The following is a 288358-nucleotide window of genomic DNA, read 5'->3' on the forward strand; positions in this document are numbered from 1 at the left end:
ATAACACAAAACGTCAATATCCGGGGCAAGGATTCGGTTGAACTGGTTCCCGACTTGACCCGGGTGTCGTGGATATGCTCAAACGTTTTCGTGAGATGGAGAGACGGGTCCCATCTTAAATTTGACTATTTCTTTTGGACCCATTCTGACAGGAAGTGTGTCTACGCAAAGACATATTTACTCGTAACTTTACTGGTTCAAGCAGCGGTCGACTTCACATGAAAACAGGTGATTTTTTTACAAAGCTGGAAAAGGGATTTTCAGCAAAAATGGTTCTAGGTAAAGAGTCCTTGGCAAAACACATTTTTTAAATAACCCCCCCCCCCCCCCTGATTTAGTTATTGATTGACAAGACAGACATTAAATATTTGAAATTTGAACATGAAATAATTTGGTGAATCGATTACAGCAGGGACCATAGACATAGTAATGACAGATTAAAATTCTAAATTTATTTTTGATATTTGGAACAATAGCTATATACATGATTTGCTGACGGATTAAAAATGTCTAAAATGGCCTGCTACTCGAAAAAAACTAGAACAGCTACAGCCGATTGCCCCTCTCGCCCATTCAGTCAGCTGTCTTCGTTTCCAGGGCAACTATAATGATTAATTCAACTGGTAAAGAAACTTACTCTAGCTCAGTTTCGGGGGAAATGCCCGGACGCAGCGTACTCTTTGATTCCCAGATATCGGACAGTAGACGTTTCGAGATGAAGTCCCGGTGAGCGTCATTACGATTGTGGCCGGAAGTCAGGACTAAGTATTATTTCATGCTCGTCAGCCGCGCTGTTAGTATGTAAATTCGGATCCACTTAACGATCCGAAAATTATCGGCACTTTCACGGATAACTGCTGTACACGGTTTAAGCTTCGGATTTTAATCGCTACATTGTGTTGACGAGTTAATGTATATGTAGCGGGTTATATACATCAGTTGGGGAATATCGTAATGCGTTCCGGCCCTCGTTAGCTTCACGCGTGAGCCACGAGCAATGACAGAGTCCGAAAATCTCACTAGATCCGAATATAAATGTCCTCGCGGCTTGATCCCGGAGGATCCGAAGCTATCCGAAATCCGAAAAGTTACATATTAGTGATATCCTAAAATCAGTAACGTATGAAGCCGGTCCACCTGGTGCCGTTGTACGGAACTCGCTATGCACAAAAGAACCCATATTAGTTTCATACGCTCGTCCGCGGTAGTTTAAGGTCGACTGAGATCGTTTGTCTTGAAACCGTGTGGCGAGGGAGGGCCTGGAGCAAACAACGGCACGTTTGTGCCTTCAACGTCATGCAATGCAGCAGTCAGCAATGAAGCAGGGAGAAGCAGCGGATTCGTCGCCCGTCACGTTATATTAGATTTGACACCACAAGACACATGCGACGCTCGATCATACTGTGTTTCTCAACAGTAACTGAGGCCGTGACTGACGAAATTAAAGACCCCCTAACACAAAACACAAATAACCAGTAGCCTCCCCAGTAATGATTTTGTTTGACACTATTTTCAGTTAGTATGATAAAAAAAGGCCTGTAATACTCTCAGATTGTGGTATCATTTTTTTTCACAAGTCATTTTATGTGGTGGAGGTCTGCGAGCACTTTCATGACATTTGGTTTGCTGCCCAACAACACCCCACAGTTAATCATGGATAGTTTTACTAGTATCAATTTGATCACTTTCAATCTGACTTTTGAGTATTGTTAAAGGACGTAGAAATTATTTGACATATTTTTGAAATTGTACAATAAAAATTAACACCGAATGTTTCCATTTACATCCAAAGTTGATATTTTTTATGCTTTTTTTACACTTGCCACTTCTAGAGTGGTGGCTTGGTTAATTGTTTGTTTTATATATCAGTACAAATTTAGTCCTCTGCTATGTAGAAGTAGTAAAACTACAATGGCGGTCATCTTGGCGGCCATTTTGAATTCTGGGTAATATGAAACAATTCCATATAACATGCTGTCACTCTAGAAGTAAACAGGAAACAAAAACAACAGTTACAAAAATAATGTAAACTTTCAATATATAAATCACCACCAGGCATTTCCATGAAAAGTCGGAGAATCGCTAAAATCTCCTGCCTCAAAGAATAAGCTGTAAAACATTATATTACCACGACATGATCATACAAAATAACTTATAAATAATAATAATAATAAATAAATAATAATAATAATCAACTTTGTATGTAAATGGAAACATTTGGTGCTAAGGTATATTTTACAATTTCAAACACAAAAATATGTCAAATAATTTCTACATTGATAAAACTATCCATGATTAACTGTGAGGTGTTGTTGGGCAGCAAACCAAATGTCCTGAAAGTGTTAACAGACCTCCACCACGTAGTATGACCTGTGAAAAAAACAACAACCCACAATCTGAGAGTATTACAGGCCTTTTCATGAGCCCAAGACCTCATACCAACTGAAAGTAGTGTGAATTGGGGAGGCTACGATATCCTATTTCTATGCCTTTATACTCTTCCTGGACTACACTTACTCTTGTGAATGAGTTGACAGCGAGAATTATTAGAAAGACGGTTGGCACTATTTAACTCCAAAAATGTTTAATTCATTGCATTTTTGTTAACGACCAAATTGCAAGAAATTCGGATGAAGAAAGATTTGCACTAACATTGTTGTTAACTTGAGGTTATTTCGTCGCAATGAAATCATGTACTTGGGCTTGGGATTTTACGTTCGCACCAACATTGAGAGAAACAGCAAACGATCGCCTTGAGTAGCGTTGTCTAATGGAAGTTCATCCTCGATATCTCCAGGGTATACCTTCCGATAAATCTCCACTGTACCCTGGATGCATCTACGGCTAAGCCCGATAAATGTATTACCTCTCTTTCCTGGCTTTTTACATACACTGGAAAGTTGAGCGAACCAATCACAGCTCACTTTGGCTTTTTACATACTCTGGGAAGTTGAGCGAACCAATCACAGCTCACTTAAATTATCTAGCCGATTAAACTTGGCAATACGAACCATGCATAGGGTCTGTGAAAGAGGCAGAGGGAGTACTTGCATGTTTTTTATTTTAATTTTCGGACCTATCAATGTGTCTGTATGATTTACCCAAAATCTGAGTCGCTATGTGAACAAATCTTTGTTGACACCGGCAAAGTTGTTCACTTGAAACGACGGCTAACTGATTGGCTACTTTGAGAATGTGGAGCCAGCAAAAATGCTTGTTAAGTTTTGGAACCACTGATAATTTTGATCAGAATTTCATGTGGATTCATAAAAAAACATGGTTCCATATTGTCTGATTATTAGTGTAACTGAAAATAGGTAGCCATGGAATCGAGCTGCAACATCAATGTGAGAAAAACATTTGTATGAACCTATCACAACATAGGCATGTGGAACATCCAAATGTGCCCTGTGATGGGTCTTTTACAACTGCTATCATGTATAATGAGTCTAAGTAATATATACTCAGTAACACACAAGATGTTAGCAAGTTTAGCAACACACAAGACGTTGGTACCCGTGAAGATCCTGGGTAGAATAGGTCTTCAGCAAACCAAGCTTGCCATACATAAAAGGCGACTATGCTTGTCGCAAGAGGCGAGTAACGGGTTCCGGTGGTCAGGCAGGTTCGCTGACTTGGTTGACACGTCATCGGTTCCCAGTTGTGCAGATTGATGCACATGCTGTTGATCATCTAGAGTATTTCTGAATGCGGTGGAAAACAAAACTCACTCAGTCACCCCAAGATGTTGATGACGTCATAATACAACCCACGTGGTGCCGTTTGCGTTGGCTGTCTTTCACTGTTCCAGTTTGTGCCTGGAGTGACTGGAGACGTGAAATGGTACTGCGGTGACCTGAAAATGTCTGGCAACCTGTTGTCAGTTCATCCCGTCGCTCAGCATTCCAATGGCTTCATGTCTGGCATTTTCTGGCATTCCCTTGTGACACCCCATTGTTACACAACCTTGTGATGTGGAATATTTTTATTTTTTTATCTAACAGTAGGCAGTTCTGACGAGTGTAATTGTTTTTAGAATGATTTTGAAGAATGAATTACAGTGGGACCCATGTTCCATTAAATCACGTGCAGTGTAGCCCACGGGATGCACGTGCTCTATACCAGTCCTTTCCAGACATTACTGTTTACAAGTGCCAAGATTTCATGTATTGTTTAACTTTTGTTACTGAGTATATATCTATATGCATAAGAATTGCTATGATTAAACCAAAGGTTTGTTACAAAGGGTATTTATCACCCAGAATTGTGTTCCACAGGACGCTTGTGTGAGATCGGACGATACCTTCCAGGAGATATCGTTTCGACACTAGATTTTGTACAATGCTACGATATAGGTGCACTGCAAATCTAATGGCAGTACTGTGTTCAGAGATGTAAATTTTCATTGAAAAATAATGAATGATTTCGGATGATAAGTAGAATCACACCCTCATGTCTGCTGATATCAATTATATCAACACTTACTGATAATGGTAAAAATATCCTCAGATTCGATCTGTGTCAAGGGGTCATGCAGTTTTAGCAGAAAGAGGTGGTCACAAGGAACAAACAACACCACCACCCCTTGGACATCAGTTATGACTATCATTCTTGTGACCGAGATTGCAATGTATTGCTTTGCCTAATGTCAATGCTTTACAGTTTATTTTCGTTCATTTACATATAACTGAATATGACCAAATGTTTCAATGCTATTTTACTTTTGCGTTTCTTCCTTTCAAGAGCATACCTTCAACATCTAAATGATTTGCCCTTGCGAATACCTAAGAGATCCTGTACGTTTCACTGAAACCAGTCTCCTAGTTTTTTTGTGTTTTTTTTAGTCAAGTTAATCCAGCTATTTAGTGGTTGTGTGTAAATAGTCGAGTCTGCACCAGACAATCCAGTGATCAATAGCACGAGCATCGATCTGCTCAACTGGGAACCAATGGCGAACCTGACCACCCGATCCCGTTAGTCGCCTCTTACGACAAGCATACTTGGCTTTGAAAGCATGGGTTGCTGAAGACTTATTCTACCCCGGACCTTCACGTGAGTAACTTAATGCTATAAATCCTTTTGAAAGTTTAGCTATTACAAGTGGGGTATGCAAATCCAGTATATGTAGTTATGTGTTCATTACGATATAATGTGTCATTCCTGTATTAATCATTCAGTTTATACTGATTAGATTATTAAATGACAAACGACAAATCCAGACACGAGTGTCATTGTATCAATTCTGACTGAACTGATATGCCTTATTTGACACTCGTGCGGGACCATACAACTTAAATGTAATTTGTAAGATGTGTAATAGTAATAAAAATGAAGATGAGGCCCACTTCTTATTTGAATGTGATAAATATGCCACGGCACGAAAAACATTTACCTCTATTGAATAATTAAACAAATTCTTGTAAAACCAAAGTTAAGAACTTCGAATGACAAGCTACTTTTATTGAATTGTGTTAAATTTATCAAATCAGCACTTAAATGTTTATCTTATTATTACGACATATGTCAAATTTCACAGACTGTCGGTTAATTCAGATGTACGATTATGCCAAGTCCACTGTAGTGAAATCTACCAACACAGACAGGTACGATGCTGATGTACGGTTGACTGCATCTCCTGGGACAACTCTGTCACGCCTTATCAGTGGAAAGTTGAAACCACCACATCCCATTATTATTCCCACTATATGACATGTATATTATCTCTAAATTTACCGAGTGTTACCAGGACGACTAGTATAAACAGGGGTTTTGGACCACGTCTGGTATAAGCCGCTATTTGAAAAACGAAGGCTTTGTAGCCCTCATACCCTTTCACCGACCACTTTCCGTTCGCAGCCCAAATTTACTGGCCAGAAAGATAAATATTAAAAGGGTCCGTTTGTAGTGACAATCCCATTTGGGAGAAGCGCATCTACCATCTTTCTTATATTCTCCCATGGGGGACTGTGGCTACCAGCGGACCCTTTTAATATTTTTGAAGTTTTCTGGCAAGTAAATCTGGGGTGCGAGTGAGTAAGTGGTCGTGAAAGTGATAGGAATCAAACCTGGGTCTTCAGCGTTACTAACGCTTAGACCACAACTGTACCCTACTGATCCTGATGTCGTAGCAAGACATGATGAACAGTGATACATGCTCTACGCTCTGATGTGCTATCCCAGGCTTTTTCAGATTAGTCATTTCATTTAGATAAAATATCCTTACTGACGTTGAGTAGCATTGGATACGAATATTGTTTTATTCCACATTTAGCAATAACATCCATGGGCCACCGATGTGGTGAATTCGAACCATGTTCTTCGTTCGGATGAGAGCGAGTGAGTTTAGTTTTACGCCGCACTCAGCAATATTCCAGCTATATGGCAGCGGTCTGTAAATAATCGAGTATGGACCAGACAATCCAGTTGACAACATGAACATCGATCTGCGCAATTGGGAACCCATGGCGTGTCAACCAAGTCAGCGAGCCTGACCACCCGATCCCGTTTGGTCGCCTCTTACAAGCATACTCGCCTTTTAAGGCAAGCCTGGGTTGCTGAAGGCACCGGGACCTTGACGGTTTAGATTAGCATGGACATGTCGTGAAGAGACCATTGGTGACTGCAAGGTACATTCCAATTCATTGACAAACGAAAGAAATAGAAACCATGGACCACTTTATTACGTAAAAATCTGTAACCGACACCAATGTGAAAGATCAGTACACAAACCATTCTATACTGACGACATCCGTCCTTACAATGTGCTTGCCTACGTTGCCCAGTGTGTACTCGTAGACTTTGTACTGTCCTCCTGTCGTAATAATAGCTGCCCATGAGCGACAGTTAGAATACAGACTGAATCTTGAATCCTTGCCCAATTCGAGACCCGGATGGTTTGTGACCTCCGCAGCGATATCACCGGAATCTCGCAAAACCACTGTATCGACACTCATGTAGTGAAGGAGGCCACGGCTGAGACGGATGCCTAGTCTCAGTTCTTTGCTGGCTTTGAGGCTGACAGCAAGATCCAATTTGGAACCGGAAATAACTGTTCCTTTAGAATCAATAGAGAGAACTTTTTTCCATGGCCGACTGTCAAGGAACCACCGACTTGGGAGGTCCTCTTTTGTGTAGGATGTGACCGTTGATGTTTCCTGTTTATGTCTACACGAGGTTACCTCCCCTCGAGATGAAACGGACTGCCATACTTGTTCAGAATGTTCAGAGAATGGTGATTGGTCAGACGGGGACCAATACTCCATGAGGGTTGCCGTCACCTGACCTTCATAGACAATGATATCTCGAGCTGCACCTAATAACTTGCCCACTCTTATAAGGGCGTTGTGTCCAGCAGTGATTCCTTTGATTAGTTGCGTCGAGTCTTTGGTCAAGGATACTTCGTGCCAACATGTGTCCAGGCACCATTGAGGTGTCTCGTCAATGTTTGCAGTCATTGTCTTTTTGTTTGGATGCCATCTGATTACGTTTCGAACACCGTTTGATAATTCTTTCGTAGTATACCAACCTGCTTCCTGATCTTTGAAATGTGATACGCTTTGACTTTGAGTAGCAAACAGTTCTCCATCAAAGTGCGTTATGTCCCTTTGATGAAGGCCGTTTCCATCGAGAAGCCCTGCAAGAACCGCTTCCGAATCAGAACCAACGTGCACCAGACACGAATCATTCTTATAAGACCAATCAAGGATAGAACGTCGAGTCTTCTTCTCGTATACTCCGTTGTCGCCGACGACAAGGATGGCCCAGTCGGAGTTCGTTAGGAAAATGTTGTACTCGCGCTTTGGTTTTAACGAGAATGTATCCCAGTCTCGCTTGGTCAGTCTGAGAACCGACTGACCCCATATATCAGATCCGTCCCACCCGACGTTGTGAAGATAGAACAGCATCTTGTCTTGTCCCAAGGTGACTGAGACGCTCATTGTCGGGGAACACGATTCCCAGAAGAGGTGATGCACGACTGAGTAGAACTGTGGATTGTGAGATTTCAATGCTTGGCCCACTTGTATCCAATTGCTTGATTTGGCTGCAAGTAAATACATTAAAATGAGATATTAGGTTATAGATTCAATATCCATCAAACTTTACCTTTCCATGTTAAATGTATTATGGATTCGTTCAAATGGATATGTCTTCACATTTTGCCATTCAGGTATCGTAAATAGTGATTGCCAGTTGCCATGGAAACCTGTCTTAAAATCAGTGTTTCAGAAGTAGGTTGTGAAGAAGTTTCGTTGCTAGCCTTTGGATTGTTTCGTGATTTCCTGGTATACTTTATGCAGACACACTGTCAAATATCACAGAAACAAAACTTTTTTAAAGCTTTGTTCCGTCCCTTAAAATATAACCAAACCCTAATAACTACACAAAACTAAATTCCAAAATAATACGATTGAGTAGTTTTACGCCGCACTCAGCAATATGCCAACAATTTGGCGGCGGTCTAACTAATCGAGACTGGACCAGACAATCCAGTGATCAACAACATGAGCATCGATCTGCGGAACTGGGAAACGATGACATGTGTTAACTAAGTAAGCCTGAGTACCCGATCCCGTTAGTTGCCTCTGACAAGCATATTCGCCTCACGGAGTAGGTGTCTGTGCAGATGATAGTTGTGCCAGGTCACTTTCGTTCTGCGATAATCCTCTTTTTTACTATGCAGGAGGCTGTCACCTTACGGGCGGAGGTATTTCACTTCTTACTCTAAAGATGACCGGCAAATTCCGGAACTGCCAGCCAGCGTGAGATGTATCAGAATATCAGTTGCTTGAAGCCATGTGGGGTGAACACGATGGTGATTCTGGCCGACTGTGCCACTATTTATATTGACCTCCCATGCCCAAGCTACACCTCCCTATGGTGTATCCCCAGCTCTGACCATACCAAGTCACGCTTACCTGAATGTATAACCCTGTTCCCATTGTATTACCCGATAGAGGTTGTAATCTAACGTACTCAACGTCTAAAACCCCACCTAAACAATACCATATTACATCTAATATATGTACCATAAGCTAATTAACACAAAAAAATCATCTGTGATCTTGACACAAGTTTCCTCAAAGGAACAGCCTGACACCGTTTTCGAGCCAATCAGTCTCCCAATATCGCGCAGTAGTAATTACAGATCAGGGCAATGTCTGGCCGTTATCCCACCTGAGCAGGTAAGTGTTGGTCCCGTCCACTGATGGTCATGTGAGCATTCGGACAGGCCAAATCCAGAACCTACGTATCCCTTGTGGCAATCGTACATAGCGGTAGCGCCGACTGAGGTGGTGTTGAAGGCAACTGTCATCCTGTCTAGTTCGGGAGGGGGTCCACATCCAGCAATACTCCTCTTAGCCTTGGCTAGAATAAGTAGAAAGTGAACGTATAGCATGCAAACATTGAGATATGAGTAATTAAACTGCAGGCAAATGGGGTTTTACACTGCATTTAGCAATAGTAAATGAGAGTTCGTATGGTCTTTAATTCTATCTAAATGGACGTTTAATTCAGTTAAACCTAAGGCGTGTTCAGAACCGCAAGCGCTCGCATGGGTCCTGAACGGATGCGAGCGCTTGCTTACATCAAACCATTTATCACAAACTCGTGTTAAAAGCCGAATAGCTTTTCGTCTTCTTGTTGGAGGGTACAAAAAAACATGTATACGACAAAATGTTATGGATGTCAACTTCTTTATGCTTTACACAACATTTCTTGGCTTTTAATTGCCCATTCGCAAGGTGGATGCTGACTAATAGTGATCTTTGTTCGCTTGGCGAGGCAGCGGTGAGGATAGTTCGCGGGCACTCGTCCGGACACAGGCGTTCAGGATCGAGCGCTCCGTTTTGGTATTTGTTAAACAATCTCAAAGGAAATCTTGAGCATGCGCTACGGTAGCCGAGAGCCGCGATGCGGTCCTATACAGTCAAGACATGACCCTGCATCGCGGCCGAGAACACCACCTTCATAAATCCTATTCAGATTCTAGCGGCCGATTACCCCTCGTATTTTCTTGAGATTTTTTAAATATACTTCCCGTGGGTTTTTGACTGAAAAGTCGATACCAATCTACTCCCAGATAATTTCCCTACACATACACGTAACTGTCATGTTTTTATGATCATACGTTTATATATTAATGGGCATGTTACCCGTAAACTTCGTGTTTCAACGATAGCGAGCTGACATGTTGACATGCTATGCGCATGCGCCAAATTTCTATAGTCTGTATCGGAAGATGTTCTGCATTAGTGGTACGCAAAACTCACTCTCGTCTCATGTTTCGCGCGCTCGTACTTCAGTTACAATCACTCTTATGTATAACGTATTTATCTGTTTTTGTGCCATGATTTATAGCTTTTCTTTGCAGTGAGGATTCCATTCACATCCAAACGAAAAAGACGTATAGTTGGGATCAAGCACATTTATTTTTGTACAATATAGTGCTCAGGACACTTAAGGAAGCACGATCTTGTCGTTTTCACTATGATTTTTCACTTCGACACATGTCCAAGAATTTCAAACATTCTCAAAATTTACATTCTTGTATTGTTAACAAAATCCAAGCAGGCCTAAGTGTAAGATAAGAATGTTATTACTAGTATTAGTTTTTACACTTATAAATAATATTTTGCCGGATAATATGAATGTTTGAACTTAATCTGTGAGTGAATTTGATCGTGTTTGTGCAGACGTATTGCTTGTTGCAAGGTAATTTGACTTCAGACGTCATTACATTTTTCTTTTAATCATAAAAAATGAGGGTGTTCTATTATGCATTTTGTTTAGTACCGGAATAATTTTCTATCCATTTTATAAGGTTGTGCACCCGTAAAGATCCGGGATATATTTAAATTTTCAGCATCACATGTCTGTCGCAAGAGGCGACTAACGGAATCGGATGGTCAGGCTCGCTGACTTTGTCCACACGTATCATCGTATTCCATTTGCGATGTTCACGCTGTTGATCTCTGGATTGTGTGGTCGAAGCTCGATTATTTACAGACCGGCGCCAAATGGTTGGAATATTGCTGAGTGCAGCTTAAAACTAAACTCACTCACTCAATTATACTTGGCTGTTCCTCAATGATTTTACATGTGTAGGTTTAAATAAAATATGAATGATATTTTCAGGTTCAGCTTTGCAGAAAGAATACAGAGAAACTACAATTTTAAATTTGAACGACTTTATCTGTTGTCAGCATCCTAATTTCTGTGAATAACACGGTGTTGTAGTCATCTTAGCTTTGTCTTCTTCGTTACTATTACTTACTGACGTTGTCAAATTATCTTTCGATATTTATGTATCAGTATCATTTTGCCATTTTGATTAACTAATTTTTGTCTATTTTCCCCTTTAAACATCATCCTCTAAGCAACAGCATAAATTAACCTGCATCCTCCCCCTGTAGTATGAAGTTCTGAGGTTACATGTATAAGGATTTAATGTTTTACCCAATATACAATCAAATGATACAGATTCAGTTTCCACATCATAAGATTTTTTATGGATTTGATAATATGTTTTCCAAGAAAAAATACTTGAAAGGAGATATTAGTACAACAAATTGGTACAATGTTTCACTGTAGGAAAGTTATTAGTATTTCTTATTAACAGACATATTCATTAGAAATTATCCTGGTTATGAAATTTATATTACATTCATGTTATATGACGTATATATTATTATGGACAAAGGCGTTTAATGACTCTAGGTGTGCGTTCGTTACTAACTTTTAACGATATAATCAATTTTTGGGGTTTTTTTTGTTTATGTTTGTTTTGGGGGGTTTTGTTTATAATGTATACGGCGTATTCACTTTCAATTGCCAAAGAAACTTTACTTCTGCAAAAACTGTACCAAAAATTAAAAAGAAAACAAAACAAAACAAAAACAAAAACAAAACGACCCAACAACACAAAACCGCGTAATTTACGTGTAGACATTGAAACACATGGTAAATTATTCCGTTGTTTATCTGTCAGGACAGATGGTGAGTGATTGATAACTACACTGGCAATATTTCAGCCATATGGTGACTAAAACAATTCATTTATTAAAGCCGTGGAAGCGATTTGAAGTTGTCAAACAACAATCAAGCTTCAGGTAATCTCAGATTTGTTCTTTTGTATGTCAGAAGTGAGGGCCGGTGGGATATGTCATCTTCTAATGGTGGGTGAGTTTAGTTTTACGTCGCACTTAGCAATATTCCAGCTATATGGCGACGGTCTGTAAATAATCGAGTCTGGACCAGACAATCCAGTGATCAACAACATGAGCATCGATCTGCGCAATTGGGAACCGATGACATGTGTCAACCAAGTCAGTGAGCCTGACCACCCGATCCCGTTAGTCACCTCTTATGACAAGCGTAGTCGCCTTTTATGGCAAGCATGGGTTGCTGAAGGCCTATTCTACCCCGGGACCTTCACGGGTCTCATCTTCTAATGAGTGAGTTAATATTTAACGTCACATCGGCAATATTGCAGCCATATCGTGACGAGAACATACGTGATATAAAAACGAAATATATATGCATAGTATGAAGAACCTGTCGACCAAAGGACAGTAAAACCACTAGTCTATCACAGTTAGTATTTAAAACTAGCGCGTCTTCTAAGCGTCTTCTACTGACTCATAAAAACAGATAAAGTTATATTATAGAAAGGACAGGAAAATAACTAGATTATCACTGATAGAGAATTAAATTAAAATAAAGAAAAGAAATTAAGAAAAGGACTGGGGATACGCGCCAACTAAAGGTAGATCACCGGGTATCTCGGTGACTTACAGTAATTTGTCTACCTGCATGGACCTTATCTGGATTTACATGATCTCTTGTACCGATGGCGATAGTAGTCAAATCTAGCCATATTTGGAAATCACAAAAATGACTCGTTTAAAAAATCTGGTAAGTTTGCATTTACTTAAGTTCGTGAGGTAGGAACTGTCTCAGGACAATACTTTTACACTACTTCAACATCCTTTGAGGACAGAGCCGCAAACAATCTCAGTTGCTAATTTAAACTACCAATTACAAAAGAAAAAATATATTTAACAACAACCCTCTCTGCAAAGAAAAGCTATAAATCATGGCACAAAAACAGATAAATTCGTTATACATAAGAGTGATTGTAACTGAAGTACGAGCGCGCGAAACATGAGACGAGAGTGAGTTTTGCGTACCACTAATGCAGAACATCTTCCGATACAGACTATAGAAATTTGGCGCATGCGCATAGCATGTCAACATGTCAGCTCGCTATCGTTGAAACACGAAGTTTACGGGTAACATGCCCATTAATATATAAACGTATGATCATAAAAACATGACAGTTACGTGTATGTGTAGGGAAATTATCTGGGAGTAGATCGGTATCGACCTTTCAGTCAAAAACCCACGGGAAGTATATTTTAAAAATCTCAAGAAAATACGAGGGGTAATCGGCCGCTAGAATCTGAATAGGATTTATGAAGGTGGTGTTCTCGGCCGCGATGCAGGGTCATGTCTTGACTGTATAGGACCGCATCGCGGCTCTCGGCTAGCGCTACGGAAAACATGTAGAATACAGTCCCGGCTAAAGAAAATCTGTCATACTTCACATTTGATGGAATAGCGATCCCTTTGTTACTTTTACATATGCTGTCGTCGTGAATAGTAGTGTGTAAGTACTGAACACAGATAACTATGTAGTTAAGTTATAATCGGAAATAGATTCAATGTACACTTGGCTAAATATCACAATACTTACATTTACAAGTGAACTCAAAATCCGACCAGGTACCGTCTTCCTGACACTGAGTAATGCCTTCCCCGTTTCCAGTGAAGTCATCAAGGCATGAGTAAATGACAACAGTCATGACGGATCCGTCACCATCCTGGACGTACTTCGAATTGGCCACTTTCGGTACCTTGCCGCACCCACTCGCTGCAAGTCGTAACAGATTATATAAACTTCCGGTTTTGCATTTATGTTACTAAATGCCGTTTAAATGTTCAAGCTGCTTGGTGGATGTTAGTTAAAGACTCTTGACCAAGCCATCTTGTGATTGATAGGAGCAAGGACAAGCTTGGCAGGACTACTATTACGAACGCTGGATGCTTGTTAAAGAGAACTTTGTATCCTTATTGCAGCTCTGCAATAATTTACCAAGTGATTGTGGGGATATCGTATAGGCATATTACCCGAGACGGCTCAAGGATGGAGCAATAGGCACCCAGGATGCCTTGGTGTTGCTTACCGAAGGGATTTTCGTCCTCATCGTCTATATGTGCCTTGGGTTTGTCATCCTTTGGTGGCGGAGTGTAGTCACGCTCTGAACAAAACAACTACTGATTATTCCAGAGTCAAACCTAGAACTGATTATACAGCTTGCTATTAAAGTCTGATACAATTAATCAATTGAATGATGAGAGTATGTAAATTATTGTATTACAATCAAAATCATGACATGATCAAATAATTTTTTGTGATACATCGACACCCAATTGGTTTAACCGGAACTGTGTAAAAAAAAAAAAACCCGCTGGGGGTACAGCGTTAATTTGGAACCCTGTCCCGACACTCATTTTAAATTATGTCGTACCGAGCCACAGCGAGTTTTATGCTGTCTTGAACAATTTTCCAGCGTTATCACGGAAGGGAATAAAATAGAAAAAATAAACAAGTGGGGGATCGAACTCGGGTCTTCGGAGTGACGAGCGAACACTTCAGCCACTGGGCTACCCCACAGACCCATACATACCACAAAGTCCACATCCCTGCGGGCAGTCAGCATCATAAGCAGGCGTACCACAGAACTTGCCTTCAACCACCTTTTTACATTTGGAGCCATCGAACTGGGCGCAGTTCACTGCATGTGGCAACAAAATATTTTGAATCTATAAAAGGTGAGCAGTACTCAAACTACTAGTGATTAATGTTTCATGCCGCTTTAGCCATTGTAAGCAAGTGAATAAGTAATATTCCTAAGTAATATTCAAACCTGAGTCTTGAGCATGCCGAGCGGACGCTATATTCATTCCATTATCGTGATTGTAGCAGTTTCCGGTTAATACAAGTAGCCGATTTTAATTAACTGTTGTGAACATAAACGCCTTAACACACAGGTTACTCCACCTCACCAACTTGGCTATTCTACCGACGCAAATGGACGATGACATACCAGTGTTCGGTACACAGGAGCAGGTTCGTTTGTAGAGCACCGCTGGCTCAGAACATGTTTTCGAGCACGGCGGCAAGGCTGAAAACAGGACGGCGAGTACTCTGGTCATTCATTGACAAGAAGTTTTAGCTCTGAGTGAAGTGGTGTTACTAATCATGTGAGTAAGTATAGTTCTACGACGCGCTCAGCAATATTCCAGCTATATGGCGACGGTCTGTAAATAATCCAGTCTGGACCAGACAATCCAGTGACTAACATGATCTGCGCAATTGGGAAGAGTCTGACCACCCGATCCCGTTTGTCGCCTTTTATGGCAAGCATGGGTTACTGAAGGCCTACTCTATCCCGGGACCTTCACGGGTGTTCATGTGTGTGTGTGGAGGGGGGGGGGGGGGGGGGGGGGGAACAACGTGAAAGGAAGAGAAAACGAAGACACCCCAATACACTAAGCATGGAATATATACAGGTCAGTACGCATCGGCGAGCAGGATACTAGGCGGGTGCAGCATAACTATTTCATGCCACACTGAGCAATCTAAAATGCGAAATATCAGATTATAGAACAGCCATCCTGGGGCATCCTGTTCCCAATGCCGCTAAGGCAAATATTAAAATCCAGTTAACTGCTCTATTGCAGCTACCCTGTCCACAAAGCTTATAAGCAGTGACTGATGTTTCGAGTACGTTATCAAGTGTCACCTTGACATGAACAGGTAGCTGGAGACAGGACTTGTGGGGACGTGCATTTCCGTCGACATTTTGCTGAAAGAAATAAAATCAGCTGTTTGTAAAGCCCGCTTAGACGAAAACCAACGGGAGACGTAAATGTCATGGGTAATTAGTAACGCTAAGTTTCCTTAACCCATTCCTGACGATGACAGACACGTACGAGTGAGCATGTTTTACAGCACTTTTAGTGACAGTCCTGCATTATGGCGGATGACTCGAGATAAGTCCTTCACACACTGTACCCATCCGGGTCACTGACGTGGCGAACACATGCGTTACAGTCTTTTAGAAAGGCATAACGTGCTCGAGGTTGTTTACTTCCAAAGGGAAATATCAGAACTATGTAAACCCTTCTATTATACGTTATAATTCGTTAGCTTTTACGTCGGTCTGCAATTCGATTATGACAGCATCTGTACATGCACATGTTGATGTACGTTGATCTTGACGTCAATTCTAGATGTAGGAGATGTGCTAAAAACCATGAAGAGGTACTATTTGTAACAAAGTCAAGATGTGATTAGCAATGCTTACAACAGCTCTTCCCGTAGAATGCCCCGGAGCAGACGCACTTGCAAGTGGACACATCCAGAGTCCCGTTGTTGTTGCACACTTGGCTACAATCTACAAGGAAAATGATTCAGTTGTATCATTGTTCTGACATGCAATGTTGAAGTAGTTTTGGTAAACTTCATTGGCAGAATACAACTGAAAGTTAAAACAATGTCATTATTTTGCCTGAATGCCCATATGTTCACAACCCAATGCTACGTACCGCCATACACAAACATACAGAATCAGGCCCATTCACATACAGTGCTAACTGAACTAAACAGGTGTATCTGGAATGTTACTCGATTCTTAAAATATCCAGCTGCAGGATATATAGAAAGACGTCGCCTAATACGAATTCCAGGCGTCAGGATGACCTCCAAACTTGACACTTGTCTTCAAGGTCTGAACTGGTTCCTACAGATCGACAAGGCAAACGCTCTTACCACTAAGTCGCTGTAGCACGTGTATAATTTATTAGATGGGGCTTGAGTAGGATAACCTACAGATACAAGACGATGGTCGTTTGCTGACCTTGACAGGTCTGGTCGAATACAATGATTAGAGAGCGAGTTTAGTTTCACGTCGCCCTCAGCAATATTCCAGCTATATGGAGGCGGTGTAAATAATCGAGTCGGGACCAGACAATCCAGTGATCAACAACATGAGCATCGATCTGCACAATTGGGAACCGATGTATGCGTCAACCAAGTCGGTGAGTCTGACCACCCGATCCTGTTTGTCACCTCTTACGACAAGCATAGTCGCCTTTTGTGGCAAGCATGGGTTGCTGAAGACATGTTCTATCCGGGATCTTCACGGGTCACAATGATTGATTGCCCAGACTTACCGCATTTGGCGCCGCTCCAGCCCAAGTGACACTCACAGGCACAGTTGTCCTGGTTGATGCGTCCTTCAACACACGGTGTCTTGCACGGGGCTTTGCTGCAAGTTTTTCCGCGGTACTTATTGACACAAGTACACTTGCACAGGTCGACATCCAGTATCCCACCATTCTCACACCTGAGATTACAGTCTGTGGAGATAATGTTAAACTTTATGCTGAGATTACCGTTAGAAAACGTGTGCTTTCAGACGAAGCTGCATTAATTTGTGGGGTGTCCTGTGTGTCACGCATGTACATAACGGGATATATCTAAAATGAATTTGTCCAACTGACGTGTGTAAACCTGCTACTGTGCGAGTATGGTTTTACACCAATTTCAGCAATATTTCAGCAACATCATGGCGGGAGACACCACAAATTGGCTTCACAACTTGCACCCACTGATGAATAGAACCCAGACCTTCGGCGTGATCAGCGAATCTGTAAACTACAACTCCTGTCAAAACTTTGCCTCAGTGAGTGAGTTTAGTTTTACGCCGCACTCAGCAATATTTCAGCTATATGGCGGCGGTCTGTAACTAATCCAGTCTGGACCAGACAATCCAGTGACCAACAACATGAACATCGATCTGCGCAACTGGGAACCGATACCATGTGTCAACCAAGTCCGCGAGTCTGACCACCCGATCCCGTTAGTCGCGTCTTCTGACAAGCATAGTCGCCTTTTATGGCAAGCATGGGTTGCTGAAGGCCTATACTACCCCGGGACCTTCACGGGTTTGCCTCACAGCGACCATCCTTAAGGCATGTAGTACAAACACGAACGCTAACTTTGACCTTCCTATCGTCAAGAACCCGCTCCAAAGCAAGGCCTCACCTTTAATAAAATACATGCTTACTGATAAAAGCGTTAGTTTATGATAACGTAACCAAACCCTCTTTATAATATTGTCAATAAGTTACACAGAGCAAAGTATTCAGATTTTCCAGAGCTAGTGCCAGTGTAGTATTAACAAAAACTATCTGGAATCAGTGCTGCTTTTGCTCATTGTCTTTTCTCACCGCATTTTGAGCCACTCCACCCTTCGGAACATTCGCAGGCACAGCTCTTCGGGTTGTGTTTTCCATTGACACACGGGCTTTTGCAGGGTGGTAGGCCACAGGCGGCGCCTCGGTAGCCATTGACGCACTTGCAGGAACAAGTGTTGGGATCCAGTATGCCACCATTCCGGCAATACAGGTTACAGTCTGAAAATAAAGCCAGACAAATTGTGTATCGGGTGGAATTCGGCCTTCGCTATTACCTCCTCAGTTGATCACTCGATAGTACGTTTAATACAATGTTCTATGCACAATGCCTGTTGCTCCTGCAAAACTCGAAGAACGAATGGTTTAAATGATGGCCTCACATTCATAGCTTAGACGTTAAGGTGCAATGTAAGAAATACTGGACAAAAATAGTTAGGATATTTGTAAATTTTGAAATTATTCTGTATTTATTCATTGACTTGCTGATAAATCAGTCATTAAGATACCAAAAATTATACTGTATTTATTCATTGACTTTCTGATAAATCAGTCATTAAAATACCAAATATCCCTAACTTATTTTGTCCAGTAAACTATGGATATAAAACGTTGAAGTAAAAATTACTGCTACATGTAAATCGTTATTGGTACAATGATTAAAATATACAGGAAAAGCTTGTGACCCTCCCACTCTTGTCCACAATAGAAGCAAAGGCTCGTTAAAACCACGTATTTCATAGTTTACTGCATTCTAACGATATACTTACCACATTTGGGGCCGGACCAATATTTTCTGCACACACATTCACAGGTGCGCTTGTTGACCCTGCCGCGTACACACTCGGTCTTGCATGGTGGGTCGCTGCAAGATTCCCCACGGTAGCCATTGGCGCAAATGCAGCGACAGTACCGCTTCAGCAGGGTGCCGCCATTGTTACACTTCAATCCACATTCTAAACACAAAATATTTAGAGCGATTTAAGATGTCATTCTAAAAATATTCGAGTTGTGTGGTGTTGCTCTCTCAGCTCGGCAATGCTTGACCAGTTACTACATACAGTACGAAGTTGTTGACAGTTTGAAAACTATCGGTTATGTCAGGACGCGCGTTTCCCGTTTGAGGTCCTCCGACTGAGTTGAGATTTACGCCGCATTCTGCAATATTCTAGCTGTATGGCAACGATCTGTCGATCAGACAATCCAGTGACGAACAGCATGAACATCGATCTGCGCAACTGGGAACCGATGATGTCTCAACCAGGCCTAAGAGCCTGACCACCCGATCCCGTTAGTTGCCTCTCAAGACAAGCATGAGCATCTTTTGTGGCAAGCATGGGTTGCTGAAGGCCTATTTCCCCCTGATCTTCACGGGTCAGGTCCTCAGAGGGAAATATCTAGAAGAGTTATCTACTTAATGTACTATGTATACGCGATCAGGGCCAAACGGATGGTACGTGTAGGGGCTGAAGAGGATTGGGAAGGGAAGTGATTCTTCCAAACAAGTGAGTGAGTGAGTGAGTTTAGTTTTACGCCGCACTCAGCAATATTCCAGATATATGGCGGCGGTCTGTAAATAATCGAGTCTGGACCAGACAATCCAGTGATCAGCAACATGAGCATCGATCTGCGCAATTGGGAACCGATGACATGTGCCAGCCAAGTCAGCGAGTCTGCCCACCCGATCCCGTTAGTTGCCTCTTACGACAAGCATTGTCGCCTTTTGTGGCAAGCTCTTCCAAACAAGAAAAGTTTACTTGTGTATTATGTATGAATAGGTCCAGAGAGCGAGATTAGTTTTACGCTGCTTTTAGCAATTTCACGACCAGGGAGTCTAAAAGTGAGGTTCACATTGACCCTGGTTCAATTCCCATGGGTACTTCTGTTTGACGAGGCAACGCTTAGACCACTATTGCTACCCTGCCTCCTCTCGCTGGATATATGTAATTGTGTTGACAGCCGTTTGTAGCGTCAGTCTTCTTGTTTCAAACGGCAGGTGTTAGTCATTTTAAATTTTGCGGCAACGAGTGAATGCTTGCTTTTCCTACAGTATGAAGATGACGTTCTGTGTCCACATATCTGCTAGCCCGGCGAGTTCAATGATTGTGCATTAACTGTTAATGTCGTCAACATGAGCTTGCTGTACCCTGCTCCAACCAAGCTGTACGCGAAGGTTGTATAACCTAAACGTTATTAACCACTTACCACAAGACAGACCGCTCCAGCCTTCCGAACATTCACACTTGCAGTTCTTCTGATTGACCTTGCCATTCACGCATTTGGTGGTACACGGGTCAAGGCCACATAACGCGCCACGATAGCCGTTCACGCATGCGCACTCGCACTTTGCCGGATTCAGGACGCCTCCGTTTCTGCATTGCCGCTTGCAATCTGAGGACCAGTATGACAAGTACAAACCTTTGTATGGTCAATATAGCAACAAACTCAGGACATATGTTATCCATGGTATAGGTAATGGCGATCGTTTGAACGGTGTTTAGCAACAAAAGTACTGTTGATCTAGAAGTATCCGTACAGCTACATAAATGTCATTACAGACCTACAGAGACATTTTATGGTTTAGTGGTTTTGAAGGAAACGCTGCAAGCCTTCAAACGTAGAGAAACATTCTCTAATAGTCTACATATTCTCTACAATAACGTCTTGAACATTATGAACAGGTAATGTATACTGTCACCTACCGCACTTTGGTCCCTTCCAACCGAAGTCACAATCGCAAGCGCAGTTCTCCTGGTTGACCTTGCCATTGACGCATTCTGTCTTGCAAGGAGGAAGACTACAATCGGCGCCGCGATAGCCGCCGGTGCACGCGCACTTGCATGTGCTTGGATCCAGTTTCCCCCCATTTGCACACTTGCGGTTGCAGTCTGAAACGGAAGCGCAAAACTTATTAAACAAGCTACTTCTGACAGACTGACGTCTCATTGGGCGTGAATTTGAAAAACGAAAGCGTCATTTAATGTTTGTCAAGCACTGGTATTAAGAGGTGTTCCACTATCAATTCGGATGAGCATCAAAACCCCAAACACTCACCGCACTTGGGACCAACATATCCTTTCTCACACACGCAGGCACAGTTGTCCTGGTTGACCTTGCCCTTAACGCATTCCGTCTTGCATGGAGGCTTGGCACAATCCGCACCTCTGTAGCCACCAGCACACGTGCATTCACATTTGGCCTTGTCCAAAGTACCTCCATTAGCACATTTAAGACTACAATCTGAAACATTACCATAGTAGGACCTTGGTTTCAGAATTTCATTCCAACCATTTGTTTAATGGACACAGTAAATTAAAAGAGGGCAGTAAAATGGTCGTTAGGCAAATATACCAACAATGCATGTAGAGTGTCGAGTGTGCTACCATTAGAACACGTCAGTTGGCAGTCCGTCAAACATTGTAATAAAAATAATTAATTTCCGGTTGTGACAGTGAGTGGAAAATGAAAAGTATCAAAATTCTCACCACACTTAGGACCGGTCCATCCCTCTGTACACTCGCATACACAGTTGTTCTGGTTGACCTTGCCATTCTTACACTCAGTCTTGCATGGAGGAAGAGTACAGTCTGGACCACGGTAGCCACCCGCACATGTACACTGACACTTAGCTTTATCAAGAGCGCCTCCATTTGCACACTGACGACTACAGTCTGGAATGCATAACATCACGCGAACATAATACATGACCTAGAGTGAGCCGGTGATTATCGTTTCAGGCCGCCTTTGGCAATATTCCAACAATATATCGGGGGACACCAGCGATAGGTTTCACATATTGTAGTAATGTGTGGCGTGACAAGAGAACGCTTTCGCCACCAAGATAAGCAATCGCCCTCAACAGAACCTTTACGGTATGGAACAAGGTGTTTTTTTTATATTCGATATGTTCCCCTGTGAGGAACAGGGGCATGCTGCCACCGTGGTCTTTAAAAACCCACACCTTTAGTTACACATAATCATCGGACATATGGAATTCATTCCCAGTAACCATCGGACAATAAGACGCAGTCTACGAATATCCTTGGAATCCTGTGTTGACTTTATATAAGACTGAAAAAAAAATTTCTTCCACTTGTGTCTTAACGCTGAACTGCGCAGCATGTCTTTAGTCAAAACAGAACGTGATCGATTTAATCTAGAACGACAGATATAAACAAAGCACACTGCACATCTCAGAGATAGTATAACTTATAAATGCCGCAACCAGACTTACATACATACATAGCTGTCTATAAACAATCGATACTGGACAAATTAATGCACTTTATACTTGATTAGATGAAATGGAATCAAACAAGTCAGGGGATCATCCAATCCAGTCACTTTAAAGCGTTTTGGAAACCAGGACTTAGACAAGCTCAAAATGGAAGAATCAGAAAACGATTAAATAAAAATGTCTTCTCTTACTGTCGGAGGAAGTCAGAGTCTTAACAAACAATCCCGTGATATTCGGAGCAATGATGCACGAATTTGGAGGTATTTGATGAATAAAGTCATGGAAACTGTCAGGTTTCTGTTGTTAAAGAAACATACAACTACAACTCACCGCATTTGGGGCCAGTCCAGCCTTTTGTACAAACGCATGCACAGTCTTTCTTGTCAACGTTACCGTTGACGCATGCCGTCGCGCAAGGTGCCTTGCTACAGTCAGCACCACGGTAGCCTCCAACACAAGAACACGAGCAGGTGCTTGAATCCAATTTACCGCCATTGGAGCACTTGAGCTTGCAATCTGAAACATTAAATGGGGCCAGAGTTATGCGATAAATAATTCACTGGACAGTGTATTTTGTACAGATTCACCGAGACGAGAAGACATGAGATTATTCCATCACTCACCACACTTAGGGCCAGTCCAGCCCTCAGAACATTCACAAACGCAGGTTTTCTGATTGACCTTGCCATTGACACAGGTCGTTTTACAAGGAGACAGACTGCAATCCGTTCCTCTGTAGCCACCAGTACAGGTGCATTGGCATTTGGCTTTGTCTAAGGTTCCTCCATTGTCACATTTCAAACTGCAATCTGCAACACAACATAACTTTTCTGGATAAACATCTTTTCCCTTATGTGTCTAATGGTAAAGTATAGCTTCTCATTCACGCGGGCATTTGTCATGCACCTGATGTTGGAGCCAGAATGTTTTGAAATAAGAAAAGTTGTTATCCATAAAAAAACGTTATGCATCCAGATATATGTAAGTTTGACTGCGTCAAAATTTGCTTCATGGTTCATGACGCATGTGAATGGTTTGCAGCATTTGGACCTTAAGTCACACTGGAACCCGGTACAACCAGACGGCGTGATTTTGAGCTAAACTACAACCATATTTACTAATATGAAACTAACTGGATCAACTCACCACACTTGGGACCACTCCAGCCTTTGGTACACACACAGGCACAGTTCTCTTGGTTGACCTTCCCGTTGACACACGCCGTCTTGCATGGGGATTTGCTGCAGTCTGTCCCACGGTAGCCACCAACACATGAGCATTCGCATTTGGCACTGTCCAGTTTTCCTCCGTTTGCACATTTCAATTTGCAGTCTGTAACGGATGGGGTAGTCAGTGGGAATGTATTGATGATCAGTTATTTGTTATTTGACCAGATGTCCATCAGAAACGTACAACAGAACTAGCATTTAACGACATCTTACACTACCGATTTCCTTCTTTTGTCTATGGAAGAAACCAGATAAATTCAAAGTCAGGCACAAAAGCAAATATACAGTTCATGGGTATCCATATTTCCTGGGGCTGATACATTCCTTCTAGACATGAAATTTAAATTCAAACTACGTACCACACTTGGGACCAGTCCAGCCTTCCGTACATTCACAGGCACATGTCTTCTGGTTGACGTTACCATTGACACATGCTGTCTTGCATGGATCTTGTGCACAGTCAGCTCCTCGGTACCCACCAACACAGGTGCATTTACAGGTTTCCTTGTTCAAGGTGCCGTTATTGGCGCATTTGAGATCACAGTCTGGAAGTAGGGTGAAAAAACCACAACATGTTAATGATGTCAGAACTCATCAATATACATATCATAAGTTGTTCACTGGTCGCGAGGGGACCACGGGTTCATGTACCCCCGAAGTATGTTTATGCTCCCCGACCCTGCAGGGCAAGGTGAACATAAACAAACCTCGAGTGTACATGAGCCCATGGACCCCCGAGGGGCCAGTGAACAACTTATTTATCTTACGGAACACATAAATTTTAATTTTGAACTGATTGAAGCACTTCTGTTGAATGCGAGGCGAATCAGCATTTCGCAGACGGCACAAGGTAAACAGATTTAGAGTTATCGCCCTTCCATTGATTTCCAATCGACAAATATCGGAAAGTTCTGTTCTTGATGCGTGATTCAATGTTATTCGAGGTAAAAAAGTACTACCATGAAGCGGACTTCGCAGCGTGGTACATTGAAAATAATAGAATAGCGATTAGTCAATCAGAAAGCGACATTCATGTGTGAGGTAAGATAAAAAATATTAACGAGTATGAGCATGGAGTGAGTGAGTGAGTGAACGCCTTTTTCCACACCGTCCATATTACAGCAAAACTGAATCCACTGGCGTTATTGGCGCATTTGAGATCACAATCTGCAAATGAAATAGGAAAAAAAACCTTTTCAATTCATTCAGAACAGCCCATATGTAATATCTAGTATGGATGGATTCATACAAGTAAGGGAGCAGCATCTTTGTCAGCATCTTTGTCAATGTTGCTCCTTACTGCATTTCAATCTACGTACAATTGTTGGTGTCGGTCAGTGTTTCAGTATTGTCATAGCCTGAAGCAACTGAGAATGCCATCCAGTCCTTATACCTGTTGTCACCTGGGTTCCAATACAGACATTTAAAATGAAACCTACCACATTTGGGTCCAACCCATCCTTTTGTACATTCGCAAGCACAATTTTTCTGGTTGACCTTTCCATTGATGCAGGGTGTCTTACATGGAGGCAGACTACAATCAGCTCCTCGGTAGCCACCAGCACATGCACATTCACATTTGGCGCTGTCCAGCGTTCCTCCATTTGCACACGACAGCTTGCAATCTTGAAAATCATAATCAAAAGCGTAAAAACGTAAACTTGTGGCGAGAGACACCGTAGTCTTACATGAGAGTGAGTGAGTTAGTTTTCACCGCACTCAGCAATATTACAACTATATGGCGGCGGTCTGTAAATAATCGAGTCTGGACCAGACAATCCAGTCATCAACAACATGGACATCTATCTGCGCAATTGGGAACTGATGGCATGTGTCAACCAAGTCAGCGAGTCTGCCCACCCGATCCCGTTAGTCGCCTCTTACGACAAGCAAAGGTTGCTGAAGGCCTATTCTACCCCGGGACCTTCACGGGTATTTCGGGGAGAGCAATTCGCATTTCTTTTATGTGATAACTTTAATCTATTGGCTACTAGAGATGCAACAATATGCATTTCTTAAAGTAGTCTTTAGCACATGACCATCAATACGTGTACAGAACGATATGATATGAACATGATCATAGCTTTTGTGTGTGTTACCAGTGTTAAGTAAGGGATCCAGGACTACATGGAAGATGGAATTTCCTGGTATGTATTTAATACCTACCACATTTGGGACCACTCCACCCGGTTGAACACTCGCAGGCGCAGTTCTTCTGACTGACCTTGCCATTGACGCATTCCGTGGTGCATGGAGGCTTGGTGCAGTTTGGACCGCGGTGACCACCAACGCACGTGCATTCACATTTGTCCGCATTCAAGGTGCCTTTATTTTCGCACTGCCTTCCGCAATCTAAACATTGCAAACAGAATGTACACAAGTAGTGTACAGAATGTTCTGTGTCGAGTGCCATGTTTAGAGAGGCAGTATGAGTGAGTGAGTGAGTTTAGTTTTACGCCGCACTCAGCAATATTCCAGCTATATGGCGGCGGTCTGTAAATAATCGAGTCTGGACCAGACAATCCAGTGATCAACATCATGAGCATCGATCTGCGCAATTGGGAACCGATGACATGTGTCAACCAAGTCAGCGAGCCTGACCACTCGATCCCGTTAGTCGCCTCTTACGACAAGCATAGTCGCCTTTTATGGCAAGCATGGGTTGCTGAAGGCCTATTCTACCCCGGGACCTTCACGGGTCGGATGGGTAGTATGAATGCTAGGAGAACAGTGGGCAAATCTCGTATCCTCCATGGGTCCCTGATAAAAACAATTTTGAAAACACGGATTGAACGAATGTCTTATTTATTTTACTGTCGCAAATGTAAATGAAAAAGCATTCTAATTTCCATCTACAATTTATAGTTAATGTAAAAGTACAAGAATAAGTGCAAGCTCATTGGTAGGTAGACAGGATAGTGATAGATTACTGCGGGGTCCAAAGTAACGTCTTTGGAACAGACTATAGCTTTGTGGAAATTAGTGTTCGATGATATTATATCACAAGGACACTTTGAAAAACGTAGCATACTAAACTATAGCTGACGAAAATATAAGAACTTTAATACCGAAACTAAAGGACGTAGCCATCATGGTGTCACACTATCACTAAAAATGATTAAGAGGGGGTGATCTCAAGAGCAAAATCGGGACGGGTGTCGCAGACTGTGGTTGGAGTTATAGATCAGTTGAGATACGATAATCCTTTAGAACTCTGTTAGTAAACGGCAGGTCATAATTTACCAATAACATCTTGTTCTGTCGAATTTCGTATGGTCATGCCACCTATATATTTTGAGACATTTGATGATGGCAGATTAATGGTTGTAATTGCTATACTCTATGACAAACTTTATGAAAGAAAGACGGGTAAGATGTTAACAGATTAGCCATATTCATTCATGAACAAGCATAAAATATCTTTGAGATGACCCCCTGGGCTTGATGGCAGCAAATGCATGTCATACCAAGCGAGCGGTCGGTGCGTCGGCAATTTGATCGCCCAGCCTAGTGTGATATCTATAGTCTGATTTAGTGTTTGCAGCAGCTATTCGTAATTTCGCATTCGAATTTGTTGTCGGATGTCACGAGGAAACATGCCTTTCTGGATATCCTTTTAAGCATCTCCATGAAAGCGAAGTCAGGCCAAATGCTATTTGTAATTATGTAAATTTAGGGATTCAGAGTAATAGCCTAAAATCGTTTTCTTCTGTTATTAATTGTATAAATCTGCACCACTGAGTTATCATAAACCCAGCACAAAGACAACTTGGTCAAGGCGTTTCCCGTGGTAAGAAATCTAAACAATCAGGCGCAAGAGCCGTTTATGTTCTACTTGATTGCGATTCAAACATACGCTTATGTATTGCCGAACAATCTTCCATTTCAAGAGTGATTTCATGAATACGGACAAGGTGATGGATGCTACACTAAAACCTACCACATTTGGGCCCACTCCAGCCTTTGCTGCACACGCAGGCACAGTTCTCCTGGTTGACCTTCCCGTTGACGCAGGTTGTGGCACATGGATTCTTGCTGCAGTCAGCACCACGGTAGCCACCGGCGCATGTACAAGTACACTTGTCCTCATCAAGCGTGCCGCCATTTTGACATTTTAGGCTGCAGTCTGAAAAGCCAGATTTGGGGCAGAACATAATGAAGTGAGCCAAGTTGGTTATTGGGGGAGAAAACATTCCATTTTGAAGAAAAGCAAGGATTTGTATTAAAACCGTTGGGTGTTACATATTTTGAATTCTGGAATATGTTTTCCGTCTGTTAGCCTATATGTTTAGACAAGACAAAAGTCTATCATGTGCTCATTCCTTGCGGCAATATTCAAGTTGAAAAAACACGCAAAAGTTCTTTATCAATCTGTTATAAATGTGAATTTGATTTACAACTTGTATGACCCAGCGATTGGTTGCCGTACTCACCACACTTGGGTCCAGTCCAGCCTGTGCTACACACGCAGGCACAGTTCTCCTGGTTGACCTTGCCATTAACACAGACGGTGGTACACGGAGGCTTGGTGCAGTCCGCACCTCTGTAGCCACCAGCACACGAGCATTCACATTTAGCCTTGTCAAGTGTACCTCCATTGCTACATTTAAGACTGCAATCTGAAACGTTACCAAATGCTTTTGAATTTACGGATTTCAGCGAATCATTTGTATGTGCACACAAAGTGCAAATCTATGAAGCAGAGCTACAAAGTTTGTAGAGCGGTATAAACAAAAAAAAAGATAACATAAAAACAGCGTATATTTTAGCGTAACCACGTTGCAGTTAGGCTAATGGATGCTAAGACGATTTCCCAGCATGGGACCCACTAAATCACCATCGTTCTACCAAAATCAACAAAAGGGTACACTGGTCGATACACCAGCCATAAACGTAACAAAACTCGAAGCATTATTTCTTAAAGCAGGGGAGGTATTTAATAATTCGGGTGTGTAATGCGGTAATACGTAAAACCTCAACATTTGAACATTTCAGATTAACGCTATATTTCCTCCTTTGGGAATGATTGGAAAACAATTCCAAACTCACCACATTTGGGGCCGTTCCAACCTTCTGCACACTCGCACACACAGTTCTTCTGGTTCACCTTGCCATTGACGCATACCGTCGTGCAGGGGGGTAGACTACAATCGTCACCACGGTAACCACCCACGCAAGAGCATTTGCACGTTTTCTCATCCAGGCTTCCTCCGTTGCTACATTTACGACTACAGTCTGAAAGGAAAGATGCAAACCATAGCAACTGGGTGAAAAATACACTAAATCAGTTTTCGTTTTTATTCCCCAAAAATGTTAAAGGGACGTTAATCAAATGTGATACTTAAACTTCACTGATTTGATGTTGTGGCATGGTTACATTCTATTTGTTCTTTGGATAATGAACAGAGGGGTTTACTTTGTAATACTCTGAACTGATGGGTGACACAGATAAAGCTTTCTGATATTTGAAAACAAGATTACCAGAAAATTATCAGTACAGTCTGCCCGAGTGGAGAAATAGCTGATCTTAAAATAATCTAAGTATAGAAGTGGAAGGAAGGCCATGGGGTGGTCAAAGTGACACATGTTCATCAAATGAATTGGGTAATCTATGGTCATGGAGTCACAACATCACAATGTGAGACAATAAATCGAACACTTGGTAAAGCTGCAGTGACCCGTATCGGGTAAATGTACACACGAAAGTGTAACAAATTTATGGAGCTTAACTAGTCTCAAATCAAACTACTCTTCACAACACTTACCACATTTTGGGCCACTCCATCCTTCTGTGCAAACGCAGGCACAATTCTCCTGGTTGACCTTCCCGTTAACACATTCTGTCTTACATGGAGGTTTGGTGCAGTCAGCACCCCTGTAGCCACCAGTGCACGTGCATTCACATTTGGCCTTGTCCAAAGTACCTCCATTAGCACATTTGAGATTGCAGTCTTCATCAAAGATAAAACAAACGGAAGTGTCTCAAATGTGACTCCAGAAATACGCTTAAATGGGTTTAACATTCATTTGGACTAATTACTGTGCACAATAGAACATGTTCAGTCTTCATTCCCAATTAGAATCTGAATGTTTAATCTATATGAAAGAAACCATTGATTAATTGTTTTAATCTTATGGCTTAATACTCCAGGATGAAGAATAGTGAAGTTAGTCTATAGGTGTGTTAGCAATAATCTACGATATGATCCAGAATAGTGTGCATTTTCATTACAAATCAGAAATATGCTGAACATGCCAAAAGCAATATCCAATCACATTCAAAGTGTGCAACATACTCACCACATTTAGCACCAGTCCAGCCCTCTGTACATTCACAGAGGCAGTTCTTCTGGTTGACCTTGCCATTGACACATTCTGTCTTGCATGGAGGAAGTGTACAGTCGTTTCCTCGGTAGCCCCCAGTGCAGGAGCAAGAGCATTTCTCTCTATCCAAGGTACCTCCATTCGCACATTTCAGACTGCAATCTATATGAAAGGTGGACATGAAAATCATCAGGTTCTTTGTAAGCAATTAATGAATTGTACGAAGAGAAAAAAATGAACGTAGGCAATTTTTTTCTTGCTTGCACACATTTGCAAAATAATTGTCGTTTCTCATATGTTTTGAATCGTAATCATATTGACCTCTTTCTTTATATACCATGTTCCATGGTTGAGCAAATGACGTTAACATGCAACATCAGGTCATTGTCATATACTTACCGCACTTTGTACCACTCCAGCCGTCGGAACATTCGCAAGCACAGTTCTCTTGGTTGACCTTACCATTAACACACTCCGTCTTGCATGGGGGTTTGCTACAATCGGCACCTCGGTAGCCCCCAACACACGTGCATTCACACTTGGCACTGTCCAAGCTTCCATTGTTCTTGCAAACGAGTTGACAATCTAACGTTGAAACAATTGATAGTTCTTAAAATCCGACTATTATAAAAGAACACAGTGTTCAGCTATCAGTGTAATAATTGAACAAAACTAGTTCCCAAATATTATTTCAATTTGAACATCTAAGTAGTTCATATGTACACCTACCCTTTCAGGCTTACATTTTCATTTTGGTCATAGAACACTGAAATTCAAACTACCTACCACACTTGGGACCAGTCCAGCCTTCCGTACATTCACAAGCACATGTCTTCTGGTTGACGTTACCATTGACACATGCTGTCTTGCAGGGATCTTGTGCACAGTCAGCTCCTCGGTACCCACCAACACAGGTGCATTTACAGGTTTCCTTGTTCAAGGTACCATTATTAGCGCATTTGAGATCACAATCTGCAAATAAAGTAAGAAATAACAGTTTAAGTTCACAGCCCAATAGGTTACACACATAATATCAAAGAAAATGGATTCCTAAAAGAAGGTGAACAACGCCTTTCTCTTCAACCTCATCCATATTACAGCAAAACTGAATCTATGAAAAAGTGGACAGTATTTGGTGGCATCCAATCTATGATTTTGTCTTTTTATAGCCTTAACCAGCTGAGTAACATCCAAAGAACACATTATCACATCTGGGTTCCAATACAGACTTAAATGAAACCTACCACATTTGGGTCCGACCCATCCTTTTGTACATTCGCAAGCACAATTTTTCTGGTTGACCTTTCCGTTGACGCAGGGTGTCTTACATGGAGGCAGACTACAATCAGCTCCTCGGTAGCCACCAGCACATGCACATTCACATTTGGCGCTGTCCAGCGTTCCTCCATTTGCACAGGACAGCTTGCAATCTTCAAAATTGACGGACATATAACATAAAAGAGTATCCTTGTGGGTATAGATACCTTAACGTCATATTAAAACCAGTCTCGATTTTGTGAGATCATTCGTCATTACATTTTAGGTACATGCTTGTTAATGTTTAATCGGAGTCATTACTATAGTAATAGAGTACTATACTATAAAGCTACTAACTGGTAGCTGGAGATGGAACAACATGAAACTCTTCAGTTGGTCATTAGTATATTCCTATTAATACTATCCCGATCAGTGACAAAAATACATATTTTCATAACGTACTATTGGATATAGCTATGGGTCCTAAATACCTACCACATTTGGGACCACTCCACCCAGTTGAACACTCGCAGGCGCAGTTCTTCTGACTGACCTTGCCATTGACACATTCCGTGGTGCATGGAGGCTTGGTGCAGTTTGGACCGCGGTGACCACCAACGCACGTGCATTCACATTTGTCCGCATTCAATGTGCCTTTATTTTCGCACTGCCTTCCGCAATCTAAACATTACAAACAGAATGTACACAAGTAGTGTCAGAATGTTCTGTGTCGAATGCCATCACCATTATAAGTCCTAATATTACAGTGTTTTAAGAGGCTGTCTGATAGCGTCCTTTCTGAATGAGTGTCGCAGACGGTGGTTGGGACGCGCTTGGGGTTAGAGATCAGTTGAGATAGGATCATCCTTTATAAGAATCGAGCTGGGTTTGTAAACGCTATCTCATTTACAAATTATCTTGTCTTGTCGAATTTCGTGTGGTCATGCCACCTATATATTTTGAGACATTTGATATCGGCAAATTTAGCTCTGTTTTAAATAGATATATTCTATCACATAAATATTATGGAAGAAAGATGGGTATCTTGTTAGTAAATTAGCCATATTCACACATGAAAAAGTATGATATCTTTATGATGCACTTGTAGTCATTCAATGATCAATCTGGCCGACCTATACACCTGGAGATAGCCTAAGCGTGAAAACATGCAACAGGGTTGATGAACTTGAAAAATTACATTAGAACCAACGCAAGACTACATGCGGTTTGACACCGTTTCGTCACGGAGGAATGTTATGCAGATTCGTTTTCCAATCTCCTAATGTCAAGAGGTAGTGATATAACAGTCATAAACATGAACCTGCCTACAGGCAACTATAACAGATACTTCACCCTGCCATACCTACAACAACGAGGTATCTACTCACTATCACAGGTGAAAGCAACACTCTGAAGTATTGACAACTCACTGGTAGACTATGGAAACTTCCACATCATTTGACCAGTTATGAATAAATGCGGTTTAACGAGGAAAGTATCAGGCTGTTGCTATACAAGGATAGCCTAACTATTATGCAGGCACATTCTACATTTTCAAATGTAAAGGTCAGTGATTGAAAACTACAGTATGCTCTGATTGGCACTAGGTAGTACAGTAGTTATTATGCAGGCCAACTCTAAGTTTTCAAAGGCTAAAGGTCAGTAACAGGAAACTTCATTATGCTCATACTGACACTTGGCAGTCGCACTTCCCCCGGCTTATCAACATAAGAGAAGGTTCTCATTCAGTTTTAAGACGACTGTTCCATCTCCAGACTGTAAATTTCCCAGAGTGTCCAATATATATTCCACTAGTTATTCAATTGGACTGACGTGTGTGTTTACATGCTCATGACCTACTCACCCTGTACTATTTTGGTCCTCTCGCTAAAGTATGACCGAAGCTGACGTTAGAGAAAAAAAAACCTATCATCGCCACTCCAGATTCACTTCGCTAGTAAATCTGTTTCTAAAATACTCTAATTGCCTTCTCATGCATGTACGCATTAAGGATAGCATCTTTCAACATCTATGTATAGAAAGATCTGAAACTAACCTATCTAACTTCATGATAAGGTATTACTAACTCCTACGTGCAAAAGAGATATCTAATTATGAAGTAGTTATTTATTACTAGTTTCATAGTAACGGACTGAGAAAACGCTAAACTCTCAGTCTATCCAAAACTTACTTAACCCTAACAATACTGTAACATTACTATGAGAAGTTGGCTACAAACTGACATAACATAAAGGTGGGTACGAGGAGTAAATACTGCAGTCGAAACACATCTTGCCGAACACACTAAATACTGGAATCAACAGCCACCATTTTTAATGCACATTTAGCTATACTGTTACACGGCACATTCATTTCATGCCAGGAGAGTCGGTCTGTCGTAACACTTGGCTCAGCGACCAAATCACCATCCAGTCCGATCTAATGTTTTCAGCAGTTATTCGTAATTTCGTATTCGCGTAATTATGTAAATTTAGGGATTCAGAGTAACAGCCTAAAATCAGTTTTCTTCTGTTTGTAATTGTAAAAATCTGCACCAGTTAGAGTTACGATAAAGCCAGCACCTAACCCACTTGGTCGAAGCGATTCCCGTAATAAATCTAAATAGGGCACACAAGAGCCGTCTACATTCTATTTTTTTGTGATTCAAACATATACTTATGTACGGTCGGAACAATGTTTTGTTTTAAGAATGATTTCATAAATACGGACAGGGCGATGCTTTCAAAAACACGTGTTCTTTACTCTTGTACAACCTACTACATTTTGAAACATCTGATAACAACTGAGAAAATCTGCAAATCTGAACCTACCACATTTGGGCCCACTCCAGCCTTTGCTGCACACGCAGGCACAGTTCTCCTGGTTGACCTTCCCGTTGACGCAGGTTGTGGCACATGGATTCTTGCTGCAGTCAGCACCACGGTAGCCACCGGCGCATGTACAAGTACACTTGTCCTCATCAAGCGTGCCGCCATTTTGACATTTTAGGCTGCAGTCTGAAAAACCAGATTTGGGGTAGAACATAATGAAGTGAGCCAAGTTGGTTGTTATTGGGGGAGAAAGCATTCCATTTTGAAGAAAAGCAAGGATTTGTATTAAAACCGTTAGGTGTTACATATTTTGAATTCTGGAATAAGTTGTGCTTTCACGTCTGTCAGCATATATGATTAGACAAGACAAAAGTCTATCATGTGCTCATTCTGTTTATGTTGGCTGCAATATTCAAGTTGAAAAATACGCAAAAGACCTTTATCAATCTGTTAAAAATGTGAATTTAATTTACAACTTGTATGACCCAGCGATTGGTTGCCGTACTCACCACACTTGGGTCCAGTCCAACCAGTGTTACACACGCAGGCACAGTTCTCCTGGCTGACCTTGCCGTTAACACAGACGGTGGTACATGGAGGCTTGGTGCAGTCCGCACCTCTGTAGCCACCAGCACACGTGCATTCACATTTAGCCTTGTCAAGTGTACCTCCATTGCTACATTTAAGACTGCAGTCTGAAACGTTACCAAATGTTTCGGAAATGACATTTCATTCAAACCATTTGCATATTCACACAAAGTGAAAATCTATAAAACAGAGCTACAAAGTTTCTACAGGAATATATACCAAAAACAGCGTATATTACATGTTGCGGTTAGGCTAATGGACCCTAAGACGATTTTCAAGCATGTGACGCACTAAATCTCCATATTTCTACCCAAATCGACAAAAGGGTATCCTGGCTGCCACAACAGCCATAAAAACATCAAACCCTGGATCAACGTTTTTAAAAGGAAGGGAGGTATTTTGTAATTCAGGTGTGCACAAAGCACCAATATGTGAAAACCTTACAACATTTAAACATTTCAGATTAAAGTTATCCCTTCCTCCTTTGGAATTCTTTTCCAATTCTTCCCAAACTCACCACACTTGGGGCCGTTCCAACCTTCTGCACACTCGCACACACAGTTCTTCTGGTTCACCTTGCCATTGACGCATACCGTCGTGCAGGGGGGCAGACTACAATCGTCACCACGGTAACCACCCACGCAAGAGCATTTGCACGTTTTCTCATCCAGGCTTCCTCCGTTGCTACATTTACGACTACAGTCTGAAACGAAAGATTCAAACCATAGCAACTGGGTGAAAATAGATATGATGATAACCTAAACGTGTTTTTACCCCCTCTCCCAGAAGGCCAGTCACAGTGTGGTCAAAGTCTAACGTGTTCCTCAAATGAATTAGGTAATCTATGGTTATGCAGTTACATCACAATGTGAGACATTAAATTGAAAACACCCTTGGTAAAACTGCAGTTACCCGTATCCGATCTGTTCAGGTTAACTGGTCTCAAATCAAACTACTCTTCACAACACTTACCACATTTTGGGCCACTCCATCCTTCTGTGCAAACGCAGGCACAATTCTCCTGGTTGACCTTCCCGTTAACACATTCTGTCTTACATGGAGGTTTGGTGCAGTCAGCACCCCTGTAGCCACCAGTGCACGTGCATTCACATTTGGCCTTGTCCAAAGTACCTCCATTAGCACATTTGAGATTGCAGTCTTCATCAAAGATAAAACAAACGGAAGTGTCTCAAATGTGACTCCAGAAATACGCTTAAATGGGTTTAACATTCATTTGGACTAATTACTGTGCACAATAGAACATGTTCAGTCTTCATTCCCAATTAGAATCTGAATGTTTAATCTATATGAAAGAAACCATTGATTAATTGTTTTAATCTTATGGCTTAATACTCCAGGATGAAGAATAGTGAAGTTAGTCTATAGGTGTGTTAGCAATAATCTACGATATGATCCAGAATAGTGTGCATTTTCATTACAAATCAGAAATATGCTGAACATGCCAAAAGCAATATCCAATCACATTCAAAGTGTGCAACATACTCACCACATTTAGCACCAGTCCAGCCCTCTGTACATTCACAGAGGCAGTTCTTCTGGTTGACCTTGCCATTGACACATTCTGTCTTGCATGGAGGAAGTGTACAGTCGTTTCCTCGGTAGCCCCCAGTGCAGGAGCAAGAGCATTTCTCTCTATCCAAGGTACCTCCATTCGCACATTTCAGACTGCAATCTATATGAAAGGTGGACATGAAAATTATCAGGTTCTTGATAATGAGCATTAAATGAATTATATTAAAATAGATGAACGTAGACAGGATTTTGTTGGGACACATGCTCGTTTCTCATGTTTAGAATCGAAAAATGTTGAGCTCTTTCGTTAAATATACCAGTTCCATGGTTGAGCAGAGGACGTTAACATGCAACATCAGATTCTTTAAGAAAGTCATTGCCATATACTCACCGCACTTTGTACCACTCCAGCCGTCGGAACATTCGCAAGCACAGTTCTCTTGGTTGACCTTACCATTAACACACTCCGTCTTGCATGGGGGTTTGCTACAATCGGCACCTCGGTAGCCCCCAACACACGTGCATTCACACTTGGCACTGTCCAAGCTTCCATTGTTCTTGCAAACGAGTTGACAATCTAACGTTGAAATAATTGATAGTTCTTAAAATGCAACTCTCATAGCTGAACAACATGGTCCAGGTCCCCAGTATGTAAAATAATTGCAATTTGAACACCTATGCAGTCCTTGTGTACACCTACTCATTTGGGCATACTTTTTCATTTTGGTCATAGAACACTGAAATTCAAACTACCTACCACACTTGGGACCAGTCCAACCTTCCGTGCATTCACAGGCACATGTCTTCTGGTTGACGTTACCATTGACACATGCTGTCTTGCATGGATCTTGTGCACAGTCATCTCCTCGGTACCCACCAACACAGGTGCATTTACAGGTTTCCTTGTTTAAGGTGCCGTTATTGGCGCATTTGAGATCACAATCTGCAGAAAAGGTAAGAGAAACCAACATTTTAACGAGTTCAATTGTGTACAGATACATAATATCAACGAGTATCATCACATATTCCTACAATTGAGTGGAGTACGCCTTCCATTTCAAGGAACTCCATATTACAACAAACCGAAGGCATAAAGTGGACAGAATGTTTGCTGGCATCATTTCTATGTTTTTGTCTTTTTATAGCTTTAACCAAGTGAGATCATCCAGTGAACACCTAATCACATCTGGGTTCCAATACAGGCTTAAATGTAACCTACCACATTTGGGTCCAACCCATCCTTTTGTGCATTCACAAGCACAATTTTTCTGGTTGACCTTTCCGTTGACGCAGGGTGTCTTACATGGAGGCAGACTACAATCAGCTCCTCGGTAGCCACCAGCACATGCACATTCACATTTGGCGCTGTCCAGTGTTCCTCCATTTGCACACGACAGCTTGCAGTCTTGAAAATCATGATAGTCAAAGGAATGCAGAACGTACGCTTGTGATTAGAGACATCGTAGTGTTAGATACATTGTCAATAGGGGTAGGCATTTCGGGGAGCGCAATTCGCATATCGTTTATGTACATATGTAAAAGACCACGAGAATCTTTGTAACTACTGGAATCTATTAGCTAGAATTGACGGACATTTAACAAAACCGTTTGCTTGTGGGCATAGATACATTAACGTCATATTTTAAAGGTCACATGCACAGTAAAAGACACCTTTGCAGATTCTGATACCTTTCGGTATGCACTTACCGAAACAAATCATCAAAAATGCCAAGACAACCTATAAAGTTAAAAAAAAACCGCGATGAAAAAAAGCCCGCGAAATCGGAGTTCAAACGATTCACTAAATTTCCCCCAGCGGGGAAAAAGTGGATTCAACCGCTGTGCTGCGCTGCGCCCATGACGCATGCGCAGTGAATAGGTTTGGTGAGCTTGAAACAGTATGCCTGCCCGGAGTATGAGGTCGTGAGCAGTAGTCTAATCTTGGTTGTGTATACAAAGTAAATAATCTACTCGTTAACATAAAAAAACTTGTTGATTGTGGTAAGTAGCCTCCATCATAGAGAAAGATCAATGTCTGGTTTATTGACACCTATATGGCTATCTGCCTGTCTGCTAACGACAATATGCAATACACAGTTTCAATCATTGACCACACGCAATTTGAGCTTAACACCTATCAGACTATACGCCATAAACAAAATAAATTGATTTATGACTCGTGCACCCGTCTTTGCCACATTATGTAATTAGACAGGTGTGTTACTTGTACACACGACATTGTTTGCAACCCACAGACATAAAACTAACTACATCAATTTTTCTCGGATCACTGGGTCTGACGGAAACTGGTGCAAACTCTTGTTAGTTTCAAGTCCTGCTTTGTACTTGGACGAATGACAGTTTCCAGCCACGCAGTAGTTCATCTCTACAGAGATGAATTTTGACTGGATCGAACACAAATTCAGAGAACATGTATCTACAAAAACCCAACATCTCTATATACATTCTTTATGGATAACAACTTCTTCTAGTGCAAATGATTATGTTTGACAACGATATATGAATCCATACTGAAACGACGCATCAAGTACAATAAAAGAAGTTGTTATTCATAAAGAATCTTACTTTGTGACTCGCCATACTTTCATAATGCCCATGAAACAGATCATCTTCTTGTACATACAATGAGCCCTCGGCGTATCAGCAAATGAACCGACCAATCGGAAGCCGTCGTTACACTTGAGTGCACCCCTACCTGCTATGACTGTTTCGTTTCGAGGGAGGTAAGTCCAAGTACAAAATATTGCACTTTTGAATCGCGACTGTACGCTTATAATTTTGTTTATTTTTTTTTACAAGCAGCAATGTATATTATATGTCATGAATAATTGATAATTGTATTTTAATTATATTGGACTTTTTGGTTGGCAGTGACCTTTAAACAAAAGTCTCCATTTCGTGAGGTCATTTGTCATTACATTTTATGTACAGACTTGTTAATCTTTCATTGGAGTCATTACTATGCTATTATAGTAATATAGTATTATACTATAAGCTACTAACTGGTAGCTGGAGATGCAGCTATATGTAACTCTTCAGTTGGTCATTATATTGCTATTAATATTATCCCGATCAGTGACAAAATACATTTTTTTATAACGCACTATGGGATATCGCATGGGTCTTAAATACCTACCACATTTGGGACCACTCCATCCGGTTGAACACTCGCAGGCGCAGTTCTTCTGACTGACCTTGCCATTGACACATTCCGTGGTGCATGGAGGCTTGGTGCAGTTTGGACCGCGGTGACCACCAACGCACGTGCATTCACATTTGTCCGCATTCAAGGTGCCTTTATTTTCGCACTGCCTTCCGCAATCTAAACATTACAAACAGAATGTTCTGTGTCTAGTGCCATCACCATTACAAGTATTAATATGAAAGTGTTTTAAGAGGCAGTCTGTAAGCGCAGTTCCTGAATGTACTTGTAAATATCACGAGTAGATGACAGAATTATTCCTACATACCTTCCAAACAATTGTTCATTTAAGTCCACCACAGAAAACACACCCCCTATTATCGAACGAATAAGATTTCACTGAGCATAAAGGCCGAATCGGGTAGGCGGTATGAAAGCAAAGGGAACAGAATGGGCAAATCTCGCATCCTCATTATCCTCAAACATTTGGAAAACACTGACTTCACGAATGTCTTATTCATTTTACTGTCGGAAATGAGAACAGATGGATTCTCATTGGTAGGGAGACAGGATATACGACAAACGTGACCATTGTGAAGAGAGATTAGTTCAGTCTGCGGGGTCCAAAGTAACTTCTTTTGAACAGACTATTGCTTTCTGCAAATCAGCGTTCGATGTTACATTACAAGCACACTTTAAATTCCCATTTTGAAAGATTTAGCGTCATTAAACTATAGCTGACGAAAAATGACAAATTTAACACTGAAACTTAAGGATGTAGCTATGAAGGCATCATACTATCACCGAAAAGAAATAGAGGTCGTCTGAAAAGCAACATCGGGAGAGGTGTCGAAGACGGTGGTTGGGGCGGGTTTCGGGATATAGATATCAGCTGAATATCCTTCAGAGCTGTGTTAGTAAACAGCATGTCATAATTTACAAATAATATCTAGTCCTGTCTAATGTCGTGAGGTCATGACACCTATATATTTTGAGACATTTGATGATGGGAAATTTATGGTGTTTTTTTTAAAATGGCCATATTCTATCACAAACCTTATGGAAGAAACTTGGGTAGGATGTTAACAGATTAGCCGTATTCAGTCATGAAAAAGCATATAATATCCTTTACATGAGCCCAAGTGCCTGAAGGAAGCTCATGCATTTTATGCCTGGCGATCGAGTTGGTCTGTCGTCATGCTTGGCTGAGCGACCAAATTGCCAACTTAGTCTTATCTAGTGTTTTCAGCAGCTGTTCGAATTTCGTATTCCAAAGTATTGTCCGATTTTACAAGCAAGCATGCTTTTTCTGAATATCTATTTAAACATCTCAAACGCCAAGTTAGGCCAAGATTATTACGACATGCTATTTGCTATTATGTAGCTTTGGGGATTCAGAATAACAGCCTTAAAACAGTTTCCCTCTATTTGTGTTTGCTGAAATCTGCACCAGATACCATCACCTAAGCACCAGTACTACTTGGTCAAAGCGTTTACGTGGTAATAACTCTAAATAAAGGCACAAGAGCCGTTTATGTTCTACTTGCTTGGGATTCAAGCATATACTTATGTACGGCCGGAACAATCTCTCATTTGAAGAGTGATTTCATGAATACGGACAAGGCGATGGATGCTACACTAAAACCTACCACATTTGGGCCCACTCCAGCCTTTGCTGCACACGCAGGCACAGTTCTCCTGGTTGACCTTCCCGTTGACGCAGGTTGTGGCACATGGATTCTTGCTGCAGTCAGCACCACGGTAGCCACCGGCGCATGTACAAGTACACTTGTCCTCATCAAGCGTGCCGCCATTTTGACATTTTAGGCTGCAGTCTGAAAAGCCAGATTTGGGGTAGAACATAATGAAGTGAGCCAAGTTGGTTGTTATTGGGGGAGAAAACATTCCATTTTGAAGAAAAGCAAGGATTTGTATTAAAACCGTTGGGTGTTACACATTTTGAATTCTGGAATACGTTTTCCGTCTGTTAGCCTATATGTTTAGACAAGACAAAAGTCTATCATGTGCTCATTCCGTTTATCTTGCAATTGGCTGCAACATTCAGCACTGAATCGAGTTGAAGACGAAAAATGAAACAAAAATATTTAGGAATCGGTTAAAAATGTGAATTTGATTTGAAACTTGTTGGACCCAGCGATTGGTTGCCGTACTCACCACACTTGGGACCAGACCAACCAGTGTTACACACGCAGGCACAGTTCTCCTGGTTGACCTTGCCGTTAACACAGACGGTGGTACATGGAGGCTTGGTGCAGTCCGCACCTCTGTAGCCACCAGCACACGAGCATTGACATTTGGCCTTGTCAAGTGTACCTCCATTGCTACATTTAAGACTGCAATCTGAAACGTTACCAAATGTGTTTGAATTGATATATTTCATCCCATCCTTTTGTATATGCACACAAAGTGAAAATCTATCAAGCAGAGCTACAAAGTTTGTAAAGGAACATATATATACACACACTGCGTATACCACATTGCGGCTATGCGAATGGATTGAAAGACTGATTTCCAAGCATGGGACCCACTAAATCGTTCAACCCCAAATGGACAAAAGGTTGCACTGGTCGAAACACCAGCCACAAACATATCAAATCCTGGATCATTGTTTTTTTAAAGAAAGGGAGGTATATAGTAATTTAGGTGTGTAAGGCAGCCTTATGTAAACACTTGACCTTTTACATTAAAGATAGATATTTCCTCCTTTGGGAACGATTGAAAATAATTCCAAACTCACCACACTTGGGGCCGTTCCAACCTTCTGCACACTCGCACACACAGTTCTTCTGGTTCACCTTGCCATTGACACACACCGTCGTGCAGGGGGGCAGACTACAATCGTCACCACGGTAACCACCCACACAAGAGCATTTGCACGTTTTCTCATCCAGACCTCCTCCGTTGCTACATTTACGACTACAGTCTGAAAGGAAAGATTCAAACCATAGCAACTGGGAGAATTAGATATGAAGACAAAATATCCATTTTCCGTTCTTACCCAGCAAAAAAAAAGGTTAAAGGGAAGTTGATCAAATGTGATATTCAAACTTCGTTAAGTTGATGTGACATTGTATTATCTTCTCTTTGTTTTTCTTGAACGCGGGGGTTTGTAATACTCTGAAATCACGGGTGAGACAGACGGAGCCTCCTGACGTTTGTAAAACACCATTACCGCAAAATTATCGAGAGAAATAACTGATCTGAAAATAATCTAGAGAAATGGAAGGAAGGTCAAAGCTCATATGTCAAAGTCTAACGTGTTCATCAAATGAATTGGGTAATCCATGGTCATGCAGTCACAACATCACAATGTGAGACATTAAATTCAAAACACCCTTGGTAAAATTGCACCGACCTATATCCGATAGCAAATCTGTTCAGCTTATCTAGTCTCAAATCAACCTGCTCTTCACAACACTCACCACACTTTGGGCCACTCCATCCTTCTGTGCAAACGCAGGCACAATTCTCCTGGTTGACCTTCCCGTTAACACATTCTGTCGTACATGGAGGTTTGGTGCAGTCAGCACCCCTGTAGCCACCAGTGCACGTGCATTCACATTTGGCCTTGTCCAAAGTACCTCCATTAGCACATTTGAGATTGCAGTCTTCATCAAAGATAAAACAAACGGAAGTGTCTCAAATGTGCCTCCAGAAATACGCTTAAATGGGTTTAACATTCATTTGGACTAATTACTGTGCACAATAGCATGTGTTCACTCTTCATTCCCAATTAGAATTTGAATGTTTAATCTATATGAAAGAAACCATTGATTAATTGTTTTAATCTTATGGCTTAATACTCCAGGATGAAGAATAGTGAAGTTAGTCTATAGGTGTGTTAGCAATAATCTACGATATGATCCAGAATAGTGTGCCCTTTCGTGACAATTTAGAAATATGCTGAACATGCCAAAAGCAATATCTAATCACATTCAAAGTGTGCAACATACTCACCACATTTAGCACCAGTCCAGCCCTCTGTACATTCACAGAGGCAGTTCTTCTGGTTGACCTTGCCATTGACACATTCTGTCTTGCATGGAGGAAGTGTACAGTCGTTTCCTCGGTAGCCCCCAGTGCAGGAGCAAGAGCATTTCTCCTTATCCAAGGTACCTCCATTCGCACATTTCAGACTGCAGTCTATATGAAAGCGTGACATGAAATCATCAGGTTCTTGATAATGAGCATTAAATGAATTATATTAAAATAGATGAACGTAGACAGGATTTTGCTTGTTGGAACACATTTACAAGACATTATGTTCGTTTCTCATGTTTAGAATGTTTAAATATACCAGCTCCATGGCTGAGCAGAGGACGTTAACATGCAACATCAGATTCTCAAAAAGTGTCATATACTCACCGCACTTTGTACCACTCCAGCCGTCGGAACATTCGCAAGCACAGTTCTCTTGGTTGACCTTACCATTAACACACTCCGTCTTGCATGGGGGTTTGCTACAATCGGCACCTCGGTAGCCCCCAACACACGTGCATTCACACTTGGCACTGTCCAAGCTTCCATTGTTCTTGCAGACGAGTTGACAATCTAACGTTGAATTAATTGATAGTTCTTAAAATGCAACTCTCATAGCTGAACAACATGGTCATCTAGAAATGTGATAACTAAAAAATGTCTAGGTCCCCAGTATGTAAAATAATTGCAATTTGAACACCTATGCAGTCCTTGTGTACACCTTCTCATTTGGGCATACTTTTTCATTTTGGTAATAGAACACTGAAATTCAAACTACGTACCACACTTGGGACCAGTCCAACCTTCCGTACATTCACAGGCACATGTCTTTTGGTTGACGTTCCCATTGACACATGCTGTCTTGCAGGGATCTTGTGCACAGTCAGCTCCTCGGTACCCACCAACACAGGTGCATTTACAGGTTTCCTTGTTTAAGGTGCCGTTATTGGCGCATTTGAGATCACAATCTGCAAATAAAGCAAGAAATAACTTTTTAACGATTTCAGAGCTCAATTGCTTGTACATATACAAGATCAACGAGTATGAACACATGGATTCCAACAAGTGAGTGGACTATGCCTTTCTTTTTATTGCCGTCCATATTGCAACAAAACAATCTATAAAAAGGTGGACTGAATATTTGCTGGCATCACTTCTGGGTCTTTTTACAGCCTGAACCTAGTGAGAATAGCATACAGTGGACACCTTACAACTAATAAAATCTGGGTTCCAATACAGACTTAAATGAAACCTACCACATTTGGGTCCAACCCATCCTTTTGTGCATTCACAAGCACAATTTTTCTGGTTGACCTTTCCGTTGACGCAGGGTGTCTTACATGGAGGCAGACTACAATCAGCTCCTCGGTAGCCACCAGCACATGCACATTCACATTTGGCGCTGTCCAGCGTTCCTCCATTTGCACACGACAGCTTGCAATCTTGAAAATCATGATAGTCAAAAGCATAAAAACGTACACTTGTGGCGAGAGACACCGTAGTGTTAGATACATTGTCAATAGGGGTAGGTATTTTGGGGAGTGCAATTCGCATTTCGTTTATATACACACATGTGAAGGACCACAAGAACCTTTGTCAGTACTGCAATCTATTAGCTGCTAGAGATGCATTTTTAAAGTATTCATTAGTATATCACCATCAGTATGTGCACAGAAGGATCATAGATATTTACCAGTGTTAACTAAATGAATCCAGGACTACAGAAGATTTTATTATGGAAGTCCCTTTTCCGGTTATCTGATTGGTCCAGAAGCGGTCACGTGACCGTGGACAGAAAAGCAGATTGACTCCAAACCAGGTCCAAACAAATGTCACACTGACTTGAGTTACTATAAATAGATTGAAAGACCCGGATGTGGACTTCAGTAAGATTCAACCAATGAGATAACTTTGCTTGACGGAATTCCCGTTACCCATTATTCGCAACGCTGAGATGACAAAGCGAACAAACTCGTTTGGCGGAACTTTCGGAAAAAGGACAAAAACATTTTGGAAAATGTTGATGCCAAAAACACTAATACGACTTCAACGGTGATACGTGTTTGAAAGGAATACCTGAGCCAAAAGGGCAAAACTATCGAATTTGAAAATCTCGCCCCTGAAGGTCTTGACACTGTTTTATCAGTTTCATCTGATAGGGAGCCTATATAGATGGGGAGAAAAAATCTCCTCGATCTGCCGCTGAACGTATGTCTCGGGTCGTTACGTAGCCAATATGGTAGCAGCGTAGTATATAAGATAGAGCCCGGTTTATTTTCAACAGCTGATTAAGTTCGCTGAGTGTTGTAACAACTGAGTTCCTACATGTAGAAGATAGGCTAACTTCAGTTTAAGTCAAATAATTGATATTAGAGTCCGCATTAGCACAATAGATTTGTAATAAAGTTTCTAGTCGGTATGTCATAGCTCACTGGCTTCTATTCTCGATTCCGCGATTTTTATCGGCACAATTTAGACTTCCTTCACAGATTCGTTTAATTTTGAGCAGAACATACCTTTAGTTGAAAGGCAAGTAATATTGACAGTTTTATGACTTAAAAATTGTTAGGGTGTAATTGAGGTGTGTGAAAAATATGACATTTCGCCGATCTGTTCTGATTCGCAATTGAAATGCTGCACGCCGTCGTTTGAGCGTTTCTCCAAAAACATTTCACATACACCTTTGATTCATATGAGGGGAATATACTATCAGGTGGAATCTGATTGCAAGTACTAGTGATAGTTTCATAATCTAAGAAAGAATGTTAGGTGTATTTGAGGTGTGTGAAAAATATTACATATCGTCTATCTGATCTGATTCGCCATTGATGCTTGAGGGTTATAGTTCCATAACTTCTTTCTTGTTGATCTTATTTGATAAAACTGGAAAGGTTAGAGAACGCTTTGTGATAGTTTTACACTTTATTTTTGAGGGCAGTGTGACAGTGACCGTGTCAGTTAACGTTTTGTTTATGTCCATTCCATTCCCCAGATGCAATGAGATATCTGAATTAATTATTAATTTAAACCAAAATGTCTCAAAAGTAGATTTTTTTAAAGGACAGCTGATGTTAGCACGTGTTCGCGATACTTGTGTGTGTTTTGACATGTTTGACATTCACAAAAGGTACTTTCTTTTATTCTTTCTCTTTATTTCTTTTTCATTCACATAAATCTTGCTCTTAATTCTTACCAAATTCATTCATTCATTGTAAAATTCCGACTAGTACAATAAACTGGCTGAAGTTTTGTTAAACAACTGAAGTTGCCCTGGGAACGAGCAAAGTCACTGTCTGCGTTGGAGCATGACGAGGCACACGTTAATTAGTACAAATGGTAAAGAAAGCAAGCGAGTAACCTATAACTGTTGTAGAGTATCCCTGCTCGAAGCAAGGACCTAAAAAGGAGAAAGATAAAAAAATCAATGTTCATGGCTTACAGACATGGAATACAGAGGCAAATCGAAAAAACAAGACCCGAGATTGATATAATACGAGGCGCAGATTTCAAGACATAAAGCAAGGCATTTAAGGTGATGGGGGGAAAAGAACTGAAGCGCACTGGATTCGGCAAGTAAATAATCATGCCCTATAGCTGAAGCAGGTTTGATTACACTGTATGACTACACTTGCAGCGAGGACAGTCCCGTATTTCTACAATACAAGGTGAAAAGATAAATAAAAAAATCATTACCTTTATGTAATCAAAATGTGTTTGATGCACAACACTTCAATGTATTTACAATTTTAATGAGTATCAACACTGACCATGCTAACGCTACTGTGTAGATTTATTACTACTCATGATTCATAAATCTGTTTATTAGACCTACTATTTGACATGCCATGCTTGGTCCTTGATTAGATAAACTGAATGTCCAACAAACGTAATTTATTAATCTTCGTAGCCAAGTTACACTTCCATGTTTTAGCGCAAAGTTCGTTCCAGGGAGACAACTCCTTAATATCCAAAAGTGTTCACTATTCGCGAAACGAAATAAATCACGTAACATGACATGCTTCACTTTGGGAGGGGGGGGGGGGGGGGAGGGGGAATCTGGCAGCACTGAGGGTGACAGACCTAGCGGTTACCACGGACGCTGCCGGAGGCATGTTTACATGTGCACGGATGAACAGACTAAGAACCATCAAGATACGGAGACCGTGCTAGAGGGAGGATGTAGGAGAAGAAAGGTATGCAAATTGTTTAAGACATTATTTTGAATGTAAGCCAGTATGATTACACTGAAAGGATACATACCAAAGTTACAACATATCACTCTGGCGAGGCAACCGCGACTAGAAATATCAAGGGACGTCACTCTCATTCAATTTCCTTCAGCTGTTTTAAGTCTTAGATAAAAGCTTGCTAAAAGGTTCAAATTAATAAAATGTTACATTTTGCATTTTTATTCAAACAATCTATTTATTCGTTTACAGATAATACAAGATGCCCAAGTCTGTTCTTATGTGAAGTACATAAGACTTCTGAATAAAAACTGCCCAAAGTTGTTCCAACAACCGAACTCGAAGATGGAAAATAACCAGCATTATAATCCCATTGCCCTTGGCCACAACCGTATCGGTTCAATGATGCCAAATCTAAGCATCAAGGCAGAGCTCTCCATGAAATATACTAATCACTCACTGAGAGCGACAACTGTTCACGTCTTGGACGCAGCTCAGGTCCCTTCCCGCCATATTATGACCGTGACTGGACATAAGTCTGAGTCTAGCCTAAAAACATACACTGGCTACACTAATGGGAAAGACAAGAAGAAAATGTCAGCAATCATAGTTGAGAAAACCTGTGATGCTGCCCGGGCCTGCTGATCATATCATTAACTTCCTCAATTATGCTGACTTTGACAGACTTTGGGAAACAATTGATGTTCATGAAACTGCAGACTCTGCACTTAGAGCAGCAGCCGAATACATAATCGAATGCCCGGACCTGTAATGCATGGCTGCAATGTTACTATTAACAACAATTTCTACCAACACCAGTAAAATGAGCTTTGCATTGTCACAGTGTTGTTGACATAAGGTTATTGGTTTGTAGTGGAAATAAAATTAACTAAATGAATGTTTTTTGGTTTTTAGAAGTTTTCTTTCTGCAATTACATAAAACAATTATATACTGGTGAATTCGGTCAATACCTGTTTTTATGAACCTCTTCCTCTGTCAGTATTGCTTTTCGCGGGATTATAAGAAACAGGTATTGACCTCATCACCAGTCTATAATTGTATAGCATTTAATACCTACCACATTTGGGACCACTCCATCCGGTTGAACACTCGCAGGCGCAGTTCTTCTGACTGACCTTGCCATTGACACATTCCGTGGTGCATGGAGGCTTGGTGCAGTTTGGACCGCGGTGACCACCAACGCACGTGCATTCACATTTGTCTGCATTCAACGTGCCTTTATTTTCGCACTGCCTCCCACAATCTAAACATTACAAACAGAATGTACATAAACAGTGCCAGAATGTTCTAATACTAAGTACTAATACTAAAGCGTTTTAAGAAAGCACTTGTAAATGCCTTTGGAATGTACATGTAAATGTCACGGGTCAGTGACAAAACTGTTACTATTCCTAATTACCCTGTCACTATTCTGCCGTTAATTTAAGTCCACTACAGAAAATACACCCAATTTTATCGAAGGAATACGAATTCACTGAGTTCACAAATGTCTGATTCATTTTACAGTCGAAAACGTAAATGAAAAAAACATTCTCATTTCCTCCTACAATTTATATTTAATGCGAAAGTGCAAGAATGAGTGCAATCTCATTGGCAAGGAGACAGGATAATCGAAAAACGTGACTAGTGAAGAGAGATTAGTGCAGACTGCAGGGTCCAAGATTATTGAACAGATTATTGCTTTGTGCAAATTAGTGTTGGATGATTTAACAATGACACTTTAAATGCCCATTTGAAAAACATAAATAGCTGACGAAAACATAGCTTAATGAAACTTAAGGATGTAGCTATCATGGCGTCAGACTATCACTACAACAAGTAGGAGTCATCTCAAGAGCGAAATCGGGATGGGTGTCGCAGGCGGTGGTTGGGGCGGGCTATACGATACGATAATCCTTTAGATCTGTTAGTAAATGACATGTTATAATTTACAAAAAATATCTTCTGTCTAGAATCGTGTGGTCATGTCAACTATATATTTTGAGACATTTGATGGGAGATGTTTTTATTGTATACTCTATAACAAACTTTATGAAAGAATGACGGGCAATATGTTAATACATGAGCCACATCCATACATGAAAATATCTTTGAGATGACTGTGCCTGAGGGCAGTACATGCATTTCATGCCAGGAGAGCCGTCGGTCTGTTGTCACACTTGGCTGAGTGACCAAATTGCCATCAATTATCTATTATTTTCAATTGCTATTCGTAATTTCGTATTCGCATGTATTGTCAGATTTTACGAGTAAACATGTTTATCTGGATGTTTTTGAGCATCACGATGAACGCTAGGTTAGGGCAAGATTACAATAATATATGCTATTTACAATTTTGTAAATTTAGGGATTCAGAGTACCAGCCTAAAACCAGTTTTCTTCTATTTGTGACTGTAGAAATATCCATCTGTTGGGGTTAATATAACCATGACTACTTGGTCAAAGCGATAATAAATCTAAACAATAAAAAGCTCTATGCTCTACTTCCGATTCAAACATATACTTATGTACGGCCGGAACAATCTCTCATTTGAAGAGTGATTTCATGAATACGGACAAGGCGATGGATGCTACACTAAAACCTACCACATTTGGGCCCACTCCAGCCTTTGCTGCACACGCAGGCACAGTTCTCCTGGTTGACCTTCCCGTTGACGCAGGTTGTGGCACATGGATTCTTGCTGCAGTCAGCACCACGGTAGCCACCGGCGCATGTACAGGTACACTTGTCCTCATCAAGCGTGCCGCCATTTTGACATTTTAGGCTGCAGTCTGAAAAGCCAGATTTGGGGTAGAACATAATGAAGTGAGCCAAGTTGGTTGTTATTGGGGGAGAAAACATTCCATTTTGAAGAAAAACAGGGATTGGTATAAAAACACCGCTGGGTGTTACACATTTTGAATTCTGGAAGAATTTATGCTTTCACGTCTGTGAAACTATGCTCCTATTAGAATATATCGTGTTTGGACAAAGCAAAATTCTACCACGTGCTCATGCGCACGAAAGCACATGTAGGAATCTGTTAAAAATGTGATTTTGATTGGAAGCTTGTTGGACCCAACGGTTGGTTGTCTTACTCACCACACTTGGGACCAGTCCAACCTGTGCTACACACGCAGGCACAGTTCTCCTGGCTGACCTTGCCGTTAACACAGACGGTGGTACATGGAGGCTTGGTGCAGTCCGCACCTCTGTAGCCACCAGCACACGAGCATTGACATTTGGCCTTGTCAAGTGTACCTCCATTGCTACATTCAAGACTGCAATCTGGAACGTTACCAAAACAATACTTTTGAATTGGCGGATTTCAGTGAACCATTTGTATGTGCACACAAAGTGTACATCTATCAAGAAGAGCTACAAAGATTGTAAAGGAATATATACCCCAAAACAGCGTATACCACATTGCGGTTATTCGAATGGATTGAAAGACTGATTTCCAAGCATGGGACAAACTAATTCTCCTTTCAACCCCAAATGGACAAAAGAGTACACTGGTCGAAATAAACATATCAAATCTTGGATCATTGGGGTTTTTTTGTAAACAAAGGGAGGTATTTGGTAATTTAGGTGTGTAAGGCAGCATTACGTAAACACTTGACCTTTTACATTAAAGATAGATATTTCCTGCCTTGGGAACGATTAAAAATAATTCCAAACTCACCACACTTGGGGCCGTTCCAACCTTCTGCACACTCGCACACACAGTTCTTCTGGTTCACCTTGCCATTGACACACACCGTCGTGCATGGGGGCAGACTACAATCGTCACCACGGTAACCACCCACACAAGAGCATTTGCACGTTTTCTCATCCAGGCTTCCTCCGTTGCTACATTTACGACTACAGTCTGAAAGGAAAGATTCAAACCATAGCAACTGGGTGAAAATAGATAAGGAGATATACAATCAACGAGTTTTCGTTCTTACCCCCCAAAAAGGTTAAAGGGAAGTTGATCAAATGTGATATCCAAACTTCATTGATTGGATGTTGTGGTATTGTGTTAATTTCTATTTGTTTTTCTTGAACGCGGGTGTTTGTAATACTCTGAAATGATGGGCGAGACAGATGAAACCTTCCGACGTTTGTAAAACAAGATTACAAAATTATCGGTAATGTCTGCTTGTGTGGAGAAATAACTGATCTGAAAATAATCGAGAGAGATGGAAGGAAGGTCATAGGGTGATCAAAGTGACATATGTTCATCAAATGAATTGGGTAATCTATGGTCATGCAGTCACAAAATCATAATGTGAGACATTAAATTCAAAACACCCTTGGTAAAATTGCACCGACCTATATCCGATAGCAAATCTGTTCAGCTTATCTAGTCTCAAATCAACCTGCTCTTCACAACTCACCACACTTTGGGCCACTCCATCCTTCTGTACAAACGCAGGCACAATTCTCCTGGTTGACCTTCCCGTTAACACATTCTGTCTTACATGGAGGTTTGGTGCAGTCAGCACCCCTGTAGCCACCAATGCACGTGCATTCACATTTGGCCTTGTCCAAAGTACCTCCATTAGCACATTTGAGATTGCAGTCTTCAAAAATAAAACAAACCGGAAGTGTCTCAAATGGGACTCCAGGGAAACGCTTAAATGGGTTTAACATTTATTTGGACTAATTACTGTGCACAATAGCACGTTATCAGTCTTCATTTCCATTTCGAAAGATGAATGTGGATCAATATGAAAGAAATCACTGATTGTTGTAATCTTATGGCTTAATACTCCAGGCTGGAGAATCGTGAAGTTATGTCATAGGCGTGTTGACAATAATCTACGATATGATCCAGAATAGTGTCCATTTTCATTACAAATCAGAAATATGCTGAACATGCCAAAAGCAATATCTAATCACATTCAAAGTGTGCAACATACTCACCACACTTAGCACCAGTCCAGCCCTCTGTACATTCACAGAGGCAGTTCTTCTGGTTGACCTTGCCATTGACACATTCTGTCTTGCATGGAGGAAGTGTACAGTCGTTTCCTCGGTAGCCCCCAGTGCAGGAGCAAGAGCATTTCTCCTTATCCAAGGTACCTCCATTCGCACATTTCAGACTGCAGTCTATATGAAAGGTGGACATGAAAATTATCAGGTTCTTGATAATGAGCATTAAATGAATTATATTAAAATAGATGAACGTAGACAGGATTTTGCTTGTTGGAACACATTTACAAGACATTATGTTCGTTTCTCATGTTTAGAATCGAAAAATGTTGAGCTATTTCGTTAAATATACCAGTTCCATGGTTGAGCAGAGGACGTTAACATGCAACATCAGATTCTCAAAAAGTGTCATATACTCACCGCACTTTGTACCACTCCAGCCGTCGGAACATTCGCAAGCACAGTTCTCTTGGTTGACCTTACCATTAACACACTCCGTCTTGCATGGGGGTTTGCTACAATCGGCACCTCGGTAGCCCCCAACACACGTGCATTCACACTTGGCACTGTCCAAGCTTCCATTGTTCTTGCAGACGAGTTGACAATCTAACGTTGAAACAATTAATAGTTCTTAAAATCCAACTCTCGTAGCTGAACAACATGGTCATCTAGAAATGTGAAAACTAAAAAAAGTCTAGGTCCCCAGTATGTAAAATAATTGCAATTTGAACACCTATGCAGTCCTTGTGTACACCTACTCATTTGGGCATACATTTTCATTTTGGTAATAGAACACTGAAATCCAAAACTACCTACCACACTTGGGACCAGTCCAACCTTCCGTACATTCACAGGCACATGTCTTTTGGTTGACGTTCCCATTGGCACATGCTGTCTTGCAGGGATCTTGTGCACAGTCAGCTCCTCGGTACCCACCAACACAGGTGCATTTACAGGTTTCCTTGTTTAAGGTACCGTTATTGGCACATTTAAGATCACAATCTGGAAATAAAATAATTAACATGTTAATGATTTCAGAGTTTAATTTGAAAAAGAGTGGAATGAATTGTTGGTGGCATTACTTTTATGTTTATGTCTTTTTATAGCCGCAACCAAGTGAGAACATCCAGTGAACACCTAATCACATCTGGGTTCCAATACAGACTTAAATGAAACCTACCACATTTGGGTCCGACCCATCCTTTTGTGCATTCACAAGCACAATTTTTCTGGTTGACCTTTCCGTTGACGCAGGGTGTCTTACATGGAGGCAGACTACAATCAGCTCCTCGGTAGCCACCAGCACATGCACATTCACATTTGCCGCTGTCCAGCGTTCCTCCATTTGCACACGACAGCTTGCAATCTTGAAAATTGACGGACATTTAGCAGACTCGTATCCGTGTGGGTATGAATATTTTAACGTCATTGTTTAAGAAAAACAGTCTCCATTTCATGAGGTCATATTGTATGTACACACTTGTAAATCTTTTATCGGAGTCATTACTATAATCTATTTGCTACTAACTGGTAGCTGGAGATATGCAACACTATGCCACTTCTGTTTATCATTCATTAGCTTATTACTAGTAATACTCTCTCGACCCTGGATAATACACATGTTATAACGCACTATTGGATATCGCTATGGGTCTTAAATACCTACCACATTTGGGACCACTCCATCCAACTGTACACTCGCAGGCGCAGTTCTTCTGACTGACCTTGCCATTGACGCATTCCGTGGTACATGGAGGCTTGGTGCAGCTTGGACCCCGGTGACCACCAGCGCATGTGCATTCACATTTGTCCGCATTCAAGGTGCCATTATTGCTGCACTTTCTGCCGCAATCTGAAGGTAAATATCGCATTTGTAAGGACGTAAAGTAATTGATCTGGATATGGAGACTACGGGAAAAATAGTCAGAACATTGTCACTATTAACATTTTAGTTATGTTTTTAAAGAAGACATATACCATAAAAATCTGGCATTGACCATATGGCTAATGTATCACTCTCCAAAAGAGACCACGGGGCCTTACAGGTGTGAGTGAGTTAATATTTAGTGTCAGCCATATTGTGACGAGAACATTCAACTATGAAAAAGAACATATATACATTATAAAAACCCGTCAACAGTAAAACAACTAGAATATCACAATTTCAATTAAAACTAGCATGGAACGTTAAAACTAATAGCACTATTTAGACAATACAATATAAAAATAGACTATAGATCGCCAACAACAGAAGGTAGATCACCACACTAGGAACCATGGGGACTTGCAGTACCTTTGCTACCTACATGGACCCTAGATGGATTTACACCATCCCTTCAGCTGCTGGCGATTGTACGAAAAGTTAGCCGAAATTAAAATCGCATGAATACTAAGATTAAAATCCTGGTAGACTTAAATTTACTGCGAATGCTTTTGGACTGCGTACCCTCTCAGGAGGACAATACTTTTACAATACTTTAACCCCCTTTGAGGGTACAGCCACCAACAATTCAAGTTACTAATCCAAACTACCAATCATTAAAATACATCTATTTACTCAACATAATATTCAAACTTCCACCAAAAAATCAACTTCTTTTAAAAAACCAATAATTAAATGTGAATTAACGCTGGTAAATAGATCCTTCATTGTTTTAACTGTAAAATACTTATCCCTTGTGATGGAGAATTCAACACAGTCAAGCAGAATATGCTTGACCGTAACACTCATCACATGGGATACAAAACGGAGGATCCTCACCTTTTAACAGGTGCACATGAGTATATCTAGTACGGTCAATACGACATCGTCTTAAAACAACCTCTTCAAATCTGGACTGACAGCCCAGGTAGGTGTAACCAATATACGGTTTTATTACATGTAATTTATTAATACCTACTTGGGTGTCCCACTTCTTCTGCATCAGATCACAGATGCAAGTTCTAATGCTAGCTTTATAATCAGAGTATGGAATAAGAAGTGGTGTCACAGATTTGTTGAGTGCTGCCTTGGCAGCAACAGCGGCCATTGCGTTACCGGAAATGCCTACGTGGCTAGTGGCAAGATTATTATACAATTAAATACTTTCAATTAAAAGTGGATGTTTAGAAGAGGTATTTTTAATAGCCTGAAGACAAGAGTGAGTTAGTGAGTTAATATTTAACGTCACATCGGCAATATTGCAGCCATATCGTGACGAGAACGATTGATTATAAAAATACAAATGAATTGCTAGCACGTACATAGCAAAACCCTGTCAACGAAGGACAGTAAAACTAACTAGAATATCACAGAATAGAATATAAAACTAGTGAATAGACCTAAAACAATGTATCTATAGAGGACAGTACAATATAAAAATGAGCTATAGGTTGCCAACAACTGAAGGTAGATCACCACCCTGAAGACAAGAAAGAGTCGGAATAGATTATATATTGTTTAGCTCCTGCTGTAAAAATAGAACTGTTATCTGGTAATCTAGAAGATATTGTTCTGGATCCAATGACAGTGACACAAGCCACAGTGCCACCGTCCTTGGACCCATCTGTAAATAAGGATTTATAACTGCTATATTTATGTTTCAGCTGATTATATTCTTGTTTTTACTGTAATTCATTCGTTTCTGATTTTTTAAATGTCGTTAATGTTAGGTCAACTTGTGGCCTAACCAACTGCCAAGAAGGAGAAGAAAGAAGACGGGAAGGAGCTATGTTTTCCAGCTCAACGCTGGCAGCGGAAATAAGTGGTTTTATTCTTAAACCAAGAAGCGGAATAAGAGAATATTTCTTATTGTATAAATCCTCATACAGAGGATTGAAAACAGTTATATGCAGGGTTTGACTCATTTGAATATAGTTTTGTTACATATTGTAAAGCTAATTTTATACGTCGCTGCTCAAGAGATACAGGCTGTCAACAGGTGAAGTTCTAAAGGCGCCAAGGCAAAGTCTTAGACCTTGATGGACTGAATCTAATAGTTTTAAGTTGCTTTTGCAGGCTCCACCATAGACGATGGATCCACAATCAAGTTCAGAACGCACGAGAGATCGATATAGATGGAGAAGGGTAGCTTGATCCCCCTCCCCACTTAGAATTGTGCTTTCAGGCATTTAGTTTTAAGTGATTTAATATGTGGTAAAAACGTTAAATGTAATCAAAGATTAGACGCAAGAACTTGGCTTCCTTCACAACTTTAATGGGCGTCCCATCTAGAGACAGTTCAGGTCTTTATGTGGTTTGTATTTACGACAAAAATGTATGCAGTTAGTTTTCGATTTAGAAAATTTAAAGCCGTTTTCAAGACATCATTTATTAATCTTGTTTAAACAACTGCAATTGTCGTTCAATGGTATGCATATTTTTACCACGACAAGAAATATTAAAATCATCCACAAATACCGATCCATCAATTGAATCGTTTAAAACTTTAGATAAACTGTTGATCTTGATGCTAAAAAGTGTGACTGACAAAATACTGCCTTGTGGAACACCCTGATCCTGATTGTAATGATCAGACAGGGTAGAACCCACACGGACTTGAAATTGTCATTTAAAAAGTTGGCAATAAATTGAGGCAATCGACCTCGCAAACCAAAGTCATGTAAATCTCTCAAAATGCCAAATTTTCCAGGTGGTGTCATATGCTTTTCAAGATCAAAAAAGATAGACACAGTGTGTTTATTAATTAGTGCGTTTTTAACAAATGATTCCAGTCGCACTAAGTGGTCGACATTTTTATCATGCGTTCCATGGTCTACTAGTTCATGAAATCGGACGATAATTGGATGGATCCGTATGATCACGTCCAGGTTTAGGTATTGGTACTACTATGGCGTCACGCCATGAAGGAGGAAAGTTACCCGATGTCCAAATATCATCAAAAATATTTAGGAGAGTTTCCAGACAGGATTCTGGTAAATGTTTCAGGAGTTGATAATGTATGTTATCAGTTATCGGCAAATTTCAGAACATATTTCAATATCAGTTTTTCTTAGATGATAAAGCCAAGTCCAAAGTTACAATTCCAAATGATATGTGTGCATTGATAAATATAAAAATACTCCATGCACAGGGCTTGGCATGACCAGCCGATTGGTCGAAGCGGGCATATTCGACCACCCGTCTAGGCGAAGTCAGGGCCAAAGTGGTGTATTGAGCAACAGGAACACGGTTGCAACCTCCTATTGCCCTCAACCACCAGGATCCCTTCCTCCACCGTCACGGGACGTAACCCACGGCAAACGGGTTGGTGGACCAAATATCCCCCCGGGTCCACTACGGGGGTGTCGGCGAGCTCTTTGCGTTACCCAGCACCCACCACGAGGTGAACACGTTAGACATATCTTTTGCAGAGAACGTTAAAATCCTTTAATTATTATTCACTTACTACACGCAGCTCCACTCCAGCCTTCATTACATTCACAGGCACAGTTCTCCTGGTTGACCTTCCCGTTGACACACTCGGTTTTACATGGGGGCTTAGTACAGTCGGCACCACGGTATCCTCCTGCACATGCACACTGACACTTGTCCTTGTCCAGAGTTCCCCCATTTGAACATGTGAGGCTGCAGTCTGGAATAGATTCAAACTGGTGCAAGGTACTGTTGCCAAACGTTACCGTAGGTGGGTGAGTGAGTTTAGTTTTACGCCGCACTGAGCAATATTCTCAGTTATATGGTGGAGGTCTGCGAATAATCGAGTCTGGACCAGACAATCCAGTGATCAACAACATGAGCATCGATGAGTAATGAGTAATGAAGTGTTGTCCAAAGCTCCCCAATTTGAACACGTGAGGCTGCAGTCTACCTAGGGCATAGGGAGGGTTAAGATCTCACCTAGTTAAGATATATATCTTAGTTATCTACACAGATAATGAAAACTGTTTCCACAGGTCAGTCAGGAATGAACAGACATTATCAAAAACCTCGAATTGAAAAAACAGAACAAAACATGAACACATATGAAATTTCGGATAAAGAGGCAACTTCTGTTTGTAAACGGTAAGATATCCACACATGACTATAGTTTTACTCTGCTTTTGGTACTATTCCAGTAATACAGTACTACCATATGCACAAGTTCCAAGTATGATATACCATACTATGCCATTTGCATCTTTAACACAATATGGACCTGTCACATCGCCGTGTCACCGATAGCTGTTGCACTGAGCAAGAACGTATCCACAAGGAGTGAGATTTGGTTTTACTAGCCCTTGACAATATTCCAGCAATATCACGACAGGAGACACCGGAAATGGGCCTCTGTATCCATTGTGGGAATGAACGCGTGGCGATTGCCTTGCAAGAGAAAACTATAACCACAAGATAGCTGTGAATGTTTCACAGTAGTACAAGTTTGTTAATATGACTGCAACATGTTATACTCACCACACTTGGGACCAGTCCAGCCTGTGCTACACACGCAGGCACAGTTCTCCTGGTTGACCTTGCCATTAACACAGACGGTGGTACACGGAGACTTGGTGCAGTCCGCACCTCTGTAGCCACCAGCACACGAGCATTGACATTTGGCCTTGTCAAGTGTACCTCCATTGCTACATTTAAGGCTGCAATCTGGAAATTTAAACAATTCATCACTTGTAAAAGTTTAGGAACTTTTTGCATGTGCTACGAAATCATGTTGAATATCAATTAGCGATACTTTCACAAACCTGTAATTATGAGACTTGTAACATGAAGAGTTTGGTTTTCATAACTGGACATGAAATTTTACATTCTGAACATGCTGATTGAGTCCTGAATTCATGTAAGAGTGGGTTGCAAGATAAGTCTCAGTTTATTAGTACTAAATGCATTTGCAGTTTATAAATGCTCGAATGCAAAAGTAAAAAAACAAAAAGAAAACAAGAAGACATATCAATCGTGAATGTATACATCTGGACTCTACATCGCAACAGTTAAATTAAGGCCACCATGGGGTTGTCACGGATGGGTTAACAACAAATGACCGATTTTAGTTTTACGCCGCACCCAGCCATATTCCAACAATATGGCGGCGGTCTGTCAATAATAGAGTCTGGACCAGGCAACCCAGTGATCAATATGCGCATTAATCTACGCAGCTAGGAACCGATGACACGTGTCCACCAAGCCAGCGAGCCTGACCACCGACTCCGATTCGTCGTCTTTTACAAATATAGTTTACTAAAGATGAAATCAAACCCGGGCCTTAAGTGAAACGAGAATTCAAAGAAATGTAAATACATCAAGCAAGGAAGACTGCTAACGGTGCAGAACACTGACCGCATTTCGAGCCACTCCAGCCTTCAGTACATTCACAGAGGCAGTTCTTCTGGTTGACCTTGCCATTGACACATTCTGTCTTGCATGGAGGAAGACTACAGTCGTTTCCTCGATAGCCACCTGAACAACTGCACTCACATTTCTCCTTGTCGAGTGCACCCCCATTTTCACATTTAAGACTGCAATCTGAAAAGAAATGTAACATGCGTTGGGGCTGGTTTCATGCGGCAGTCATACTCGTAAACTGTCGAATAGGTTAAAGAAAACTAAACGTTGGAGATATAAACAGCAATCGCATACGAATTCGGCTGAACTTAGTGATAAACATTATTTGCGAGGCCTGGTGTTCTGGGCCCTGATTGTACAACATTTCAGTATATTTGGAATGTCACAGTTACAGTCTGATGACACCAAATATAGAAAAAGTGCCAGTCGGGTCTTTTCTGCTTTGGTCAGATGAGTAAACAGGGAAGAAAATGTCAATGTATCTTCGAGAGTCCATTGTACTGCTAAAAATATTGCACGAGTAAAAGTTGCAAATAAAGTTTACTTTCATGCTGCCTTAAGGAACGGTTTTAACAGTAGGAATTGAGAACAGACCTTTGTAAGACGGGGAAAATGTTATCAAGCAAACTCACTGCCAGCAAAAATGTGGCAACGGTGGAACAAGACAAAATATGCGAGGCTGTAACAACTATTTACCGTAGAGACATGTGATGTTTTAAATGACATTTGCAATTGAACTGATTACCACAAGCAGATCCTGTCCAGCCTGTAGTACATTCACATGCACAGTTCTTTTGGTTGATCTTGCCATTGACACACTCAGTCTTGCATGGAGGTAGACTACAGTCAGCCCCTCGGAAGCCGCCGGTACAGACGCATGTACATTTGTCTTCGTCCAAGGTTCCCCCGTTAGAACATTTTAGATTGCAATCTATATAATTAAAAATTAGACTTCAGCAATTACTTAGGTCGACAGATGTAGCCAGGTGTATAAAACACCCAAATGTGTGAAAAGACTATACACGTGATGTGCATGCACTTCCAGTTTGTTCGCTAGGAGTTTAACGAAGCACTCAGCAATATTTCAACTATATAGATGCAGTCCGTAAATATTCGAGTCTGAACTAGACAAGCCAATCTTCGCAGTTGGGATACGATGTGTGTCAGCCAAGGCAGCTAGTCCGACCATCCGATTCCATTGCTTGCTTGGAGCATGAACTACTGAAGACATTACCAGCAACTGGACGACACAAGCACTTGTTTCCAGTCCAGAGTACAAATACACGTTTAATGTTCTCCCTTGGATCGTGTGAGATTATGGTTACAATGGAGATAACTGATCAGCTGAAAACTTTTCGACTTACCACATTTGGCTCCGGTCCAGCCTCGATCACACTGGCAAAGACAGGTATCCTGACTGACCTTCCCGTTGGCACATTCCGTCTTACATGGTGGTTTTGAACAGTCGACGCCCCGATACCCACCAGCACATGTACAAGTACACTTCTCCTTGTCTAGCGCTCCTCCATTGGCGCATTTTAGACTGCAATCTGATGCAAAGAATGTTCGCGTTTGGTACAAGAATTAGGTTATGTACGTACGTTTTGTTTGTTTGTTTGTTTGTGTTGAACTATAACATACTACATTATAGGTATCTGAGCGAGTTTAGTTTTCGCCACACTCGGCAAATATGGCGGCGGTCGGCAAACAGTCTCGACCAGACAATCCGATGTCATGTGTCAACCAAGTCAGCGAGCCTGACCACTCGATACCCTTCAGTCGTCTTACAGTCACCTTTTTCTGGCAAGCGTGGGTTGCTCAAGGTCTATTTTACCCCGGACCTTCACGAGACTACACGTTTTTAAATATATCCCCTTATAAGAATGAATAGGCGAGTATTGTTTTGCGCCGATTTTAGCAATATTTCAGTAATATCACGGGTAGAGGAGACACTAGAAATGGCGTGCTGCACCGCTGGCCGGCAATATGAATAATGAGTCACAATGTGATTAGAGAAGGATTTGTTCTAACTTACCACAACTCGGGCCGCTCCAACCTTCTGTACACACACACGCACAGTTCTCCTGGTTGATCTTCCCATTCACGCAGGCTGTTTGGCAAGGAGGTTTGCTGCAGTCGGCACCTCTGTATCCGCCAGCACATGCGCACTCACACTTTGCTTTGTCCAAGGTTCCACCATTCTTACAAGAAAGTTGGCAGTCTGAAAAAAAGATCTGCAGTCGTGAAAGTTTTTTATTCAAAGATATTAAGTCACAAGGTTTTGTAAACGTTGCATACCACCCTTGGGACCAAGAGCTAAAGCTCCGCCTCGAAAATTTTAAAAGCTACATTTGGTTCTCACATTTAGCTTTTTGTTCATGTGTACATGTTGTGTTTGGGCAGATATTTTCATTCTAGGCCCATATTTAAATTCAAACTACGTACCACACTTGGGACCAGTCCAGCCTTCCGTACATTCACAGGCACATGTCTTCTGGTTGACGTTCCCATTGACACATGCTGTCTTGCAGGGATCTTGTGCACAGTCAGCTCCTCGGTACCCACCAACACAGGTGCATTTACAGGTTTCCTTGTTCAAAGTGCCGTTATTGGCACATTTAAGATCACAATCTGTAACGTTAGCAAATTCAACGTGTTTGCATTCATCTCTGCTTGAATAGTTGCACCCCCAGTAAATACACACAAGTACTGGTTTATTTTCTTATTTATGACGGAATAGGGAAATGATGGTTCAATATGTGCGTGATTGACTCATTTCACACATTCAGATGATCACCATCCTTTGTCATGTCCTCATCTGTCAAGGATGACAATCTTTTGTGCCATTTTCTCTACATTTCTTATCCCGGGGAAATGCACATCTGAAAACCTTTTTCATTTAGTAAATTTACTCAATATGCATCGTCCAAGAAAACACTTCCCCAGACTGATGTTGCAACACTGTCACGCAACCAATCCATTATGCTTGGTCTGACATATTAGGTACACCTGTCGTTTTGAAATGGTGAAAACATTTGTCATACTTACCACATTTAGGACCAGCCCATCCTTTACTACATTCACAGGCGCAGTCTTTCTGGTTCACCTTCCCGTTGACACAGACCGTTTTACAAGGTGGCAGTGTACAATCTGCACCTCGGTAACCACCTGCACATGTACACGAACACTTCTCTTCGTCCAAGGCTCCTCCATTGGCGCAACTCAGCTTGCAGTCTTCGGAAAAACGACCCTTTTTTAACTTTCTTATTTACCGATTGCATGCGCCAATGTAATTTAGAAAGGCACATAAGATATTACACTAATTATATTCTCCATGTACGGATTCTAATATTTTCAGCGTCGAGTCACATGGGGCTCATGAAAGCAGCGGTGACCGGTATGCCGGGGGTTCGGTGTCAGAACGAGACTGGGTTCGCATCCCGGGGTTGGATTCTGTGCTCTTCTGTACAAAATTACATATGTCATTTAAAACGTGATTGCTGCACCGTTAAACGCGATGCTTAATACTAATAGTCACCCTCCCATTAGGTTCTGATGTAGTCTAGACTTTCCCTAAGTCCCATTAAGTCCTGCGTTTTGGGGCTGAATCAAATCAATGTTCAAAAACGTATTTCAATCAAAAACGTTTCCTCGTTACATACGCAACACGCGGGGCCGCTCCATGTGTCTTAACACTCGCACTCATACGTTTTACGCACAAGAGCATATGTATAACAGTCAGCCCTTCAACTGCACTGGAAGGTTAAAAATCAGGAGACAATATGGCTAAGGTTAAGCTGAAAATCTAAATTCGTGATACAATGACAAACTCACCACATTTGGGACCACGCCAGCCCTCTGTGCAATCGCAGGCGCAGTTCTCCTGGTTGACCTTCCCGTTAACACATTCCGTGGTGCATGGAGGCTTGCTACAGTTTGGTCCGCGGTGACCACCAACGCACGTGCATTCACATTTGTCCGCATTCAACGTGCCATTATTGCTGCACTTTCTGCCGCAATCTAAATATAGATGACAATTAACATTCAATACGTTTATGCAATAACCTTTGTGTAATGCCTATTGATGACCTAATCGTTAAGTACCCTCTGGCGTCGCACGTGAACGGAACTCACCGCAGTTTTGTCCAGCCCAGCCCTCCGAACACTTGCAAGCGCATGTCTCCTGGTCCACCTTTCCATTAACGCACTTTGTTGTGCATGGCTGTTTGCTACAATCATTGCCTCTATAGCCACCCACACATGTGCATGCACACTTGTCCTTGTCCAAGGTACCGCCATTCTCACATTTGAGGTTGCAATCTGGAGCAAGTCAGTGTTTATAACAATTTCACAATATAATACAACTGAGGGACGTGTGTGTAAGGGAGAGGGGCTTGGGTGGGGTGGGGTGGGTTGAAGGAGGGAAGTTATATTGGGAAGTTAGGAATTGGATAAGTAACGCTTAGTGTCGGTTTGTAGAAACCAGATACGCATGAGGGTATAACGCAGAGTCGAAACATCGAAACATCAAATCGTAACTATAGATTATCAAAGACAGTAAGTGTTTCAAGCAGATATGAAGCATGATTTGGGGGTGGGGACGGGACAATCACTACCAATATAATTTCAATAAGCAAATAACCAAAGATAAAAATGAGTCTTGCTGTATGGAACACTTTTCTATGCAGTCTGCACATGTCACGTGAATGTATCATTCTAGTTGATATTCAAGATGTAAAGTAATATTAACAAACTTCGAATTCGTGTTCCTTATTTCACCATCGTTGTTTATCGTGGAAATGACCATGTGTCAGAATGTCTTCATTTGGTCATTTACCGAGTAAACAGTTTACAGTTTTAACACATGACCTCACAGCATGGGGACTGCACACAGATCAATTAGGCTAATTAGTTTTGTTTAAAACAAAATTGCAGCCTCCAAAACTGAAATCCAAGATAAACTGTGCCATGTGAAATTCACGTTATGTAGTGGTACAGTTTCTGATGACAGCATCTGCGATTCGGAGTTTGGTACAAAAGCAAATTACGTCTCGTCGGGTTTCAGAGTTTAGAAATTGTATACAAAGTACATGTAAGCTTGTGTGTGCATGTATTTTCTCGTATTTCACAATGCTTTTTCAGCAAGGTTTCATGCTACAGCGTACCGTAGATACCCCATACAAATTCCCTGCCCACTAATTCTTTTTTGCAATACAAATGATGAGTGCCCGACAGGGTGAAAATGAGCGCAGTTTTGCTTGGTGCAATACAGGTTGGGTATCTTATCGATGACCTTTCGTCGTTCCAATAGCAGAAGGGAAGCGTCAAAACATTACTACATATACGTTAAAAACTCACCGCATTTCGGACCGTTCCAGCCTTCTGTACACTCACATAGACAGTTCTTCTGGTTCACTTTACCATTGACACATTCTGTCTTGCATGGTGGAAGACTACAATCGTTTCCACGGTAACCGCCGTTACAAGCACACTTGCAGTTCTCGGTGTTTAACGTGCCTCCATTTTGACATTCGAGACTGCAGTCTGCCAACATGGACAATATTGAATATGTACAAGAAAACAGTGAGTGAGTTTAGTTTTACATCGGACTCCGTAAAATTCCAGCAATATGGCGGCGGTTAGTAAGTAAGCGAGTCTGGGCCATCCAGAGATCAACAGCAGGAGCATCGATCTGCGTAATTGGGAACCGATGACATGTGTCAACCAGGTCAGCGAACCGGACCACCCGATCACGTAAGTCGCCTCTTAATACTTTTATGGCAAGCATGGATTTGCCTATTCTGCTCCTGACCTTCACGGGTCACAAGAACGTTGAGTTATCGTTGTGTCTCACCAACCAAGAACAGTCAATGACTTCCACAAAATATTCTTTTGTGTGACAATGAAAAACTCACCGCATTTCGGACCATACCATCCTTTGGTGCACACACAAGCACAGTCTTTCTGGCTGACCTTCCCATTGACGCACTCAGTCTTGCATGGGGGTTGCGAACAGTCGGCTCCACGATAACCACCTGTGCAGGTACAGGTACATTTGTCTTTGTCCAAGGTTCCATCGTTGGCACATTGAAGACTGCAGTCTAAATCGCAAGTATTGAAACCGTTCAGAAAACACAATAAAGATATATTTTGCCAAATACCTGCCAGTTGGAAATGATTTACGCCGCTGTTAGAAACATTGATTTCCAAATATATTACGGTTGGGGAACAAAACGCTGATTCACATAGTATTAATCACGAGGATATTCTTAACGAAGGCAGGCTTGGCGAGAGAGGGTCGTATTCAAGAATGCATGACACGGCGCATGCGTGCGTGTGTGGCTGCTTGGCCAGCCTAGACTTAAGCTGTTGTTATAGTGGTAGCTCATCGAGATATCATATCGCAGTTAAGTTTTCATACTCAGACACCGAGCTGACAAGTTCTAGTTGTGTCCAGCAATGCCGAGAATTTCGTTTTGGTATGACGCAACCGGGGATGAACCCGTGACCGTACTCCGGGCGGACGCTCTAATCACTACACCACGGAAGCGTAACACGTGAGGCAATTGATAATACACATTGTTTTATTGGCATATGTATAACACAACGTAAGTTAGAACTTCGAAGACTAGAATGATCAGCATAATTGACTTTTCACATACCGCACTTGGGTCCACTCCAACCTTTGCTGCATTGACACGCACAGTTCTCCTGGTTGACCTTTCCGTTGACACACTCGGTCTTACATGGTGGAAGGCTGCACACGGCACCCCGGTATCCTCCGGTACACGAGCACTGACACTTGTCTTCGTCCAATTTTCCTCCATTCTGGCATTTCAGATTACAATCTGAAAGGGGGAGATGAAACGGGTTAACAGATTAGACCAGTTAATGAGTTTAACAATTGTCAGTCAACATCAACAGACAAATGCAGACATAATATTATATACTATGTAAATGCGTAATGTAATGTAGAATACACGCACCACACATTGGGCCAGTCCAGCCTTCGTTACACACACAAGCACAGTTATCCTGGCTGACCTTCCCGTTGGTACATGGCGTTGTGCAAGGAGGCTTGCTGCAGTCTGCTCCCCGATATCCACCAGTACATGCACATTTGCAGGTTGCTTTGTCCAAGATTCCTTTATTCTGGCATTTCAGGCTACAGTCTAGAACATTTAGAATAGCTTATACTTAATATACATGTAAGTTACATTATGCCAGTAGAATGTAATATTTTCCGCTTCTTGCCAGCAATACTAAAGTTAAACTATCTAGACAATCCAAGCGACATTTATTAGTTGCATCTTAAATGCAAAGGATGCTTGAGTGAGTTTAGTTTTACGTCGCTTTTAGCAATAACCCAGCAATATCACTACTAGTAACACCAGATAGACTTCTGTTGGCGATGTTGGAGACTGATTACCCAGTTTTTTGGGCCACTGAAACCTGTTGGGACTCTGGTAACTATTAGCGTTGCCGCTCACATTGTCATATCCTTATTGTTACGAGAGTATTTTCTGTAAATTGTATTATTAATTAAGTGATAATTATTGTTGGGTCACGTTTAGTGTTTTGAATGATAATTATTATTGATCACATTTCGCATCATAAATTTTCAGCAGTTCTATTTTGGCAGCAGACTTTCCGGAAGTGCTTTAGAGTTACCTCCTCTTGAGTTTTGATTATTTGTACGCACTTCCGGGAGACTGCTAGAGGATTCCACGCTGATGCCGATGGTCGTACGTGCTCGAACTTTCACGAATTATTGGCTTCATAAAGACTGTCGTGTTGACATGGAAATACACGGACTACTGGACTATATCTGCCTCTCCGTCAATGATTGATCTACATAACCGCTGCCTGACAGCTCGCTGTGTTACATTCTGCATAACTGTTTCTCACTCTCACACCAAGACTTCGGTGAGCTGACATTATATTGTGACCCATTACTTTAGAACTGACTCAGTACTATTGTACATGAAAGTGCTAATGTGAATCTATATTTTGCTTTGTATCTTGCCCTTGTTTTCGCTGAATACAAATATTTTGAAAATATCAAACGTCTAACTGTTTTATATATTTGCCGGTTCTGAGGGGATTTCTCACACCTTTTGTCACGGCAACATTGTAACCGTAACATGTTATGCAGTACAAGGTGTGGCTAATGCCATCGAGGTGGTATTGGAATAAGAATCCTTTCAAAATACCTGCATTGATGAAGTATGAGGGATATATAGAGGAAACTAAACGACCTTTTAAAACGGGTTAATGATTTGGTATCAGACGAGCGAATGCGAGCTTGATACTAAATCTTTAAAGAGTTTAATGAAAATGGTATTTCACGGAAGCGAGTTTAGTATTCTGTTTATTACTCGTCAACATAAATTGACAGAAACTGCGGTGAAATTGCTTACAGTGTGAGGACTCAGCTTTCAAGTCAAGCAAGGTCTAGTAAAATCGCGACATCAACATTAGCATTGTGACGTCACAACTTTGAACCATTTTGAGGTAATACGTCAAGCGGTATTACACTAGTGTAATATTGAAGTGAAAATATTACACTGTAGCCTCTTCAACGGGCGAGTAATATGGCACTGTACTGACTTTAAAAAGGGCCACTGCAATATTCTCTAAACAGTTTACTCAGTATAGTCCGTATGATACAGGTACTACAGTTTGGCACTAAATACATGTGGACCCCGCTTTTCGTAAATAACTCTTCATCTAGTGAGTCTATCGATCTCAAACTTTGTTTCATGTAAAAATTAAACACGTTTCTAATTAAACGTTTAGAATCATCTGAATAAGCTTTCACGACGACAGCTAGATGAAGCTGAGACGCTTGCTGGTGAAACAGCCAGGGTAATCAACAAGCTTTCACACGTGGAATACTAGTATTAGTCTGCGTGACGTCACGAGAGGTGCCACAGCCAGGTGTGCTAGTTGGACATGTGAAATTGAAGTTTTGGTACCAACTTTTCTCTCAGCAGACGCCCCATCCACTGTACAACGCATGCAGTCTCCGTGTTTGCAGTTATGTCGGGACTGAAGTGAGCGAGCGAGTACAGTTTTACGCCGCACTCACCGATATTCCAGCCAGATGACGGTGGCTTAAGTCTGGACCAGACAATCTAGTGATTACCAGCACGAGCAATCGATCTGCGCAAATGGGAACAGATAACGTGTGAACCAAATCAACGAGCCCGACCACCCTGTCCCGCTAGTTGCCTCTCACAGTAGTCGCCTTTTCTGGCAAGCATGGGTTTGCTGAAGAATTACGTACCACATTTGGGTCCGTTCCAACCTTCGTAGCACTGACAGGCACAGTTCTCCTGGTTCACTTGACCATTGACACATACGGTGGTACATGGAGGCTTGCTACAGTCGGCACCGCGGTGACCACCCGCACATGTGCATTCACATTTCTTGCTGTCCAACGTTCCATTGTTTTTGCATGTCAGCTGGCAGTCTGTAATATTTAAATAGATGTCAGTGCCAGAGAATAAATCTCAGAAACAAGAGCCCATTATGTGCAAAACCGAAAAATATTATATTATCCCCCGACACCAGGTGAAAAGTAAACGTACTGATCTACCTGTAGCATCTGCCTTTCACAGATTTTAAATTAATGTATAAATGCTCGGAACCTCATCAGTGAGCGGGTTGTGCTTTACAGCGCAGTCAGCAATGTTCCAGCTATATGGCAGCGGTCTGTAAATAATCGAGTCGGGACCAGACAATCTAATGACAGCTTGAACATGGCTCTACGCAACTGGGATATGATGACATGTGTCAAACAAGTCAGCGATCCCGACCATCCGATCTAGTTAGTCCCTCTTGTATCAATGCTGTTGGAATACAAAAGTAACAACCTGATGACTGAAAAATGATTTTTGAAGGTAAAAATCATTAAACGTAATATCAGGTCGTAACCCCACAAACACATGCATGGAAGTGATGAAAGGTCGGACGAACCGGTCATATTAAAACAGCACTAGAATTGCTATATAAGCGTCAATTGCCATACCGCATTTAGGACCAGTCCAGCCTTTGTTGCAAACGCAGGCACAATTCTCCTGGTTGACCTTCCCGTTCACACATTCGGTCTTACAAGGATCTTGTTTACAATCTGCACCTCGGTATCCGCCGGCACATGCACATTTACAGGTTTCTTTGTTCAATGTGCCTCCATTGTCACACTGCAGATCACAATCTTGAATAGAAATGTCACAGCCGTCAATCATCCAGACACTGGTGTACTTGTGCATGTTTATGCGAGTGAGTAAGTGTAGCTCTACGTCGCACTCAGCAGTATTCCAGCTACACGGCGGCCTGTAATTCGAGTGTGGACCAGACAATCAAGTGATCAACAGCACGAGCTGCGTAAAGAGGAGTCGATGACGTGTCAACCAAGTCACCGCACCTTACCACCCCGATCCCGTTAGTCGCCACTTTCGACAAGCATAGTCGCCTTTTATTGCAAACATGGGTTGAAGGCCTATTTTACGCCGGACCTTCGAGGGTCTGCGTGTTTATATGACGTTTGCGGTAATGCGAATCAGATCAGAACAGTACGTATGATGGAATGAGTGAAGATAGTGACTAGTGTCTGGAAGTAATGATATGATCCATCTTCGGCCAATGATGAAGTTGTCACCAATCAACTATGCAGCTTTTAACAGAATCATGGGAAATGTGCTTCCAGAGAAACGGATAAATGATTCCATTGAAGGATGGCATGACTACAAATGCCACGGCTTCAGGTAAGCACCTCTGTATAAAATCTCTTCAGTACATCGACGTCCTGATTAACTCTTACAAAGTGCATAAGCTCACCACACTTGGGACCATTCCATCCTTTCGTGCACTCGCAGGCACAGTTCTCCTGGTTGACCTTCCCGTTGACGCACTCGGTTTTGCACGGAGGCTTGCTACAGTCTGAACCACGGTAGCCACCAGAACACGCGCATCGACAATTCACCTTGTCTAAGGTTCCTCCGTTGGCACAGTTAAGGTTGCAATCTTGAAACGAAGATTAAAGTGGTTGTTAAACTTTTACAAAAAGGAATGGTCAGTTTCTAAGTAAATCGTGCGTTTGTACCCGTGATCCAATTACAGGAGTGGCGCGGACATGATTAAAGTCAAACTCATTTTTGTGAGAAACGCCATTTTTATATTCCTACATTGATAGTGAATTTGGTTTACATTTTTAGCAATGTTCAAGGAATATCACATCGAGGGACTACAGAAATGCTCTTCACACATGCCCATGTGGAGAATCGAACCGGATCTTGAACGTGATGACCTAACGCTTTAACCACGTGGCTTTCCCACTGGTCCTATACTGATAAAAGAACGATACGTAAAAAATCTTTCCTCTATTCAAAATTACTACACTTGATATTTTCTAATAGCTTGACATTACGAGTGAGAACTAAACAATGGCTGCCTACCACATTTGGGACCACTCCACCCGGCTGTACACTCGCAGGCACACGTGGTTTGGTTGACCTTGCCATTGACACACTGCGTGGTACATGGAGGCTTGCTACAGTTTGGACCCCGGTGACCACCAACGCACGTGCATTCACACTTGTCGACATTTAAGGTGCCGTTATTGCTGCACTTTCTGCCGCAATCTATAACAAATTAGTCAAAGTCTATGTACAATTATGCTTTTGTGCATCGGTTCAGTTTTTGTGTCAGGAGACACAGTGATCATTTGCAAAGATGTTTGCAACTAGTGTACACATACGGAAAGTGACCCTTGTACAATTTACATTATGGTGAACGGGTTTTGTTTGTGCCGCCTTTTACCAACATTAAGTAATATCGCTGTGGGGGACACCAGAAATTGTCTTCACACGTTGTACCCTAGATCGCTCTAACCACTTGGCTACCTCACCGACCCATGTCCATTAAATATATTTGTAAAACGACATGGAGGATCAGACAACTTACCACACTTTGTACCCCTCCAGCCTTCTGTACACTCGCAGGCGCAGTCCTTCTGGTTGACGTTTCCGTTAATACAGGCAGTCTTGCATGGAGGAAGACTACAGTCGGTTCCTCGATACCCACCGGTACACGTGCACTTACATTTCTCCTTGTCTAAAGTACCCCCATTGGCGCATTTACGATTACAATCTGAATAAGAAATATTGCAACGATTTAAGTAAAAATAGAATTGCTTTGTTTAGGTTTACAAACATTGGAAAATAAGGTGCATCAACCAAGATGAATTCTTGAGAATGCTAAATCGACAGTATATGTATTCATGTTCTAAACGAAGACAAAAGCCAGCATGAACAGGTTGCAGACGTGCAGTATTTCAAACACTACGTGCATACATTGCGACATTTGACCTCTTTGAAAAGCACTGCACCACTGGTTTGAACATGACGTTAGAGCGCTAAAAACAGGCGCTATGAATGTCACAACCAGTTGGTCGACAGCATCGTAGACTCATTTAGATGGTACACATGTAGATAAAAATGGTGAAGAGGAACTAAGAGCTTACCACATTTGGAGCCAGACCATCCTTTTGCACATTCACAGGCACAATTCTTCTGGTTGACCTTCCCGTTGACACAGACCGTTTTACAAGGTGGTAGTGTACAATCTGCCCCTCGGTAACCACCTGCACATGTACACGAACACTTCTCTTTGTCCAAGGCTCCTCCATTCGAGCATGTACGACTGCAGTCTGAAACAAAGGGAATCACTCTCCTTGCGTAACATTTAAAGGTACACTCACGATCCAGGACCAAGTTACAACTCCAGTTTTAGTTAAATCAAAGACAAGCCCAATACAGAAATGTTAAGTTGGATTCGAACAGACGACTGCCGGTATCTGTCGAGCATGAGGGCTGTACCCTCAGTACCCATACTAAAGAAAAGGACTTCACACAACAGTATAGAGAACAGTAGAACATCTTCCATTGGTTGGGGACATTTTTAAAAAGTGAAATAGCAATGTGTTAAGTATTCGATGCCAAATACCCACAAAGTTCATTATCATTAACAGATTTGGGTATATATACTCATGGGAACAAAAAAAAGGAACATATGTAAGTATAAGTATTCCTTTCCCAAGTTTTCACAAGTACTATTGTGAAATAGTGGAAAATATTCTGGAACATAAACGAACACTTGAACTTTCATGAGTTCCATTATTATATTCTATGAGTTTATATGCTCCAGTTAAAACCAGCACAGAAACGTTACTATTCACTCAATACAAAATGAATACTTCATTCGCTTGTGGCAATTTTTGCTTCACACAAAGTTTGTAATCTCAACCTAAAGTCACTTTATTTTGTCACTAGGAAACTGTCCGTTTTCATATGCAGTTGAGACTGCAATCTGACAGTTAATTTCATTAACATAAGTGCGCCGTAAAAGAATGTGCACAGATTTTGTGCCACATCGCCGAGGAGACCAGAAATGCGCTTCGCATATTGTGGCCATGTGGGGAATCGGACCCGGGTCTTCATCAAACGCAATAACTACTTGGCTACTCATCTGCCATAGCTTGACCCGGCCGGGCGATCATACAAGTCCATTGTTTGGGTAATTTTGTAGAACACTGGAATATAGCGCAATATTTCATAAAATCAGCTATGGCTACTGTTCTCAATATACAGTGACATACATAGCTCAGTCTTATGGAATCCATCCAGTCTATTGCTTAGTCGATACTTAAAAATCGCTGTTCCTGGCAGTTTTCGGGATTGAATTTGCGACATGACAGCTAAATCTGGTTAATATTGTGTTGATGAATAGCGAGACTGATTGCAACTCACCGCATTTGGATCCCACCCAGCCTTCTGAACACTTGCAAGCACAGTTCTTCTGGCTGACTTTTCCGTTGACACAGACCGTCTTGCACGGAGGCAGACTACAGTCAGCACCACGGTAGCCACCAACACACGTGCACGTACAGGTGGACGACTGCAAGGAACCTCCATTAAGGCACTTGAGTTTACAGTCTGAAAGCATGTAGAAACATTGTCCGTTGATATTCATATGTATGTGTCAAATTGCTTGTACTAAGATGTGTAAAGAGTAGAGTTTTGCAGTTTAAGCACAAATTACGAACTTCAATGTCTATTAATGACGCTGGGTTAAGGGATGAGTCGTTTTGTCAACGTAATCGCTGTATGGGACACATCTTTTATGCACGTGAACATGCGGTTAAAAACATAATGTATACACTCCGATTATTATGACTAGACACAGATTTGTAATCTTGACAATGACATGTACACTTCATATCACAGCTGATAAATGAAAAATATATCATCTAACCGGAATTTCCATTTTGTGTTTTTAAAACGATTATTTAATCTAAACCATATGTTTCGGTACCCACAGGCGGCGAACCGTATACTCGAGAACCATGAGCTCGTCAGATGTGATTTACGAAAGAAATTGTTTAACATTTGAACTTACATGATTTTGGGAACGTCTGTTTACAACAAAAGTGATGACAACAATGAGAACGAATGACGTACCACACTTGAATCCGCTCCAGCCTTTGCTGCATTGACACGCACAGTTTTCCTGGTTGACCTTCCCGTTGACACACTCGGTTTTACATGGTGGAAGGCTGCACACGGCACCCCGGTATCCTCCGGTACACGAGCACTGACACTTGTCTTCATCTAGTTTTCCTCCATTCTGGCATTTTAGATTGCAATCTAAAAAACAAGCGAGATTCAGTTGCTGCTTTCTTGTAGTAATGTCTAGAAAGTTCAAGTCGACGATTTTTCTTTTTGTTAGTTGTTACTACTTCATGTGAACGGGCTAAAAGATGGTAGGAGTGTTATTTGACAGTATTACAATTAGAAAGTCTACAGATTTATTATGAGATGAAGATATTGTCTTGGAAAATCAGAGGTATGCAACGTGGTTACACAACCTTGAATGTCTTTAACTGACCAATCACAATCCAGTATTTACTTACGTTATGGTAGAATTGTTAATATCAAGGTACCAGACTGGTATTATCAACCCTCAAACTATCCACCCGATGACGGCAGAGGTGATACTGGACTCACCGCACTTGGGGCCTCTCCAGTCATCCGTACATTCACAGGCACAGTTCTCCTGGTTGACCTTCCCGTTGACACACTCAGTTTTACATGGAGGCTTAGTACAGTCGGCACCACGGTATCCTCCTGCACATGCACACTGACACGTGCCCTTGTCCAGAGTTCCTCCATTTGAACATGTGAGGCTGCAATCTGGAATAGATTCAAACAAGTAGAAGGTACAGTTTCAAAAAGGTTACCACAGGTAACGAGTCTGAAATGAAGTGTTGTCCAAAGCTCTCCAATTTTAACACTTAAGACTGCAGTCTGAATGATAAAACGCATGTAGATTCATACAATTATATTATCCATGCCCAATCTGCTATCCGCAATACAACGGCCAGCCGGCAAACTGATTACTATCCATCTACAAACGTCCTACTGTAGAGATTTAGAGGTAAAGAGACGTACCGCAAGCGTCAAATACTGTCTCAACGCACCATGTTGTATTATCGCAGGGACGAAGAAAAAAAAAACCCAAACAGGGGAAAAAACCCAAACAGGGGAAAAAACCCAAACAAACAAAAACAAATGTACCCAGATGATTCCGTTTCCACTAAAGTCAGTTCACGTGGTTTACTGATCCATTTTCAGTTCTATACAAGGCAATACTGGTATGGGTACTCACTGCACTTAGGACCACTCCAGCCTTTGGTACACACACAGGCGCAGTTCTCCTGGTTGACCTTCCCGTTGACACAGACGGTGGTACATGGAGGCTTGCTGCAGTCGGAGCCTTTGTAACCGTTGACGCAGGTGCACAGACATTTATCTGCATCCAGCTTTCCTCCATTCTTGCATTTAAGACTGCAATCTGAAAGTCAAATTCATCAACAGTGGTGCGCCTTAAAATAATGGGTCAGCCAAGTGCTACAACCATTTGAGAAGGATTCACAAAGCATTTGCTAGAACTCTAGATAAACGGTCTGGACCAGATAATCCAATGACTGACATTGTATCGTAATTACGCAGATAGACGCTCACAAAGACATGCATTATACTCTTCAAAAAAGTAAAGGAACCTGAACTGAAGTCTGGTAGATAAAAAAAAAACTATCGAGAAACGTTGCAATGACATTCACCTAGGGCAGCATTTCACTATCAACACACGCAAACAATGCCTGGTAAGCACGTGCATAAATCACTGTTGACCATCTTTTCTTATAACGTTCTCGCATCTGTGCATGGTCTTTGAGTGAAATCCATGTGGTGAATAATGCATTCTCAAAACATCCATCATTGTATCAACATTGATTCAATCCCATATAACTTCCAATTTCGACAATCGTACATGGAAAGTACAATTCCCCTACTTGTTTTGAAGGGTATGTTAGTAAGTCTTGAGCCGTCTTACCGTAAGCTTCTGATAAATCATATTTTAACCCTGGGGCCCGACCCACAAAGTGTTACAAGCACAACGACATAATAGACTTTGAACCTATGACAGTTCCTGGCGCTACGGATGCTATTTGGATCTGAACCAAGAGTTTTAATTCTTCCCTCGCTAGGTTAAACTGAACCTGATTCCTGTTAAAGTAGTACGTGTAAATTTTAATGTCACTAAAAGTCTGAAGTCACGATGATGGCCTCGAGTGTATTGTCTCATCGCGCCATTGATTTAATCCAGTTTCCTTGACATGACGAGGCTCTGACTTAGGACAGTATGGAAATTCCAGGCATACTCACCACAAGAGGAACCGCTCCAGCCTTCAGTACACTCGCATGCACAGTTTCCCTGGTTCACCTTGCCATTGATACACTTAGTCTGGCATGGGGGTTTACTGCAGTCGAGACCCCTGAAGCCTCCCGCACAGGTGCAGAAACACCGTGCTCCGTTCACCGTACCCCCGTTGGCGCACTGTAGACTGCAGTCTGTAACAGGTTTTGTGTTTTAAACAGTACACTTCTTTGAGGAGCGTTGTCTCCACAGTTGTTACTGTCTGGAGTGGGAAGAACCGAAAGTGACTTCGGACATGTCCCTATTTCCGGCTCATATTTCTCATATGTCGCATTTCAGAAACACTAAACATATCAACAGTTTTACACTTCTTGAGTATTACACAACCTGATAACTTAGGTGAAATGTGTCATCCATGTGACAGGTCATAACATACATTTAGTACAAAGCTATTTGCCTTTCATAAAATATATCTTACCACAGGTAGGGCCGCTCCAGCCTTTCTGACACTCGCAAGCACACGTCTCCTGGTTGATCTTCCCACTTACGCAGTCAGTCTTGCATGGGGGCTTGCTACAATCCTTACCTCGGTAGCCACCGGCGCACTTACATCGACATGTTGCCACGTCCAAGGTACCTCCATTCTTACAAGTAAGATCACAGTCTGAAGTAACGAAAATGAACATCATTATTTAGTAACCTGGACCATCGCATTCCCCCGTGATAGCCCGTGACCTCCTACCCTCTCCCAGCCTCCCCACCCCGAGTTATTGGACTATCGCACTAATACTTACCACACTTGGGGCCATGCCAGTTTGGCAGACATTTGCAAGCACAGGTTGCTTTGTCCAATGTTCCATTTACGCAGTCGTCCGGATTACAGGGTGCTTTGCTGCAGTCATCTCCCCTGTAGCCAGCCACACAACGACACGTACAACTCGGCTTGTCCAAGATTCCCCCATTTGCACACTTTAGGTTGCAATCTGGAAGCAAAATATCGAGGACATAGGGAGTGTTGGTCCTACCACCATTTCAAGACACCCACCGAAGGAACCACCTTTCCAGCCTACCAACTGAAGGGACCACCCACCAAAGTGACCACCATTCCAGTCTTACCACCGAAGGATCCACCATCCCACCCACGAAAGGGACCACTATTCCATCTTGCTCACTGAAGGGACCAATACCTCTTTGTACTGATCATATAGATTCACACCAGTCTAAGTAAACTTCAGTACTTCAGTACTTTTCGTTACACTCCACTACTGAGTCTAACAAAGCCTTACGGGAGGTCGCGTCAGGTAACCTTTGAGAACACAGATGACCAAATCGCGAAAGTGCACATTCGCACATCCCTTTTGAACATTTCATCTCGAAAAGGTTCCTACCCGAACGATTCCGAATGCAATTTAGCGTACGATCGCTTCCGGGTGATGCACACGGTGTACGTACAACCATAACAACGGCGAGTAAACAGTCGTTGAAAATAGTGTTTTTGACAATATTCAAGGAGGTTATCTTGCGGAAATATTAGCTATTGGTAACCATGTTAACAAAACCCCCCAAAGCGTATATACTGCAGGTCAAATAACTGTTATATGCTGATTTTTGTTTGTGGAGAGATCTGTGTCGGTGAACTGAAATTTTTGAAAGTCCCTCCGATCCCTAAATAGTAGCCGTTGTCTGATTGGTTAAATCTATTTAACCGTCTTCGCATTTGATTCGACTGTCACTGGTTGCTCAAAGGTTAGCTGACGCGACCATCTAGGTTTTGTTAGACTCAGTGGTGGAGTGTAACGAAATACAATGAGACTAAGTGTACTTAGATTGTGATTCACACGGACCTTCTGTAACCATTAGCACTCATGACCAGAATATTCATCACAAATCGATATTCCAGTTGTAACTTCCACGCTGCCAGAAACATACTTACCGCATTTTTCTCCATACCATCCTGGTTTACACTTGCACTCGCATTTCTTCGAATCCAGAACACTGTTCTTTGGACATTTCCTGGTGCAGGCCGGCGTTGTTGTAGTTGAAGTAGTTGTTGGAGTAGTGGTTTGTTCTTCGAAAGACGTAGATGGAAAATAACCGGTTAGAATGTGATTTGGGCATTATGAAAACATACGTACAAAGAGCTCTGTCACAAAAGGAATATTCCCTACCATCTGACCAGTAGTGACGTAATGCAGAAATTCTGCAGCGGCTAAATTGACGCGCAGCTAAAACACCGTTGCAGCTTAAACTCCACTTCAAAGACATACCTCTCAGTAGTGGTGACATACATTTTGTTATAACTTACCTGTTGGTTTCGGACACATGCCACATGCTATCGGACACGAGAGCGGGAAGAACTGGCAGTTTGGATTCGAACACCGCGCCGGCTCCGTCAAAGGACACTCAACTGTTTGAAATTTGGTATGAAAGGTGAAGTTGAGTTTGAAAGTCGTGCTGATTATTTTACTGAACTATAGAGTTCTATATGGACAGACGTCGCTTTCGACAAATATGGGATTAAGTGAGATCTGTAGTATTTTTCTTATGAGAGAACATACCGATCCAAATCGTCGGATTTATCTTGGGTATACCAAGACCTCAGTGGTTAATGTATAAGACGTTACTATCTGCTCGAACAACGGAGGCGTGTTCATGGCAGTTTAGTATTATTGATCTGGATGCATTGATGAGCGAGTTTGGTTTTATACCAGCTTTATCACGGTGGGTGACACCAGAAATGGGCTTCATATAATGTGGGGAATCGAACCTTCTGTTTGACGAATGAACCCCTAACGACAGGGCTACCCCACCGTTCCGATCCTCCCATGAAAGTCTTTGAACTTATTTTCCTAAAACCCTGCACAGCATGATTGCATATTATTCCGGTGCCTAAAAAATATAACATTTACTCACGTTTTTGGCAACTACTTCCAGAAGTCCTTTTCGGGCAGCTACAGGTACAGGTGCTCGGCTGAAGAGTTCCTCGCCACTGGCAGATACGTCCTCCGCAATCTGATACAAGTAGTTTATTCTAACATCTTTGCCATGGTGTCACGAAAACAAATGTATAGATTGTAGCGACATGTCTGATGCTTACTAAAACAACTCGCAAGATCTTTACATGATTATTGCATCAATTTAGTAAAAAAAATAAAATTAAAAATAAAAACTCATAAAACATACTATGCAGAAACCAGACGAATAAAATGTGTTTTAGCAAGGAAACCCGTATGTTATCCATGAAGGACTTCCTAAGCCCAGGTACTCACCACAGAGTCCTGCCTTCTTGAAGTTGCTGCCGCAGGTTTGACACTTGGCCCCGGTACAATAGGGTGTGTGGAAGTTCGTTTGTCTGGAACAGCCAAGCACATACTAATGATGAATGCAGCGGACTCCAGATAGGCCAATATAGACAGCAAATGTGTCGTGAGCTACTAATGTAGAAGAACTGGACTATTAAGCTACGTGGTCCATTTCAGCTAAACGTTTATTGTTTTTTGTTCTACCGTTACAACGAAACGATGTCTCACCCTGAAGCATAGTTGCACACATAGTACCGATGTTCGTCGCAGGCGGCCTGGCCACAACCGATACGGACTGTCTTCCCATACACCACCTGTAACACCCATCAAACGTTACCATGGTCGCCAAGCTACCATGACACAAGTGAGTGAGTTTAGTTTTACGTCGCACTCAGCAATATTCCAGCTATATGGCGGCGGTCGGTAAATAATCGAGTCTGGACCAGACAATCCAGTGATGAACCACATGAGCATCGATCTGCGCAATCGGGAACCGATGACCTATGTCAACCAAGTCCGCGAGCCTGACCACCCGATCCCGTTAGTCGCCTCTTACAAGCATAGCCACCTTTTATGGCAAACCCGGGACCTGAACGGGTGCCGGAGATGACGAACACGTACCTGTGTGTAGTGGCCCACCACTCTGCCGTTGATGGAACCATTCCCATACTTGTAGTCCTTGATCTCCTTCACCCAGGCTAGGAAGGCTTTTGTGAAGTTGAACTCGCCGCTCCGACGTGCCAGATTCTGGCCGATGTTATACAGTGGCATTCCTGAAGATTAACAATTCAAGGTCGGTCTTGGATTCATGCGTCTGACAAGTCTCCCAACCCGCCGCTTTTGATTTGTTGAAACAAGACATTAGGGAATAAAATATGTACATAACTGCGACAGGCACGTCTTACGTCATATAAAGCAGGTCAGATAAGGCGGACATAACTCATCTCGAAACATATGGCAGCATTATCTGCATCCAGATACAATATACATAAATGGTTTTGTCCGCAACTAAACATTTAGCTGGGGTTTCCTGTCCCATCTTACCAGTTTCTTTCGTGCAAATATCCTTAAATATGATAACATGTTGGGGATTTAACTTCCTCAGTAAAATACCTCCAGTCTGGAAGTCGAGGTGGCTTAATGGGTTAGACGACCGATTGCTGGCGATTAGGTGCCCGAGTTAAGTGGTATTTAATTCTGCATGTAACTCGACCTAGAATCTACTTTCATGAGACAGCGTAGTCCCAAATATAGCATGTGTTAAATACCTTTGAAAGAAAATGTTCTAAGTGGGATGGCATGGTAGCGCACGCTGTCAGGAAACTCCAGTCAGTAAAGGGATTGTCAACGTTGTATTCTTATCAAGATGTCACCATGTACATATATACGTGATGCATGTTTAGTAGGGACTTCTTACCGATTGCCTTTCTCTCCGAGCCTTTGTCATGTCCCAGGATACACCTCCTTGCCCACTTTCCCGCTATGGCCGCCAACTCATCATCCCAGATCTGAAACCAGTCGTGTTGGCTTATGAAGGTTACCATGCACCTGAAGAGTTGGGGCCCGTTTCACATCGGTATGTAAATCCATGTGAAAGTACAGAAGTTAGACCGAGGGTGAATATAGGTTTACGACGCATTCGACAATATTCCAGCTTTATGGTTGCTGTCTGTTAATAATCAAGTCTGCACCAGACAATCACATCAACATCGATCTGCGCAATTCGGAACCGATGGCATGTGTCACAGCGAGCCTGACCACCTGATCCTGTTGCTCGCCTGTTAGACCTAGTACTGAAATAGCTACTCAAAGCAGGGACCATGATGCTAGTAGGATACTATTGATGTCAAACTTTATTATTTGTCTCTACAGGTCAGGAATACCACTTTTAACCTTTGTCATTTAAACCTGCCAGAGCCGTTGGTGAACTAAACGCGACTGCAACACAGAATGACTGATAAATCTGGCAGGATATTCTGAGCGATGAGTAAATCTGGCCCACGATCACGGGATTGTGACGTGCCAAACGGAGGTAAGTCTGAACAAAGAAATACAGGTCTAGACGGCAGTGCCACCCGTGACAGTTCTTTAACTGTTATAAACCATAAAGCTTTCCGCTTACAGTTATTATTTCTAGATGCTTTTATCCTGATAAAGAGGGTATGCAGCCGAGTCTTGAGCGATTCATACACTTGTTCCAAGCAGTTACTGCATTGTACAGACCAAAATGCCAGTTTTCAGGTTCGAGTCTAGATATAACGAGTACTAGAATGAGTACTGTTTTGCGCCGCTTTTAGCGATAATAATCACGGCGGGGGACACCAGAAATTGTTTTCGCACATTGCACCCATGCGGAGAATCCAACCCGGAAGTTGGCGTGACAAACGAACGCTTGAACCTCTAGGCAACGCTCCCGCCCCCGTAACTGGATATAAAGAACTAATTATGCCGATCACGAACGGGTCGTTTACATGAATATTTGATGTTTCCTTAGTGAACACTGACCATACAATCCATAATACACATATGTCCTCAAGTCTAACCGTTTTGCATACTTAATACTTCCACTCACCACTTTCTGCATCGCTGGGGCCGGCGGGTCCACCTTACTGCGCCATTTGTTGTGGAGATCTACAATCCTCTGCTTCCACTCCTCAGTTAGAGGGGCGTCCACACCGACGTCTTTTCCACACATGGTATGGGTGCTAGAGAACTTCTTGTAGCGAGGGTCGCAAGGCTGTAGGAAAATTAAATAACTGATTTGTCATTTGGCAAACACTGGGATCAACCCTCCATTGAAGCTTTGATTATCAACTTACTGGCAAAGAAGGTTAAGTTAGACCAGCTCACAGAACGCGTAGGCGGTACACGGTAATGAGCAACTCATCTGGTTCGTATCAGGTAGAGCAGATGTAGGCCACTGCACGTGCAGTGCATGGCGATGAAATTTATTTCTCGTGTAACAGCACACGCCACGCATGTGGCAAGACAAGACAAAGATATTTATTGTACTTAAGGCCTCCGGCCCATATACAAGTAATACAAGTACATTGTTAGCACATGTTACAGACATTTCACGGAAGAACTTACAGTGCAGATAAAATATTGCTTCTAAGGTTAACAGCATGTTTCACATAGAGGGCAAGATTACGTATTACATTTTCATTTTTGGAGGACAGAATGGAAGTAAATGCAGTTGATGGATATTTCAACAGGTAGTTATTTGGGATATATTTTTTTCTTAAATCAGTGTAATGTGGACACACAAAAGCGAAGTGGATTTCGTCTTCTATGGCCGAGTTACATAATGGACATAACCTTAAATGTCTCTCTATTGAAAGTCGTCTGCCCTTATTGACTGATAAGTCTAATAGGCCCAATCGAAAATTAACAAATATACGTCTGATATTTCTAGATCTCAATACAGACAGATATAATTCTGGTTGGATTAAGCTCTTAAAAGATCTATACAACTGATATCTCGAACTGTTGTCTAGACAGAAATGCCATTCTTGATAATACATATTTACAGATTGATCTCGAAATTGTTTAAGAAATAGACTGATATTACCAACTGTTTGATTTAGCCAAACAAATCCAAAGCCATGAGAAAACAAGAGATTTCTAATATAGGAAGCCCATGTTGTCTTACCCCTAGCGTCTAAAAATACAAGCATATTATAAGCTAGTTTTGGGATTCTTTGTTCATGCATTCCAAGAATCTTTAACCAATATTTTAGACATCTGATTTGAGAATTTATATAGATCGGATATCTACCGCATTCTCCATAAACCATACAAGATGGTGTTGCTTGCGCTACATTTAAAAATCTTTTGCATGCTAAAAGGTGCAGTTTCTCCAGGCATTCATAACGTTGAAATCCCCAAATTTCAGAACCATAGAGCATAATCGGTTGAATTTGTGCATCAAACAATTTAAAATATATTTTCGGGGTTAAAATTCCAATATTTTGGGAGACTGACATAACGTTAATCAGAGCCTTCTTAGCACGTGATTTCAAATCTATAACACTCTTTTTAAAGTTCATGGTATGAGAAAACACTAGTCCGAGATAGGTATAGTGGTTAACAACAGATAGAGGTTTGCCATTCAAAAACCATTTTTCTTTAGAGGCCACAGGGCCCCCTCTTCTAAAGATAACTATGTTTGTTTTTTCAAAATTTACAGATAATTTCCATTCATTTGTATAACATTCCAAAATATTCAGTTGGTTTTGTAGACCAACAATAGTATCTGACACTAAAATTACATCATCGGCAAAAAGGAGGATAAAAATTTCAATAATATCTGGAACCATTTGCACACCATGTTTGCCTGAATTAGAAATATCATAATACAGTTCGCTTATAAAGAAGGAGAACAATATTGGACTTAAAATACACCCTTGCCGAACTCCCATGGGGCAGTCAAAAAAATCGGTGACATCATCACCACAACGAACACATGATTTTATATTCAAGTACATAGATTTTAAAATAGTGTACATTTTCCCCTGTAAACCAGATTTTCGTAAGCAGTACCATAATTTAGAACGATCCACAGAGTCAAAGGCTTTCTTAAAGTCAACAAATGCTACATAGAGTTTGTTTTTATTACGCGACAGACATTTTTGTATTATCGCATATAATGTAAAGATATGATCAATGGCTGAATATTGTTTTCTAAAAGCCGCCTGGCATTCAGGAATTAAGTTTCTCATATTTGACCAGTTTGAAATTCTTTTTTTAAAACAGTTGTAAATATTTTCCCAATAACAGTCATTAAAGATATGCCTCTGTAATTATCTGGATTGTCTTGAGTCCCTTTTTTATGTATAGGTATAATGACTGAACGAGACCAACTTTCGGGAAACGAACCACTTTCGAATACAGTATTAAAACACTTATGGATGAAGGGCATTAACACGGCTTGAGAACATTTAACCATTTCGATTATAATGTTATCGGGACCAGCTGCTTTTCCGCTCTTTAAGCTACTTATAGCATTCTTAATCTCATCAAATGAAATGTGCGTTTCCAAAATCATTTGATCAACAGTGTCAAATTCATTCGAAGGGAAGTTATCATCATCGAATGTGTAACCATCACTTGGAAAAACGGCATCATTAGAAAAAACCCTCATGAAATGCGTCATCCATGCACTTTTTGAAATATTACTTTTTGGATTTGATCTCTTTCTAAATGAACGAATTTGTTTCCAGAACATAGTAGTATTGTTGATAGAATCATTCAATCTGTTCAGTCTTTTATTACACAGGTTAGATTTGAATTTTCTGCATGAAGCTTTGTACATGTTCCTCATTTTACAAAAATAATATCTGTTGCTCTCCACGCATGTGGCTGGTGTAGTAAGCTCTACATTTGGTCGCGGACAACCTTGGGTCCCTTCACTCACATTGGCAGGCGCCAGTGGACGGCAGTCAGACATACTGAATTGTCACCAATTGTCAGGTCGGTGATCAGCTTATCCTTGTTTGCCATGAATGCAATACATTTCATTTATCAAACGACCGCTATTGCAGCAGAATAAACAGGCAACTCTCGAGGATGATCCCCGATCCTGTCAGTGGCATCTTACAAGAATTGCTGAAGATCAATTCTAACCCTGACCTTCACGGGTCCTGTATTGAGGGAAGCCCAAATGTCTTCATGAACAGGCAGGGCAACTGATCATGTTTGGTTGACGTCCAAGATCAAAAGTTTCCCAGCTTATATGTCAAAGGTTCCCTCAACTTCTAGCTAGAATGCCTGAGCTATGTCCCAGTTAGACTAATGATTTTCAGAATCCTACATCATGGTTTTCACAATCATACAAATCATATCCCATACATCAGACTGTTAACCCGGTTGGCCAAAGTTGAAAACTTGGAACCGACACGAAAAAATAAACTGATCGACGAACCGGTTTGGGTTTTGTAGTCGGCGGTGTAGTTGCAGACGGTGACGTTTCCTCTTCCTCGTTTGGAGTTGTTGGGGGATTAGTTGACTCATCAGGCGTCGTTTCCCGGGTGTCTTGGGGCGTTGTTTCTTGTGTTTTCTGGTTGGGTGTTGTTTCCTCGGTGTTGGGGGTTGTTTCCTCTTTGTTGGGCGTTGTTTCCTCCGTCTCAGGATTGGGTGTTGTCGTACCGCCCCCGTCGTCATACATTCCGCGATCATCAACATCTCTTTTGTCACGGAGAGGGTCTGATGGAATGATGCAATCGGTTAGTCCAGTTCAACACGAGATTAGTGAAGATAATCAACTGTTCACGTTTTCTAATGTCCATATTGACAGTCTAGGATGCACATATACTAGCCAATATGCCACATCAAAGTGCGTAGGTGAGCGAGTGTTTTATGCCGCACTCAACAATATTTCAGCTATATGGCAGCGGTCTGTAAACGGAATCTTGACCAGACAATCCGGTGATCAAGATCATGAGCATCGATCTGCGCAACTGGGAACAGATGAGGTGTCAATCACGCGAGCGAGCCTGACCACTCGATCACGTTAGTCACCTCTTACAAGCATAGCTGCCATTAATGGCAAGCATGGGTTTGCTGAACACATTCATCCTCGGACCTTCACGGGTCGCCATATCAAAGTGAGTGAGTGAGTGAGTTTAGTTTTACGCCGCACTCAGCAATATTACAGCTATATGGCGGCGGTCTGTATATAATCGAGTCTGGACCAGACAATCCAGTGATCAACAACATGAGCATCGATCTGCGCAATTGGGAACCGATGACATGCGTCAACCAAGTCAGCGAGCCTGACCACCCGATCCCGTTAGTCGCCTCTTACGACAAGCTGAGTCGCCTTTTATGGCAAGCATGGGTTGCTGAAGGCCTATTCTACCCCGGGACCTTCACGGGTCCGCCATATCAAAGAGTACCATGATAAATACATATGCACTTCATGGAAACCCATCGTCAATAGCTACCACAGAACAATGCATCACGCTCAATATTCCAAAACTGATTAAATATCGTTCATCTAACAATATAATAGTTATACTATTTAATGACATGTTCTCCTTTCGCTATACTCAGTGTCACTGTATACATATCATGCTTAAACGGTTGGAAACGATTCAAATGTTGGCAAAAGATTTCTTTAAATGCACAAGGTACATCAACCATGTCATAAAATCCAATGTTTCTGCCATATAGAAGGAATAAAACTGAAAAAAATTGTATTACAGCTGTAATCTGTTTATCAGGGTGGTTAGGGAAACGAGCTGCTCATACGGAAGGTATTTTGCAAATTCATTAACTTTGGAACCTGATGAGTCTGGACATTGTCAATCCGGACACTTTCCAAAGTGTTACTTAAACAGTAAAAAATGCAGAGTGAGTGAGATTTACGACGCACTCAGCAATAATCGAGTCTGGACCAGACAATCCAGTGATCAACAGCATGAGCATCGATTTGTGCAAATGGGAACCGATGACATGTGTCAGCCGTGTCAGCCAAGTCAGCAAGCCCGACAACCCGACCCCATTAGTCGCCTCTTACGACAAGCATAGTTGCCTTTTATGGCAAGCATGGGTTGCTGAAGGCGTGTTCTACCCCGGTACCTTCACAGGTCGGCAACACTAACATACATGTAAGAAACAGAACTGGGGTCTAAATAGCTCAGTTTCGCGTGGCAAGTAAGTGACATGATGCAAGTATACTGAAGAGCAGGAGATAAGCAAATTTCGAAAGAAACATATCATGAAAGTAAGAGCTCATGGCAATGTCTTCTATTAAAAAACTTGACAAATAAAAAAGCTGCGGTTCTTTTGCTGTTCAGTATATATTAATCATCACATACACTAGTAGCACAGACCTTGATACAACAGTGTTTCGGATATACAAGGGCAGCGTTTAAGTCGTGCCTTGAACAGGCCAACTGATGGCTGATGAAATCAGCGATGTACTATAACAGGATACAATCACGACATTACGTCCGCCTTGGCCAAGGTCGATCTTAGCACTGTCGGGCCTTAGCACTGTCCGGCCTTAGCACTGTCGGGCCTTTGCGCTAAGGGGCCGTAACTCTAATTATCACTGTTACAGTCGTGGCGCTACGATCCCTTGAGCAACCGGATCTCCTCTGGCTATTCTTGCACGCATTAACTGCTGCAACAGTGAACCGGTCTATAAAGAATTTATACGATTAAATCAAGTTGTATCCTTACTTAAACAGCGACAAGACAGTCGCAATAGAATGTTGGGTGGCTTGCAGGACAGCGTGCAGTTCCCTGCAAATAGAATACAGCTTTGAGTGAGCGAGTGACTAGCACAGAGAACTGTGAAGACTCGAATGTAAGACAGCAAGCCTGAGTAGATATTAAGGACATGTTTAAGTCACTGAGGAACGAGTTTAGTTTTCCACCGCACTCAGCAATATTACAGCTATATGGAAATAATCGAGTCTGGACCAGACAATCCAGTGATCAACAGCATGACCATCGATCCCGTTAGTCGCGTCTTACGACAAGCATAGTCGCCTTTTATGGCAAACATGGGTTGCTGAAGGTATTCTACACCGGACCTTCACGGGCCAAGTCACTGAGGATTGTGAAATTCAACTAAAACAGGTCAAGATCAAATTCAAGGACAAGGCTGTCAGCACAATAAGTGGAATGGTTCAGCTACTACAATAAAGGATTCATTATTCCTAGCAAAAATAATAGCCCACTGTAGTCGTTTTGTATGAGTGTTTTGCCATTGAGTCTAGTGTGTGGTGTCGAGAGTGGAGTGCGTCGTGCAAGTGATGCGTGCAAGTGGTGCGTTGAAGTTGGGGTGCGTCGAGAGAGAGGGCGTGTGTGTGACTGTGCGCGAGAATGCGAGTGAGTGTGTGTGACTGTGTGCGAGAGTGCGAGTGAGTGTGTGACTGTGCGCCAGAGTGCGAGTGAGTGTGTGACTGTGTGCGAGCGAGTGTGTGACTATGCGCCAGAGTGCGAGTGAGTGTGACTGTGTGCGAGCGAGTGTGTGACTATGCGCCAGAGTGCGAGTGAGTGTGTGTGACTGTGCGCCTACCGAGTTCGTAGTACGGCGTTACAGCCGGCAGCAGGGCAAGAAGCACGCCCAGTGCCACAGCGAAGGACATCGTCCGTGTCATCCTCGCCGGACAAGGCTGGAACAAACCACACAAATAAACGAGATCCGTGGTTCTGAAATATGGAAATAGAAATATTGTCTGCATTTACGTTGATTTAAATCAGTGTTGATAAACTTTACGATATACCTGCTGATAACTTCCACATATTTACATAACATATATGTTATCTATCCAGATGTGCACCATCTGCAGCGGTTCCCCCAACCGATCATATACTGAGTCATATTGACTCTTGTACCAAAATAGAGGTTAAAGTGGTTCACACGAAACAGGGTAGGAGGTCAACAGGATAAAACAGTGAGTGTACTTTTCGGCCGCTTTTAGCAATATTCCATCAATTCAAAACCATCAAAAACCAGAAATGGTCTCCACACATTGTCCCCATGTGGGAAATCGAATCTGGGTCTTCGGCGTGATGAGCGAACGCTTTAACCAGTAGACTACCGCACCGCTCCCTAAACAGAAATACACCGTGTACGAAAGTGGAGGACTGAGTGATTTTAGTTTTACGCCATACTCAGCAATATTCCAGCTATATGGAGACGGTCTGTAAATAATGAGTCTCAACCAGACAATACAGTGATCAACAACAAGCGCATCGATTTGCGCTACTGGGAACCGATGACGAGTCCACCAAGTCAGCACGCCTGACCTCCCGATCCCGCTAGTCGCCTCTTGTGGCAAGCATGGGCTGATGAAGGTCTATTCTACCCATGATCTTCACGGGTCACGAATGTGGATGAAAGTGAAAATGTGTAACTGTAGACACATTTAGAAACATACACGCAAGTGACCATCCTGTAATACGGGTTTTCAGTGTAGTATTGTGAGCGAGCTTAATTTTACGCCGTTTTTAGAAATAGAAAACACTTCCACCCGTATCCCCCTTACAAAAACAGATTTCATGATAATTTTGGTTACATATCACTCATCTGATAAGAGTTTAAACGTGTTTCTTTAATAGGATCTGAACATACTAAAAGGTATTTCCAACATGATAAATATGCCCGTCACAGAAATATTTTTTATAGATAAAATGGAGAGGGTATACCGGAGGAAATCGTGCCGATAAGGATAAACAAAGTTCCTTGGGTACAATCACAAGAATACATTACTTTTCTCCTCTCCGATCCAGAATTATTACAGTCTTTCGGGTTGGAGAACCAATGACAGTGCAGAGGTGTTTGTCACACCCATCCCAGGTGCCCCCCAGAGTCTCATGAACGTTGTAATGGGGGGGCTTAAAGACATCGGGAGACAGAGTTAGTTTAGTTCTACGCCGCACGCAGCAATATTCCAGCTATATGGCGGCGGTCTGTGAATAATCGAGTCTGGACCAGACAATCCAGTGACCACCAACGTGAGCATCAATCTGCGGAATTTGGAACCGATGATATGTGTGAACCAAGTCAGCGAGCCTGACCGCCCGATCCCGTTTGGTCGCCTATTACGACAAGCATAGTCGCCTTTTATGACAAGCATGGGTTGCTGAATGCCTATTCTACCTCGGGACCTTCACTGGTCGAGACATCATTGTAGCCTGGGGAATTGGAGTTTAAGTGCTGAGAGTTCCTCCGTCCGTAACCACCGCTTGAATTGTACTCGATTTATCATGATTATATAAAGGTGATATTTTTGTGGGAAAGTTTAGATTTAGTTTTAGGGTAGGTTTGGTCCTTTTTATTATAAAAATAACAACAAACATACCCAAACGAACAAAACACATGGACCTATATTCTTAGAATGATTTCCCAAAAGAATACGGGGTTACGGGAGGACTGTTTTCCATAGTTTTCCATAGTAATATGTTACATGAAACGCCAGTTTTGTCATTGTTAGGAACTTGTAATCCGTGTTGTGATCATATGTCGGTAAAACACATTGGCACCTACCTCAGCGATCAGTCAAAACTCTAACTGCGAAAAAGAAGCACGTGATTTCCTTTTATACTCACAACAAAATTGAGATTCGCGTGAGCCTAGACAGTTGCGTTTGGGTGAGTGTTTCCTGTTCATATGAACAGCAGAAACGACAATCATCTTACTTCGAAGTTAGTATATCTGTGTTGAGTTCCTCGCGGTTGACATAGTAAAGATAGATGTTATCCAGATTTTATCCGTCTATATACAAGGCTGTGCATATGAAAAATGGAGAGAGCAGACAAGATTTGGACTCAAGTCCTTTTCCGTGTCCTTTTCTCACCACCGCCACATGACTGGAATATTAACACTACTAAAAACCACAAATTTTCCTGAGACAATATTTTGCACGGTTCGGGTGGCGAGATGTTGTCTTTTGCATAAGTCATTGTCTTTAAAAGGCAGCTCTAAACATCGAAAATATGGTAGGTTTTTATTACTGGATGGATCTACATTTACAAAACACACAACTCTTACCAGCCACAGCTGTCACATGATTCCGTGTGCACTGAGGAAATATGCTTATTAAACAAAGGAATTTGGTTTGATGCAGTATATCCCGTAGGTTATATACTGGACAAAAATAGTTAATGATATATGTAAACTTTGAAATCATTAAAAGTGATATATGTATTTAGTGACACACTGATAAGATATCAATCATAAAAATATCAATATCCCTAACTTATTTTGTCCAGTATAGGACTGGGTTATCATGCTCAGTAGATCATACCCATGTGATCACAACCTGTTACAATATCAACCACTCGTTTAGGAGCTTACCGGGACACATACTGAACGCCAACAAATAGCACAGAATGTGTAGAAGTTCCCTTAAAATGTCAACACTCTCTTCAACACACTGGAAGTATCCATTTGTCTAGTGTGTTCGTTTGTTGTTTAACGCCGATTCGAATCGAGTCAGGATCAGACAATCTAGTGACTGCCACCGTGAGCATGGGTCGACGCTATAAGGGTATGATGACATGCTATCAATCAAGCGATTCTGATGATCCGATCACAGTAGTTGCCTCTCGCGACAATGTTGATGACCAATTCTAACCGGGATGCAGGCGGGTTCATGACGCATTTGGTTCACGTAATACAAAGTAATACAAAGAATCACCTAGTCACAGTTTGTTTCATACGATCCACTCACCAGGTTCAGGTATTACAAAATTAGCTCATTCATGGACAGATGACCCTTAATTCCAAGTGAGTGAGTCAATTTAGTTTTACGCCGCACTCAGCGGTATTCCACCAATATGGCGACGGTCTGTAAATAATCCAATCCATAAGAAAATCCAGTAATCAACAGCATGAGCACAGATCTGCGCAATGACAGTGACATGTGTCAACTAAGTCAACCAATCCCTTTAGTGGCCTTTTACGACATGCATGGGCTACTGAAGATCAATCCTAAGCCGGATCCTAACCCGGTAAAATCCAAGCAGATGGTTTCTACTACCCATGCAAACGCTCCTGCTTCGGGAAGCAATAAGGCACAGGTATCCTAGAGAATGTCCAGAAGTACCTCGCGGTCATTAGTTGTTGTCCACGTTGTTGTTGACGGAAACATGCACACGTGGATAATAATGCAACTCTTCAGTTATTATGTTCTGCACACAACGACTCCAGATAAATCCCAGTCATGCACACAAGAATGTAAGCTTGACAATATATGGAGTCCGTTTCCGGTGTTCCGCTACTGAGCATTATGAACCGTTTGTTGGACATAATGCACTACCCATTTGACCCGTGATATTTGGCTGAAGAGATACCTCCTTTCTGAGAGGTTGGTAATATTTTTACCTGCTTGGGTCCTAGCCGCAGACAAAAGTTGCACCAAAAGCCTATATGGTCGCAAGTAAACATAACTCAAATGACTCCGGGTTCGATTCTACTTTTAGCTTGTGCACATTGAGGAAAATATCATGAGAAAACTCAAAAATGTTTTTAACTTTTGTTTGCCATTGCACTTCGTGATTCAGTGTGAGCCAGGGAGCTCAGTGGAAGCCGATATAGAATGTCCAGGAAAGATAATAGAGTTGTTATACTGTACTTAAACTGTAACAAGGGATCTGCTACTTCGGAAATGAAAGGAAACTGAACATTATGTTTCAATAGGACCATAGGGAATTAGTTTACAAGTCAAACACCTCTCATTTTCGAACTCTTGTACGACCGTTGCAAAACACAAGTTACTGTTTGCACCAGCCAGGTGTCCAAGCGTTGCCAAAAGTCCTGGGGTCACTGTTTGGGTCAGCTTTGGGGGAGTTGTCAGGGACCATCTGTTTCCAGTACTCTAGAAGACGAGACTTCAGTTTGGCAACAACGTCTGGGAGTTGATCAGACAGGTCATGTCTTTCTGTGGGGTCCGCTGGATTGAGGAAAGTCATTGGTGAGTACATGTTCAGGTTAAGCTATGGTCATCGCGGGCATCATCCAAGTCAAGGCCCCTGATCACCCGTAACTGCCTCTTACGAAATGCATTTGTTGTTTTAGGCCTGTTTGACCCGGACCTGCAAGGTTACATATTTTCATAACGTCAATGTTTTCATATGTATACTCATAAAAAGTAGGTGATAACGACCTTTCTTTTTGGATAGGAAGTGTAAACGTTAACAAACGTTTCAAGGAGAGACATCTTATGAATGCACCACAATTTCCCTCTATTACCACCCCTAAACACGAACGACATGAACGTGGGCAACGCAGTAGCCCATACACATGTATGGGGTCCCATTCTTGATTTTGACGTTTTTTCAAGAAGATCGAGAAATCACTTAGAACATTAATTTTGACACTCATTTTGGATCACACATTTACTAGTGTTTGTTTCTAGTCGTGTTCATCTTCATCTGATCAATTGAATACTAATCCATTACGCGACCGTTTCACAACTGATTGGGTCTATCATTGTGAATGTGTGCACCTTTATCAGTTGAGTGTCAACATGTCCAAACAGCCGAGACCAGATCGCCATATTCAATGTAACATTCTTTGTTCCCCTATTTAATGAGGTCAATTCGACCTGTCGTTTGTGCCATTTGACCTCCCGGGTCATGCATATGTAGATTATCTCAGGTCAAGCTGAACAAGCTGTAAAGAATCTGCATGCCTTTCATCACATTGCCATTCGTGTCGTTTGGGGCATCTTCTCTTCTCAAAGATGTAAACATGTCTTCGGATCCTGTTGTTTAAAGGGGAAAGAATCCTTACTGGGGACTATTGATTTAATACACTGAAGAGCTGAGACACTATACCTCTCAGTAGTGAAACGCTTAGCAAGCCTTCGATGAATACTATGCTTCCAGTGGTTGTATTTCACAATATAACTTGAAGTGGCGAGGGCGGTAGGAGTTTGTAAAATTTTTGACAGAAAAAAGTGACGAGGAACACATTTTTCATTTTTTTTCTGTCAGAAATACATATTGGGAAGTTTATCACGTCTTAATGAGTTATATGAGTTAATGACGCGGCCAAACCAAAATTAATTTTCTGAAATGGCAATAAAAATGATTGTTACGACCCAAATAAAAGTGATGGCTAGAAACATTTCACTTTTTTTGTTTAGCCTTTGTTCTTTTCGGATCTAGTGTAATTACCGAGAGGGCGACTTTTCAAGTGTTGGTATGTTTATGCGTCACAAGATGTAGTGAATACTCGGAAACATCCTAAAATGGAGAAACTTGTAAGAATCGATGATACCATTGAAAGAATGAAGCACAAGATAGCCAGGGAAATGATGAGAAAATTCAGCAGTGATATTCTGTATCAATTGTGGTTTTAAGTTTTACATACATTCATGTGTTCTTTATTATGATACATGTGTTCAAAATTTTATTAATTTTACATTTCCAGATCCCCTACTTTATTTGCATAGTATTTCATGACATTTACTCGGCGTTCCCCCGGCGGCGGAAAGTTAAGCGGGCAGCCAGTCAACAGCATGGATCATCCTGTGCAGGAAGTGGCATAGTGGGTGTGAAATAAGGAAGGCAAGCAAGATTTCCTGACATGACATGAAGCCTTTGTTCATCTTGAACTTTCAGCTGTACTACTTAATATTAGTATTACTTAATATCCATCATGTTACTAAACTGTTACATAAAGAGTGTTTGACTTTTTCATGAACAACGCTACACAATTCAGTATCGACCAGCAACATGCATGACATCGACCAGCAACATACAGGACGTCAACCATCAAAATGCATAATATCAGTCAGTAGCAACTAGAAACATGCCTGACGCCAATCAGCAAATGCATGGCGTCAACCAGCAACATACGTGACATCGAGCAGTAGCATACATGAGATCGACCATCAGCATACATGACGTCGACCATCAAAATACATGACGTCGACCATCAACATACGTGACGTCGACCGGCAGCATGCATGACGTCGACAATCAACATACGTGACGTGGACCAGCAACATGCGTAACATCAGTCAGTAACAACTAATAATGTGCATGACGCCAGTCAGCTAATGCATGACGTTGACAGCAACATACATGACGTTGACCATCAACTTATGACGTTGACAACAACATACTTGACGTCTACCATCAGCATGCATGACGTAGACCATCAGCATGCTTGACGTCGACCATCAACATGCATGACATCAACCAGCAACATAAAAGACATCAACAAGCAACATAGATGACTCGATCAGCAACATACATGGCATCAACCAGCAACATACATCAGTACAACATATGCATGGATTGCAGCAGCCCAAACATTGCTCCCCTGTTAAAAGGATGCACGTGACGAACACATCCACTAACTGTCTATTTTCGAAACCCTCAGTTAAACAGGGTGCTCGACGAGATGAAGACACCAATTAGCTGTCTGATTTCGAGGCCTTCTGTGAAACCTGAGAAGCTATCGTACCCGTCATACGTGTAGCCAGTCTTCTGGAGTCCTGCTCCCGACATGAACCCCGTCACCCTCGTACCTCCCTCCCACAGAGAGTGTTTGCCTCCTCTCAGGGGCCAGTTGTTGCCGTAGCTGAATATCTCACCTCCGTTCTGCAACAACAAGCGTCTAAGCTTCAACACTTGCAGCGTCAATAACAAAGTGTACAGTAAAAGTTGTATTTAGTGACAACTGTCCTCACTGTTGTAATAAAACTAATTGGGTGGCAATTATCCTGAGTTGCAGTTGTTCTACGTGGCAACTGCCTGGGTAGCAACAGGAGGGTGGCAATTACCCTCATCCTACCAAATTATTGCCCAAAGATAATCAGTGACTGTGACAATGCACAGTGGCACAGTGAAACCCCACTAACTGAAAATAAAGATTATTGTGATGTCAGTGTGTTCTGGTTTTTAACCAGTATGAAAATGTGGGAAGAGCAGCGAGCCAAACGTGTTCGTATTGCGTGCATAACGCTTCATATATGACATACACGGGATATAATTTTCCTGAAGTGGCACCATACATTATCGCTGTGTTTGGCTGGTTTATATATATATATTTACGGTTCAAAATGCTGGAATATTCAGAGTAGTGCGTTAATTAACAAACGTGATGACGTACATCAGCTGTAAGCAGGAACAACGTGTTGTCGTACAGTCCTTTCTTCTTCAAGGCATCGGTCACGTTCCCTATAGCTTCATCAAGGACGTTCACCATTCCTGTAAAGTTACTAAATGTTGATATGATGCAGCACATCAATGATTAACAGTGATATTTACGATTCATGAACCTGAATCACTGCACAGTGCTTCACAAATATGAAATGTGCACGTTTCAGGTGTTCAATCCTCTAATCTGAAAGGTTTGTGGGTAGATATGTTGAAGGCGCCCCTTTTTGTTGTCATGTTTACTCTTGTACAATTGTTTACTTCCTCTATTCTCCGTGCATACACCATGATCATCCATTCAACCCTCTTCTCTATGATCTGTCCACCTGGTTAAGAGTGCATCTAACTGTGGATACCTTCTGAGAAGTTAGTCTGCATGACAAATTGTAATACAATGTGTATACCAAACTGCCTGCTTTTAAATCTGTTGTGACGTGTTCTAATTTGTAAATAATGCTCTAAAGAATATATATTTTAATAAACCCCTTTCAACTTTGTTATCTAAATGGATTTGTAAATGTCTTGTTATCTAAATGGATTTGTAAATGTCTTGATCTCGTCACTATATCGCTGAAATAATACCGATACGACGTAAAACATTAACTAACTCTCTTGCCGTTCTGTATTGAGTTAAATCAATTGTAATCAATCAGTCTGGCGAAAGCGTTGGTACAGTTTGCCCGAACATAATGAAATAGTATAATTAGTTCATTATACAACGTGTCGGATTTCGTCAGTGGGAAGTATGAATGAATGCCAAGTGAAACGTTGAACTTTGATCTACAACGTGGGTGAAAAGAAGGACCTTGAATATGATGCTGTCATCAGTGACCATGACAGCTGTCTCCTGTTACGTGTAAGGGACGTAACTGTACAGAGATGATAATGCGACTCAAAGAAGTCTTATAACTAGGTGCGAAATGTCGCATTGTCACGCTTTGGTTGATTTTGCCTCTTTTTGCTCTGTTTGGGCGACAACGTAACAATGCACCAATGTCCCTTCTAGGATTCCATGATCTGTTGACGTGTCATCACGAGGCTTGTACTCTCTACTGAACACACGCCTCCCGGCGTCCATAACATGTGGGAACCTGTTTTCATATAGCTTGGGTACCTGCAGTTCAGAATGTACTATATGTGCGCTGAACATACAAGCAGTTAAATAAACTCTGTATCCTATAACAGGTGAATAATATCAGCATAGTACAGATCTCTGAATAATATCAGTATATTTCTGTAGTCATCTATAGTCAATAACAGAAAAAACTACAAAAAAACTATATTGTTATGAAGAGGACAGTTTTGTTTTACATACAATGTGACTATCATTTACATAATCTAATTATCTATACGCAGTACCTGAGTGACATGACTCATGATGCCTTTTCCCTCAGGTGTTGAAGATACTATGGAAGTCTTACCTCAGTAGGGGAGTGAACGGTCTGGAATGGCAGATACAAGAACAGTGGTTGGCCCTTGTCATGAGCACTGAGAACATCCAGGATCTTCTCTGTGAAAATCCACTGGATCGCCACAGCAAACAAAAACAAAAATAACCAGAAACAACGCATGTCTCCTCCGCATCATATCAGTCTAGTATTAAATCTTAAGTCTCTCTGTTGAAACCACATATTGCATTGGCCTAAAACACAAATAAAGCCGTGAAGATTAGGGACAGAATAGACCCTCAGCGAACGATAACCATTGAAATAACACACGTCTTCTCTTAAAGTAGACCCGTGAAGGTCCCGGGGTAGAATAGACCCTCAGCAACCCATGCTTGCAACAAAAGGCGACTATACTTGTCGTAAGAGGCCACTAACGGGATCGGGTGACAGGCTTGCTGACTTGGCTGACACATGCCATTGGTTCCCAATTACGCAGATCGATGCTGATGTTGTTGATCACTGGATTGTCTCATCCAGACTCGATTATTTACAGACCGCCACAATATAGGTGGAATATTGCTGAGTGGGGCGTAAAACACACATAAATGTCGCCTGTTTCTTTTGTTGCACACAATATTAGATGGTCGGACGGTTGACACAGTGGCAGAGGCATTTGCACTGTGATGTATTGCTATGCGAATAGCTGATGAACCTGATCTTACGTATTACTAACATAGGACCCTAAGACTGGCCTTACCGAGGTTTCCTTTTGTTTTATTGAAAGGTTCAGGTAAGGTATGTAAAACAACATCCGACCTGGGGATCTTTAACGAAGCAGCCTTTACTACGGTTAACTTTAACTCTCATTCTTTAACACTGCACAAAAGTTACCTTAGTGACTTACGATCACCTTACCTTAGTGACTTACGATCACCTTAGTGCTATGTGAAAGGAGGCCCAGGACGTTAAACAATATACCCAGGCTTGCTTCCATGTCACCGTCAGTCAGCATCAGGCGTGTAGTAGAAGCGGTGGTTTTCTTCTCAAAGATGGGTCCAAGTTTTAACAAGTTTCAAATTCGAATCTGTCGTAATATAGCTATTTTATTGCCCTTCGTTGACAGGTTTTTACAATTTACCATTAATTATTATGCCAAAAACTAATTGCGCTCGTCACGATATGGCCGAAATGCCAACGCGACGATGAATTTTAAGTCACTCTCTCACTCAAAGTTGAACACAACTTTGTCACTGAAAATACTAATGGGAACAACATGGATTGTCTCCCCTTGATACCCATGAGGCTACATAGCGTCACGTTGCGTCTAGACAATACACGTCAAAATGTTGTACTTGCTGAAAGACACTGTTTGAGCAAGCATGAAATTGCTGAACAGCAATCGCAGGCACTGTTTCCCTCCACAAGTCGTCCTTCCTGTTTTCACTACTGTGGTGCCCTCACTACTCAAACACTGCCTCCCGTATTAGTACAATTACTGTCACGTCGGGTACAAGGATTACGTCACCCTCCCTCGGAGAGTGTTGCTCTGACCCCTGCCACCAATCGCTCTGTCTCTTGACAGTATAGGTTTTGTCAATGATTTCTTATGATATAACTTTGATAAGCTAAATGAGAATGTGTTGTAACAGTTACAGTTTTAATGAAGCATACTGATAGGTCTATTTGCGTACCTAGACCAGCTAGTCGGGGTTTCGAACGATACATACATAAGTTTGTAAGTAAAACTAAATCATTTAGGCGTTCACCCATGACACCGTGCACGCCGCACTGTTAAACAAACACTTTCTAAAGAGGCATAGCGCTGAGCACAGTTACTAACTCCTGCCAGTACTTACCTGAAACCCAGGTTTGAAGGGATAAACCCCAGACATAAAGGCATTTCGGGATCTGAAATATATGACATTCGTAATGAACTGTTATTTTTTATGAATTATGATTTCTTTGTACAACGAAGTGCATGTTTTGGTTTTAAAATTATCTATCGGGATGGATATGATCGCATCAATGCTTTTTATTATACCAAAACTTTGTATTTATTTATAAATAGTAAAAACCCAAATTTTAACCAAAATAACTTCAGGCTGTAGTGTGTTTGAAGTGTAAGTCACTCACGGACCGCATAGCGGTTGCACGTAGTTCCTGTCTAGTATCACGCCTTCTCGGGCCATTCTGTCCATGTTAGGTGTCAACATGTCACCGTTCCTGAAGCCAACATCGTTCCAGCCTGCAACAACCAACGTGTTCTTACAAACCTGAAATTCCATTAGCCATGTACACTCACGGCTTAAAGAAACGTTGTCACTTTGAAAATTAAACGGCAAGTATTTAATAACACTACCATACAGATACAGATTAAACCAAGACAAAACACTTCGTCCTAGGACAACGATGTTCTATGCTGAAAAAGATACATGCTACATATCTTTGGGCTCATGGTTACGACACCATTCTACTAGCGTCAGACCCAAATGATTTACAGCATATGTTAGATTGCTCCGACAAATACTGTAAAACATGGAGACTTAATATAAATACATCAAAAACAAATATACTTATATTTGGTGGATCCAAAAAAGATTTATTTATAAATCCTGTTTCAAAATTGGAAATCCGTCCTCTAAACACCTAGGAGTCACAATGCAAAAAAAATTAAAATAATACGTTCACCTTAATTAAAAAGGATCTAGCTGTGAAGGCACCAAAGCTATGTATTTTGTTTTAAGCAAAGGCAGACTACTTAAGTTGTCTTGTGATTGTCAGTTACGATTTTTCGATTGTTTAGTTACCCCTGTTCTCCTTTGTGGGTGTGAATTGTGGGGCTTTGGTAATAATTCTTGGGTAGAAAATATCCATTTAAAATTTCTAAAGGAACTTCTCTCATTAAAGAAAAGCATCCCCCCATTCATGGTTTATGGAGAATTGGGGAGATACCCGATGGAAATTGAAATTAAATCACGAATGCTTGTATTTTGGGAAACGCTCGTTTCAGGAAAGGCCTCTAAATTTTCCCTCCAAGTCTATAAATTACTATATAATGATACAACCCGTAATATATCTAGCTATAAAAGGATTGCCTGTATTAAGGACCAAATTGGAATGAGCTATATTTGGGCTACACAGGCATGTCCAAATAGAAATCATCTTAAGGCACTTGTAGTAAACAGACTTAAGGACATCAATATACAGACCTGGATTTCAAACACAGAGAATTCTTCAGGAGGCGCTATGTATAATATCCTTAAAAACTATGAATTCAAATATGAAGCCTCTCTGAATGTAGTACATCATAATGATCGGAGGGCGTTACTTAATTTCAGAACTTCAAACCATTATCGTCCAATTGAAACCGGACGATGGACTAAACCCCCAAGAATGAAAGATTAGGTACTCTCTGTAATACATACGATATCGGAGATGAATTTCACTTTTTGTTTATCTGCCCTACTTTGACCCAAGAAAGAAAAAAATATATATATTAACAGCTAGTTCTGTAGCTCATGCCTGAAATCAAGAGATATGTATATACGTCCATTTTATGTTTTACAACTGTATTTAAGTAATGCATTGTATGTAACCTTGTACCTTTTATGTCGCAGACCGCGGCCGGAGTGTAAATAAAGTTCAGTTCAAAGTGACTCTTGTAAGGAGATGATACAGGAAGATGAATACTTAGACTATGATTATCCAGTCTGTCGTTCGACAAATGTTCCTTGTCCTTCGTGCACTCCACAATCATTAAACCTTGCAGCAGCAAAGGCTTTGAATTCGCCTTAAGCGAATAACATTCCTGCACTAATAAGGTGAATCAGGTGCTTGAAGAACATACATGCATCCAGAAGTGCCACGAATAAATCATGCGGGTGACGAAATAGGATTTTTCACCAACAGTGTACCTGCTCTTGTCCAGTCGCACAGTTGCCGGGATTAGTGAACCTGTGGACTCTAACACTGCCAGGCCTGCGCCGACAGATAAAGCACAACCTCTGTCTGCAACGTGTTTTTCATCAGACACCGATTAGATACTGTAGTCAGTGTGAGCGGCGTGGGCTTTTGGGCGCTGCAATAATGTAATTTGGCAATAAATACTGGGCACTGTTGATTTGTTTCCATCTAGAATGGCAATATGCTGTCATACTGAGAATCGGTCCAAGACCTTGAAATGATATGGTATATACACAAAGCGACAGATGCAAGGACAGATGCAAGTATATATATCAGAAAGACTATGCTGACATAACGTCTTTGCCCATAACTCATTTTCTACTTAATCTAATCTAAGAAATGGCGACATCCGCACGACAGCTCTTCGCAGCAGATGTAGGCTCAGACCTCAGTGTCTCTTCCTCGACACTTCCTCGACTCCGGAAATTCATGTTAACCGCTTGAGTAGGACTTACTGCTTTCACCTGAGATCCATTGTTAACATTCGGCAATACTTGACAACATTTAGGGCCAAAATCGACTGTCTGATAGACAAACGCCTCCATGGTTTGACCGCCAACCTACTTGTCAGTGCTCTTACATCCGTTTGCTTCCGCGCGTTACAAACACATAAATTCTACTGGTCATCTCATCCCACAAACCGAAATCATTTTGATACCCCTCGTTCTCTTACATAGCACCTGTGCCTTGATACCCTCCCCCATTGAGCATTAATCGCTGTGACACAACTGACATTTTGAAGTCCATCTGTCACACTTGGGATTCTACTTCCTCAGTAAAGAACAGATTCTATTGCTTTTGTTGGGTTGAGTCCCATCTGGGGTTCGAACCCACACCCTCAGCTCAAAGTCAGGATCGCTAGTACAAAACTCAAAAGCCTGACCCACTCAGCCACCTCGGCTTTTGCAAAAAATGGAAGTCGGACAACTGGTGGTCTAGACTGCGGACTTTGCTCACCAACAGCCAGTATAATTTCCCATTCAGCAATGATAACATTTGTGTATATGATTCGTGTCAAGGTTGTCAGTATATATCAGCTGATTTCTCATCCACAACATACACCTCATAGCGTGTGTGTCTGCCGATATCACCACATCACACCACACCGAGAAGTTGTAAAAGCTTGAAGAGATATTCATTTGAGACGGGAATGGTGAAGGTGAACTCGCTATAATGTCGACAACAGTGGCAGCCCTCGTCTTCGCCTTCATCGGCGTTGTCGTCGCAGAGAGACCCAATATCGTATTTATCGTAGCGGATGATCTAGGTAAAGTAAAAAAAGTCGAAAACCTGTTTCTGGCAAGTTGTTTGTTAGAATTACTTTATCTTGTTTAGTTTGTGTGTAACGTAGAATTTGTGGCAACAAGGTATACAGTACACACTCATCTCTTGTTGTGGATCATGAAACAAGCCATGGTTATTTTATGGTAATGGCCTGGATACGTATTTTGGAACCCTTAATTTGCAATGTTTTAGGGATTGTTTTCAGGCTTGATATCTCTATATGGCCCTGGATAGGTGCGTTTTGATAATATGTGGCAAATTCCAAGTTTCAAGTGTACACATTCTGTGTTTTCACACTGTTTCAATTAATGATCTGATCGCCTTTTTCTGGTTCTATTAGAAAATTCAGGGAGCAACAACGGTATTCCTGTCTGTATCCCTGTACCCGCTACTGCATTATTCTCACGTTTTCAGATCACAGTGTTACAGAGTGTATTACCCTTCAAGAAAGAAAAGCCCCCAAAACAGTGGCCAATATGTATTCATTTTGTCAAACATCACATGTCTTACATTGCTGCAGCGCTCAAAGTAAGCAATAAAACACGCCACTCACACTGTAATCGGTGTCGGGTGAACAGCAGGTTACAGACAGAGGTTGCCCTTTACCTGTCGGCACAGCCTAGCAATCTTAAACTGTACTGGTTCAACAATCTGGGCCACTGTGCAAATACTCAGGTGCAAGCGTTGGTAGCAAATCCTATTTTGTCCTCCATATGATTTCGTCGTGATGACGAATATCCGGCAGCCCTTTCTGCCTCAGCTCATTGATGCCTGGATGTTATTCTTGATTGGTCAATATAAAACCCGTGCTGCTGGAGGACTAATGATTCTGGAATGCGTTAACGAAAATTTGGTCATGAAAGTTTATCAAATGACCATTGAAACTTTCGAGAAAACGAGTGAAAATGACCTGTGCATCCCCTTTCTGAACTGTGCACCTTCTTGCTCAGACCATTGATGTCTGTGGCAGCGTTTCTTTTGGCCGTGAGTGTACATGGATAATGATATTTCAGGTTTGTAAGAACACGTTGGTTGTTGCAGGCTGGAACGATGTTGGCTTCAGGAACGGTGACATGTTGACACCTAACATGGACAGAATGGCCCGAGAAGGCGTGATACTAGACAGGAACTATGTGCAGCCGCTATGCAGTCCGTGAGTGACAAAAGCATATGTTTCACAAGAATAAGAATATGTACTCACTTTAAACAGTCCGAGTCCTAAGGGTTATTGAACGTTAGTGAATTAAATCGCATGGGATTCTTTTAAATTGTAGATGGTGAACTTCAATACCAATACGTGCACTTCGTTGTACAAAGAAATCATAATTCATAAAAAACTTTATGTTTCAGATCCCGAAGTGCCTTTATGTCTGGGGTTTATCCCTTCAAATCTGGCCTCCAAGTAAGTACTGACAGGACGATGGAGTTAGTGAGTGAAGTGTTTATGTTATAGCGCGGCGTGCATGTTGTATTCAGGTCAAATATAGCCTGCGCTTAACACCATGCAATACAAGTCAGTAACAGTGATTTGAAATTATTCTTATTTGATAAACAACGTTTATCCTAAGTTGAATAAAATTCTTAGATTTAAATGTACATTTGGCAAGGTAAAATTATGAGGATTCGAAATCTTCATTCCTCTTTATTCGATTTACTTTTTAGTTTGAACTAAAATTCATGGAAATGTTTTCACTGCAAACGGACTCTAAATCCTAATCGGCATCTACGTGTCGTTTCGAAACCACGACTAGCAGATCATGTATACGACAAAGGGACACAACTGCACTTGCAACTATAAACAGTGTAAATTAGTATTACATTTTTTGTCATTCCTCTGCTCAATGCTCCCTTATTAGCATTCACTGACAAAAACTATACTTGCAACAGAAGGCAGTCACACACTATGAAAGAAAGGTGGAGTAAAAATCAAATACCAAATTTGTGTTAATTAATGGGCGACAGGGACAATGATAAGTATAACACTAGGTTATTGAAAACAGCTGTGGGAACTATTTTGTAGGAAACAGCCGATAATGGCAATCAACTAAAGCCGCTCGTACTGAGCTCGTGTAACATGTTATCGTGAAATACTCTGCAGTAACGTGACGTGCCTTTATTGCCTTAAATCCACTGGAGACTATCCATTCGCAGTGATGAAAAATGTTCCTCCGCGGCTTTTGCCGTCTTCCCATTCAACAACACTTCATTGAGCAACGATCTCCAGGACTCCTGTAGACCATTCAACCACCACTTGAGCTTTCCAGATGAAGCTGTCGTGTCCTTTTGAACAGCTTGGCATACTGCTGAACGCTAGAGCTGGATGTTGTGCTCCTTCATACAATTGCATTCTATCGTTAACTGGTCTGATCAGACGAAACAATTTATGAGGTGGTCATCTAACAATTTTCATTTTCATTGATGCTGTTCTTGTTTTCAGCATACTATGGAATCCGAGAAGGGACATTGTCGCGTTGTCGCATTGTCGCCCTCTCAAAAACAAGCAAAATGAGGCAAAAATTAACCAAAGCGCGACAATGCGACAATGCGACAATGCGACAACGCGACATTTCGTCTATTTGTCGCATTGTCGCGATGTCGCGTGTCGCGTTTCGAATAACATTTTCTCTGTTCCTCCAAAGTGCGACACGCGACATAGCGACACTTTTCAAGGTCAAAATATGTCGCGTTGTCGCATTGTCGCCCTATCTAAGATATGTAAGAATTCACTAAAAGGCGACACGCGACAATGCGACAACGCGACATTTCATCAAAATGTCGCGATGTCGCACTGTCGCGTGTCGCGCTTTGTTAAATATTGACCATAGTATGCATTTAACAAATTGACTGAAACGCGACACGCGACAATGCGACAAAATGTATGTCGCATTGTCGCGTTGTCGCCCTTTTTGTTACCGGTGCGCATGTGTAGAAAGTCAATTAATCTACGCATGCGCTGAAAATGTTATACTCTATTCCAGACTTCACTGGTCTTTCGTTACCTCCAATGGTTTTTAAAATGAAGTATTGCTCGAAATGGCAATGGGCCTTCTCTTCTTGAACTTAATGCAAATCTTTCTTTATTGTTTTACATATTGCAAATGGATTTAGCCAGTCAAGTGTGTTCTTGCAGCAAATCGAATTAGTAGCGCAACTATTCATTGTAATTACGGCGCACTGTACCCCTGTCATTCAAGGCGGGGCAATTTGCTGAGCAGAGTTAGTCACTTAGTCACACCAGATAGCTATTATCATACGTTCGAATACCAGCACCATACACATTAATCACTTTGGACATTTCCATGACAGGTTGTGATTACAGGTTGTGAAAAACTAAAATATTGTTAAAATTCAAGCCACGTCGGCAAATTCATCAGGTGATGTCCTCGAATGGGTCACTATGTTCCATAATGTGGCTCCTGACAGTTTCATGGTACAGTCCTGTCCGACGCTGATGAATTTGTCTGAGATCTGCCTCTGTTCAGCCAGCAGTGGATGGATACCAAGTAGAATGAGATATCACTTAACCATCCGTCACCTCAATGACAGTTTAGGTCGACTTTGAACGTCATAGTGTCATAGTTACGAATGGACTGTTAGCAGTAAGATATTAGAAACAATGACATCACTTGGTCGAGTTGCGTACACTTGTAGTGCCAGGAACCAGCTTTCCCTCCCTCACTCCTCTCACTCTTCTCGCCGCTCCACTCCACTCACCCAAGGCTTATTGGTATAATTAGCACGGTATTTCATTACAATGATGTATTGTGATGCCCGTTTTCATTTCTGTTTGAATCCTATATTATTAATCCTGCACATAGCCTGATTCACAATATGCCTCATATTTTTTTCATAGGGATACTAGCTCCAGCGATACACATGTACAAATGTACTTGTATCGTTTCAAACCTACGGCTGCTGTATCAAAAAAAAATTCAGCAAAAGGGTCAGTCTGAATAGAACCATTCCGTTAAGCAACGACACTCAACCACTATGGACTTTACGACTAGATGTACGTTCATTTATCATTGTTCTGATGTCGATCCCTGGATATCTGAACCCTTTAAAAATATCGAAAAATAATCATGCTTGTCATAGGTTTTTTTTTTACATTCCACCGTAACTAATAAAATTTTGATGAAATGTATTCACGCATTACCGCGCGTCGCGTTTTGTTAAAATATTGACTGCAGTATGTACTATAAGATATTTACTAAAACGCGACACGCGACAATGCGACAACGCGACATTTTGATGAAATGTCGCATTGTCGCATTGTCGCGTGTCGCGTTTTATTAGTTACGGCGGAATCCAAAAACTATCACAAGCAGGATTATTTTTATATGCTTTTTAAGAGCTGAGATACCCGTGATTCGAACTCAGAACAATGATAAATGAACATCCATGTTGCCGTGTTAGTGTGTGGGTTAAGGGTGCGTGGTTAATGGAATGCCGTATTCAAACTGTCCTTTTGCTGAAGAATATTATTATTGAGTAGGTGCATGTTTGAAACGATACAAGTACATAAGTATCACTTGATCAAGTATCCATATGAGAAAAGTATGAGATATATTGTGAATTATCTCATGTGCAGGGTTAATAAGACAGGATTCAAATAGAACTAAAAACAGACATGACAACACATTATTGTATTGAAATACCTTGCTAATTTGCGAAGCTTCCCAAACCTTGAGAGAGTGCAGCGGTGGAGGAGTGAGGAGTGGTGTGGAGCGAAGCGGAGAGGAGTGGGCTAGGGTGGAGTGGAGTAGAACGGAGCGCCGGAGGAGTGAAGGAGGAGGAGGGGAGAGGAGAGGAGAGGTGTGGTGTGGAATGGAGTGGAGCTTCGCAGAGTAGGAGGAGTGATGGAGGGAGAGTTGGTTTCTGGCACTTCAAGGGTACGCTACCAAGCTATTTCATCGTTTCTAATAAACCATTCCTCCAAAAGAAACGCATAGACGATTTGTATTTTTACAACTCTTCTGTTGCCATGCGTCTGAATGTTAGTCTGAGCAAGATATAATGACTTGCAGCTCGTTGAAGCCAAACAGATATAAGAAATCACCGCCCCCTTTCAGGCAGACCTAGAGTTGCCACTGCAGCTCAAACAGGTACATGCGGGTACTACAGTTGCGTGATGGTACTCCCACGGGTGAGAGCACAACAACCAGGGCACCTGGGCTTCAGAGGATGTCAGGTCAAACTGTACGGAACAGGCTGAAAGAGATTCGTTTGAGAACCAGAAAACCCGACGTCAGGGTCGTGCTACGTCGTCATCAACGTCTTCGCTTATTATTTAATTGTTTTATAGACATTACCTTCTTCTAAAGCACATGCACTCATTACTGATGTAAAATTCATGCACTAAAGTCTATTTATGGACGAGTTATACACGTTTGAAACTTTTCTCAACAGATTTCTCGTCTATGCGTTTATTTCTTGGGATAGTATATCACAATGATAACAGTCCATTTGTATGGCGTTTTCCCATTATCACGTTCAAAGCCGACCTAAACTGTCTTTGAGGTGTCGGGTGGTTACGTGATATCTCATTCTACTTGGTATCCATCCACTACTGGTTGAACAGAGGCAGATCTCGAACAAATTCATCAGCGTCGGACAGGACTGTACCGTGAAACTGTGTCAGGAGCCACATTATGGAACACAGTGTCTCATTCGAGGACATGACCTGATGTTTCTGCCGATGTGGCTTGAATTTTAACAATATTTCAGTTTCTCACAACCTGTCATCTGGATATCGGCGAAATGTTCAAAGTGATTAATGTGTATGGTGCTGGGATTCGAACTTATGATAATAGCTATCTGGTGTGACAAAGAGACGTTAATCTGCACAGCAAATTGCCCCGCCTTGAATGACAAGGCAAACGTGTGTCCTGATTACAATGAAAAGTATCAAATATTTGTCTTGCTGCTAAAACACACTTCAATCACTAAATACATTTATATATAAAATAATTTTCAAACCAACAATGAAGATTTGCATTAAGTTCAAGAAAAGCAGTCCAACTGCCATTTCAAGCACTACTTCATTTTAAAAACCATTGGAAGTAGCAAAAGGACCATTGAAGTGTGAAATAGAGTTTAACTTTTCCTGCGCATGAGTACTATAATTTACTTTCTACGCACGCGCATCGGTAATCGGAAAGGGCGACAACGCGACAATGCGACATTTCAATATGTCGCATTGTCGCGTGTCGCGTTTTAGTAAATGTTTAGGGTTTTTTACACATCGTAGATAGGGCGACAATGCGACAACGCGACATATTTTGACCTTGAAAAGTGTCGCTATGTCGCGTGTCGCACTTTGGAGGAACAGAGAAAATGTTATTCGAAACGCGACACGCGACATCGCGACAATGCGACAAACAGGCGAAATGTCGCGTTGTCGCATTGTCGCGTTGTCGCGCTTTGGTTAATTTATGCCTCATTTTGCTTGTTTTTGAGAGGGCGACAACGCGACAATGCGACAACGCGACAATGTCCCTTCTCGGATTCCATAGCATACCCAAGGCGAAGCAAGCCATTATATATAAGCGTTATTTACAGTTAAACATAATTTATCGAGCAGGTGATATATAAAGTCAGTGTGCGGTATTCAGGAGCCATAACATAAAACAGCACCACCGCAAATCGCCTCGTAGACTAAGAGTTATCTCCCTTCGCAGCACCAGGTGATATTTCAGGATAAGTTGTATGTTTGCCACTGAACTACATTTTTTTACCCCAAGAGCTGAAGAAGTTTGAATACACAACTCACATGGTGGGAAGGGGACTCGTGTCATACATCATGCGGTTTTGTCATGCAGTACTCGTTCTCTAGTCTACCTCATTAGTTCACATATCTTACCCAGAACTAATCTTAATCCCCATCCAGACAAGACACCGCCGTAATCCCTAACCGTCAAGTCACCGAACTGGTTTGTGGTAGGTGTTACCAATGTAGCAAACAACTGCCAATCTCAACACGTCTGACACAACCTGATGCACATGTCGTAAAAGTAACCTCCCTTTACAGCATCAAGTCATCGGCCCTGCACAGACTGTTTGTTTCCCTCTAAACTACACCCTTCTCCCACAAGAGCTGAAGAAACTCGGCTACGCCACTCATATGGTCGGCAAGTGAGTAGAACACTCCCCATCTCACCAGGAATCATGTCAAAAGAGTAATGAATGAGTATTTTTCGCATAATCTTGAAGCTTGAGTCACGCCCATGTTTCTCATTCTCTACTGACCAGTGTTAATTGGGATCATTCCATGTAGTCTCCAACAATCTATAATAACCCCTCATCCTCTTCAGATGGCATCTTGGTTTCTGTGACTGGAACTGTACTCCAACCTACAGAGGCTTCGATACCTTCTTCGGATATTACAATGCAATGGAGGACTATTATTTTCATAACATTAGTAAGTACAAAGGTGCATTAAAGTCACAAGGATCAAGTTATTTGAACTGGAGCTCTGTCATCAAAGACGTACAAACGTGCTGTATTGCGTCAACTCGGCACACCTGGACCTAGATTTTCGAAGCTCTCTTAGCACATTTACTCTCTCTTACGACTAACTTAGCTCTAAGAGAGCTTCGAAAATCTAGGCCCAGAACAATGAGAGTGTGGCATTTGCCCATGTAGTGAACGTTGTGTGGCTGTACTCCCAAATCTTACACGCCTTAACATTACTGAAATACTGTTCAAAGTTTCGTTTGTCCCGTCACTCACTCACTGACTCGCAGCGTTGTGTCCAACTATTTGTTTAAATGGATTGGACGAGATGGATGGAAGATGGAGTATTCTGACAGCGTTGAGGATGCGGTGGTCAAACTGGGCTAGAGCGCCAGACTAGTGATTCAGGGAGGTTGAGGTGTCGGGATCTAGCGCACCTTTGATCGGGCGAAAAACTTTGGTGTGAACTTTGTGTGCAGACTCTATCCGTGTTGTCACCACCCCTAGTGTGCAGTACACAACAGTATTGAACTTAAAAGAACCCACTAATCCATTGGTGTATGACCAGATGGTGGCCACATGAATACGTGCAAGCACCTTGTTGCGGAAACAGCAACGTGCAGTAAACTCGCACAAGGTACTGTAACTAAGTGTCCCAGTTCACCCACCTGTGAATTTCGTATCTCGTGAGGATGAGAGAGCCACAATAAACTCGGTGCGCCTATTGGCAGCAGGAGTTGTACACTCCCCAGGGAGTTGAGACTGATAATAACATCGAGAGAAACAAATGCCAGCGTCTAGAGCAAGCACTAGTTGCATGGATATGTGAGCTGTATAAATATCCTATGATATTCATAAACCACAAACCACATGAGAGACTAACACACGTAGACACACCATGTGTCGGACACAAGTTCGGGGCTTGGACGAATGCAGTCAGTCTTGATCTGGAAACCTATATTGCCTGTCCAGTTATTGGCGTTGACGATTTTGTATTTTACTATATTACACATACTCGAAACAATAAAATCTGTCACCCAATGAAATGGTTAAAGTGGTCAAAATTCCGATGTCCAAGTCAACAATTTACTAGTTTACTTGTATCGCCACTTGTATGTTTCAGGCGGGTTTTTAGACTTCAGAAATAATAAAGAAGCGGAATGGGATTACCAAGGACAATACTCTGCGGTGAATATATACGCTATTTGAACATTTGAGTAAAGCAAAAGGACATAATGTTTTAGGCGTCGTGTAATCGTTCGTACAATCCAGTCCACCAAAAGCCTCTGTGATTTTACATTCTGCCCATAAGACCCGAGGTAGAATAAGTGTTCAGCAACCCATGCTTGCCACAAAAAGACGACTATGTTTGTCGTAAGAGGCTACTAATGGGATCGGGTGGTCAGGCTCGCTGACTTAGTTGACACTTGTCATCGGTTCCCAATTGCGCGGATCGATGTTCCTGCTGTTGATCACTGGATTGTTTGGTCCCGCCTCCATACAGCTGGAATATTGCTGTGTGCGGCTTAAAATTAAACTCACGCACTCTGACGATAAACTGGTGCCAGAAGGGAAGAGGGAACATATGAAGGTAAGGCCACTACTGATCAACATCAGGTCCTTCTTATTTATTTGTTGTATAAAGTCGAACTCTGTAATGTCTTTTGCAATAATCCAGTTATGTTTGGCTCCATTTTTATCAGCTGAGAGACGAAACTTTAATAGGTTCATATAGCGTTTATCGGAGACCATTGCATTGTAGGTTGTGATTATATTTTGATTCTGTTTTCTGTGGTGATCCAGTGGGTTTTCACAGAGAAGATCTTGGATGTTATCAGCGCCCATGACAAGGACCAACCACTGTTCTTGTATCTGCCATTCCAGAACGTTCACTCCCCAACAGAGGTCAGACTCCCGTGCAATCTGATCATAAGGGACCGATTTAAATGTTGTTTATTTTTTTTTGAATCTGCAACTCAGTGTTAATGATGTTATTTAGCTGCAGCAGCAGCTGTTTAAAATTATTTATGGTTTATTCGACTTTTATACGAAAGACGTTTTTTCCTCAGATATTTCTTATATGCAAAATCAATTGTATTCCAATTTAAAGCAAAATATTCATCTATTATTTGATCAATCTTTTATTGTTCTGTTATTTGGTTGATATGTCCGTTGTATAATCATTCACGATGCATGCGTTATTCGCCTGTTATCAAATACACATCTTATCCACCTGCATGTATGTTCAGCTCACATTCAGTACATTCTGAACTGCAGGTACCCAAAATATATGAAGATAAGTTCCCACATGTTGTGAACGCCGGGAGGCGTGTGTTCAGTGGTGAGTACAAGCCTCGTGATGACCAGCAACCTAGTTATAAGAAATCTTGAGTCGCATTGTTATCGATGATATTGCTTTTACCCGCGTCCAGTTACGTCCCTTACACGTAACAGGAGACCGTTACCATGGTCCGTGGTGCCAGCACAATATTTCCAGCTTCTAAGTGACCTTTGGTCTTGCACGGTGTGAAATAACCCAGCCATAAGTGCTGTTTCGTTTGTTTTTGTTTAGAAAAACACACAAAACAATTCCCAAGGGTTTGGTAAGACTGATGTGATTTTACAGAACTGTTTTAACTGCTAAGCGAAATGCAAGTGAAGGAGTTAAAGTTTGGAGACGCATCGCCATTAATTGAGACATCTTACAATCAGATCAAATCTGCACACATACATGCTAACAACAACAAAGGTTTTATGGAGTTTCTTAAAGTATATATTTCTTATAATGTACAAGTAGGAAAAGTGATAACAGATTTATAAGCAGGCAATTTTTATAACCACACACAGTTACAGACAACTCGGGAAGTTGAAATCGTCATAAGAGAAAACTTTGGATGGGGTGCGCTGAAGATATCTGCTGAAAAATGAATTGGACGAGATTTATTTAACATGGCCTTGTATCAGAAATGTTCCGATTTCATATCAGTGTAACACTGCAGTGATTAAGGATGACGAGGCATAACTACCAATATTAATAACTCACGTGATGCATCATATCAACATTTACCAACCTTACAGGGATGGTGAACGCCCTTGACGAAGCTATAGGGAACGTGACCGACGCCTTGAAGAAGAAAGGACTGTACGACAACACGCTGTTCCTGCTTACAGCTGATGTACGTCATCACGTTTGTTAATCAAGGCAGTATTCTGAATATTCTAGCAATATCAACCGCAAATATATATCAACCAGCCAAACACAACAATGATGTATGGTACTACTTCAGGGAAATTCTATCCCGTATATGCCCTATATGGTATTTTATCAGAGTCACGTGGACCAATCAGAACTCGACTTTCTTACATGAGGCTAGATAACAAGTGTTATACACTCAATACGTACACGTTTAGCTTGCTGCTCTTCCGATATTTTTAGTTTCCAATCCAAAACGCATATGTTTGTGACAAAAAAACCTTTGCCTTTAAGCATTATACTGAACACAGCATGGCGTCACGGTGTAGGTGCGTCCTGACTATATTTGTGTCTGGCAAAACTTGATATAACTTTCAGCGTGTGTCAGATACACAATAACTCCTGTAGGTGTCAGATTTACGGGTCTATGTGCCTTCTGATTTAATTCAAGTCTAGAAAAGAATCCCTTGCAAATATGATGTCGTTTAAGCAACACATTATATTCAATACAAAGAAACTATTCCGATAGTCTACAGAACATAAGCAACAAAATGTATATTTTCAGACAGTACCAGAAATGACTGAAACATTATTTGTGGGTGTCATATTCTCAACAATGTATGCCACATTGTACATTTTGTCATTTATGTTGCAAGTGGTGAAACTTGGACGCTTCTTGTTGCAGAACGGAGGTGAGATATTCAGTCACGGCAACAACTGGCCCCTGAGAGGAGGTAAACACTCTCTGTGGGAGGGGGGTACGAGGGTGACGGCGTTCATGTCGGGAGCAGGACTCCAGAAGACTGGCTACACGTATGACGGGTACGATAGCTTCTCAGGTGTCAAAGAAGGCCTCGAAATTAGACAGCAAACTGGTGTCTTCGTCTCGTCGAGCACCCTGTTTAACTGAAAAATAGTGTTTGGACACAAGTCCAACTGCAAACCAAGCATGTCGTTCTAGCAATGACTGTTGTCAACATGGATGCCTGTCAACGTTACATATCGACTCATACAGAATACCCATTTAAAAATATCGTTGCTTTGAAGTAATGCTTCACACTGAACGATCTAGATGAACAAATGATTGATGTTAGATCAGAAAACTTTATTGGGCCTTCTCTAAACTTTGTCACTCCCTGTACAGGATGATCCACGCTGTTGACTGGATGCCCACTTTGCTTTCCGCCGCTGGGGGAACGCCGGGTATGTGTCATAAATTACTGTGCACTGATCAAATAAAAATGGGGAAGACGAAATGTTAAGTTTGATTACAAGAATTATAAAGAAGATAACTGTGGACAACAAACAAAAATTTAATACTCAAACAGTATGTAGTAAAACTTAAACCACTACTGGAAGTTCTGGTAGCCTTGCCATTAGTAATGCAAGTTCTGGACAGTACTTTGGTCTATGTTGCAGTAAATGACAGAGACGGAATAGATCAGTGGGACTCTATCAGGAGTGGCCTCCCATCAAAGAGAACCGAGTTCATCTACAATCTGGACTATCTTGTCATACCGCTGGAAGGTCAAGCTGGCATAAGGTAAGGGCTGGATTCATATCACAGGAAGTAATGGGATCTTACTGAAACTGAAGGACTAAAGCAAGTATGTGTGTAAGCAAGTGAAATTTTGAAAGAAAGCAGATTTATTGAACTTCAAGGTTAGGTGACAAAAGAAGGCTCCGCAGATGAATATTACGACTTCTAAATCAAATTATGTTTCTAAATCTAAACACTGGAAGTATTCTTAGAGTGCTTGCTAAGCGTTTCACTGTTGAGACCTATAATGTCTGAGCTCTTTAAATCAATAGTCCCCAATAAGGATTCTTCCCCTTTCAAGCAACCGGATCCGACGATACGTCTACATCCTTTAGAGAAGAGAAAATGTCCAAACAGACACGAACAGCAATGTGACGAAATGTATGCAGATTTTCTATTTACTGACTAACATTTTCTGTCATAGAAATATTTTGTAGCAGCTCTGTAGTTTGTGTCATGTTCTTCTTCAGGATGGGCAATTACAAATTGTTGCTTGGCTACCCTGGACAGCAGGATGGCTGGCACCGCCCCATGAATAACACTGAAGATGATATCTACGAACAGACAGTATATGACCTTGACCCTGACAAAGTACAATTATTTGACGTAATAGGTGCGTATCTATTCTCACACCACCATGTTACAGTAAGTTACTTGTCCACACACCTGGTAACAGATGTGGCAAATATCTAATTGAACGTAACAGGGAACTGACGAGATAGGGTGATGAGGGGCGCTGACTTGGCTTTTGCTCACGATGTCAGTATCTTAACCTAAACATGTACTCACCAATGACTTTCCTCAATCCAGCGGACCCCACAGAAAGACATGACCTGTCTGCTCAACTCCCAGACGCTGTTGCCAAACTGAAGTCTCGTCTTCTAGAGTACCGGAAACAGATGATCCCTGCCAACTACCCCAAACCTGACCCAAAGGGTAACCCCAGGAATTTTGGCAACGCTTGGACGCCTGGCTGGTGCAAACTCTAACTTGTGTTTTGTAACTGTCGTACAAGAAAGATGTCTTCATTCTGAAAATGAGAGGTGTTATAATTACAAATAAACATGACAAAAGTATTTGTATATGCTTGTTGCTTGATATAATTGGCTTTGGGTTGGACCTGGTACCAGGCGACGTGTGGGAGTGTTGTTTATATTCCGCTTCTTGGTCACAAACAGTTTAAAATTTTTAAAATAGCCAAATTTGTTCTGAGATTTGAAATCGTTAAGCTTCAATCGACGATTTTTTGTCATATGTAGAAGGGGGATTCAGAACACGGAAGGGAAAGGTTTTATGCAAATCTATTTTGTTTTGCCAACAAACCTATCCTGATTTGGTTGCTAAAAGCACATTGCCAAGTGCGCAACGCGGTAACTAATTACGATACATGGACATGTTCACTCCATTCCTCATCGATTTGGTGCTCAATCAAATGTTTACCTCGTCTCAATGTTTCTTTAACAACACAATTCGAGAGACTATGTATAACGTGTTATGCACGACGGAAAATCAAATCCCAGCCTTACAATATTTATGCAAACGCTTAACGGCTCAAATGTATGAAGCCTTTTTCTGCTTCTCATATTTGCCGAAACAGCTGACAACGGGTTGAAGGGAAGAATATGTGTGTAACCTTGCCCGATGACCTTCGGAAACGTGTCCGCATAAATAACACGTGTATTATGGCTAACCAGACACGCAGTGGTAGAAACGTCATCAGGTCACGTGATGTTTCCTGTCAGAGGCTTGAGCATTTGTAAAAAAACGAACATTGTGATCCCACAGCACAACCCATGGTGATCATTTTGTTTCAGTACCAATAATGAACACATAAAACTGTTAAAAAATCCTTTCGGTGTTTACAAAAGTATCCCACCGAAGGAAATCTACAACTGGAAGGGGTGTATTGGAAAATTTGTAAATTAAGCATTTGTTAAAGTTATGAACTTTGAATTCTTTCTTAGAAATGCCTGTGCCAATCCGGTTATGGCAATCGTGAGAGGGTTGTTGTGCGTACGGCAAGATACGATAAGAATATGATTTCAAAAGTGCAATTCATGTATAAAATGCCCTTAAAGATAGGAAATATCTGTTTTGCAACGATGTACTATCCGGCTTTTGGCCGTGTGTAGAGTACAGGTGTCCTTGGTGATGCAGACAGACATGAGTGCATGTTGCCGGTGAGAAATCAGCAGCCTGATATATACTGAAAACCTTGACACGAGTGATACACAAAAGATAACCCAAGTAGTTATCGTTCCTCACCTACAACATTCTCCCTATGCCTGTCTGCACCGATAGCTCTGCATCACACCACACCGAGGTAGTTTACAAACGCTTGAAGACATATTCATTTGAGACGGGGATGGTGAAGCGGAACTCACTTTAATGTCGACAGCAGTGCCAGTCTTCGTCTTCGCCTTCCTCGGCGTTGTCGTCGCAGAGAGACCCAATATCGTATTCATCGTAGCGGATGATCTAGGTAAAGTCTAGAGATAGAAAACCTGCTTCTTCTTGCATTTGTACAAATTGTTGTAGTTTCGATTTGTTTGTATGTTCAACTTAACATAGACGTTGTTCCAATAGGTTTCACACAACCAATAACTGATGGCAGAACATCAAAAACAAGAAAATGGTTTTTCAACAGATATGGGTATGAATTTTTTGTAGTGTTTGGCAGTGTTTTGAAGACTGTTTTAAGTGCCTTTTGATAATGTTTGATAAATACTAGGCTTCAAGTCCATACTTTGATTTTTCCCCCGGCTTTGAGTTGATCTGGCCAGTATGATCGTTGGAAACAAGGACAATGAGTTGAGTGCAACAACAGTATCCTTATGTATGTCCCCGTTCCAGCTACCATGTGAGTACCACACCCGTTTGAAGTTCTCTGAGCGTTTCACAAAATTATATCTCTTCCAGGAAGTCAATACCCAACATCACAGGCCAATATGTTTGTTTCCAGCGCCCCAAGTAACCAAGAGCACAAGCCGTTCACAATGAATGCAATCTCAAAGGTGTCGGGCGAACAGTCTGTTGCTGATAGCGGTTGTCCGTTATCTGTCAGTGCACTGTGGTAATCTTAAACTGCACTGGTTAACAAATCTGGGCCACTGTGCAACTGCTCAGGTGCAAGTGTTGGTGGCTAATTCTTTTTTGTCCCCCAAAGGATTTGGTCTTGATATATCTAACTGCATGTATGACGTCAGACGACGAATGTTCGACAGACTTTACTGCTTCACCTCATTGGTGTCGGAATGTTATTCTTTGTTGGTCTGTATAAAACCCATACTGCCGGAGGACTAATTATTATGAAATGCAAGTTAAGTAACGTTTTAAAAACGTAACACAAATGCAACGGTCGACAAAAAATGACCAAACAATTCTTTCTTAGCAACCACCTTCTATACAGATGCATGATGTAAACTGCATTGGACAGGTCAAATTCACAACGAAATAAGTAATCATTAGTGCTGCCTGCATTGGACAGATCAAATTCACAACGAAATAGGTAATCATTAGTGCTGCCAAACAGCAACGGGACTGGGATGAGAGTTTCCCAAGTTGCAGTACCAAAACCATGCTTTGGGTCAAGGTCAATGGTACATCACATTTATATCGTGAATGGTTAAAACTCTGACCATACATGCAAAACCTCTACGGCGAAAAGAAAGAGTCAGTCTGAGGTTAGGTGTTATTCGACGCCATTCGTTTTGGAGGACCTACACCTGGAGTTCGTGTTGCTTGGCTGAGGTAAGTGCTCGCTGCCATACAAGATCCATGACGACCCAGAAGTTGTAGAAATGGTGGGACACTCGGATGAAAATGTCTTCAGTAATCATGGGTCCCAAGACATGCAACCTTTTCAGCATAGAACATAGTTGTCCCAGGACGATGTGTTTTGTTTTGGTTTAATCTGTATTTGTGTTTTAAACACCTGCCATTAGATTTTCAAAGTGTCAAAGTCTCTTTCGCCCGTGACTTTACTGGGCTAATAACATTTCAGGTCTGTAAGAATACGTTGGTTGCAGGCTGGAACGATGTTGGCTTCCGGAACGGTGACTTACTGACACCTAACATGGACAGAATGGCGCGAGAAGGCGTGATACTAGACAGGAACTACGTGCAGCCGCTTTGCAGTCCGTGAGTGATTCTAGAATATATTTCACAACAGTATTCAAACATCCTACTTTAAACTATCCGATTCGTAAGGTTTATGCGAAGTTAGTGTATTAAATTGCATGTGATTCTTTTGTAAACCGTTGATGGTGAACGTCAATACCCAAACATGCACTTCGTTGTACAAAGAAATAATGCCTGACAGTTCATTACGAATGTCGTATGTTTCAGATCCCGAAGTGCCTTTATGTCTGCGGTTTATCCCTTCAAATCTGGCCTTCAAGTAAGTACTGGCAGGAGATTGGAGGTAGTGAGTGACTTACGTGTTACGCCTCTTTATGTTAAAGTATGGCGTACTTGTACAAGTTAATTATAGTCTGTTTGTGATTACCCCCTTCTAATACAAACAAATAATAGCTATTTGAAATTATGATCGTTTGTTAAACAACTCCCATCCTCAGTCGAATAATCTTCCGAGATATAAATGTTCAATTAGCAAGGCAAGATTATGCGGATTCGAAATCTTCACTTCACTATATTCGAATTACCTTTTGGTTTAAACTGAGATTCATCGGCACAGTTTCACTGCAAACAGCCTTAACATCCTACTCGGCATCTATGTGTCGTTCGAAGCCAGGAGACCCGTGAAGGTCCCGGGGTAGAATAGGCCTTCAGCAACACATGCTTCCCATAAAAGCCGACTATGCGTCTCGTAAGAGGCGACTAACGGGATCGGGTGGTCAAACTCCCTGAGCAGTATACATTCAGTCGGGTAACATATTTGCCATTCGTCTGCTCAGAGCTATCTGACAAACATGTTACTGAATTGAAAACAGCTGTGGGAACTATTCTTAAGAAACAGCCCGTCATGGCATTCAGGGAAGTCGTTCGTGCTGAAAAGGTGTTTTGCAGCAAGTGTAACATATCGTGAAATACGCAGAACGTGACGTGCCTTCAGTGGTATTAATCAATTGGAGACAATCCATTTGCAGTGATGAGTAATGTTCCTCCATCACTGTTGCTGTCTCCCCATTCATCAACACTTCATGAACCCTTCTCTGAGGACGCCTGTAGACCATTCAACCACCACTAGACCTGAACATGTGGAACTTGTGAACAGTACTATAGTCTTTTGTCCTGGGCGCTGTTTTACAAAGCAACCTTAGGGCTAAGACTACCTTACGTCTATGTTAAGGTATGGGAGTGGCGGTCACCTAAGATCGCTTTGTACAACGGCACCCTGAATCTTAAACATTGTCTATAACACCCCAGGGAAGCTTATCGTTGACGTGGAAGCACAACTTGGCTTATTGCTGTATATTAGGGTTGGATGTTATGCTCCTTCATACGATTGCATTCTACCGTTATCCTTTCTAAACGAAGGGATTTCTGAGGCGGTCACATAACAATTTTCAATTTCACCGATGCCGTTCTTGTATTCAGCACATCCAGGGTAGGCGCTGATTACTAGCAAGTCAGTACATTAGCTTCATTTACAGTTAAACATATATGTTTTATGATAAGCTGCTATATAAAGTCAGTGTGCGCTTTTTAGGAGCCATTACATAAGACTGCAACACGGCAAATTGCCTCGTAGATTGAGAGTTATCTCCCTTTGCAGCATCAGTTGACAGATAAGAATCAGGCTATGTGTTTCCCACTAAACTACACACGTTTCCTCAAGAGCTGAAGAAGTTAGGATATGCAACTCACATGGTGGGAAGGTGACTCGTGTCAAACATCATGCGGTTTTGTCATGCAGTACTCGTTTTCTAGTTCACTTCATGCACCTGAGTTCACATATTGTACCCAGAACTAATCTTCATCCCCATCAAGACGAGACACAGTCATCATCTCGATACCGTCAAATCACAGCAACGATTTGTGGTAGATTAGTTCCCCTCTGGCAAACCACTGAAAAGAAAGTCAATATTAAAATGTCTGACACAACCTGATGCACACGTGGTAATAGTAACCTCCCTTTACAGCACGACGTCATTGAAAACGCACAGGCTGTTTGTTTCCCTCTAAACTACACCATTCTCCCACAAGAGCTGAAGAAACTCGGCTACGCCACTCATATAGTCGGCAAGTGAGTACACCATCCTAACACGTCACCAGAAATCACGTCAAACGAGTCATGCATATTTTCTAGGCTTAAATGACCAATGGGGTTTCATCGCATAATCTTGGAATTTGAGTTACGCCAATATTTCTCATTCTTTACACACCAGTGATAACGAGGTTCAGGGATCATTCCATGTAATATCCACCAATCTATAATAACCCCTCATTCACTTCAGATGGCATCTTGGTTTCTGTGACTGGGACTGCACTCCAACCTACAGAGGCTTCGATACCTTCTTCGGATATTACAATGCAATGGAAGATCATTACTTTCATAATACTAGTAAGTTCAAAACCACAAAAATCAAGTTATTTCAACTAGAGCCACGTCATCAAAGACGTCCCACTCGATGTGCTGTGTTGCGTCAAATCTGCACAAAAGAAACATATGACCGTGTGTTCGCATCGATTATATTTTCAAGGCTTGTCAGGACCATACCCGTGCATCTGGTATTTGCCCATGTGGTGAACGACCATGCCGCACTTGTCACTGTATCTACGGTGATGTTGGCAACGTGCGTTTCCAGCATCCCAACATGGTGGCAGGTAGGTCCCTTGGCGATTCTTTCCCTCGAAACGTCATCCACGTGTATACAATCAAAATTATTTAGCAAACTGATAAACCTTGATTGTGCAAATACATTGCATTCTGTGAATATGCTGATTATTGTCCATGTGTTGAAGGAGAAGCACTTTAAAAATCGGACAAGGATGTCGGTAACCCAAAGTCGTGATGCCAATGCATTTGCAACACCAAGGATGCTAAACAAGTTTGATTGTATACACGTATAAGACTGCTAATTGGACGGAATTATCGCCATGTTGGGATACTGGTAACGTACCAGCGTTACCTTAGGTACATGATTTGTGGCCAAACTCCAAACTCTGCTCACACACCTTGACATTACTGAAATACTGTTCAAAGAGGAGTTCACCCCTGGTTAAACTCATTCATTGGCAAGGGCGGGTCCAGGCATTTGTGTATAAGGATCGGATAGATGGATGGAGGATGACGAGTACTCTGCTAGTGTTAGGATGTAGGTAAACCGCACGAGGGACTGAAACAGGTCGACACATGACGTGTCGGACACAAGTTCGGGACTTTCGGCTGCAGTCACTCCTGATTTGAAAACCTACATGTCTGTCCAGTTATTATCGTTGCCGATTTTGTGTTTTACTATGTTACAAATACTGGAGTAAGGTTTCCTTCGGAACGATAAAATCTGCTACGCAACAAAATGGATAGAACTGAAATTAATTATCGTCGAGAATCCAATGTCCGTGTTTAATGGTTTACTTGCATAGTCACATGTATGTTTCAGCCGGGTTTTTAGACTTCAGGAATAATAAAGAAGCGGAATGGGATTACCAAGGACAATACTCTGGGGTGAGACATCACTACGTGAATCTGAGTAAAACGAAAGCATATCAATTGTAAGATGTTATGTAAACATTACGTACAAACCGTTTCATCCAAACATCTGTGACTACCTGTCTTCTGACCAAAACACCTGTGAAGATCTGGAGTAGGATAAGTGTTCAGCAACCTATGCTTCCCACAAGAGGCGACTATTCTCGTAAAACGGGACTGATGGGATCGGGAGGTCAGACTCGTTGATTTGGCTGACACATGTCATCGGATCCCAGTTGTGCAGATCGATGTTCATGCTGATGATCGCTGGTTTGTCTGGTTGGGACTCGGTTATATACAAACCGCCGCGAAAAGGTGTAATATTGTTGAGTGCGGCGTAAAATTAAACTCCGTCACATAAATGTCCCTTATTTCCTTTCTTGCACAAAACAATGCCAGACGGTTGACACAGCGATAGAAGTACTGCGAAGTTTTGGGATGTGAACCGCTGACAGACCAGTAAGGCCACTGCTGAACGACATCAGGCCATATTTTTGTTTGTCTGTTCGTTGTTTAACGCCGAACTCTGCAACATGATTCGCAATGTTCTAGTTATGTGGTGCCCATTTTTATAGGCTGAGAGACGTAGAATTAATAGGCTGATATAACTTATACAACTATTTTCGGAGATCATTGTGTTGTATGTTGTACTTTGATCTTCCTGTTGTCTCCTTTCCAGTGGATTTTCACGGAGAAAATCTTGGATGTTATCAGCGCCCATGATAAGGACCAACCACTGTTCCTGTATCTGCCATTCCAGAACGTCCACGCTCCAACAGAGGTGAGACTTTCCCACAATCTGATGATTAGGGAACAGATATATTTGGGTTAAATCGAAGTTTCAAGTGTTTTTTATTTTTGGAAATCTGTATGAGTAAGGTTGTCTCATAAGATTCTCATATTGTACGTTAAAGATCTTATTTAGCTGATGTTTAACATTATTTGTGTGTCATTCCCCTTTTTATGACGAATAAGTCAAAGAAGTTATTCCTCAGGTGTGTCTCATAGTTATACAAAATTAATGTCAATCCCATTTAAAGCAAAACATTCACAACCAGTTGTTATACTTTTATTTGGTATACATACACGTTGCACACATTATTCACCTGTTATCGGATCCAGATTTTATTTACCTGCTTGTAGTTCGGATCACATTCAGTACACTCTGAACTGCAGGTACCCAAGATATATGAAGACAGGTTCCCACATGTTGTGAACGCCGGGAGGCGTGTGTTCAGTGGTGAGTACCAGCCTCGTGATGACATGTCACCAGACTGTGGAATCCTGGAAGGGACATTGGTGCATTGTTGCGTTGTTGCTCTCTCGAAATCAAGCAAAAAGTGGCAAAATTAACCACAGCGCGTCAGTACGACGTTTCGGCCTTTTGTCGCGTTGTCGTGTTGTCGCACTTTGGTTAATGTTGCCTCGTTTTGCTTGATTTGGAGAGGGCGACAACGCGACAATGCGACAACAGGTCAATGTCCCTTCTAGAATTCCATACCAGACATACCATACCAACATACCATACCAACATACCATACCAACATACCATACCAACATACCATACCAACATAGGATAACCTAGTCATGAGACTTCTAGAGTCGCATCGCATCTATGACGTTGCATCTTCCCGCTCACAGTTACTCCCTTACACGTATAAGGAGACATTTGTCATGATCCCTTGTGAGAACACCACATTTTCAGCTCTATGTGAGCTTTAGTCCTTCTTCTCAGTGAAGTAAGCCTGATTTAACTGATTTTAAGGGCTGATTTAACTGAATAGAGAAGTGTAAGTAAGTTAAAGTTTTAAGACGCATCGGCATTATTTGTGACATCTAGCGATGAGATCAAGGATGGGATGCGTTGCATATTTCTGCTCAAAAACCGATTAGATAAAACTATTCAACATGACCTTCCGTCTGATTTCATGTGTCTGTAATACTGTGCAGTGATTCGGTTTTATGAGACATAGCTACCAATGTTAGTCATCCGCGTGATGCATCATATCAACATCCGTCAACCTTACAGGGATGGTGAACGCCCTTGATGAAGCTATAGGGAACGTGACCGACGCCTTGAAGAAGAAAGGACTGTACAATAACACGTTGTTCCTGTTTACAGCCGATGTAGGTCATCACGTTTGTTAATTAACGTAGTAATCTGAATATTCTAGCAATATGAACTGTTACTGTAAATATATATATTAAACCAGACAAACACAGCCATAATGTAGAGTGTCATCTGACGGCACCATATATGCCTTTTATCAAGCGTTATGCACGAACCTGTTTGGCTTGCTGTTCTTCCGATATTTTCAGACTGGTTCCAATCCAAAATGTATATGTTTGTAAAAAAAACCCGCCCCGGTAACCTTTGTCTTTGCGCAATGTGCTGAACAGAGCACGGCGTCAAGGTGCAGGGTCGTCTTGAGTATATTTGTGTCTGGTAAAAACTTGATACACCTGTCACCATGTGTCAGTTACGTCTTTCTCAATAGCTCGGGGACGGTGTCAGCATTACCATTTTATAAACCCTCTGATTGAATTCTAGTCTATACACGACTCCCTAGCAAATATGCTATTGTTTAAATTATATTCAATACAGAGAAAATACTTTGATAGTCGACAGAGCGTAAGGAACATTTTTGTTATTTTGAGACTGTACCAGAACTGAGAGAAACATTATTTGTGGGTGCCATATTCACGACAGCATGTGACATGCTGTACAATTTGTCATTTATGTTGCAAATGGTGAAACGTGGACGCTTGTTGCAGAATGGAGGTGAAATATTCAGCTACGGCAACAACTGGCCCCTGAGAGGAGGCAAACACTCTCTGTGGGAGGGGGGTACGAGGGTGACGGCGTTCATGTCGGGGGCAGGACTCCAGAAGACAGGCTACACGTATGACGGGTACGATAGCTTCTCAGGTGTCAAAGAAGACTTAGAAATCAGACAGCTAACTGGTGTCTTCGTCTCGTCGAACACCCTGTTTAACTGAAAAATAGTGTTCGGACTCATGTGCTATTGCAAACCAAGCATGTCGTTCTGACAGTGACATAAACATTTAAACAGTGGTTCTGCAGTAATGCTTCATACTGAAAGCTTCAGATGAACAAATGATTCATGTTAGATCAGAAAACTTTGTTGTGCCTTCCCTAAACTATGTCACTTCCTATACAGGATGATCCACGCTGTTGACTGGATGCCCACTTTGCTTTCCGCCGCCGGGGGAACGCCGGGTAAGCGTCATGAAATATTCTGCACTCATCAAATAAAAATGGGGAAGACGAAATGTTAAGTTTGATTACAATAATGATAAAGAAGATAAGTGTTGACAACAAACAGAATGTAGTTCTGTAAAACTGAAAACTACTACTGGAAGTTCTGTTAGCCTTGCCAGTAGTAATGCAAGTTCTCGCCAGTACTTTGGTCTATGTTGCAGTGACCGACAGAGATGGAATAGATCAGTGGGACTCTATCAGGAATGGCCTCCCGTCAAAGAGAACCGAGTTCGTCTACAATCTGGACTATCTTGTCATACCAATGCAAGGTCAAGCTGGCATAAGGTAAGGGCTGGATATACATCACGGGAAGGCGGTAAATGGTACAGAAACTGAAGGACGCAAGAAAGACTTTTTCTTCACTTTAAATTGGAAAGTAAGTACGTTTATTGATTATCAAAGGGAAGCTGACTGAAGAACAACCAGCAGCTGTAATTAATTCCAAATAAAGTTATATTTTATAATACAACAATTTCAAGTATTCTTTGAGTACTTAATAATCGTTACTAATCGCTCATCAGTGTATTAGATCAATAGTCCCAAGTAAGGATTCGTTCCTCTTCTAGCAATCTCTTCTCACGATCTAAGGGAAGGGAACAAGTCCAATAAAAGACACGAACGGCAATGTGACGAAATCCATGCAGATTCGCTACTTAGTGACTAACATTCTATGCCACAGAAATATTTTGCAGTCACTCTGTAGTTTATCTCATGTTCTTTTTAAGGATGGGCAATTACAAATTGTTGCTTGGCTACCCTGGACAGCAAGATGGTTGGCACCGCCCCATGAACAACACTAAAGATGATATCTATGAACAGACAGTATATGACCTTGACCCTGACAAAGTACAATTATTTGACGTAATAGGTGCGTATCTATTCTCACACCACCATGTTACAGTAAGTTACTTGTCCACACACCTGGTAACAGATGTGGCAAATATCTAATTGAACGTAACAGGGAACTGACGAGATAGGGTGATGAGGGGCGCTGACTTGGCTTTTGCTCACGATGTCAATATCTTAACCTAAACATGTACTCACCAATGACTTTCCTCTATCCAGCGGACCCCACAGAGAGACATGAACTGTCTGCTCAACTCCCAGACGTTGTTGCCAAACTGAAGTCTCGTCTTCTAGAGTACCGGAAACAGATGGTCCCTGCCAACTACCCCAAAAATGACCCAAAGGGTAACCCCAGGAATTTTGGCAACGCTTGGACACCTGGCTGGTGCAAACAATAACGTGTTTTGTAACGGTCGTACACGAGTTTGTCATTCTGAAATTGGGATGTCAAATAATTTCACGCGGTCTTGTTAAATTCCATTGTTTACTTTATTCGTTTAATCATTAACTGATCCTTCGTTACAACTCTGACTTTACATGTGTGTCCTGGATGTGTTGCATCGTTTTCTGGACTTAGTTACCTGGCTCACGTCGAGTCAGGAAGGACACTTGCAAATAAAAATGACAAATGTATTTGTATATCCATGTTGCTTGATATAAAAGGTTTTATAACCGGCCTGGTGAATGTGTGTAATCCGCCTTACGGTCACAAAATAGCCAAATTTGTTCTCAGATTCCAAATCGCTAAAGGTCACACAACAACGTAAAACACACGTTTGCAGATTCTGTTACCTTTCGGTATGCACTTACCGAAACAACTCATCAAAAATGCCAATTCAGCCTATAAAGTTGGAAAAAACGCGATGGAAAAGAGTTCGGAGTTCAAACGATTCACTATTCCTCCAGTGCTGTGGCAAAAAGTGGTTTCAACAGCTATTCTGCGCATGCGCAATGTGTAGGTTCGCGGAGGTTGAAACAGTACATGCCTGCCCGGAGTATGAGGTCGTGAGCAGTAGTCTAATCTTGGTTGTGTACATAACCAAGTACATAATCTACTCGTGCGATGAAGAAAACAAACCAAAACAAAAAAAAAAATGAAAAAACAAACAAACCCGAAACAAAACAAACAAACAAAAAAAACCAACAACAAACAAACAAAACAAAGTAAGAAAAAAACAACCCACAAAGCAAAGCAAACTTCAAGCAAAAACATGGTGATTGTGATAAGCAGACTCTGTCACAGAGAAAACTCAAGTCTGGTTTATTGACACCTATATGTCTGCCTGCCTGTCTGCTAATGACAATATGCAACGCACAACTTCAGTGACTGAACATTTGCAATTTGAAATTAGCACCTATCGTGCTTAGCAGCCGTAAAGAGCCGGCTAAGCGTATCGGCAAGTGAACCAGTGTCCAATGACAGGGCGTCATTACACATGAACACAGTCACCGGCCCTGACTGGGTTCGGTATCGCGGTTGCTTCGTTTTGAAGGAGGTAAAAAAATGCAAAATTTGGAAACATACAAAATTTTGCACATTTGATTTGTGATTATATGCTTATAATTTTGTTTATTTGTTGTTGTTTTTTCACAATCGGCAATAACTGTGTTTTAATTATGTATGATGTTTTGATCGCTTCTGTCGTTGATTTTTGGCCATGTGTACAAGGGTGAATCACAACGGAACTTGGAACGGAGTACAAATTACATGCCAACTTACTTTGCTTTGCCAGGTCTCTAGGTCTCCAGGTGTGCTAAAACACATTGCCCATGTGCAGCACAGTAACTAATTACGATACTGAAGCTACATGGACATATTCACTCCATTCTTCCTTGTTTTGGTGCTTATCAAATGTTTATCTCATCTCAACAACAACACATTTCGATAGGCTATATATAACGCGTTATACACGACAGAAAATAAAATCTCAGCCTTACAATATTATGCAAACTTTTTAAGGCCAAACGGCTCAAATGGCTGAAGCCCTTTTCTGTTTCTCACATTTGTCGAAAGAGGCTGACAACTTGTTGAAGGGAAGTACTTGGTGACACTGTGAAAACGTGTCCGCTTAAATAACACTGCATGTATTATGCTTAACCAGACACTTTTTGGTAGAAACTGAATCAGGTCATGTGATGCTTCCTGTCAAAGGCTTGAGCATTTGTGAAATTAGGATAATGTAATCCCAGGCACACCCCACAGCCAACATTTTGTTTCTGTACCGATACTGTGAACTCAAAAAACTGTTAAGTTATACCTTCTATGTTTATAAAAGTATCCCCACCCATGGAAATTCACAACTGAAAGGGTGAAAATAAGAATTTACTTTGTAAATAAACCATGTGTTAAAGTCATCAACTGTTGAATTCTTTCTTAGAAATGTCTGTGCAAATCCGATCATAGCAATCGTGAAAAAGGTAATAGTGCATACTGTAATATACGATAAGAAAATGATGACAAATGCATAAAATGTACCTAACTAAAGGAAGTATCAGGAACCGCACGCAAATCCGGCCATAGCACGTATTCCCTATCGAATAATGTTTTTTTCAACCATGTACTATCCGGTTTTTAGCCGTGTGTAGAGCACAGGTGCACTTGGTGATGCATTGTGACCCAAATAGCTACTGAAGTAGTATTAATAACGTCGCTACGTTACAGCCCACAGTCAGCTGTTGCCTTCCGTCGATAATTAATTCAGATTCTCACACATTAAAACCCTATGGTTATGCTCTATCTTTTCATTCTGCTCCAACGAGTGATTCGTATGGCGTGGTAAGTTGTGAGATGTTGCACAGGTCTGCATGGCTAAACACCGTGTCTTTAATGACGAATCTTTTAGTCTGTATTCAACTATTATGTTTAAAGCTTGTATCTGTCTGTCCCATATCTGTAAACGTGGGATGATGAAAGGTTTGATCCTGTTCTCACAATGACTGTGTCACCCGTTCTCTGTCTGTCTTATCTGCTGGAATGTACAACAGTGTTTAATCCTGACTCCATTTCCTGGACACATTGACCCCATTGTCACCTTATCTCGGACCACCTGTGTAGTGTTGTACACATAGCGTTTACGTGAAATTGGAATGTCGGAGGTCGACCACTGGAGGACATAAGCACTTGTTTGCTTTAACCCTGAGTCAGTGTCAGTATACTGGGGTACTTATATTACACTGGTAAGCTCGGTGTCAGAATATTGTGTCTGTGTGGGTTATGTCTGTTACACTTGTCAGCTCGGAGTCAGAATACTGTGTCTTATTGGGATATCCATGTTACAATGGTCAACTCGTTGTCAATATACTGTGTCTGCATGGGATATCTATGTTACAATGGTCAACTCGTTGTCAGTATACTGTGCCTCAGTGGGGTATCTATATTACACTTATCAACTCGGTGTCAATATACTGTGTCTGAGTGGGGTATCTATGTTACACTGGTCAGTTCGGAATCAATATACCTTGTCTAAGTGGGGTATCTATGTTACATTGGTATGTTCGGAGTCGGAATACTGTGTGTGAGTGGGTTATGTCTGTTACAATATATATATATTATGGTCAACTCAGTGTCAGTATAATGTGTCTTAATGGGATATCCATGTTATACTGGTCAACTCGGTGTCAGTATACTGTGCCTGAGTGGGGTATCTATGTTACACTGGTCAGTTCGGAACCAATATACCTTGTCTGAGTGGGGTATCTAGGTCACACTGGTGGGCTCGGAGCCAGTATACTGTGCCTGAGAGGGGTATTTATATTGCACTTGTTAGCTGGGAGTCAGTATTCCTTGTCTGAGTGGAGTATCTATATTACACTGGTTTGCTCGGAGCAAGTAAACTGTGTCTGAGTGGGTAGTCCATATTAATTCAGTAGGCTAGCGTTATAAAGCCGACATACTGTCGAAAGAACATATGTACACAAACACACGCACGCACACACCCCTGGGTATCCTACTATTTGTTTGTGATGGTGGTGGTGGACACGGAAGGCTTGTGTAGCAGGGTGTAACGTGTGTCCTATTATATTTACACGTTACACCCTGTTTCACAAGACTTTTTCTCGCGGGGGTATAACCGAAGTTCCCTTTGTAAGTTACCGAAGTGTTTCGGTTCAGTAGGTACCCTAAATTCCCGTATCCTAATTTTGCCCTGTGTTACATTTACCTTTACAGTGTCAGTCTGTTGCAGAATTACCATCTGGTGTTGCTGAAATAATCACACATTCAAGACGTCTTATTTGATAATGTGTGGATCTTAGGATTTGTAGACATTTTGTACTCGATAGTAGAGGTGTATGGGCAACACTGTCATGGCGACAACGACAACGACAACGGCTCTCATCCTCGCCTCCCTCATTGGCGGCGCCCTCTCACAGCGTCCAAATATTGTATTCATCGTTGCAGATGATCTAGGTAATTTAGCATGTAATAGGAATGCTTGTTGAGTGGTTAAAAGATTGATTGACAAACTTATTCACCTCTAACTGGTTTTACCTGATGTGTATTAGTGTTGAACGTTTATATGATGTGTGAGACTTTGTTGACAAATTTTGTTTGTTCTAACCCCAAAGACCGTGGCCTTACCCATATTTTATATATAGTACCATGTAATCACTTTGTATAATTTTATATTATATGTATTATTACATATAATGCTGTCACTGTAATATATATTCATTTCAGGTTGGTATGTAAGGGGTAAGGTGAAGCTTATCGTCAAGGAAACATAATTCGTTGTGAAAGGTAGACTCTTTTTGGGAGACGGTATGCGGCTTGGATCAAATCCCTTTAGCCATGGCGCCACCGAGAGTGATTCTATAATTGGTTGGTGTCATTGTTAAAGACAGCTGTGATAATAAAATAGTATTTATTGGGTATGTATGTACTGACTCGACTGATATTTTCAGGCTGGAATGATGTTGGGTTTCGGAACAGCGAGATGTTGACACCTAATATGGACAAAATGGCGCGAGAAGGCGTGATACTGGACAGGCACTACGTGCAGCCCTTATGCAGTCCGTGAGTGAAGTCTAACATTGTATAATATTTGTATTTGTTCGTCAATATTGATTTCAAAGTCATGATATTTAACAATCCATCCTGTAAAAGTTACACAATAATTTCCTGCAGATTGATTGTTGATGTTCGTCTGTGAGGTCTTCATAAATGTTCCAAACTCGCCATGTTGTCAATACTTTTCAGATCCCGGAGTGCCTTTATGTCAGGGGTCTATCCTTTCAAATCTGGCCTTCAGGTAAGTACTGGTGTGGTGAGTGTGTGGGCCAGCATAGCTTTACGCCACTTTTAGAAATACTCCAGCAATATCACGGCGGTGCTTCACACATTGTACCCATGTGGGGAATCGAACCCGGGGTTTCGGTGTGATGAGCCGACGATTTAACTTTAAGACCACCTCATCGTCCCCTGCCTGTGAAGGGGCAGCTTAAAATATAGCAGTACATTGTATACTCTCAAACTAAACAGTAACCCTGTCACACCGACATATATCTAAGTCCTATTGTTTTCTCTGATCCATATGTGACCGATATATTGAAGTCTTGTTGTCTTGACAGGAACCCTATCTGACCGATATATCGAAGTTTTCTTGTCTTAACTGCATTTCTATCTGATTGATATATCGAAGTCCCATTGCTAAGACTGTACCTCTATCTGACCGATATCTCGAAGTCCCATTGCTAAGGCTGTACCTCTATCTGACCGATATCTCGAAGTCCCATTGCTAAGACTGTACCTCTATCTGACCGATATCTCGAAGTCCCATTGCTAAGGCTATACCTCTATCTGACCGATATATAGCAGTCTGCTACCTGGACTGTATCGTTATCTCGCCAACCAGATCTATCTCGAAATCATTTTGTCTTGACAGTAACCATGAATGACCGATGTATCGAAGTATTGTTGCCTTACTATGTCCCTATCTGACCGATATATAGAAGTATTGTTGTCTTGACTATACACCTATCTGGCCGATATATCGGAGTATTGTTGTCTTGACTGTATCTCTGTCTGACCGATATATCGAAGTATTGTTGTCTTGACTGTATCCCTATCTCACAGATATAAAGAAGTATTGTTGTCTTGACCTATCTGGCCGATATATCGGAGTATTGTTGTCTTGACTGTGTCCCTGTCTGACCGATATATAGAAGTATTGTTGTCTTGACTATACACCTATCTGGCCTATATATCGAAGTATTGTTGTCTTGATTGTGTCTCTGTCTGACCGATATATAGAAGTATTGTTGTCTTGACTATACACCTATCTGGCCTATATATCGAAGTATTGTTGTCTTGACTGTATCTCTGTCTGACCGATATATCGAAGTATTGTTGTCTTGACTGTATCCCTATCTCACAGATATAAAGAAGTATTGTTGTCTTGACCTATCTGGCCGATACATCGAAGTATTGTTGTCTTGATTGTGTCTCTGTCTGACCGATATATAGAAGTATTGTTGTCTTGACTATACACCTATCTGGCCTATATATCGAAGTATTGTTGTCTTGATTGTGTCTCTGTCTGACCGATATATAGAAGTATTGTTGTCTTGACTATACATCTATCTGGCCGATATATCGAAGTATTGTTGTCTTGACTGTATCCCTATCTCACAGATATAAAGAAGTATTGTTGTCTTGACCTATCTGGCCCATATATCGGAGTATTGTTGTCTTGACTGTGTCCCTGACTGACCGATATATCGAAGTATTGTTGTCTTGACTGTATCCCTATCTCACAGATATATAGAAGTATTGTTGTGTTGACTATACACCTATCTGGCCGATATATCGGAGTATTGTTGTATTGACTGTATCTCTGTCTGACCGATATATCGAAGTATTGTTGTCTTGACTGTATCCCTATCTCACAGATATAAAGAAGTATTGTTGTCTTGACCTATCTGGCCGATATATCGGAGTATTGTTGTCTTGATTGTGTCTCTGTCTGACCGATATATAGAAGTATTGTTGTCTTGACTATACACCTATCTGGCCGATATATCGAAGTATTGTTGTCTTGACTGTATCTCTGTCTGACCGATATATCAAATTATTGTTGTCTTGACTGTATCCCTATCTCACAGATATAAAGAAGTATTGTTGTCTTGACCTATCTGGCCGATATATCGGAGTATTGTTGTCTTGACTGTGTCCCTGTCTGACCGATATATAGAAGCATTGTTGTGTTGACTATACACCTATCTGGCCTATATATCGGAGTATTGTTGTCTTGACTGTGTCCCTGTCTGACCGATATATAGAAGTATTGTTGTCTTGACTATACACCTATCTGGCCTATATATAGAAGTATTGTTGTCTTGACTATGCACCTATCTGGCCTATATATCGAAGTATTGTTGTCTTGACTATACACCTATCTGGCCTATATATCGAAGTATTGTTGTCTTGACTGTATCTCTGTCTGACCGATATATCGAAGTATTGTTGTCTTGACTGTATCCCTATCTCACAGATATAAAGAAGTATTGTTGTCTTGACCTATCTGGCCGATATATAGAAGTATTGTTGTCTTGACTATACACCTATCTGGCCGATATATAGAAGTATTGTTGTCTCGACTGTATCTCTGTCTGACCGATATATCGAAGTATTGTTGTCTTGACTGTATCCCTATCTCACAAATATAAAGAAGTATTGTTGTCTTGACTTATCGGGCCGATATATCGGAGTATTGTTGTCTTGACTGTGTCCCTGTCTGACCGATATATAGAAGTATTGTTGTCTTGACTATACACCTATCTGGCCTATATATCGAAGTATTGTTGTCTTGATTGTGTCTCTGTCTGACCGATATATATAGAAGTATTGTTGTCTTGACTATACACCTATGTGGCCGATATATCGAAGTATTGTTCTCTTGGCTGTATCTCTGTCTGACCGATATATCGAAGTATTGTTGTCTTGACTATATCCCTATCTCACAGATATAAAGAAGTATTGTTGTCTTGACCTATCTGGCCGATATATCGGAGTATTGTTGTCTTGATTGTGTCTCTGTCTGACCGATATATAGAAGTATTGTTGTCTTGACTATACACCTATCTGGCCTATATATCGAAGTATTGTTGTCTTGATTGTGTCTCTGTCTGACCGATATATCGAAGTATTGTTGTCTTGACTGTATCCCTATCTCACAGATATAAAGAAGTATTGTTGTCTTGACCTATCTGGCCGATATATCGGAGTATTGTTGTCTTGACTGTGTCCCTGTCTGACCGATATATAGAAGTATTGTTGTCTTGACTATACACCTATCTGGCCTATATATAGAAGTATTGTTGTCTTGACTGTATCCCTATCTGACCAATATATAGAAGTATTGTTGTCTTGACTATACACCTATCTGGCGGATATATCGGGATATTGTTGTCATGACAGTCATGACTGTATCTCTGCTTAACCTTACCTACGTGTGGCCGTCATCTAGAAGTGTTCCCGAATGCTATACGTCGCACTGGCAATTTTATAAGTGTTGGAAACCATTGAAAAACGCTTCACACCCAAACCAGAAGCGCGTGTCTATGCCAGTTGACTTGGCTTGCAACTTTCCTCATATTTGTTGAAACGGACATAAACTATTCACTGTATTCCAGAGGAATATCTTCACAAGGCCAAACATGGATACGAATTAAAGAAATCATAAATCTGAGCTGTAGGGGTATTTTAGAATAAACAGTGTTATTTCATGATTGTCAGAGCGACAAGCCTACAACTGGCAAAAGTGTGCCGGTGTGGCATTGTCGCGCTTTTCTTAATTTTCAGTCTCTTTGCATCAGCGAGAACACGGCATTGTCCATTCTAGGATTCCACACCGTTAGACTGATACAGGAACATCTCGCCCTCTTTGCTCAGTAGGATCTATTGTATCAACTGCTTATTTGACATTGAGGATCATAGTCAGTCCAACAATTTCCTATGCCTATTATATTTTTCACTGCCTTATAAATAGCCCAATCTTGTGCGGACAGTCCTATTCTAATTTGGAATCCCCAAAGTAGACTACTGTAGATACACTCACATATGCCAATGTTACAATATATCCAGAAAGAAAGATATTAATTTCACGGCCACAGCCTTGTAGTCTTGTGAACCATTTAACTAAAGTATGTACATTGAACCCATATTTCTTTCACTTGTGACAGAGAAAATCTGATGTATAGAAGCGAACCAAAGGAAAGCCAAACACATATCTTTCTCACTATTTTCAGCATTCCGTCATAGATGCTCGACAGTCTGTATGTCTACCTCTAAACTACACCATCTTACCCCAGGAGCTGAAGAGGCTGGGATACGCCACGCACATAGTGGGCAAGTACGTGCATCGGATCTAGTCCTCATCAGCTGTCCAGTTAGTACAGGATGTGGAGTAGGCATGTTGTTAAAGCACAAACGACGAAACACACGACCCGTATGTTATATATTGGGACGTGGTGTCGCTGTATTAGCTAGACTATTGTTAACAAGTATATTCGCTCATTATGCATATTAATAAATGAATAAGTGAATCTATTGAAACATAAAGCTTTTCACTGTTAAGCTTTAAACTGGGACCTACTTTCAAATGAGATTCAGGACCATGAGTCACTGCCAGAGACTGATGACCTGTAATCAAGGGAGGTAACTCTAGATGACTCAGTACGTTGCGCAATCTGAACCATATCAAGGGAGCTAACTCTAGATGACTCAGTACGTTGCGCAATCTGAACCATATCAGGTATTCGTATCGTGACATACTTTACTGGTATATTGTGGTGCACCTGTGGCGATACTGCAATAATATTGTTGACAGCGGTTTAAAACATTGCTTTAGTGAACCTGTTGAAACAAAAAAGGAAGAGTCTCCATCAAGTTTTGCTCAGTTTAGTTTGAACCCGGGACCTACTCTCAAGTTAGCTCTAGCAACAGTCATAAATGAACGTTGGTGCGCATAACATTAAGCAGGCTAGCGTGCTGAGTACAAATGCCTGTCCTGCCAGAGACTGATGACCTTGTACCTTCAGGTGGCACCTGGGATTCTGTGACTGGGCTTGCACTCCAACCTTCCGGGGTTTCGACTCATTCTTCGGCTACTATAACTCACAGGAAGACTATTACATGCATAATACGTGTAAGTGCAAAGTTCATCTTGCGATATCAGATTACAGGATGTAAAAATACGAATCGTTTCTTCTATTCCAGGGTTGTTTTAATATCTTTATTAAATCCATGTTTTAGAGCCATGTTACCTAACATGCAGTTGACTAGCGTACCATCCCGGTCTACTTCCAGTGTCCATTAGTTGACTGATTCCCCTCAAACTGGACAGGGATCTGTCAGGTCTATTTTCCTAGTTTCCCTATAAGAGAAAACGAGCACTTTCGTCATACTTGCAGGACCCGGGAAGGTCTGGGGTAGAACAGTTCATCAGCAACCCACGCCTGCCTCAAAAGGCAACCATGCTTGTCGTAAGAGGCGACTAACGGGACCGGTGGGTCAGGCTCGCTGACTTGGTTGGCATATGCCATCGGTTCCCAATTGCGCAGATCGATGCTCATGCCGCTGAACACTGGATTGTCTGGTCCAGACTCGATTATTTACAGACCGCCATCATGTAGCTGGAATATTGCTGCGTGCGGCGTAAAACTAAACTCACTCACTCTTACTTGTAGCGTCGTCATGGTAGTTAAATAAACTCACTCACTCATGTGAAAAGCGGGTTTTCCGCTATGTAGTATACAGAGTACATACAGTCCAAACACTGTACTACACAAGTCCCGTTGTTTACTGTAGTTAACCTACGAGTATCACTGTGATGAGAATTTCAGTACAGTCGTCCGATTACGTGTGTGCACCTTAACATGTCGTATGTCGTAATAAGCATATTACTAACAATTACTGTTAAGATTGCTGATAACATTTTACTTCATTGCAAGCATATCCTTTTAAAAGAAATTGTTACAAAAATAACCAAACTTACATAAAGTAACATGCGACTTCCAAACCTTTGACTAACATATATACTGGAAATTATAAACGAACTGTGTTCGTTTTACTTCATTGAAAGCATATCCTTTTTAAAGAAATTGTTACAAAAATAACCAACCTCACATAAAGTAACATGCGACTTCCAAACCCTTGACTAACATATATATTGGAAATTATAAACGAACTGTGTTTTTTATGTATTCGGTCATAATAATTACGCATTTTGCCATGCAGTGTTTATAAATCAGTAATGTGTCATACTCACTGGCTGACATATTCCACGTGTATGTTTCAGCCGGGTTTCTAGACTTCAGGAACAATAAGGAAGCGGAATGGGATTACGAGGGACAATACTCTGCGGTGAGACATTCCTGCATGTGCACGCTATTTGACAGTTCTGTAAAGTTGGTATTTTGATCCCAATTACACACATACATGTAAGCATGGATGCATCCAGCCATTACTCACCCACTCACACATACAGCCAGCCAGGTAAGCCAATACTCACCCACCCATTCTTCCAGCCCACCAGCCAGCCAATACTTATTCTCCCACTCATCCAGCCAGCCAACCAGCCAATACTTATTTATCCCACTAAGCCAGCCAGCCAATATTAATCCGCTGATCTATCGACCCACCCAGGTTGATATTTTGATTCGAAGTCCCAATTACAAATATACGTTGATGCATTTATCAGTCTATCCACGTGCGCGCGCCCAACACACACATATCTAGCCATCCATCCTCATCCTTCCACCCATCCATCCATCCTTGCATACACACACACACATACACACACACACACACACATACACACACACACACAACTATTGTCATTACATTCAATATGAGGTAGAAGCATACTTTCAATATATGGTAGAAACGCGTACATACATTTTGTTTCTTGTTGGTCGCCAGTGGGTGTTCACACAGAAGATCATCAATGTCATTAACTCTCACAACATGGACCAGCCGCTGTTCCTGTATCTGCCCTTCCAGAACGTCCACTACCCTACAGAGGTCAGTCATGTGCCAATCTATGGTCCTGCTGACTACTAGACTCTCTCCTTTCAGTACGTCATAATAAAACACTGTTTGAACAGAGACTAATCTATTCCAGCAATATAACGGAGGACACAATGGAAATATACCCATGTGGAGAATCGAACGCGACCCACGGCGCGACGAGCGGAAGCTTTAACCACTAAGCTACCTCAATTGTAAGAACACATAAGCATGTGTGTACGATGCATCATTAACAAACAGTAAAGGGAGGAATTTCTGTGTGGTTGTTTGAGATCGTTCCTTTATCAGGGACATATTGATATAGAGGATATTTTGGCATTGGCAAATACAGGACTGTTACAGGGACCAGAGGCTCCTTTCACGAACCAACCTTTACTGTGGTCAACCTTAACTCCGATTCTTTAAGATTGCATTAAGGTTACCTTAATTTTGTGAAAGGAGGTTCATTTCTGTTTCTTTCACGAAGCAGTGTGTTTACGTGCTTGTGATCCAGGTTCCCAAGATATATGAAGACAGGTTCCCCCATGTTGTGAACAGAGGATGAAGGATCTTCGACGGTGAGTAAAGCTGGACGCATTTACTGGAAGTACATTCACGAACGTATAAAGTAAAGCTACATATTTAAGTAAATGTATGTCCAGTCCTTTAATAGGCGCTGTATAGTAAACGTTCTGATGTAACAATATTGATGTTAAAGTCATTATATGCACGCCTAGAATTGTGCAGACAAACCGTTCTTCGCACTTGTAACGGTAGACTTTTTAAAGATGCTATAGTCCGTTTGGCTCACAAGTGGACTGTTGAAATACAATCCAACTGGAAAACTAATAAACATAAAATAATCAATGACGTTATTATTAGAGCAGGGGTTGAGGACGATCGGCCATACATACTGATTTATCATAACGCATTGTATCAAAATATCCAACTTTACAGGGATGGTGAACGCCCTTGATGAAGCTATAGGGAACGTGACCGACGCCTTGAAGAAGAAAGGACTGTACAATAACACGTTGTTCTTGCTAACAGCTGATGTACGTGACTGTGTGGGGGTGTTTGACTGTGTGGGGGTGTTTTGCTGTTTTCACGCAGATACCCGCATGAAGATGTGTGTTAGAAGTAGTCTCAGTCAGCTCAGGGTTGTCATGAGATGCGATCGGGTGGACAGGCTTATTGACTTGATTATTGACTGTCATCGTATCCAGAGAGAATAGCTCACTGCTTATGATATAAATCAGAGGATTGTCTAATCCACACTTGATTACTTTAGACCACTTTCATAAATACTTTAAAAATGTCATAATCTGAGTGCAAATTTAGCATACAAATATCGTCTGATGAATGTAAATATGGATAAATGAATGTATCATTGATGTGTGTTGATGCAGAATGGAGGTGAGATATTCAACCACGGCAACAACTGGCCCCTGAGAGGAGGCAAACACTCTCTGTGGGAGGGGGGTACGAGGGTGACGGCGTTCATGTCGGGGGCAGGACTCCAGAAGACTGGCTACACGTATGACGGGTAAGATCATATAAAAGCACTATAGGGAGACTCCTGTTTAAATACATTCGTATATCCCATCCGGTATACCCGCTGATATGGATATGACTAATACTAAAAGCATTTTTCATGCACACTCCTCCTGTGTTCCATTTTGGTGTTGTTCATCAGGTCACCATTACAAGAACAACAGCTGTATTTTCTAGGTAGTTTGGGAATACAGACACACGGCGTCCTTTCATTACCCCATATACGTTATAAGTTTTTCACTGACCACGAGGGGTGCAAGGGTTGATGTGTCCTCGATGTTTGTTCAGGCTCAAGAAACATAACCAATCAGCCCATGGTCCCCGAGGGACCAGTGAGCAACGTATTTGTCAGACCGAACTCCTCAATGTTAATGTTTAATTGTTTGAATAAATGTCTTACCTTACACATATCTGTCATTTTCTGACTGCCTGAACGCTCTTCTATTAGTTACAATGTACCCCGCTTACACGAGAGTAACATTTCTGTGTAACCTGCTGGGAATGCCGAACTCATTTGGTACTTCGTAGTAGTAATTCATTATCTGGAATAGCATTGAATCAAGTATGATGTAAGGAAATTACCGATGTTTTGCGAATGCAAATTGATGGAAGGGGAATAACTCTGTTTTCATCGTCTGCAAAATCTACCGATGACCACGACCCGTGCTCCAAACAGTTCAAAATTGACATTGAACTTTTCAGGAACAAATACTTTGTTCACTGGTCACAAGGGGGAGATGGGTTGATGTACCCATTGGGCCGAAAGGCGAGGGAAACATGTACCAACATCGAGGGCACATGAACCCCGGCGTGAAAAGGGAGAGAGTTTATTTCCATTAGTAGGCCATCAGCCCATATACAAAGGTATATAAAATATACATAACATATACATAAACCTGGCAGTTGGTATACGTGTAATACTATTCAACTAGTGCAGATTTACATTTCAGAGCCCCCCTTAATCAACTTGCACATTTAATCACAGTACTCACATCATATGAGGTCAATAATTTATGGAATTTACAAATACTTGGTAAAGAATCCCAATTTGGATACTTCTTTCTTATAGAAACATATGCTTCGCATTCTGATATGAAGTGAACCTTATTTTCTTTGCTATTATCAGTCCACATTCTACATATTCTATTTATAGCAAAAGGGTCTTGTCGTCTGGCATTACAACGTACAGGAAGCTCATTTATAAGTCTTTAGAAACAAAAGTATCTTCTCACATCCCTACTAGTACTATTTGATACATAATATTTAACTGTATACAGTGGTTTAATAAACTTGTAATGTTCCGATGAATCAATATGATTGCTGAAAATGTTTTGTTCTCAACCATTCTTATCTGCTGAAAAAAAACGACAAAAATTATAAGATATCTCTAATATCTTGCCTAACCCAAGCATATCCAAAACAATACATATTCAACAATAACCTGCCCCATAAACCCAAGTGTTCCTTCAAACAGAGTCTAGAATCTTAATGTATAGATAACATTGATTGGGGTGGCGAGTGTCAGGCATTCTTAACAATTTACACCAATATTTCACATATCAAGTAATAATCTAAATAACTTCCATGTCTGCCAACTACATTTCGTGAAATGCCCGTACGTCTGCACCATACAACAATAATAATTTAAGTATGGAGTCAAACAGTTTAAATAAAATATTCTTGTATGTTTATGCTGGAGCTGCTTAATAATAAGTAAAACCTTATTGGCTTTTGATACAAGAGTATGTGTACACACTGTTCATGACAACCTAGTGGAAAACATAACACCTAGATAGTTGTATTATGTTGCTGTTTTAGTGGTTTTCAATCAAAACACCGTTTCTCATAATTTCGTAAATAACCACCATTTCGAAATACTGAAATAAATGTTTCCGTCTTATCCATATTTACTTGTAAAATGCACATTAAATATCAGTCTCTGTCTTTAAACAATGACAGTGTCACCGATAATACATACATCATCTACGCACAATACCAGTAGTAGCTCTAAATGTTCTGCTCCTGTGAAAATATCTTGTAAGTTTGCATCCTCAGTTATAGATTGAAACTCAGCAATGAACATTGAAAATAGAAATGGACTAATTACACACCCTTGCCTAACTCCAAATCGACTATCAAAGTCTTCTGTTATGGTACTAGTGTTCTATAATTTACAAGACGCCTTTTCTTAGAATGCTGTAAATAATGTACCATGGACACCTTTATTCATTACTGAATAAAATCTACATATATACAATAGAAACGTCCACGGCTTTTACAGAGACATGTTTGTATAAGACATTGTAATTTATAGATATTATCAGCTGTACAATAATCTTTTCTAAATCCCCGACTACAAAACACAATCTTTTCAGTTTCAATACCATCAGGTCCTGGTGCTTTACCCTGCTAAGATCTTTTATGGCTGCTCCAGACTCTTCCTCTGTAACAGCAGCATTCATGTTACTTACAGTATAATGTGTACAGGCATCAAACTACTGCTCATTATGAATATCAATGGTATAGTCTACATTTTCTGTGGGATCGCTATCTACAGGAAAATCAGTCAAGTTTATGAGTCCCTTGAAATATTCTAATGAACAAATTGATTTATCTTACCCCAGGCAAGGAGAACTATGTTGAGATACCCAGGTATCCGGAATGTTTAATACAAAATAGTCACACGAAATATTGTAAACTCAGAAATCGGATATGCAAAGCTAGGTGATATGTATAATTTCGTATCTGTGGATACGAAACAGAAAGAAATTGCACTTTCGTGTTCATGGTAAAAGTTATAGGTACTACTAAATTACCTGCCCTTTTTTTTCTCACCAGAATGATACACGCCGTAGACTGGCTGCCGACTTTGGTTTCCGCGGCAGGGGGAACGCCGGGTAGGTTTTCTGAATTAACGTATCATATAAGAAATGATAGCAGTACCTCATATATGTTGACCTATGGACGTATATGTGTGTATACAAACTAACACTGGTGTGTGTGTGTATACCGGTTTTAACCTAATTCAGGGAAATACTACAACACAGGCCCACACTTGATTTATACCTAATCAGATAAATACAGTCCGTCAGTGGGCGTGGTCTAAAGACAGTTCGGTTATTGAATGCTTTTTAATATAGAATAACATGATAGTTAATGTATTTCAGACATCGTGTCAGTGTACGTCCTCGATATGTTATGACACCTTTGATTAGTATTTATCTGTCCCCATGATAAGCCGTCGTGCGATATCGATATCGTGGTTAAAATGCAAAGTGTTATAATAAAGAACACGTGTGCGTAATACTATGTAAAACTTTAACCCGCTGAAAATTGTCAGTTGTTGACAACAAACACCCCACGCAAGTATGTATAGTCCACATAAAACTTAAAACCGCTTTCTGATACAAATACGTCGCTACTGTGTTTTCTCATCCTATTCTGTCGACAGTCCGTCATTTCCTTGGCCGTCTTGTGTTTCTCCATTCATTCAGTGTTATCATCAATTCTTGCAAGTTTCTACATTTTATAATGTTTTCGGGTATCAGAAGGGTAAACATACCCACAATTGATAAGGAAAGCTGTTATCCTTGCCGATAAATATACAAGTTCAGGGTAACCGTTCCTCAAAGCGATCGTGGCGCTAAGATGATCGTAACTCCCATACTTTAACATAGGCACAATAGTCATAGTGTTAAAACGCTTTGATGAACGAGGCCCTGGACAGTATTTAGGCTTTTTGTTGCAGTAACCGACAGAGATGGGATAGATCTGTGGGACTCTATCAGGAATGGCCTCCCGTCAAAGAGAACCGAGTTCATCTACAATCTGGACGACCTCGTCATACCGAAGCAAGGCCAGGCCGGCATTAGGTAATCAAAAGCGATATGCATCTTCACAATCATGAATCATGACCGAAATGTCCAGCGTCGACAATGCTATCAAAGGGCGGTGTTGGGGAAGAGGTGAACGTGACCCGCCCTAACGCATACAGGGCTAGCCTTGTGGTTAAAGCGTTCGCTCGTCACGCCGAAGACCCGTGTTCGATTCCCCACGTGGTTAGAATGACTGAAACCCATTTTCTGGTGTCCCCCAATATTACTGGGATATTGCCAAAAAAATCGGCTCAAAACTAAACTCACTCACTCACTCACTCACTCACACGTGGAGAAGCAACAAATGCAGATGCACTGAAATCTTCAATGGAAATTACAGTGGAAGCTGTCTAAACCGGCACTCATGGGGACTGTAGAAATAATCCACTTTAGACAATATGCCGGATTGTAGAGCTGATGATAAATGTGCAAGCTACGGATGGGACTGAGATTTTATGCCAGTGTTGATAGCTTACCGGATTGGACAGATGCGGGTTTTGACAGCTTCCACTGTATAAGCAAATTATACTACGTTGTCCATGTGTCTAGATATGTGACGGCCAAGAAACGTCAGAGCCTGTCTCTTAAGGAAGACAACCGTTGCTATATTGACCGTGATACAGAGGTAGCGCGGGTTGAACTTGTGAGGTCGCCTTTCCCGGCTAATAAACACTTATATATTTTTTCATGTGCTTATACGTCCCCATTTCCTGCTCGATAATAGAAAATCATTTAAAATAAAGTGAAAACATCATATTCTCTCTATTGAAAAATGTATGTGCTTTGATGTGGAATTTGATAAAGGAAGACATTGAAAGACACTGGCCTAAGCTGTTCGACATGCGTTGCTGACAAATAAGATCCATGCTCACTATCCATACATCTAACATGTGGAAGTTACCTACTCGTTTAGTGAAGCTGAATCCGGCAAACATGTCTATTATATCTTTCAGGATGGGTGATTACAAACTGTTAATGGGCTACCCGGGGACACAAGATGGCTGGCATCGACCTATGAACAACACTGGCGATGATATCTATGAAGAAACAATATATGATCTCAAGCCAGATAAACTGCAACTATTTAACGTGATGGGTATGTATTTAATTATGAATGGATCAGGCGTATCTTATGACCTACATGGGTTTGATACACTTTGTAGCCTGGCGAGTTAGAACTAAACACTAGTGGTATCAGAAGTTTAATCAACAAATATCAACTTAAACGGGGCAGTTTTCCGTATTGAAACCAATAGCAATGGTTCAAGAAAAACAAATAAGTGATCAACAGGAGTGTTTATAACCAGTAGGCAGTGTGACTTATATCACTGTGGATTTAGTACACAGTTACGTCGACTGCTGCTGGTTTAGTTACTGACTCACCCGGGCCCCCTTGCACAAAGCAATCAAAGCCATGCGAACGAGTTAATGGATTTGGAGGTCACACTGGGTGACGTCTGAATTTGTATCATAAGTGATGCTCATCGTTTAACCACTGCATACATATTGCAATCAAATATTTGTTATGCTGCTGATTTCGGTGCTAAACATCCACCAAGTTATCATTGACCAGAACCTCCTTTTACAAACCAGTAAGTCACTTGGCTAACCTAAATGCCTTGTTAAGGAAAAGACGTTAAGATTAATCTAAGAAAATGCTGCCTCGTGGAAGGAGCCCCTGGTCTCCACTGTTTTCTCCTTCAGACGACCCCACAGAGAGACATGACCTCGCCTCCAAGTTACCAGACGTTGTCGCCAAGCTAAAGGCTCGCCTTCTGGAGTACAAGAAGCAGATGGTTGCCCCTAACTACCCTGCTACGAACCCTAACAGCGATCCCAGAAAATACGGCAACGTATGGACACCAGGGTGGTGCAAACTCTGATATCTGTATTATTCCAGCACTTTGCTAAGTTCAGGATTTCCAGGCTGGGTCTGGGTAGGAAATACTCATCATTCTCACTGCTAGTCTATACTCGATTTCTACTCCGTAATTAACGTGCAGGTGAAATAAACACGTATGTCTAATTTTGTTTGCAACTATGTCTTGTTATGTGTTTTCATTCAGTCAATTTAATGACATGCCATTACAATCGAACCTCGTTTTTCCGGACGTTTTGGTTTCACACGAAAATCGTCCGGATAGCAAAACGTCCGGCTAACTGGATCAAACAAGCAAAACGTGAAAATTAAGTGAAAGCAAAAAATCGCCGGGAAGGCGGGGTTTCCGGATATGTGGGGTCCGAGTGTACTTGCCAGAAATGATTGCACTGTGTGCTTAGAAAAATGTCGGTAAAACGTGATCTTATATTGTAAGGAATTGAATAACAATTACACTGAAGCAGCACCTTTTCACAAAATATTATTAACAAGGAGCGCAAACCAGATGTTCACTCCAATTCAAACACTATTTCAAGTGCCGGCTGTAAGTACAACACATAACATTTTAGATACTTTTCGCATCAGTTATATTTTGAAACTGGAAGGAATTATAATGTAGGTAGAAATGATAGGTTATGATTACGTACAGGATACATTGAGAATTGATACCGTCTTCTCCGCGTGTGTTCCAAATTCTAACCCGTCCGCTTTACCTAAACCTATTGTATCAATCCAAACAAAGCTAAATTCAAACTAATCATGTCAACATCAGATTATAAACTTGTTGATAAGGCGTTCCTTGGTATTATAGGATATTTATATAAGGCATATATCCACGCAACTAGTGCTTACTCTAGGCGCTGGTATTTGTTTCCCGTGATCACTGGATGTCATTCTCAACGACACATCGAATTATTAGTCTTAACTTCCTGGTGAGTCTACAACTCCTGCTGATGCTAGGAGCATCGTGTCTATTGTGGCTCTGCCATCCTGACGAGGTACCCAATGCACAGCTAGGTGGACTGGGACACATAGTCACAGTACTTTGTCCAAGTTTACTGCATGTTTCTGTGGGTATCTGGGTATAATGTACCTAGCTTTATTCATCATGTAACGCATCTGAGATGCTACATTTATTATTATTTTATACATAACACACCATGTTTTGCCATGCACAATGTAATCTAAGTAGTTATGAGCCGATGGCCTACTCTTCTGTAATTAATGAATTAGCTATTGTTATATTCATATGAAGGTGTCACACATCAATCCTTTCTTAGTCTGTGCCTGTTTCATGTGATTTCATGCAAGCACCTACTTTGTGTCTGTCTGTGGTTGGGAGTAAAGCGCATGCGCGCAGCTGTTCATTCTCCTTCACCAACAGGAGTTGAACCAACACATATTAACATAACAGATATGACATCGGTCTGTACGTTATCAATACATCGACATCGACCTTCCGAGTGTATAGTCGACCAGTACAGGACGTATCATACAAATGTATGTTCTATAATGTTGATAACAGAACGTCAAGGTCAGACCCGGACGCCGCAGGTCAGTCTCTCTTTATCCTCATCTGTCTTACACAGGGACCAAACTGATGATAATTCATCATGTACCTAATTGTGAAATACTGACTGTAGTTTTTGTTTCGAAGACGGCCACATAGGTGAGAAGTAATTATGAATGAATGGTTAACATATTATTAATTATTCTGGCTACATATGTGTAACTGTACTGCAAGGCACACAGATATAGCTTATTAAACATCACTTAAAATGAATATCTGAATCAGGCTTGCTTTGGGTAAATGTATCACAAAATATTTACACCAGTGAGTAATTATCTCTCTAGACGATATCTCTCTCTAGACAATCAATCTTTATGACAACTAACACAATCACTAAAAGACAACCAGCTCATCCTTGTAACAGTGAGAGTGAGTAAGTTGGCTTCAAAGCTGCTTTGTAAAGTGCTTTTGAAAATCACCCATAAGCTGATAAATATGAATATGACGAATCTGGAATTCTCACTGGATATGTTTTTTTTTTTTGTATTTATATATTTACTATGATTTTACTAAACCTTGAGTGAAATCATTTTTAGCAGCTACGATATTCAGACACCTACTTACTGCATTAGTTCCTAATGGAAACGTCGACTGTCATTTCGGAATGATTCATGTTATATGTAGTGAGTATGTACATAAGTTCGCTTTTAAGAAGAAATTTATTCGAGAGAATGCCTAACATGCCTAACTTATACACTCTTCGAAAAAGAAACGCTCAGGTGATCTGAAGAATATTGAGGGCATGTTACTGCCGCAAAAACTATACAACGCGGTAATTCTAACTAGTCTCTTCTTTCAGAAGCGCTTGATTTCACTGCCACAAGACAATACATGGGTTACACCTCAATATAATAGTTGTTGTAAACTGGATATTCTGAAAAAGTACTTTCCTTCTATTGATGCTCTTATTGTAACTGTGATATCATACCCCTATTGACTATATCCCACAGTTTGCATGAATATATCTACGTCAAAAACATCGTGAGACTTTGAGGTGATAGCTTTAAACAATACTTCACACAAGTATTGTGCCTGGAATGAACCATTGCTTCAAACGAATACTATTCTTTCTTGCCATAAACATAATTCACTTCTTGTTGTCATTTTAATAGTATACTCAATCGCCTTTTCGTACCAAAATGTATGCATCGTTTTCTTTGAGTTAGCCATATGAACTTTGTGAATAATGACGCTACAGCTGGGCCATACCGTGTGCTGCGGCTTCATATAAAATGCACCCAAAGTTAGGAAATAATCCGGAAACGTACGCAAATCTGGTCATAGCATGATGTATTTCCTACCGTATTTGCATTTAATTTAACGATGTACTATCCGGCTTTGGGTCCCGTGTAAAATACAGGTTTACTTGACGATACGTTCTGACTCAAGATAGCCACAATATTCAAAGTACAGTGTAGATGTCATTTTAATCTTAACTTTACCCCCCATAGTCAGTTTCCGTGTTTTGTCGAGAACTAATATCATTCACATTCCCATGCATTTAAACCCTATCCAAGGGGTCTAAGTTGCTCTGAAAGCGTGAAGGAAGACATCAGATGTTGTACAGGTCGTCGTAGCTAAACACTGGGTCTCTGTATAGGTTAGATCACGAGGACCTGGAGTCTAATCGTTGAAGTTGTTAGTTAGATCACAGGCGCGTTGCGCCAAGTGATCTAACTAACAACTTCAACGATTAGACGCCAAGGTCCGAGTGGTCTAACCGACTTAAACCATGATACATAATTAAATGTGTACATGTACATTAAACGTTATCAAAACAATGATAAATTCAATGCACTATGTTTCGCTGCGCTCTCACGTTTTATTTTCACCCATCAGGTCCTTGAAAATTTCGCGTTGCACGTGCTTTCACATGTCACTTACAGCACGTGCCATCTGATATATCTGAACACGATAGGGGCTGTTTGACAACGTAATGTGGCCCAGAATGCGCAGTGTAATTGTAGCAATTGATATGCTATTCTCGATTAGTGGCGAATGGTTGAATTTTTGTTTGCCCCGAACGGGAGGTATTCGTGAATAATTTTCCCGCATGCGCAAACATTCATCAAGATACATGCTTTCACATTCACCGCCATTGCCAGTGTCAGCCGCATATGCTTCAGAATGTCTGAAGAAGAAGATTTTCCGTGCTCACAAAGGTATTTGAGCTCAAGTGTTTATGCAGTTTCTGCGACAAATTATGCTACTCTGTACAGTGATATTAGCGACAACGACAACGTTGGTGAGAATTTGCAGACTGCTGATAAACATCGTGACATGCCGTCAAGTGAGGATGATGCCATGTATGTAGCTTCCCAACAGATTGAGAGTGAGTTGTTTAAGACACAGACAAGTGAATCTCTTATCATGTCTTCGAGCGATGATGATATGATATATGCACTTTCACAAGAGATGGAAAGGCAATATGCGAGGAAATTTACAAATAAACATTTCAGTGAACCTTTATCTGATCGGGAGGTTACGGAAATGAGCAAGACGACTGTGCCAAAGAAGACACAGAAGTCTATAGAATGGGCATGTCGTCTGTTTGAATCTTGGCGAATTTCGAGGAATGGAAGGATACTAAATGGAGATACATCGGGCATCAACTTAGTTTGATTCTGCATGATCTAAAGGATCTTAATGATGACGAACTTAATTATTGTCTGTGTAGATTTATTATGGAAGTGAGAAAGGAGAGCGGCGAAAACTATCCCCCCAAAACTTTACGACAGTTGGTGTTGCTTATTCAAATGAAGTTGGTGAATTTGGGAAGAAATGTGCAGTTCTTATCTGACCCGGTTTACACAAAACTGAAAAACACACTGGACAACGTCATGAAAGTGAGGGCAAGCGAAGGCCTTGGAATGCTTCCAAGACAGGCAGATGTCATCACTGTGAATCAGGAGCAAGTACTGTGGGAGAAAGGTATTGTTGGCGATTCATCTCCGCAGACACTGCTTGATACTATGTTATATTTGATTGGCCTCAACTTTGCTTTACGCAGTGGCGTTGAACACAGAACTTTGACAGTTGAACAACTTGAAATTGGAGAAAATGACCAGGGTGAATTCATACGCTACCATGAAAAGGTCAGTAAATGTAATCAGCGTGGTTTGAAGGACTACCATGTTGCACCCAAAAGTGTTACTGCGTATGCTAGTGATGTATCTCATAGGTGCATCGTCCAACTGTACCGGAAGTACCTTGGTCTTCGCCCTATTGATGCTCCTACAGTTTTATACTTACGTCCACTAAGTAAACCCAGGCCTGATCGATGGTATTCAGTGTCGCCCGTAGGAGAGCACACACTGAGTAAAACTGTATCCAGATTGTGCGCTGCTGCCGGATTCAGTGGTAAGAGTTTCACATTCTTTTATCTAAAAACGGCATTACTCACAACATATTACCATTATCAACTTTACAGTGTCAAAAAAACCACAATGAAAACATTATACATTTCTACCTTGAACCATATGTTTCTTTCCAGTAATTTAGTGAGATGTGAATGACAAAGCATTTCTTGACATATTTAAATGTTGCAATCATTCACCTCCTGACTTGTTTTGATTGTGTTAACATTTGTCTTTTCAGGTTTCTACACAAATCACTCGTTGAGAGCGACGTCTGCGACGCGGCTGTTTCGCTCAGGTGTAGATGAGCAGTTGATTGCAAAAACAACTGGTCACAGGAGTAACGCCATTCGCAACTACAAGCGTATCTGTACTGAACAAGAGGCGACTCTGAGCAGGATAGTGCAAAGGAAACCAAGAAAGCGAAAAAGTGAAACGGCAACCATGTCATCAAGTTCCTGCGAGAAATCCTAAGCTTTGCAAGTGACCAGTACCGAGGGCATCAACATTTCTGTCAACCTTACGGTCACAAAATGAAAGTTTGTGTATGTTCGGTGAATAAAATACATTCTGCAGTATGCATTGCTTTTACTTTTTATGGTTCCATTAACCCATGACTGTCTTACTTCAGCACAGATATTAGACTACTACTGGTACTACGTTTTAAATGTTTGCTCTCATGTTGGAATCTGACATCTGTACTTTACATCGGCGTTTGCCAGTTACAACCATCCAACCAAAAGTAGGCGCAGATTGTTGAAAAAGGTCTTATGGAACAATTATGCACTGCTGTTTTTTCCTAATTATTGTTTCATAAGACATTTTCAATTGCAACAATCTGCGCCTACTTTTGGTTGGATGACTATAAGTGGCAAACGTCGATGCGACGTAAAACTGTCAGATTCCAACATGAAAGCAGACATTTAAAAAGTAGTCCCGGTCGTAGTCTAACTACTATCTGGGTTGGTTAGACTACGAACTGAAACAAAACAGTCATGGTTTAAAATGAAGTACATTCGAGACTGTATTCAACTATTATGTTTAATACATGTATCTTTATGTCACAGGTCTGTGAATGCTGAATACTTAGTGTTATTGCCTTTTATGTTCCTGTTTTAACAGTGACTATATATCGCGTTCAGCGTCTGTTTTATCTGCTGGGATGTCCCAGCGTTTAACCCTGACTCACTTTGCTGGACACTCTGACCCCATTGTCACCTTATCTCGGATCACCTGTGTGGTGCGGTACCCACAGCCTCTACCTGACACTGGAATGTCGGGGGTCGACCACCGGAGGACGCACTATGCTATAGGACGTCAGCAGATGGTGCCAGTGTTTGCAATACTTTAATTTGCCAGGTGGTCACTATGGCCTACTGCCGCCTGCGGACTTTAAAAGCCCTGAATGAAATCTGCAGGCCCATTTTGTTTACGCCAAACCAATAAAAGATAAATGCACTACACTTTACACAGTTATACACTGTTTCTACAACATCAGTTAGCAAGGACTGTGGCGCAGAGAGAAATTTGGTGTTTGGTGTTGCTATTACTCAGCACAAGGCGTTGAAATACCAGGAAGTGGTACTGTAAGTTATCGTAACATGATGAATCATGTATGGTTCTCGAACGTTAATAAAGAGAAAAACAATATAGATTCTGTTTACAAAAGTGCCAGATAATTCACTGAAGGCAATTAAAGCCTGCAAATATTTGAAACTGCCGGCCCAATGCAATAACAATTGTCACTGGATCTCCCAGCCAGCGATTATTTCGAACGATACATGGTGCTTTTGATAACTCAGGCTCGGAGTAGACACGTGTCTATCCCACTATGTGTGTGTGTCTGCATATGCTTCTTCCACAGTATCGCACACACGCTCGTGCGCTCACAGACAGGTCAAGGAGAAATGAAATAGGATATACATACACGTACATATATAATCTCTCTCTCTCTCTCTCTCTCTCTCTCTCTCTCACACACACACACACACAGACACACAGACACACACTACGTTATACCCGGCGTCACAACGCCCACAGGTATATCTATTTCGCGCTGGTGACCCTGTGACATCCCCTATATAAATAATCCAAGTGGTTCGGTTCATTTCGTGCATACAGATTCTTGCATTTTGAAAGTGTTCAGCAGATTATGTATACTGTGCTCTATATTCCGGTCGGCTATCATTAACACCATATTGTTATCAGCTTCTACAGTGTGAGCCTGTGTAGAATTCCCTTTTGGTGTTATCAGCTGAAAAGATCACACGGTCAAGACGTGGTCTTTGATAATGTGTGTATTACAGGATTTCGAAGCATTTTGTACTCGATAGTAGAGGTGTATGGACAACACTATCATGGCGACAACGGCAACGGCCCTCATCCTCGTCTCCCTCATTGGCGGCGCCGTCTCACAGCGTCCAAATATTGTATTCATCGTTGCAGATGATCTAGGTAATTGTAATTTCAGAATATAACAGGAATGCTTATTGAGTGGTTAAATGATTGACAAACTAAATCACCTTATATTACTGTAACAGTTGCCTGTTTTGTAAGCCTTACAAGCCTTACGGCTTTGTTGACATACTTGCTTTTACTCCAAAGTTCTTTGCCTAACATAGATTTTATGCAATGTACAGTGTACACGTTGTTAGGCTGTCGCTTGTCAGGTTGGTATGTAAGAGGTAGAGTGAAAAAAGTCGTCAAGGAAACGTAGTTCAAAGTTGAACCTTTTTGGGAGCGATAAAGTGTGACTTGGTTCCAATCCTTGTGGCTATGGCCGTTAGTGATTCTAAACCTGGTTTGTGATAATACAGCAGCATTTCGTGTGTATGCATGGCATTTTCAGGCTGGAATGATGTTGGTTTTCGGAATAGCGAGATGTTGACGCCTAACATTGACAAAATGGCACGAGAAGGCGTGATACTGGACAGACACTACGTGCAGCCCTTATGTAGTCCGTGAGTGAAGTCAGACATTGTATATTTGTATTTGTTCTGTCAATATTTATGTTACATCCATGATAGTTAACAATCCTCTCATGCGATCTTAAAAATGAATAAAAAAATAAATAATTTTGTTGTTCATGTTCGTCTGTGGTACACATGTTGGCATTTTGTCGTCACAAATGTTCCAAACTCGCCATGTTGAAAACACCTTTCAGATCCCGAAGTGCCTTTATGTCAGGGGTCTATCCATTCAAATCTGGCCTTCAGGTAAGTACTCGAGTAGTGAGTGAGTGAATGAGTGAGTGAGTGAGTTTACCTTTACGCCACCTTTAGCAATATTCCAGGAATATCACTGTGGGGGACTCCAGAAATGGACCTCGCACATCGCATCATTGTGGGGAATTGAAGTGACGAGCGAAGGATATAATCTCTACGCTACCTCACCGCCCCTGCTCGTTTAAGGTGCAGGATTGGAACATACCAGTGCATTATGTACCCTCAGACCTTGACTGATATATCAAAGACTTGGTGCCTTGACTATATCTCTATGGTTCCGACATATCGAAGTCGTCTGCGCAATGTCAAAAACTCATACTGGAAGCGAGTTTCGGAATTACCGGGCAAAAATTCACGTAATAAAAAACAAACATGAAACAAAGGCGTACATGAGATTTATAACTTTTACAAACAGAAAACATTTTCCAGAAACTGGAGTCAAAATTCATTATAGCGTTACTCTTGCCTTACCGGCGATTCATTAAGAAAGAATCTGACGATCAAGATGACCCCACAGATGTTCAATAGGGTCCATGGCCTGAGGACGCGCTTTGAGAACTAAGGCAATGATGTTCATGTTGGTTTTCTGAACCACTTAACTTAAGAAGGTACTTTAAACATAGATTCCTTTTACTTGAGTACAGAAAAAAAAAACACGAACAGAAGTGAGCCGAAAGAATTTTAAAAAAACCCACAATCTTCCCTATTTTCAGCATGATGTCATACAAGCTGGACAGTCTGTATGCTTGCCACTAAACTACACCATCATTCCCCAAGAGCTGCAGAGACTGGGATACGCCACACACATGGTGGGCAAGTACGTGTCCTCATCAGTTGTAAATTTATACAGGAAGTGAAATAGGCATGTTGTTAACGCTCACCATACGAACACATATGTAAAGATTAGAGTTGGCTGTTGCCCGGATTCTCATATTGTGATAAATTAATTATAACTGTTCCTTGTATTGATATACCTATTGTGGTATACAAATGTATTGACTTGAAGGCTTCTGCTCATGTGTGTACATCATGAAGTCACAATAGCTCTGTGTGTGCGATGTCACCTTCTTTGTTGCTGTAACGGGTTACATCATACTTTCAGGCTCCACGTCCCCATCGTGTATGCCTGTATGCCCATGGTTTACAGATCAATGAAACAATATATAGAGTCCAATGTGTATCATTTAAATAAAATGTCACAAGGTGTTCCAAAAGTGGTGATAAAGGTAATGGTCTAGCATGACTTTCATGGTCAGTGTTGTTTGCTTCAACAGGATGTACTTCAAAGCAGTATGTAATTATTTTACTGCGTCCCAGTGAATCATTAAGATTCAACTCCAACTTGGAGGCATTTTAAAAGATACTTCCACTAGTAAAATATTTCATGAAACCAACAGAAATTAAAGGAGAAGTGGCGCTTTTTGAACACATTTTGTTGCTATCGATATCAAGGACAGATAATTCAAAGGGAGCTAACTCTTGATGACCAAATACATGGTACAGTCTGAACCAAGTCTGATATTAGTATCGCGACATACTGTACTAGTATATTGTGGTGTACCTGTGGCAATGTTACTACAGTATTGTTACCAGAGACTGAGAACCTCCTGAAGACCGGAAGAGTCTCCATCAAGCTTTTTATGTTTAGGTTTAACTGGGACCTAGTTCACTTTCAAGTTAGCCCCAGCAGTATTCATAAATGAACGTTGGTTCGCATTTAACACGAAGCAGATTAGCGTGCTGAATACGGATGCACTCACCTGTCCTGCCAGAGATTGATGACCATGTACCTTCAGGTGGCACCTGGGGTTCTGTGACTGGGCTTGCACACCAACCTTCCGGGGCTTCGACTCATTCTTCGGCTACTATAACTCAGAGGAAGACTATTACATGCATAATATGTGTAAGTACAAAGTTCATCTATCTACACGAGAAATACTCTAAGCAAAAACAAGAATGCGTTTTTATTTTAAATAGTGTTAATACCTTAAGTTAATCACGATTCCTGAACAATGCAACACAATGGCTGTTTACCGTACGGATGGTTATTAGTGTGACGCGGATATAGCTCCTCTCTGCTTCTTTCTCAGTTTTCCCAAAGTCTGCAAACGTGCACGACGTGCGTCTCTTCAGACTTCCAAAATGTGGTGTTACTGCAATTTGTAGACCTGTGTTAGTGAGCAATTCAATGGTCTCAAAAGAAACCAAACGGACTTAAGTATTTAGAGACACTACTTTTAGATTTACAATCGAATTTGAAGGTCAAATGATATATGGTACGTCTAAAGAAAGGTTTCTCAGAGATAATAGAACTGAGAGTGTCATCATAATGTTTATCGTGTTGTTAAGATCATCCATCAAGATGGCAAACAGGGGACACCGGTCTTTCAATAACTTATGTACCCTACCGCTGCGTTGAAGACACGGGTCCACCTTGTTCTCATGCTTCTGGTCGAGTTTATAAAGAAATATTACGGAATCGCATACCATTCCTCTTCTAGAGCTCTAGTGAGTCTTGTTAGCTTTACTGGGGCTGGGTGACGTGTGTACAAATAAACAAATTAGAAACGTACAATCGTAAAGCAAACATGCAGTATTTTGTATTTGGGTGTAGTGCCCTAGAAACGAAACACCTGGGATACCGAACCCAGTCAGAGTTTGTGGGCGTGCATGAAGTATAACGAAGACATTCATTGGCTGGTTATTTTGCATGTTACCATTAGCAGGCAAGCAGACACATAGGTGTGTTTGTGCCAATATAACAGACATTCAGCTTTGTCTGTGATAGAGGCTGCTTATCACATTTAACGTGTTTTTTGTGTATTTTGTTTATTAATGAGATGAGTAGATTATGTGCTATATGTTGTTTGTGTACACACCCATGACTAGACCTTATTATCCGTGCATTCCGCGAACCTATTCACTGCGCATGCGGGTTTATTTCATTGCGCTGTTTTCCAGCTTTATAGTTTGAATTTGCAATTTGGATAGTCTGCCACTGTAAGTTAATACTTATAGGAAACACCAATAGCTTGATAATTCATTATGATGGCGAGTACATTCACACCGATAACTATAAAACAGTTGTCATTGACCAGATGAACCTACATGGTTTATTTGTAAAACCATGGATACGAATGATGAATCCAAAAATCAAAAAGATAAGAACAGAAACAAATAGAAAAAAACCAACATGTCCTGACCCTAACCTGTGAGCAATATATATACTGAAGATTATCTCAAGTCCGTTTCTTGTACTAGCCATGCAGTGTTTTTATATCATCTGTGTGTGACACTCACTTACAGGCATTTTACGTGTATATTTCAGCCGGGTTTCTAGACTTCAGGGACAATCAAGAAGCTGAATGGGATTACGAGGGACAGTATTCCGCGGTGAGACACGTTATTTCAGGGGATCTGAAATCCCATCGCCCGACGCCTTGACAAGTCAGTTTTCATTTCACGCAATTAAATAATAGCGTTATGAAATAATTTATTTCACAATGATCATAAAGCAGAGTTATTTTCCTTTGCCATTTATCACTTCTCAATAAATATTCCACTAAACGTTAACACCAAATACCATTCCTTCATAATTATGTAATCATGATTATGAACACATACATCTATCCATTTTGTTTCTCGTTGGTCGCCAGTGGGTGTTCACACAGAGAATCGTCGACATCATAAGCACACACAACATGGACCAGCCGCTGTTCCTCTATCTCCCCTACCAGAACGTCCACTTCCCGACAGAGGTCAGTCATGTTTTCACCTATAGTTACATCAACCCTCCGGACTACTGGATTGTCTCCTTTTAGTGAGTCATAGTAAAACATTGTTTGAGCAGACCGTAGAAATGATCGATGGTACCATTGTTATTACCTACGAGTGCCAACATATAGGGGTTTATACTTTTTCATACCACGCCCTATGTCAAAATATCACTCTGTCACGGTAACGTGACGTCATGAACAACGGCGTGACATCACGGTTCTTCCGTGACGTTGCGGTCTACATGCGACTACGACGGGTAACCAACCCGTGTTTGGAAGTAGATTTGGGTTTCTTTTCCACGACTTCGGTAATACACAGAATATAACATACTATGTTTACGACACTCTTGCCTAAATGTCGGTATATCTCTCGCTCTCGCTCGGGAAATAGCAACATTTACGCGCTCGTGTCGTAAACATTGCATGACATGGACACTCATATAAAAGGCTCTATATATTAGGATGTATAAGCTTGTGTTTATGGCACATCACTATCGAGCGGTGATGATGAGAGTTGTATTTCAGTGTGGCCGTTTCAGTTCGTATCTATGACATAGGCATGTTGATATGTAGGGCATTAAACAAAGGACGGTAATTGGGAGCAATTCTGTTTTTCTAACAGCAAGAGTAATGGGTTGTGATTCAGGTTCCCAAGATATATGAAGACAAGTTCCCCCATGTTGTGAATACAGGAAGACGTATCTTCGACGGTGAGTAAAGGCGGACACATTTACTGTATGGACACCCACGTCCTTTTAATGTAAAGGTACTACATGTGAGTAATCTGTAAAGGATCATTTGTATGTCCAGCACGTTGATACTGGTAAACACATATAAGATGATCCACGACCTGACAAATGACCCCAATTTGCATACTTGGGAACGCCCCACAGAACGATCCACTTGAAACAAGAAGGAGACAGGTTGTCTGATAAATATCGAGAAGTTCATTTTCCCCGTGCGTTTCACGCATGAATTGTTATAGCACACTCGATTTGGGAACAGGTAAAACCCCAACGAACTGAATCAACACAATATACTGAGCAAATATGTTTAGGACCACCGATCCATTTCACGAAGCAATTGACATTTTCCTATTTTTTTAAAAACAAAATTGTTGAATATCTAAAATGCTTGTCAATGCCCCAATCATCTATTTGTCTTCGTCTTAACGAAAGGTTAGCGTGGAATATCAGAATCTTATGCCTGAAATTGTAGTCTTATCATTCGAAGGAATATGTGGTGTTGTTTTAATGGGTAAAGTTGAGTTTTCGTCTGCTAAATATTAAATAGATAATAACTACATATAGTTAATTGTGTTTCATTTAACTTTTTAATATGTTAAAAGTTATCTGTTACTGAATGGTGGTGGCTAAATCAGAGTAGCAAGGGGGAAATATTTTTATCCCATAATTTTGTTCCTATTTCTCTATATGGGCTGATTTTCATCCATAATTCCGCTGGTGATCGACCGGGAATACATGTCTTGGAAATTTATATAACCGGTTCCACAGAAGTGGTTAGTATTCAAACAATATTTCCAAATTTCTGTCATATTTTCATTATGGTCACCAAAATTGTGTACAGAAAACTGAAAATACCTTTTGACATTGATAAGTCAGTGAGAAATATCTTTGTACACAAATTTGTCGGTTTGGGGATTACTCAGTACCAGACTCAGTAGATTTATCAGTGACTAAAAAAACTCACCAAAGATTACTCTTTTTTATGACAAAGTATGGGAACAGTAAAAACCTGATATAGCATGTGTCCATTATTATACAAGACACAACAATGCTGGAAAATTAGGCGGACTTACTGATTTATGCTTTAATTATCACTCTCTGAATCAGTCTCGGTGTCTGAATCACTTGCAAGACGTAAGTCAATCACTAGTCTGTCAATTTCCCTTTCTACTGCGATTTTGCGTTGCCAGTAACTATCTTCAATTGTTTTGACATGTTTACAATATTCCGACCATTCTTTTGCACCGATTGCAGACATCCTTTCATTTATGGTAACTCTTAAGGAACTTTTTGTGAACTGCAAGTTTTGTGAAGCGACATAATTTTTCACATTTGCCCAAATTAACTCAATCGGGTTTAGTTCTGCGTGGTATGGAGGGAGACGTAGTACATCATGACCATGTTGCTTCAACATCGTGTCTACTCTGTAGACAGGACCCGATTTGTTGGATTTTGCAAGAAACAATAGTTCGGCTTTAAGCATTTTCTCATCAAATGAGACGTCGTGAATTTGTAGCCACGCTTTTATGTCATCTTTTCTGTTGGCGGTTGTCGGACATTTGTCCACTTGCTTGCTATGATATGGTGCATTACCCTTAACGATGACAGAGTGCAGTGGAAGGTTTGGGATCAACTTTTCCTGGAGCCATTTGGAAAAATTATCAAAGTTCATCTCGTCATGATAGTCTGCTGATTTGAGTTTGGAATAAAAAACAAGCAAAGCATTTGGAACAAAACCGTTTTCACCCCCTGCATGAACCACAATAAACCGAGGTCCGGTGTCACACGGAGGTTGAATCCCATTTATTACGACTTCACCCTCAAGTTGCCAACACTTTGGGACAATGTGGTGTACATGCAACCATGTTTCATCGTTAAAGATGAGTGTTTGATTTTCTTCTCTGTATTTCTTTATTTCACTCAAGTACATGTATTGCAAACGCTTGGAAACAATGTCCTTACGTTCCATTAAATGTTTACGGTTTGACTGCGTTTTTCGCCACCTAAACCCCATGTCTTTGAGACTTTTTCGAAAACTTTCCTTAGAACCCTTGTAGTTCAACTGGCAATTTGCCATATCATACATCGTATCCAGTGTGGGTAGTTGTTTTTTTTACACCATATAAACTTTGTACAAATTGACGGACTGCACACCGGTCGAAGTCATCAAGTTTGTAACTGCAAGTTTTGGGTTTGCACAACATGGTGGGACTGATGAATGTAGGTCCACTGGCAGTCCTACCACCTTCTGCCTTATTGCGCTTTAAAGTTGCCTTTGAGAGTCCAGTAGCAAGGCTACTTTGTAAAAGAGAATCTGCTTTGGTTGCACATTTTTTGTCCATATACATGATAACATTGTATGCTATCTCCCTTGTTTGAGAATGAACTATTTGCCCATGTTTTCCTAACTTGGACATTTTTTACTACAACTGAAATCTGTTTAACAGTATTGAGACAGGTGTAAAACAGTAGCGAGACTGGTGTTACACAGTAGCGAGACAGGTATTAATCAGTAGCGGTGTTGATTTCATGTCACGGTTAGCATGTATTGCACTTGCATAATCGTCAAGCTACCTGTAGCAGCCAAGTGTACTCGCCCAATTCGTTCTACCGCCTCTCTTGTCACAAATGCGTTTAGTGCGCAGGATCATCTAATATGTGTCTAGCAGTAGGATACTGTATCGTGAAGGCTCAGATTTAATAATATTAATGTAACAGTTGTTATATGAGCAGTGATTGATGGTGATCAGCCATACATATGGATTTTATCATATGCATTGTATCAAAATATCCAACTTTACAGGGATGGTGAACGCCCTTGATGAAGCTATAGGGAACGTGACCGACGCCTTGAAGAAGAAAGGACTGTACGACAACACGTTGTTCCTGCTTACAGCTGATGTACGTGACTGTGTGGGGGTGTTTTGCTGTTTTCACGCAGATAACTACGTGGACGGTCTAATCCACACTTGATTACTTTAGACCACTTTCATAAAAGTGGAACATTGTCAGATCAATGTTAAGCAGCAAAGAAACATACAAATATCTGCTTGTTGAATGTATCCTTGATCTGTGTTGTTGCAGAACGGAGGGGAGATATTCAGTCACGGCAACAACTGGCCCCTGAGAGGAGGCAAACACTCTCTGTGGGAGGGGGGTACGAGAGTGACGGCGTTAATGGCTGGGGCGGGACTCCAGAAGACAGGCTACACCTACGATGGGTAAGATCCTGACAACGAACGACAGTTGAATTACTACGCAGTAAAATAGAAACACGAAAATTGTAATACGGCGCCTCATAACCCTCTGTAATCGGATACGCAAAACTAGGTGAGATCGTTAATTTCGTATCTGTGAATAAGAAACAGTAAGAAACAGCAGTTTCGTATTCATGCTACAAAGCACAGATTCGTAGACATCACCTGACCTTCCTTTTACTGCCTGTCTTTCTCTTCAGAATGATCCACGCTGTAGACTGGCTGCCGACTTTGGTTTCCGCAGCAGGGGGAACACCGGGTAGGTTTATGGAATTATCATATTATATGATGTATGGCATGTTGACCTGTGTACGTATCAGTCATTGTATTCTTTGAAAACGCTTGACGCAAACATCGTTTGTAACGTGTACATCCCCCTAAACACGACCTATTTGAATATGTATAATACATCAGCAAGAATAAAACCCTTCATTTATGAGTTAAAAAACATTAACAGTGACGTCACTCAGAGAAAAAAAATGCAACTCTGACTCCACCAGTTATCAGTTAAAATGTTATCCGTGAATGTTCGTGGTCTAAGAGCAATTTAGTTATTGGAAACATGAATGCTTTAAATATAAACAGTATGTCCTGAACACGATTATATTTCAGACGTATGTCTATGTTACAACACTTTAATCATTGATTACCTGTCCACATGATGAGTTGCTATGGCAACTCTACGTTTGTCCGTATGCTGCAGTGACCGACAGAGATGGAATAGATCTGTGGGACTCTATCAGGAATGGCCTCCCGTCAAAGAGAACCGAGTTCATCTACAATCTGGACGACCTTATCATACCGAAGGAAGGCCAGGCCGGCATTAGGTAATCAAAAGCTATCTAATTCTGTCCGAAATGTCCAGCGTCGACTATTGCTACTGGGGTGTTGGGAAGATGGGAACGTGATAACATGCGGTACAAACACATGCAGAGGCAAGACAAATATCCACCGCAAATCGTCGTATAATATACGACGTACTTCATCAGTCTCGACGTGTGACTGGTCAAGAAATCTTCAGTGCCTGACTCTCAGGCAACACAGCCGTTGCTATATTGGCCGTGATACAGAAGAGGTGTGGGTAGAACATGTATCACTCGCTGAGTAGGTGGTTTTGTGGGATAGTGTTTCATTCGCCATATGTAATTTAACATTGTACGTCCTGTACAAACGAAAGAAACATGACAACGAGATGTGTACATGGATATTGCAGTGGATATAACTGAGTATCACCATAATTACATTAGGGTCGGAATCAAGGATGGTCATTTCCCTGAAACGCCCAAACCGTAGTGCTCTGTCCCTTGATCGTGGGTTGGAGATTCACCCTGGTTATTATGTGTCTAGGTTTGTCAACCACATGCGCCAGGATTTCCTCTCACTTTGTAACAAAGCTGAAAAATCTTGGAAACCAATTTGTATTCTACCTCATTGATCCTCTCATTTTTGTCATGAGATTCTCTCTGTTAACGTGTTTGTTTTGCCGTGGTGATAACGAAGGAAGAGACTGTGGGCATCACTCATAGCTTAAGTCCTTTGATGTATGTCACTGGCAAAACAGAAAGATCCCCACTATCCATTCGTGCAGCATGTGGAGTTTACTAGTCCGTTTAGTGAACCTAAATCAGACACAAGGATGCCATATATATTTTGTTTCAGGATGGGTGATTACAAGCTGCTAATGGGTTTCCCTGGAACACAAGATGGCTGGCATCGACCTATGAACAACACCGAAGATGATATTTATGAAACAACAGTATATAATCTCAACCCAGATAAATTGCAACTTTTTAATGTGATGGGTATGTATTGAGTTATGAAGTTACAGTAAAACCTTGAGAACCTTATGACCAAACCAACAAACTATGAACGAGCATATTAATGGATTTGGTGCTTATGTTTGGTGTCTTCTTGTCCCGATAATGTGCATCTTATAAACCACTGTTTCATCTGGTCTTGCAAAGACTGCATACACAACTGCCACACAATGTAATCAAATATTTATAATGTTACTGATTGCTGTATCAAACGTCCAAGAAGTTGACCTTGACCTGACCTCCACTGTTTCGTCCTTCAGACGACCCCACAGAAAGACATGACCTCACCTCCAAGCTGCCAGATGTTGTCGCCAAGCTAAAGGCTCGACTTCTGGAATACAAGAAACAGATGGTTGCCCCTAACTACCCTGCTACGAACCCTAACAGCGATCCCAGAAAATACGGCAACGCGTGGACACCAGGATGGTGCAAACTGTGATGCATGTATTACTTCAGCACTTTGCCCAGTTTCAGGATTTCTAGGCTGGGTCATGGTGTATGAAATACTCATCATTCTCACTTCTAGTCTTTACTCTCACTCCACTCTGTATTAACGTGCATGCGAAATAATACCGTATTTCCAATTTTGTTTGCGATATTGTCTTGTGAGGGGTGTTTTCGTTTGACTGATTTGATGACGTGCCATTCCATGCCACCAGAAAGTCTTTCTCTTGTTTGTTTAGAGAAACGTTGGTAAAATATAATATCATGCCTTCATGTAAAATACTTTAATTTCATTGGTCAATAACGCTTTAACAAGTTTCCCTATCCCCACTCTCAAAAGTGTAACAACTGGAAAAAATATTATCCGTTGCCACGGTAACCGCCAAACTCTCGGCCGAGAAGATGAGTCGCTAACAATCGTACGTCATAATATCACGCATGAAGTGCACGGAGTTCGAAAAACGTTCGATTAGCTGTTTTTAGTTCTCCATGTACACATTTATTTTACCGAATTTCACTGCCTTATTTAATCTATTTCATAGATTGAATCATTTTATTGCATGTTATGCTAGAATGTGTTTCACTCAATCCAGAAGTACCGTCGACAGGCAGACGCTATTTTGTTTACGTTGCATACAGTCTTTAGCGAACTTCAACATAAAACAAAATGATATTTAGTACATTTAACATAGCTGTAAGATAAATACGCTGTATGCTTCTCTAGATGGTAATTCGGTCTGATGTACGCCTCTTAGTAGCAGTGATACAGGAGCCATGGATACAAAGAGGCGTATACAAAACCGTATTATACTCAGTAAGTGCCAAGATTTCCAAAGTCTGAAACATCGTTTTCAAACAAATGAACAGCATGGAGGTACAACACATGCATCTGCCATTGTCGTTATATCCACATGAACCAGTTCATGTTTGAACAAACGCCAGTCCTATATATATATTACCATTTAATGCCACTAGCAGAGCTGCTTCTGTCTTCACATGTACCCGTGTGTCTGGGAGAACAGCACATGCGGACAGATGTTAATTCTCCTTCACCAGTAGCAGTTAACATAGTAGGCATGACATCGACCTGTCCGTCGACGTTATCAACACATCGCCGCCAGCGTCCTTCCAAGTATATGGGGTATCGGATGATCTGTAGGGTTGATAAGAGTACCTCTCGGTCAGACCCAGGGGTCCAGGGTCACGCACTCTTTGTCCTGATCTGTAGTACACGCGGACCAAATTAATGTAATATACCATATATTTAAGCGTGAAATATTGACTGTTATAATTTCAAAACAGTCTCAGAAAAATGATGACGGACCTTCCAAACCATACTGTCATGAATATGGCTTCTTACACCTGCTTTGGAGTGGAGTAAAAATATCACAAAATGTTTTAAGAAGGAATAATTTCTAATGGCAATAACTTCTAGATTCTGGTTAGAAATTATTTTCAGAAACTCATGCTTGTCGTGAAAGGCGACTAACGGGTGATCAATCTCACTGACTTTGTTAATACATGATATCCCAGTTATAGTGTAGATCAATACTCGCGCCGTTGATCACTGGATCGTCTTCTCCATATTGGATTATTTACAGATCGCCACCAAAAAGCTGGGATATTACTGAGTATGGCGTTAAACAACAAAGGAACCCAAAAACTCATGCCGATAAAAAGTTACTCCCAGTATCACATTAGCAGAAGAAACTACACAGCCAAATTTAAATAGAGAATTTTATTCCCCCGTAGTCTGTAGTTCATGCAAGCCATCTTCCAGGAAAACAGAATTGTCTTATAGCTTTATAATACATTCCCAACACGTGATTCAACGCGTGACACTCCACGTGCCACGTGTTGCACCACATGTAATTATATGGTACGAGCGCATTAACACCTTGAACAAATGTGCGGAGCGTGTTTAGGATGGAATATTACTGCACCGGAGATGTCTCATCATAGAAACAGACAATGCGTCTTCACAACACATTAATGTGTCATGAGGACAGTTTCAGATTAGGAACAGGTCCCCTATACAGACAATACTGTTTAATGGCAAACAACGCTGAGGTCTCAAGAAGACTGCAGTAAGGGCTTCTCAATACAGACACCATGTCTTCAGAAATAGGTCACTGAAGGCTAGAGAATGTTACAATATAGACGCCTTCTCTATACGGGCATGGTCTCTTCATGACAACTAACACAATATCGAAAAGACAACCACCTCGTGCTTGTAATAGTGATTTATTCATTTATTAAGTCCTGTTGTGCACTACTCAACATGCAGGAACGTCACAATAGTCCCATCTAGGGGAAGAGCTGTTGCCGACATAACACCAAAGTTTACCAGAAGGGCGAACTCTTCCGAATGAAGGATCCCGGCAGTAGTTGCCGTTCTCGATCTGGCTGGGAGTGGCGTCATTTCCGTTTGTGATACCAAAAAAGCCATCGAAGTAGTTATGTCTGTGGGGAGACTGGCTTGACCAGGCTTGACATGTGTAACCATTCTCTGTAGTTGATTGAGTGCCGGTGTACACAGCAGTGCCGCCTTGTCTTGCATAACAGGTGGACACTGGAATGAAATTGGAGTGAGTGAGTGGGGTTATAAGACGTTTGAGGGTATTTCAATTGTACCATAACGTGTCGTATGTATGTATGTATGTATGTATGTATGTATGTATGTATGTATGTATGTATGTATGTATGTATGTATGTATGTATGTATGTATGTATGTATGTATGTATGTGTCTGTCCGTTCTAATTCATGAAGCTTGGTGTTCATGAAGACAATGTTATTTTCGTGTTTAGTCTTCTATGAGAACACACAAACACACCTGAACGGCAGAACACCTTCCTGAGAAAAAATCTAACGCCCATGTATTTGCAACAGTCGACATAATCTTCTGAATATGATTACATAAAACAAGAGGAGACAGCTCAAAGAGCAACTTTGAGTACTTGCGAGTGACAGGCTAGTAATCCTAATGTTTGAACTATTGTGTTCTACTTAATCGTCGGTAGAAATTGCAGCGATGAGATGTTCAGATGCTATCAACACGATACGGAAGGGAACAGTAAAGACCTATCTCACCATCAGTACACTCAATGTCGGTTGGAGACCAGGTGTTGCTCCTGCACCTTGACGCACGAATGTACCCTCCAGTGCTTGCCGTGCCTTCCTTGCACGTGTACACTGCGATGTCGTCAAATACCGTCACCTCAGCGTTAGGCACCTCGGGTGGGTCTTCACATGGACACTCTGGGACACCACAGTAATCCCATCGGGGACCATTAGGATCTGCGACGTAGCACCACAGTCTTCCCTCTGGCCGGACCCTTCCCCCTGAAGGGTCTCTACAGTAGTTGCCGGAGTCCGCCTGGTTTACCGTCACCCCGCCGGATGCAACACTGAAGTAGGCGTCGATGTAGTTGTGTGGGTTGGGGGTCTGGCTGCTCCATGCTTGACACGGGTAGTTACTAATGGTGGTGGAGACGGTGCCGCTGTACACGGCTGTGCCGTCTTTCTTGATGTAGCAGTCAGAGGCTGCCAGTGAGCAGAGAAACAGAGTTAAAGTTAGTGTGTGGGTGTAGATTAAAAAAACACCACCAGGGCACAAGGCGAACGTAGGTGATCGTAACTCCCATACTGAACATAAACGTAAAACAGTCCCTTTAAGAGCATGTAAGTTTTTCACAACACATACGCACGTACGCACGCACACACTCACGCACACTCGCACACCAATCCACGGACACAGGTTTTGTACTCAGCTAAGGTGGGCACATCTGTAGATAAATAGCGGAGCCTTGAATTAGTTTGATATGAATTCCTATTTTGAAATGAAAATACAGTTTCCCGACTCCCAGAAACGTTACCCTTTTTACTCCAATTCACTGTATCACATTTAATGTAAAGAATGTAGAGAAATCTACTTCACTGCACGAGGTCTCTGTGGAACGGTCGCCAGTAGTTATGATATGGATAATGTTATATTTTAGGCACATGTACATTAGTTAATATTAAGAGGAGACATATTTCAGAGAATGGGATAAACATGCGTATCATATATATCATACCAGATGGTGTTGTAGTTGTAGTAGTCGTTGTCGTTGAAGTGGTAGTTGTGGAAGCTGAAGTTGTGGTTGTGGTTGGTGTAGTCGTCGTTGGAGTTGTGGTCGTAGTAGGCGTAGTCGTCGTTGGAGTTGTGGTCGTAGTAGGCGTAGTCGTCGTTGGAGTTGTGGTCGTAGTAGGTGTAGTGGTAGTTGGAGTTGTCGTAGTAGGTGTAGTCGTCGTTGGAGTTGCCGTAGTAGATGTAGTCGTCGTTGGAGTTGTGGTCGTAGTAGGTGTAGTGGTAGTTGGAGTTGCCGTAGTAGGCGTAGTCGTCGTTGGAGTTGTGGTCGTAGTGGGCATAGTCGTCGTTGGAGTTGTCGTCGTAGTAGGCGTAGTCGTCGTTGGAACTGTGGTAGTGGTGGTTTTACTCGTCGTTGGAGCTGTTGTTGACTTTGTTGTACTGGTAGTTGCAGAAGTAGATTTAGTTACACTAGTGGTAGTGGGTGGAGTTGTAGATGTAGTTGTAGCTTTTGCGGTTGTACTGGTTGTAGGGGCTGTTGTTGAAGAGGTAGCTGTAGTTTTAGGTGTGGTAGTGGGTGTAGTTGTAGCACTTGTTGTGGTTGGGGCCATGGTCGTGGTTGTACTTGCTGCAGCTGAAATGAAATTTATACAGATGTAATTACGTTTGAGACTTATTCACTAAGGAAGATGTTGTAATTATATCCGGATGTATGACGATAAGTGACCTAAGCAGCAGAGATGTTCGTCTTATTAGTTTAATCTCAAAACATGACCGGGTACTAAAAATGAATTATTATTTCACTACATAACCTGATCGTGTTGCACGTAAATGTAGAGTATAAAGAGGAAGGCCAGAGATATGGTACAGTTGTTACGACCCTGTGAGAAGATGAAGCAACGCTCTGTGCACATGTACATATACATTATTAACGTCCAAAGCGATAACAATACAATAATACAATGTAATGTACTTTAAGGAGTATATGGAAACAAACTTACATAAGAGAGTCAACTGCACAGTTGAGAAATTGACTCACCTGAAACTTCGCACACATCGCCAGTCCAGCCATCGAGGCAGTTGCAGGTGCAGGAGAGGGTGTTCTGTGTCCCCCCATTTTGACACACCTTGGAGCACGCTGTAGATAGATACTTTATATGAAACACGTCTATATCTTCTGTATCGTGTTACACTCCAACTTGCAAAGTAATCCAAACTAAGTCAACAATGATACTTATGGTCCATAAAGGTGACTATGATATGTACACACCATATCAAAATGCTGTCAATACAGCACATACAATATGTCATGTTTGTACACCTGTAACATGGACCGTACCCATGTATCGTGAACTGTACTCTTGTAATATAGACTGTGCACCTGTAAAATGGGCTGTACACCAATGCTAGTCTGTACACCTTTAACATGGACTGTGCATCTGTAGCATGGACTGTATGCCTGTAACACTGATGTGTACCAATAACAGACCTACACCTGTAACATGGGCTGTACAACTGTCAGATGGACCGTACGTCTATAACAGATTTACACCTTTGTGATGGACTATACACCTGTAACATGGACTGTACACCTGTAACATGAACTGTACACATACCAGGGGTCCGCAACTTGCATGTGCACATGTCTGGGCAGTTGGTGATGTAGAATGCGTATTGACACGTGGTCTTGTCTGTGCAGTAGCTCTTGTCTGTCAGTGATCCACAGGCAACTGCAATCAGTGCATGAGACCATGCTTTCATTTCATTATGCATCACAGAGAACCAATGCTGCTGTTGACCAAAAGGAACAGCATGTTAGCTACACATCAGAGAGACGGGGAATATATGGCAAGCCGTTTTCACATTTATTAAGGAATTACAGATATCTTCAATTCGATTCGAGATATCTTTTGAGATATCAATATCCCTTACTACATTTTCTCTATTTGACATATGTTTCATTCATTTCAAGATAACTCTAATTTAATGCAGTTCAATGTCATCAATTCTTTTTACGATATCATTAATATGATTCAACATATCCTTTATTCACTTCGCGATATCATGAATATTATTGGAGTTATCTATAATTATCTCAATTCAAGATATCTTCAATTCAAATCAAGATATCTTCAATTCAATTCAAGATATCTTCAATTCAAATGAAGATATCTTTAAAACAATTTCAAGATATCTTTAATATCTTAAAGAAGTGCCATAGGAATGCATGTTTTGTACACATAGACTATCTGTATTTTAATCATACACCAGAGAAATGGCTATCGAATACATGCTCCATGGCAAGACCAAAGACAGGTAAGAAGGTGGAGAAGTACGCCAGTAAACATTTGGTAACATTGTATTAGGAGCTGGGCATGTCATTTTACCTCACCTGTTTCACATGAATCTCCTGACATGAAGTTTGGACAGTTACAGGTGCACGTTGCCTTGTCCAATGTTCCTCCGTTCAGGCACACCTTGCCCCCGCAGTCTGAAGATGAAACTCTCACATGCAACAGTGTATCAGTAAACAGCACCGACAAAGACAAACGTGTTTTCGTGTATTGATAACCGATGTTTGGTGTCTGACAGCTCTACGAAGGTATGGAAGGGCGGTACTATCCGAGTTTCAAACCCCAGTGATCGATACTATGAGCGACCTATGCCTTCGAAATAGGAGAAAAAGTATCAAGCATCAAGCATCCCCGATTTGTGTCACCTTTGCCCACTACATTAAGCTGACAATGTTGATGTTACAATGAGCATATAACTCTAATGCTTTATAAAGGTATTCACAGTTTACAAAGCCGTTGATTAATGCACATGTTGCGGCTTTTCCCTATCAAACTATTTTTCAGGTGGGGATTCCCGCTAATCACACCATTGGGGATCCAATGTGCTCATACGGGTGGAGAGTTCCGGTGCTCATACGGGTGGAGAGTTCCGGTGCTCATACGGGTGGAGAGTTCCGGTGCTCATACGGGTGGGGAGCTCCGGTGCTCATACGGGTGGAGAGTTCCGGTGCTCATACGGGTGGAGAGTTCCGGTGCTCATACGGGTGGGGAGCTCCGGTGCTCATACGGGTGGAGAGTTCCGGTGCTCATACGGGTGGGGATTATTGGTGAGATTGTAAGTCGACGTTTATCGTTATATGTGCGGATTCGTGGATTAGGATAGCATTAAGAAAAATATGGGGATTTTTAACTCAAACACTCTTAAATGGATATGTACTTTCAAGCTGTTTGAAATTCATTCAGCATGACGGCATACACAGTAAGTAGATTTGAACAACAGGAGCTTTTGCATCGTGAATACATTATAGGTAACATTGTTTGAAGACATGGTCCCAGTTAACGTCGAGGAGATTGAGAACATACTAAAAGACTAGTGTTTATTACTTATGGTCCTGTTCCCCGTTGCCCTTTCATGGCACACGCTGACGTCTCGTTACATCCTAATACTGAACAAGTGACATACCATCTGACACACCCACGATACCCCGCACATTGCGTTGGCCATAGAGTCTCAATGTGGTTGCTTCGAAAGCACCTTTTTGCTCTGTGTTTATTGTGAGAACAAAGGATTACTGTTTCGCTTACCACAAAGGCCAGCAGCATCTCTCGCCAAGCAGTTAGTCTTGCAGGTCGCATCAGCACAAAAGGTGAACGGCTTTTCCATGTCGGACGATGTTTGTCTACCAAATGACACACGACATAGCAACGAAATCATTGACGATTTGATGGGTTTGTTCATAATGTGTGACCATTGGTGATGCCGTACAGTAAAACACATTGAATATGTACATTTTCAGTTCGTGTACTGCTGTTAGGTTTTCGGACGAACGACGGGCCAAATTTGTTATCAAAAAGAGAAAGATGATGACCGTTAAAATTTCCTATATTAGATCTGTAACCTCTGAACAAACTGGACATGTGGAATAGTCGTGAATGTCGTAACGTGATGCTGTATGCAGCCGTCTATGTCTTTGCTTTAATCTAAACGGCACCTCCCCATAAGACAGACCTCCCAAAATACAGACCGCTGTTAAACCAATATTGTCATTCATCTGCTGAGCGTAGTGAATACTACACTCTGTAGTGATTCTGGCCGCGATGGGTCAGTAAAAGGATTAGTTACATGATATGGCACAGAATATAGGAGTATGCTGTTACTATACCCTGTGGTGACTCTGGGTCAGCTCATTGATTAGATACGGGTGAACAGCATGGTTAAGCTAATTAGTGTACTCATTGAGTCTGCCTTATGGGAGGTCTGTCTAATGGGAGGTCTGTCTTATGGGAGGTCTGTCTTATGGGAGATCTGTCTTATGGGAAGTCTGTCATGGGAGGTCTGTCTTATGGGAGGTCTGTCTAATGGGAGGTCTGTCTTATGGGAGGTCTGTCTTTAAGGAGTGAGCCATCTAATCATACCCTCCTGCATAGTTGCATACGACCTTCGCCGAGACATCATTGCCCACGGAGCAGTTCGCTCTGCCACACCCAATACGTGCCACGTCTTCAAGCACCACCTGTAAACAGGACAGCCTCAATGTGGGTCACATGTGCAGAAACAGGCAAGTATGTGATGAAATGTAGCTACGCAGTTCACACACGTCACAGTTTACACCTGTCCCAAGCCTGAACCTCAATCAGTGACCTTCGTTATTCCACTCAACTCTTCAATAAACATCTGTGACACAGAATGACTTCATTGATTATCTGAGGAGGAATATTCAATTTGACGTCTATTCAAAGCAAAACCGAGGTCAAAATTATATGAATAGGTCCCTCTAAAACCGGGTATCCGCGAAATGTGTCAGCAAATCCCATTCTTCATGAAATGGTTTTAGAAAGCAGACAGGCTATTACGTTCAGGTCTTGACAATCAGTGAACTGTTCGTTCCATCACGTCACATGTCCCATGGTTTGGTATATAGTTAATTGCATATTAATTACGAGAAAATATATTCGTATATGATGCTGCCATACTAAGGATCAGATCAGATCAGAGACGATCCCTGTCAGTTATTGTATAGAAATGACAAAACTCTTTCCACATTCATAAGAAGTCTCTGCTTGACGCATAGTCGATTGTACAAGTCTGACACCACATCATGAACATGTATTTCTTTCAGCATTGTTGCACCTGTGCGTTGCTGCTTATAAACCATGGCGTCTGGACCAGACTATCCAGTGATTGTAACCATGCCGTACAATGACAGAGCGTGTGTTTATGTCCACAGCTGTGATTGTTGTACAGGACAGAATCCTCATCCATTCTAGCACTCATCGTCGAGACCTGTGAAGGTCCAGGGGTAAAACAGACCTTCAGCAACCCATGCTTACCACAAAAAGCGAATATGCTTTTCGTAAGAGGCGACTAAAGGGATCTGGTAGTCAGGCTCGCTGACTTGGTTGAACCATGTTATCGGTTCCCAGTTGCGCAGATCGATGTTCACTGAAGCTGTTGATCACTGGATTGTCTCTTTCAGACTCGATTATATAAAGACTGTCGCCATATAGCTGGAATATTGCTGAGTGCGCCGTAAAGCTAAACTCACTCACTCACCCATCGTCAACATACAGTTAATCTGTGTAAAAGGTATATCGTATTGGACAAGAAATCATTTCATGTTCTATTGCATCTAGACCTTGAAGGACATCACCGGTTGGGAACCAGATGCAGAAAATCAGCATTCTTGTGTACGAACCTGTGTATAATGACCAATAACGCCACCATTGATAGATCCGGTTCCATATTTGAAGTCCTTTATTTCAGCGTGCCAGAGACCGGTAGCATCTTTATAAGAATACCAGGGTATGGGCAATGTGGCAACATTCTGCCCCATTATAATACCGTGAAGACCTGGAAGTAGACCCACAGACTGGTACACACGCTGAAGGAGACATTGAAAAGCTAACAGAAACTTGATATGGTAAGTGTTAACGAACAAGGACTGAGTGTCAGCTAACAAGGACTTAGTGATAGATTGAGAGTCAGCTAACAAGGACTTAGTGACACAGTGTAAGCTAACAAGGAGGTATTGATATACAGAGCGTCAGCTAACAGGGACTTAGTGACAGACTGAGTGTCAGCTAACAGGGACTTAGGGAGTGTCAGCTCACAAGGACTTAGTGATACACGGAGTGTTAGCTAGCAAGGGCTGGGTGAGATAGTGAATATTAGCAAACAAGGACATTGTGACAGAGTGAGTCAGCTAGCATTGATTTAGTAATACATTGAGGTGTTAGCAAACAAACTAAGTGATATAATGTTAGTGTTAACTAACAATGATGTAGTAGCTAACATCAACTTAGTGATGAGGTGGGTGTTATCTAACAAGTACTTAGTTACACAGTAACGAGCAATAAGGCTAACATGGCCGAAATGTATATCCGTCATGCAGTTCGGTGACTTGCAATAAAATCTGTCATGGTCAAGAATGATGGAACATTACGCTCGCCATGTCAATAGGTCAATAGTTATATCGAAGCATATGATAAAATATTTTGTTATGATAAACATGTAAGTGGAAAAATAAATGAGCACACAATACTTGCTGCAGAGAGTGTGGTTTTGGATTTACATTGTTTCAAGCAATAATCAAGCACGCAAAAATGTGAAATCTTTACTTGGTACAGATCTTTTGTTGGAGACGGATTCGTGCGGCCCAGACTGTCCACACTGCTGAGCCCATTTCTGTGCCACGGCGGCGATGTCCGCGTCCCATACCTGCAAGGCGGATAACATTAATGACAAATACCATGCTGTGTTTGTGGGCTCATGGGTAGCTATTGTTAACACGTGTTTGCTTCTATCCAGCACCACCACTAGCACCTGAAACTTGTCACTTGGAAAAAGTGATTGAACTTGGAAATTACATGGGGAATTAATTTGGTTCTCGATGCGCCTTTCACATCTTCAAAGTGTTGCACTTTTTGGTGTGATTCCCGGGTTTTCATCTCCCTAATCCGACTAGAAATTGGATTGGTGTCTACAAAGAAACAGATGAGCAAAGGCCTCAATTGATGCCGACCTGGAGTCCCTTAGAACGATGTTAGGGTCTTATTTATCATAAATCAAAGGTAGGATTGAAATACGAAGTCAGAATTGACTCCCATTTGACTGATTATTCATCAGCTACTGTAAAACTATTAGATGAATATTAAATGTTTAGGATTTCGGGGTTTTTCAAAACATTCCTTAATCCTTGTTTTTTTTGTTTTTTTGTTTTTTTTCTTGTACTGATGTAATATCCGCATTATGTAAACAGCTGTTGATTAGCCTACTTGAGAAATGGAGTATGTATTTTGACAGCAGTTCCTCAGCAAAATGTATCCAGTGGATACCAGGGTTTCCTATTTCCCGATCAAAGGATTCTGGAGTATAAAAGGGGCACAACTCTGCATACCCTATTACGAAACCTCAAACAACATCCCACCTTTAAATACTTGCAGTATGCTTAACATTACTGACAGCGTTCGAAATTAGGTCAGAGGCCGACGGAAAACCATTCGGAAAACCACAGCTTTTGTTTTGTGCAGGTCCTTACTTTGTTTGCCGTGAGTCACTTATATTCTGGGTCCTCAGGGACTGCAGCTTTTCTGGGTTAAGGGCAAACAAATATTTGATAATTCAACTAATCAACTGACCTTGAATAATTATACTGATAATATTAATCAGGATTATCAAATCATCATTATTTCAGCTGAAGAAAATACGTATCGACATATCGTTGTCTAAAGACGCCACTTGACCCAAAATCCAACAGAAACCCCAACTCACCACTTTCATCATCCCTGCAGCGTTTGCTTCTTTGGCCCTGAAAGCATTATGTTGATCAACGAGAATCTGCGCTTCCTCAGCGCTGAAAGGAGCTGGGGTGGAGTTTGCAGCATCGTCGAGGCACATGGTGTGGTCGGTGGCGAGTGCCGGATAGATGGGGTCACATGTCTGTGAAAATCATATCAACAAACTCCTCATACTGATATTTGTTGATAAAAACTACAAGTGAAGGAGATTTTTGGCGCCTCTCGTATTATATTCCCCCAATATTACGGCGGTGGATGCCAGACTTGTGTTGCTCCCTACGACAACACCCCCCTGCACGTCTCCACGACTATACCTACACATATGATATACCATTACTAAATTTCGTAATATATTTGAGCAATCGCAGTATGGAATATTGGCGTGTTGTTTGCATTTCTGTACATAATGAATATACCTTATACAAGAACACATGAACTACCACACCGAGGACTTACCGCTCTCTTGCTCCTGGATAGCCCTGAAAGAAAAATTACACGTGTTGCTTACAAGCATATTTCAAACATTCTTCATTAAATAAGTCTGATTCCCCCAAAACATATTTTATACCCTCACTCTGATTCCTCCAAAATATATATCTTACAGTCACATCTTAATTGATCAAAGTTATCGCCATTTTATGTATAAATAATTGTACGCGCATAACAGAATGCCTTTATTGTAGAAACAAGGACGTACCCTGTACTAGCCGAGTAAACAAAAGTGTTATGTCATATTGGGTACTGAAACGGGGTTTCACACAGTGAAAGGAAACTAGATTATATGACCCTATTTGCTATTACAGATACCATGTATAAATAAACATAAATATAAACATTAATTAATGCCCTGTAATGTTGTGTGAAGCACTCACGCACAGCTGTTGAATAAATTGCCACGTGGTATTAAAAGGTGCCATGCACAAGTACCTTTAAGTGTTATATGTAACACAGAATCGGAAAAAATCAATCCAGTGATCAACAGCATGAGCATCGATCTGCACACATGGGAACCGATGACATGTGTCAACCAAGTTAGCCAGCCTGACCACCCGATCCTGTTAGTCACCTCTTAGGACAAGCATAGGCGCCTTTCATGGCAAGCATGGGTTGCTGAAGGCCTATTCTTCACCTGTCAATTACAAAGGTATACCCAGTCTTGACCATTGGGTGACGTGGGTTTTACCTCGCTTTCAACAATTTTCCAGCAACAGCATGGCTTGGAACAACAGAAATGGGCTTCAAAATGTGTACCCATGTGGGGAATCGAACCCGGGTCTCCGGCCTGACGAATGAAAGTTTTAACATTATGCTACCCGACCACTCCTAAAACATGACTTTCTTTGAAAAAGGATAGTTCTGGATTACAGCACAAATGAAGCTGTGAATACTTTTTGAATGGATTGCTGAACCTCAGTCCTTTACTGTTGGAGGACTTTGTATCCTATAGTTAGTATATTTCCATTTTGGAACGTGAACTTACCCCGGCAGTGCGAGACCAGGACACAGAGAAATAAAATAAGGCGTGATGAAACGGACAGGTACTTCGGAGAAACCATCTTCATCTTAACTTACTCAACTTCTTTCACTCGCTTCAGGTATTTATAAAAACCAGACTGGTTTAAAGTAAATATTAAATTGAATATCCTCTACATAAGTAACAAAGGAAACAGTTGACGAACACTGATAGGACATTATAGCAACGCCAGATGCTCTTGGTCACTTTGGTTACATACATGACCAGATGGCTGACCGGTCGATATAAGCCGACTGACAAGATAACTGTGATGTCATTGAATGCAACATTTCTTTCTCCAATGTCCTTATGTGCTTTATAAGCTATTGTCACCAACCGTTGCTACTAATAAAATATTTGTAGAACCGACTGACCTCCCATCGCCACCTCTGTGCTATCTTACACTCCCAGTTTCACTGAAGTTCGTTTTGATCCGTGTAGTTCAAACAAATTTTTAAATACATGTTCAAAAGGCACACTAATGTTTGATCGTTTGTTAGTTTCATTTTGAATTCGTTTGCTTTGGCATTTAGGGGTTGACTTATTGGTTCAATTAGAAAATGGGTGACAACAACAAATGATCTTTTTAACTGATCCATGTATGACTCCTGAATGAATGTCGAAATATAGCAAGTGACTATGCGAACATGCCTGGGTAATAAATTGATTCCGCACAGTGGTACAATGTGTGAATCCCATATCTGGTGTGATATCTGCTGTGATATTTCAGGAACGTTGTTAAAGACGACTTAAACCTAGCTCACTTATTAACTCAAGCCCTCCAACAGACTAACACCAGATTTACGTTCCAGCATAGTTGCAAACAGTATTCCTACTTTATGCCTCCCTCCATGCACCTCGATCGACCACACCCACCCGAGCCATTTTCTCCAGAACAACCTGAATGAAAATTTTAAAAACTCGAAACAAACCACCAAAAGAACGATCATGCTAAATCCGGTAGGACGGATTGATTTGTCCTGTGCTTACAACATCTCGCTATTAATGGGGGTATACATTATACTCTTTGGATATACCCCTAATGTTACGTTGCTTGAACTCTGAACATGCACATCACCATCAGTACCAGGAGCCATGATACAGTTGTTTGTTGTCATGGTAATGTGAGAACAAGCCTGTCGCGTTCTCTGACAGGAATGATTTCATTAGAATAAAGACCAAGACTTATGGTGCACGAAAATGTTAATGTTGTTGGATTTTCAGTGTCGGCCAAGTTTTGTCATCACATTGTATAGACGCTGTGTGAACACACTGTATCACCACACACCGACCACAGTATAACAGAGTGGATTGTTAATAGTAGACATTTAGGAACCTCTATCATTCTTGCTCAGTGGTGATGTTTTTATGTATTTGATTTGGTTTGTAATGTGGTTGACGCCAGGATGGTTTGGTCTGGTTTGGTCCGGTTGTCGCTGAACTCCGCCTCCAGCAATATTCCACCAGTGATCAACAGCATGAACATTGATCTACGCAGTTAGGAGCCAGGATGGATGGCAACTGGACATTTACATACATGGTGTTGATGTCTTCTCTGACACGTCATCCATAACATTGGTGGACCCACTTTTGATCCAAGTGTTACAGCCATGTTTTCAACCCAAATCTAAAATATAACGTGGCACAGATGACACAGTTGGTACGAAGGTAAAGCACTGTGTCTATAGTGAAATACAGTATCGGGAAACATGGCGATGTGTAGCAACGCGCCGTGCAGATGAAAAACGGTGTTGTACAAGAAGGTTCTGTATTGTAGGTTTCAGTGTGTGAGTTTAGATTTACGCCGCTCTCAGAAACAGTCCAGAGATAAGTAGCGTTTGTGTTGTGATTTGCGTTGTAGATTAATAATCGTGTTAGGTAAAAATATTGTGACATAAGTGAAAACCTTGCGTGACATGGATCATACCATGATATGTGTAGATGAAACATTTAGCCAAAAATGGCACACAGACAACTACACCACTGTGTTCAATAACTATATATGTTGTATTTGCGAAAGCTGGTTTGAAGAGGTGACAAAGTCTCCAATATAGTATACTATGTATCAATGGTAGTGTGCAGGTAAAGAACAAGGTCATGCAGGTTAAAATTCACGTTGAACTTTAGATTACGTAACTCCTTGTTAAACGCTACACGTGTCACTGAAGCGCTGAGAATCCTTCAGATAGTTACTGCAATCCAAAACTATAAACAGTTATTTACAGACTTTTAGAAACGGCATATGTAAACAGGGTTTACCAAATGTCAGTCCGAGCTGACCTACACCACAGTCAACTGTGACTCATGAACTACACGTATTGGTTACGAGCCGCACAAAACAGTAGTGTTGACTCTGCCCGAACATTGCTCCTAAAAACAGCGTCAGGGTATTATCTGTGTAAATGCAAAGTACGTTTATAATCACAAGAATGTGCTAGCAAACACCTGATCTGAAGCCCTAAAAGTCTTTACAGCTCTGTGTCAGAGCATGAAACAGACATTATGGAACTGAAGTAAGACTTGCGTAAAGAACATGTCAGTTTAATGTTTAACTTCCTCTTTTCCTACGCATAGTTTATGGAACATACAACATCGCCGGTCGTTGTCTGGAATAATTCAGTAAGGATTTTTGACCAACCTACTCCAGTAGAAACAACACACAATTGTCCTTTGTGAGGACAAGGGGTTTGGGCTTGGGGTGTAGACACATGGCATTTTGGGGGTGATAGTGGAGTAGATGGGGTCACATGTCTGGATTCAGTGTGTGAGAAACGGTCCATGATGTGTATATTTAGAATCTGTTTAATGGTTACGACATTCTTACAGACTAATGACAGGTATGTGGCCTTAACGACAACTTCAACGTCAAAAACGAATCATTTGATGATACTAGCTCGGTGAAATGTCGTATGGCCATCTTGAAATGCACAATGATTGAGCAGGAAATAGCTGGTTTGAACAGGCCATAAAGTACTGTAAGCGGTATCTATAATATTTCTGTGCATTAATATTGGTCGCCAAAATGAACCAGAGTATCACCAGGGTAATCTATGGCATCACAGACCATCAAACCCAACTTCCGGTTTTGACACACACACACGCAGGTCAGTCTGCTTCGTTGTCCATGCACCATATAAAAACAAGGTTAATATTAATTAACTAATGTCATCAGACTAGATCACGTGGCCTCGAGGTGCTTTTAGATTCGATTACCCATTTGTCGACGCAACGGAGTAGTGGAGTGACGCTCCCTCGATAGGCATCGATGCCTCGACGTGTGGCCCGCCGATACAATTGAATCGATACAGTGCAGTATATCCGATACGATACTTCAAACGGGCCATGGTACATCGATGTTTTACTTTGAATATTGCTAAATCACGATATCTATCAAAAAGGCTTCCGTTTGTTTGATGATTAAAATACAATGTTTTCGCCTCCATGAGGTTTTCGGAAATTCTGTGTCATCATAACGCTTGCATTTTATTATTCACAAAGTCAGTGTATGAACTTAATTATCCCATTTCCGAATGAACTTTGAAAAATGCTGGCGGAATTTGCCGAAATACTTTAAAATGGTTTTTGATCTTAAGGTGTTAAATGGTTGGTGTTAGAAGTAAACATTTTACTATCTGGCGTTACATGTATCGTATCGCAACCCTTCTATTGGGATTCGTAGTGCATCGCTGTTCCAGAGCACAATTCTTTGGCAGTATATCTTTCTGACTAAAATGTTAGTATCGTGATGTACTATACCGCAGGTAGTATGCAATACCATCACTACTACACAATGCGTGTCACAACCACTGCTCTCAATGAGAGGGGGTTCTCTCCCCCAAAACCTTCGTGTATTTCATAACCAAAAAGTACGATTTCTGTCTGTCAACGATGTTCATCTGCCATGGGAGGTTTCCAGTCATCTGTTGACTGTGATACTCAGCAGTTGTTGGAATGCCCAACAATTCAGCTTTTAGTTTAGCAACTTTTCCCTTTTCCAGTAACTTTACCTGTAAATCTTTAAATCTTCTGTCTTTGCTCGTTCTATCTTTGGCCCACGACGTAATGCACTCTGGTTTGGTATCAATGGATGAGGAGTCAACAAATTCGAGGACATCACGTGCACGCAGCACAATGAAATTTTGCAATAGCCCTTTACTAATGCAAGTGACAATACTTTGTATATAAAATTAATCATTGCTAATAAATCATTGCAAACGCGTTGGTATGATAGTTTTTTTCATCAGTCTCGAGCGATCTCTAAGTACAATTATGAGCACATGTAAATATATGTGTTTGACCAATATTTTGAGATTACTCTTTTACACAGTAAATTAACCTCTAGCTCGGCGATAAAAAAACATAGTACCATTACTCATCATCGTCAAATTATATAGATTTAAAAGAAAGTGTTAGATTTGAATAACGTACCGCTCTTTTGTGACGAAAACATAATAGCAATATGGATTAGTTATTCTACATCAATGTCAGTAAATAAAGGTTGGTATAAACATATCGGAAATAATAGTCCTACCATGTATGTGGCGATATCCATATGACACGTACAAGCAGACAGACAATAAAAGTGATGTCTGCATTGTTCCCCTGTCTCTGTATGGTACGTGGATGAATAGAACGTTACACAGGGCCATCTGATGTTTTGTACACAAATAAGTCACACACGTGCGTTTGGTTACAGAGACCTAGATCAAACATTCCCATCAGCACCATCTACTGCTGAATGAACCAGAGGAAGACAACACGGGTAGAACCTTATGATAGAAAGTAATATTATGTATATAGCAACGTTTTAATCAGTTGAAAGCCCCCTCAACGGTTGTGTAATATGCAAAGAGAAAACCCTTACAAATGCCTTATCAATAAAAACATTATATTTCTTTTCCCATAAACCACCCATGTATTTTTTTTCACTGCTGTACAGTACAGTACGACCCTGTAGTTACGTGTTTGGACATAGCATTGCTATCATTGCATTTAGACATGTTTTAGATATTGTAATGTGTGTGTGTCTGTGTGTGTCTGTGTGTCTGTGTGTGTGTGTCTGTGTCTGTGTATCACCGGCACTGCGTACAACTGAAACTCTCTCTCATAAAGCTGACTCTACTGTACTTGACATTCACAACTGTATTCACTACTTACACAGTTGTAAATGGCTTACACTGTTGCATATGACTTACACTGTTGTATACATGTTAGAAAATGCTATTTAATGAGCATACCGAATTTTCTGGGTTCCATCTTCATTTTGACCGTCAGTGACGGTCACCAGTTGTCAATAACTATTACCCTGTTGCCAATGACCGTCCCCCAATTGTTAGCGACAGTCACTATATTGTCAGTGACAGTCCCCCAGTTGTCAATAACTATTACCCTGTTGCCAATGACCGTCCCCCAATTGTTAGCGACAGTCACTATATTGTCAGTGACAGTCCCCCAGTTGTCAATAACTATTACCCTGTTGTCAGTGACCGTCCCCCAATTGTTAGCGACAGTCACTATATTGTCAGTGACAGTCCCCCAGTTGTCAATAACTATTACCCTGTTGCCAATGACCGTCCCCCAATTGTTAGCGACAGTCACTATATTGTCAGTGACAGTCCCCCAGTTGTCAATAACTATTACCCTGTTGCCAATGACCGTCCCCCAATTGTTAGCGACAGTCACTATATTGTCAGTGACAGTCCCCCAGTTGTCAATAACTATTACACTGTTGCCAATGACCGTCCCCCAATTGTTAGCGACAGTCACTATATTGTCAGTGACAGTCCCTCAGTTGTCAATAACTATTACCCTGTTGCCAATGACCGTCCCCCAATTGTTAGCGACAGTCACTATATTGTCAGTGACAGTCCCCCAGTTGTCAATAACTATTACCCTGTTGCCAATGACCGTCCCCCAATTGTTAGCGACAGTCACTATATTGTCAGTGACAGTCCCCCAGTTGTCAATAACTATTACCCTGTTGCCAATGACCGTCCCCCAATTGTTAGCGACAGTCACTATATTGTCAGTGACAGTCCCCCAGTTGTCAATAACTATTACCCTGTTGCCAATGACCGTCCCCCAATTGTTAGCGACAGTCACTATATTGTCAGTGACAGTCCCCCAGTTGTCAATAACTATTACCCTGTTGCCAATGACCGTCCCCCAATTGTTAGCGACAGTCACTATATTGTCAGTGACAGTCCCTCAGTTGTCAATAACTATTACCCTGTTGCCAATGACCGTCCCCCAATTGTTAGCGACAGTCACTATATTGTCAGTGACAGTCCCCCAGTTGTCAATAACTATTACCCTGTTGCCAATGACCGTCCCCCAATTGTTAGCGACAGTCACTATATTGTCAGTGACAGTCCCCCAGTTGTCAATAACTATTACCCTGTTGTCAGTGACCGTCCCTCAGTTGTTAGCGACAGTCACTATATTGTCAGTGACAGTCCCTCAGTTGTCAATAACTATTACCCTGTTGCCAATGACCGTCCCCCAATTGTTAGCGACAGTCACTATATTGTCAGTGACAGTCCCCCAGTTGTCAATAACTATTACCCTGTTGCCAATGACCGTCCCCCAATTGTTAGCGACAGTCACTATATTGTCAGTGACAGTCCCCCAGTTGTCAATAACTATTACCCTGTTGCCAATGACCGTCCCCCAATTGTTAGCGACAGTCACTATATTGTCAGTGACAGTCCCCTAGTTGTCAATAACTATTACCCTGTTGCCAATGACCGTCCCCCAGTTGTTAGCGACAGTCACTATATTGTCAGTGACAATCCCCCAGTTGTCAATAACTATTACCCTGTTGCCAATGACCGTCCCCCAATTGTTAGCGACAGTCACTATATTGTCAGTGACAGTCCCTCAGTTGTCAATAACTATTACCCTGTTGCCAATGACCGTCCCCCAATTGTTAGCGACAGTCACTATATTGTCAGTGACAGTCCCCCAGTTGTCAATAACTATTACCCTGTTGCCAATGACCGTCCCCCAATTGTTAGCGACAGTCACTATATTGTCAGTGACAGTCCCCCAGGTGTCAATAACTATTACCCTGTTGTCAGTGACCGTCCCTCAGTTGTTAGCGACAGTCACTATATTGTCAGTGGCAATCACCCAGTTGTCATTAACTATCAACCTGTTGTCAATGACAGTCCCTCAGTTGTTAGCGACAGTCACTATATTGTCAGTGGCAATCACCCAGTTGTCATTAACTATCACCCTGTTGTCAGTGACTGCCTCTTTGTACGGTGTAACTATAACCCTATACGACAAAAATGAAGTCTACCCTTAAAAACCAAATTTTGATCAAATGATTCCAAATATTATCATAACGTCAATAGACCTAAGACAGTCCCCGTTATATAGCGAACTTTGGGTAAAAAATCAACTATGATGCTTATAGAGGACGTCTAGCTAGGTCAGGTACCATAGAAAGGTCACGAGTTTCTTATAATTCATATGTAATGAGACCGAGTGTGGTATTTTATTTATTACTTATGTTTTACATGCCTGAAACTGACAAAATAACGTGTGTTTGTTATTTTTGTGGTTTCAAACCGAAACCGGTTTCAGAAAGGCGTTGCGGAAGAACTTTTTACTGTTGTTCACTGTTTTGCAAGAAGTCACACTGTAAAGACGGCACCACGTCTTCCTGGTAGCCGACGTCACGAAACATGCCAGTTGTCATCGCCTCGAACAGCCTCCTGCTGTAAACTACTCCGTAGCACCCATTTTCTTGGTCTGCAGTTGCTTCACTTCGCTAACACCATTGGTGGAAACATTGCGTTTATGTTTTTCGAGGGATATACTGGCTCAGTTCAACTCGCAATTAAACAGCGGCACGGCAACGTTAGCAATGTTTACATTCCCACAATGCATTTAAGTTTCAGGAGGAATGAATTCAGGTGTTTGGAAAAGTAGTTCAGTCAACACGTGACGTAGCTGAGAGGTCATCGGTTATCCAATCAGGTCGTTAGAATCCTAGGTGAAGTCGTTACGACATATGTCAACGCGATACGACCCACGTTTGACGTACGAGATTAGTATACAACTACCAATACATTGGCCACGTGGGTGATAAATAGAGGATACTAAACGACCTTACGTGTAATACCATTTTTATCAAACGAGGTAATGATTTGGTGTCAAATGAGCGAAAGCGATCTTTAACGAGTTTAATAAAAATGATATTTCACGGAAGCGAGTTTAGTATTCTGTTTATTACTCGCCAACATAAATTGACAGAAACTGCTGTGAAATTCCCTACAGTGTGATTACTCCCAGCTTTCTGCGAGTCAAGCAACGGCTAGTAAAATTGCGACATCGGCATTAGCATTGTGACGTCACAACTTTGAACCATTTTGACGTCATACGTCAAGCGGTATTACACTAGTGCAATATTGCAGTAAAATATTACACTGCAGTATCTTCAACTGGCGAGTAATCAATAGAAGATATTATATGAGTGCCCATACCATACTATGTTTACGACACGACTACCTAAATGTTGGAATTTCTAGAGGGAGAACGAGCGATAAACCGAAATTTAGACACGAGTGTCGTAAACATAGTATGATATGGGCACGATATTTTCTTTAATGCCGAAGTCGTTAAAGTGGCGAAAGTAAGCCCAAACCTACTTTCAAACATAGACTGGTTGCCCACCGTCGCCGCATGTTGAACTCAAAGTCAAAGAAGAAAAGTGACGTCATAGCATTGTTCATGACGTCACGTCACTACTACAAAGTGGTATTTTAACCTAGGGCACCGTATGACAAAAATACGAAAAATACGAACCCGACTGTTCGCCCTCGTAGGTAATAAGCATGAAACACATCAGTACCAGAATTATATTTCTTGTTTGGTCCTCATTCAACCAGCAAAATCATGAGTGAAATCAATTCATCCTGTTACCAGGCAGTCCATATGTTCATTACGATGAACATTATCGTAATTATGTCATTATTACGATGTTTGCATACCTCATATACACTGATAATTTTCCCAGTGAGTTAGATATGTCCATTTCTTCACCCATGGGGATGTAACATATATTATTGGACGGATGACCTTAAGCGTCGTGTTGTAAACATGCTTGTATACATCCACTTTGATCAAAGTCTTACATGTTTCAGTTGTATTGTCTGTTGATGATTTCAAATCGCCTATTCATTCTCAGGTTGAATACTGAGCCATCAGCACTATACTCGACCAAATTATACTTTGTTTGTCGAGACAGAAAACATATAACGTTAACGAGTGACGATGTCGTGATGTAGTCGCTGCGTGCACTACGTGACAGCGTGCCCTGCTGTTGGCGTTCCTGCATGGAAACAATGCCTGGTATTGTCTGTAAACACGTAAACAAAGCTTTGGTATTAAACCTCCTTGTTCGTTATTCATTGTAAACCTGCAGCTCTATTCCATTCCTTTTATGAATGGTGTTGCAAGAAATCTATCGATTACATTGATGAGTGCGTTATGAATTATTAACAAACATTACTATTGAAGACTTTTCATTGAAGCCAATGTAGCAAACATGTATTTTGACATCAGTTTTTAAAAAAAATTGTAAATTAAGTGGTTCTTCTTTCCCAATATAGTAGAATATCTCTAAACTGGCACTCATTAGAAGAAATATTTAGACAATGTGCTGGATTGTAGGGCTGATGATAAATGTCTAAGCCACGGATGGGCCTGAGATTTAACAACCTGCCAAATTAGACAGATGTAGTTTTGACAGCTTCCACTGTAATTACTTTGACAGACTATTTGTCACTCTATTCTTCTGTTTTGTTTCTTAGACAAGATATATATTTCACAATTCGGATCTTGGAAAATATCATAGAAATGAAATTGGTGAAACAGGAAATAATCCACCTCGATTACTTTCATTATCAGGCCAGAAACAGAGACCAAATCCAAAATGTAAAGATCATTCCAAGATTTACTTGTCGTGCTATATTTAATGGAGGAACTCGAAATCGTCCAAACGCTCTCTCTGTTTAACCTCTAAGGGGTCATTAGTTCATATAAACGAACGACCCAACCTTATTTGTCACCAATGACCTGAACGCAGTAACAAGCCCTGGAATGTCTGCATTGTAACATCGTCTGTCACCATCACGCCACTGACCCTACAACAAACAAACCACAAACAAACAGCGCATATCATACAGATACAAATCACATCTGTTTTCAATAACAGAAAAACAATGTTGTTCTCCTTCTTTTGTTTAAGGAGTTCCTGACGCGCCAATTTTATCGCTGATTATGTGTGAATCTGAAGGACAATAGAACACGAGAAACCTAAATCAGTTGTAGGCTTGTTTTGACGTATTTTGCTGTTTTTTAACCGAGGAAATGACGGTATCTATCCGAGCATTGTCATGGGCTTACTCATGCCAAGCTGTACTGGGTATATATGTACAAGTTACAATAGCCTCTGGTGTAGACATCAGAATCATGAGAGTCTTCATCCTCACTGTCATCGCTGCCTCCGGTCAGCTGGCTGCTTCCCAAGGTAAACAGTATACCCGGTAGAACTAAATGTGGACTTTTTGGTGATTTGTGGCTTTTTCGTAAGTCAAGTATTATTCTTAAAGTGGCAATACATGAAAATGATATTGTCAGGTTTGATTTGAAAACATATCCGATCTCTCGATGAAAACTATTTCTGCAGTATATTAAATTCATGAACGAACCATGTCATCCTTGTAAAGAATTTATCTGAGAAAGCATATCAAATGTATCGAGTGCATTTGAGAATTGATCATCAAATATATCGCATATGTAGCTCTTTGCTTTAATGTGGTACAGATATAAAATCAGTGTGCGTAACATGAAACCACATAAGTAAACTTATCACTAACAATAACTGACATAGTTATAATGTAGTCCCGGACAGAAGTCAGCACAGCGCGATATAGGCCACGTATATCAACACTTAATCAAAAACACTAATCTGTTTATGGGCATGGTCTTCTATTTTCATTTTATTTAAACAGACAAAATCTCGGGTTTAGCCAATCAACTACCATGGAATAAGTCGCAATGTATTGATAGTAGATACAGTTGAACGATTGCCACTGTCAAAACTTTGTCTTCAGGTGATGTATTTATTAAACCACGTCTACCTGATATTTATATCACTTGCATAGCATAGATGCTGATTGAATAACAACTGCTGCAAGCTGTGAGTCTGCACTGCTTACAAACATGATTCAGCTTGAAATTAAATTAAAACTTGTATACCTTAGCTATTTCTTGTCATCATTCATTCGGTTAGAAGAGTGGAAATTACAAATGCCATTAGAAAATGTCTTTGGGTTGCAGACGGAAGCAGTGCCATCTGTAAACACGGGGTGATTCCACAACCGGATGGATCATGCAACTGTCCTGTCAATCTATCCGGGGATTTATGTCAGACACAGGGTGAGTTTGGTACTGAATTCTTTGAGACAGATGTCTCAGTATAATAACACAATCTGAACTTGTTTCAATATAATAGCACAATGTGAACCCATTGGTATACTGAGACAACATAAGGTAGTCATTGTCTTTTGAAAATGTTCGAGGGAACATTCGTTTACAATAAGCAAACACGTTCATTGGATATTGTTCATTGTTTATGATGTCCTCACAATCATATCTTCCAGACAGCATTTATTGGTGCCGATACATAGATGAAATATTGCTGCGTATCGCGCTTGCGAAACAATTTTTCGATGCTTCTTTTGCTCCAGAATGTCCTGCATCAGACCGTGTGTTTTGTCCACTATTTGGTGCCCAGTTCTGTGCGTCCTCGGCTTTGTTCAACCACTCTCTGTGTCCAGTCATGTGCGGGAACTGTCCTTCAAGTGGGTAGCTGGAGGGTTACTAATATTCCACCCCTATATCAGCGTGTCATGTCTTTCTACAACAGAAAGAAAACGTCTAGACTCCGACGATGTCATATAGTGACACGCGGTATCGAGTAATACTTGTAAACATGTCTTATTATTTATATTTTTGGGGGGTGTCCAGTAAACGAACATACTGACATACAATAAAGTCAATGAGTTTCAAGCGTCCAGGAAACCGTTGTACAAAGTACCCTTAGCGCCAGTTGTAAGATACAAATCAACATTAACTTGGCACAATGCCAGTCGTCAGTCAATGTTATCGTATGAGAGTTACGATCACTTGAGCACTAGCCCAGTCGTAAGTCTATGTTATTGTATGAGAGTTACGATCACTTGAGCACTAGCCCAGTCGTAAGTCTATGTTATTGTATGAGAGTTACGATCACTTGAGCACTAGCCCAGTCGTAAGCCTATGTTCTTGTATGAGAGTTACGATCACTTGAGCACTAGCCCAGTCGTAAGTCTATGTTATTGTATGAGAGTTACGATCACTTGAGCACTAGCCCAGTCGTAAGTCTATGTTATTGTATGAGAGTTATGATCACTTGAGCACTAGCCCAGTCGTAAGTCTATGTTATTGTATGAGTGGTACGATCACTTGAGCACTAGCCCAGTCGTAAGTCTATGTTATTGTATGAGAGTTACGATCACTTGAGCACTAGCCCAGTCGTAAGTCTATGTTATTGTATGAGAGTTACGATCACTTGAGCACTAGCCCAGTCGTAAGTCTATGTTATTGTATGAGAGTTACGATCACTTGAGCACTAGCCCAGTCGTAAGTCTATGTTATTGTATGAGAGTTATGATCACTTGAGCACTAGCCCAGTCGTAAGTCTATGTTATTGTATGAGAGTTACGATCACTTGAGCACTAGCCCAGTCGTAAGTCTATGTTATTGTATGAGAGTTACGATCACTTGAGCACTAGCCCAGTCGTAAGTCTATGTTATTGTATGAGAGTTACGATCACTTGAGCACTAGCCCAGTCGTAAGTCTATGTTATTGTATGAGAGTTACGATCACTTGAGCACAAGCCCAGTCGTAAGTCTATGTTATTGTATGAGAGTTACGATCACTTGAGCACTAGGCCAGTCGTAAGCCTAAGTTATTGTATGAGAGTTACGATCACTTGAGCAGTAGCCCAGTCGTAAGCCTATGTTCTTGTATGAGAGTTACGATCACTTGAGCACTAGCCCAGTCGTAAGTCTATGTTATTGTATGAGAGTTACGATCACTTGAGCACTAGCCCAGTCGTAAGTCTATGTTATTGTATGAGAGTTACGATCACTTGAGCACTAGCCCAGTCGTAAGTCTATGTTATTGTATGAGAGTTACGATCACTTGAGCACTAGCCCAGTCGTAAGTCTATGTTATTGTATGAGAGTTACGATCCGATCACCTTAGCGCTGAGATCACTTTGTCCAGGGATGCCCAGACTTATCGTAAACTCCAAATACTGACAGGTATAGCGCTTACACGTACCGGTAGACATGTTTAGTACTAGCTCTCATTGAACAATTTTCCCTTTGTCAATGTAGAGTGCTCCAAGACGTGCGAGAACGGGGGAACGCAGGATAGTCTCCCTTGTACCTGCGGCTGCCCTGCGGGATACACAGGCGACCAGTGTGAGACGCAAGGTGTGCTGCGTTCAGCACTCGCTGGCCACGTGAATTTCCTTTCCTGATTTACTACTTTAACCAAACAATAACAGAATGTCAACAAATAATGTAGTATTTGTTTGAAAGTAGCAGTACAAAGTTTAATTTTTTCAGAGTACTATAATGTAACTGTTTTTGTAAAGGGTTGTAGAATTTGCTAAACAAGAAATTATTCTTCAGAAAAAAATGTGTGAACCATTAATTTCGCTTTACTGCAAGTGATACACATTCGCAATTTCTTAAACAATGTTGTGCACATGGGTCTTATAATTGTGAAAGCATTAAACAGCATTTATTGGATGCATATCGTTGCTCAATACATAAAGACTACTTGTAACGACAAGTATTGTACCGTAAGTTCGTAACTTCTAACTAAATGTAACGTTATAGAGGCGATGTTACAAGAACTGGGTTATTCTGTGTGCTTGTAGTGCCTGACTGCGGGTCTGCAACGTGTCTCAATGGCGGGATCATCGACCCGTCCACCTGTGGGTGTCTCTGCCCCCTCCCAGGGCTCTATACAGGAACACGTTGTGAGAAAGGCAAGGCAAATTCCTCATTAATAATAATTTTCTATCTTCTAGTGACTTTCATATTTTAACATTTCCACATTTAAAAAACAATAACATATGAATTTACCACTGCGTGAAGAGAGGTAATCTGCTGATTTCTTCATGGCTTCAGCTAATTGTAGCCTGGTCGTCGACCCGCCTGTGTGTGTCACCTCTCTAGCGGCATCTATGTGTAGTGACCAGCTGCTGTCTAACGTGTGTCCGGTCCTGTGTGGCATTTGCGCTCCCAGTGAGTACGCTCGCTTGTGGGCATCTCGTACATTCAGTTCAAAATTAAATATCCAAGTCAATAGACACATAAATTCCGTATGTGGGATAGGCACATCCCAGCCACAACCTCAAACACATGTTCCCTTCTCTGCACAAGATATATAGAAGATCGTATAGAGTGATGTACTACTGCGCGTCAGTGAATAAAGACAACAGAAGAGTACCTGCGAGTATTTCCACGAATATGACTGAAACTTCAAAACCTAAAGGACCCATGTATCAGTGGGCTGTGATAGTTGGCTTTAAAGTCGATCGTAGGTTTGAATCCAGTCGTTGTCCTTCACCTCAGACTCGTCCGTGGTCAACGTCAGTGGCCAGCGTCTCTTGCGAAAACAAAGCGGCGTAAAATAACAATTTCCCACACAAATAATATCCTTAGTATATACGTAATACAATTTGTCTTTATATCTAAGAACATTTAAATAATGTGACTGTTTATTACTATCATCCGTGAATTCCGACACGTTTTCTCCACACAGGATGTGAAAAGGTGTGCCTAAATGGTGGGACTCTACAGGACGGCTGCCAGTGCGCATGTCCGGGAAACTACACTGGGGAGTTCTGTGAAGAATCGGGTGTGTCTAGATCTCCTGACATGATGTAATTCTGTCTATTACATCATAGGTTCCTTCTTATTGCAACCGTGTGAAACCTGTGTTCGGTGTCCCTCACCGCGATATTGTTGAGATTTTGCTGAAAGTGGCGTAAACCTAAATTCACTCACTAACTCTTCAAGCGAACATGTCCTGAATGACTACAAGCCTCGATGCGAGGGTAACAGATTTCACTGCTCTTAAAATTCAGAATGTCACGATTTGCCGTGATTCACTTCGTAACCGTGAACACGTGACAGATCCTTTACTGTCGGACACAAAGGGAAGATCCGGGTAACACACTCAGAGACTGGTCAGAGGGCAGTTCTGGTATGTTTCACAGTCTCTGATCGACAATATTTTCCCTACTGTCTAGCTCTGCAATGCTAAAGCTCTAAAAGAAGCGAATCTAGATATCACCGGGTTCTGAATCTCCAGTTCACTGGGGTTCCTTTAAACGGGTTTGTTTGTTACGATCAAAATTATAAAAAGACAGTTCTTACATAGTTGAACGAGGCCCACACACCCCTGTTTGTGTTCCCGCCAACATCGCACGTTTATTTCTGAGTCCTCGTGATTCCGACGCACTACGAGCATCTAACCAGCAGACTTTGTGTAACAACATCAAGATATCTTTCAGGAGTAAGAGTCAAAATAAAACAAGATTAATACTAGTTTCGCTGCTGATTAAACTGAGGTACATTTTCAGTGTGTAACGGTTTTCAATTTTATGATATGTTAAGCATGACTAAATACTATTTCCCTGTTCCCTCTCTGCGTCCAGGACAAATCACATTGACTATGTTCTAGGTATAATTGTTCATACTCACTGACGTGAAGCTGTACTGTAACAGTAATACCGTCCAGAATTGTTTGTTCCTTTAAATATCCCGTTGTATTCAAGACTGTTTAGTATTTTCATTTTTCGTCTGACTATTGTCGTTCTTACAATCATCCAGCCGAGCTGTGCCTGACTCCGCCGACAGTAGCGAACGCCGACGTGGTAGTTGTGGACAAGATGGCGATTTACACGTGCAAAGATGGGTCAGTGAACACGGGGGACAGTGTGTACAACTCGACGTGTGGTGTGGACGGGGCCTGGACACCACCGAACTTCACATGTACTGATGGTATGTCTTAGTTTCTTACTGCCCGTCTGTTACTGTCGGACAGTGATGCTGATTTTTTTTGTAAAACTTCATTTTGGGGTTTTACGATTTATCTGAAGTCAACAAAAATCGGTGGGCATATAAATGGCGAATGAAATAACGGCTCATATTATGGATGATGAGGAATGTTCACCGTCGTCCATAAACGACCTTGATTATTAAGTGAGACTGTGTCCCAGTGTCCTGTTGATAGACTGCGATATGTTGTTCCACTTCGATTGCATGGCAGCTGTGATATATATCCCCAGCAACCGATGGAATTGATGTATTCCATAAAAACATAATGACTATATACATGTCTAATAGAAACTCACGATCCGGGTAAGAACTGGTCTTTAGCAACTTGACGTAAAATGTCCATGACGTTGGTATCACTTACTTTGTTAATACATGTTATATTCCAGTTGTATTGACAGACGCTCATAATCCCAATCACTGGATTAGTTACGAAACAAAATATTTACCTGTCTGGCTACGGTTTTATGTTTTTAGTAACTACTTGCTACTTGGCGAGGAACGGCGTCCATCTTTACAAGGGAACACTATCAACGACCAACAGCGGTTTCACGTGCCAAAACTGGGCCTCTCAGTCACCGAACAGACACCGTTACTCGGACGTTCATTTTGAGACCCTGGGTGAAACGGCGGCCCTGGCCGGGAACTACTGTCGTGACCCCTCGGGGGGAGGTGTACGTCCCTCTGGCAGACTCTGGTGCTACAACAGGGCATCGAGACGTCCGCGATGGGACTGGTGTGACGATGTGCCCTCGTGTTTATAACTCTGATGTCACTCCCAAATTAATTAAATATCAATAGCTAAACTAAGTCATTTATAATGAATCACTTATCATTCATTCACTGGAATGTGGCGCTCACAGCAATAACGAAGCTGTCCATCCATATATTGTTGTCCTTATTAATTACTCCATATTTTAAATGCTTCATAAAGAAGTGAAACAAGCACCTGCCTCGTATGTCGGCTACAATATGTAAAATGAAAAACAGAACACCACTTATAACACTGATGGTGAAGTATTAGTTTTACACAGCGGTCAGAGAGCATTCTAACGTTTGACCAAAGTTGGACCAATGTCATTTTGACCTCCGAGCCAACGTTGTATCAACGTCGGCTAACATTAATGGGCCAATGGTCTCACAAATAACTAATTTTCACATACTTTACTGGCAGTTCAAGGGGCGGAGGGTAGCCTAGTGGTTAAAGCGTTCGCTCGTCACGCCAAAGACCCGGGTTCGATTCCCCACATGGGTACAATGTGTGAAGTCCATTTTCTTGTGTCCCCCGCCGTGATATTGCTGGAATATTGCTAAAAAGCGGCGTAAAACTCACTCACTCAATACCGTTAGGGTTTACATGTCACAGCGACTGAGCTGTTGTGTTTACTCTGTAAAAAAGATGCGAAAAAATGAAAACATGTCAATCTATGTCTGAAGAACATGAAAAGTTACTCAAGAAAAAAAGACGTTTGTAGAATGGTTATTGTTTAACGCCGCACGCAGCAGTATTAAAGCTTTATTAAATAATCGAGTCTGGACCAGACAATCCAGTGATCAACAGCCTGAGTATTGTTCCACGCAAATGGGATATGATGACATGTATCAACCAAGTCACGGAGCTTGACTACCCGATCCCTTTGGTCGTCATGTCGACAAGCGTGGGTTACTGAAGATTAATGCTAATCCGGATCTTCAAGGGCCGTGTTGATAGGTTCGGGCATGATACTGATACAACGGTTTTAAAATGTTGATGTCACAACACCAGATGGTTTGATATCCTGATATACAGATTACAAACAAAAGTCTACCGATAGAGACTGGGTTAACTTGATACAGTCCGACTGGTTATACGCATCAGCTCATATACCAGAGACTGGGTTAGCTTGTTACAGTCCGACTGGTTATACGCATCATCAGCTCATATACCAGAGACTGGGTTAGCTTGTTACAGTCCGACTGGTTATACGCATCATCAGCTCATATACCAGAGACTGGGTTAGCTTGTTACAGTCCGACTAGTTATACGCATCATCAGCTCATACACCCTTCCCCCTTCTACATGCAAGCAATAAGGGCCTCTTTTAAAACATTTTGTACTTGTCCTTTTCCATGACACTTTCTACTCTTTCTGATGAAGTTGATAAAGTGGAGCAAAAAGTTCATTTTAAAATTTACGATTAGTCTTCAACGTTTGTCGAGTTATTACTAACATATAATACACAGCCGTACTTCCTCATACCACAATGGGTGAGTGAGTGAGTGAGTTTAGTTTTACACCGCACTCAGCAATATTACAGCTTTATGGCGGTGGTCTGTAAATAATCGAGTCTGGACCAGACAATCCAGTGATCAACAACATGAGCATCGATCTGCGCAATTGGGAACCGATGACATGCGTCAACCAAGTCAGCGAGCCTCACCACCCGATCCCGTTAGTCGCCTCTTACGACAAGCTGAGTCGCCTTTTATGGCAAGCATGGGTTGCTGAAGGCCTATTCTACCCCGGGACCTTCACGGGTCCATACCACAATGGTCTTGTGTCAGTCGCTGGTAACAGTAAGAACTTTCAACACACAAACGATATGTTTCTTTTTTCGGTACTCTGACCTTATACACGAGACATGCAGCAACCGCTGGGCAGTCCCACGGTATATTTATTCATAAGGTTCTCTTAGATGACGGTGTTGTTTGCTCGTCTTTAGTACTTCTAGCGTCAACTCCCATAGTTAAATATACTCAACATTGACAACCATAGAGGCAGACATGAGTCTATGGAACCTGATGCTTAATGCAGAAAGGAATACTTGGCGAGCCTGGCCCGCCTTCATGTGTAGACTGGGAGTCAATCACTCCACTTCATGCTATGTTATTACTTGTGCAAATTTATCAACTAAACTGATGGCAAAAGAAAGCATACATCAATGTTTGATAATACCTAGAAATGAAACAGATGAGAAATAGTTATTTATGAGTCATGTGTTTTATACAGGTCTCAGTGTGTCGGGGAAGAATTATTGTCTTGTCGCGTTTTGGTGATGTTTGTAATGTTTTAAGTCCATGTTTTGAGTGCTTATTTTTCTTTGATCAACGGCTTATCTGTAGAAGCATATTCCCCATGAAGATTAAGTCATGCATTGATGAATATACTGAACTACTTTAGAAACGCATCACCGGGGTAAACGGTTTATCTCCGGGATAGATGATGAAAGGAACTTGCCCCTGCTGACCATGAGTCACTCAGGACAGAAACTGAAAAAGAATCTAAAATAGTTTATTCAAGGGTCTAGCCATACATGCATACATACACGCACGCACGCACGCACGCACGCAAGCACGCACGCACGCACACATACATACATACATACACACCGCGTTCTAAGTTTTTATTCAATCTGCTTTTACACAGACTTAAGAATAACCAATAGTTGAACAGTTTAGGATATGTTTTGTATGTTTTATGTAACAGTTGTATGATGCTGCCATGTAAGAGTCCGTAACTTTGATTTACTGTAAATGAACAATGTGTGTGTGTGTGTGTGTGTGTGTGTGTGTGTGTGTGTGTGTGTGTGTGTGTGTGTGTGTGTGTGTGTGTGTGTGTGATATGAATATGAAACATTTGAACTCTTTACACGAAATTTATCCGACATTAGTGTAACTGTAATTGCAATGCCAATACATTTTATCTTTCCAAAATCCTCACCGTCAGGAAAGGTAGGGTAACTGACAAGGGGTAGCTGAAGTGCTTACTTGTCACGAGAAAGGTACGTGTCCTATCCCCTAGAGTACTCTGTGCAATGTCTATTCTGATGTTCCCTACGTAATATTACTGATGTATTTTGAAACGCGGCTTAAAAACCACCCTCTTACCCGTACTCATACTCTCAACCATCAATGTTGCCATAAGTTACACCGTTAACTTCCGTAAGGTTTATTGATATAACGGTGTCAATATCAGTGCTGCATCTGGCATGCAAGACATCGTGTGTAGGTAGCGCCGTGAAGATCAGAGTCAGACTTGATCTACAGCAATCCATGCTTGTCACATGTCACAGTTGATTTGATGGATAGTGTAATATGTCATCGTGACCCGGCATTTTGGCCCAGCTTGTTATTTCATTACATATCAGCACACTCAGCTACTTTTGTTTGTTGTGCTGCTATTGCAAAGCTGATGCAGTGACGTTAATGCCTCACCGAGTTGTCTCCCCTGCTAATCAGTAAGGATGCCGTTAGCAGCACCCCACACCCACATACTGACGCTGGACGTTAACCTCACAACCTGGACCTTTGCGCGTGTTTATTTGTTTTCAATTACGGATGTTTGATTAGAGGCACAAAGGGATTAACCCAACGTGCAGAGTTTTAGTAGCGCTCCACGCAGGTCAAGCAGGATAGAAGCAAATGGCCTCTGTTGGCAGAAGCGGAATTGCACTTAGTCGAAAGTATGTTGCCAGTAGAAAAAAAAATAAAAGTAGCTGAAAGGATCCATTTTTTATCTTGACTGTGAGGTAATGATGATGGACCAGTGCAGACAATGAACGTAACACGCCGCACACGAGGAGATGTCTGATAAACCCCTACTGACGTCATCTCGCTGTTTTCACTGTCTCTCCCTATTGAGCAAGAACTAAGGCTTAATCAGACTAGGAGCGACTGATAATATTGTGACGGAGAAAGTGACTATGCACCATTTAATGAACTGTAGATGTTATTGTGTTGAAACACCGATTAATCCCATACCTAGTACAGGGAGTCTCACACTCCCTAAAAGAGTCATGGTGCATCTACTTAATTCACCTTGTCGATAAAGAGTATGTCCACCATTTGCATCGATATGGGCAAGGTGGCTATTGGGCATTGAAGACACCAATTTATTGAAAACAACCTGACCGGCGTGTTCCCCAGTGTCAGCTAATGTCAAATTGAGTTATTGATTGAATCTAGTTCGTGTGCTTTCCACATGTTCTTTCCTAGCCATGTACTGATGCGGAGACACTTGTAGGAACAACCGGTCTTGGTGAGCCAGGAGTCCTACTCAAGACGACCGTTACAACTCGCTTTATCTTACATACTTTCACTTTCACAGGTGTTGGAGTATAACGTTAAACGATATAGTTAACATTAACAATATCTGAATCACAACGTCCATGATGTTTGTCACCATTACATTAACCATGATCAGTTGAGTTCTGCAGTTAGTTGTTACTACACTTCATACCATCATATTGTTACCACAAACAACAACGTTCGTGCACAGAGTTTAATTTTCCGCACGGCGACCCGATGCTCATGTACTCATCTGAATACAGCCTATTGTCCAACCCTTGTCTTCTGAACTTCGGATGATGTCGACACTAAGTTGTGTATAACTGCGATATGGAATCAAAACTGCTAGTCACGGCCATACCGTGTGCTACCTCGGTCGAGTCTATACGGGTCTGTCACTAACTGGACACAACACGACAAAGTCGTAGCTCTTAATGTCTCTGTTTGGAGTCCATTTTAAACTGAACCGCAAAAGAAACGTCTCATTTCAAACTCGAATGCAAAATTTTATTCTTACTTGGTGGTATTTTTGGTATAATCGTTCTGTTTTGTTATAATAACATTTGTTTTCAATCCTGACAGTTATTACTAACATCAGCGTGTTTTCTGATGAAAAATCATATCAATCAAGCACAGCTGAAAAGGTAGACATTGTAAAATGTTCCCTGTGACATTCGTGAAACGCACTGGACGACGAGAATAACATCAAGACCGACAGTTAGTGCCCTAAGAACTGCAGTATCGCTTCACCAGAGCGACGGAAACAGCACGCCAGACCATTGGGACACAGACACACTGGTGCCGATACAGTGCGTCGACATTTGCGCGGAGGACACCTCTGATGTCACAGACCATATCGGGATCCTGTCCTCACTGCTCGTCATCTTCTAAACTGACTGCAATGGGCAACTCAGTTTGGGCATTGGTTATGTCGACAATGGAGAACTGTGGCTTCTTCATTGGTGACAGCCTACATTGTGTTTCGACAACCAATGGCAGGGTGAGAGTATAGCGAAGGTGTGGGGAACGGTTTTCTTGTGAATGTATTGTTTAAAGAAACTCGTGGAGTTTTTAAATCATCCTGGTTTGGAGTGCAGTTAGTCTGAATCAGAGTTGGTCCCATTGTGTTCCAGAATCTCGGTCCAGGACTAGGAAATGACGTGACAGCGAGCTGTTGACCAACACCGCACACTGTGTCATATTCCGGAAGACACAGAAATCACATCTTCCAGCTATACAACGTTCGTTCCCACACTACCAGAGCAACATTGGGTATCCTAACCCTACACTGGCCTGCACTCCGGATTTAAGTCCAACAAAATACCGTTGGGACGAGGTTCAATAACCTCCAACTAAGGGGAGCAACTGCTGCTGGACTCGATCAGGCATTTGCAGTTTAAGGGTCCATGTGCCTATGGCCTTCATCAACCGGCTAATTCATTCTATGTACAAACGATGCAACTGAAACGCCGTCATCGATGCCCATAGAGACCACCCTCGATACTGACTTTGAGGTATCCTATTGGTACCATTTTTGGTACCGAAAGTGTCAAGTTTGAACTCCATCCTTCGTTTTGATTGTTAATTAGCTGTTAATTAGAGCGAATGAATGTGTGTGTTTTAAGACACCTCTATCGGTGTGACGTTTCTTTTGCGGTTCAATATATACCTTACCCGAACTTCACAGGAAGCACAGTTACCTATTTCACTGTATACAGAGGTCTTACCTATACCAGGGTTAACGTTTTCCTTATTCAGATATGAACTGCTTTACTGGGTTACATTTTAACTGTATTAATTAAAATCGCATCTGATGCTGATTTTTTAAAAATCATGTTAACGTCAAGTTTGTTAGTATGTGTTTTCTCTCTGAACCACCTGTCAGTCCCTGAAGAAACGGTTTTGGAGTGTATGGGTCACATGTTGTGTGAAGTGATGCTCATATGGAATGAAAAAAATATAAATATGGGATCTGAAAACCAACGTATGATTACACAAGCATTATGTGGAGAAGACAAGTGGTTTATTTCGACTTAAATATATTTGAGCACAGTACACGACTGCTATACGTTTCTCTGTAAGCCATGTTTGAGAACGGTGTCAGCATTCAATAAGAAGTCTAGGTAAACGACTGGACAGAAGGAAGTGATTCAGTCCCTTTCCCGTTGGCTTTGGTAGTCTTTGTATTCTTACAACAAATGTAGGCAAATATGTCAAACCCGATTAATACTGCTTCAAAAGTTTCAGTGCCGAATCAGAAAATACACAGTGTCTAGTATTTTGCTTTAATCATAACCACTTCAGCACATCGTCTGTGGTTGTAATTTACATCAGACCCTGTACCCCCTATGAACTTCATATTTGCATACATAAGACATACCCTAATGAATGAAACCTACATGATGGGGTCGTCCATTATGACGCGAGAGGTGCAGGTCCTCTGAATAAATACGCGGACGTCTTCACATGCATCCAATTAGAAGCAGTGTCGACCCGGGTGGTAAAGAGCGAGGATGAAGGCTGTCGCCCCTGCCGTAGCCCTAGCACTATGTGCCGCGGGTTTTTTCACTCTAGTGCTCTACTCACGAAATTCCGTGTCTGAAGGTGAGGCCATTATCATACAAGATACACATAGATGTCTTTATATTTATCAAAAGCTCAGAGTTAGGAAAGCATGACAAGTAATCAATGTTAACTTTCATTTTTATTGTGTCTGGAATCTGTTTCATAGACAACCAAGACTGTTTTTTTTTCTAGCGCTGACGGTGTATTATGTCAATATTCTGAATAATGTTTAAGACTTATTCCATAAGTTATCATCATTTCTTTCAAATGCCACTTTGTTAGAAACGTGTCCAGATTAGTAAATGGTTGTTTATGTAGAAGTTGAGATTACTAGCAAATTATCGTTTCTGTAGAAATCAGTTTTCCCCCAACCTGACATTGAAATAGATTGTACATATCTTGAAATTGATTATATTTACGCGTCTTCTAAAGCTCACATATCCCTGACAGACCTAACGCGATTGCCAAAGAACGTCATAATTTTTCAAGCCCGTTTAACACCAAGTACTATTCCACGTAAGTTGATCATAACACTGCACGTCGTGTTGTTTACGACATATATTATGGGACATTATGACATTATAAATGACACTATGCCTGGATCCGGTTTGACGACAGCTCAGTGTGTGGTTGCCACAGTTAATGTGTCCAAATAAATATTTGTTTAACGTTTGAAGTGGACAACAGTGGTAATTTCACGGGTGAGTGAGCACTGTAATATGCCACATAATGTAATATCCTTGTCGTGTCGAGGGACTTAGAGTATGTTGTCCAGATGGGGGATCGAACTCGGAAGGCCGGAATCAGGACAGAACCCCAGGATTTGGCCCACAATACTATTAAACCCCCGTCGTGATCCCTGACAAACATGGAGGAAAGTTGTATGTTTTCTCGGAGATAAAACGCCCGTACGTCGATAAACTATTATTGAAGTTGTGACAAAGTTGGGTTTTCCATTGACATGAATAGTCTGTAGTGAAGCAGTTACCAAACAAAGTGTCCCTAAAGAAACACACATTTCAGGGGAAAAAACACATTGTGTCCAAATCTAACACCACCTAACTTTAGGATGTATGTCTCTATGATATAACGCCCTCTTCTTATTTGAATGTATCATGATTCATGATACATTCAAAATATATTCCGTTAAGGAATTAATTTGAATTTCTATTTTTGTCAGAATATGAACCTAATATCTGGTGATTTATCAGAACCCGGATTTTTTTTAATATTTAACGACAAACACATGACGTATCATCATATAAGTCAAAGTTACGCCAGCATTTCAAAAGTTCAGAAGGAAGACATTCAGGAAAATTTGTTTATCTAGTGACATTCGAATTCTACGAGTACTGAACTTGAATTGATCAGTGTTGTCGCCTGAATGTGTCCATAGCAAGAACTGGCATAGTGTCGACATCTTTGATACTTTATTCCTTGTAACATGTGCAGATTCCAGTACTTCTGTTAGGTTAAGTCCCATTCAGTATTCGAACCCACACTCTCAGAGTCAGACAGCGAAACGCTGGCACTCAAAGTCAGCCAATTATCTCTTATTCCCTTGATCAAGCACATCAGTACAGTATAAGCTGATTTTTCCTAACCTAGCTGTTTCCCAATTTACAAATCATTGTTTTCATTACATATACTGGTTCATGGTGCAACGGGCAAATAGCTACCTCTTAATAATAGTATAAATGTAATGGCTGTCTGTCGTATTTGTCACATCACTATGTAGGAGGCCATGATTTCTCTGAGATCTCCTTTACCACGTGCCAGTTCACCCGATTGACCGTAGAGGCGGTGTGGATATCAGATGGTAAAGGTCACCTTTATTCTGTCCTTTGATTTGTGGGATTACCAGGAGTTTATCGTATCTCTCGTTGGACTGTCAGGACCCCCTGCGTGTTGGTCACTTCCTCCTTCCCATTGTTTCCTTGTGGACCATGCGTGTCTTCTGCAGCTTCTCTGTTTGAATGAGACCAGTGTTTAGAAGCACGGTGTTAGGAGAAGTTTACAATATGCTTGTCTACACGCCCCTTGAACATACAACGGGGTGCTTCATATTGGGGAAAACAGGGCGTTAGTCACCGTGAGTCTGTGTTGAACGGTCTGCCTTCATAGAGAGGTACGACTTAATGCATATACAGATAGTATAATCTGCATGACATAGATCGTCATGGTATAGGCAGATTAAGACCTAATAAATAATCCTAATTAATATTAGGATCAGCAAAGTGTTTTTGCAGTTACCCTGAAACAGAGATTAGCTGCGAAATGTCTGTCAGATACAGTACATGTACCATATGAGTTGCTTTAATGGGCTTTAATAGCTTTAAAAGGTGAACGCCTTTTCGAAACGGTGTCAGCCGGGGACAGTCGTATTTCCCAATAATTGTATTCACAAGAGAGCCACAACTGATTTCACTGCAGAAATTACAAATGAGGCGGTCCTGGGTATAAACCTTCGAAACAAGTTGCGGGATAAATGACGCAACCTAGCACCGCATTATACTATCATAGAATCGAGCACAGTATCGGTACATGTGTACTAATGTTCCTACCTACGTGTGAACCTCCATGGCCAGTTTAAGCCATATTTGTAAAATATTAAATGCCTCATCAATTTGTCAACTAGGTAAGCTCAAAGGACGTCTGTTAACGCCCCGAAACTAACATTCTGACTCGCGATTCGATTGAAGAATTACAAAGAATTTCAATAAGGAACATTCTCTTTCATGAACTGAACTTAAGGTATCGTCTAGCCAAACACGACCATGAAATTCGATTTCATGAACATGTTTAATACCTGTTATTACAAATTGGTTCCTCCCCACAGGTGTGTCGGGTATCCATGTAACATGTTTCAGTGCTACTGATTTCAAGATGAAAAGCATATTTATACGGACTACTCCTGTGAAAACACAATGCGTCTATTAAAGTGGTCTAATGTAATATACGCTATATCATGTATTACACTTTTCTCAGTAAGCGAAAGCTGAGAAAGTGCCTGACACTGAGATTGTGGGTTCGAATCCCGGATGGGACTCAACCCAACAAAAGTACTCTAGTTTGTGCTTTGCCGAGATTGTGTAATCACAGATATGTTAACATGTAGTCCTGTGTTTCTGGTAATGCACAGAAGCAAACAATCGGCCAGCAAAATACCGCCACTGAAGGTAGCTGACCTTTGGACAGTTAACGGCAGTCGACCCAAACACAGAAACACAGATGGCAGTTACAGTACTAGTCAATTACAGAGTTAATTGCACAGACAATTTATATTTGAAGGTCAAGGTCAACGTGTAGACAGTCAGATCAAAATTTTTATTTTATTTTTATTTTTATTTTTTATTTAATTTTTTTCATTCCCCATGACTTAAAATGTTTATGATATGGATTTTGTCTAGTTAATCTCCTGTAACAAATTCAACCAGTTTCGATATGAACTTCATAATATAACTGTTCTACTTTTATGGTTTGTGCGTTCCCCTCTTTCATGTGTCATATGTAATGTCAATATAGGACATTTGTTACATTTTACGGCGTTGTTGGCCGGGTATGACGCCATGGGATTTACCTACTTGCAACAGACTATTCAAAGCAGACATCTTAATGTATAGCACATCCAGGTATGTCAATATATGTCAGGTGGAATCTTTCCTGCCATTATAATGACAAAGGTGCCACACCCACCTTGTCACGGTTTCACAAATACACCATATTGACATCAAATATTTAACTCTTAGACACAAACATACCTACTCTTCTGAAAGAATCGTTACTGTGTTCTGTTTGTTTAAAATGGACATCTAAAGGAGAAAAGTTAATAGAATCTATTCTTGTGGCCGTCTCGTTTCTTAAGCTTGTGTATCTTTGCCGTGTACTTCTATCGACTAACAACGTATTGTGAGGATTTAGACAGATGTGACTGGTGTGTCTGCTGAATCACATTTACGAGTATACAATAGGGTGGATGTAAGTACTTACGTGTCACTCTAACTGTTACGTGTTAGTTGCCCATAAAATTAAAGTTAATAGGTGTGGAGATTCTACTTAATGTCTTTGTAAATGTGCATGTCAACGACAGAAAGTGTATGACCGATCTTTGTTATGATAGAATTTGGTATATATTTCACATGAAATATTTTTTTTTACATTTTTTATTTTATTATTATACAAGTAATATCATGATCTAGTATCATCGTCATCATCATCATCATCATCATCATCATCATCATCCAGCTATATGGCGGCGATCTGTTATATAAGCGAGTCTTGATTAGACAATCTAATGGTCAACAGCATGAGCATTAATCTACGTAATTGAATACGATGGCATGTGTCAACCAAGTCAGCGAGCCTGACAACCCGATCCCGTATGTATCCTCTTGCGACAAGCATGGGCTACTGAAGATCAATTCTAACACGTATCTTCCCGCTGGTCTGTGACAGGTTGGAAACTGTACCCAAAAAAGTGAAACATAATCAAATATAGGTGCATGGCATACCACCTTCATTTTTATAATATGAGAACCTGGTATATATTTTGCAGTTTGTTAAATTAAATTAAAATTTATAAAATAGCATAAGGTAAAGTTAAAGAATTCGTCATGTTGTGGCTATACGCCAGTGGTGATCACATTTCGGCAAAATGTCTTCAGCGTGGCATTTTTTCAATGAAACATCAAACGTTTAATAAATCGAAACTCTCTATCGATCTAAAGTCACCATATATCATGCATTATTGCAAAGCCTAAAATGTGAGGTTTGTCCTCGGTTCAATAGATATGCTGTTATTGATTGCGTTCATAAAGTGCATCGATATTATAGATTTATATTGTAAATTGAATGGTAATCGGTGTATCATTTGTTCTGGTGTAGTCGCTTTGTTCGATATGGCATTCTTCAATCCCTAAATATTCTCGACCTTGTATAATCAATAATTAACAACCTTGTGTTAATTTCTAACATTATGATGTGGGTGAATTATATAAACCGTTTGTCTGTTCCAGATCTTCAGCACAAAACTGTTTCCCGCAAAGCAAGGATGGTATGTTGATTTTAACATTCAATGATTCAAAAGACATAGCCGTACACATTTAGAAATCTGGGCCCTTATTCTCCAAACGTTAGTAACCCTAAGAATTCGTAACTTTGATCGTATCCAATGTGTTAAGAATGGACTTACGAAGTAAGGTTACGAACGTTTCGAGAAGAGCCTGGCTAAAGTGTATTATTATACTCATTATGTGAACGCTATTTATGAAATGACACGTCACAACAGATAATTCTCGCTGTGAGGGTAACTTGACATATACTAAGTAAACACAGGACAAAAGGTTATAAGCTTATAATTTTTCATTCGACAAGGTACAACATATCATGTTATCTAAACATTTCCGGTCTTAAAACACACGCCACTCACTCACTCACTCACTCACTCACCAATGTATTAGTAGTTGGGCTAACGTCATCAGTGGTTATATTATTTGAGTTACTATCCAGTCATCAGTGGTTTTATTATTTGAGTTAATATCCGGTCATCAGTGTTTGAGTAGTTGAGTTGACATCCGGTCATCAGTGTTTGAGTAGTTGAGTTGACATCCGGTCATCAGTGTTTGAGTAGTTGAGTTGACATCCGGTCATCAGTGTTTGAGTAGTTGAGTTGACATCCGGTCATCAGTGTTTGAGTAGTTGAGTTGACATCCGGTCATCAGTGTTTGAGTAGCTGAGTTGACATCCGGTCATCAGTGTTTGAGTAGTTGAGTTGACATCCGGTCAACAGTGTTTGAGTAGTTGAGCTAATATCCGACCATCAGTGGCTTTAGTAGTTGAGTTAATAACCAGTCATCAGAGGTTTTAGTAGTTGGGTTAATATTCAGTGATAAGAGGTTTTATTAGTTAAGGTAATATCCGGTCATCAGTATTTGAGTAATTCAGTTAATATCCGGTCATCATTGGTTTTAGTAGTTGAGTTAATATCCGGTCACCACTGGCTTTAGCAGTTAAGTCAATATCCGGTCATCATTGGTTTTGGTAGTTCAGATAATATCCGGTCATCACTGGTTTTAATAGTTGAGCTAATATCCGGTCATCACTGGTTTTAGTTGTTGAGTTAATATCCAGTCATCAGTGGTTTTGGTAGTTGAGTTAATATCCGGTTATCAGTGGTTTTAGTAGTTGAGATAATATCCGGTCATCAGTGGGTTTAGTAGTTGAGATAATATCCGGTCATCAGTGGGTTTAGTAGTTGAGTTAATATCCGGCCATCAGTGGTTTTAGTAGTTGAGCTAATATCCGGTCATCACTGGTTTTAGTTGTTGAGTTAATATCCGGTCATCGGTGGTTTTGGTAGTTGAGCTAATATCCGGTCATCACTGGTTTTATTAGTTGGATTAATAACCACTCATAGGAGATTTTAGTAGTTAAGGTAATACCCGGCCATCCGCTGTTTTAGTAGTTGAGATAATATCCGGTCATCAGAGGTTTTACTAGTTTGATTAATAGCCAGTCATGAGAGGTTTTAGTAGTTAAGGTAATATCCGGTCATCAGTGGTTTTAGTAGTTGACTTAATATCCGGTCATCAGTGTTTTAGTTGTTGAGTTAATATCCGGTCATCATTGGTTTTAGTAGTTGAGTTAATATCCGGTCATCAGTGGCTTTAGTAGTTGAGTGAATATCCGGTCATCAGTGAGTTTAGTAGTTGAGGTAATATCCGGTCATCAGTGGTTTTAGTAGTTGAGCTAATATCCGGTCATCAGTGGTTTTAGTTGTTGAGTTAATATCCGGTCATCAATGTTTTAGTAGTTGAGGTAATATCCAGTCATCAGTGTTTGAGTAGTTGAGCTAATATCCGGTCATCACTGGTTTTAGTAGTTGAGTTAATATCCGGTCATCAGTGTTTTAGTAGTTGAGTTAATATCCAGTCATCAGTGTTTTAGTTGTTGAGTTAATATCCGGTCATCAGTGTTTTAGTAGTTGAGTTAATATCCGGTCATCAGTGAGTTTAGTAGTTGAGGTAATATCCGGTCATCAGTGGTTTTAGTAGTTGAGCTAATATCCGGTCATCACTGGTTTTAGTTGTTGAGTTAATATCCGGTCATCAGTGTTTTAGTAGTTGAGTTAATATCCGGTCATCAGTGGGTTTAGTAGTTGAGTTAATATCCAGTCATCAGTGATTTTAGTAGTTATGGTAATATCCGGTCATCAGTGTTTTGGTAGTTGAGTTAATATCCGGTCATCAGTGTTTTAGTAGTTGAGTTAATATCCGGTCATCAGTGATTTTAGTAGTTAAGGTAATATCCGGTCATCAGTGTTTTAGTAGTTGAGTTAATATCCGGTCATCAGTGTTTTAGTTGTTGAGTTAATATCCGGTCATCATTGGTTTTAGTAGTTGAGCTAATATCCGACCATCAGTGGCTTTAGTAGTTGAGTGAATATCCGGTCATCAGTGGGTTTAGTAGTTGAGGTAATATCCGGTCATCAGAGGTTTTAGTAGTTGAGCTAATATCCGGTCATCACTGGTTTTAGTTGTTGAGTTAATATCCGGTCATCAGTGTTTTAGTAGTTGAGTTAATATCCAGTCATCAGTGCTTTTAGTAGCTGAGCAAATATCCGGTCATCAGTAGCTTTTGTAGTTGAGTTAATATCCTGGCAAATCAGTCATTTACAAGGTGTTATTGCTCACAGAGCAAGCCAATGATACGCTTGTGAATACACAAGATACAATATATACACATAAAAACACGCACTAGACTAAATTTAGTACCAATATGTTGCCATTTTTGTAGTAGAGTTAATATCCGGGAACTCAGTCATTTACAAGGTGTTATTACAGAGCAAGCCAATGATACGCTTGCGAATACACAAGTTACAATATATACACATAAAAACACGCACTAGACTAAATTTAGTACCAATATGTTGACATTAACCACAGCAACGGAACTTATCCAAACAACAGCTACTTTGCATCTGTATAAACTGGCTCTCAAGGAATGATTATATGACTAATCTGAATTCAGAATGAACGAAGAACTGTAGTTTACTGACAAGCAAGGATGGCTTTTTGAGTCCGCTTAGGGCTGATAAGTATTGTCAAATAACAGGTGCAGTATTTTTCAAGATTTTGGGCACAATCCTCAGGAAATCACGTAAATATCAATAACCAATCACAGTATCAATACCTGGATAACGTGCACCAAACACAATAATTACAAAATCCCTCACCTTCCAAGCGAGGCATGGCAGAGATGTTACCGTTGCTTGACTTGACAAATCACCAACGACTCATACCCGATGTAACCTAGTGATCGCACCATGGAGACTCGTCTTGGGTTTAGAGGATGGTCATGGAAATGTGGTACAACAGCTCTGTGTAGGATTTCAGTAGTGCATCGCTGTCCATGCGTATGATATCGACAATGTTGAAAGCCCCTCGCATCTCTTGGAACCGCCCTCGCACACAACGCGCCATCTCTGCGCCCTTGCTAGTGCAGGAAACCCCGAACCATATAGTTCATAACCGATGGAAGCATTCGATTTTCCAAGCTATCTAGCTGTACAAAACTGTCGATTTATGAAATCATAGCCTTTATTATTATTACGTGTTACGGTAGTTTTCTATGTGAGTATATAATCTTCGAGCCATAAGGTGTCTGTTTCTAGCAGAGACACGCGAGTTGTTCCTTTTAATTCCATGTAAAGTTGACGGTATGATGTATTCTCACATTACGAGACAAAAGGTTAGGAGGGATGACCGTGTCGACCTAGTGACGTGATATTATTTTGACCAGACCATTAGTATCCGGAATCACATAGCAGAGACTGGCCAGGCAGATAGCCAGTTTCCCAAAAACCTGATTTACTTTCTTGCCACGCTATTTCAGGTCTGTGATACCAAGTATTCCAGTATCCGAGAAGACCATACCATGTGTCTGACAGACGTTGCCGGAAGTTCGGAAGTAACCCTCTCGCCCCAGGATATACAGGCCATCGTAGACAGACACAACAGCCACAGACAGGAGGAGACAACTGCGGCTGCCATGCCGATGGTGGTAGGTGGATTACAGCGAGTACTTCCTGTCACTGTGTGGCTGGGCTGCTAAGTCTTTCACTGGATCTAACTGTCACACTGGGGAATCGTTGCTAACAAAGATGTGCACATATATAGGTGTTGCCGTGCATTAAAATTAAGTACCTGTAACGTATGTGGTTACAGTGTTACGCGCACGGTGACATTTGTACTGTCTTTGTAATCAGAACCAATTATAGCAATCATTTAGGGCTACCAGACCATTCACTGACGGTCAGACTGGACTTCAAGCAATGAGAACTCGGGAGAAGGTCATTTGTCTGCCTCGCGTGTCTTTGATTCAATCATTACTCCACCTGCCGTAATGTGAACAACACTATTTCTCGTATATGTTGTTTCTTGCAGTCGTGGGACGAGGAAGTGGCACTTATTGCTGCTAAATGGGCCCGCCAATGTACGCAAGGACACGAGGCCCAGGGCACAATGAGAGCCGCCAGTAGTAAGTACCTGCTCGGCCACACAGCTTTGTAACACCGCAATAAGTTACACGGTGTTATAGTATTAGGATTCTGCTAATTTCGTATCTAATTCAGGTCTCAATGTTATTCATGGTTGGGATACCGTTCCTTTGTCTGGAAATATCCAGTTTTGTTGTCGTGGAGTTCAGAGGACCAGCTCCCATGACGTTGGTTTCTTTCAATAAAACCGTTATTGACTAATGAATAACTTCCTTTTTAAGGACTAGTCTATCATACGTGTTGTATGCAGTTGCTCTCTACCATGTAGATGGGTGTTTTATTATGTAGCAGTAAATTCAATGTAGAAACTGACTATTCAGATGATAATGTTTACAACCATTCTTTCCAAATATTTGCCAATCTCCTTTCTAATACAAGACGTCAGTGCAAAAGAATGTGCACCATGTTAGCATTCTCCACGTGGATCATCGCTTTTATCGTGATAACGTGAATCTGCTTAAAGTGCATGTAAACACCATTGACACAACTGTTGGGGCTCATTGTCAGTATTGTTGGTTTAGTGAAGGCACAGATTCCGTCACAGCTATATTGTGTATATTTTAACGCGTATGTTGATATCTGTACACGCTTGTGTTTATTAGATGTACACTGGAACCAAGTGATTTAATTGTCAAACCGTACAAATGTTGATAAAATATGGATGCACTTGACCCTGAAAAAACGCTGTCGAACTATTGTGGCAAATAAATGATACCAAACACGTGTAACAATAATGCGTTGTTCGTGGAATGTTGGTTTCATTATAACCTGTTCACACAAACACGGTAAACACAAAACAATCTTCTGTTCCGGGGTTCCGGATTGAAGTTCCCTACTTCATATACTAGCTTGTAGCTAGTGATGATGGTCAGTTGGTCAGAAGATGCTGATGCTGACGCTCCTAAAATCACTGAATCTTCCGTTCTCGTCTTTTGACACAGCGTTGCCGGGTTGATTGAATGTTTCTGAAAGGCGTTGAAGAGAGGAACAGATTCAAAATACACCACATACCTGTATCATTCAATATGTTGTGGGACTCCGTTGCTTAACGTCATTTTGCATCCAAAGGAATGTGTTGCTGAGGATAGTCAAAACTGGGTATTCTTTTGCACTGACCTTAATTATTCTATGGGAGTGATTATGGAAACAACTCTTAGAGTCATTAGAGTCATTAATTTCTCTAACAAAGAAACCAAAATATGTGTTCGTGCCTCCTGGAGGTCTTAAGATTCACTTCCATATCAAAATGATATTCTCCTGTGGAGCTGATACTCTTCTTTGCTTCGTTAAACACAACCCACTCGCTCTTCCACAGCCCTCCCCGGCGTGGCTATAGGACAGAACGTGGCCTGGGGGTACAGCAGCTTCCTCAGCGCAATAACTGATGGGTGGCAGGGAGAAAAAGCCTGGTTTGAATTCGGAACAGGCTCTACCACTGGTCAAGCTGTGGGACACCACACACAGGTTAGTAAAAAACGCTATACAACCACCAAAATCACTACATCATCAGCACCCTTACACCATCAGCATCACTAAACTATCAGCATCACTACACCTTCACCGTCACTACACCATCAGCATCACCACATCATCTGCATCACTACACCACCACGTCACTACACCATCACCGTCACTACAACATCACTACACCACCACTACACATTACCGTCAGTACACTAACACCGTCACCATACCATCACTACACCATCACCGTCAGTACACCATCACTACACCATCACCGTCACCACACCATCACTACACCACCACTACACATTACCGTCACTACACTAACACCGTCACCATACCATCACTACACCATCACCGTCACTACACCATCACTACACCATCACCGTCACCACACCATCACTACACCACCACTACACATTACCGTCACTACACTAACACCGTTACCATACCATCACTACACCATCACCGACACTACACCATCACTACACATTACCATCACTGCACTATCATCGTCACTACACTATCGCCGTCACTACACTGTCACCGTCACTACACCACCACCGTCACTACACCACACCATCACTACACCACCACTACACATTACCGTCACTACACTAACACCGTCACCATACCATCACAACACCATCACCGACACTACACATCACTAAACATTATCGTCACTGCACCATCACCGTCACTACACTATCACCGTCACTACACCACCACCGTCACTACACCATCAGCATCACGACACCACCAGCACCACTATACCACCACCATCACTGAAGCACAACAAGTATTTGTCGGTATCAAGGTCTATCTGACATATCCCATACTATGTTGCTCATTGTTTTTAGATCATCAACGACGACGTGATTCGCATTGGATGCGGCCAGGCCTTGTGCAGCGATGGCAACTACTACGTGTGTAACTACGTCAGAGGGTAAGAGAATTCCTTCATTACAATACTGAGAGTTAGGCTAACTGACCGGGTCTGAATGAACTGGACCTCAACTAACGCGGTCTTCACGAACGGGGTCTCTACTAACCGTTTCTCCACAGTTGGCGTCTTCACGATCGTCATATAACAGACCTTCGATTAGTAGGATCGAAACGTGGTTCAGAGTAACGAGGCTTCTTCTAACAGACTCTGAAATAATGAACATGAACTGAGCTGAACTAACAAGCCCACCTTGAAAGGGGCCACCATTCACCGTCTGAATGGGGCTTAAGGAAACATGCCTCGACTAACAGTATCTGAACTGACTCCGAGGTAAAAGGATTTAGGCTAACAGGGTGCACAATAACAGGGTGGGCACATTAAGCAATGCCTAATTTCACACCATTGAGTCTAGCATCACACATACTGTTAGTGTAGGACATGCAGGCCAGGCCAGTATTTGAGAATGGTCATTCATTCACCTTTGGGCGGTCGTATGAGACATTACTTTTAAAGCATGTGAACATCGTATATTGTCATATGAACAAGCACGTCATGAATACTTTGGCATTTCAAGCATAAATTTAAGAGGCGAAATCTCTGTAAATGCTTTATTATATATTATATATTATGTATATACACAATATATATACACTCTTTTGAATGTTGTGATGGCCTGAAATTCAGTTTGTCAGTTTTCGAATGCCTCCATGCTTTAGCAATGTGCTTAGCATACCTGGTTGTACGGTTGTTATGTATTGGAAAAGTTTCAACATGTTCATATTACCGGTATTAAAATGAAATCACAGATTTCTCCATAAGGTGAAGTACTGGTTCACACAGTATTTATTTCACGAATACGGACACCCTTGTCATCAAGGATCGGGTGACCTTATTACGTTTCTACCGATAAGAGGATTTGACTCATCTAATCTGTTACTTTCTGCCCTCGTCTACAATACTGGACATAACATATTAGATTACGCCATGCATGGACATATTGTCTTAGGTGATAATATTCTGTGCATGGGTCGCAATACCTTAATTCTCTCTGTCTCAGATGACGATATTCTATGACGCTCTACATGGGTGACAATGCATTAGGACTCTCTATCTGAGATGAGAATTTTTTATGACGCCCTGCATGGTTGACAATGCATTAGGACTCTCTATCTGAGATGAGAATTTTCTATGACGCCCTGCATGGGTGACAATGCATTAGGACTCTCTATCTGAGATGGCAATTTTCTGTGACGCCCTGCATGGGTGACAATGCATTAGGACTCTCTATCTGAGATGAGAATTTTCTGTGACGCCCTGCATGGCATTAGGACTCGCTATCTGAGATGACAATTTTTATGACGCCCTGCATGGGTGACAATGCATTAGGACTCTCTATCTGAGATGAGAATATTTTATGACGCCCTGCATGGGTGACAATGCATTAGGACTCTCTATCTGAGATAACAATATTCTGTAACGTTCTACATGGTTGCGATAGCATAGGACTCTCTGTCTCAGATGAAAATATTTTATGACGCTCTATCCCAAGCCATACTTACCTACGACATTCTACCCGAGCTTACAATACTTCAGGACCTTCCATATTAGATACCAATATTTAGTCACGTTCTGCCCCAGTATATAATATGCCTGTGTGCTCTGCTATTAATATAGTTGACAATAACATTCAGAAAAAAAGCAACACAATGACATGAATACAACATTGTTGACTGAAGCCTACACCGATATCTTGCACAGTAATTATATAACCAACCATTGTCACAATGCTAAGATCTTTGTAGTATGATATGAGTGAATGACAACCTCGATTAAACTGTCTCTGAAAATTTGTCTTCTACCCAGGCAATTCGGCGACGAGATAAACAAGCCGTACTGTTCCCTCACCGACACAACAACCACCTGTGCCACTTGTCCAAACAGAGACGCTACCACCGGTCTCTGCAGTAAGTACTAATACCGTGCGTAAGAGAGAATGGTAGATACATGCATATCTGTGAGTGAGTGAGTGAGTGAGTGAGTGAGTGATGGTATTACGATATCGTAAATAACGAGATAATATCTCAACATCGTGACTACGTCATACTCATGACTGTTTGTTGGTTTTGAAATTTATCACGGGTCTCACTGGTTCGGATTCGATCACTTACGGACGGTGCCATGCAGTTGTATTACAGCGGTTTTTTGAGCTGCGCAAGTGTTCTTAAACTCATTCCCGTGATGCATAAATGAAGGTTCGTTCCGGTCGTTCTGTTACTTAAGCATTTCCACATCATTATGCAACTGTCACCACAACAGTGAACGTATCCAATTACGTCCTATAGGCTGTCATGTACTTTAACAATGTCTAGTTCTTAGCCCATACCCTTTATCGTGCTTTATACCACAGTGTTAAACGTCTGAACCACTTGTCACTTCGGGTCTTCCCCCTCGTTAAGCAGCCACTCATAACTGGGCCTCCTTTCACAAAGCACTAAGGTGATCTTTCAAAAAGGTAGCCTTAGTGCAATGCTAAAGAATGGGAGGTAAGGTTAACCTTAGTAAAGGTTGCTTCGTGAAAAGAGTCCTTGGACTACTTTACATGCGAGCTCATACATCACTGACATTATCACATACTTTTGAACTTAATATATTTGTACCCTGAACATAGAGCAGCCTTGCAATTATCCCTGAAAAATCCACCGGGAAATGAAGTCTCAAAGAATGTATGCTTTGTAACAAGCACACTTATAATTATGACAACCATGTGATACTACCTTGAGAAAAAATATCTCTCCGAAATAACGTTTTCTAATATCTGACTAGTCATAATGTTGAAACCTATGTTAATTTTGATATGCTGACAGAAGCCTCTCCCTCTCCTCCCTCTACACTACAATAATACATTATTTCTGTTTCGGAAATAAAGGTATGTGCTTTCATTTCAGCCTGCGACAGAGTCTGTTTAAATTCGGGCGAGCTTGATATAGCGACCTGCACGTGCACGTGTCCAAATGGCGGCTACTTCACAGGACCAAGGTGTGAGACACGTGAGTTGTATACACACTGATCCTACTGATCCCAGTGATCCTACTGATCCATCAAACCAGTGCGACTGGAACCATGAACTGAAATCTATATCTTTTCATAACCCACGTTTATCAACGAGACTCGCGTCACGATATCTCTGTTTATGACACAGTGACGCCATGAATTTGTTATTATACTAGTCAGTTTTATTTGTTATATACCGCACTGCATGTTTCAGTGACATGTCCTACGACTGACTCCAGTTTCTGCTACAGCAGTCCGGCCGAGTACTGCACTCAGTTCTCCAACTGGCCCTACCTGTGTCCGGTGGTGTGCAGTGTGTGTCCTAGAAGTAAGTGCGTTATAATGAGGTGACTTACAACGAGGAAATCCCACAAGTAGGTGCCCTATAATGGGCGTGCCTCACAAGAAGATGACTTATAGCGAGGATATCCCGCAAGTAAGTGCCCTCAAATGGGCGTGTCCCACAGGAAGGTGAATTATAACGGGGATATTCCGTAAGTGAGTGCCTTCTAATGGGTGTGCCCCACGAGAAGATGACTTATAACGGGGATATCCCTCAGGTGCATGCCCTGTAATGGGCGTGTCCTACAAGAAAATACTTAAAACGGGAATATCACCGGGTCACTTTAATGGGCATGCCCACGGGAAGATGGCTTACAACGGGGATGTCCCTCGTGTAAGCGCTTTAAAATGTGATGCCCCACAAGAAGATGCCCCACAAGAATATGGCTTAAAAAGATAGTGTCTCAAATGTAAATGCCCTATAATGAGGGTGCCCCATAGTCAGGTGTTGTATGGGAGAAGCCGTTCCAGAAGGCGTCCAACAAGAAGGTACCTTCTGATCAGTGTGGGTTTGGGGCCAAGAAAGGGCTGTCCAAGTCAGTCTGCACATGAAAAGGATTATAACGCATTAAACGGGATTTAGTGATCGTGGGTAGAGGTGCTAAAACTGTCCACGCGGGTACACTGCATGACCCACGCTTTCTTAGTGGCCCCGGTATGACAGTCATGTCGTGCCATTACTTCCGTCTGCTGCAGCGAGATTCGATTTTACCTCAGATGTTTTATACCTTAAAAGAGCAACTCCGGCAGTAGTAATACATCTTTTCATTAAACACTTCAATCTATGATAAGGAAGGTCCTGTTTTCAATGTTCTTATAGGTGGATCATGGTTACACGCGACGATGACATTCATGGTTTGGATACATGTTATTAGATGTATGTTGCAGCTTGTGGCCTCACGTGCCAGAATGGAGGAACCCAGAACACAATCCCATGCCTGTGTAACTGCCCACCAGAGTTCACGGGATCGCAGTGCGAGACACCAGGTAATTGATGAGATCACGCTCATCAGCTCTTTATGACGCTATCCTTGATTTGATCAATTTTGTGTGTGTAGTTTTCACGAATAGGTCCTACAAGTTCCTCTTCGGCTGAATGCCAAAATGGACTGCTTTTACTGTTTCTCTGCGTCAATGTAGAAGAACACATCCAAACTTACACACTGCCTCTTGGCAAGCGATTTTATTGATTTTGAAACGCGGTACTTGCATAATATTGATTACAACAGATTCTATTTGTTCTGTCTGTAGTATCGACATCTTGCACGCTCACTTGTGCCAATGGTGGAGTTCTGGATTCTGCTGCTTGTACGTGTTCATGTCCAACAGGATACGGTGGTGCGGACTGCAGTAAGTTCTGAGTAGTGGCCCATAATTATGTAATCTCTATTCCGATCATGACATGGTATCCTTACTCTCATCACTATATTATAAGCGACGCCACTGTATTTAAACCCTTTTACGACCCAAAGCATCTAAAACCAAATAAGGCCAACTCCACAAGCGATCTTTTGTCTTCTCTCTGGATTTAAATAGTGTGAAGGGTGAGAGTTTTGCTATTGGCGTCTTCCGTGTGTTTCCATAATACAGTGGCTACTGTACGATTTAAGAGCCCGCTTGTCACGTTCGAACACTGTTGGTCATCGTAAACACATAGGTAGCCTACTTTGTCTGGTCACGTATACACAGATTTGGTTCCATATATCTGTATTGTTTGATCTGGTGCAGGTGATTGTGTCAGAACGTGCAACAACGGCGGTATACTGGTACAGGCGTCTTGCACGTGCAGTTGCCCTGCCCAGTGGACCGGAGACTCCTGTGGTAGGTCAACTCCATTGTTCTCATGAGTGAGTGAGTGAATGAGTAAGTGTGAGTCTGTGAGTAATGGTTTTAAGCCACTTGTAGTAATACTCCAGCAATACCAAGGCAAGGTGACACCAGAAATGGACTTCACACATTGTACCCATGTGGAGAATCGAACCCAGGTTTTGGATGTAACATGCGACTGCTTTAACCAGTAGGCGAATCATTCTTCCCATCCAACCCCATTGTTCTCATGACAGTCGTGAGGTTAAAAGAGACACAAGGATGCATGGCAGTCATTTTTTGTGTAGCAGACACCTGCTTAGTCTGACTTGGTTTCTCTATAGCAGACACCTGCTTAGTCGTATGTTTACTTTTCTTAAAGATACCTGCAGCAGAACATGCGAAAACGGTGGAGTTGTGACGTCACAGTGTACATGCAGCTGTCCAGATGGATTTACTGGCGACCAATGTGAAACACGTGAGGACATCGATCTTCTAACATCTTACTCAACATTTACTGTCCATCAATTTACTGCTTGGACTGTATCTATATTACAAATATTTCTTGGTTTTTCCATACATCAATGTGAAGAATATGCCTACTTTCTAATTGTACTACACATTTACTGACACGTGAAGCTCTGGGGAAGAATAGAACTTCAGCAACCCTTGCTTACCATAAATGGCGACTATGCTTGTCCTAAGAGGCGACTAAGGGGATCGGGTGGTGAGGCAGGCTCGCTGATTTGGTTGACACATGTCATCGATTCCCAAAAGCGCAGATCGATGCTCATGTTGTTGGTCACTGGATTGTCTGGTCCAGACTCGATTACTTACAGATCCCGGTCTTATAGCTGCCTCTTAAAATGAACCTCACTCACTACTCGTGTACCATTGTTCTCATGGCCACCTGTACGAAATAAACGATGATTTAAAGTACCCGCCCACACCCTACATAAGGTTTTAGCGCAGTGATCCTGATGAAACTGTGCAGAACTGAGCTCTCGACAAAAGTAACATTACTGTATGTTTGAAGGCCACGCACTAGATAATTCTCAGACTAATCAGCTTGTATATATCAATCGATTTTGTCCTTATGACAAGCCGCTTTGTTGATGCTTAGTATTTAGTTTGTGTATATTCCGTATCTTGCCTTTGATAATACAAGTGTACGAACCCTTCCTTCAGTAATGTTGGAAATTGTGAATCAATAACATTTCTCTTCTAGGTAAGGTTATATTTCATATAACCTTGCTTAATCCAGGCGATATTTTAGTTCTAACATTGCAAAGCTGAATTGTGACACTTGTTTGTAACAGCTACATCGACGTGCTCCCTGACATGTTCTAACTCCGGCGTCTTGGACTCCACATCATGTACCTGTTCTTGTCCTGCACCCTGGACAGGAACATCTTGCCGTGAGTCACTGCTAAATTATCTCATATAATTTCATCTTTTGTCAGTCGTAAAAGCGTTCACGCCGAAGACCCGGGTTCACTTCCTCGCATGGGTACGATATGAGAAGCCCATTTCTGGTGTGAACCCGTGGCATTGCTTGAATATTTCTAAAAGTGAAGCAAAACTAAATTCACTCACTCATCTATAGTTAACTCCTATATACGATAGTCATGCATGATGCGAATCCGGCATTATGCCCCGTCTCCGAAAATCTGTATATAACCCTCTAACACATCATTGTATTTCTATCTACAGAGACGTGCAGTCGAACCTGTTTAAATGGAGGTGCGGTGGATCCCACAACATGCACGTGTCAGTGCCCCGCTCAGTGGACCGGCGATACATGCCGTAAGTCAAAATCATTCCTCGTTCCATCATTACAACTGACTTTCTTCTGTCCCAAATGGACAGGGTCCATACACAGTTTTACACTAACTTAACTTTGAACTGAACCCTATAAACCTCGAAACATACTTTTGTAAGATGTGTTCGGACGTCCCCATAATTCAGAATTGACTAAAAGAGAACTAGATGGTATTCAGGGATCAGTAAGTGGGTCATCCTCGTCAGACTTTAATATCTCCTGACTGTGGAAGCTGACAACCACGGTTGAGGTCTTTTCAGTGGAAAGACGGTGTAAATGTTTCGAAAAAACACAAAATAAGGTTAAAGCTTTGTTTACTTCATATGCTGTCTCGCCTACAGGGATATATCAACGTATATATCATTAACGCTCTAACACACACGTGCATGCGTGTCTGTATCTTTACAAAAAAGGCTTCATCTCACCTAAACTTCAGGTACAATTTGCAGCATGACACATTCTCCTTTCCAGAAACATGCACCTGGTACTGTCTTAATAGCGGTATACTATCAACGACCTCCTGCACCTGTGCTTGTCCAGGAGGTTGGACCGGAGATATCTGCGGTGTGTACAGATAAGACATCATTGGATGGGAGTATGTGGGTTGAAGGGGAGGGAGGTATGATGAAGGGGTGCGGATGGTGGGAGCGAGGGAGGGACTGTCCCCACCAGTGACAGCTAATTTGTTTAAACCGTGCCAAGTTTGCGATATTAGTTTTTTTTCGTGGTAACGATATCAATTTAATGCTTGTTTCTTACTCCACAGAATGTGTGTACTATTTGACTGTTTAGAAGGTAAACTGTTTAATGTCAATATATTTCAGAAACGTGTTCACGTACCTGCTCTAATGGCGGCATTCTCAGTCCAACCACCTGCACGTGTGCATGTTCGTTGCCCTGGGGTGGAGACACCTGCGGTATGTACAATCTTCTGTGTCAGGTTATCACCAGTACCTACGCTCTCACTAAGTCACTGTATGTGAACAAGCAAGTCTCATATTTGTAAATATAGCTTTGAAAACATTCCATGCACTCAAATCTTGTCGTGTGTTTTCATGCGTTTTTTTATCAACATGGCATTCAGTTCCAGTCCCAGTTTATATGGCAGGGTTTTGGCATAATCGAATCTGGACCAAACAATCCAGTGATTGATAAATGAGGAATGATCCATGAACTCGGGGTACATTGACACGCCGTGATCCAGGTCACCTGATAGATTTCAGCCCCTTCTAACGAAAACAACAAGTTGTTGAAACCCCTTCTGACACGGAATCTTAGGACCACTATATGCTGTATATAGGGACCATTTCGAATTCCAATACGTAAGGGTTCTGAAGCAAGGAGTTGTAATCGGGTTTCCCCTGAATCTGGCGGTCAGTAGATCAACTGGGTCTTGGCATGAATTGTTGTCTTCGGTCTAAGATTGCTAAAGACCTGCGCCTGTTTACCGACCATCTTGATACAGTTTCAATATGGCCGACTTCCGGTGTAGATCACCCTGATTTCTGCAACGACATATCTGATGTCTCACGCCGATACAGTACAGCAATATTGCCACATAACATTGATACTCATAATGGACATACTTATAATTATATATAAAATCGTTCTCAGTATGAACAAGACCACGTATGCTGTCATTGTACATCTCTGAGTTACGTTACGCTGTAGAGACCTGCAGCGGTTCCTGTTCCAACGGAGGAGTTCTGGACCCCGCCACGTGTACCTGCTCCTGCCCGGCCCCCTGGTCTGGAACAACATGCCGTGAGTATTGGTTGATAAAAGCTTGTGTAAACGTGATTCCATGTTTTCTCAGTTCGAAATTCAATGGTTTCTGTAGAATCTAGAGACCTTTCCGATGTGAGCTAAGGTATCATGAGTTTCATTGTGTTTATTTTTGCAAAACCTTGTCTGGAGTAAATATTGAATGCACTCTACATACAGTGTTTGGAATATACTTGAATGCAGATTGTATTACGTCTTTGCAGTGACATGTGGCAGGTCTTGTTCTAACGGTGGTCAGTTGAACCCCACAACCTGTGAGTGTTCTTGTGCTGCCCCTTGGACTGGGTCAACATGTGGTACGTAAACATTGGTCCGTCTCATACATGCCAAGAGTAAACACGACTGGGTCCGCACCTCCAGTAAACCATTCTGTGCGTTGTACGTAATGTAAACACAATTATATCAATCAACGTTGTTTTGTCCGCTACATGATATGAATAAAAGCAGTTATATTATCCACATGATTTGAATAAACAACGTTATGTCCGCTACGTGACGTGAATACCGTCATGTCCGTTTAATGTTTTGAGTTACCGCTGTTATGTCCGCTGCATCTTGTGAGTAAACACTGTTATGTCAGCTGCATCTCGTGAGTAAACGCTGTCATGTCCGCTGTATCTTGTGAGTGAACACTGGTATGTCCGCGGCATGTTGTGCGTAAACAGTGTTGTGTCCGTTTAGTGTTGTGAGTATAAGGTGTTATGTCTGCGACATGATGTTGTTGTGTCATATACACAGACGGTCAATCAACACACTCATGACTCTTAAACACCATGACTAAACATGTGTATCGGTTTCATTCAATCCTACATGATCACAATAATGACGATGTATAAGATATACCCACGAGATATAGGCTCGAATTCGGAAGTATTCATGCTCATTTTTCGTGTACGTTTTACAGAAACCTGCAGTCGAACCTGTTCAAATGGAGGTGTACTCTCAGCGTCCACCTGCACGTGTTCCTGTCCTGCACCTTGGTCTGGAGACACATGTCGTGAGTGGACAGTTTAGCTTCACATTATAGTCATACGATATGTATTTAAATCAGACCTAAAACATCTGTCCAATAGTGACGTATCGCGTTTAGAAAGTTTTGGGAATAATGCGCTGGCACATCGCAGGGAAGACCTGAGTTCGATCCCCGCAAGGACGTAATCCTATGATCCTATATCCGTCTTCCTCGATATAGTATGTTTGGAACATTGATGAAAGTGGTCTAAAACTCACCTCACCCATTCACTCAATGGGCACTAGCCTGTATCACAATTTCGGTATAAACAAGTCCGCATGTCCACATTTTTTTCTGCTGCCACTGTACATCTCCGTGTTGTGCTGTAGAGACCTGCAGCGGTTCCTGTTCCAACGGAGGAGTCCTGGACTCCACCACGTGTACCTGCTCCTGCCCGGCCCCCTGGTCCGGAACAACATGTCGTAAGTATTGAGCGGCATGACTCGAGTAAACGTGATTCAACTTGCACATATCTACATTCAATAGAAACAGACTTTATGAATGTTTAACAAATAGTTGTCAGTATTACGTGTTAATAAACTCCATGCTAGGGTTTTTCTATTGTTGAGAACAATATTGCGTCTTTGCAGAAACATGTGGAGTCTCTTGCGCTAACGGTGGTCAATTGAGCTCCACAGCCTGTCAGTGTTCCTGTGTCGCCCCTTGGACTGGATCAACGTGTCGTGAGTAAACACGGTGTTGTCTAAGCTACATGATGTGAGTAAAGGCAGTGTTATGCCTAACACACGATCTATATACTGTGTTTTCTCTGGTACATCATGTTAATATACAGTGTTAATATGTCTGACTCACATTGTGAATTTTTTGTTGTATCGGCCGTCAGCAACCCATGCTTGCCATAAAAGGCGACTATGCTTGTCGTAAGAGGCGACTAACGGGATCGGGTGGTCTGCCTCGCTGACTTGGTTCACACATGTCATCGATTCCCAATTGCACAGATCGATGCTCATGTTGTTGGTCACTGGATTGTCTGGTCCAGACTCGATTTTTTACTGACCGCCGCCATATAGCTGTAATAATGCGGCGTGAAACTAAACTCACTCACTCACTCAGACAAGCGGCTGGTTATGCAGATGATAGACGTCTTGAACTCACTTTAAATATATCGAATTCAGGTGCTCCAATTGTATTCATTTTAAATGCAGTAGCACGGGAATTAATGAGAAACAGAAATTAGGGAAATAAAAACAATATCAAAATACGTACACGTATCGTCACAGCTCAAGTTCATATACATGCTTTGACAGAAACCTGCAGTCGAACCTGTTCTAATGGCGGTGTGCTGTCTGTGGCCACCTGCACGTGTTCATGTCCTTCCCCTTGGTCCGGAGACACCTGCCGTAAGTTGACGAAATTGTTTTAAATCAGAATAAATATTTAAAAAATAAAAATCAGACCTTTATACTGTTGAACTGTATGTACACGCGTAAGCTATCATTATGCATCTCTGTGTTATTGTAGAGACCTGCAGCGGTTCCTGTTCCAACGGAGGAGTCCTGGACACCACCACGTGCACCTGCTCCTGCCCGGCCCCCTTTTCTGGAACAACCTGTCGTAAGTATTGAGCGATATAAGGTCCTGTAAACGCGGTTCAGCCTGCTAACCAATAAGCTTTTTCTAAGATCTCCATTCAGAACTAACCGTTCTCATAGATAATTAAATATTACCTTCTGCAAAGACTGAACATTACGTCTTTGCAGAAACATGTGGACTTTCTTGCTTTAACGGTGGTCAGTTGAATCCCACGGCATGTCAATGTTCCTGTGTCAGCCCCTGGACTGGATCAACATGTCGTGAGTAAACACTCTCTTTCTCCTGCTCCATGGTATCAGGAAACATTGTTGTGTCCGCTACATGATGTCAGTAAACACTGTTATGTCTCCTATATGATGTGAATGAACACTGTTATGTCTCCTATATGATGTGAATAAACACTGTTATGTCTCCTATATGATGTGAATAAACACTGTTATGTCTCCTATATGATGTGAATAAACACTGTTATGTCTCCTATATGATGTGAATAAACACTGTTATGTCCTCTATATGATGTGAATAAACACTGTTTTCTCCGGTACATGATGTGAGTAACACTGCATTGTCTGATACAAGATGTGAGTAAACACTGTCCGATTCCACTATTTGAGTAAAGATTCATAAGTCTAAAGTATTCGATGCATAGCCCAATACGCCTAACATATATCATGAAAAATTTCCGAAATGCAAACACTGAACGTTATAGAGTTTGCAACATTAGTGAACACTGACATCTGGGTCTGGGATACTTATGTGACAAGGTGTTATGTCTGTTAAAACCATGATTGCAAGTTATTATGTGCGCTCATGAATACACACTACGCCATGTCTCATACTGACTGTGTGTAAAAACTGCTGTACAAGGCCATGTATTCTTTTACTTATGCCTCAAACTGTGTTATGCTGTAGAGACCTGCAGCGGTTCCTGTTCCAACGGAGGAGTCCTGGACTCCACCATGTGCACCTGCTCCTGCCCCGCCCCCTGGACCGGGGCAACATGTCGTAAGTATTGGACGATATAAACTCCTGTAAACGTGAATTTGCTTGCAAATCGATTATCATTTTCTAAAATTCTAAGAATAACAGTCTAAGAAAACGTGTCGGAATGTAAATTAGATGGCATGTGTTTAACAATATATATTTACCATGGTTATCTCTGGTAAAGGGGGGCGGTGGGGTAGCCTAGTGGTTAAAGCGTTCGCTCGTCACGCCGAAGACCCGGGTTCGATTCCCCACTTGGGTACAATGTGTTAAGCCCATTTTCTGGTGTCCCCCGCCGTGATATTGCTGGAATATTGCTAAAAGCGGCGTAAAACTAAACTCACTCACTCACTCTGGTAAAGGTATAATACACTTTATGATAGGGGAAAATGTGATTTGGATAAAAAGATTAAGGTGATATTACGCTTTGGCAGAAACATGTGGGCTGTCTTGCTCTAATGGTGGTCAGTTGAACCCCACGGCCTGTCAGTGTTCCTGTGCCGCCCCCCTGGACTGGGTCAACATGCCGTGAGGGAACACGAACTCTTGTCACAGCTACATGTCGCCAGTAAACACTGCATTGTGTTCACGAGATGATGAGACTAACCATTCTTGTGTAAACAGTATTGTGTCCGCTGCATGCAATGGACAACACTGTTATCTCCCCTACATATCATGAGTAAACACTGTTAGGTCCGCTACATATAGTGGGTAAACATTATTGTGTCCGCTTCATACAATGAGTGACACTGTTATCGTTGCTATATTGTTTCATAATCTGTTTGGATTCAGAGACCTGCAGTCGCAGCTGTTTTAACAACGGTGTGTTGAATCCCACCGCCTGCAGCTGTTCCTGCCCCGCCCCGTGGACAGGAGACACCTGCCGTAAGTACATTATATTAGTTTATCCTTCGCCGCTACAGTCAGTAAGGTAAAGTTACAAAATGACGATATAAGACATGGTTGACAAATACTTATGAAATTATGTGAAATATAAAAACAACAACATTATATTGGTTCAACATTGACATGTGTACGAAAGGATAAACATATTCTGGTTTACCAGTAGCACTCGCGCACACTCTTTGTGTAATTAGTAAAAGTTAATAATCTCCATACCTGTAGTTGTTGTTGTCTCATCCTGGTTGTAGAGACCTGCAGTCGTGTGTGCAACAACGGTGGCGTCATCGACCCCACCACGTGTACGTGCACCTGTCCATCTTTCTATACCGGACCTACCTGTGGTGAGTTACCTCCCTTACAGGTATCACGATACATTGTTCCCGAAATGAAGTTTTGCAAATATATTAACATTCAGTTCGAGAAATAACTATTGTTATCAAAGTCTTATATCACCGCACGTGAACTGTATGCCAACCTTACAAATGAGCAGGCTGATTGCTGTATGGCCCGCATGAAGCCTTATGTCGACAAGACGGGCCGAACAGTACCCGATACTTCGGACTACGCCCATTTCACTCGTCAGTTATTCGTCAACTAAAACTGAAGAAGAAATCTTGTCAAACCAGCTCTGTTAATAAAGCCTGACGCATCTAGAACAGATCATGAATCTGATCTGTGACAGGGTCATTGGCAAAACCCATATGCTAATGGAAACGATTTATTTCTAATACTTTATTGAATGAGCTCAGGGTAGCTATTCTCGAACCGTTCGTAGCCCTACGAAGTCCATTCTTAGCATACGGGTTACGATCAAGTTAAGAATTCTTAGGGCTACGAACGTTACGAAAATAAAGACCCATGACCGGATGATGTACAATTGTGGCAAATACGTACAGAATATTTAACTGCATCGAAAAATTACACAACTTGTCATTGTTCTGGAATATGGAAGTATCATGGAGTAACTGCCATTCATTTCCCCAGACACGTGCAGCATACAGTGCGAGAACAATGGCGTGCCAACAACTACGGGGTGTGCCTGTTCCTGCCCGCTCGGCTTCACGGGGGAAACATGCCAACTACGTAAGGAACGGGAGCCATTTTTAATAGTTATTGATCAATGTCTAACTAGATTCTGTAGCCAGACATATGTTCGGTGTATCCGCTCTTCTTAATTCGTTTATACGGTCATAGTTGCATAGATTCCTCTTGTCGTGAATGTTTAAAAAGTTTACAGTGCCGTTATAGAGTTTGTCGATGTCATTATATTGCATATGCCGATGGCGTTATATTGTATATGTAGAAATCGTTATATCGTTTATGATCACACAAAGATTGTGTCATGTATTAATTTGTCACTGTGTTCGTCTCAAAACGCCACTTTCGAAAACAATCGTGTTGGTGGTGTTCGACGTATCAAGTATGGCATCCAGCTGTTTGGTTTTCCAGAAACGTGTAACCTTCAGTGTACAAATGGTGGTGTCCTGAACGCCGCTCAGTGCAGCTGTACCTGTCCTGCTCCTTGGACTGGAACCACGTGCCGTAAGTTGAACACCATGACAACTGTTACAGTTATTAATACAGTTGACCTTAAGACCATAAAATCTCGAAAATCTGAATTTACTCTTGTGGAAGAATTCAGTTGTGGTTTGGTCAAACGCAATGTTTGTTGACAGAAACATGCCTGCGATCCTGCGCCAATGGGGGTGTGCTCAACCCAACAACGTGCACCTGTTCATGTCAGTTTCCCTGGACTGGAACCACCTGCAGTGAGTTTTTTTTTTGAATTGAGTATGTTCGGGATAAGACGATACAGTTGGTTCTTGACTGAGAACCACCGCTTTGGTTGTTGTTGTTCACGACTTTCAGTGTAGTTCCCGACTATCGGTGTAGTGGAACAGACCTCTGCTTTCCTGAACTGTTAGGCTTGACTTTAAACAGAATATTGGAAAAGTTAAGAATTGTGATCGACGCAGATAGAGAAATTAGATATGAGCATATCTACTGAGGCGTATACAGTAACATTTTCTGGATTGTGACGTCTCACGGGATCGAATTCGGAATTTTGCATTTTGCAACCTGTTCTCCAGACATGCACGAATTCCGCTATGCGTGCTTTTTACTGAGTCACCTAGAGTCATTTACATTCTAGACTGTTGAGTCACTCATATGTGTAATCAGAAGAACGTTCACATACAGAGGTGAATGAAGTTGACATACAAGTTTGGCAAATGGAATCACCAGTGATGCCATGATGTCCCGAAGGCACTAACCAATGACTGTCATGGACAAAATGGTGCTTTGACAGTCATTGTAATACCTCTCCACACCATCACGAAAACAACCTCGAACTATCATACCTATCTTAACGTACATACAATGATCATTATTGCAATGACAAAGCAGTTACCTTGGATATGGGAATGTGGTGGGAACCTCCATTCATGGAAGCATGGCCGTTCACATTTACACATTATTTAACAACGTGATCTTGTGACCTGGAAGCTGACCATTGCTATTTTCAAATAAGATGGACATTCCAACTACGTCTTCAGACAAAGTTACGAAATAAAGGAAATGTCACCCTGGTATCACTTTAGTAAATAATAATAGATCGTTTGAATGATAAAACTGTGTCACAAAAGGTGTCATGCTTGAGATATCGTCCATAGTGGACTGACAATGGATATGTGCTACACATCATTATGTAGGAACTACTTTTCTATCGCTTCTTACCTTGCCACCAAATGCATTGGGAGTCATACTTTTCAATCAAAACACATTACTTTTAAGAAATAATTTGTTTCTGTTTGACACTGCAGGCGTCTGCTCCCGCTCATGTTCCAACGGTGGCGTCCTTGACCAATCCACGTGCACTTGTTCGTGTCCTTCACCTTGGTCTGGCGATACTTGCAGTTAGTAAAGGCTGGTTATTCGTCATTACATCTAAGATGATATTTCCTCACATGTCATTCTACCTTTACGTCACAATATGATTTGAATGACGTCACCACTGTTAATGACGCAACAAAACAATTATTTGCGAAGTTTCTACGTGTCAATACACGGTGAATAGCCTTGCAGTTTCCGGGAATCTGATACCATTTGATCATGTTTTTCAACCAATCAGATTACAGAACACAGTGACGTTTGGTTTACAGTGTTGAGCTGTCACCACATACATCCAGTGTAACAATAAACGCTTGACAACAAAGAGCAGTGTCTCAAAGAAGAGCCGTGTTGTACCACAGTACAGTGGCATCCCAAACTGAGTGTTGAGAAATCTTCTCTGAGAGAAAAACACTTAGTGACCTTGGAGTCCTTAGTACATTGTGTTGTTCATTGTGAAAACATTGTAAGTCTTGCTCTGTATTACGGATGCTAACACGCTGGTAGTAATATTGCTCAATGTCCGTGTAAATGTTTGTCAGGTACGTGTTTAACACAGTGTCAGAATGGTGGGACCCTCACCTCAGCCTGCACGTGTCAGTGTCCATCCACTCACACCGGAGGTGCCTGTGAAATACGTAAGTCAGGGGATTTCAATCAAAAATTAAATCTGTCTCAATACAGACCGCCGTCACATGATAAACATTACCATTTCAGTGTAAAGAATGTAGTTGCTGTTGATTAAGTTTGATTTGTTTTCAAGGCACAAAGGAGTGTCTTCTTTGTGGCTATATTAGATTCCAACTACATTATAATTATTTTAACGTATAAAAGAGTGATGACGGGACGATGAATATCTATAAATCACATTATAACAACGTATAGACTTTGTTTTACTCTGTAGAGACATGCAGTCGTGTATGCTTGAACGGTGGAGTGCTCAACCCGTCTTCATGTACCTGTTCCTGCCCTTCTCCATGGACAGGCACCACATGCGGTGAGTAACACTGGTTAGTTGTATAACGGTAAACGTAGAACACTTGTCCTACATACTGAACAAAGCGGACTACTCATTCAGTTGTGTAAATATGACTGCCACGTGTACAGCTCGTTAACATTTGAGGTTCGACAAATATGTGTCTGTTCGTTAGTGTGACAACGAGCTGCTTAGTGGTGGCTTTGTTTGCTTGTCACGTGTACCCGGCGCCCCAGTTTCATACAATCCTGCAACTTCCGGTATCAGAGGGGGCAGATTAGGGTTCATTGTCTGGCCTTGGCCCTGGCTCTGAACTCCGGCCTTTTCTGGTTGTATTTTCGGGTTTTGTTCTCACCTAATATGAACAGGCTCTCGTGTCTTTGATGACACCTGACTCGAGAAAATGTATTGTACTGTAACACATTTCGTGTCGAGGGTTTTCTCAAACTTATTTCTTTTCAAGCTAAAATCATCGCAAAGAAATGAGGGCCTGTGCTAATAGCATGTAGTTGGTTTCATTGCACACTGCTGTTAGCAACATCCCTTCAGTATCACGTTAGGGGACACCCGGAATTGGCTTCACACATTGTGGGGAATCGAACCTGGGTCTCCGACATGACGAGCGAACTCTTTTACCACTGGTTCAATCCCACCGCCCCATTTAATGTCTTAAGTTGTGGACTGTTGTTGAGTCATCTCACCCACTTTAAGCACAACTTCTATTGTGCCATGTATCATAGACCCATTTTACACATTCCACCCTATTGGTACAATGAGTGAGTGAGTGAGTTTGGTTTTACGCCGCTTTTAGCAATATTCCAGCGATATCATGGCGGGGGACACCAGAAAATGGGCCTCAAACATTGTATCCATGTGGGGAATCGAACCCGGGTCTTCGGCGTGACGAACGAACGCCTTAACCACTAGGCTACCCCACCGCCCCTATTGGTACAATGCTTCAAGTGAGATAGATGGAGGTACCTCGAAGTGTCGTAGTGTGGACGTGATATTTTCTAATCAGCGAAACAGTTTATTCTACGTTACTCTTCGCACCCTATAGAAACGTGCAGTCTTTCCTGTGCAAACGGCGGTGTGCTGAACGGCAACACTTGTTCCTGCACGTGTCCCGCACCCTGGACTGGACTTACCTGCAGTGAGTGGGCTCAAGCTACAAATACAAACACTACTCTACCACCAGAAATGCTACTCGAAACATCAGCCACGACAAATACATAGTAGTCATGAATATTGAAACAGGTGTTCTTTAACTGTTTTCACGTAATGTAGTAAAATATCGTACTTTTCTCCTTATCATGTTTGCTAAGTATCTGTAAATAAACAACAGAAACATTCAGTCATATTTATCATTATACAATATCTCTTAATTACAAGACTTTACAACGCACAGCAGTATGTTTCCGATATTTTATGGAGCCAGAGTGATAGACCGCCAATTCACATTGCCGAACTTTATCACTTGTCGAAGTGTTATCACCACAAAACAGTTAGGTCCAAATTGTTTGCTTGAAAGAGATAACCTGTTTCAGAAAACACTCTGAAGAATACAATCCTTTGAAATACACTGGTTACTTTAATGTTCTAAACACATCGTGTTGCGCGTCCCTGAAACTATTGCAAGTGTTGTTGTCTCACGGATGCTAACTTAAAGATACAGGTAGTGCTCAACGTTCTTGAAAATGTCTGTCAGGTACGTGTTCAACCCAGTGTCAGAATGGCGGGACCCTCACCTCGGCCTGTACGTGTCAGTGTCCATCCACCCACACCGGAAGTGTCTGTGAAACACGTAAGTCAAGTACAGGGAATCTAGATCAAGGCAAATGTGTAGTAATTAATAAAAGACCCTTCAGAGACTTAGCGACCCACCGTTCAATATTCTGGCTTAGATGTGAGTTAGAGTTTGATTGTTTGTTTATGTGAAAGAAAGGGAGAACATTGACTTAGTTCCGGCTCCCGGTGTTTTATGTCTTTAGATGAATGTCCTGCACAATTCCCCAGGACTGTAATTTGAACAGCCCATCTCTGTATAATTTGTGTATGAGCCTATTTTCTGAATCTGGTAAAAGAACGCTTGTTTCTAAGCAATTTGCCCAACTCAGAGTCAGAATGACCTCTTCCATCTGCGACTGTGTGAATGTTCTCGGGTAAATACTTTAGTCTACATTCCAACTGTTGTTACACGACTAGTTACCAGCTGATAATCATGGAGGCAGAGCGCTTGACTGTATATGTCTTTAATACAAACAATTGTAAAGTGGTATCGAAGTTGATTTTCTCACATAAGTTCCAAGAATTCTTCGTACCTAAGAAACGTGATTACAAGACTGTTAAAGACACAGGGTACTATCTGGCTAACTATATCTGGCGAATACAGTGTTCAGAGTGCATGTCCGCAAAGAATGCAGTGAATACCCTGATGACTTTATTAAGTTACACATCATGGTTTGTATGTATGTAACGGTCAGATTATGAAAACAGTCACTTCATGAAATGACTATACATTTTAGTCATCCCATGAGATGACTAAGAGGGTCAGCCATTTTGCGTCATTTTAGGCAACAGCAACCAATATACTCCAGTCATTTCATGAAGTATCACTTAATAACTTAATCTATAAAAGTGAATCACAATTTAAAGTTCACTTACTATCCCTAACACTTAAAACTACTGTTGCACTTCAGCTTGGCTTTGAAACATTTACACCTGCTTGTTAGACACTTGCCGAGTCCTGAGCAGTCACTTCCGACTCAGCCCTGTCCACCACAAGAAGATGACATTACATTTCATGAAATGACTGAAGTATATTGATTGTTGCTACCCAAAGTGATGCAAAATGACTGACCCTGTCGGTCATTTCACGAAATGACTGAAATTTCACAATCTGGCTGTAACATACACAAACCTTGTTCTATATTTGAACATTCTGTTACTGTTCTACACTATATATTGAATTCTATTCAGTAAATATCTGATGGTTGGAACATACTAGTTTCAGCTTCCTGCTCCCGGCAGTGCCTCAACAACGGCATCCTCATCCAGTCCGCGTGTGCATGTGCGTGCCCGGTTAGGTTCGCTGGCGACTCCTGTGGTAAGTGCACGACAGATAGCTGGCAGACAAGTCAGCGATGTTTCCAAAATGGCAACACGGCACTTTGTGGTCAACTTAACAAAACGTAAACAATCAATTGATATCGATCCCTTCACTCATTTTATAGTGCGTACTCACATATATTTTTTAGCTAAATGTACATTACCAGTAATATATAATGTCACAGTGAGAACAAAAGTTGGTTTTTACTTCCTTTACCAGAACGATGTGACTTCAACTGTCAAAATGGCGGTGTCGCAAATTACCCAACATGCACCTCCTGCACCTGTCCGCAGGGATTCAGTGGTGACCTCTGCCAGATAGGTGAGTTATATAAAATATATATTGTTTCCGAGAGGGGCGTTGAGTTTATGTTATTACCACTAAACTGCCGATATCGCTGCAATTGTTTCGCGAGTGGGCTGCGTTTGATTACATTTGAGATTCAATTCCTTCAAATTTGCCGTAATTCCTTCCATTACTTAGGGTGCATGAATGAAAACAATATCAGATCGATGTGTTGAAAGTTCAGCTCCAATGTGTTCAAATCCCGAGCAAATTCTTGACCAGTCTTACATTAATCTAAACATCATGGTGCGAACCAGAAAAGTATTATACAGAACAAGTAGTGTTACTTACGCTTGAATGCAATTTATTCGATACCGTTCGATCTCTGACAACACATTTAACTCTACCCTACCAGCTCAGTGTGTTCATATTTTTCGTCATGTCCAGGGCATGTATTATGGAGTAGTGCATATAGGATATATATCAGAACATTATAACCTGACTGGTGAAACTTGCCCATACACCTATATGTGTGGTGTACCTGCAGCTGGCTGCAACACACCGTGTCAGAACGGCGGGCAGCTGACGCCATCCTGTAACTGCACATGTCCAGCTGGATTTTCCGGAGACCAGTGTCAGTTCTGTAAGTATAATACGTCTCTTACACGACGTTATCACAACACAAAAAGTCAATGGTCTTCATGTGTTGTGTACAAGTCAGTGTTTGCAAGGTTTCGTGGTGCGACGCCAAAAATAATGCGACTGAAGCACCCTAGTAATAGAAAACGTAATCTACTGTTGTAATGCTTGCAATACGTAGATTCCGATTGATTACACTATACTTTTATGCTGAGCATCACTGTTGAATTTATTTTGTTTCTTTCCAAACCATAGTGTGGATAGTGTATTATGAAAATATCGCCCCTTTAGCAAACGTTCAGTTAACCACTCGAAGCAAAGGTCAATCTTTGTCCGGTAATAATAGGAATTATCCACAGCAGTTAGCAGTGGTGGGACGATGATCAGTTCAAAATGATATTCAAGTTTCTGGAGTTCAGCATCTTCTTGACTGTAGTGATTAGTTGCTGTGATGAATAGACTAACTTAAAATGGTCATATATAAAGAACACGTGGCGACTGAAATGACGAATTCTTCATTTTTGTGACACTAGACCGGGGCCTAGATTTTCGAAGCTCTCCACTGATGTTAATGTATGGCACCTAAGGCCATCTTCACACTAAGAGAGCTTCGAACATCTGGGTCCTGCATTCAATAGTTATCATAACCTATTGATATTTTTAACTGGAGGTGCATTTAGTTTGACCTTCAGATGAAATGTTCAAAAGGACAAATTATCTGAATATTCTATATATATAGTTCTGTCCGATCCTCGCGTGGGTCGTGTGATTAACAAGTAAACTACGACGTGATTTCACGTCTATGTTCTACCTTGTTTCAGCGGGATGTACTCGGGTGTGTCCCGGTGGCCAGAGACTTAACCCCACGGCATGTGTGTGCATTCCCGACTACGGTGAGTTTAGATGACGTGGTTACACAGGAACTGATCTTTGCTTATAATTTGATGGCTTTGTTACTACGTTGATAAAGAACATCCAAGCATGTTGATAATCTGTCTCGTTGTATTGAACGGTGTTTGTTCTTAGCTTTCGGTCGGATTTTTTTAGTTCTTGTTCACGAGCGACAGAGAATCATTTTTCTCAGTATATTGCACATTGACCTTTTAAGACAGGCAATGAAAGAACAACATAAATCATGAAATATCAACTGTATGGGAAAGCATCATTTGTTGATGACGTAATTTCGTCATTTTGTGACGCCATGAAACGTGATTCACGTCACATCATTCTCATGTCACGCATTTTCAACTGCTCATTCAGCACTAAAATTGTATTGAAAAGAGCAGGAACGTACCCTGCCATTAAGATATATGTTATATTGCAGTCTTACAAACTGGGTTCATACATGACCTAAATGAACAATTTGCGATATATGCTACTCAAAACATGTTAAGGGTCATGTGATATCTTCATGTAAATGATATTGATGAGTTTGTGTGATTTACATATTGAATGAGAGTGTATGGTAGTTTATTCAATACCACTGCAGAACCAGGACAAAAGCTGCAGATAACATTTGTGCCAATAGCCATCATGTGGTAGGGTTTTATATAAAAAATAACAAACTGAAACACTGAGTGCTTCACAGGAACGCCACCACTGTGCAAGATGAACAGCATTTGCACGTGTTATTCCTGAGATTAGTGTTGTGCATGCGTATTGTCCCTATAAGACAATAACATATGTGGTTTGGGATTACACTTTCTTAGTAAAGCACAAATTTTAGTACTTATTTGAGTTGACTAGCATCTGCGATTCGAACCCACACTCTCAGAGTCAGGCACCTAATCGCCAGCACACAAAGTCAGCCGCATAACCCGCTCAGCCACCGCGACTTCCACAGGAACGAAAGTCGGACAATTGGTAGTCTAGACTGCGAGCTTTGTGTACCCCTCTAATAAGTATTAATTGGCGCAGCTCCCACGGCCGATCGCTAAGTATTGTGTAGCCATTGTGTAATCATCCAATTGTGGCATTGCAATTGTCACTTGAAATTCAATAATGGCAAGGTGTCAACTGAGCATGACAGACAGGGGAAGAACTCTTGCTTGGCTTCAAGATGGTGAAACTCAAGGCAGTGTGGCTTAGGGACTAAATGTGAGTTAGCATCATCGGGAGGTTATGACAACGGCTTCGTGTCACTGGAACGCTGAATAATGGACCACGTCCTGGGAGGCCTCCATCAAAAACACCTCGACAAAGACCGATACCTGACAAACATGACCCTCCCACCCCGCAGAGTAACTGACAGACAACTTAGTGACCAACTAAATGCTTCGACAGGGTACCCTGGTATCTGATCAGACTCAGGAACCGACTGAGGAGGAACAGTCTTTCGGGCACGGCGACCAGCAGTACGACCACCACTCCTTCATCGACACAGGACTGCAAGACATGATTGGTGAAGACGCCTTATTCGTTGGCAACGTGCTCAGTGGGTGTCAGTTCTTTTCTTCGACGAGTCTAGGTTTACTCTACAGTTCAATGATGGCAGAACTCATGCGTATCGGCGTTAACGTCAGACATTTGGAGGCGGGGGTATCATGGTTTGGGGTGCTTTTTCCTTTCATCAAAGGACACTCCTCTTTGTCATTAATGGTAACTTGACCGGAAATGGCTATCTACGGGAGATTATTCGACTCCTTGTTTTTGCCATGTTTACAACGTACCGGCGTTGCCCGACCACACCGTGTTCGTGTCAAGACTGATTTCCTTGGACAGAATAACGTTCAGCACATGGAATGGTCGACATCTTCCGCTGATTTAGCCCCTATTGAACATGCTTGCGACGACTTAGGATGTCGCCTCCTCCAAACCTCCACATCTCATTGCAGGAGGACAGGCAAAACCCCAAGCCATCTCCCAACGACTGGTGAATTGTATGAAGCAGATGTGCACTGCTTGTCGTAACGCTAGAGGTGGTTACATCCGTTATTAGTCCCATGTTGAAATGATCACTCCTGACAGTTGATCGCTTTCACCTCATTGATCAGCAACAACTGACACTCCTGCTGGTTCGAAGATCGCTACTTTTCAAGTTTATTTATATTTTTAGTTATGGCCATTAAACGTTTAGACCCTCAGCTTGTTTTGAGTAGTATACAATATGAAATATTGCTTGCATGGTTGTTGTGCAACAGAACATGTTGATCAATCGTTACAGGTGTTTTTATACCGTGGGTATACAGTGTTCCCAGAAATTATTGAGAAAATCTTTGTTTTTTTCTAATGATGCTAAGATTGGAAAAAGGGCTTTCACTATGCACTAAGCATACTAAATAAGGGGGACAACTCTTGAAGGCTTAGAAGGCAGCTCATTATGTCAAGAGTTATCTCCCTTGTCTGAGCAGACGGCTTCCTGTGTTGACATGGCAGAATTTACAGCAAGAGAGAAAAGAAAGCTCATTCTAGATGGTTTTGAAAGGGGTGAGGCTGATGCTAAAGTGTTAGCTTGTAGACATGGTATTCCTCTGTCTATAGTATACAGAACTTTGAAGAATATTCAAACAGGAACCGGGATAGAGCACAAAGCAGGGGCAGGTCGGCCTAGGAAATTCAGTGTTGTGGATGGCCGAAGACTTGGGCAGATTGTGAGTAGGGGCAAATTGAAAAGTGTTGAGAACATCAGAAATGAAATGATTAGCAGAGGAAGCCCTCAGGTATGCAATAAAACAGTTAGGCAGGAATTACAGAGACTTAATTGGGTGAAAAAACGTGGAATTCCCTCGCCGTTGATGAAAGATGCACAAAAGGAAAAACGTTTAAACTGGTGTCGGGCTCATGAAAATCAAGATTGGGATAATGTTTTCTTTTCGGATGAAAGTTCTGTTTGGCTTTTCCCTAATTGTGTGAAAATTTGGACCAAAGATACTGTCAAACCTATCTACCAGCGACCAAAACATAGCCCGAAGTTTCACATGTGGGGTGGCATATCGGCTCGCGGAGGGACGCCATTGTGTGTTTTCATGGGAAACTTGACAAAAGAAATATACGTTGACATTCTAAATGGTCACTTTCTTCCGACAGCACAAACATTGTATGAAGATGATTGGATTTTCCAGCATGATAATGACCCAAAACACACTGCGCGCTACACAAAACAGTGGTTGTCGGCCGAAAATGTTCAAGTTTTAGACTGGCCCCGTTACAGCCCAGACCTAAATCCAATTGAGAATGTGTGGGGAGTCATGAAGGACAGAATAAACCAAAAGGGACTGAGAAATATTGAAGATATGAAGGCCGAGGTGGTCCAATATTGGGATACCCTGTCACACGATTACCTACAAACTTTGATGGGTAGTGTGCCTAGGCGTATTCAGGCATGCATTGCTGAGTGAGGAGGTCTAACAAAGTACTAAAACAAGACTGAGACTGTAAAAGGATGATGTTTTAACATGTTTATGTAAGTAAAATGCCAGAAGTTAATAAACGTAATGAGTTACATGACGCAACATGATTCTCAATAATTTCTGGGAATACTATACTTCACTTCTAGGCATGATCTGTAATATTTTCTTGTAACATATATCACATCAACTGACCAACACTACACCCTCATTCCATCTTGTATATGCAGTTACATGCACTGGGATTGAAGCAGCATTTTGTCCAGCCTACGCAAATGTGTGCAGATACATCAAAGTGCTCATGTCAGTCTGCCCCGTCACATGCAGGACATGCGGTAAGTCCACCTCTGTAATACGGACACGATATGACCCATATTGTCTACCTTTACAGCTAAGTGAGTTTAGTTTCAAGCCGCAAGCAGCAATATTCCAGCTATATAGCGGCCTCTTGCAGCAACGAATATTTTCACTTTTTCATACAACTATGAAGGAAAGTGGCTGAACGTTCAGACGCCAGACTGACAGTAATTAACGTCATATTCTCGCGGAAGACCAGTGCAAATTAACACTGCACATTTTCGTATACGAACAAGACTATTCGTAGAAGCAGAGTTCTTTTCAAGAATAGTTTTGTGCGTGTATAGAGCTATAGTTGTATACATGACCAGTACCCATTCAGATGTTTGTGTTTCCACATCCATAAAAGTCAACATATATTCAAGTCAATTCTTCAACACATTTATGCTTGGACTACTTTCAGAGATCAACGCGCCGGATCCGCTGCCTCAGTTTGAAGGCTGGTCCTAATCAGGGGATCCCAGGTTTTGCTGTAGTGTATACTGAATTATAATGAATAAAACTTTTAACTAACACCAAACATTTCGTATGTTTTGTTTGAAATAAAATGGAGAGCACGTTATATCAATCGTCGACCGGTCTCCTACGGTATTCTTTGTGATATGCAATGTGTGTATATAAGTATGTTCAGCGACCGTGTCACTAAACCTTGGCAACTGACAGAGGACGTAAACACACCAGAGTTATCCCCCTTTGAATTCAGTAGGATGTGGTCGGTTAAATTCTTCTAGCTAGATCTGATTAGTGTGGGGTTTGTATATGATCACGTCATTACCTTTTAAAAATAAAAATTGTTATTCGAAAACCGTGCATTCATGTTCGTCTAACTTCTGAGTGCCTTTAAAGAAGTACCTCATTTATCCACGATATCTTTAACAGCTCATAAAACATAATCCGAGTTTTTTGGACTTGAGTAGTTTAAAACAATTCAGTTGCAAAGCAACAGTTTGAAAAGATTCCATACTATTACAATTTCGATTTCTCTAGTGGCTTTAAGTAAGTCACGAATTGAGCATCCATGAAAACATTAGCTTCCATGCATCATGCATAGTACTAATAACCATGCACATCAGCGATATTTCCCTTACTTGTTACATTAGATACGCTGTACAAGTGTCAGCAAACTTTTGAATTGTGGATTGATGATTGGTTTGGATCCCTGTGGACAAGGTGTATTCAATCACTGGCACAAGGATGTACTCAGTGGAGTGAGTGAGTTTGGTTTAGCAATATTCCGGCAATATCAGAAACACCAGAACTGGACTTCGCCCATTGTACCCATCAAACCCGGATCTTACGTGTGACGGGCGAACGCTTCAACCACTAGACCACTCAACCGCCCCGTAAGACACAGCAAGTGGAATCAATCACACAGATGGGGGATCCGGGAACATACATGGGCGCACTCCTGAACGCAGTGTGCTTAAAGAGAATGTTATTCAAATCTATTAACTGTGGAAAATATTGACAAAATGATTCGGCAGCTTAAAGTTAGACTGGGGGTATTTCAATCCTGCTCCACAAGGAAGCAAATGTGATACATGTGGTCTTACCTCTGGCAAGTGAGTTTGTTCAAAATAGCCTCTGTTCACACAGCAGAAAATGCGTACCCGGTGGGATAAGTCATGAACTATGACCCTCTTGCGCCTAACATGCCTCATAATAATATGCCTTGCTTTGACCGTTAGCACCATGAGCGTGAATGGAGTTCAGCTGATGATAGTACTATGTATGTTCAACATCAAAAAATGATGGTGCCGACCACGGTGCCGTTGTTTTGGATGACGTCACACAATTGAAGAAGAGGTGCGCGATAAAGAAAGCGCGGGCCACTGGTTGACTGACGGTTGCATTCACTAAACCCGCCTGTCACGCTAAAAATAGATATACTTGTCCGTTATTTACACACAAATCTAGATCAGGCCAGGCAATTCTCGGTGTACAGTCACGCCACGTTAACATACCTGTGTATGTTTAATAGCTATGAAGGGTCATGGCAAAATGGTATAACTCTACGCTTTGCCTCTCGTACACAGCAGGTGAACCAAATGTGATTACAAAATCAGTCAAATTGTGATTTAATTATTGTCGTAGACTTCATAAGTGAGTTTTTTTGTCTAAGCCATTGAAACATCGGCATTCACATCAGAAGACAATTAGTTAAAATGAATCCTCAGTTATTACTACACACAACCGTTGTGCGCTTAAAAAAGCAGGTCACAATAAGTAGTTTGCATTTGAAATCAAGGAGTGATCATCTGGTTTAGACAGGTTGAGACATGTTGAAGATGTATATGTATTTCAAACTTACCGCCCACACCCTTTCACTTACAGCTAGCTCACATTGCTTTGTCATCAGTCCACGATAAACTAAGCTGCGATACACATACATGACTTCACACACTAAATTACAAAACTTATTAAACATTGAGAATATTTTACGCAAACTCAGTGTATACCGCAAACCGATATACAGAGAGACAGAGAGGCGACAAACTCTCGCACCCCTCTACAGCGATATGGCAACTATATGGTTACTCGATGATTTCACCAACAAACAGCTGTGAAGTATTATCATAACGTGTTATCCAGATATCTCTTACAATGCATTCCACTGGGTCCACAGCGCGGGGCTTTGGGTAACGGTTGGTCGAGTTAATGATAAAGGGGTGATTCACTGACCCATTTAACGTGAGTAGGCTTAAACTATGAATGAATGCCACCTCGCTAACCCCCCGGTGGAAATGAACCCTCCCTTCGCTGACTTTTGTGAAAGGTTTTACTAATTTCAAATCACTCCAGCAGAAGACGAGCGACCGAACAGGACGTGAGAAGAGAACGCGCTGCGCTGACACTGCATCAGAAAACCTGTCTTGTTTGTCATTTCATTAGCTGACACCGCTCAAGAAGTTCGCGTTTTTCACAAGCTCTCGGGAGACAGATACTTTGTGCCGGTCACAGCTTCTCTTCTACCGTTAGCGAAAGACAGGTGTAGTGTTAAAGCTTGGTATGAATGAATTATCTCCTTTGCTTTAAAACTGATGTATTTATCTGTTTTAAGTTATACATCCCCACTAGGTACTATATATTGCTCGTGGGTGAGAATTATTTCTTGTTCATTCACCGGCTAGGGAGGCTGACTGATGGTTCTAAACCCGACTGTATGAGAATAATGGAAGTGTACATGTCTCATATGGAGGTCGCTCCCTGCTCACTTCGAATTGAGTAAGTCATGGTAAATGAGAAAGTGTCCCCATTCAAAAGATGCGAGAACCTGGTCTCTGATGTTCGCAATGCATCTTGAATAGAGTTACTGAAACCAGCTCTCAGTGACTAAGGGAATTCTCATTATGACGTGACTCACTCATTAGTGTTAGACAGACTAAATGTATTTCCTATTTGAAGTAAGGTGATATCATACAGGGTCATTTTGCTATATAACATTCTTACGGGAAGTAAATGAATGAAGTGATAGTTTAAGGGAAATCGCTACATGTTTCTTAAAGGTAATTTGATTATGATTTAATAAGATCTGTCGGCACCGGCTAGGGAGGCTGACTGATGGTTCTAAACCCGACTGTATGAGAATAACGGAAGTGCAAGTAGGTGTCGTCAAGTACATTGTAAGGAATTCCTTTCACAAACATCACATGGGGTAACTGTTCACAGATCACCTGGTACAGGGGCTGCCATTGAGTATAGCACCAGATAATGTGATTAGGTGCTGGCTGTATACATCCTTGCATGAGAAGGTTGTAAACAAACATAGATTTACCACTGCCAGTAGGACCCACAACAACTGTATTAGAGGGGATGGCAAACTTGAAATGTTCTAAACCATTGTATCCCTTAAGTAACGTTGCTGTTGGTGGCGGTGGTGTCCTTGGTGGTGGTGGTGGTGTCCTTGGTGGTGGTGGTGGTGGTGGAGTCCTTGGTGGTGGTGGTGGTGGTGGTGGTGGAGTCCTTGGTGGTGGTGGTGGTGGTGGTGGTGGTGGAGTCCTTGGTGGTGGTGGTGGTGGTGGAGTCCTTGGTGGTGGTGGTGGTGTCAGTGGAGTCCTTGGTGGTGGTGGTGGTGGTGTCAGTGGAGTCCTTGGTGGTGGTGGTGGTGGTGGTGGTGGATATGCAGCATGGAGTCAACGTCATGTCCTGAATGTGGAAAAGTATTTTCAAGAAAGGATGCCATGTATCGTCACCGGCGGAATACACACTTGACTAAATCCAGTGCAGCATATCCACCACCACCACCACCACCACCACCAAGGACTCCACTGACACCACCACCACCACCACCACCACCACCAAGGACTCCACTGACACCACCACCACCACCACCACCACCACCAAGGACTCCACCACCACCACCACCACCACCACCACCACCAAGGACTCCACTGACACCACCACCAAGGACTCCACCACCACCACCACCACCAACACCACCACCAAGGACTCCACCACCACCACCACCACCACCAAGGACACCACCACCACCACCAGCAACGTTACTTAAGGGATACAATGGTTTAGAACATTTCAAGTTTGCCATCCCCTCTAATACAGTTGTTGTGGGTCCTACTGGCAGTGGTAAATCTATGTTTGTTTACAACCTTCTCATGCAAGGATGTATACAGCCAGCACCTAATCACATTATCTGGTGCTATACTCAATGGCAGCCCCTGTACCAGGTGATCTGTGAACAGTTACCCCATGTGATGTTTGTGAAAGGAATTCCTTACAATGTACTTGACGACACCTACTTGCACTTCCGTTATTCTCATACAGTCGGGTTTAGAACCATCAGTCAGCCTCCCTAGCCGGTGCCGACAGATCTTATTAAATCATAATCAAATTACCTTTAAGAAACATGTAGCGATTTCCCTTAAACTATCACTTCATTCATTTACTTCCCGTAAGAATGTTATATAGCAAAATGACCCTGTATGATATCACCTTACTTCAAATAGGAAATACATTTAGTCTGTCTAACACTAATGAGTGAGTCACGTCATAATGAGAATTCCCTTAGTCACTGAGAGCTGGTTTCAGTAACTCTATTCAAGATGCATTGCGAACATCAGAGACCAGGTTCTCGCATCTTTTGAATGGGGACACTTTCTCATTTACCATGACTTACTCAATTCGAAGTGAGCAGGGAGCGACCTCCATATGAGACATGTACATTTCCATTATTCTCATACAGTCGGGTTTAGAACCATCAGTCAGCCTCCCTAGCCGGTGAATGAACAAGAAATAATTCTCACCCACGAGCAATATATAGTACCTAGTGGGGATGTATAACTTAAAACAGATAAATACATCAGTTTTAAAGCAAAGGAGATAATTCATTCATACCAAGCTTTAACACTACACCTGTCTTTCGCTAACGGTAGAAGAGAAGCTGTGACCGGCACAAAGTATCTGTCTCCCGAGAGCTTGTGAAAAACGCGAACTTCTTGAGCGGTGTCAGCTAATGAAATGACAAACAAGACAGGTTTTCTGATGCAGTGTCAGCGCAGCGCGTTCTCTTCTCACGTCCTGTTCGGTCGCTCGTCTTCTGCTGGAGTGATTTGAAATTAGTAAAACCTTTCACAAAAGTCAGCGAAGGGAGGGTTCATTTCCACCGGGGGGTTAGCGAGGTGGCATTCATTCATAGTTTAAGCCTACTCACGTTAAATGGGTCAGTGAATCACCCCTTTATCATTAACTCGACCAACCGTTACCCAAAGCCCCGCGCTGTGGACCCAGTGGAATGCATTGTAAGAGATATCTGGATAACACGTTATGATAATACTTCACAGCTGTTTGTTGGTGAAATCATCGAGTAACCATATAGTTGCCATATCGCTGTAGAGGGGTGCGAGAGTTTGTCGCCTCTCTGTCTCTCTGTATATCGGTTTGCGGTATACACTGAGTTTGCGTAAAATATTCTCAATGTTTAATAAGTTTTGTAATTTAGTGTGTGAAGTCATGTATGTGTATCGCAGCTTAGTTTATCGTGGACTGATGACAAAGCAATGTGAGCTAGCTGTAAGTGAAAGGGTGTGGGCGGTAAGTTTGAAATACATATACATCTTCAACATGTCTCAACCTGTCTAAACCAGATGATCACTCCTTGATTTCAAATGCAAACTACTTATTGTGACCTGCTTTTTTAAGCGCACAACGGTTGTGTGTAGTAATAACTGAGGATTCATTTTAACTAATTGTCTTCTGATGTGAATGCCGATGTTTCAATGGCTTAGACAAAAAAACTCACTTATGAAGTCTACGACAATAATTAAATCACAATTTGACTGATTTTGTAATCACATTTGGTTCACCTGCTGTGTACGAGAGGCAAAGCGTAGAGTTATACCATTTTGCCATGACCCTTCATAGCTATTAAACATACACAGGTATGTTAACGTGGCGTGACTGTACACCGAGAATTGCCTGGCCTGATCTAGATTTGTGTGTAAATAACGGACAAGTATATCTATTTTTAGCGTGACAGGCGGGTTTAGTGAATGCAACCGTCAGTCAACCAGTGGCCCGCGCTTTCTTTATCGCGCACCTCTTCTTCAATTGTGTGACGTCATCCAAAACAACGGCACCGTGGTCGGCACCATCATTTTTTGATGTTGAACATACATAGTACTATCATCATTCAGCGCAATATAAATGCACATATTATTATTACCATTATTTTTTTTCAGTCTAAGGAAACACTCCTCAGTGGGGGTGTAATGCTGAGACTACTTTTACTTAGACTGGGGTAGCATTCATCTAACATATCATTACAGTAGCAGCATAGTATCGGTCCCCATATGAGGGTTCTGGTTCCACTAATCACATTCGATTTTTCCGTACCGGCAAGTCTAACAAAGGGAGGTTACTCTGTGGTGCTTGTTTCGCTCGTCGGCTCACTTTCATTTCGCTTTGCTTGCACGATATGCATGAGCCCTTCGACATATTCTGTCTGCTACCTCCTTGCCGTACACATGAGATCCATCCATACCATTACCATGTCGACGGCTCCGAAACTAAAGGATAGTGTCTGTTACTTACCCCACTGCAGACAAGCAACGACGAGAGAGCGAGAGAGAGAGAGAGAGAGCGAGAGAGAGAGAGAGAGAGAGAGAAAACTAATGGTTAAAGTGTTGCTAGTCACGCCGAAGATCTGGGTTCGACTCCCCCAGATAGGTACAATGTGCGAGGTCATTTCTGGTGAACTCACCCACCACCACCACCCGCCGTGTTGTTGATATTGGTAGACTAGTGCAAGAAGCAGCGTAAAACCAAACTCGCTCACTAACAAACATGAAACTCATTAAATCTGTGCCGTTTGACTTAAAGTTAAATTGTTAATTGTTTAGAATGAGTGCGTACACTTGGATCACGTCTCTCTTTTGCCCCCCTACTCACCCACAACCACACCGTCAACCACTCATTCCAAATGCAAATCAACTTGTCACTTGTCACAATCACGGTCCAACAAACTATACATATAATAGAGGTACTAATAATATGTATACTCTTAATTGTAATACACAAATCCGTTCTTGTTTGTCCCTTGCCTTGTCTGTAGACATGATGTTTCAGAATCCGATATATAACTGAAAACGGGCTGCTTGTGTGCGGATTTTCGGACTGTGACACAGCATGGGTTACGTTTGTTCGGATTCTAGGATACTTTCGGATCCAACTGATTTCAGAGCTCTGACGTTGACAACTTCGGATCGGACAAGTACAACGCCGCGCACGCTGACTTCTCCACACATGTAATGGTTAAATTATAACCGTAACTGTCAACAACGGCTTTGTGAATCATCACGGTGAAGTATCAGAATACCAGGAGACTAGAGTAGCCCGTGCAACCGAGTAGCGGTTGAATAATGAAAAGCTTGCGGCGACGAGGGCCCGATCCGAGATTACGCGTACACAAAGCTGTGTTGGAGTATTTCGGATCGGGTTAACGTGTTCGAGAAAGCTAGCAGCCATTCTGTTCGCATCGGCAACAACAGTGTTCTCAAGTACACTGATTTGTACTAATTATATACAGTATGTGTACTGACTGTTACAAAGCGTGAGAACTTTCAGTACGTATAGACAAATACGATGCTTGCAAGACATTCCATCGCTTCTACATCATATAACAATACTGACTGACCTATGTAAATTTAAGCTGAATAATTACTGGCAGGACAACTCGTGCAGAGTTGATATGTTTAAGAGAATGTCCGAGTGCTTATCGTGATAATTATTCCGTTAGTCAAACAGGATAGCCATGTTAAACAGCGTCAACGTGCTGATCAAATTTACTCACGGAAATAGCAATAACAGCTGATTTTGATGTGCATTTTGTTTTTAACTTCATTACAAAAAAAATAACAATAACTTTTTCCCAGTTAGGCCTTTTCTAATCATCATCCAAAATGCAATTTTGCAGGTAGACAACGAAAAATTGCACATTTACAAATTTAGAAACATGTTATAACTTACGCCAATGGGTGGTATCAACTGCCTTCAGCACTGTTTGAACGGCATCATCCCGCTAGTCCGCTCCCGCTAGACCGCGATTGATTATGTGTGCCGGTAGTCCGCGATGTGGCTGTTCCAGTCTCATTACTCCCTCCCTACTCTAATCTCATTACTCTGCAATGCTTTGATAGACGGTAAGTAGAGTGTGTGTTTCTTAGGTAAGATCAGTCTCAGCAATGTTATAATAGATACCCTATCATGGAATTTACGGCGGGTGGTATGTTATTTTTATGATTTCCGGTAAAGATGAGTATGTTTTGTTACGTACAGATCAGTCTCCCTCCCTACTCTAATCTCATTACTCTGCAATGCTTTGATAGACGGTAAGTAGAGTGTGTGTTTCTTAGGTAAGATCAGTCTCAGCAATGTTATAATAGATACCCTATCATGGAATTTACGGCGGGTGGTATGTTATTTTTATGATTTCCGGTAAAGATGAGTATGTTTTGTTTGTTACGTATATTTCATTTTCATTACTCTGCAATGTTTTGTTAGAAATCATGGAGAGGGTTTAAAAAGCTGCAATGTTCGGATATTGTCAGAAATCCGAAATAATGGAACGACAGGTTTGAATTTGTGACGGGTGCTAGAGGAAACCAGGTTGCAGTTTTAGCGGTAACAGAGGGAGTAAATTATTAGAACAGCACAGCAGCTTAGCGGGCTAGCGGTACTGAATTACGTCATTTACCCGTCGCGGACTAGCGGGTAGCGGCCTAGCGGGGTGGAGTCGTTTGAACATGTGCATAGCGATTGTCCAACTGACAAAAAGGCACGTGCGGTATGTGATGATCGTTAGCTTAGACCAGGTACTAGTACTTGGTGTTTCGGTGTTTCAGTTAATGTGTCATTTGAAAATATGATCATTTGTTAAACAACCTTTATTCTAAGTTGATTAAAATGCAGAATCTGAATTGTTCATTTGGCAAGGTAAAATTATGAGGATTCGAAATCTTAATTTCACTTTATTTGAGTTGATCGTTGGCTTAAACTGAAATTCATTGGTTCGTTTTCACTGCAAATTCGTTTTCACTGAATATATAAATAATTGTATAATGTTAAATATGTGGCACTTAAGACTATCTTCGAAAATCGAGGCCCTGGATCTGAGGAACTGGCTTTCCTAGTCAAGGACAGTCTTTTCACTATTATGGTGTTTCATTAAAGGATGATGTGTTAGAGTGAATTGTATCTGATTGTGTAACAAAGCTGATGTCGTATAACTTCGTGTGTGTGTGTTGTCGGCCCGCAACGCACTCTGCAGGTGATATGTATGCCTCACCATTAAATTGGTAACTCACGTATGTCAAGTGACTTTAACCTGTGGTGATTTAATAGTAGGTGTGGTGAAGAGAGTGACGTCATTGATTGGGTAGATGCTGTTCCTCAGAGACAGGTTATTGATAAATAACCCAAATTATCAGACCTTTTTATCAGAATTTATCATTTGTGTATGCTGTGTATGTAAGAATGATTTTACGCATGTTTCAGGAGACTTCTGTAAAGGATTACTGATGTGTGACTCAAGATACTCAATATTTTCATATTAAATTTGAAGTAGTCCTGTTCATAGAGCTCAAGTAGTTTACAAATCCGGTGAACGTCAGCAAAGCTGGGCGCCGACTCCTGAGAGTTTCTGGGACATCAGTTCTGCCCCACAACGAAGCACGTGCGATACATGTGGTCTCACCTTAGGCAGGTGAGTCTGTTCAAAAGTGTTTCTGTTCACCCAGCAGAAATGGGTACCCGGTGGGATAAAGTCATGTGACAACCCTCGAAGGTAGTGGGTAACAGGCAGTTTGGGCTAGTAATAATCATACTGTTCACGCGCTTCGAGCGTGCGTTGTGCCAGGCTAACAGCTAGTCTCTGAAATGAGCATATTTTACTGAAAAACGTTCATAATGAAAAAAAATAATATAATGAAATGGAGCCCTGAGACTTTATTCATTTTCAGAAGCTATGGAAATCTCGACTTGCCACATTTTCTAGACTTGCGTAGGCTTTCTTGGATATATATAATTCAGGGTCTGTACAAAAGACGAGCATTGTGCATAGGCACGATAATAAAGTGAATACAGAAAGTGTTAGTTTTAGCTGGAACATGAAGATATGTTAGGCATATTGATGAAACACCTTCCTCAAGCTGGACCAGTCTTGTTAACGATGACAGTGACATTAGAGCAGAGACCAGCATGGTTCCTGAAAGTCATAGATTTTCTAAGACTTTGTATATCACACAAACAGTAACTCCCTGCACAGGGAGACGATAACAAAGTCTGACAGAATGATTGCAAATACCGAATCCTTGCAAATGGACCAGGAATGTTTACACGACTGTTCTGAAAAATTAAATTCTTTAATTTTATTTTCATTACACATTCCGAAATGGAAATGGAAATGAACTGTCTAACGACGACATTATAATGACATATAGTGCAAAACTAACAATAATTTCACTAAAAACCCTTTGTATTCATGTTCAGACGCAGTTTCAGCACCACACTTATCTATTTGAAAAGACTTTCAAATTTGCGATGAGGTATGTTTTTAAACCTCCTTGTAGACGTAGATTTCCATTCATTCATCCAGATCAGAACCTGCAGCTTTACTCGCATGCCGCTTCATGGCTCGCCGGCGTTATAAACGTCAATAATGTCATGTCTTTCATTTCCAGTCTTTCATGCCACTTGACGCAAGAGGCGACTAAAGGGACCGGGTGGTCAGGCTCGCTGACTTGCTTGACACATGTCATCGGTTCCCAACTGCGTAGACCGATGCTCACGTTGTTGGTCACTGGCTTGTCTGGTCCAGACTCGATTATTTACAGACCGTCGCCATATAGCCGTACATACACATCCCCACGAGTCGGGGAGGTAAATCTACCCGACATCCTTTAAATACTGCATGGTTCGAGTGAAGCGTCCGTATAATATCTAAAACACAACACTATGCAGATAAGTGCTGGCACATTAGATCTATTACTAATCTGGTCGCAGGGATGCAGGTACTCCACAGCAGTAAGTCACCAATGGCTTCTAATGCATAGTAATAACAGACGTTATTACAAGATTCATTACACACATGTCCGAACACTTTCTCATACCATACATAATATGTACCTAATATATATACTACAGTCCACATTATATACTACAGACCACATTCACCAAACATGTCATAGGGTTATGTACATTTTAATCCATTAAATTATACAAGACCTAGTTTAGCCACCAAATAGTATTATATACTAGTTAGTCGTATGTAAATAGTTGCAGAAATTGATACTGGTAATATTCATAATACACAATAGTGTCCCATGATGTGAAGTATCCAAAACGAAGATTTACATTATATTATCATGTAGATAATATTACATGTGAGTGAGTGAGCATTGCTTAACGCTGCAATAAGTTTGCAGCTATTCGCGGGTGGCTGTCCAACAAGTAATAGAAGTAATATATTGCAGATGTATAATTATAGTGATAAACTATCTGAACGAAACATCACATTCTATCTTCCTCATGACAAATATTATTACAAAAGACATCTAAGGTAACTTATGCCAAAATGTCCAGTGCTGTGATACGTCAGACAGAGCTGAAATTGCGGCAGTGATCAGAAAAATGTTTGAAAGTATAACACTCCAGATACAGTCACAAACGTGAAAACGTAAAAATTAAAGCTCCATTGGTAGTCTTCCATACAAACGGTGAACAAATCATCAAAACTGAACTCATATGCACCAAGAACAAAAAAAAACAACTAAAAAAACAAAAAAAATAAGAAAAAAAATCCCCCAAATTTGAAAACAAACTGCAACCATATCCCATAAAACCGAAACAAAAACTCTATAATGGAAAAGTAATCGCTTGAAATGGAAGTAAACCTCGCGTATCAGCTGCAAGAGCGCCCGGGAACAGTCGCCCAGCGTGCAAAACGGCATCCCAAAACGGCATCCCAAAAACGGCAGTCGTAGCATCCAAAACGGCATAAGTCAAAGATGGCGGCGAGGGGAGACGAACAGGTTTTGAGACGAACATTGTTGTTGACATAGCAACTCTTGTGAAGTTACCCTACACAGATGCGTCTGACAATGTCGATGGAGAAAAGAGTCTGACGTCAACTCACCCCCACCTGCACTCGTACGTGGCGTGAGAGTCAAACATGCACATGGTATACAATATTGTATCAGCTGACTGTCTGCGAGAATACTGTCAACAATGCTGAGATGTCTTGTAAATGGTTCAAGGCTCAGTACTGATAGAAACAGTTTGTCCAAATACTCTGTCGCAGAAATTTGTTTGTTAAGTAATTAGTCGAATATAATACGTATAATTGTATCCCACTTCCGGATATGTTTTTTTCCCAGTCTTAGTCGCAGTAAGTATAGGTCAGTGTTATAACTGAGTTTTGTAACACATGTTAATAGACTGGCTGTCTTCAAACACTGTGATATGTACACATCAGCGGCTGGAGCTGTTGATATATGCCTCGAACTGCAGAAGTCTTCCTTTGTTCATTAGTGTACGTCATTCACTGCGGATGGGGTCAGAAAACCAAAATTTGTTTTTGCTTCATCTATTAATGAGCCAATAAACAACTTAATTTAAAGCCTGCTACAATTCATCATGAAGCCATAAGATCTTTGTTTGTTCAACATCTTCCCTTCCAATCGTCTGAATGTGGAGGTCGACACATCTTCGCTTAAGCAACAGCTCATAAAGCTGTCTTTACAAGACATTCACAAGGGGTGTTTCCAAACAGTCAATAGCAGTTTATGTGTTTTGAATCAGGATCGTTGCCAGAAGATAAATGTCTCTTATTTTATTCTTTGTAGTGAAAACAAAACTTGCAATTTCTCTGCATGAAATGACCTCAAAAACATTTCTCCCATTTCAACATTTCAAGTCCTGTTGCTGCTGGTGAGGCCACATGGGCTGCTGGTGAGGCCACAAGGAGATTCTTTCAGAAAATATACATGAATATTATGAAATAAGAGGCACCTACACAACAAACTATGTTCACAACTGGATAACAGATGGAAACAAAGCTAAACGTATCTCTGGATCCAGAACAATGTCATCATGTAGACAGACACGTGTGAACACAGTCATGTTAAGCACGACTTGATTCAAAATCTGATTCCGAAAAATATGACAAATCCTGGTATGCCTCCAGATGAACAGCTCTGGGACTACCTTCGTGGAAGAGTGAGAAGTGACAAATCCTCAAGTTAAATTCACATGTACAATGAAACTCACAAGTACTTGGCGTCAAGAATGGCAGATGAACCTACTGATGATACATGATCTGAGAGCTTTACTGTGTAATGTGATATTGCGATTTGTATTACGGTCTATATGCTCTGTTTCAGTGTTGTTGAAATGAATTTTTAAGACTCCCTGGCTTGGTGACTATACATACTTTATACTCAAGTAATGAACTATACAGAATGCATGTGACCTTTTGATTATTTGGATGATGATATATGATATTGTCTGGCATTCACGTTGTCGGTGTTTGTTTACTGTGTGAAGAGTATGAAGGAATTCCGCGACAAAGTCCTCACTGAAAAATAACTGAACACTTTAGTCATAAACTCCTTACGGAAATAACAAGTATAAGTATATTATTATTATTACTTATTGGCATAAGTACTTTGAATTTGTTTTGCCTTAGACTTGCATATATATTATCTTTCCTAATTAAGACAGTGTTAACTGAATGAATTCACAAATGGGCATATGTCTGATACAGTTAACTGTGTGCTAGCATAATCTGTTGGGATGAACTGGCGTCTTGCTTGTCAATAGCCTACATGAGAAATATCAGCTGTATCAATTCCTTATACTCGTGGAACAAATACACATATAAAGTACACAGTAACTTACGTATAACTTCACAGAAGGAACACAAAAGCATATGTGCGCATTTCATTCGAAGAGTGAACACGTGTATGTAAGTCAGAAGAAAATGACGTGCCACAAAATCTTTGCTTTGTTGTTTTATTCCATATGTTATTGGATTTCGCCCACTCTCTGTGCAACCACTGAAGCCCCTTCTCCATGTAAGTATACGTAAGTTGTTGTTATGTAGCAGTATTTATTGTGTGTGTCCTGTTGTAGGTAACCAGGATTCCAGTGATATCACAGAGGCGTGTGCAAGCTCAAGCCCATGACAGTAAACAGTTGCGGCGATACGATGACGTGATCATGTAGCTGTTGTAACTACACATTTCCTGCCTAAGCCTTCTTGGCTTCCACCAAGGATGTATTGAGACTTCAGATTTTACAAGACGAGCCTTATCGAAAGGAGCGATTATATTTCAATATGTATGCCGCACAAGAAGGCCAATCATGCTCGTACCATTCTTGGAGGCATTAGCAACTAATGGCCGTGCTACCAGCATAATCACCCCTCAGAATTGGTATTGATAACTTCCGAGTTTCAGAACAAGTCAAATGTTTTCTGTTTACTAAGTTCCGTCCTATTGCGCAACTTAGCGCGATAACCTGTCTATCATTCATGTGTGAATACCATTTTCTTATGAAACAAGGAATTGAAATTCAGTGTATAACCAGACTTGTTTGCAGTGTCTATTTTCACATTCACACGAGAAAGTTTACATCGGCTAAAAAGTAGGTCAGTGTCTAAATAGGTTAATAAGACTCATGTTTTGGTATGTGGAATACAAAATGTGCAATGAGATCTCTGTATAACACAACAGAGGTGTCTGTGAACGTAAGCTCGTCACACGGTCCGTGCCCGGTTGTGTGTCGCTGTTTCCGGCTTCTGTTAAGCACAGAGTGAGTGAAACTGTGCAATATTATCCAGCAATATTACTTCGGGTTACCATCACCAATAAGCCTCCCAAATGTTTCCCGCAACTTAACCCGGAACTGTGACCGTTAGGCTTCGTGGCTGCCCCTGACAACAACACCACGGTGGAAACATGTGTTTACACCAAGGTGGACGACCACGTCATTGTGTAGATGTGACCTCGTCTCAAGTTTGGTTCAACAATTCTTTTTGCCGGAACGTGAGAGAAACACTAACTAAATTAACGAGCGAAAGTAACGATACCAAATCGAAATCACTGTTTTTTCTCAAATCGGCAAACCACAATTGTGAAAACGGAAGGTAAATAAAATTTAATAACATTCACATTCTCGCGATGGTGGTTTGTCGTCTTACAGTATCAGTGATTTCGACTTAGTATCATTTATTTTTACATATTGTTTGGTCATATCTTTACCCCCTCTCGTGTCGGACTTTCCTAATGATGTGTTTATCTAATCCATGTTTCAGTATGTGAAACAGGAGAAAGCGACCTGTGCGTTCTGATACCGAACGAACTATGTCCAGTTGAAGTCATAGCTGACCTCTGCCCTGTCACATGTGGAGAATGCGGAAGTAAGTGCATGGTGTACCACGAGGCAGGCCATTATGTTCAGCATCACCCTCAGGGTCACTTGGTCGTATTGTTCAACGGGGTTCAAGAATGCAAGGGATGAATGCATAGCCGACTGTCTGTTTATGTGCCCATTGTTCCTTTATAGGCCTGTTGCATTGTAATGTTTTGGGGTAGAATTGGTCTTCAGTAACCCATGCTTGTCGTAAGAGGCGACTAACGAGATCGGGTGGTCAGACTCGCAGACAAGGTTGGCACATGTTACGTTATCCCAACTGCGTAGATTGATGTTCATGTTGTTGATCACTGGATTGACTGGTCCAGGCTCGATATGTACCGCCGCCATATAGCTGAGTGCGGCCTAAAACTAAAACAACTCACTCAAAGGCCTATTGTCTGTGTTTTACGTCTTATGTTGGGTTTTAGCCTTCCTTGTTAGCGTGTAAGTCTGGCATTCGTGTATAAGTCCATATCCATATTGCTCGTTGATGTAACTGTTTGTATATATGACCACCATTTCTATATGTGTATTGTGCGTTCATATGTATTTGAGTCTATTGTTTGTTTGTGTAAATACTGATCGTTTATAAGTCCATTGTTCCTACGCGTAGTGTTTCTTTACAAGATTAGTGGTAGTTGTACACCTTCTGTTCGTAATATAGCCACTCTTTGAATATAACTGTCTGCTGTTTGTCAGTATGCAATAATAAAAGGGTTCGTTTGTAGAGGATCAGGACAAGGGCCATCATGATTTCCCGGGTCTCATTGCACTAATCTGTGGTAGGACAATGGTGATCTTAACTCCAGCATTCACGTTCAGACTCAAGGTAGTCGTAACGCTAAGGTGATAGTAAGTCCGATCCTTACGTTCAGACTTACGATGGACTTCACGTTAAGGTGATTGTAAGTCCAATCCTTACATTCAGGCTTACAATGGACTTCACGCTAATGTCATGGTAAGTCCGATCCTTACGTTCAGACTTACGATGGACTTCACGTTAAGGTGATTGTAAGTCCGATCCTTGCGTTCAGACTTACGATGGACTTCACTTTAAGGTGATTGTAAGTCCGATCCTTGCGTTCAGACTTACGATGGACTTCACTTTAAGGTGATTGTAAGTCCGATCCTTACGTTCAGACTTACGATGGACTTCACTTTAAGGTGATAGTAAGTCCGATCCTTACGTCCAGACTTACGATGGACTTCACTTTAAGGTGATTGTAAGTCCGATCCTTACGTCCAGACTTACGATGGACTTCACTTTAAGGTGATAGTAAGTCCGATCCTTACGTCCAGACTTACGATGGACTTCACTTTAAGGTGATTGTAAGTCCTATCCTTACGTTCAGACATACGATGGACTTCACTTTAAGGTGATAGTAAGTCCGATCCTTACGTCCAGACTTACGATGGACTTCACTTTAAGGTGATTGTAAGTCCTATCCTTACGTTCAGGCTTACGATGGACTTCACGTTAAGGTGATAGTAAGTCTGATCCTTACGTTCAGACTTACGATGGACTTCACTTTAAGGTGATTGTAAGTCCTATCCTTACGTTCACACTTACGATGGACTTCACTTTAAGGTGATAGTAAGTCCGATCCTTACGTCCAGACTTACGATGGACTTCGCGCTAAGGTGATAGTAAGTCCGATCCTTACGTTCAGACTTACGATGGACTTCACGTTAAGGTGATAGTAAGTCCTATCCTTACATTCAGACTTACGATGGACTTCACGCTAAGGTCATGGTAAGTCCGATCCTTAGTGCTAAGATAAGACCCAGTGACTGGCTCCGATAGTGGACTTCCACCAATATATTTGCACACAGTTAGATATACGTGGAACAGTAACAAAACGCTGCAAATAGTACTGGCCCGTAATATATATAATATATATGTAATGATTTCCATGGCGTGGTGTTGATAACTAACCAGACCCTTATCTAACGGCAACCAACATGTTTTGTTGTTTCTCTACCTCTAGATGTGGATAGATGCACCCTCCCCGAGCTACAGATCTGCCGGGTGTTCACCAGTCCAACGTTCTCAGCTTTGTGTAACGAGCCTTTGGTTGGCGAAACATTGTGTCCCACAGCGTGTGGGAGGTGCGGTACGTGCATTTAGTTCGTGAAGGATGGAGAGGGATTACAACATTGATTTAACACAGACTTGATAATGACATTACGGAAATATACTTCAGACTTACCATCCTAAATGATGTTGATGTGGAGTTGATATTGGATGTTGACATGCATACACTCTTTTCTAGCACGTGTATCGCTTTGGCGAACACCTGTAATCATTACTATTTGGCTCTGCCATCATATTTCATGGTGGCAATCACTGGTTTGGCTGGCCCAGACTAGATTTCTTTGCAAACACAATCGTACAGCTGTAGTACTGCTGACACAAAAACACTCTCATGATATGATCACAATCATAGAATCTGGTTTTGGCTGAGATTTCATCTAGCTGGGGAAAGGTTTTTTCCACTTCTAGCTCTTTGTACATATACGTGCAAATACGTGATTCCAGCTCAGATGTACATATACCTACTTGATTCCACCATGTGTCCATAAATATTCCTCATGGTTCAAGTATATGCACTAACTGTGTATCTACTGATGTAGATCCAGGCTCTACAGCAGCACCAGGTGGGCCAGGTGGTTCAGGTGGGTCAGGTGGTTCAGGTGGGTCGTGTGATCTCACGTGTGGAGCTGAGGAGATTCTCGATGATACAACGTGTACCTGTGTCCCTGTCAACGGTAGGTGCAATATACCCATTACTTTTAATCCAGTGTGCGTCTGTATATGTGTTTATATTATATCTTTCGTTACCTAAAGGTTTTGAAGTCATTGGTAGATTATATTTACCAATATATATTTACTAATACTTTAAACAAAGAACGGTTCACATTCCCCTGAAATAATAATTATTATCGGTAACTTGAAAGGGTGCATAATAAATATTTTACTGATGATAGTGTGATTCATGTTTCCTAGCGAACTGTGCGGTTAGAGACCAGCCCTTCTGTCCAGTTCTCGCCAACAACCCTGTATACACTGCCCTGTGTGACAACCCTGTGATGGGTATCCAGCTGTGCCCAGCTGCCTGTGGGCGTTGTGGTAAGCCTCATATACACACTAGCGTCAGCCTTTAAAATAAGAATACATTGTAAACTTTGTAAAGTTGTGCGTAACAATTAATTTTGAGTATTTTATTTAATTTGAGATGGGTACAATGTGTGAAGTCCATTTCTAAAAATGGTCCCCCGCCGTGATATTTCTAAAAACCGCGTTAGTCTCTCACTCACTCATTTAATTTGATTCTTATACGGATGAGATGTAGTGTGTCTGCAGACATTAAGTCGTACTGATTGCGGTGTTCCAAGAAGCTCATTTCCACGAACAAGGCGTTGCGATCAGTCATTGTGTGACCGCCTTTTATTTTCACTGCTTTACACCTCCTTGGCACAGACTAAAAATACTGCTGATATAATTCTGAGGAATTCCTCCTGCACCGCTTTTGTCAGTTGTGAAAATACTGTGGTGAAAACTGTAACGACTCTGCCACTTTAGATCCTGCATGAGATCTGGAAGGCCATGACAAGACATTGATGTTTGAATTACCTGTTACAGTGAAGATGGTATTACTCCTGGAGTACACGTGGATGCAGTTCCTTGCATGTACAGTTACTCAGGATGTACAATGTTGATATTAACAAATTGAAGTGACAAAGCATTTTAAGCTTGATAGATATGTTTTCTTTAATGTATTCAAACTTTTTTCTCAGACAAATGTTCGTCCACCGACTTCTACATATGCCCCGTGATAAATGCTGATCTCGACAGGTACTGTGCTTTCGAGGGAGTCAGGGATCTGCTTTGTCCACAGACGTGCGGCCAATGTGAGTAACAGTCTGTTTATAGTTTATGCTCCAGCATGTCGTGAGCGACATCTGCAAATATCTGCCGGGGGTTGTTCCAACACGCGGTCACAACACCTTAAGATGGTCGTAACTCACACATGTTGATCAAAAATCGAAAAAAATACTTTTCACATCCAGTCAGTTGCACGCAGTTGAAACAGACCTACCATTACAATGCTAAGATATCATTATAGGAAGATAAAAAAATATCATATACGTATACATAGCAACAGTAATGAACTGACAGACCTTTTACTACTAATTTGAACCAAACTTAATACGACTGTTAATTAACATGCCAAATACCCCATTTTAATACACAGCTGGATCTTCACCTGTATTGGTGATGATACTTTAGCCTCAGACCCACGTACGCTTGATTACCAATATGGTTTCAGAGTCTGCTGAACAAGATTGACGCGTCTGTGATATTTGCTAAGTACCAAACGAAAGCAATATTCAAATATTTGAACATCATCTTGAGTCTGTCTCGGCGGCTCTTGTGTATACCACCAGCTAGTTATGGAAATTGGTTTGACCTTTAAACAGGACTAGATAGCGAATTTCGTTTTCAGTTTGAACAAGATGTGTTTTATAGAAAACAGTTTTGAACCTTGTGAGTGAGTTCTACTTCTCCAACCTTCAGACCCTTGACTCTGCGGTCCATTACATTACAACAGTACCCGTAACACAGATTATTATTCCAGTTTGAACAGTGACTGAGTGAGTTAGTTTAGTTTTACGCCGCACTCAGCAATATTCCAGCTATATGGCGGCGGTCTGTAAATAATCAAGCCTGGACTTGACAATCCACCAATCAACAGCAAGAGCATCGATCTGCGCAGTTGGGAACCGATGACATGTGTCAACCAAGTCAGCGAGCCTGACCCGTTAGTCGCCTCTTACGACAAGCATAATCCCCTTTTACGGCAAGCATGGGTTGATGAAGACCTATTCCACCCCGGACCTTCACGGGCGTCATTGACTATAGGGCAGGATTGGGGGAAATCAGAACAAGCCACAAGAAAATAGGAGTGAGTTTAGTTTTACGCCACACTCATCGATATTCCAGCCATATCGCCACGGTCTGTAAATAACCGAGCCTGAAATCGACAAACCAATGATCAACAGCATGACCATCGATCTTTGCAAATGGGAAGTCATCGAACCTGACCATCCGACCCCGATACTTGTCTCTTACGACAAGCATATTCGCCATTTATGGCAAGCATTTTTTGACGAAGGCCCATTCGACCCCAGACTTTCACGGGTCCCAGTTTGAACAGACAGTCCGCCTTCGAATACAATGTATGACTGCATACAACAAATGGGGCTTCTAGGATAACATGTATTTGCAACATTCAGAATGACAGAATAACAGTCAAATGTATATTGCCCTGATACACAATGGATACACAATGGATCACCTGCTGTAAATATGTAAATATGTAAATATGATCATATGTACCTTACACAGGTGACAGTACAACTAGTGCAACAGATAGTCCGTGTGACGTCACATGCGCGGACAATGAGATATTGATCTCGGACACTTGCACATGCGAAACAGGTACTTCAGCTAAGACACACATTAAAATGTCTCTTTGTTTGATATTTAAATGCTACTGATTTCTAAAAGAACCGATAGATTCGCATATGTTATTACGTCATTAAATTATCGATCATTTCAAACTTAGTACTGCATATAATTATTACATTTGCACAAGTTTTTTTTTTATTTTGTTGTGAGTGATGCTTTGTAAATTGTTTGCCTGTGGTTATTTTTCACGATTACGAATATAAATGCTCAAGTATTTTTTTTTTGTTGTTGCAGTGTAAATGTTTGTCTTTTTTCATCTTCCATTATCACGAATAGAATCAACTAACGGGTTCTTGTCACACAACGACAATATGTTGGATACCGTTAATATGCTTGAAAACGAAATTAGAGTCTAACGTCCCGTGTTCCAAAAAGGTTGTATACCCATTAAACTTGCCATCATTCTTCCTTAATATCTATTTGATAATTTACTGCAGAGACTCGAATCTGTACCTTGATAACCGACAACAACCTGTGTGAGGCCCTGTCTCTTTACGCTAGCGTCTGTCCTCGTTGTTAAACAAGGTATGTGACGTGTGAGTGAGTATGAACAGTGCCAGTAGCAGCATGTCATGAAACAAAGACTCCAAACATGATCATATTACCGCTAGATGCAGTGAGTGAGTGAGTTCGTTTAGTTTTACGCCGCACTCAGCAATATTCCAGCTATATGGCGGCGGTCTGTAAATAATAGAGTCTGGACCAGACAATCCAGTGATCAACAACATGTGCATTGATATGCGCAACTGGGAACCGATGACATGTGCCAACCAAGTCATCGAGCCTGACCACCCAGTCCTGTTAGTCGCCTCTTACGGTAAGCATAGTCACCTTTTACGGCAAGCATGGGTTGCTCAAGGCCTATGCTACTTCGGACCTACACGGGTCCCGCTAGATGCAGTTCATAGTGAGTTTGTTAGCAAGTTCTTTCATACGCTTGGTTGTTTTTATGCTAAAGTGTCCTTGCAATTTACGGTATATGCTAAGATTGATGATATGATGATTTATGACACGTCCTCTGTTGAACAGGTCAAGTATGGACTTGCAGCGTTTCTAGGATCATCAGAAATAAACGGTACTCCACTACTCGTCCGCTTGTTATGTTTTTCGCACGCGGCACTTTCTGTTTTCATTCAGACACACACACACACACACACACACACACACACACACACACACACACACACACACACACACACACAGCAGAAAAAATTCACCCCTAACCGTATAACTTCGTGCTTCAGATCCACACCCATTTCTCCCAAATCCTATGTAGGTAGCTGAGAACCTTGTAGTCATACTCCACACAGGGACCGGTTGATCAGTATATGCCCCTTATAACACCAGAATACGCGATCGACATTAGTCTTTATTCATCATCATACATTAATTTAGTAAAGGAGTTATATAACTCATTACAAATGCGGAAAGGAATCGTCAACATTTAGCAGCTGGAGCTGGAGGCAGATCTCCGGTCAACGTCAAGTGGATGAGTCCTGTGAGAAGATTCAAGCATTACGTCAGTACACAATAACTACATGTTCTACTTCATTGTTAATAGCACAGACAGTACATAAAAAGAGTTGTATATTCATGCGATATTTCTCATGAGGGATGACCTTACACAACATTTGTACCTCATATGCAGAAGAAATGAAATTAACAGACATCGATTCCTGGCTGCAGAAAGACGCACGTGTATGGTCAAATCAGAACTATGAACCTATTCAAATTAAGAGAGAGTCTGTTCAAGTGATTAACTATATGTCGTGTGAGATTTATTAGTTTATTGTGCCCAGGGTGTGATCTTGAGATATTGTTGGCTGTTTATAAAACGGCAGTTAGCAACTTCAACATGCATTAAAACTACAGTTTAACCATATAGAATGGGCCTAAACTTCCCATTTAGAAATATCTTCAGGCAACATATATTCTATTTTCAAATTGATTAGTTTGGTTGCTTTAAAAGACTAAATACAATGTGAAGTGTTTCTTTAGAAGATCTGTTAACGTCTAGACAAGAATGAAGTGATGGTTGATGCCACATTCAGCAGAATGTCTCCCATATCAATGCGACTTTGAGTCGTCCAGGCGCCAACTCGTGACTCAGCTTGACCAGCCTCTAAAAGTTTCAGTTCTCTGGGCTCAGACTTTATCCACATTATCTGAACAATGTCTATTGTATTTAGCAACTGACCCAAACACAGAAAACCCACACAATCACTCACTATCGCGCATGTGATAGTACATTTCATCCAAACTTGACTACAGATATCTCTAATCTGTTAATACATGTTTACGTTAAATGCAGTCAGTTCTCATTTATCCGACACATGTGATTGGAGAGAGGTGTATCGGATTAAGGGGAGTGTCGAATTAATGTATCTGTGTTTACTAAAGCTCATGATCGTCATTCTGTTCCATGCCTGTCCGAAACATTACATCCAGTTATCGTCATCGTATATAAAATTATTATTCACAGTATAAAAAATAACAACAAAACATTCCTATTATCATTTATTAACATTCACAGATGGCATAAAAATAAAATAAATAAAATCACATAATCAATCGGTTACATATCTACATGCACATGATGTCGTAAGGGGCGACTAGCGGGATCGAGTGGTCGGGCTCCCTGTACCCAATTGCTCAGATCGGTGCCCATGCTGTTGTCTGGATTCTCTGATCCAGACTCGATTATTTACAGACCGCTGCCATATAGCTGGAATATTGCTGAGTGCGGCGTAAAACTAAAGTCACTCACTCACTCACTCATATGCACATGAGTGTCATAACGACATTAGCACAGAACCCACGTTTGTTTCCACACATCAGCAGCCATTATTACCCGGATGTTGACGCCATTAACGAGAGTTATTATCACTGTTTGAAATGGTTCCCTAATTTGTGGTCGTATTTACGTGTTTGTCGGATCATTGAGTGCCGGATAGACGAGAGTTGACTGTAGTCATAGAAATCATCATTATGAAACATTCGAATGAATTTTGCTTTGTCTACCTGCAATTGCAGACTGGAATCCTGCATTGTAGTCAACAGCCACTTCATTCTGGACATAGTCGCTCCTCTTGTCTACGTAAGTGTCATTTCCATCCGGGCCTCCCACTAGCGCCCCGTTCAGGACATGGGGATTAGGACCGGGAGCCTTGAATTCACTCCAATCACAGGTGGCTGGTGGGTCAGGGCAAGAGCTACAGAAATCACAAGTATTCTTATAATGGATATCATGGGATCACCCTTGGACGCGCAATAAACAGCGATACAATTGTCTTGAGCACTGGCAATCATATCTATACGTTCACTCTTAGATATGAATCAATGTCTTTCTCAGAACTCATTGGCTGGTCACTTGCACATATATGACACAGTGCTCCTGAGCAAATCTGAATAATGCAGTGAAGGCCTGCCCACCCCACATCAAACTGTGACACTTGCCCATGCACGTTCAAAAAAGAAAAGAAACATTATGCACTATGGCCTACCGCAATAGAATATATACTAATAAATACCTCGGTCGGTGATGAGGCTGTAAGGGATACTTGGTTCCAAATCCGATAACAAAACTCATGTCTTGTTTGTTGTCACCAAGAATGTAATTAATTTGACTCAAAGCCCACAGTCGGTTCTCAAGTGGATTGATTCCGTCTCCAGCAGCGGCCAGGGCAACAAAAACAGTATTTGCTTGAAGAAAATATGTGTACTTCATATTATATTCACTCCAACAAGTGACGGGATTCATACGATAATAAACTAACAATAATACACTACACCCACAGATTGGTTACTACATACCAACTTTATGGGTGCCAAACCAAATATGCCACAGGTATAAAAAAAATCCTGAACTGTTCTTCCCTAAATCCTCTTTCAAACATTCCAAAATTTAGGGCTACTTTACACCATTCTTAATATAATCCTGCATTTGGGTTTAAACATTCCGTCGAGGGATTATGAATTTTCAGTGTTTCGGTCTGGAGTTACGGTGGGAAGTTTTACCGAAAGCGCAAACTTGTAAACGTTGTCCAAACACATTGCCTACAGGAGTTCTGTATATTTCAATATACCCTCGAATTATTATGTTTTTTCTTTTTATAACATTTACCGTCATATCTGAGAGAGCCCCACTTGCTCCTGAACGCCAGACCACAGGGGGAGTAGGTCACAAGCCCCCCAGGTCTCCAGCTCGTCAAGTAGGACTCCACTTCAGTCTTGTAGCTGGTGTCATTGGTAAGCTCGTACAACATGAGCTGGGCATGGGTTGAACAAAAATCGGAGTTGTGTCAATGTTAATTTTAGTTTTCAAAGTTGAATACCTAAATATGACCTTCAGACCTCTGTGTCCAAAAGTTTTAAGATACTTCATCATACAATACATATCCATCAATGCTGACAAAAATTGTTGTGAGCAATATTTATACAATGTCTTTAACGCACTGAAAATAATGACTTGCAAATGCATGGCGTGAGTTTGGATCACTGTCCCCAAATACTATCCCTTTTCAGCATGAAATTGTCATGTCGTTTAAGTATATATAAATACATGATAATACCATGACTTCAATACATACGGGACTGTGATTGGCTATTTAAAGTCAGAGGTATATAGTCACCTTATAGACCTCTGACTTTCCCAATAGTATGTATGTGTTCGAATGTGCGGTTATGGTAGAATGGAGCTAAACAAAGTGTGTTGGAAAATCGGACAGATTATATAATCGTTCAGAGGTCAGAGGTCAGAGGTCTATAAGGCGACTCTATATACCTCTGTATGACTTTAATTAGCCAACCACAATCCTGTATTTACTGAAGTCATGGTAGAATCAGTAGTTACCTGACACAACACCACTGCATCATCCCAGGACAGAGCCCAAGGGGTTCTGGCATCATGGAAACTCTTGGCATCAATGAGATAGCTGTCGTTCTTCGTTGCCTTGTACAGCATACTAGCCGCAACACAGAGTTCGTCATCGTAGCCACTGGACCTACAGAATCAGCCAGCTGTCTTTAGATGAAACTTATAGTTTGTGGAATCAAGATTACTACTCATAATGCAACTGATATTCAACGCAAAAGGAAAAGCTTCGTGTCATCACTGAGTATGTGCGTGTCTGTCTGCTTGGATGCATGTCTGTCTGCTTGGATGCACGTCTGTCTGCTTGGATGCACGTCTGTCTGCTTGGATGCATGTCTGTCTGCTTGGATGCATGTCTGTCTGCTTGGATACATATATGTCTGCTTGGATGCATGTCTGTCTGCTTGGATGCATGTCTGTCTGCTCGGATGCATGTCTGTCTGCTTGGATACATATCTGTCTGCTTGGATGCATGTCTGTCTGCTTGGATGCATGTCTGTCTGCTTGGATGCATGTCTGTCTCTGTTCTTCATACAGATTACCGTGAAGGGGCCTAGTCAATATATCCGAGACAGGACGGCATGGGTGAACAAATTGCTTGTTCACTAATGTATGTGTAGATGAGAAAGGGGGGCCACAAGACAGTAACCCAAAATAAAGATTATTAAATAGTGGTTGAAAACACTTTTGATGACATCGCTGAATTGTTTTTTGTTTTTATGTTTTAGTCTATTTATTCTATTGTGTTTGCGGTTAGTCCTGACTTAGTCCATTGACCCATGTATGAAATCGGACCCGCGTCTTATGTCTGACGAGGCACCCCCACCACCCCAGTCCTGAAGTAGAAGCAACATATGGTCATAATTTCTTCATTGTTATTGTAGAACGTATTCTAGGTTAACTAGCAACCAGAGAAAGCCTGATACTTACGGGTAGCCCGCAGCTGCAGGAGCAACACTTTGGCTGTAGATACCTCGGTAGGTTGTAGCGAAGTCGTACAGGGACACAGCTGCATCCAGCAACGTAGTGGAGTACTTTGGATCTGTATCAGATGTCGAACCAGGTAACAACTTTTCGTAGTAAGTGATGAACACATATTATATCTTTGACAGGACTTTTTATAGTGATAAAATGTATTATGCTTGTTAACTGTTTCACGGTTACGTTCATCTCCGATTCTTCAATATACAATAGTGTGAACTACGGAAGAGTTTTAATTAAGTAGGCAACTGTGTAACTCCTTTGAAATTAAGGACAACTGATAACACGAAGATGTTCAAACCTAAACTGAAGACGCACGGTTTTTTTAAAAAACAAGTACAGTTTCTAACTTTCATTTTCGAGTTGCTCTGAGAGCGCTACTGAGCAGCTGTTTTGGACTTGAACTGGTGCTGTATACATGTGATGAAGATGATGATGATGATGATGATGATGATGATCGAAAAGAACTCAACCTTTGGAGAGAAATAGCATTGAACCAGCTGCAAGGGCAGCAGCAGCCATCCCAGCTGCGTCACTTCCGGGTGCTGCGGCAGTCACTTTGAATGCCTTCTGATTTGGTGGCATGTCCTCGGGTCTTCCCCAATAAGTGCTGTCGAGACTGCCCTTTCCAACCTGTCACAACAAAGTCTCCATATTAATGGTGTAAATATATATGATATTCGTTATTAGATAAACATACAATGAATCTCCCTGACATTTATGTTGATATTAAGACATGCTGTTGACTGCTTTGATTGATTACTTAAGTACTGAATAACATTTGTCTACCGTTTGTCTGTTTGTCATATAATATGAAGGTTTATCAACTTGATGGCATTTTTCGTTGACCAGAAATTATTGAGAATTTTAGGAATATGTACAACTGGATTTCTAGTGTAAACAACCTTGGCCAGATATCAAGTGCTTGGTTTCTTTTAAGAGAGACAGTTCCGTTAATCCTGTTGCATTAGTTTGTGAAGAGTTATCCCCCTTTGTTTACTCACTAGCAGCCGACATTTTCAATGGTCCTCGGTATGAATGATTTAGAGAAGAGGAAGTTGATTTTAGAGTATTATAACAAGGACCTTAGATCAGCTAAAGTGATTTTAAGTAAAACAGGCATCCTTTGCCCACTGTTTATCGTGGTTTTGTTTCTAAAAACAAACGAAGGCGTTTAGAAAACTTAAGGCTGGATATGAACTGTGGCTGTATGTAAGGAGGCAATTAGAACTCGGCTGCATGCAATGGGCAGGCAGAAAAGTTGAAGAATTCCATCAACGATCACGAAACCTGAACAAAAGGCATGAAAGTTGAACTGTTGGTTACAGCATAGAAATAAAAACTGGGACAATGTGATTTTCTCAATAAGACATTTACCGTATTGGGTGGCATATCTGTGTTAGGGTCACCGTCCATCTGTGTATTTGAAGGGAATACGAACGGTGAGCACTACACAGACATTCTCAAAGGACACTTACTTCCATCTGCTCACGTGTTTTATGGAAAAGTTTGGATTTTCCAGCAGGACAACGCCCCGAAGCATCGTTCAAAGCATTCAAAGGCCTGGATTCTGACCCAAAATATGACATTACATTGGCCATGCCATAGCCCTGACCTAAATCTTATTGTTTCTGCATTGCATCAATAAGACAAATCTGACAAATATTGCTGAAATGAAGGAAGAGGTGGTCCCATATTGGGACAACATCGGCCACGACTTTCTTTGACCAGTAGTGTGCTCCGCTGCCCTGAAGCCTGCAATGCTGCCCATGATGACTAGACAAAATACTAACTGTTCATCTGTATTTGAATTTGCAATTATGTTCTGCTAATATTCACATTTAAAAACGTGAGCAATGAGTGAAAAATATTGACAATCATTAAATTCTCAATAATTTCTGGTCATACTATAATGACACAAATATTATTATTATTAAGCTACAACGTCATGTTCACTATGCACTACGTCTGAGACGTCACGTTTTTTGACATGCAAATTCCAACCTGCTGCTTGTATCATCGGTACATGGCGTGAAGTCACACATGCTGAATATACAAACTCAACTGAATGACATTCGTATAAATAATAGGGCCTATAATTTAATGAGACGACTACAGCTGATGGTAGTAGTATTTAGATTATAGAAAATTCATTGACACCTGCACGTAGTATTCCTTCTTGGTGGGATTCCAGCATTTCAGAAAATAGTCCAGCGGCGTCTTAATCATGTCATACATATTATCTTCTTGTCCAGCCTTCTTGTAAGCGTCCGACCATTTCAGGAAACCCCAGGACAATATGGTAGTTGCCGAAGCCATAGGAAAGTTGTCCTTCATTAAATCACCCGCTAGAACACATTAGTGGATATCATAATAGTTGTTTCATCAAGGAAACACCATCCATTAAAAATCAATCTTGAAATGACCTTTCGGCAAACTGCATGTAGTTGTACTCATGAAATCAAGAACTAAATAGTGGAACTCTATAAGCAATGTTGACCCAAAACGTACCATCATACCAGCCCCCGGTCAGGTCTTCCCCGTCATCACCTCTGTCGGTCAAGGACGAGTCACCGCGCCAGGATATGGGGTTATTTGCCGGCATTTTACCAGATCGTTGCGCGTCATAAAATAGAATGGACAATCCTAAAACTTTCTCGTAGTCGTATTTGGTAGTTCCAGCTCCCGTATGATCTGAAATGTTTGTGTTTCTGTAAATTAGAATTAGTTTATTACATCCATAGGTATGCACTAAAACAGAAAAAAAAGTATTTCATTCAGGTCAAAGGATTAAAAGTAGTCCAATGTGAACGAACTACGACCAGAATAGCTATGTTGTTTGTCCCTGCTTTATTGAATCTATCATGTTAGATACTGATATAAACCTATCGAAAGAAGTGCAAGAAAACCAAATTCTTTCTCTCGGTATGTCAGGGTAACTGATGTAAAATACAAATGCTTGGTTTTGATTAAATACAGTGACGTTCCGGATTAGAACTGGTATTCAGCCACCCATGCTTGCCGTAAGAGGCGACCGATCGGGTGGTCAGGTTCGCTGACCTGGCTGTCACCGTATTCCATTAGCGTAGATCGATGGTCATGCTGTTGATCACTGGATTGCCTGGTCCACACTGGACTATTTACAGATCACCGCCTTGTAGTTGGAATATTGCCTAGTGCGACGTAATACCACTCACTCACTCACTCACTCACTCATTGACGACCCTGTTCCCGAGACGCCGGTTTGGCCAGAACCACCACCCACTGTTCCTTCCAAGAATGCATGGCCAGAGAGACTGAGAACACTGGAGTCGGTGTTTGCAATAAACGCTTCACATATCTGGTCGCCCGGATGCTCGGCGCCATTCCAGACTTTGTTCGTGACGATGTACTCAGTGTCGTTATTTAGCGACGAAACCACATTCGTTTCGAACACCTGGAACGGAACATTTAATCAAACAGAAAGCTTAATATAAGTGTGAAAGCCTTATTTGGCTGTTATTAAAACGCGTGTCTCCAATCAGAATGTTTCACATCGTTTACGATTAACATAATTCCAAGTACTCATCATTACTGTTATCTGATCTATGTACATATGTAGATGAAAGTTATACATTGAGGAAACTGTAACGTTGTATTACATCAAACGAGTCGTCCATGATAACTGGTGCAGGATGTCTGCCTGTCCGACCGTCCGTTCACATACCCCCACCCCTCTCTCTCAGAGTCTCTCTTTCTGTCTCTAGGAAGGGTAGTACAAAGAGAGAGAGAGAGAGAGAGAGAGAGAGAGAAAGTGGGTGTGTGCTTGAGAGAGAGAGAGAGAGAGAGAGAGAGAACATGGCAAGGTATGCATGGTGTACTTACATCCAGTTTGGACACAGGGTCGCTGAACACGAGGTGTACCCTCCAGTCTTGCAGTTCTCTATCCACAGGAACACAGAATTGGCCTTTGTGTCCGGTTGGCCATGACGCCGTGAATGTGAGGTTCGTGTCAGACCACACCCCTTGCAGCGTCCATAACATGCACAGGATTCTGATCATATCTCTCCTGAATACAAGACAAAACATTCTAATTTGGTGTTACAAATATTCTTTGTTATATGCATATATGTAAACTGGTTGGTGGTTCATATGTCTGTCATAAGGACCGCCTCTGTGGTACACTGGATCTATTGCAGGGGCAGTTTGGCGGTTCAGTTCTCTGTAGCGTCATGCCAAAAGTGTGGTTAATTCACTACCAAAACAAAAGGTTGTCCGCAAACATAATTATAAAAGCATGACACCGAAAACCAGAATAAGTCCCGCTATCCTGATATAAAAGATGGAGAATATGCAGTTTCGTCAAAAAGTGGAAACTATGGATTGATCGCTGAAATCCGATATGACACAAAGTGTTCGCTTTGTCTGAGACCAAACAATGAAACTCTGCAAGTAAGGTTAAAGGTTGCGATTACTTTTAAACATATATGATTCTTTTCGTATTATCTCATAACTATATTTGACAAACACTATGTGTTTTGCATCTTTAATATGATTCCGAGTGGTTTAGCTGGGGACATCAAATATATAAATATGTGGTAAAGAGGGTACAATGGGAGTACATGAAATCTCAAACAGAGTAGGGATATCTCTATACCACTAAAAAGCCAAGAGCTCATTTAAAGTGAACGACCTTGTGGGCATATTATGAACTGTTTGGCTGGATAAGGTTCTATGAGAAATGGTCACACTCTGTTCAAGAAGTAAATATTTATGTGAAACATCACAGAAACAATGCTATTATTTGTAATGTGCAGAGAGCTGAGATGTTGTTCTTACCTCCAGGACATTCCAGTCTTATCTGAACTCTTGTCTCGGATCTGCGAGCCGTCCTTCAGTGCCATGATGTTGGTTCTCACACACACCCAACCGAATACTGCAGCGGTGCAACCAATGCATCTGGTTGGATACTGGCAACGGTATGAGTAATGGGTCGGTCATTAACAATTTGAGTGAGTGAGTTTAGTTTTACATCGCACTCAGCAATATTCCAGCCATGCGGCGGCGATCTGTAAATAATCGAGTCAGGACCAGACAGCCCAGTGATCAACAGCATGAGCATCGATCTGCGCAATTGGGAACCGATGACATATGACATGTGTCAACCAAGTCAGCGAGCCTGACCCGTTTGTCGCCTCTTACGACAAGCATAGTCCCCTTTTACGACAAGCATGGGTTGATGAAGACCTATTCCACCCCGGAGCTCAACGGGCCTCATTAAAAATTGGGCAGGATTGGGGGAAATCAGAACAGGCCACCAGAGAATAGGAGTGAGTTTAGTTTTACGCCGTACTCAGCAATATTCCAGCCATATCGCCACGGTCTGTAAATCGTCCTCGATCTTTGCAAATGGGAAGTCAGCGAGTCTGACCACCCGATCCCGTTAGTCGCCCCTTACGACATGCATGAGTGACTGAAGATCAGCTCTAACCCGGATGTTCACGGGTTTAACAAATACAGAGACGGTTTAATGTATTTGGTTCACAAATTCACATATTTTAGCATTCATCGATAATTTTGCATAAGTCCTAGCCTCACTTCTGTCATCATACTATGAAATGATACACAACAAATTACGGAACGCTCAGTTCTTCAAATTACGCTTCATGCCACCAAGAACAAAGTATAGACATATGAAAAATTCGGGTGTTCTGTTATTTATTTTTTGGAGCTGCACAGATATACTCTTCAAGACAGTTCCACATAAGACACTCACCAAACTTTCAGAGCAACCAAACATTCTAAGCATGGGGTAAATGCATGGTTTACACTGCAAACAACAGGGAACTGATAGGGTTTTCCAAACCCAAGACTGCCGTAGGCGATTAACATTGTTACCGGTATTGGGGCATAATGAAGAAACTGACAGTGTGCTGACCTTCACACGAAGACAGACTAAATGTTGTGTCATCCAAAATATGTGCAATAATCACCTACCTTATCTTAACTAATGTCCTGACTTGTAATCTGACGCGATATATGAACTAATCTACTAAGATGTTTATAGCAACATACTACTGGGGTATAATACTCTGCAAAATTGTGTTAGTACTGAACTGAGAAGTGTAGAATCAGTCTACGGGGTATCAATACTAATACCGAGAAGTATCAGACAGGCACACATAGTAGACAGGAGTTCAGTCACCTTTTCGGGGGTCCTGTACTAGATTGAACATCGGGGATCACTGTCGTATCCAAAACGTCTTCACATTATGAGGAGAAATTAACACAAATTAAGGCACCTGTAATGGCTGTGGAGTTAAAGACAGGAATGTTATGTTTAATGCTTTTCTCAGCAATTATCTAGCTATACAGGACGGCAGGTGGAACTCACCTTATACAGGTCTTCATACAACACCGCACTGCCTTTGGTAATTTCAACAGTGGACACGAGACGCTTCTCACTTCAAGTAGTAATCCTTTGAGGCCTCTGACCTGATGATACAACAATGTACAAACAAACAAACAAACAAACAATATCAGTCCTTACTACTGCTGGGTTTACTCTTGAGAAATGTTCTTTAATGACCGGATTCGAACATTTCAGAAGTGAGTGAGTGAGTTAATATTTAACGTCACATCGGCAATATCTCAGCCATATCGCGACTGGAACATAACATTAAAACGGAATATATGAGTATTATAAAAACCTGTCGACAAAAGACAGCAAAACAACTAGAACGTCACAGAAAAGAATGTAAACCTAGTACCTATATACCTAAAACAATTTATCTATAGAGGACAATACAATATAAAACTGGGCTATAGATTGCTAACAACTGAAGGTAGATCACCATACTAGGGACCATGGGGACTTACAGTACTTTTGCTAGCTGCATGGACCCTAGCTGGATTTACATCATCCCCTCAGCCGTCAGCAATTTGGGAAATCTAGCCATACAATAAAAAAACCCCACTTATTCTACGATTAAAAACCTTGAAATTTAGAATTTACTTTGAATGTTTGTGGACTTACGTACCCTCTCAGGAGGACAATAATTTTACAATACTTCAACCTCCTTTGAGGGAACAGCCACTAACAATGCAAGTCACAAATCTAAATTACCAATAATTAAATTACATCTATTTATAGAACATATTATTCAATCAAAAAATCAATTTCTTTTAAAAAACAATAATTAATTAAGCGGAATATGCTTAACCGTGTCTCTCTCATCACAAGGGATACAAAATGGAGGATCCTCACCTTTTAACAGGTACTGGTGGGCATATCTTGTGTGGCCAATACGATATCGTCGCATGATGACCTCCTCAAATCTGGACAGACAACCCAAGTAGGTGTAACCAATATACGGTTTTATTTCATGTAATTTATTGATACCTACTTGAGTGTCCCACTTCTTCTGCATCAGATCACGGATATACGTTCTAATGCAAGCTTTGTAATCTGAATATGGAAGAAGAAGAAGAAGTGTCACAGATTTGTTGAGTGCTACTTTTGCAGCAAGATCGGCCATCACATTCCCAGAAATACCTACGTGACTGGGTAACCAACAAAAAACGATGTCATATTGGCCAGTAGCAAGAGTATTATATAGTTCAATAATTTCAATTAAAAGTGGATGTTTACAAGAAATATTTTTAATAGCCTGAAGACAAGAAAGAGAGTCGGAATATATTATATACTGTTTACGTTTAGGGTGTCTTTGAATATATTTAAGAGCTGTTAATATGGTGTTAGCTTCGGCTGTAAAAATAGAACTATTGTCTGGTAATCTAGAAGGTATTGTTCTGGATCCAGTGACAGTAGCACAAGCTACTGCGACACCGCCCTTGGACCCATCTGTAAATAAGGATTTGTAATTGTTATATGTATGTTTCAATTGATTATATTCTTGTTTATACTGTAACTAATTTGTTTCTGATTTTTTAAATGTAGTTAACGTTAGGTCAACCTGTGGTCTAACCAACTGCCAAGGGGGAGAGGAAAGAAGACGGAAAGGAGCTATATTGTCCAGCTCAATACCAGCAGCAGCAATAAACGGCTTTATTCTGAGCCCAAGGGGTGGAACAAGAAAAGACTTTTTGCTATACAAATACTCATAAAGAGGATTGAAGACACAGTTATATGCAGGGTTAGATTCGTTAGAGTATAGTTTTGTGGTATATTGTAAAGATAATTTGATACGGCGTTGTGCAAGGGATGGTTCATCGGCCTCAACGTAAAGACTGTCAATAGGTGAAGTTCGGAAAGACCCAAGACAAAGTCTTAAACCTTGGTGGTGGACAGCATCAAGAAGTTTAAGGTTAGTTTTGCAGGCTCTACCATATACGATGGAGCCATAATCAAGTTTAGAACGTACGAGTGATCGATATAGATGGAGGAGGGTAGCTTGATCACCTCCCCATTTAGAATTTGACACTTTCAAGTGCTTGCAGGCATTTAGTTTTAAGTGATTTAATATGAGGTAAAAACGTTAAGTGTGAATCAAAGATTAGACCCAAGAACTTGGCTTCCTTCACAACTTTAATCGGCGTGCCATCTAGAGACAGTTCAGGGTCTTTATGTGGTTTGTATTTACGACAAAAATGTATGCAGTTAGGTTTTGATTTAGCAAATTTAAAGCCATTTTCAAGACACCATTTATTTATCTTGTTTCAACAAAACTGCAATTGCCGTTCAATAGTATGCATTTTTTTTACCACGACAAGAAATATTAAAATCATCCACAAATAACGATCCATCAATTGAATCGTTTAAAACTTTAGATAAACTGTTGATCTTGATGCTAAAAAGAGTGACAGACAAAATACTGCCTTGTGGAACACCCTGATCCAGATTGTAATGATCAGACAGGGTAGAACCCACAGGAACCTGGAATTGTCTGTCATTTAAAAAGTTGGCAATAAATTCAGGGAAACGACCTCGCAAGCCAAAGTCATGTAAATCTCTCAGAATACGATATTTCCAGGTTGTGTCATGTTTTTCGAGATACAAAGATAGACACAGCGTGTTGTTTATTAATTAGTGATTCCAGTCGCACTAAGTGGTCGACAGTACTTCTGTTTTTACGGAAACCACACTGTATATCTGTTATGAGATTATTTGTTTCCAAGTACCAAACAAGTCGATTATTTATCATGCGTTCCATGGTCTTGCAAACACAGCTAGTTAATGAAATCGGACGATAATTGGATGGATCCGTATGATCACGTCCAGGTTTAGGTATTGGTACTACTATGGCGTCACGACATGAATGAGGAAAGTTACCCGATGTCCAAATATCATCAAATATATTTAGGAGAGTTTCCAGACATGATTCTGGTAAATGTTTCAGGAGTTGATAATGTATGTTATCAGCTCCTGTAGCAGTGTCATGAGCTTGATCAAGAGCAGCATGGAGTTCATGAATAGAAAACGTTTCATTATAATCTTCCCCATTATCAGAATTGAAATTAATAGTTTTCTTTTCTTGTTGTTATTGATATTGCTGGAATTTTGGTACATAATTTGAAGAGGAAGAGTATTTAGCAAGGGTTGCAGCTAGTTTATTAGCAATATCTGATTTATCAGTAAGCAATTCATCTCCATGTTTAAGATGATGGACAGTAGATTTAGTACCTTTACCTTTGATTTTCTGGACCAGGTTCCATACCTTGGACATGGGTGTCCGAGAATTTATTTTGGATACATAATTTTGCCAAGATTGGCGTTTGTTCTGTTTGAAAGTACGCCGTACTTTAGCATTTAAAATTTTAAATTTATTGAAATTATGCACCATGGGATGGCGACGGGAATAATGTTCTGCTTTTTTCCTTGCTTTCCTAGCTTTTTTGCACTCGTCGTTGAACCATGGTGTTTTTATGTGTGGAACTACAGAGGACTTTGGTATACACTCATCAGCTATGAAATTCAGTTCATCAGAAAAGCATTTAATAGCATCAGGAACGTCAATGCAACGTTCCGGTTTAAGTTTTTCAGCACACAGTGTCTCATATAAAGCCCAGTTAGCCTTGTACAAATTTCGTCTTGATGATGGAGGAACATCAGATGGACTTACAGCTTTTAATACAGTAGGAAAATGGTCACTTCCACAGAGGTCATCGTGGACTGATCATTCGAATTCATTTAGTAGTTCTGAATTTGTGAGTGACAAGTCAAGAGCAGAATAGGTCCCAGTACCAGGGTGTAAATATGTGTTGGAACCATCATTATAAATACATAAATCATTGTCAGAACAAAAGTCCTCCAACAGTTTACCTTTAGTGTTTGTAGTTACACTACCCCAGAGTGGGTTGTGCCCATTTAAATCTCCCATTATAATATAGGGCTTCGGAAGTTTGTCATTTAGAGTCTGAAGATCAATTCTGGCAAACGTCGAAGATGGCGAAATAAAGAGTGAGCATAGTGTAAACGCTACATGTAAAGTAATTCTCACTGCAACAGCCTGCATATTAGTATTAAGTGAAACAGGGCTTTGAATGACGTTTTGTCTGACTAGAATGGGTGATCCGTCAGTGGCCCTAACACCCGGATGTGAAAAACAATGATATGCATTAAAATGACGAAGGTCAAATGTATCTGTTTGTTTTAAATATGTCTTTTGGAGACATAACGCTGAAGGTGTAAAATCTTGGACTAATAGCTGTAATTCATGTAAATTTGTCCTTAATCCTCTGCAGTTCCACTGTAGAATATTATTGGAATATAATCTTTTAGGGGGATTTATTGTGGATCTACCCCGCACTCTTTTGGAGGGTGACAAGCTATGTGCCCTAGAATGGACGTTTTCAGAAACGTCCATGTCTTCAAGAGACCCATATTTATTAAACAATTGAATTTTGTTTTGTGACCCTTTAGGAGCTCTGCCACTTTGTTGTTTTGAAGCATCAGGCTTTGGCTTCGGTTTACTTTTCACCGTTTGTTGACTATCAGCTGTCGATTGAGACTTTGAGTGTGACTGAGATGATGATTTGTGATCAGAAGAAGACTTTGAGGTACTAGGAAGTGATTCCTCAGTCTGTGATGATATAGCAGGGTACAAAGGCTGTGGAGAATCGCAATTTACCCAAGTCAAGGTAGTTTGGCAGCCTGTGCTTGATGTTGTTTTAGAGCTAGACCCCGATGATGTTTTTGCTATTGTAGCATAACTTTCTGGAAGATCAGATCTCTTTACCAGTTTCTTTTTGCCTCAGAGAAAGAGATATTTTGTGTAAATTTGATTTTGTTTATCTCTATATGTTCTTTCCAAACTGGACATATCTCCATATGTTCTTTCCAAACTGGACACTGTTTAGAAAATGAAGAATGGTCGCCTGAACAGTTGGTGCATTTTTTAAAATCACTGTCACAATCTTCTGTTGTGTGTGTCTTCTCACCACAGTGAGCACACACAACAGACAATGTGCAAGTACTAACACCATGACCAAACTTCTGGCATTTAAAACACCTTAAAGGATTGGGTATATAGGTGCCTACATTGATGTGACAATAGCCTGCCTTTACTGATCTTGGAGAGGAAAATGAACACAGGTGCGTATTAGTCTGAATGGTCTCCTGGTTTGTACGTGTTGTAAAACGCTTAACATATGTGACCCCTTGATCTTTCATTTCTGAAACAATATCAAATTCAGACATGTCGGCGATTAATCCATCTCTATCCCTGATGATTCCTCTGCTTGTGTTAAGTGTCCTATGTGGAGATACTGATACTGGAATGCCGACGAGTGTGGTGGTAGACATCATGTTAGTTGTCTGTTGTCTTCTGTTGCACTCAACGAGCAATGCACCTGAACGTAAACGTCTGATATTTTTAACGTCACCAGCAATTCCATGTACGCCTCTCTGTATCGCAAAAAGGTTCAACTTTAGTCTGCTGTTATCTTTAGTCTCAATCACGACAAAACGTGGCCAGTAATCAATGGAAGTGGACAGTTCTTGGTCGTTATCATCTGGATCATTGTCAAGTGGACGTTTTTTCTTGGTAATGGGGATTTGAGAAGCCATGGTTATGGTTGAATAGTTCATCATCCGAGCTCCCCCACCCACCACGGAGTATCACAAGGACAATGGTAAAAACAAGCGGGTCTCCAACTTGCAGCGCCAAGGATACTCGGACGATATACTCCAGCAGAAAAATTAAAAGCATAATGATTCCACCAGATTGGCCCATGAGTCACCGCCTTCTGGCATACGACTCTAGGCATTAATAAACTGTTACAGTAACTTTTTCAAATTCTGTTTCAAAATTCGCCAAGGCTAAAAAATATAAACACACAATTCTCAAATTTTTGTGCAACACTACAGAGTTGTAGCACAGGGCTTGGCGTGACCAGCCGATTGATAGAATCGGGCCGATTCTACCACCCGTCTAGGTGAAGTAAGGGTCGAAGTGGTGTGTTGAGCAAAAGGAACACGAGTCAGGCTCCCAGTGCCTTCAACCACCAGACTACCGTCCTCCACCGACACGGCAAACAGGTTGCCCAATTTGGTCGCCTCTTACGACCAGCAATGGGGTGCTGTGGACACATTCTGTCCCGGGTCCACACGGGAACATTTCCCAAAGGTCACTTAATCATACCATCGATATTATCTTCTTGCCCAGCCTTGCAGAATGACTCCGGCCATTTCAGCAACCTTCGGGCGGAAGTTGGCGAAGCCATAGGAAGGTTGAACTTGATCGCTGGAGGTTGCTGAAAGCAATATGTATACGTTAGTCATTTCATATTATTCTTTACCTGACGTGGTGCGATGTAAGACTTCATCTTCAACCAGGATAACACGCCGGTGCACAAGTCGGTCATTGGCATGTACACGACACCTTCATCCACGGCACCAGCTTGAAAATCCTAAAGTGGCCTATTCGATTTTAGGCTGATTCAGTAACCGCGTGTTCTACAAACAGATAATTAAACCTAAAAAAACGGCAAAGTCTTGCGTTCCATCAGTCGTGTCGCTTTTTAGTCAAGAATACAGCACCCTTGTAGTCCCCCCCCCTCCCGTGGTACGCTACTAGTGATAAATATGTCACCATCATAAATCAGATCTTCTGTACTGTCCCCTTTGTCTGTCAAGGACGAATCTTAGCGCCAGGAGATGGGATTACTTGGTGAAAGTTTGTTGGATTGCTGTTCATAATAGAGAGTAGTGAGAGACTCACATCCGCATTCTTCTACTGTCCCGCTTGTATGAGCTGAGAAAGTGGGGTGTGTTCCTTGAAACCAACCAGGCCTCCGATTTTGCCATCAAAGGTACGTAAAGCCTGGAATTATTTGATAGACAAAGTACTGATCAGACTTTCACCGTTGCCAGTGTATGGTGAAAAGCTTAGCGAATTCAGACTTTTATCAAGGCCATATTCTACTTGGATATCACTCCTGCACCTTATCCACACACCTGTTATATATACTCGAAATACTGATACATGTTAAGGGCTTTTCGCACTTAATAATGTAAAATCGTTGCTAGCACTAACCACGACATAACCAAGGCGATTTGAAATAAATATCAGCCCCGAATGCTAAGCCTGTTGTCGCTTGCGCTCTTGTCGATATAAATGTAGAACGGTCTACCTCCTGATACGAATGCCCAGGCAGCATTTCCTGTCGGTGGTAAGGTTGACTAAGATCACCCACACATTCATTGGCATTCCAGAATTTATTTCGTGCAGAAATATTTCCTTTCTCAGTTGCAGCAACTGTCTGCAGGTCGACTTGCTTCATATTTCTGATGTTACCAGAAACCAAGATATTCTTATTTGAATGATTCATTTCATAGAGTAATATGGACTAGACCCTAGTATTGTTCTCGTTTTGGTCATGTGTGTAAGGTGTGCCTTCTTCGCCAGAAACATGAAGCACGAAACGAACAGGATGGGAACAATTAACTACAGAAAACCTCTTTAGAGGTTTAGACTGTTAACTGGCCAAATGGGTCTCTCAAGAATCCCATTTCTGCACGACTACGAGAAGGCTACGGTCCTCGACAGGAGAGTGAGCTTTGACTCTGACACGAAGAGTTTTGCAAAGAATCTATCCGTAAGTCATGCATCTGGCATTGTGAAGTTGCGAAAGTGGAAAGGTTGATTCATAACGTACGCTAAACATGTTCCAGTCCCCATCAGGACTCTGATATACTTTAAGATCTTCAGTGAGAAAGATATGATACTTTAGAAAAAGTTCCTCATTATGTAATGATAATCATGTTGCCAACACAACAATTATTCAAATAGGATAGCTAAACATGACATGACTCACACACTCATTGCCATTACGAAATTACAGACTTCTTCTATACCTAAACTATTGATACTTCATAAGTGTGTAGTTTAATCTTGTCTATAAGTAACGATATGTGAGTGGTATCTGCCAGCATGGTTAATTTGCGACAAGTTTAATGGATCAGTTGTTGTAAATCCCTTGGGAAATAAGATCAGTGCATCAGACTGAGTGAGTTTACCAGCTATATGGCGGCGGTGTGTAATCCAGTGATCAATATCATGAACATCAATTCCACCATTGGGAACCGATGACATGCGTCAACCAATCCCGATATTCTCTTACGACAAGCATGGGTTACTGAAAATCAATTCTAACCCGAATCTTCACGGGTTCAGTGTGTTTGACGTTTCTCTACACAACTAAACGTGGACATGCAAATAGTGTGTCACTTCTGTTTGTTGCTTTGTTTGGTTGTTGAAGTGTACCTGAAGCTTACTGGTGTCTTATGTGTGTGTCCCATTACTTTGCATTCTCATTAAGGTCAGGTCTGCCAGCTACAGAGGTCGCATTCCCATCGATAACCTCTGGAACTGGAATGTTGTGAATGTAGGTGTCGACGCGAACCAAACAGTCCATGCTTACGATAACAGTTAATATTTGGCGGCGAAAACATTACTATACATTCAACACCATTACATAATACACAATGTCAACAGACATTTAATCAGCGCATGGTGCTTTATCAGCAATCATGCTGTATGTGTGTGTTGTCTGTGGATATGGTTGATGCTGAAATCGAATTTTCGCAAAGACAAGCTCCTGCGCCTAAGACAATTTATTAGCTTGTGTCACTCACTTTAGGAATAAATGTCAGTAGATTGTTTTAGATAATAATGAATTACCACATTTATGTTTTTTAAGACTTCCAGAGATAGATATTTGATAGTGGTGGCAGGTATTTTGACAACAGTGACAGGTACAACCTGCCAAGGAAATGAAATAGCTCAATAAATGATAAAACATACTAAAACAAAGTCTTTAAATAAATTTAAAAAATACATTACCCATGTGTTTGTTCCCATATTTTCCGGATTTTGAAATGTTTTTACTTTACAAATTAAAGAGCAATAACGTTTCAGTTAATTTAAAACAAAACTCAATTGTTGAATTTACATTCCTTAAAGAATTGGTGCAAGTACTTATTACTTACAAAACTTTGGGCAACATTATCGCTTTTTAGGTTGTTGGAAACATCGCAGCGCCAACCCCATATCTTGACCCTCATATGGTTTCACACTCACTTCCTGTTCGGATTATTAACCGGACCTCAAAATTATTATATTAAAGAAGCGCTCGTAACAGGTAAATAGAACGAGCTGGCAGTTAGCTCAAAAGATTTGCATAATGTAAATGATGCTAAACAATTCTCTACAGTTGTGATCAGTGTTGCACCTGAATAGGAAACAAAGGAAACACCAGTTTCACCCCAGACGACCGTTGCCATGTTAACGAAAGAGTCTCTGTTTTTGAGAGGCGGGATGATTTATCTGATCCCCGAAGGTTACAAAACAGGACGATGAACGCACACGTTCTTTTTGAAACAAGACACGCCAATCATTACACCCGCTGACAGTCTTGACAGGTATTTCAAACTTTGGTGTTTGGAGTTCAGGGGAATTATTGAGAAAGACTTACATTGTCTAAATACAGGCTGGCACTTTCTGTTTAAAATGCATTGCAGCCTTTTGTCAAGTAAAGTAGTGAGAAGAACCGCATCTGCTTTTTTGCCAGATTGTACACTTGTAACCACTTGCAACATGTCCCACTGGTTTCTTTTGGAATAATTAAGTTGCCAATTGCATTTCTCTAATGTACCCTCACTGTGGTTTCAATGAGTCAATCGAGGATGCTACATATCTTCCTCCAGAGTATGTCTTCCTTCATAGAGCAATGCCATCATCGCTCTACTCTTCATCCCCCCTCAAACATGCTTTAATGCATTTAAACAAGGAGGTGGTTTGGGCCGTCCTAATCCCAGATATCATGTTGATAAAATTCACTTGGAGTCACAACCGTTGACACTCGTGTGGCCCGTCCAGTCTGCGGAAATTGCCAAAACCTTCCAAAAGGCCACGCTTGCTGATGGAATCGGTTCGACCAATTCTGTCGATGCAGTCACGTATTATTGGTATTCGTCAGGTGTCACATTTGAGAAACAGCGTCACAATAAAACGACAATGAAAGGTAATAGGCAGGAAAACAGTTTATTATATTAACTAGGATTGTGTAACGTTGGTAAACGTCCCATGTATATTCTTGCATTTAGGACCTGAAAAGTGAGAAAAAGATAATGTCACAATTCTTACAAAACATTGAAGATTGAAGATTTCCATTCTACTAAGCATAGGACGAGGGGCTATCAAAATTCTTGAGCCTGAAATACTATCATAAGTATGTATGATAAATATTCATGTATGATATTGAAGAATAGTTTATATAAGTCACATTAACGCCATATTGACACGCTCATGTTGTTAGTTTCCGGTCACATGACATATAATCACATATACCCCTATTGAAATGGCAGAAATGGATAAACGAGTACAGGGCAGTCATAAAGTTTTGGTCCTCCAGGTCCACCCGACGAAGCACATTGAAGAGCGACTGACAGAGGAACGAGCACCCCATGGGACTCAGCAAACTCAAAACAAACCATACCATATTAATGCCATACAATTAATATAATTCCCTCGCTCTATTGGATAAGAATTATGCAATTTGGTATCATTTACTTTTCATAAAATGCTTTCTTGCAATTAATGGCGGCTATTTAGATTTGCAATAAGATAGTGCTTACCCATGGCATTTTGGTTTGCCAACATCAGGCAGCTCCTTCTTGGCGACAAGATGAGTAAGGCCTAAAAGAAGATGTCTCTTAGTTCTCAAATACGAATCTGAATTTAACATCAGTTTATAATTATTAGCTATGCAGTTTATTAACCTACATTAATCTTTTGAAAGGCGACTATTCCTGTCGAAAGAGGCGACTATCGGGATCGGGTGGTCAGGCTCGCTGATTTGGTTGACACATGTCATCGGTTCACTCACTCATTCACTTTTATTGATCTTCATAGCTTGGATATTTAACAGGAAATTCCATCCACAATGTGAGTCTATCAAGTAACCATCAAGCAACTTATCAGATAAATGCGTAAACATCATGACCGTTTCGTGTATCCATACGTTACCAGAATATAACAGGAAACGATTGCCATATTGAAAGCCTAGGCTTGATATGTATCTGGGCTTTACCGCATGTCATTGTCGGTTCACGTCCCACCAGAGCCGACATACTTACCAGCCAGAGCAGACTGGAAGCCGGAGTTGTAGTCGCAGGCCACCTCGTTGTGGACGTAGTCCTCCCTGTTATCTTTGTAGGAGTCATCATTACCAGGACCTCCCACTATGGCGCCCACGAGGAGTTGGGGGCTGGGGCCGGAAGCGTGAAGGTTGGCCTCTGAGCAGGGAGCTGGACGGTCGGGGCAGGAACTGAAGCGTCGACGAACACAGACACAGAGTAGGGCAGGAAGGAGATTTTGTAAATATGTTCATGGTTCCGGAGAAAGGTTTAAAATTAAATGTAATTTGTTTTAAAGCAAAATTTTGTTATATACGTCTGATTTAAAAGGTTTAGAATTAAATGTAATTTGTTTTAAAGCAATATTCTGTTATATATCTCTGATTTTCCATGAGCGTTATTCAGATTTTAAACAAATACATACTGTGTTGAAAAATCAGAGGTATATAACGTGATTATATACATCTGAATGACTTTGATTAACCAATCACAATCCACTATTTACTAAAGTCACGGTAGAATACATGATTGCGTAGTGACTTAGAAGTGTTAATCAGGCTTATATAGGAAAATATAATAATGAAGTTAACACACGCGGATCTGTGATGAGGACTCCTGGGGTATTTGGAGCCGAAGCCGATCTGGTAGCTGATGCCGTAGTTGTTGTCACCGAGGATGTAGTTCATCTGTTGGGCTGCCCACTTCCTGTAGGTTGCAGTGTCAATACCAGCATCGGCAGCCACCAGAGCGACGAATGCTGCATCAGCTGAGAATGTAATGAGGTGTTGATATTAAATTTTACTTACGCCCAAAAATCCTGTGACAATATCACCGAATGCGGAGTGCAGCATGAACCGTGTAGATTGATTATGGCGTTAAGTAAACTTCTAAGATGCTTCGGTGAAAGATCAAAGGAGCCGACAATACTTTATCAGACGATAATGTGCACTTGTTGCATTACGTCACAATGTGCTGACGGCAGTGCGCCATTCCAGTCTGCCCCCTCGTAATCGAACTTTATTTTGCATTACGTCACAATGTAATCGACGTCACGATGGATGTCAGCATGACTAGTCAGCTTCAGCTGAATGTACCGATCTAAACTTTCGTTGGTAGTAGAAATGAGACGGTCATATTAACTTGTATTGTTTAAGAGAATCACAGATGTAAGTAAAATGATATAGAGAAGATATTTAACCCGTCATCAAACTGATTATCATTTGTTTTTCTAGTAACGTTTGACTTAACGTAGGTGGCTGACACGTCAAACAAACAGCGCGTCAGTTAGCCCTGTGCGAGGATTCTTAATTTAGGTCACAGTCACCGTCGTTTGTTCTCTGCGATAGATTAATCGAAATTAGGCTTGGAAATTATTAAATACGGCATCTTAGAAAAAGAAATGTATTTCTTAAATAAAGAAGGAAGGTAGAACTGAGGTGTACTGTGGCCTCGTTTAAAAAAAACTAATCAACGGATTGCAAAAAGAGTAACCAAAAAGGAACAACAGACACAAGGTAAATCGTAAATAAGGATGCATAGCACAGTGAGTTATACCAATGGCGTTAAGACAGTCTGTTGCATTAGTATGTCATATTCATTCCCTTAGGACCCAAAGCTTTCCCTGAATGGTTTAAGGTTGATATGAACCTGCATATCTGTTGGAGCCCCACTGGTCTCGCCAAGCCTGTCCACATGGAGTGTAGGTGATGGAGCCACCAGGGAGCCAGCCCTTGAAGAAACCCTCCACTTCCGTTTTGTAGGCAGTGTCGCGGGTAGCCTCGTACAAAAGCAGCTGAAATGGAATCATTCTTGATATCACATTCCCATTCCTCATCTTTTATTCATCATCTGTGACAAGCACTACAGAAGAAATACAATGTGATGTGACCATCAGTCATAGATACTGATTAGCAATGAAACTGATGTACATCACCTTGATCAAGCGATTTACATAAATTTACATAACATCTGTGTATATCATTCTTTCTCCTTCCTTCTTCTTTGTGTCGACAGAATGACACTTTATTGTGTTATACGTGTTTGAATCACATTGGACCCGCTTTTCAGCGAAATAAACTGTTCAGACACTTTGATGCACAATCATGGATATTGTATTTAAATGTATCCAGATCTGAGAGACTGTAACATGACAAATCATACGGTATAAAAAGACCGTCCAAAATATACCTTCACGATATATATATAATATAAATATATAATTCACCATGCTAATACTAGACGGAGTTATTATATATTTCACACTTTCATAGGTTCAAACATAATTTCGATATTTTGAATAGGATGGGGAGGTAATGTTGAGATTGTAAGCGGCAGCAAATGACGAAAACTCCCGTAAAATACCCAGCGTTCTGTTTGCAATATTGTAGCAGGAGAGAGATTTAGATTTTCACACTTTGCTTTTGAGAAACACATGTGAAATAAATAGTTCAAGAATTATATAATTCTGAAGATTTAGGAACACGACATGTCAATCCACGTAGATGCGTCTCTCAATTTGTGTCACGAAAGAGTTGCCTGTAAACACATTGTATCACCTGACAAGCGATCTTCTTGTCGTCCCATCCCAGAGCCCACGCCCAGGCATTCTCGTGGTATCCCTTGGCATCAGCCAGGTAGGACTTGTCACCTGTAGCTCTGTACAGCCACATGGCGCCCTCACACATCTCGTCCTTATAACCACTTGATCTGGAGTAGCAATAGATCACGTTCACACAAATGTTTAATTGTAAATATCCACAGAAACAGAATAAGGTTGCCCCGCCATGAACATGCTAAGAACAGACCACTGGATGTCATCATTATGGTGCCAGGCGTGTAGCAAGCCATTCCTTTTCGTGCAAGCCTGATACGCTGCAAAACTTTATATTTAGATAGTACTGAAGACTTGCCCAGCGTATGTAGCAATGATCATGTGTAAGTCCAAGTTTTGGGGTTTTTTTCACAATAGTAGCTACGCCCCTTGGTGCCTTTAACTACAGAAAACGTTCACCAGTGTACACTGGTTGCCAAACCTAAAACCATAACGCCGAATTGTCCTGTGCGTGTGATCATCTGTAAAGCCTTGAGTTGACATTCTCTATTATTCGCTAACCTGTTGCTTTATCTATATCTGATGTCCCCATCCTACACGAACAGGTATTTTATTTTTATTTTATTCTGTTGAAGCATGAAAATGCACAGAATGGAACATACATGTCTATATTTCCAATTTTGCATATTTTTATCAGGTTAAGAATGAGAAGTTATACGAAACTTAAGAATGTCAGTATTTTTTCATGACATAATTCATGCCACCATATCTCCCAATCAGAGACCGGGGCGATAATCATACTTATTGCCAAAAGCAGTTTCTAACTGTGGTTGGGTACTTACAAAACCCAACAAATATGTGTTAAACGATTGATTATTCTTTTCTGACGACGAGTATTGCTTTAAGTCTACATGCATTGATGTGATCCCAACAAAGGCCTTTGAACTATTGTAATCTTGGATGCTTTGCAAACATGTCAATGTAAACGTATAAAGACATTGAGTGAGTTTTTGTTTTCAAAATCGCGCCGTATTCAATGGAATGAGCGTCAGTCTATCATTTCAATGTTTGATGAAATTATCTATGTTAAACATTTGCCGACCTAAGATAAAGTTTAACATTTGGACCACAGACCAACGGATTCCTTTACTATAAAATGCAGACATTACATAATTGCTGTAACTATACATTGTCT

The 288358-nt window shown here is 41.3% G+C and overlaps 12 protein-coding genes and 1 pseudogene across 12 annotated transcripts in view; 7 read left to right on the forward strand and 6 right to left on the reverse strand.

Moving 5' to 3' along the window:
* Positions 1-6657: 6657 nt before the first annotated feature.
* On the reverse strand, positions 6658-65944 carry LOC137267769 (fibrillin-2-like). The gene is made up of 68 exons (XM_067802215.1): positions 65800-65944; positions 65226-65411; positions 64002-64187; positions 63702-63887; positions 62916-63101; positions 62313-62498; positions 61903-62088; positions 61232-61417; positions 59862-60047; positions 58986-59171; positions 57982-58167; positions 54261-54446; positions 53775-53960; positions 53411-53596; positions 53015-53200; positions 52586-52771; positions 52057-52242; positions 51360-51545; positions 50777-50962; positions 50281-50466; positions 48752-48937; positions 44742-44927; positions 44268-44453; positions 43873-44058; positions 43465-43650; positions 42930-43115; positions 42245-42430; positions 41662-41847; positions 41136-41321; positions 39481-39666; positions 37543-37728; positions 37081-37266; positions 36715-36900; positions 36298-36483; positions 35763-35948; positions 35308-35493; positions 34712-34897; positions 34203-34388; positions 31867-32052; positions 31359-31544; positions 30901-31086; positions 30514-30699; positions 30091-30276; positions 29556-29741; positions 28840-29025; positions 28224-28409; positions 27731-27916; positions 25957-26142; positions 25230-25415; positions 24150-24335; positions 23708-23893; positions 23185-23370; positions 22892-23077; positions 21810-21995; positions 21379-21564; positions 21027-21212; positions 20530-20715; positions 19095-19280; positions 18361-18546; positions 17302-17487; positions 16434-16523; positions 15870-15932; positions 15171-15248; positions 14751-14858; positions 14247-14321; positions 13757-13933; positions 9175-9366; positions 6658-8041 (listed from the first exon to the last, which is right to left on the reverse strand). The coding sequence occupies exons 1-68, from the start codon at positions 65942-65944 to the stop codon at positions 6717-6719; spliced, it is 13227 nt and encodes a 4408-aa protein (XP_067658316.1). The 3' UTR covers positions 6658-6716.
* Positions 65945-66521: 577 nt separating this feature from the next.
* Positions 66522-90981, reverse strand: LOC137267770 (multiple epidermal growth factor-like domains protein 10). The gene is made up of 27 exons (XM_067802216.1): positions 90954-90981; positions 88980-89076; positions 88136-88198; positions 85872-86152; positions 82521-82685; positions 81366-81456; positions 80570-80721; positions 80177-80262; positions 79916-79998; positions 79560-79658; positions 78952-79053; positions 78580-78714; positions 77441-77629; positions 77125-77310; positions 76655-76840; positions 75597-75782; positions 74936-75121; positions 74390-74575; positions 73679-73864; positions 72394-72579; positions 71835-72020; positions 71327-71512; positions 70710-70895; positions 69901-70086; positions 69157-69342; positions 66854-67039; positions 66522-66715 (listed from the first exon to the last, which is right to left on the reverse strand). Exons 2-27 carry the CDS (start codon positions 89059-89061, stop codon positions 66522-66524), a joined length of 4140 nt encoding a protein of 1379 aa, XP_067658317.1. The 5' UTR covers positions 89062-89076; positions 90954-90981.
* Positions 90982-91390: 409 nt separating this feature from the next.
* On the reverse strand, positions 91391-101930 carry LOC137267896 (arylsulfatase B-like). The gene is made up of 6 exons (XM_067802340.1): positions 101572-101930; positions 100102-100213; positions 98002-99876; positions 96534-96631; positions 95886-96022; positions 91391-93360 (listed from the first exon to the last, which is right to left on the reverse strand). The coding sequence occupies exons 4-6, from the start codon at positions 96627-96629 to the stop codon at positions 93339-93341; spliced, it is 255 nt and encodes an 84-aa protein (XP_067658441.1). The 5' UTR covers positions 96630-96631; positions 98002-99876; positions 100102-100213; positions 101572-101930; the 3' UTR covers positions 91391-93338.
* Positions 101931-102896: 966 nt separating this feature from the next.
* On the forward strand, positions 102897-116479 carry LOC137267882 (arylsulfatase B-like). The gene is made up of 14 exons (XM_067802326.1): positions 102897-103198; positions 104257-104368; positions 104566-104617; positions 110246-110349; positions 110529-110635; positions 111794-111858; positions 112474-112575; positions 112948-113011; positions 113749-113846; positions 114549-114685; positions 115008-115066; positions 115283-115406; positions 115874-116016; positions 116214-116479. The coding sequence occupies exons 1-14, from the start codon at positions 103105-103107 to the stop codon at positions 116390-116392; spliced, it is 1440 nt and encodes a 479-aa protein (XP_067658427.1). The 5' UTR covers positions 102897-103104; the 3' UTR covers positions 116393-116479.
* A 1162-nt stretch (positions 116480-117641) lies between these two features.
* On the forward strand, positions 117642-127863 carry LOC137267883 (arylsulfatase B-like). The gene is made up of 14 exons (XM_067802327.1): positions 117642-117885; positions 119432-119543; positions 119751-119802; positions 121508-121611; positions 121823-121929; positions 122969-123033; positions 123737-123838; positions 124234-124297; positions 125087-125184; positions 125833-125969; positions 126240-126298; positions 126502-126625; positions 127066-127208; positions 127406-127863. The coding sequence occupies exons 1-14, from the start codon at positions 117792-117794 to the stop codon at positions 127582-127584; spliced, it is 1440 nt and encodes a 479-aa protein (XP_067658428.1). The 5' UTR covers positions 117642-117791; the 3' UTR covers positions 127585-127863.
* A 3644-nt stretch (positions 127864-131507) lies between these two features.
* On the forward strand, positions 131508-146663 carry LOC137267889 (arylsulfatase B-like; annotated as a pseudogene).
* Positions 146664-150755: 4092 nt separating this feature from the next.
* On the forward strand, positions 150756-151901 carry LOC137267772 (transcriptional regulator QRICH1-like). Its single transcript, XM_067802217.1, has 2 exons — positions 150756-151431; positions 151669-151901. The coding sequence occupies exons 1-2, from the start codon at positions 150756-150758 to the stop codon at positions 151899-151901; spliced, it is 909 nt and encodes a 302-aa protein (XP_067658318.1).
* Positions 151902-153561: 1660 nt separating this feature from the next.
* Positions 153562-164831, forward strand: LOC137267880 (arylsulfatase B-like). The gene is made up of 14 exons (XM_067802325.1): positions 153562-153881; positions 154276-154387; positions 154591-154642; positions 155365-155468; positions 156448-156554; positions 157980-158044; positions 158308-158409; positions 159074-159137; positions 161977-162074; positions 162258-162394; positions 162631-162689; positions 163134-163257; positions 164090-164232; positions 164508-164831. Exons 1-14 carry the CDS (start codon positions 153770-153772, stop codon positions 164684-164686), a joined length of 1458 nt encoding a protein of 485 aa, XP_067658426.1. The 5' UTR covers positions 153562-153769; the 3' UTR covers positions 164687-164831.
* Positions 164832-166967: 2136 nt separating this feature from the next.
* On the reverse strand, positions 166968-178129 carry LOC137267875 (uncharacterized). Its single transcript, XM_067802317.1, has 13 exons — positions 178054-178129; positions 177030-177052; positions 176548-176715; positions 175395-175494; positions 174473-174627; positions 173193-173290; positions 172362-172456; positions 171155-171253; positions 170379-170492; positions 169802-169900; positions 168770-169150; positions 167784-168236; positions 166968-167263 (listed from the first exon to the last, which is right to left on the reverse strand). Exons 1-13 carry the CDS (start codon positions 178127-178129, stop codon positions 166968-166970), a joined length of 2157 nt encoding a protein of 718 aa, XP_067658418.1.
* Positions 178130-188568: 10439 nt separating this feature from the next.
* LOC137267773 (neurogenic locus notch homolog protein 1-like) lies at positions 188569-240233 on the forward strand. The gene is made up of 43 exons (XM_067802218.1): positions 188569-188626; positions 189439-189537; positions 191545-191643; positions 192986-193081; positions 194059-194229; positions 206910-206947; positions 210694-210954; positions 211338-211431; positions 212766-212914; positions 213775-213860; positions 215724-215824; positions 216806-216907; positions 217126-217239; positions 218142-218240; positions 218505-218603; positions 218982-219074; positions 219442-219537; positions 220379-220477; positions 220773-220865; positions 221353-221445; positions 221706-221798; positions 223571-223663; positions 224008-224100; positions 224269-224361; positions 224947-225039; positions 225161-225253; positions 225400-225492; positions 226145-226237; positions 227009-227101; positions 227368-227460; positions 228104-228202; positions 228569-228661; positions 228796-228888; positions 229942-230034; positions 230913-231005; positions 232045-232137; positions 232693-232788; positions 233998-234090; positions 234313-234414; positions 234926-235021; positions 235839-235910; positions 239594-239698; positions 240124-240233. The coding sequence occupies exons 1-43, from the start codon at positions 188569-188571 to the stop codon at positions 240168-240170; spliced, it is 4245 nt and encodes a 1414-aa protein (XP_067658319.1). The 3' UTR covers positions 240171-240233.
* A 13158-nt stretch (positions 240234-253391) lies between these two features.
* LOC137267774 (uncharacterized) lies at positions 253392-261700 on the forward strand. Its single transcript, XM_067802219.1, has 9 exons — positions 253392-253448; positions 254182-254305; positions 255547-255651; positions 257636-257761; positions 258315-258416; positions 258655-258777; positions 259446-259563; positions 261065-261150; positions 261618-261700. Exons 1-9 carry the CDS (start codon positions 253392-253394, stop codon positions 261698-261700), a joined length of 924 nt encoding a protein of 307 aa, XP_067658320.1.
* An 829-nt stretch (positions 261701-262529) lies between these two features.
* LOC137267879 (uncharacterized) lies at positions 262530-271911 on the reverse strand. The gene is made up of 12 exons (XM_067802324.1): positions 271853-271911; positions 270899-271082; positions 270248-270470; positions 269546-269728; positions 269195-269382; positions 267508-267667; positions 266984-267095; positions 266033-266183; positions 265304-265448; positions 264711-264882; positions 264202-264392; positions 262530-262676 (listed from the first exon to the last, which is right to left on the reverse strand). Exons 1-12 carry the CDS (start codon positions 271861-271863, stop codon positions 262618-262620), a joined length of 1779 nt encoding a protein of 592 aa, XP_067658425.1. The 5' UTR covers positions 271864-271911; the 3' UTR covers positions 262530-262617.
* An 11583-nt stretch (positions 271912-283494) lies between these two features.
* Positions 283495-288358, reverse strand: part of LOC137267878 (uncharacterized) — a 9009-nt gene continuing 4145 nt past the window's right edge. Inside the window, exons 8-13 of the mRNA XM_067802323.1 lie at positions 287168-287318; positions 286260-286404; positions 285207-285378; positions 284613-284803; positions 284112-284172; positions 283495-283583 (exon numbers count right to left, since the gene is read on the reverse strand). Of these exons, the coding sequence (XP_067658424.1) occupies positions 283577-283583; positions 284112-284172; positions 284613-284803; positions 285207-285378; positions 286260-286404; positions 287168-287318 (727 nt within the window). The 3' untranslated portion in view covers positions 283495-283576. The remainder of the gene's footprint in view (positions 283584-284111; positions 284173-284612; positions 284804-285206; positions 285379-286259; positions 286405-287167; positions 287319-288358) is intronic.

This window comes from Haliotis asinina, chromosome 16 (genome assembly GCF_037392515.1).
Source record: "Haliotis asinina isolate JCU_RB_2024 chromosome 16, JCU_Hal_asi_v2, whole genome shotgun sequence".
In the NCBI taxonomy this organism is placed as follows: domain Eukaryota; kingdom Metazoa; phylum Mollusca; class Gastropoda; order Lepetellida; family Haliotidae; genus Haliotis; species Haliotis asinina.

Bases quoted from the DNA above. Each gene is read 5' to 3' on its own strand.
- LOC137267769 (XM_067802215.1), bottom strand. From the start codon at position 65,944: ATGGAACCTTGGACAAAGACAAATGTACCTGTACCTGCACAGGTGGTT. The intron at 44,454-44,741 runs GTAGGTTTCATT...CTTTATTTGCAG, and splicing joins ATGGGTTGGACCCAAATGTG to ATTGTGATCTCAAATGCGCC. The intron at 35,949-36,297 runs GTGAGTATGTTG...TCTTTGATGAAG, and splicing joins CTGGACTGGTGCTAAATGTG to ACTGCAATCTCAAATGTGCT.
- LOC137267770 (XM_067802216.1), bottom strand. From the start codon at position 89,061: ATGACACGGACGATGTCCTTCGCTGTGGCACTGGGCGTGCTTCTTGCC. The intron at 79,659-79,915 runs GTGAGTACCTGG...TACTTGTATCAG, and splicing joins CAAGAAGGCAGGACTCTGTG to ATTGCGGAGGACGTATCTGC. The intron at 75,122-75,596 runs GTGAGTACCCAT...AATCTATTCCAG, and splicing joins CTGGAGTGGTCCTAAGTGCA to ATTGCAGCCTCACATGTTCA.
- LOC137267896 (XM_067802340.1), bottom strand. From the start codon at position 96,629: ATGGTGAACGTCCTTGATGAAGCTATAGGGAACGTGACCGATGCCTTG. The intron at 96,023-96,533 runs GTACGTCATCAC...TTGTTGTTGCAG, and splicing joins TGTTCCTGCTTACAGCTGAT to AACGGAGGTGAGATATTCAG. The intron at 93,361-95,885 runs GTACGATAGCTT...TCCTCAATCCAG, and splicing joins ACTGGCTACACGTATGACGG to CGGACCCCACAGAAAGACAT.
- LOC137267882 (XM_067802326.1), top strand. From the start codon at position 103,105: ATGTCGACAACAGTGGCAGCCCTCGTCTTCGCCTTCATCGGCGTTGTC. The intron at 110,350-110,528 runs GTGAGTAGAACA...CATCCTCTTCAG, and splicing joins GCCACTCATATGGTCGGCAA to ATGGCATCTTGGTTTCTGTG. The intron at 115,407-115,873 runs GTAAGGGCTGGA...GTTCTTCTTCAG, and splicing joins GAAGGTCAAGCTGGCATAAG to GATGGGCAATTACAAATTGT.
- LOC137267883 (XM_067802327.1), top strand. From the start codon at position 117,792: ATGTCGACAGCAGTGCCAGTCTTCGTCTTCGCCTTCCTCGGCGTTGTC. The intron at 123,839-124,233 runs GTGAGACTTTCC...TCTGAACTGCAG, and splicing joins ACGTCCACGCTCCAACAGAG to GTACCCAAGATATATGAAGA. The intron at 124,298-125,086 runs GTGAGTACCAGC...TCAACCTTACAG, and splicing joins CGGGAGGCGTGTGTTCAGTG to GGATGGTGAACGCCCTTGAT.
- LOC137267772 (XM_067802217.1), top strand. From the start codon at position 150,756: ATGGAAGTGAGAAAGGAGAGCGGCGAAAACTATCCCCCCAAAACTTTA. The intron at 151,432-151,668 runs GTAAGAGTTTCA...TTGTCTTTTCAG, and splicing joins CGCTGCTGCCGGATTCAGTG to GTTTCTACACAAATCACTCG.
- LOC137267880 (XM_067802325.1), top strand. From the start codon at position 153,770: ATGGACAACACTATCATGGCGACAACGGCAACGGCCCTCATCCTCGTC. The intron at 156,555-157,979 runs GTAAGTACAAAG...TGTATATTTCAG, and splicing joins CTATTACATGCATAATATGT to CCGGGTTTCTAGACTTCAGG. The intron at 159,138-161,976 runs GTGAGTAAAGGC...CCAACTTTACAG, and splicing joins AGGAAGACGTATCTTCGACG to GGATGGTGAACGCCCTTGAT.
- LOC137267875 (XM_067802317.1), bottom strand. From the start codon at position 178,129: ATGGTTTCTCCGAAGTACCTGTCCGTTTCATCACGCCTTATTTTATTT. The intron at 176,716-177,029 runs GTAAGTCCTCGG...TGATTTTCACAG, and splicing joins TATCCAGGAGCAAGAGAGCG to ACATGTGACCCCATCTATCC. The intron at 169,151-169,801 runs GTGAGTCAATTT...CCACTACCACAG, and splicing joins CGATGTGTGCGAAGTTTCAG to TTCCAACGACGACTACGCCT.
- LOC137267773 (XM_067802218.1), top strand. From the start codon at position 188,569: ATGAGAGTCTTCATCCTCACTGTCATCGCTGCCTCCGGTCAGCTGGCT. The intron at 210,955-211,337 runs GTAGGTGGATTA...TGTTTCTTGCAG, and splicing joins CGGCTGCCATGCCGATGGTG to TCGTGGGACGAGGAAGTGGC. The intron at 226,238-227,008 runs GTAAGTATTGGA...GTTTGGATTCAG, and splicing joins CTGGACCGGGGCAACATGTC to AGACCTGCAGTCGCAGCTGT.
- LOC137267774 (XM_067802219.1), top strand. From the start codon at position 253,392: ATGACAAATCCTGGTATGCCTCCAGATGAACAGCTCTGGGACTACCTT. The intron at 254,306-255,546 runs GTAAGTATACGT...TCCATGTTTCAG, and splicing joins CACTGAAGCCCCTTCTCCAT to TATGTGAAACAGGAGAAAGC. The intron at 259,564-261,064 runs GTAACAGTCTGT...CACAGGTGACAG, and splicing joins CAGACGTGCGGCCAATGTGA to TACAACTAGTGCAACAGATA.
- LOC137267879 (XM_067802324.1), bottom strand. The intron at 267,668-269,194 runs GTGTCAATGAAT...TTGTTGTGACAG, and splicing joins AGAAGGAATACTACGTGCAG to GTTGGAAAGGGCAGTCTCGA. The intron at 265,449-266,032 runs GTAACTACTGAT...ACCCATGCCCAG, and splicing joins ATGCAGTGGTGTTGTGTCAG to CTCATGTTGTACGAGCTTAC.